At 37.7% G+C, this 221,935-nt stretch overlaps 4 protein-coding genes and 1 long non-coding RNA gene across 29 annotated transcripts; 3 read left to right on the forward strand and 2 right to left on the reverse strand.

Annotated features, from left to right (window-relative positions):
- The first annotated feature begins 31,175 nt into the window (after positions 1-31,175).
- Positions 31,176-56,900, forward strand: COCH (cochlin). Its single transcript, XM_051622338.1, has 11 exons — positions 31,176-31,266; positions 31,348-31,392; positions 37,154-37,310; positions 47,039-47,172; positions 47,787-47,849; positions 48,683-48,727; positions 48,814-48,961; positions 50,721-50,824; positions 51,674-51,900; positions 53,254-53,770; positions 54,514-56,900. Exons 1-11 carry the CDS (start codon positions 31,242-31,244, stop codon positions 54,687-54,689), a joined length of 1,641 nt encoding a protein of 546 aa, XP_051478298.1. The 5' UTR covers positions 31,176-31,241; the 3' UTR covers positions 54,690-56,900.
- A 9,397-nt stretch (positions 56,901-66,297) lies between these two features.
- On the reverse strand, positions 66,298-120,801 carry STRN3 (striatin 3). 4 transcript variants are annotated; one of them, XM_051622369.1, is made up of 19 exons: positions 120,295-120,801; positions 100,743-100,846; positions 96,129-96,202; positions 94,680-94,761; positions 94,190-94,369; positions 93,607-93,739; positions 91,872-92,013; positions 86,719-86,829; positions 81,716-81,856; positions 76,539-76,672; positions 74,624-74,799; positions 74,445-74,492; positions 72,644-72,765; positions 71,653-71,820; positions 71,253-71,393; positions 69,793-69,900; positions 68,092-68,178; positions 67,792-67,993; positions 66,298-67,184 (listed from the first exon to the last, which is right to left on the reverse strand). In XM_051622369.1, exons 1-18 carry the CDS (start codon positions 120,610-120,612, stop codon positions 67,824-67,826), a joined length of 2,439 nt encoding a protein of 812 aa, XP_051478329.1. In that variant the 5' UTR covers positions 120,613-120,801; the 3' UTR covers positions 66,298-67,184; positions 67,792-67,823. The 4 variants fall into 4 exon arrangements, with proteins under 4 accessions (XP_051478329.1, XP_051478327.1, XP_051478330.1 ...); XM_051622367.1 differs by having other exon boundaries at positions 66,298-67,993; XM_051622370.1 differs by lacking the exon at positions 86,719-86,829 and having other exon boundaries at positions 66,298-67,993.
- On the forward strand, positions 119,856-141,829 carry AP4S1 (adaptor related protein complex 4 subunit sigma 1). Of its 10 annotated transcripts, none has more exons than XM_051622380.1 (6): positions 120,804-120,939; positions 126,495-126,695; positions 128,146-128,232; positions 129,326-129,394; positions 132,498-132,559; positions 141,245-141,332. In XM_051622380.1, exons 2-5 carry the CDS (start codon positions 126,558-126,560, stop codon positions 132,555-132,557), a joined length of 354 nt encoding a protein of 117 aa, XP_051478340.1. In that variant the 5' UTR covers positions 120,804-120,939; positions 126,495-126,557; the 3' UTR covers positions 132,558-132,559; positions 141,245-141,332. The 10 variants fall into 10 exon arrangements, with proteins under 10 accessions (XP_051478345.1, XP_051478340.1, XP_051478341.1 ...); XM_051622381.1 differs by lacking the exon at positions 141,245-141,332 and adding an exon at positions 138,262-141,238 and having other exon boundaries at positions 132,498-132,553; XM_051622378.1 differs by having other exon boundaries at positions 120,830-120,939; positions 132,498-132,509; positions 141,245-141,829.
- A 1,239-nt stretch (positions 141,830-143,068) lies between these two features.
- On the reverse strand, positions 143,069-203,113 carry HECTD1 (HECT domain E3 ubiquitin protein ligase 1). Of its 13 annotated transcripts, none has more exons than XM_051622342.1 (43): positions 202,978-203,113; positions 200,453-200,736; positions 184,377-184,611; positions 183,153-183,380; positions 179,994-180,275; positions 179,470-179,740; positions 179,070-179,146; positions 178,887-178,985; positions 178,417-178,531; positions 177,673-177,847; positions 176,119-176,257; positions 175,746-175,916; positions 174,519-174,741; positions 174,386-174,430; positions 171,240-171,515; positions 171,058-171,134; positions 169,586-169,720; positions 169,207-169,353; positions 168,747-168,841; positions 168,248-168,353; positions 167,137-167,271; positions 166,912-167,051; positions 166,054-166,377; positions 165,480-165,646; positions 165,121-165,297; positions 161,604-162,440; positions 158,244-158,465; positions 156,417-156,550; positions 154,338-154,494; positions 153,426-153,648; positions 151,548-151,602; positions 151,128-151,310; positions 150,564-150,786; positions 150,398-150,483; positions 149,164-149,291; positions 148,407-148,608; positions 148,123-148,260; positions 147,262-147,869; positions 146,372-146,450; positions 146,167-146,260; positions 145,702-145,852; positions 144,374-144,518; positions 143,069-144,020 (listed from the first exon to the last, which is right to left on the reverse strand). In XM_051622342.1, exons 2-43 carry the CDS (start codon positions 200,590-200,592, stop codon positions 143,883-143,885), a joined length of 7,782 nt encoding a protein of 2,593 aa, XP_051478302.1. In that variant the 5' UTR covers positions 200,593-200,736; positions 202,978-203,113; the 3' UTR covers positions 143,069-143,882. The 13 variants fall into 13 exon arrangements, with proteins under 13 accessions (XP_051478302.1, XP_051478305.1, XP_051478301.1 ...); XM_051622345.1 differs by having other exon boundaries at positions 161,604-162,299; positions 179,470-179,758; XM_051622341.1 differs by having other exon boundaries at positions 150,564-150,774; positions 179,470-179,758.
- A 319-nt stretch (positions 203,114-203,432) lies between these two features.
- Positions 203,433-208,024, forward strand: LOC127386022 (uncharacterized). The gene is made up of 3 exons (XR_007889795.1): positions 203,433-203,767; positions 206,534-206,602; positions 207,941-208,024. It is a non-coding gene; the product is annotated as an uncharacterized LOC127386022 (long non-coding RNA).
- Positions 208,025-221,935: the final 13,911 nt, after the last annotated feature.

Raw genomic sequence — 221,935 nt, forward strand, 5'->3', positions numbered from 1 at the left:
AAATGTGCATATCCTCCTTCAAAGGCATCCAAAATATTTTATCTATGAACGTATCATAAATTTTTACCTATACTATAAACCCAAAGGTAGCTCAATTGCCGTAAGAATTTGAATTTGTAGTTAAACTTTGTAATATTTTCTGTTTATCTGCTAGTGTCTTTCTCCCCTTCTGAAAACCAAGCAGGACCAAATTTTACATTTCAGATAAGTCACATTGAACTTAGCCCAGCTCCTTCTCATAGTTGCATAGGTTGGCTTTCTTAGTGTGGGAATGGAGGAGTGATCTTTATCCTGTAAAACCAGACACATCCCAAAAAGCCTCAGGACTATCAGTCCTGAGTCCTACTTCAGTATTCCAATCACATGCACCTACATACTTCTTTTTGGCAATCCAAGGGTTGTATCATATACATAATGCTTTTAAAGAAAATTGCTGTTTAGCACCTCAGCTTGGTCATGCAATGCAACTGTTATTTACTAATCCAGTATTTCTTACTTATGTTACGTGTCATGAAAATAAATGGATTAAAATTAACCTGGATGAAAATGAAGTGCCAGAGAGGTGTGTAGCTTCCCTGAACAAGAATTGGTATGCATTCTTTCCATAATTTGCTGGGAGGTTTTGTTAAAGATTTAGTAGTAGTGAATTGGTATAGATAAAATTCTTCAGGTTTCCTACAGCTAAAACCATTCCCTCACCCTTTTTCTCCCTCCTCCAAATAAATATATAATATATTCCCTCTACATATAGAACTTAAAAGGTTATTAAATTATACTGAAGATTTCGTTTTAACAAATAGTGGGATCACTCCTACTGCATTTTGGGGAGTAAAATTACACAGGAAAAACAAACAACTGGAAATCCTCCAGGAGTGAGTGTTAAAGGAGACAAACACACTTTGTAGACCCTCACTGTATGTTACAGGATTGTTCTGCAGCTCTTCCTAGGAAATCATACAAGTCTTTGCTAGCCACATCACCAGCTTTCTGATGGTTCTGCAGACCATGTTTGTCCCCACAGGAGGAATCTGGTCTGTTAACCCTGCCTTGCACAGGTCAAGAAGCAGTAATGGTGTTATCAGCTCAGGACTTCTGGGGAGAAGGAGCGCTCACATCTTCAGTCACACTCACTCCTCTCTGGAAAAGTTGGGTTTCTGCAGGCTCAGGGCCCAACATGAAAACAGGTGAACCAAAAAAGAGGTCATCCATGTGCAGAGCAAGTTAATTTATGGTTTTTTTAATGATAAAATCTCTCTCTTATTAGTTAGAACTAAGTTTCAATCTTTTTTTCTTTACTTCTCCCCCTCAGTTCCCTGGAATGCCAATGATCAAAAGCACAGTCCCTATACTGCAGGATAGGATCCAGCTTAGTCAAACAGTCAATGAAAACCTGATGAAAACTGATGTAGTTTTATAATTGCAGCAGTCGAACCATGAACACCAAATCCATGATGTTTTCTGAATTCTTTTTCCTCCTTTAGGTGTCATTAGTAATTTGTTCTGCTATTCCCCTGGCCTGGCCTCCCAGTCTCTATCTGATCAGGATCTGGGCTTTAAGTGCCAAGCTCACCAGCATCCTAGTTAGGCTTTCTACAAAGCCTGACAGTTTTAGAAGTTTATTCATCAACACTGGCATAGGCCCTAACTTACATAAGGGCCTCAGAAACCTGTTCCAGTGTCCCAGCAGAGACAAGGATTTAGCCCCAAAACATTCATATTGATACCTTAGAGGAAACAGCTAGTTTCCTTCCCAAACCCACAGAAAAATTTGTACATCTGAAGTTCCTAAGAAAAAAAACATCAGATTTAGAAGAATCTCTTGGCACATGATGACCTTGCTTTCTGTTACCTTTTTCTAATAAACACTTATTTTGGGAATGAAAACAGTGCTAAGAAAATAAATGCAACTCTGACTTCGATCCAGAAAGGATAAAACCTGGACTGCATTCTTTGGAAAGTTTCACAGTAAGAAATCAAGGACAAATGTCTCTGTCATTTAGTTAATATTTCTTATTTTTATGCTGTTCAGATAAATATATATTTTATTTATTTATTTTTCACAACAGTAATAGAAAAGCTAAATTACCTCAAAGGGGATTCACTGAAAGGCAATAATACTCTAGCCTCCTCTTTCCTGTAATAATTTTAAGTAAAGGGAAGAAATTTCCATCTTCTTCAAGTGTTTTTACTGATTCCCCAAAATTTACCCCTTCTAAACACAGTGTTCCAGTTTTTCTGATGACAGGTAGTGCTCCTAAAGGTAAGAAGACTTCTGCAGCTGCATGCTAAGGAAGCATGTACATGAGCAGCCATTGTCTCCAAGTCCAACTTCTCAAACAGGTTTGTTGGTTTGGAGTTTTGTCCCCCTAACAATGGAGGTAAAACCAAAGGGGTAGCATAACTGCTTGCAAATTGCAGATGAATCTTGATTACTGTTAGTTTCCCTTGCTCTTCAGAGAACAATTTTGGCTTTGTCCACAACTGTGTGACTGCCAAAGCTGCAAGCCTCAGCACAGGTTGGATCCCAGCTCTCCAACATGCAAGTTGTCTACAAGGTCTCCACGGCTGCTCAAACTCCGGCAGAGCTGAAGCTTGAGGAGCAGCACCCAGTAAGGCCCAGTGCCACAGCCTAAGCCAGACAGGAGGCACTGTGGAAGAGGCAGGTCCAGATGAACCATCCTCCTCCCAGATGAAGGCCCATATCAGAAGATGATGGGATGGCACAAGCAGGGAGAGGGGCTCATGGGGCTGGCAGGGCTTGGGGCTAATTTACTTAATCTACAGAAAGCTCTGGAGCAGTTAAATATTAAATGCTCATTGTTCACCATGACCACAGGCAAGGATTAGTAACCAAAGGGATTTCAGCCTGTCTTACAAAGAGAGAAGGGAGAATTAGGCTCTTCCCATGACATCAAGGTGTAGACAGTGCTCAGGCAGCCATGTGGGAAGGGAAAGGCATCATAAAAGGAAGTAATGCTGTCAGACAGCAAGCCTACAGAGACACAGGGTTCAGACTCCCACACTCTTTCCACAGTAGTCATGAGTAGGAGATCTGGCAATAACAGCAAGTCCCATCCCAGCGATGGACCAAGGACAGTGACCATCTTTCTCCTTTCCTTCTCTCTACAGGAGGATGGCCAGGAGAGGAACAGAGCTCTGAGCCATGAACCTCTAGTGACCACATATGGTTGGCAGTGTCTGTCACCAAATAGGGCCAGGACTTGGGCTTCAGCATCCAAAAATCACATCCAACTGAGACAGGAATGAGACTGGGGACAAAGTGGCATTCTTCACTAGAAAAATCAGCTACCAAGAAACTAGTGAATGAATTCACATATTCAGGCACAGCACTGACTACTAGGAAAAATGAATGCTGCCTACCCAAAGAGTATTTGCAGATCTGTTGTCAACAGAAGCTGTAAACACAACGAAAACAAGAGTTCAAGTGGCTACAAGTGGCTCTAAGATCTTGCACGTTGTTTGATGCCACAGTTCCACTGTGTAAAACTTTGTGGGCATACGAAAGATTTAGTGGACTGACAATTAAGCACTAAAAAAAAACAAAAAACAGGTGGAGATTAAAAACATTAGGTGAATCCTGCTGTTCTTTTGTTGGAAAACCTTGATAGGAATGGAAACAAAAATCTTAACCAGGTCCATATATCAAACAGAAGTTAGCTATAAACGAACATCTTTTGCTACAAATACCACTACAGCTATTTTGACAGGAGGCAAAAGAAAACATCTGTTTATGCCTTGCAGTGCATAGAATCAGATTCCCAAGTTTTTTTGAGAGACTGGTGCTCCTACAAGAATATGCAATTCTATGTGGTTCAAATTCTTTAAAAAAATGAAAAATCAACAGTCAAGGAGTATCTACCTACAGTAACTTACTACTGTTTTGTATGTTTCTGTGATATACATCCCCAAATTCATCAAAACTCAGCAGAAACATCAGTACTTTCTGTGCTACAATGGCAGACATGCAGTATGTATTTCCCCACTCATAAGGGCAGAATTTCAGTATTAAACCCAAAACATGGTTTTATGAATCTCAACATTTTCCATATCACAGTTACAATTAGATATGTTGCCTGCCTTACGTAGTAATTTTATTGCATTTGATACTTTAAAGGTTTGAACATGTCTAAATATAAGGACTCAGTAGGTCCGTTCTTTTTAAATGGGAAGAAGAGTTGACATCATGTGAATTAAAATGAAGCAATTACTAATCAAATTACATCAAGTTATTTTACTTGCTATTTACATTAGACCTGACGTGTAGGGGGTTATCATAAGCCATACTTAAAATGGAACACAATTAAGTTGAAATAGAAATGTTGGGGGTTTTATTTTCATAGAGGTATTTTTCATAACTCAGTGTTCCTTTTTCCTTTCCCTACCGTGGTCAGAATTTAACTGCCTGAAAGTTCATCTGGCAGCCAAAATGTTATTTCCAGTTTGCCTACAGATACTGTCATTGCTGAGGGGCTGATTCACAGCAGACACTTCTGTAGATAGTCTTTAAACTTTGCCATTTCAGAAGAAAACACTTGATCAAAGGACGAATAAAAAAAGGCCGCAGGAGATTCTTTCTCCACTAACTATGTCTCCAAAGGGTCTTCTCAGGTGACAAGGTCTCTGAAACTCAAAGCTTCTATTTTTAACTTCTAAATTTCTAGACCTGTAGACCTAAAAGCAACTAGAACAGGCACACTTGATCCAACTTAGCAGATGCTTTTAAGGAGATGGGGGCAGGGAAGTTGTCTTTTTTAGAGAGTGAGACCAGACCATCAATGCAACTGAAGGAATGGGAAGGCTGTATGCACGTTAGGAAAGAAATGGGAAAGAGGAAACAGCTACCATTTGAGTTACATTAGCTCTTAATTGGAGTATCTTAAAAGAAAAGTTGTAAAAGGGAGTACAGGCACGCATGCATACACGCAATTTTTCCTACTGCAAGAGAAAAGGGCCCTGTTCTACTGAAATTAAATACAGGCTATTTAACAAGACTTAACAAAAAAGAAAAAAAGAGCATCTGAGAACAATGTATCTATTATAGCCTTGTTTTTCAGCAGATGTTTTGAGGTGACACAGAACAGCTTAGTAGCTGGGTGTTCTGTTTTAAAGACCATGCTGTGAGTCCTTCCGGAACAGACCTATTTTGACTATACAGGGCTTTTAAATTACCATTTTCAAAGCGTACTTAAGCTGGTAAGCTATGTGTAGCTAAAGACTTTTGTCTGAGGAAGAGGGACAGGAGGCCAAGAAAGGTACCTCCAAAAGGAAAATGGGCTTTATTAAATCAAAGTGCACAAACAATACTAATCTTAGCTGTTTTTCATATATCAATCTGCAGCCTTAGTAAGATAATGTGTTTCACTTGAATTCAAAACTGACATTTCTATCATGTAGAAGAGCTTTTTCTCTGCAAAAATATTTTTGCAACAAACAGGTGTCCAAATGCACTTTCCCAAAGAACCAGCACGAGGTGAATAACGATGCTATAAAACTATGTTTGAACTTTTAAACAGCTTTCATTTTGAAATGGGCCTTTGCTGAAGCATTGGCACTATTCATAATGAAAAATTCAAGTAAACCTGCATGCACTTAGTTTCCAGAATTCTAAATAAATGAACTGCTGTCTAAGTAGAAAGAAACTTAAGAGTTTCCCCAATCTCATTAATTCTTCCTGTCTGATAAAAGGTGTGGGAGCATCCACGTGGATGAAATTAAAATAACATAAACTTTGAATCTCTCTTCAGCACCAGCAGCAGTGGAATATTCAAATCCATACACTATAATTCAAAATCCAGATACATGTTTATGAAGAAAATTATTTGTGGCCTGCAATATTTGTTGTCGTACTATTGTTTCTGCCCACAGTAAACACTTGGAAAAGAGCACTTTCATTTTGAGGTTGGACACACACAGCTGTGTCATCTTAATCAGTGCCCTTACCAAAAGGGGTCCATTCAGAAGTTGTAGAGCTGCCTCAAGTCCTGAATTAATGCTACAAGTTTCTGGAATGTGTTGTGCTTCTAGTAAAAAGTCCAAACATTTGAGAATAATCAGCTGAGCTAAATCTATCTAAAAACCCCACAAATTACAACCACAACACAAGTTACAGCAGAAAGACAGTTTTCTGTAGCTCCTGTCTGGAGGGTGAAGCAGTCCTGACACAAATAGGACGCTGCCCAGTTGCTCATCCCCTGGCAGTGCCCAAGCTCCTGAGAGGACTCTGCCTCCATCAGTCTCTTTGGTAAGCACCCACATTAAACACCCTTACTAAAACATGCACATGCTTTACATAAGGGCAAACTTTGTGAAAGTCCAATCATTATCTTAATTCTTCTGCAACTGAAGTCAGCAAAACACAGGAAAGAGCAACAATCATATTAATAAGAGCAGGCAACACACTCAGCCCAGCACCTCCAGCAGGGCCAGAACCACCAGCTTCAGAGAAAAAAATATCTGCAGCCCAGCACTGGGTTCCAATGCAGATTTGCATCTCACTGTTTACCAATGGCAACAGGTTAGTCCAAGCTATCAATATTTCATAAGTCATAATAAAAACCTTAGTCATCACAATTACTGTATTTGAGCGTTTTATCTCATTGACACTCAGCAGTTATGACTCACTGTCTCTGTCCTAGCTTCCTTTTTTATTTTTTAATCACAAATTTAATGGTAACAGCCCAACATTAAGCCCTTCTTGAAAATTCCTAATCTTCTGCATGTGTGGCAGTATTTTTATTTAAATCTCTACTAGTATCTTAAACAATTCAATCATATGAAATAGGAACAATTTGACATGTGAATCTTAAAATACACCCTCTGACTTGAAATACATCTCTCAAGCAAGTAGAGGTGCATTTTTCTGCCCCTATTCTTCACACAGCCATTGAAACAGATACTCCATGTGCTGTCAGAAAAAGGAACTAGTCTACTCCACACCAAAATAATTTGTTTCATTTAAATTAAATTAAATTAAAGTTAAAGAACAACTGCTTTGAGACAACTTAAATTTGAAGACGGGCAAGTGCCAGGAGGGCAAGGATATACAGGCTTCAGAAAGCACAAAAATCAATAGTCAGGAAGCCACCAGGGTGATGGAAGAAGACAACACTTGAAAACCTTTTTTTTTCCTCCTCAAATCACTTAAATTTTTGAAAGACCAAGCTATTCACTTTGAAGCTATACTTTAAAAACTTAAATGTGAGAAAGCAAGCAAAGGTAAAATTCTAGTGGTAGAACCACTGTTTCATTTCCTGATGACCCTCATGTAATCCTGCTCCTTGCACTTGGCCAGTATTTCCCACTGGGTTTTACAAGCTTCCCTGGCACTCTTGATGCTGTTACAAAACCCACCTTTTTCCAAGATCTCAATTGCCCTGCCTGTTTGCTTGTTTTGTGCTCAAAAGCTTACATCACGTTAAAAAAAATAAAAATAAAAAGGTAACAGTAGTATTCACAGATTTGAAATTGGAAGATAAAAAGTTTCACAGTCTAGATTGAAAACTTGTGTAAAAAAAACCACACTGAAACAATATTATTTGACATTTCTGTAGAATTTCCAGAATTTCCATAAAACAGAGTCAGATTACTGTTACTACCCATAGTTTTCTTTATGAGCCTTTCAGAAACTTTTACGTATGTGGAAACTGTTCTAACAACAAAGTAACTTCAACCACAACTGCCTAACCATTATCAGCTAGAATAGAGGCTACTCAACACTACTAGTAGCTGCCAAAACTAACAGATTAAGTTGATGCACTCATCTGGAAGTTCTATACTGAGCTATTTTGGAGATACCATGAGCCAAGAGGCTTCGGAAAGTGTTCAAGCAGTGAGTTAATCTTATTTTTCTGAAGCAAGAAAATTTCCCAAATGACTTTTCTAATTTGTCTCAATTTTTCTAAAATTAAATAAAATTAAAAGGAGCCCTAGTGAAAGATTAGAGATGTATCAGGTTAATTATTTTGGTCATGGTGAGGTCAGTGAATACGAAAGTGAAAAGCCAATTTAAATACAGAGTTTAAGTCTGTCCCTGGAAAGGGAATAGGGAAGAAAAAAAAGCAAAATTATTTAGAAGCCTGAATTACTATTCTAAAGCAATTTTTCATACCTACTACCTCAAACCACAGGAAAGAGAAAAGAAGATTAATTTCTTAGCAGGTAAGCAAGTAGAAATATTGCAAGAATCAGATACTCTCTTCCTCTCATCTGCCAGGAGTTGAGTTTACAAGAAATCCAGTCTGGGAAAAGGGGAGTAATGAAAAGACTGCAGGTTTCTGGGGGTGGAAATACATTTCCTTCTCTTTCACAGATGCATATGGCCTCTCACTTTTTTAGCCAGCCTTGTGGCAAGGAAAATTAAGCCCACAGTAAGGATAGAATAAACGATCAAGGCAAAATTCATATGGAGAACAAAAGGGATGGATCTGGGCACTAAAGGGTAAAATGAGTTGTTTAGTTAAGGAGCACCAGGAAAGATCGCCTTCATAGAAGCTGACAAAGTGGTGTTAAACTGGAATCATGCTTAAAATAAAGGCAAAGTAGTTTGAGGACCAGGATGGGGGGGAAAAAAAGTATTACCAAATACTGAGCAAAGTAAATAACTTGAAAATACTAGGTAGATATTTATTGCAGTAAAGGAAAGAACTCTGCTCAGCTGTTGCTGGAGGACAAGTTATCATACAGACTGTCAGCTGAGAAGTATTCTTCATAACATGCTTGAATAAGATAGAGATTATCAGTAATTTAAAAATAATAATAATAATGTTAGACCAGAGTAACTTAGAAATTCAAACAAACTGTCACTGAGAAATGAGACAAAACTAAAACAGTGCAATGAAATAAGGATGGAGTGCTACCTACCTTTTTCCTGAAACATGATGTCTTTTCAATATCCAGATTTTTTCTGGCTGCTCATGAATTTGGAGTTTTCCACATCTTAAAAATGCCCTGTTTTCTACTAAAGCTCAGTGAGCATGATGACAACAGAAAGTTTTACTAACATGCACACTGAGCATTGCAGCCATGAACAGTCAGTGAAATTAATTGTCAGTATGAGAGAGATTAGAACCAGAATATAACAACTAACCTTATCTGTGTAAAATAGTTTTCTTCGATCCCACCTAATTTTTTTTCATGAGCTAGTTATGAGGTTGACAAACCTATTGGAGGAGATAAAAGAAGATAAGGGGATTTGCATTACAATTCTAATACTGTCGGAGTGCATTATTGGTATTAGTACACAGTATAATCAAGTGTTTTCACATCACTTCTGTTCCCAGATAAACCCTGGTGCTGCTCTTCCTCAACACACCATACAAAACACCATCCTTTTCTTCTAGCTCCTTTGTTGCTTTTCTCCTACCTGATTTAACATGAAAAACCATCAAAAGCAGGTGTACCTCCCAGCACTGTGAAGGATTTGCCCTTCACCACATTTTGCATTGGTTCTGTGCTCTCCCACTGCTACAGCTGCCAGCTACTCAGAAGATGGCTGGTGTCAACCAGGGCTTACATTATGCAAAGAAAGATTTCTGGGGAAAAAAAAGCCAGAGCTGAGCTGATTTATGCAGGGCAAGGACATTTGCCTCCAGTGTCTAGCATTAAGGAAAGATCAGTGATTCTGCACTCGGGCCATCAATCTCTCAGACCCCTTTGCCCTGCAGGGTGTCAGTGTCTGTGAGGGAAACTCCCTCATGCAATTCACACCGTAGTAACCAGCTGCAACAACAGCAGGATGCAGCAAATGCAAAGAAGAGTCTGGAAAACCACGAGGCTTAATCCCTTATGCCACACAGCTGTGGTCACAGGAAAGCAAATGCTAAATAAGGCTTTTTTGTTGAAATGGGGAGTTATGGGATTGCTTGTACCCTGCAGAGTGCTTCCATCAGCACTAAAAGACTTCCCAAGAAGGGTATAAGCTAATCCAAAGCACTTACCTCAGAAACTGGAGCATTATTCAGAGCACATACCAAAACTCAAAAGACTTCAGGGCTACTTCTGTGTTAACTTGAGTAGATTTAGAGACACAGTATTCTAGACATCTCTCCAGAAACCAACTCTTAGAGCCAAGGATATGAAAGGACTTTGGCTAGGATTTAGTTCCTGGAACTCTGAAAACGGTAATTTTCATTTTTTCTTCTCCCTCAGTCTCTCTGGTCTTAGATTTATGTTATATTCTTATCTTTTTTTTACCCAGAGTAAAATTACCTCAATTAGATATGCTAAGTAAATACATTGACTGAAGGATGTAATTGCAGTAAAATGCAACATATAACTAACAATGTCACAGCATAACCCAGACCATTCTTGTGAACAATCAAACAAACATGCCTTTGGTTTTAGTAATGGTTTTATCACAGAATCATAGAATGGTTTGGTTTGGAAGGGACCTTACAGATCATCTAGTTCCAACCCCCCTGCATGGGCAGGGACACCTCCCATGAGACCAGGTTGCTAAGGGACCCATCCAACCTCGAAAACTTACAGAGATGGAGCAGCCACAAGCCCCCTGAGCAACCTGTCCCAGTGTCTCACCACCCTCACACTAAATAATTTCTTCCTTATGTCTAACCTAAATCTCCCCTCTTCCAGCTTAAAACCATCACCCCTTGTCCTATCACTACAAGCCCTTGTAAAAAGTCCCTCCCCAGCTTTCCTGTAGGCCCCTTCAGATACTGGAAGGCCACTATGAGGTCTCCTAGGAGTCTTCTCTTCTCCAGGCTGAACAACTCCAACTCTCTCAGCCAGTCCTCGTAGGAGAGGTACTTCAGCCCTCTGATTGTCTTTGTGGCCCTCCTCTGCACTGGCTCAAACTACTTCATGTTTTTTCTGTGTTGAGGGCTCCAGAACTGGACACAGTACTCCAGGTCGAGTGTCATGAGAGCAGAGGGGCAGAATCACCTCCCTTGACCTGCTGGTCACAGTTCTTTTGATCAACCCAGGACACAGTTGGCTTTTGGGCTGCAGGTGCACATTGCCTGCTCATGTTGAGCTTTTCATTGACCAACACCCCCAGGTCCTTCTCCTCAAGGCTATTCTCAATCCATTCTCCACCCAGCCTGCATTTATGCTGACCAACCTGTAGTTCCCTGGGTGTTCTTTCCTTCCTTTTTGAAAATGGGGGTTGTTTCCCTTTTGCCAGTCAGTGGGAAACCAGACTGCCATGACTTTTGAAATATTATTAAAATGGTGTTGCAACTTCACCTGCCAGCCCCCTTAGGAGCCACAGATAGATCTCATCACATCCCATGGACTTGTGCACTTTCAGGTTCACACATCAGGAAAGTGGTTTTCTTGGCTTTATAGCAAAATTTGGACAAGGAGTTGAAGAGCAATGGACCTGTTCTAACATTAGAAGATAGAGCATGCACTGGTTGTTTTGCCTCGTTCATGGTAACACTCATAGATGACAGAGAAAATGCAGGGTGCTCCTTTCCCTTTACTTGACCAAGGCTCACTCCTTTCCACAGTATTAAAAGAGCCCCCCAAAACACTTTCTAGTGCTTATTTTTCACTAGCATCTCCCTCATGCTTCTAAACCTGCTGTTGAAATTCTCCATTAATTTACCAGCCTGAGAAACATAGTAAGAAGAGTTGAAGATTACATGCTAGGTACATTTTCCAAAATTGGTATGGTTCTAATAAAATGCTTTTAAGCCTTTAAGCTTCAAAAGAACCAAAGAATTTGTCTTGGCTCTCTCCCCAGCTTCTCTACACAAATGAAACAACTCCATTTACACCCTTTCTATATTACAACCTCTCCAATTTACAACCATCCATTTCTCCACAATGTTATTTGCTCCTGTATTACCCAGGCATCACAGCCTAAGACTTATTATTAATGTAGAAGGCTGTAGTCAATAATTCTATCTACTACTTAGCTGAACTGTTAAATTATCATTACAAACAAAGCTTTATATAAGAGAATACTTCATAGAAAACTACATTAGAACTTTGATAACTTAAATCAGCAAAATGAGTTACTGAAACAGTGTTGAGCTTTGATCTCCTAACTTTTCTCACTGCTCTTTTCTTCCAGTCCTCCTTCTTATCCTGCCATGTTACTTCTTCTCAACCCTATTTCTAAAATACTTAAATGCACTTTTTCTAAGTATATGATTTCTAGCCCCCATGAGCTGAAGAATTTTGGGGGAATCAGAGTAACTATGGAAGCTTTTAAGCACCTATGGACCTGGAAACTCAAACCTGTCAGTCATGCATGTTAGCTTCAGAAGTGTTTTGTTGTTTTTTTTTTACCTGAGTTTATGGATGTAGCAACATTACCAAAAAATGTTTTCTTTTTTTTTTTTTTATAATTAGCTTCCAATAATTCTAAGAATGTTACATTATTGAAACAGAAATAGAATGATGGAATACTACAGCCTTTCACTGCAAGGTCCAAGAGTGGGGCAAAAAAGCTCCAAAGAAGCATCACTTATGTTTATTTACTTTAGGTATACTGCTTTGCTGAAATGCACCCAAATACAGAAGAAGCTCTCACGTTTGACTACACGTTTTACACCTTCCAAATACATTTTAAAAATGCATTTGGAGTGCCTGAATGTCAACAGATTTAGTGCAATATGATAAAACAGACTGACTTACTGTGAGCTGTTTAATCCAAATCTTCAGAATGTCCTTAGATACAGCAATTATTTCAAGAGAGACTTTAGCAGAAAGAATGGCTTTTGTGCTACAAACAGAGACTAGAGATTCCCTTAGCCAAAACTAAATTGATTAGTCAAACTACAGGTTATAGAACACACTAGCAGACAATCAGGACTCTCAGCTGAAGTAAATTGCTAGAACTTCATTTATGTCAATCTATACCAGCTGTGGCTGTATGCCCTGAGATCCAGTGGTCTGCAGCTTCTTCTGATGGGCAAGGATCAGCTACCATGTCGGCACGTTGTGGCACTTGAACTGAAGGAAACAAAAAAGAAGTAATGAATTCAAGTTCTGTAGAAGTAAAGAGGTGAGGAAGTCACTGCCAGGATGCAGCTCTCCCTGGCTGTGTGCACTGTGTAGGGAACACAGCCCAGTCCTGCTTCACTGACTATCCATGGCAATGGAGTAGGGAGGATTTTCTTGTCCTGCATTCTGACACACTTCCAGTTGCTTCTGCAGGGAAACAGAGCACGTGATGGGGTACTATGGGACTAATCAGAGATCAAAATTATGGAGACTGACTCATCCGCAGTACAGATGTGGCCATTTTTTTCCCCACAAAATAGGACATATTTATGTTGATGCTCAGAAAGGTACCAAAGTGTCATAGCTCTGCATGTCATCCAATATCAGGCACTATTGACCTTTCATTTTCTAATGGCTCAGCCACCTCAGTCTCAGAGAGAAGAGCCATCAAAACCATCAAAGCTGGCGATGCAGGATCAGGTTTTAAGTAGTTAACAATAAAATTACCTGAGCATAAGTAAATGCTTGTCAAAAGTTTTGAGGTTTTGCTGGGTCTCAGACTCTAAGAGTACTCCCATCATGCTGGTCCCAAACTCACAAAAATGAAAAGCAGCAACATGTACAAGCACTGGTATCTCATAGCAACCTCACCAAACAGAGAATTATTATCCTTATTTTATATTTGAGGAAACAAAGGTCTAGAGAGGTTAACAGACATCTTTCCAAAACTAGCAAAGCTAATAACACGGCCCCCATCTCCCAAGAGCAGCTTTGCAAGACATGAAGTCCAGCAGGACTATGCTGCTGACAAATATCTGTGCTGCCAGTCCAGACCGCAGCTCCATCTGGCCCTGTCAGAAATCAGTTTGTGCTGATGATCAGAAAGGCACAGAAACTCATCATTTTCAGTATTCTTGCAAACCAATTATTTCATCTCTTATTTTGTGTCTCGCACCAACTCACGAGAAACATAACCATTGACCTATCATATTCTAATATTTTGAGAATTACTTCTGATTTCTGTGGCAGAATGTATTTACATTATAATTCTAGAGTTCTTAGTAGCATTTCATAAGCTTTCAAATATCACTTTTTTCCAGACCACAGAGTAACATGATGGCAGAATATTCTGTAAACCTATATATATATGTGTGTATGTGTATGCATGTATGTCTTGCTCTGCCAAGCCTTGTAGCTGTTGGGTGAAGCTCTGACAGTTTGGCAGACACAGGGCTCTAGGATTAGTTACAAGGAGACATTTGCATATAAATCTGTCTCCATTTTTTAAGCCTAAAAAGAGAAGTGTCACTTGATTTTACTTTTGAGAACAAAGTATGAAAGTCTTCATTTAAGCTGAGAAAGTTAAACCTTTTCCTCTTGTTAGAAGTCTCTGTTGGGTCTGAGTTAGGTTTTAGATATATAGACAGTGTCCATATTTTTAATAATCTGTGTCCACACAGGTGTTCAGATTGATAGTATGGACAGGAACACAGCTATGTCTGTGTATGCTGCCTGAATTTTTGAAGTTTTAATTTAAACTAGACCCACCGTGTTTCCCTTCCTCCCTGATGGATTTCACTGCTTACTAATCCAGCTGGCTTGCTTCAGGCTACAAATTACCTTACATGTAGTGGCTAGTATGGTACCGAATGCAAGCATCTAAATACACTTATAGTCACCTCTTTTCAGGAAAGAATTTGGGGCAAGAGAGGCACATGCAACTAAGGAAGACGAGCCACAGGTTTTATCAAAGTAAGGTGAAGTGTGATGTTGAAATTCAAGAGTATAATTTCTCATGACAATTACCATAACTGAGCTGCATTAAAGCCAGTTTGCCTTATGTGGCCAGAAACTCCACATCTCTGCTTAACCACCCCTGCATTACTGCAGAGCTTCCTTCTGAGATGCTTTCAAGAATGAGGAAGGTCATTTGTTACAAAAAACACAAAGTATTTTAAACCAATAGTGGGTGTCACCTCCTACCATTTGACTAAATTGTCTCAGAGCTCAAAAGCCATTCCTGATCACTAGCACTGCATTCAAGATATTTTATTTCCTTAATTTTAAAAGCTAAATAATACATTTCTTCCAAGTAATTCTCAGGATCAGAATTGATCTCAGAGGAGCATAGTCTCTTGTTGCTGCTTTAACAGATCAGTGTCAGAAATGTGTTTTTAGGAGCAGTAATTTATAACTGTGATTGTTAGCTTCTTTCTATTCATTTTTGTAAGTGTCTGTCAACAGATTATTTTTGCAGAATTTACTGGCACCATAACGGTCCCATCAAAATGGCAATATCATAGTCCTGTTTCTTTTACAATACTTGTAAGACACTTAACTTTCCACTGTTGGCTTGCTATCCTCCTTTTTAAAAATACATGATCCTTTTATTAATATGTTCTTATCAGTCCAGTGAAATGGACTTCCATGAAATAGCATCTACACTGAGAGAAGTAGTAAACTCTCCCACCACTGAAGCTGTGTGTATCCTAGTACCAATAATGACAAAACAGTAAAATGAACCCTTTTTTACTGGAATGTCAGTTAACATTTTTTCCAGGTATAATAAAACCCATCAACTGCAACTTTAATAATTTTACCCACAGATTTTTTCTTGGATTTACTTTTAGTATAGCTTTAAAATAATGTCCGATTAAATGTTGCTGAAATGCAATGGGAGCACTGTAGAAATTATTTTCATACCCACGCTGATACCCAGTCATTTTTGCAGCATAAGGATCAAGTTTTCTATCAGCATCTCAAATTTTCTGTGCAAAACTTTGCAGACTGGTAACAGTTTGCATGGGGAACTTCACATCTGACAACCCATTTTACAAATCACTCCTGTAATTCCTGGGCCAAATCCTGTAAAGTTTGTTAACTCCCACGACACTTGATGGGAATGACAGGTGGTCAGAGGGTTGGAAATTCATCCCTGTGTAGGTTTGCACCTATTAAACACAAGACCTACTGTAGTTTAATCCCAGGATCAGTTTCTGACTGCTCTATACATATCATCAGGAGGATACAGCTGTTGCAGATCGGACAGAGCAGCCGTGAGCGACCTGATGCCAATACAGAGAGATAAGGGAATTTCTCTCTCCCATGAGAAAAAATTTTTCTGCTGTGCAAAAAAAAATGAGAAACAGGTCAACGTAGAGGAGACAACTGATTGAATCACAAGCAGGAAAATTCATGTCCTTGCATCTGAGTGCTGGATGTGTCTGTGAATGACCCTTCTCCTTCACAACAGCAAATAATGGGAAGAAAGCAGATGAAGGGGTTTAATGAAATCAAAATTATTCAGGAGAGTTTTATTAATTGAAGCTCCAGAATTAATACCGTTAAGGTCCAGAAAAGAAGGTGTAACCAGACTTTGTAACCACAAGACTATGAGACAGGGAAGAGTTGGAAGCTATGGTAGTTCTTAACTTATCACAAGACTAACACAAGCTGCATTTTCATATTAAGTAACTGAGCAGGTAAAAAATAAAGACTACGTATTTCTTTGGGCTCAAAGCTTTTGATTTGCACAGTGGCTTCTAAATCTGTCCAGCTGGTCAAGTTGGAGGGCAGGCATTCCTTGTTAAGGGCCCACTCAAACTGGATGAATTCGTGTTTCCTGTTTCTATTCCCAGCCAAGTGGACTATACACAAATATTTCCAGTTTTAATATTATGAAAATACTCTGTCATATGACACTTAGCTGACATGCTAGATGCAAGAGTTCCAGCTCAAGAGAATAAACATTTCAAAAAACAGATTCAGTTAAATTAAAAGTGACTGAGGGAATACGCCTGAAAGTTCAATTTTTCAGATACAAAACATAAACATTGTAAACGGAAAATTATTTCTAAAATTAATTTTACAAATTAAATTTCTCTAGTAAATTTTGCCATTCAGAAGCAGGAAAAAAAAATTGTTGACATAGAAAACCCACTCAAATATCTTAAACACATCCAAACGTTGAATTCATTTTTAATGACAGCTGCTTTAGTTGTGCACTCAAATCAGAAGTGAATTTTGTGTTGGTTTATGGCAGAATATTCTCAGTTGCTAATTTCTGACTGTGGATTTCTAATTTCATATGCAAGTATGCAGCCAACACACACAATCCAATATGGAAATATGGAAAAGTGTAGTTCATGTAAGATAGTTGTAGAACTATTAAGTAGGAGAAATACAGGAAAGTGTTCTCAGAAAAAAAAATAAAAGAAAAAAAAAATCCAACAACAAACAAACTTTGCAGTTTTAGTGAGTTGAGATGAGGAGAGGACCACTTTCTTCATGCCCCTGGTTACCATCAGTGGAAAGAAGCCTATTGCTTTCAGCAAGAACGGGATCAACCCATTGCCGCAGAGGTGTTAATGGCAGCAGAGTCCATCCTGCATTAGGGACTGCTGGAGCAGGACCACAAGAACATTGGCATCAGCTGCTCCTTCCCACCTCCGGCTGCGTGGTCCTGCTCTTCCGCTGCAGCTTCCCCCCTCCAGCCTTGCCACAGCAACTGCTTGTGGGAGCAGAGTGTGAACCGGATTGCTGAAAATAACCCTTCTGGAGAGTTATCTTTAACCTGGATCCCTTCAGATCATCTGAGGGTGGCCTCAAACACCATTGTGCGCATGGGGATGCATAGTAGTGCAGGATAATGAGTTGCCAACAGCATGAGGTGGGGGGAAATACAAAGAACCCTTTAATCTGGCTTTTCCCCTAAAGGTACAGTATTGTGTACAGTTATACATCTGTGTATAACAATTGTGTGAACAATCTACACAGAGATAATGCAGGCCTTTCTGTCGTACTCATGGGAGAAAAATGAAGTTCCAAAATGCCTAAAATTCATTAAAATACTTTTGCTTTCTTTGCATATCCTTGTAGCTAAATATACAGAGAGAAGATCTCTTGCAATATTAAATAACTATTTTCCTTACTTCTTTATACTCTCAGTGTAATTCAGTGCCTCTTCTAAAGGAGTCCCTCAAAGCCAAGTTGTGGGGTGTCAGTGACACTGAAGAGAAATCTCTGCCAATAAACTGCACAGCAGCTCTTTGCAGCAGAAGCACTTCCAGCCCTAGTAACACAGCACCTTTTAGACCATTTTCCTAATGACAGTGTCACAGAGAGGAAGTAGTAGTACTTTTCAAATAAAAGTAAAACTATGCTCACACACACACAAAAAAAATAAAATTAAAAAAAAAAAAAAGGGCCACTTTCTATCAGGGGTGAAAAGGGGCAACATTCTGAAAAATAGAAGAGAACTTTATTTGAGACTTGTGAAGGGGGAGAAGACACGCCGTTCTCCACAATTCCCATCCACAGAGACTGAAGAGTTGTCTACACACTTGTGCAATAAGCACTGCATGAACATTGGAAGGAGGAATGAAGGACTTTTTCCTAAGAAACTGTCTCCTTTATTTGCTGATAGAGGAGCCCTGTCCTTTCTCAGAAGCATCTTTCTTCTTCAGGCTTCTGTGAACTAGCTGCTATGAGGAATTTTTTATAATAGAGAATGTTTCCTAGCTCATACAGCAGCAGCAAGGGAAAAGCCCACATCCTCAGACTGCCTTTTCTTTCAGCTCTTCCACGCACTTTTCAATAGTCATTTGGCCCCTGGCTGCCTGTTTGAAGGACTGGCTGCAAAAACAAGCTGTAAGAACAAGCAGTTCAACCAGTGCTTCTGTACCTAAACAGGAAGTCACTATTAGCTATTTTAATCTTTATTTTTAGATTCTTTTTAATGCTTTCACAACGTTCACTCTATGAGACTGATCTGAGATGGATATTGCAGCCAGAGAGGATTTGGGGTTTTATTTAAACCTGATTCCTTGCCACGTAGCTAAAAGGCTTTTGCCTTGTTGACAACATTATACTTCAGTTAAGTCAATAAATACTCACCATGTCTGCCTACTCCTTCTTGTACCTCCCAGTTGGACATAATTCTCAAAGCATTTGAGGAGAGTAGAATAAGATACATGCTTCAAACAACAAAAGGAACAACAAATACAGCCTATCCAGCCAGTTGTCTTTTCCTTGCCTTTTTTCTCTTTCTGTATTCCACTTTTCATCAACACCTCATTCTCTGCCTCTCCTTTTTTCTGAGCTTTCCTCACTTGATCTCACCCTCCTTGCCAGCAGTTGGCTGCTTCTCCTTCCAAATTCCAGGTGACATCTTGTTGCCACAGCAATATCAAACATAAAAAATTACATCTGCAGCTAACTGCTGTTCCAGCAAAAGTTAGTAGCAATAGGCCTCATCTACAATGCAAATACAATGCAATGCAAAGTTTTGAATCTGCCTCTTTAATTCTCAGTGCTAACATTTTCACTGCATGCTATTTGCTCTGTTATCCTTAACATGCTGAAACCCTTCTGCTAAGCCTGCACATTTACACTCATAGGTTCCAGATTTTATAAATACATGTCTATATATGATTTGTAGATGTATCTATTTATATAAGTACATGTATCAGTTTTTAAACAGCCCCACATAAAAGCCAATGCATGTATATATGCTGACATATACAGATTACTTCTGTAATCTGCCACTACATGTAAAACACCTGTAGATTCATCTCTGATTTTCCTGACTGCTCCTTTACCCACTATCACCCGATCTATCTCTGACATGTAATAACGGTCACCTGGCTTATGCCATACCACCACCCTGATTTCAGTTTTTCCATGTAAAATCATCTCACATATTCATATTCCATAACTCACATCCATGGTGGTATGTGAACTTTAGATTTACACCCAAGGGAAATCCATGCTGTGCTTCCTGCCGGTTGTGAAGACAGGATATTCAGCACCAGCCAGAATCCCTGGGTCACCCCAGCATGGCAGGAAACAGCAAACAAGGTCACAGCCACAAGACCACAAAAGGCACTTACTTATGGAAGAGAAGACTGTTATCACCTAAATCATCTTTCCTCTGTCAAGTATTAGCCACAATAGTGAGGGGTTCCCAAGTTAAGAGGAAGCCAGGGTCCCTTGGGTTCCTTCTTCTTTCAGTGAAGCACATAGGAATGAGATTACTCCTCTGCCTTTTGTATTACCCACAGAGAAAGACAGATGTGATTCATTTCTAGATTATCAGGTAAGTTTGCAGTCCAAAATAAGGTGGTAATGAATATTCCCCATAGAAAAATAGCCAACATTCCCATTTTAATTGTTGCAGCTTTTATCTGTCAAGGTGTATGCACCATATCTGACGTGGTTGGCATCATTAGGGAGTCATCTTGTATTTGAAGTATGTAGCAAAAGTTCTGCTATGAAATACACTCTAAATATTCTATATTCTTCAAAAACCTGCAAAATGAAGTCTTATCACTTTGTTTCCTAATGAGAAAATTAACTTAGCTAATTCAGTGTTACCTTATGTCCCCATGAAATTATCCAGTTTGGATTTTGAATTTTGCCTGTCAGTTGCATTGCGAAGTTACACATGAAAAACTTCAATGTCATTAAACTTTAAGTAAGAATTTCAAATAAATAAATAGTTGATCATCATGAAAAAAATACTCAAAATATGCCTCTATTAATTATTCAAAATTAAAATAAATCATTATCTCCAACAGTAATGGACAAAACAGGGAAGCTTGGCAAGAGAGGGACAGCTGCAGCACAATGTATTTTTTGTAGTCGAGGTTGTGAGGGGAGGTTGTTGGTTTGGGTATTTGCATTTGGGCTTTTTTCTCCTGGAAGCAAGGAAGAAAACAGTTAGATGTGGCTTTGCACATGCCAGATGCGACAATGAGATCAAATCCTTTTCTGGGGAAAGAATTGCTTCACGGAGTGTTTGATTTTGAAAGAGCAAGGGCTCATTGTCTCTGAATTTTGCTGGATGCCAATAAATGCTGGCATTAGTGTGACATTTCCCTTTGAAAGCTGAAGTACAGAATTAATCCTAATAAACAGTGCAAATCTGCAACCGTTGCTAAGGCAGAACAGTGCTTACTATCATCAACTTCAGAACAACCCACGTGAATGTGACTACGGGTTACAACCCTCAGGTCTTTTACTATCTATATTTTTATTTTCTACCTACCACACAGCAGTGGGTTCTTTCTTATGTTTGGGATGTCCTTCAAGCACCTAATGCATTATTAAAATCTTCTGATGAAGTACCACATTCATAGTGGTATCTTACACATATTTAATCAGTTTACTTTAGCAAATGCTTACAGCTTCCATTAAATCATTAAACGTTTCTTCAGAGATACACTACAAAGTAACTTCATAAATGTAGATATGTGTTTATTGCATTCTAACAACTGTTTCACTTATTAAAACTTCTTCTTTAAAAAAAATTATACATTTCTTTCCATGTGCCACAGAATCATGTGTTTTCAGTTGGAAGGGACCTTAAAGATCACCTGGTTCCAGCCCCTCTGCCATGGGCAGGGATAATAGGTCATTTTTCTACATCAGATTGAACATGGCTGTAAACCAGTAGTTTCTCTCCTGCTGTATAGTAAATTACAGTCTACAAATAAAACTGTCTGAACATCTCTGCAATTATTCTTTCAGGCACATGAAAGAAATATTCATGTGTGATCTATTTGTTGGTGGTCCTCTTCAAACTGTTTTCCCTAGATATTTCATACACATACATTTCATAGGTGCATTTATATTGGCCTCAAGTTCTGTACATGTATCAGCCAACTTGTTTTTGGTCTACATTGGCCTTATCCCAGGTCTTGTGGGCCTTAGTGAGGCAAAAAAATGTTTATAAAACTGAAGAACAGACCTCCTACTAATGTTCTTTTAAGAAATGGTCAGCATTGGGATCAGAAACATTTAAAAATCACATTTAAGCATCTTTTAGCATAATTTGCTGTGAGATAGTACTAATTTTAATTTAACAAATTAATTACATGGCTGCAGTACAAACAAACAAAAAAAAGGACAAAAATGTTATTCTCCCCTGTAAAAGTTAAAAATATGGGTATTCACAAAAAATAAAAATAATCTTTCTCAGCAAGAAGCACTTGCAATAAATCAACCTCTGAGACTTGTAGCTGCTCCTTGTGTGATATTGTGTGACATAAAAAGAAAATCAGAACATGAAGTTCCATTCTTGGGAAGAAATTTGACAAAGCTGTAATGTGGTCACCTCACTACAGAGAGATCAACTGCTGCTAATAAAAGCAAATATCTTGGAGAGCCAAACCCATGGGAAAAAATGAGACTGCCATGCCTGCCACCAGCAGTGGAAAAACAAAAAGTACTTGGCTTTGTGGACATTTGAGTCCCCCAAGTGTTAACTACAGATCAGCCTCTTTGTACAGATCATTGATTTGCCTATTAAGAAAGGATCCAACCTCACATAGAGGTCCTCTTGGCTTCAGATCTGGCCTCCTTAACTAACCAGAGTATCAGGGAACTGTTATCTTAACACCTGCTGATGATGACAATGTTCTCTATTCACCTTTTCAAACATGGCTAACCAAATTATTTTTTTTCCATGCCTACTTCCCAGTGGAGAGGCGAGGCAGCTTCTCCAACATAGGTGTAGTGATAGCCTCCCTGACAGATTAAGCACACTCCCAAAAGTATGTGTCTTGCCTGAGCTGCCAATCGGAGCAGAGCTGTCAGGTGTCTGGGAATGGGCAACCCTCTATGGGAGGCACAGCTGCCCCAGCAAATGTCCACCCTTTGCATGAGGCCTGAGCTTGCTTGGAAAGGAAAAGCGAAGGGGCACCCACCAGGGAAACTCAAGGCTTCCTCTGTGACTGGCCCAATGCATTCACTGATTTATCCCAATGGCTTTCATATTTCATCATGACTTTCTGTCTATCATGTCTTCTTTCTCCCCTTATCTTCAGGCTACAAGACCCTTAAGACATAAACAAAGCTTTTGATAATTTTAATGTTCCTGTTAATTACTTCTCCACAGTTTTGAAAAAAGAGACTTCCCTTAATTGTTTAATTTTTCCATCTTGACAGATAGTCACTGCTTCACACACTGAGAGTTTAAAAATTCACCATGCCTGTTTTACTTTGTGCATTAGAATCAGCTACTGTATCAACATTTCATTCTGAACTTATTTCATAGACACAAGCAAATGCTTAAAACTGCAAAACCAACTGAGGAACTTTTTTATGGATAGTGACTTATTCAGAAACAGAACTGCAAAGAGATATTCTTCAAAGTAAAATTAAATCTGGGGAAAAGATTCAGAGTTTCTATCTTTAACTAACAATAATATTAAAATATGTCAAAATCAAATGTTTCCTTTGAGAAAAGCAGGCGAGTTTATCAATGTTTTAAATATAAACCTGGCCACATTTTCCATTCAAAATTTTTTTTTTTTTTTTAATTAAACCTTCAATGTGGAAACAATAATAAAACTAAATAATTCATTTAGAATCAAGTTGAAATAAGATGCTTTGGTTTTGGTTCAGATAAAAATTAAAAATATATTATTTATTCTTCTAACAATAAGAAATTTGTGTCATAATTGTTACTACACAAATATTACAATATATACAAATAAGTGTGTAATTCAGAGACACTGAATGCTGATAATATTTGAGGTAACAAAATAAGTACTGCAAATCCAATGCCACATTCACATTTTAAGAATTAACTGATCCCCTTGCCAAGCTGGAAGATACAATAAAATACTTCCTCTCTTTTGATATCATGATCTGAGTAAGATTTTAAGAGCCAACATAGACAACAATGTCAAAAGAGGGGAAATAAATATGAGCAAAACCAGAGGAATTAAAACAAAAATCTGAGAACAAAGTGTACAAGTTTAAGGCTTTTTAATCCTTTACAGGATGTGATTCTCGGAGACATCAAGGTAAACACTGTCATCCTAATCAGTTCCAACAATTCTATCATAACCCATGTTAGTCTTAATATTTTTCTAAACAGTTCTGAACTTAGCAGTTTAGAGAGATTCTAGTCCTACAAAAATAATGCCATCTGTATGTGAAGAAAATGTCCTAAATTTCTATTGCAAAGGGTTACAGCAACAACTGCTTTTAAAAATCCTCTCCATGGGAAAAAAAAAAAAAAGCAAAAAAAAAAAAAAGCACAGCCACTGATTTCTGTACTGCTTCTTATTTCAAAATATTTTATATGTCTTTCAAACTATTGATAGCTGATATGAAAAAAAATTGTACCAAAGTGAAAATCTGTATTCATCATTCAGAATGAATTTTTAAAATAAAAGCAGCATTGTTTTTTCTGTCTTTTGGTCTCTGCTGTTTTGGAGAGGAAAATATTTCCTCTCTTTTGATTTCATTATCTGAATAAGTTTTTAAGACCCATTTACCAAGACAGAATACAGTGTTAAAAGAAGGAAATAAAATCAATAAAAACAGAAAGAACTAATCCAGAAACCTCTGGTGGATCAAAACTACCATTCACTCCAACAAGTTTTAAAGAAATTAATTATTCACTCCAACTCTGCTGAATACTCTTCTTATAATAAATCGTCTCTCTGAATTGACTGGAACTGGTAGAGCTAGAGGCCAATACACTGTTTTCTTTCTCCTCTTGAACTTGTGCTCTTTCAAAAGAAGCCAGGCTTGTCTCTCCTTATACCAATGCGTACACTGAAACAGCTCAGACAAGGAGCAGCCTCACAGAAGGCAAGCCCACCATGCTGTAAATATGCCACAAGAAGGACTGGTCATAGAGCATAAGCTATGAAAAATCTGCAGCGCATCTTTAGAGGACCTGGAAAAGGTCCACCCTTGGTAGCAACCATTCCTCTGAAAGGCAATGTTTCACCACCCAAGGTAACAGGTGTTTCACCAACAGAAGCAGTCTGTGGCTGTACATGGCCATCCAGACTACAACCATCACACTTGGAGGAAACCGTTGGTTTACAGGGCGCTGTGTAGGTGGCCCTCCAGTCACCTGCCCAAGCAGATCTGAGTGATCAACCTGGCTAGGATGGGTTTCTAAATCATTCTAGTTTTAAACAGTCCTTTTTGTTGCAAAAGATATACATGTGGTAAAGTCTTGCTTTTTTACTGGTTCAAGAAGAGTATCAAGCACTCTTTTCAATCTTACCAAGCACCCTTTCACACCCCCACAAAATCAGGCACCAGGCAAGCCAAGGCATCCTCAGGCAGAATAAAGCTGGCACTCACCAGTGCCTTCAGAGAAGGAAAAATGTAAGCAACTTACTTTCAGCTCTGACCCTTGCCCACTCTTTCCATATCCTAGATGTAGTTACTGAAGTGGTTGTGTTTCAGGCAGGACATAGCTTGGAGTTATGGTGAGCTGGTGTTGTGGTAGATAATCCCCATTGTAAGAGAATATATTCAAATAACTACTGAAGGAGAAAAAGAATGAAGGACTAACAGGGAAAAAAATACTCACAGCTCCAGCTTTTGCTGGGCATGGGTTGTAATTCAACAACAAAAAAAGGACAGGCCAAGTCTATCAACTGGCGTGAGCTCTAGTTGTGATGCCAAAGGAGTTGAATTGTGGAGCATAATACAAATAAAATTCAAAGTGTAAAAAATAGTGATTCAACAACATAAATGTTTTGCTGTGTTTTGTTTTGTTGTTTTTTTTTTTTAAATCAGCAAAATATAAACTTATATATAAATATTTTTAACTCACATAAATGTTTATGGTAAGTGCCAAAGTGAAATCTGAACTTAAATTTCCTCACTATAAGTGGTAGAAAATAGTGTCCCTGATTTTAAAAAAGAAACATTTGATCTCTAGAGACTACAAGCTTCCCTGGATCAACTATTATTCTTCTGCAAGTCCATATTGCACTGAACTTAACAGGAAACCAATTATTTCTGAAACCTCTGAGTGTTATCAGAATCTTAGTATTAAATAAAGATAGAGTGGTACACAGATGTAATATATCTGTTTACTTAGACGTTATTAAAATTCTGCTAAAATATTCTAACCAAAAGATTCTATAAGAGATGTTTTTTAAATGATTCTCTGTAGAAATTGGTGAGTCTCTTCAACCAGCAATATAGATGTCTAAATAATACTCAACAAAAACTTTTTTTTTTTTCTTTCAATGAATAAACTATAGCTAGGTTGGCCTCACATTGGTTTATGATATTCAAAATCCCTGTGAAATATAACAGAGTTTCAACTGGTTTTGCATTATCCTGATTCTGGGCAACCCATCAGTGACATATTTGTTCTTGACAAAGTGGCCAGGCACCAACTAGTTTTGGCAACATGTATTTTTTTGGAATAGCAATAAAGTTCTGTTACAGAGGATCCTTGCACGTCATGCATTTTTACAAATATTTCTCCAATTCTTTATCTTCTTGTATCACAGCAATCAAGATAAAAGGTTTCAGTTCAAATTCTAACCCAGGCAGATTGTTTGTCCCATTCTGCTCCAAATACAAGGGGTTGAAGTATATAAGCTGAATTCACTGTACCTTCACTTTATAAAGTTAAACAGAAAATGTCTTTTGCATTTATGAAGCCTTGCAAATATTGTGTGCAAATGCAGGTGCTCATGAAGGAAAGACAGAGAATTCATGTTTTTAAGAATGGTTACAATGTGTGTGTGTGGTGCCCTGGATTACCCTCAAAATGTGCAAATGACCATTACTGAAGGAAGTGGAAGGAACAGCATGTTCACCAACTGCAGAGCCAGAAATAACAGAAGCCACACATTCAACAACAGCCATATGACTACAAGCAAGCTCTGACCGGGCACTTCCCATTCAGGATTAACATAATGTTTATAAGAAGTAGAAAAATTCACCTCACTTACCCAAAGCTACATATTTATCTAAGAAGCACGTGCCCGTGAAATAGGCAGCAGTACCTCTGTCCTCTTGACTGAAGAGATGGGTGAGCCCTCAGACTAGAGGTGCTAGCTGCAGAAACAGGATTTGAGATGGTCAGAAGTCATCATCTGTTTCCAGGAATCATGCCTTGGGTTTCATCCTGAAGATCAGCATCCCCAGTTCTCAGGGTAAAAAAAAAAAAAAGTTCTGACTGGCAGTTTGCTCCTGCACACAACATCATCACTGCCCAAAGAGAAACAGAAGGGTGAATGGGCAGCAGATGGAAGTGAGGCCCCATCCTTGTCTTTATTAATGATTTAAGAGTTCTCAATGTTTTCCCCCAGAAAAATGCTTCCAAAATGCTTGGCTAACTATGGTCTTCATGATATCCCAAGCTAAGCATTCCAGAATGAATCCATAGTCATTAACTACTACTAACGTAATTGTTACAGTTGTTACAGTTGTTTTTTTTCTTAAATTTATATGTGAAGTACACTTAATCTGCTTGCTATTATCTTTATTATTTTGTCCCCAGGCTTAATTTTTATTCTCGTGTCAGTGAAACATAAAATCATAGAATGGGTTGAGTTGAAAGAGACTTGAAAGATCATCTACCATGCATGTAGCTACCTGTCTTCTTCAGTGCTTGAGCTACTAGACTTGTTAACTGGAGGGGGCTCAGCACTGCTTCTGTCCATGGTTAAAAGCCCTCTGCAGAAAAGCTTTCCTGGAGAGGTCCCCAGGCTGTGCAATGCCAGGTGAGGTGCCTGCTGCCAGGGTTTGGAGGCTGCCTGCAAGTGTGAACGTTCTCTGTCTCCAAAAGAAGGAGGTAACATAGTTCCCAGGCTGGAGTAACCTTGCAGTGAGCCCTGGCTGGGAGCTGAGTGGGTGATAGGGGCCGAAGGGCTGCCAAGGAGCATTTTGACAGTGGGACAGGAGCAGTGCCAGAGCTCCAGTGCTCCATCCTGCACTCTGGTGCTGCTTAACACTGTGTGTATGTGTGCATGATGGTACGTATACATATACAAGCCTTTCAGCTGCTCCACATTGTGGTGAGGCCATAGCCACCCAGCTCAAAGAATATCAAAAAGTTCAATGTTACACAGTCTTTGCTATTCATTTGCTTCCTTCTTCTGGCTTAAATGCTTTTATTTATTCCAGGTGTTTTTCCCAAGTGTATATATTTCTGTTTGATTTACTAACAAGTCAATAGCTTGGAACAAAACAAAACAAAAATCAAAGTTTCATGAAGGCTGATGGTGTGAATTAACAAACTGAGCCCAAAGGAGTCAGAAAAAGGGCTGTACACACAGGGACTGAAAGGTTCGCTGTGCCTCTCTAAGGTCCCTTCAAATCACCTGTCTCCACAAAGGCACCAGACAGCCTTGGGACAGGTGCCAGTACAAACACACATGGGCTCTGCCAGCCTGGCACCAGTTTGTCCATCTCGTACCGGCATTCATGACTACACCTCAATGACTTTCCCAAGACAGCACAGTTTCAAAATAAGAAATTCAAGTCCCACTCAGTATCTCTTAAACATAAAAATGAAGGTGATGTGTGTTTGGATGAATTAAGTAGCCTTTGGGAAGAAATTGCATAGGAAAGCATTGTAGGTTTCAAAATAAGGCAGGACAGAAACACAAAATCCCAGAAGATTAAGGAAATCACAGCAAAGTGAAATGTGAAGAGGAGGGAAAAAAGGACTGCAGTGAGGATGGGTGAGCGTGTTTTCCTAGTCAGTGAACTGCAAGGCAAGGGGCACTCACCAAGGGGGGTGTAGGGCTGAAAGTTTAATTAGTACCTTCTTCTGTGCTTTTTGATCTCTGCACAAAGCCTTTCTTCACACAAAGGACAGAGGGGCTGTATGGGAAGGACAGCCAGTGTCCCTCGGTTCAGGCATTTCCCGTGTTTTCTGGAATAAGTGTGATGCCTCTCCCTGTCCCTCATGCCTCTCCCTCAGCCTCCGAAGGAAGACTTTCCCTGGACATTTTTCCTGCGACGAAACGCATTAACTCGTGTGAAAGCAGTTTCTCTGGCGCGTATTTTGCTCTCTCCACCAGAGAAGATGCCACCAGAGAAGATGCCACACAAAGCCAGGACAACCCAGCACCCTCTCGCCCCCCTGTCTGGGCTTGTGTCCCGGTGCCTGGCGGGCTCCCCCAGGCCGGCTGCCGGGGCAGCGGCAGGATGCCCGCCACGGGGAGCCCCGGCCTCCTCCCTGCCCTCCCCGAGACGCCGTGAGGGCCAGGAAGGGAGCGGGGCAGCCACGGTTTTACCACCATAGATGTGGAGATAACGGGAAACGCTGCCAGCCGCGCCTCAGGCGTCTCTTCTAACACTCCGTTTGGCTTCCCAGGTTTCTTTCTTTAAAAAAAAAAAAAAAATTAAGCAGGCCCCCTCTGTCTTAACTACCGCAGCTTTAAGAAAACAGTGAACCGAGGGGCTGCAACAGAAAGTGTGAAGCATTTCTGAACCCTCTGTATCTGTGGGAGGCACTTCAGGTAGAGGTGAGCTCAGGGGAAGAGCTTCAGCTTTCAGCCGCCCTGCCGGCTCCCTCAGTGATCACCGAAGGCAAAGGATGACCGACTCCCTCGGGTAAAGCCCTGGTTGAGGAGGGAGCCTGCTGGCGCCCAGTAATTCCTAGACAAGCTCTCGGGGTCCGGAGAAGCAGAGAAACGCCAACAGAAGTCCCTGACATCTGCCCCAACTGCCTTGAATAAGTTTGCATTTGAGCTGCTCCCGTAGGAGAAGACCATGTCATAAGGGAAGCATCGCCACCTTTATCCTGTGTGGGAAGCATAAAAATATGTTTCTGGGACGATCAAAGCTGGAGGAGAGAGATAGTGTTCTCACGGCTTCTCCATTTTGCTTGAATTAAACATTGAAAACAAACAAACAAAACCACAAAAAACCCACAAACAAACAAATTACGAATAACTTAACCGGTCCTGCTTCCTATTTTGCTCTATGGGAGGCATCCCTCTTAACGGATCGCAGAGCTGTCATACACTTATATGAAATATACTGAGACACAGTTCACAATGCGCATTTTTATGCGACCAGTGATATACATATTTAAAGAATAAATAAATAAATAAATAAATTTAAAAGCCCGAAAGCGAGTTGCATTGGTCAACTGCCTCCAGAAACGCGGCTGCTGCCTGGTGCCGTACCCGCTCCCTTCCGGCTCTGGCTGCAACTCCTGCACCTCAGTTTCTGCCCCAGCAAATCCATCAATATGCTAATTCCGATGAATTGTGAAAGGTTACTTCGAATTGAAAATTTATTTCTGAGAACAGCCTTCCCAGCAGAATTTGAACAGTGCAGTTGAATGCCGGCAGTCAGTAACATGATTTTAAGGCATTCATTAAAATAAATGCACTCCTGCCACTCCTGGCCACCCTTTCCCAAGTAATCTCAACATTTCACACTCGTGCCAGCTAATACTTAACGCCGCATATGCGTGTACGTATTGAACTACGAGGACGAAGCAGGCTCTGAAATGGAGTTTTTGTTTGATTGGCTTGGTTTGGGGAGGGGGGGGCTGGTTTGTTTGGGTTTTGTTTTGTTGTTTTTTGTTTTGTTCTTTTCGGGCGGGGTTGGGGTTCGGCTTTGGTTTTGCATTTGTCTTATAATTTAAGAAGACTTTTGCTTAAGTTACAGGTACCTGTAACACGTTAACATTTTTAGAAGAAATACAAACGATAAAAATGCCGGTTAGGTATTTTCATCTCTTCAAAAGATTAAACTAGCTGAAATTCCCCAGTTCCCGGGGGGCGGCCCTGCCCCCGGCAGCGGGGGGCATCCCGGCAGGGATGAGCGCGGGACGGGCCGGGACAGTCACTGGAAGCTTGGCCCCCTCGTTCATTTCTGAGGAAGGGCCAGATGGTGTGGCGAAGTAACGGGTAGCTCATTCACGTTTCTTAAGGTACCTGGAACAGGGATATTAGAAATAAGGTATTCGACAATAACAATAATAAATATATCTGAAACAGGGTATTAAAAAGCTGTAGGTGAAAGGCAACACAGGAGTGTGCGGGCAGATTTGGAAAGGCAAACGGCGAAGGCGTTTTCGCCGGGCACAGGAAGGTCCCCACGCCTCGGCTGCCCATCCAGAGCGGAGGAGCCCCCGCGGGCCAGGGCGGCGGGAGCGCCGGGAAGGGGGCAAAGCTGCTTGACCCGCGCGTTCCCGGCGGCTTTGGGGCGCCGTTCCCGGAGGACCCGGGCTGCGCCCATGTGGCGGGAGCAGGCTGGGGGCGGCGGGGGACGGGAAGCTGCACCTGCCGGGCTTTGCCCAGAGATGAGGACGCCCCACCCGTGTCCGCTCCCTCCTTCCTTCCCTCCCTCCCGCCCCGGCCACCCTCTCCCGCCCAGTGCTCATGCGCCCCGGGAGAGGTTTAAAGCGGGCGCGGCGGCTGCCGCCGGCTGTGCAGCTCTGTGGAGGTGCGGGGGCAGCGCGGTGTGCCCGCAGCCCGCGGCGAGGTGGCCCGGCGGGTACTCTCTGTCGCTCTCCTCGTCTCCGCTCCGGCCCGCAGCGGGGTGCGGGCGCAGCCGCCGCCATGTGGATCGCCCCCTTTCTCCTCGGTGGGTACCGAGGGGAGCGGGTCGGCGCCGGCGGGGCGGAGGCGAAGCAGCGTCCTGACCCCTCTCCCTCTCTGTTCGCAGGTGTCTTCCTGCTCTCCAGCCCCGTGCATGGGAGCGACGGCTCGGGTGAGTTGGCCGTCCCGTTTCCTCTACCTCCCCCTCGGGGGTTTCCCCCGTTGAGCCGTCCTGCCGCGCTCTTCCCGTCGGGAAGTGACGACCCCCGGGGCCGCCCGGCCGCTGGCACCCCCTGGACGCTCCCCTGGCTGCGGCCGCCGCTGGCCGGGACGCGCCCGGGGCCGCTCGCAGGGAGCGGGGCCGGCTGCGGGGCCGCTGCCCCCAGGGAGGGCTGGCCCGGAGCGGCTGGGCCCCGCAGTGTGGGGCTCCTCGGGAGGTGGCCCGCGGGAGGCTGTAGAGGGGCACGGAGGACGTCTGGTGTCTGGGAACGCTTCCAAACGTGTCTGAAGCTCCGTCTTCGCACAGGTTAAAGAGCAGTAGTGGTGACAAGTGTCCCCATCAAGGGGAGTGCTGATGATAGCAGGAGTGAGTGTGGTTGTGTTTGTGTGTGTTACAAAGGCACTTGTGCAGTGCTTGGCAATTTGAGGATCCACGGCCTGTTTCTGACTATGGAATCGATTGAAAACTTTTAAAGCCCGCCCTGCCATTATTTTCACCTTGAAAGCTAAAGAATGTACTTAGCACGGCTGGCAGGGCAGGGGGCTGCCCCTATCTCCATGCCCTCTGGGACTGCATCCATGCTGCTGCAGAGCCAGAATCAATCTGCGGGAACCGGGAGCCATAGGAAGCAGTTAAAGAAACCGCCAGAAGGACACAAATAGTTTGTCTGCCCCTTCCAGTGGAGCCTTTCAGCCAGGGAGGGCAGAAACCACCAGAAGGATGCGCTTCCAGACACAGGCCTGGCCTGCAGTAGGTGAGTGACCTCAAGCTTTTCACAGTCATTAGGAAGCAGAGTTTGCTACTCGTTTTGTGTTCAGCCAAACATTTGGAAAATTATTTTGTGCTAAATTGAAAATGGCTGTATGTCACACAAGTGCTATGGCTTAAAAAAAAAACAACCAACCAAAACAAAACAAAAATGGAAAAATTAAAATAAAAATAAAATAAATTCACTGCAATAGAAAACCTACTCCAAAACCAATGCCTTTCCTTTTTATTTTACAGGTGCCTTACAGATGAAGTGCCACAGTCTGTCAGGAAACAAGTTAAAAGCTCTCTGTAATGCTTCATGCTAGGACCGGAGAAGAAGCTTCTGTAATCTGGAACGAACTAAAATAACGTTAAGGGAATATTGGCAAGGTGGAATTTTGGTACCAGGAGGTGTTTGTAATATAAATATGAACTATTACTGTAAGATATTGTTTATTGCCATTATTCTGAGCCTAAGTTCAGCAGCATTTGGTTATTGGACAAGAAGCTTGCAGGAGCTTTTATAAATAATTGCTTAAATTCTGTGGTTCAGAGTGACAAAAGAGCATTGGTTTCTTCAAAAATCTACTGTGTTTAAGCTCTTAACTAATCAGGGAGACCTTAGAGGAACATAGACCTTTCCTCTTAGTTCCTCTGAAATACATACAAATAGTGCTGAGTTCAACAGTTGCTGTTACCATACATGAGATTGTACAGGTGAGTAAACACTGGCATGTGATGGTAAGTGACCTTCAGTTGATCATAAAAGGGCAAACCTCAGATTGAAATGAATTACATAGCCCTGGTCAGATTTTTCTAAATCCCTTTACTCTTGTCCAGATCAGGGTATGTACTTAAGATTACATGAATTAGTATGAACATCTTTTTAATCTTATATGTCTAATAGTATGTCTTTTTTTCTAGTATGGATAAGGTTAGTGGGTGTATTCCTTACATAAGATAGAAACTTCAAGATAAGAAAGGACTTCAAATCTTCCTGTTTTACAAAGGAACAATACTAAATAATACAGGGAATAAGAAGGATAGTGGGGATATACTTCCCTATTTTGTGACCCATAAAGCTATCTTACTCTTAGGAATCCCAATTTTATTTTAAAATTATTATTATTTTTAATAATGTACATAGGGATTTTTTTATCCTTTAAATTAACACACTCAACTTTGCCAAAACAATGCATGTAAACGTCAAGATTAGAAAAACTCATATTTTTGCTATGGACTTTATTTTTCTTTTAAATTAGTGGCTCCTGTCAAAAAATGACATGAAAGCTTTTCTAAGTGAGCTTAAGAAACAGGTACATGCAAAGAGGCACAACAGATAGAAAGACAGAAACTGATGGAATGATTGAAAACATGGTTATTGAGTAGATGTTTTAGAAGAGAAGTGAGCCTTGCTTTTTTTTTTTCCCTTCTTGTTTTAGGTCTACAGTGATAGAAGACATTAATACTGACCTTTAAATGTGGCTTAAATCAGGAAGAATACAGCTTTTTTCTTTGTACTTCATTTTTATCATGTACCCTGATGTGTGTTTCTGTGAGGCTTAAAAAGTGTGTCAAGACACACATTAAAATTATTGTCATTTTAATACAGTTCTGAAGATGTAATTTTATACCACATGATGCAGGTCTGTAGTCTTCATCAGAATCCATAATGGGTAGCAGGTTAGGAATTAATTCTTTCTAGTAAATTACAAGCTTATTTATTCCTTTTCCAAAATACATGGATTTAGAGTATTGGATCATGCAAGTACCTGGAAGAATGCCTCAACTGGTGCTGCTCTTGCATTCTCTAATTTCAGTGATTAAAACATAAGGGTTTTATCTTAGTTATTTTCAATCTCTCTCTTTCTCTCTCTCTCTCTCTCTCTATATATATATATATGTATATATCTTTGGTGTTTTCTGCTGTGATGAAGTATCTTGGATATACTAACAAAAACCTTCATTGGTTATAATAATATCACATATACCAATCACTCTCACAAATTCCATGTAAGCTGACAAAGTAGTACTTTATATTATCTAGTATTCAGACCTGATTAATACATTTTCTTGTTAACATCAGACTACTTGTGGTTTTAGGTGTTGGACAGCTGGTGAGTCATTAACTAATGGAAGGACAAAATCCACTGCAGAGTAGATATCCTAAGTCTTAATTTTGGTACCCAGTACTACTCCTTTTGATACTGCACTTAACATTCCTAATTTTAGTTCCAGTTATAGAATTATAGCATCTAGAAAGCTGTATCTACCTACATAGAAAATCAAAATGAAATTATTTTTTAATGAAGTGGATAATGTACTTCAAAGTGTGTGTTACTACCTCTGTGCTGATCCAACTGAGGTATGAATTGCTTGGGCCCCTAGCTGTGGTATGTCAGCTCTTCAGTTCACAGAGCAGCAACTTACTCCCTCCCCTCAGAAGCTCCCTCTTCACAGTGTAGACAAGGATCAAAACAGTATTTAGACTGCCAGGACATAAAAATCCAATGGCTGGGCTAAAATACATTTCTGTGTTTTTTATAGCCAGGGGAAACGCAGCAAAATTATTCTCCCCCCTACTCCCCTGCCCTTTCTTCTGTGCTATGTAAAATATTAGTCTGCTATATGACTAATTAATAGGTACCTGGTAGTGAGGGGAATACAGATCTTCCAGTGATAAAAGGTTTGTTAATTAGACATGTCTAATGATTGTCTTTGAGTTCCTTGGCAGGCTGTTCACATAGTCAAGTACAGTACATTAGAAATGACAGATACTAAAAATTCCTGTGGCATCTTTCACTTTTAGAGGCTGGAAAAATGTTGCAGGTTGTATGACACAAGCAGTGCTGGGAGAGCAGGGATTACCAGTGACGCTCATTGCAGTGTTTCCTGCAAGGACATCTAGCCTTCCAGCTGCTGTTTGATTCTGATGGTCTTGCTAGTTGTAATTTGGTGGACATTAGTTGCTTACTGCCTGTTGACTGGCTAACACATTTGTAGAGCTTCCATGAAAGGATTAGGTGACTCAAACAGTAAAGCAAATCAACTTCTTTTAGCATAACACCAACAATATAGCACTGTAAACAATGAAAATATGTGGCTTTTAGGTATAAGCGTGGTGATTCTGCTTGTTCTTTCAGTCTTTTGTTTTTGAGGCAAATGTATGACTAAACGTGGAGAGGATGTGAGTAGGTAAGACTTAAGTACTAGAAGAAACTTCTTGATTATTTTTTTAAATGACACTTGAGAACCAGATTAAATCACTTTACAGTATCTTGCTATGTAGTCAGCTTTTATTATCTTGAGAAGAGAAAAATGAAGATGTATTTACTACTTTCTTTGTTCTTACTCTGGATTATATAGACTTCTTTAGCATATTTCGGTAGCATCTTTGTGCTGACAAATAGCAGCAAAGGTTTTTCAGGAATGTGTGATTAGGTAAGTTTAACATAATTTCAGTATAGCATTAATGAGAGTTGCATACACTTGAGAGTAAAACTACATGCATGGTCTATGAACATGTGTTTGGTTTTTGGAGCCAGAATGAACTGATACACTTCTCTGTGCACCTCTGGCTGTAACTCTTCTGCTTATCTACTCTGAAGTCAGGGAGATTAGCAGGAGTTCTGGTCTGGAGTTCTGAAGGAGTTTCCATCTGCTGATGAGGAACAGTGTATGCTCCAAATACTTTCAAATAACATCAGCTTATGTTAGGGTCAGCAAACAACATAGGGTAGGAAAGAGGGAGCAGGGAAGTAAGGTGAAAGGACAGATCACTGATCCCCTAAACATACTCTCCTTGGGATATAATGCAGTGGTGTATGCACTGATACATTGGCCAGCCTCTGTCAGCTCTCATTTCATTATAGTGAAAAAGTAATACTCTGGGTGCATGTAGAAAAGGTTTTAATCTAGTGCTCAGCAAGGGCAAAATGTGATCTTGGGAAGTTTAGAATGGGTTCAGTCATTGACTGAACTTACGATGATGAATTGAGGTTGATCTAAGCCAAAGCCCTAATTTGCTGCGCTTATCAGACCAGCTGATTGAGCTGTCCTGTGTAGTAGAGATGGTAGGGAGTATCTATGATAATGACCTCTAAGTTTTCATCAATTTACCAAGCAAAACTGTATACTGGTGTAAGTCTGTCTGCATACCTACATTGCAAACATGCAAGCACAGTGAGCACTTAATTATAATCTAAGGAAAAAAAGGAGGAGAGTTGTATGTGAAAAATGCATGGATATCAGCTGAATAAATAACCTCTGGCTCACTGGATGAATCTGACAGTCCTTTGCACAACAATGATGATGTAAACTTGGTTGTAGTGAATTTACATGAATGTTCTAAATGTTACTGTGTTACTGGAGCAAGGAGATGGGTACTCTGTCTTTTACACTGGACTCAGTAGGATTTATTGTAGAGGATAAGGGAAGTCCTGCTGTCAGCCTGCTTAATGAATGTCACTGGAGAGAAGGTTCGGAATTTCCCAAATGATTTATAGATGTTTTGTGGCTGAAGATTGCTGTGGGAACATTAATTTAATTTCTCCATTGGGGAGTGCCACCTACTCCCATGTTCTACTAGCCCTTGAAGGTCTTCTCCTTGTCCTTTCATCTTTGCAGTAAACTTGCAGATATTAATTGCTTTCCCTCTGAAGTATTCCTTGGATATTTTTTTTTAATGTTGCTTTATTGTTGTTTGCTAACTTTTTTAATAATTCCCACATTTTCCCGCCACTTCTTTCCCATAAATAATTTTAAAGTGTGTTCTTCCTTGTCATAATTGTAAACTTGTAAACCCCAAAGGTGTCTTCACAGACATACCAGAGCATAAGATGAGACACTGTACCTAATGTCAAATTCAAACATTGCTTTAAGCTTGGAAAAAGTAGGGAGATTAAAACAAACAACAACAAACCCTTAAGATTTTCAGGTCACAGGTTCTTCTTTTTTTCTATAGCTTCCACTGCTATCACATGCTTTACAAGAGGACTTGACCTTAGAAAGGAGACAGAAGATGTGCTTTGCCCAGCAAACTGCCCTCTATGGCAATTTTATGTCTTTGGGGATGGAATCTATGCCTCTCTTTCCAGTGTCTGTGGAGCTGCCATACACAGGTAAGTCAGATGATTGCTAATTAATGTGTTAAGCAAGTTTATGTAGTCTTGCCACATTCCTAAATTTTTAATCTTTTTAGTGCCATGATGGTAAAGATCCTTCTGGACATGGGGAGATGGGAGTAGTGGTAGGAGAGGAGAGAACACAGAAGGAAATAATGGCTGGGCAGCTTGCGAGTTATTCTAGTTGTGCTTAAGTGTTCCTGAAAACTGCTTTATTAACTTCCCTTAAATGGCAGAGCAGCAGATGGAATTTCACTGTAAGATTACTTATATGTCACTGGTAGAGATGGAAGGATGCGTGGTAAGTAGTAATTAATTGGAGAATAAAAACAGATTCACTTTCTGACTTTCTGTTACGTGACATTTTTTCTGAAATCGTTTAAATCAATTTAAGTTCCATGCAAACAGACCTACCCGTGGTTTGGCTGCATGTGGTCCCTAGGCTGTTACGTTAGAAAGTGTTATGCTTTTTTGTTATAGCATTTCTGATAGTTGCTTGCTGGATGTTAGTCTACTTAACAATCTCTTAATTAGACCAGTATCTAGCTGAATTCACTTCTGTATTGAATTGAAAACTAAAGACTAAGCAAAATATCTGGATAACTTATGTTAAAGAGATGTCATTAGAAAAAACAATAATAATTCCACAGGGGAAGTGAAATAGGCTGGCAGAAATCTTACTGGGGTTATCTGATTTTTCTTTTGTTTCTCATTATTTACTTTTTTTTTCTTTTTGAGGGAGGACACAGATTTAATTCCTTATTTGCAAGGTAAATTCTTTCTTGGATCAATTTTTAATATGGAAATGTTGAACAAAGCCAGCTGGAGGCAGAGAGGTATTTATTTCAGATGCCTGTGGAAGCCAGACTGATTCTTGACTGTCAGTCTACAGGGAGTTTCAGACTTTGATTTTAATAGTCTGATAAAGCTTTTGATTATTAAAGGAGGATTTTTAGTTTCATCCATTGACAGACTTTACAGCGGGATAGTTGTTAATTTGGAGCTTTTCACAATATACTTCCTGCCACAAAGGAGATTAGAAACTTTGTAAGGTGTTACAGCTGTTAAGGTAGGACTGACGTTTCAGCAACAGGAATCTACATTAGACATGAAGAAAAGTCTAACAATGAGAACAGAGTAGATGGCCTGGGATATTACAGGAACTGCAATAGACTGTGCACTTTCCAAAACCACATAGACATCTATCTGTCTAGAATACCTAGATAACTAGAATTAATCCTATCTTGAAGCAAAACTGCAGACTAGATCATCCCTCCCATATTTTTTTTATTTAATGTCTAAGAAGTCCATAATAAAATACAGGAATACATTTAAAAATAAGACTTCATCATGGATATAAGTCTGAATTACTTAGGTTTCAAGAGGTACTCTTAACACAAGTCACTACATGGAGGTATTGCACTATATTACAGAGACCTTTTGTTGTGTGTTTGTTTTTTTAATGTCCTATTCCCATGAACTAGATTTAGCATTTGTGGATTACAACATGTTACCCAGAATCCCTTCAAGCATCACTGAACTTCTTAAAACTAGTTTTATTTAGCTTCTAGGGACATTCATGTTAACATATATATAAAACACAGTTAAAATAAACAACAATCACACCATCTTATTATATTTGTATATTCCAGATAAGAGTACTGTGTGCTTTCAGAAAGGCTGAAACTATTCTTAAAAGCTTAAGTGGAAGTGTTGAAAAGAAATGAAGGGATATCTTAAATCTTTTCTTATTCCCAAGCAACAGAAAAATCTCTTTCAAAATATATTGATGTGATGCTGAACTCTGCTATCAGACAATCTTTTTATTTAAAAAAAAAGGCTAAAATTGTACAGATAACTAGAATATAATTGAGGAGATTTTTTTTTTTGAGTTAGCATTCATTGCTTGACACTTAAAATGCCATAAAATACATATGAAGCATCTGAAATAATATTTAGGGGGCTATCATTACCACCCAGAAACTTATTTTAAAAGTCAATACCCTATGACTTCAAAGAAGACTTCCAAATTTCAGGATATTTTTTTAGTATTTAAACTGGAAAGTAAACTAAAAACATTTTCAAGTTGGATTTAAAGAGGGGTTTTGAGTAGAAATTGTCTGGAATTTCTCAAATGTTATAAAGGAGTCTACGAGCTAAGGTGCTGTAGGGGCAAGTAGAAAAAACTTGAGGTCTGTGTGAATGTTTTTAAAGCTTAAGAGTGAGTTTCAAAGATAATTATATGTCTCTATGTATTTTATTGTTGGAACAGGCTTCCTTTTGATCTTTCTGTGAAAAGAACTAATGCCTCCATTTAGTGTGCTTTAAGTGTCTTCATGGGTGTTAAAAGTTAAATTTCAGTACTTCACTTTTCCCAGTTGAAATATATGTGTATGTATATAGATAAAGTTTGTAAAAGAATGTCTAGATTAAATATCTTAAAAAAAAAAAAAATACCCCCCCCAAAAAAAACCCCAAAAAACCACAACAACCAAAAAGCAAACCCAACCAAAGCCATGATATTTCTTCCTGTTGTCTTTTGTCTAAGACAATGTTCGGATTTAGGGATGTAGACATCTATTTTTAACATTATGTTTCTTTACTGGTTGCCAAAGATGTCCTTATTTAAAGAGAAAAATCTTTTTCTATCAATACCTTTTTCTAAAGGCACTTAGGACTTGAGTGTTCTGAAGTGTTGCAAAAGTCCGTAACCAGTTCAACAAGCCAGTGATCTCAGACCTTTCACACCAGTAGGGTTTTGAGGCTGTGTTTGAGGATTAGAGAAGTCCCACCAGGAAGGCTGGTGGGGCTCAGATCCCCGCAGCTGGCACTGCTGCTGCACTAGCTGCAGGAAAACGCCGAGCTTCATGCAACCAGGCTGCAAGATCTGTTTTACTCTGGGTTGGAACCTCAGTGGAATCTCATTAATTTAAATCAGAAGTTAGTAGAAGTAGAATATTGAAATAATGGAAATGTTGAAAAGTCGAATAGTGAAAATGCTGAAAAATGTTAACAGGATCCAGACTTCTTAATACCATTTTTAGATCAGCACCAAAAAATTCAACACATATACAAAAGTAGGAGGTATAAGAAATGGAAGAAGCAGATTTCTTTTCAAGATTTGCATAGTCTTACCCTAAGATAATAAAGCGCAGGCATTCATATACCAATTAGGTTGTCAGTGAAGTCTGTACCTTATAAAATATGTGTATTATTGTGTATTATTCTCCAGCCCAGAAGCATAGGAGCATGGAAAAATACAGATTTTTCCATAGTAAGCGTCAATCCAAATTTTACCTCCTGTGAAATGTGCACCCCTGTTTGCAAACTCTGCATCTAACAGTCTGTCTCTGCAGATCTTGCAAGAACAAAGAGGGCTCTAGTAGCAATGAAGGTATTAAAATCTACCCACCATTCTAACCTGTGTTTCCCAGTAAAGATGTACATTAAAAACATTCAAGTATTCTGGATATGATAAATTGTACTGCAGTGTTTTGACACAGCAAACTGTAGGTGAAAAGTCTTCTAGTTAGGAGAGCTGCTGGTTTTTGGAGACTACCTTTAAGTTGAAGGCTCTTAGTCCTACCAGTTTTTCATACTCCGAACAGAATTTGTTGCATGAGAATGTTGTGTTGGTTTTGCTGCAAATATTAGCAGCCATAAATACTGGTCTGAGTAACAAAAGATTGCTGGATGGAGAAGTGACAATAGCTATTTAGTTCTCAGCTGATTTCAGTGCAAACTACAAAATCCAACAATAATAAAAGACCTTGCTGCTCCTCACTCTGTGGTGCAAAGGTGGAGCTCCATATTGGTGTCAAAGTAACTCCAAGAGCATATTGCTAATAGGTCATCGGCGTAATTTGCTGTTGTTGTGATGTAACTAGATACCTGCTTTGAGAATTTCAGAAATTTCTGCCAAATAACTGAAACAACCACATCTGGGTTACAGCTGGGTGTGCCATGCGTCGCCTTGCCAGTGAGTGCAGCACAGTTCTGTACCTTAAGCACTGCTGAGTACCAGGCCTGAGCCATGACAGTGACTGGTGCTGTTCTCCTGTATAAAGCACAGGCAGCTATCCACCATTTCAAGAAGCATCAGTCTCAGGAGCAGTGCTGCTTAATTTATTTTTTTAAACTGGAAAAGATTAGGTGAACGTGGATCAGTTCTTCCCTCCACACACACTCCAGCTTGTGTGCTGGGTCCAAACTGAGGCCTGAGTTTTTAATTTTATATAAACCAAATATTGTATATTCCCGTGAGTAGCTCAATTACTGTGAGGCAATTGCTAACATTAAAAAAGTACTATATAGCGCATGTAAAAAAATTTAGCAGAATTAAACTGTGAATAATTCTGTATACTGCAGTTGAAAAAGCTTGTATCTGTTTTAGTATGTTATATTTGGCTTTTTATCCCCATTGTCTCTCATTTTATGTGTAATTACTCTCAGGAAACATAATATTTATTTAATATTCTTCTTTTTCTGGGCAGAAGAATAAAAGATTTATTTATTGGGGGAAGAATGGAGAACCTCCTACCAGGCTGACACTATGCAGGCGTAAAGAGCTGAGTTAAATCTACCACTGAGTGATTAATTGGATTAATAATCAGAGGGTCAAATAAAGGACTAGGTTCTCAGCTTGTGCAGTTCTGTTCTAGTGCCAGCTCCACTAAATGGAGACCTAGGCCAGTGTAGTAGTGTTTAGATGCTAAAAAGGCATGTACATGTTTTCATAACCTTCCTAACTGTTCATAGGGTTGAACCATTTCTAATTAAACATTGGGGTCCCAGAACTCCGGCATAACAAAAGCATCTCATGGTATTACCAAGTTGGCCACAAAGCAACCACAAACACAGATGATGGCCCCTGAGCTGCCCTACTGTTTGCTAGAAGAATATTGACAGAAGGGCTGTCTGGCCAGAGGGATTTCTGAGCAGCAGTAGATCCCCTGGGAAACTTTGGTTTAGTGCCTGCCGCTGAGCCTTCTTTCCTGCCAAAAGCAATAGGGGTGCAGAGGAGACAAAGAGCACAACTGAGGGGGCCAGAGGCTGCTGGCATGAAACCCTGAGCAGCTCCGTATCAGTGACTGAAAGCAGTCAGGCAGCAGTAGGAGACTGTAGTTTGAAGAAGGGGAAGATGCACCTTGGAGTCATGGAGAAAAGTGGATGATGTGGAATGAGTTTGAAGCAGCTGCTGATAATAGGAAAGGAAGATGTGAATTCAGGCAATTCAGCTCTCTTAAGTCCCTTAGGATACCTGTTTCTATCCAAGGGCTCTGTGTAGGAAATGCCAGCTGCCACAGCCAGCACTGTTAGCAATGGGAACATGAACTGTCAGGTCAAAATTATGCTCCTGGTTAGCATAGCAGGCCTTCATCTTTCTGCTCTCTCCCTTCTGCTGAGAAGACATATGTATTATGAACACAATGTTTAGCATAAAAACATACCATGTGAGTTTCTGAGCAAATATTTTGCTTCTGGATTGCAAGTTGCTCTCTCACTGCCCTTGGATTTGAGAACTTTCTTTGGTGTAGAACACTGAGTCTGTATTCACATCTATTTCTGTTCACTCTTTATTACAGGGCTAGAGAAAAAGCAATCTTTTTCTGTTTTACTGACATTGTTTTGTTATCTTTAGAGAACTTGATCTATCTGATCCTTACCTTACACTTAGAACTAAGCCCTTTTAAGGAAATCATTTTGGCTTCATCTCTAATATTTTTTTAAAAGTCAATAGCTCATAAGCATGCTGCAGAACATCCTCTCTCCAGCAACCAAATCTGTCACAACTGTTAAAAATTCAATGGAATGCACTGGAAAATTTACCCAGAGGAAAAAGGTTTTTTGAAAAGGCAAAAATCTTGTGTTTCCGTTTTCTTTAACAGGAGATGGTATTTCAGCACTCTGCTGCTGTGTCCAAGATTACTGCCTGCAGTTACAGCTATAAGGGTCATCTCCCATGGCTGGAACAGTCTCTTTGTGGTCTAGGCACCAGTTTTGATGTGTGGGCTCCTTGAAAAATTCAAATTCTTTCAAATTGAGCAAAGGCAAGCCAGCCCTATATCTCTTCTATGAGAGGACAGATAAACAGTTCTTGCATTTCTTCCACTTGAGGAGGTGTGTGAGGCTCTAAAAAGCTTATTTACCACAGTTCAGATTTTTAACTGGTTTTGATGAAATTGCTGTACTTTATAAGGCTTTCTTCTGCTGCCCTTGGCCAGCATACTTTCTCCCATCAGCTATTTAGTGTAGTGAGGTACTGGATTGTTTCCTTGTGTATCTGCTTTTCTGTTTGTGTGCATTTTTTAGTGAAAAAGACTGTTTAGATATAAGTTATGATTTGTTATTAACAGTGAAACTAGGCAAGAGAATAGACTGATAGCATTTATATAAAAGTTCCTGCCAAGCAGCCCTGGCAGTAGAATGACACAGACTGAGTAAGAAAGTGAAAGCTGTTCCTGGAAAATCTACAGAGTTCCAGTTTAATCAGAACAGCCAGAACATGCAAGTCAATCACACTGGAGCAAAGAACAGCAGTGAAAATCAAAGCAGATTGTAATGGCATGAATCATTCTAAAGAAATACACAGGCACTTCTTCACTGTTTAAATATCGCTGCAGATCTACAGAAGACGAATCTCACTTTTAAAGTCAATTATAAATGACTGCAGAAAGGAATTTGCCAAAATCTTTCAGAATACAAAGGCAGACTGACAAAGTGGTTTATTCCACTTCAGCTTATGTGAGCATGCACTCTGAGTAACCTTGCTGGAAGAAACATCCCAAATAAAACCAATGACATTGTAAAAGATGGCTTAAACCCTTGTTAATTTACCTACAGCATAAAATGGCAAGAAAAGAGGCATAACTTTGATAAAGCTATAGTTCACGTTATATTCACATTTAATATCAGCCCCACCTTTAATTAAAAATAATGGAACTGTCAGATGGAAGTAGTGTATCTTCAGAAGTCAGTTGAGCTTTTATGACTTGTGATAAATACAGTTTCAAGTTTTCAATAAGTAGACAAGGAGCAAATAAATCTACTCTAGTTTCAGTGGAAAGCTTCCAGATTTGATGGACAGTATCTAGATATTTTTTTTTTCCCCCAGAATGATTACATGGCAATTGAAATGAAAAGACCAGTAGATAAAATGGAACAATGTAGACAGAACTGGTCACACTGTGACTAAAATAAGATTAAATAATTGCTTACAGGAATAATTCTTAGGCTGTGAATGTGTACCTGAGTTTAATTCAGCCAGTGCTTTAAGTTCAAAGTTCACAACAAAGGAAGGGGGAAGAGATACTAAGCTCTTCTTGGGAGTTAACTTCAGCATAGATCATGCTGATACAATCCCTAAGTAGCTTCACTAAAATTGCAATTATAAATTTAAACTAGAAACTCTTCCAATTAAACACATGTATTCTATTTCTGACACAGTTCTTTATCCATTAAGACAGAGACTAGTGAAGGCTTGAATGCCAAAGTGAACAAGGTACTGGAGCAGAACATTATGTTCTAATTAGACTGAAATATTCTAAATACATTAAATATTAATTTTTGCTCAAGATAATTTTACCTTACTACATTTTTTTCCTGTCATTTAAAAATAACCAGGCTCTCATCTATTTTTTCCCTCATTATTTTAAAAGAAATTTTAAAGTGCTCTTTGTGTTTGCTAACTTCAAACTCATTCCAGGTAACTTTACCAAAGCTCCTCTGTATGTATATTTTATACAGTTTCCTAGGTGAGAAAATATCTGTATATTTTGATACTATAATAATCTTCTAAGCTACAAGAATTAAATATTAAATACATTTATGAAATATATTTAATACATTAAATATGACTGGTTATATACCAGAGTTCAATTTAGAAATGCAAATCACATCCATGAATGAGGAATGTATTTTAACAGCAGTCCACAAGGAGATTTATGTGGAAGCTGCCTTTGCCACAGATACCCAGAGCTCATATTACCACAAATAAATGCAAGGTTTTCTAAACTCTGGTCTTGATTATTCTACTTTTGCAATATTTTCAATCAGATTGGGCCAGGACCTCTTTTCAAGCAGGAAGCCTAACAGATAAGAAAAATAAACACAAAGCTGCAAGTAGCTGTTTAAATAGTCTTGAAATGGTTGGTTGCCTCCCACAGTGCTGTACCTGCCCAAGCATCAAGCTTTAACTCACTCTTGGAGAAGCTCAGAATTGAATTTTGGCCTCTAAAAATATTAACTGTTCTTTCAGTAGCACAGAAAAAGAGAGCTGAACAGTTCCGAGGCGTATTATTGTCACTTGAGGTATCCAAAAGCAAACAACCCCAAGAGCCTCTCTGCCTGCAAAAACAGTGAAGTTCTCTTTGGGCTGCTTTTAACCCTGAAGTTTCTGAAATGCATAAATATGTTGTCCTGCTGGGTAGTCCTGTAATCCTCAGTTCCTAAGCAGCAGCAAGATTTTCACATTAGCTGTTTCTTCATCTGTCTCAGACATCAGGACATACCTAGTAGCAATCTCAAAACTTGTCCCTGCCCATGCCAGGGGGGGCAGTGAAACGAGATGATGTTTAATGTCCCTTCCAGCCCAAACCATTCTGTAGATGATGAAATAGAACACAACAAAGGAAAAACTATAGAGGCCTTCTCTAAGAACTAGACTATGGCCTCTAAAAACTTCTCTAGGTTCTGGGTGGTTTAGGTTCAACTCTCTTCTCAGTTTTGGAAAACTTCCTCCATAGATTGTGCTACAAGTTTTCCGATCACTTCTACATTTCTGAACTGACCCTTCTAGTAAGACACTAAGGAGTATAAAAGCCTTACAATACTGAATATGACTTTATAAGTTATTTTAATCAGTAAGCTTATTGGAATGAAATATGGATTTTTTTTTAATTAATCTGTTATTCTTAAATATTAAGGGTGCATTACATTATGCTTGAACTGATAAATATAGCTGGGACTTGTTAAGTATTACCTAAGTATTCTGGATTCTGAAGATGCCATTTGGTATGTTACACTACATGTCTGGCAGTGAAGATTACACAGTTGAATTGCATCTATTGTTGATACATTATTCCCAAGTCTAGACTGAAAGCAATCTGGAATCTTACATGGATTCAGTTAGTCACTTGCATTTAGTTATTTCATGCATTTGAGATTTCACATTTAATGTTTACTATAGGTCAATAAGAAGAATAAGATGCTTTAGGCTCTGTTCTTATAATTATCAGTAACTTGATTGCAGCTGTCAGTGCTGCATACCGTTTCTGAGTTGGGAACAAGATATCCTATGTATCCATTACTACTATAAGCAGCAATTTTTCTTTCCAGTTTTCTTAGGTTTGGTCCTTTTTTAGCTAAGCATACTGAATTTTGTTCAGTCACAAATATTTATGAGGCAGAATGAGCTCAAATATGTTTTGCTGGTGCTTTATCTTTTAGGAATTGATACATTCTTGAAACAGTCCGAACACTGCCAGAATTGTAGAATTTCCGGAACTTTTTTTTTTTTTTTTTTTCCCCGTGTGGTGCTCTGCAGAGCAGTTTCTTTTAAAAGTCTTTTCAGCAATTTATGGCTTGCTTTGGACTGAGCACAACCACCTGCCTCTATGGTATCTTTTGTGGGGAGCTAGTGTCCAATGTACTAATAATGGTATAACTGTATTGTCTTTTCTTTCTATTAAAATGTCTGATTTATAACAACTCTTTTTGTATCTCAGGGGGGTGATCACCAATGCAGGAGGAGCTGTAAGGGTCCAGACTCTCCCAGGACAGGAAAACTACCCTGCTGTAAATGCCAATGGGATCCAGTCTCAGGTGCTCTCTAGATGGGCTTCATCTTTCTCAGTGACTCGTAGGTGGATCACTCAATTTTACAAACTACATTTGAAATACTAACAGAACTCTAAGAAACTTCTTCAGTGCTCCTGCATACATAAAAAAAAAGTGATTGCTGTCTGAAATGTAATAACAAAAGTTTTTATTTTAACTCATTCTTTTATCTACCTTTTTCTACAATTTCCTTAGAATACTATTCCCTTTAAAGAGCTTATGCAACATTCCCTGCAAACAGAACACTGACCCTTCGAAAGTAGCAGTACTGTCACCTCAGATGTGATGTGGTCGTTAAGCTCCAGTATGACAGTTTTTTTTTCACAGGTTTTTGTCTGTGTAGCTGACATACCAGGCCTGATTGCAAACCAGTTATCATGGCCTGCCACCTGGGGGAAGTGAAACCACCCTCCTAAAAATGTATAAAGCAGCCTACTGGTTGTGTATGTTGTGATGTTTTCAAAAATACTAAACTGGATTATACCAAAGGTCCATCTAGACTTGGATCCTACTCCCAGAGTAGCTAAGGAAAAATGGTGAAGAAAGGCTATTGGAAACACAGTATTCTTCAAACACTTGTGATTTCATCTAAAGACACTAAAATACAGTAAATCTATTCTTTCAATATTTTAACAGGTACCAAGAATACAGCACTTGAAGCAGTTGGACGATCAGTATCCACAGCACGTCCTGCTACAGGTACGAGGTCTCTGCCACAAGGGAAGCCTGCTCTGTTCAGATGTGCTGCAGTGTGTGAATCCCTGCCTAAAGAGCTATGTTTCATAGGATTGGTTTGTTTTTAAAGAAGAAAATATATACATCTGCTTTTGCAGTATATCTTCCATCAGTAAAATGAGGAATCATTTGTAATTAGGCAAATTGATTTCAGTAGTGTTAATGTAAATTAAAAAAAACCAACACAAAAGCCACAACCTTTAATGAATTTGGGAAAGTAATACAGGTGACATTAGGAAGGAAAGAGTTCATGAGCTCTCAGGATATACTCCTATTAAATGGCAGAGAAGACAGAGAGAAGGTATTTCTTCTTCCAGAACTACTCAGGTGAGTGCTGCCAGGACTTACCTAGCAGAAGTAGAGAGGTTATGGGAATTTCTCCACAGAAAATGCTGCCAGTAAAAGGCTTGATCAGTTTTTATGAAAGTTAGTGGTATATAAATACTGGACTTGGATTTTGTGTTCCAACAGACCCAAAACATTAAAAATGTGCACTGTGCAGCAGCTTGGTAACTGAGAAGTGGCAGTACTTTGAATAGTGAGCCACAGCAACCCAACCCGCTTGCCTTGCAGGAATCAGCCAGGCACGTGTGGAAAGGAAGGTTACACTGTTTCATGTGGAAAAGAATACTCTCTAAGGAGCAAAGCTGCAGTAGTGCAAGTTTAGTAATTAAAGCAACTGATAGTTCTTACTGCAGATAAACTGCAGTGTAGTTCTTGAGGTCTGAGTTTTTTCTGGTTAAATTCTGGTTGTTCATCTTGTTCTTAAATGATCCGTGCTGTTTCCTTCATTGAAGGTAAAAGACCTAAGAAGCCACTTGATAAAAAGGCTGGGAACAAAGGTAGGAACTCAGATGTAACTTTTGCAAAGCAAAATCCTAACATTTACTTGGTGTTAAGTAAGTCTAAATATTTTGGATATTCACAGACTGTAAAGCTGATATTGCATTTCTCATTGATGGAAGTTACAACATTGGCCAACGTAGATTTAATTTGCAGAAAAACTTTGTTGGAAAAGTAGCTGTGATGTTGGGAATTGGAACAGAGGGACCTCATGTTGGAGTTGTACAAGCCAGGTAAGAACAGATCTATCAAAATATAACTGATTAATAAAATAAACAATTAACATATCACTCCCTGTTTTGCAGAACAATATTCACTCAACAGTGGCAGAAGAATAGCAAGGGAAAACAAACTTTTTCCAGCTGTAGCACTGTTTGCTCATAGAGCATGCATAGAGGTGTATGTCCATGTGAGAAAATGTGGAAAATGTGATCATCTTCTGCCTCTGTGAAACCTGATCTTTGGATAGAGAGAGCAGCTGGACTTCCCACAGCCTATCTGCTGCTGACAGTTTTGTAGCTCACCTTAGTAAAACAGCCAAACCACTCAGCAAAGGAGAGATGGCTTTTTTAACAAGTTGTAGAGAGACAATTGTCACAAATGGCTACCTACATGTACAAAACAAACAAAAAATGCTTTTACCAGTCTATAATAAGGTTACTACAGCTAATATTTTCAAATTGCAAATGGTCACTTTTTATTTCAAGACTATTCATACTGCTATATATGTTTTCAGGCTGCAAAACAGTCTGAAAGCCACTGCAACATCCAACATGTTGGTAGCGGGTTTTTTGGAGCCACAGTGCAGTTTGCTAGTGCCCAGCAATAGCAGTTTTCCAAGGCTTAACCACTTTGGCTATTGTTTATGGAATAAAGGAAGCACAAAGAAGCCTTTAATTCTCTTATTTCAAGAAGGTGAAACATCTGTTAGATGAATACAGGGTTTCTCTGTCATAACTTTCATCATTAAAGTCTGTTCCTCTCCCCTTTAGACAACTGCAGAGTAGATGTCTGCATCTGATTTAAAGGCCTAGTTTTAAACTGGTGCTTTATGGTCACCAGACCACATTCACAGCACAACCACCTGAACTGCCTTGGTTGCCTCTTTTAGGATGTAATGAATTCCACTCTGAAAAATCCAGTTCACTGCAGACATCAAAAGCTAGGGGAAATGAACCCCACTCTTGCTATGCTAGGTTTAAATACTATAAGGTGAGGGACAAATTGTGTATTAACTCAGTCATTGGTTGAGAACCTTGAACATTCAGTTCTTCATTAGAGGAGCTGAAGCATCTTATAAGCATCTTATACCCCAACATGTACTATTGTAACACTTACTCTGCCATGAGATTCAGCATGGCAGACCAACTCTTGATTGCTGTCAGGATTCATTCTAGTGACACTAATGCAGGATCAGACCATTTATTCACAGCAGCAGCTCTTTGACCTGTATGTGTGTATCTTTCTACTCTTTGCATCACAAAAGTAACGTAATTTCTTTTCATTATTTACTGCAAATAAAAAGTGACATTTGGAAACTTAGGATATCTCAAGTCTTTCATTTCTTAAATGGAGTCAGTAGCTAACATTCCTTAAACCATCCCAAATTAAATAACTCAAACTGTATTTCACATAATTTTTAATAAAGAAGGCATTTATCATACAAATAGCAGAAAAGCTGCCTATTTTCAGTTACACAAATAATTTTTCTTTAACTAGGGGCATGTTCAATTTTTTTCTGTATGTATTTTCAACCTAAAGTTTTTAGCTGCTTGATAAGCCTAAGAAATCAGCCTTAGTTCTTAATTTACCCACTCAGGTAAATAATTCCTCTTGCTAAGGATTGTGAGAATTACAGAGCAAGGAGCATACTTCTATTTTGGTAATTAAATAGATCAAGAACTAAATTATTCATGTATTTTAGCTTGCTAATGCTATAGCAATATGAAAAGTGAACTACATAGTTTATTACTCTGTTTTATTTTTCCACAGTGAACATCCAAAAATTGAATTCTATCTGAAAAACTTCACTGCTGCTAAAGATGTTTTGTTTGCCATAAAGGAATTAGGGTTCAGAGGAGGCAATTCTAATACAGGTGAGTTCATACTTCCATGCAAATAGAAATTACTGCTTCACATATTTTTTTATATATATATATATACACATATTTATTTCTATATGTGTGTGTGTACCTCATAGGGTTCTTATAATTCAGTTAGGCAAGAAAATGTTTTAAATGCCACAGTCATTTTAGTCAGGTTCAGCATTTTTCCACTGAACAATGCCATGGATTGTATTTCATTTCCAAAAGTTAGAGTTGGTTATTACACATTTAGTTGGAGCAGAAGGGCAAATATAACTTCCTGTGCTTATACAGTAGTTGACTTTTCACTAGCTATAGAGTGATATCTTGAAACAAATTCATATCTAAAAGGCTTAGAGTTTCTTTATTATTGTAGTGGCTAATTAAGGAGTTAAAATAAACTCGGAATAAGTAATAAGTGGTTGTGAAGATAGATGTCTGCCAAATCAAGAAACTGAGTGTTACAAATACATTGCATTTCACAACCTAAATTTAGGTAGCTCCTCAACTTTCTTCCTTCCAATCCATTTGGCAGACACTAATATATCTACTTCCTAGTACAAAACTAGACCTGTGGGTGAACAAATGTGAGTGATTTCTTCAGCTTCATCTGTGGGCTTTGGGTTTTCTTCTGGGGGTGGTTTGGTTTTGCTTTTTTGGAGGGTTTTGGTTTGTTTTCAAGCTTATAAATTGCTCAAGCTTCATTATTATCAAGTGTTCCAGACCACTATTTTGCTTTTATACTTGGTGAAACCTGCAATCCTAACAGAAATCCAGAAATCCAGCACAATTTCATGCAGGGACCTGGTGCCAAATGTAATCACATTTGTTCATCATATTCCTTTTTCTGTTCAAAACTAGGAAAGGCTTTGAAGTACACAGCTCAGAAATTCTTCTCTTTGGAAAATGGAGCACGCAAAGGAATTCCCAAGATCATTGTTGTGTTCCTAGATGGCTGGCCCTCAGATGATCTAGAAGAAGCTGGCATAGTGGCCAGAGAATTTGGAGTCAATGTGTTCATTGTATCTGTAGCAAAACCCACAACAGAGGAGCTAGGAATGGTGCAAGACATTGGTTTTGTTGACAAAGTAAGAGAATAATTATACGGTTTTTTACTCATTGGTATGATTCTAGAGAATTTGCTTCATGGTAAAATCCTAATGAACTAATTCTTAATATTTATATATATGTACATATCTCCAATGAAGTACTACCTGCTAGTAAGTGATTTAAAAGGATCACAGTAGAAAACCTAAAGCAGTACTGTTTGGTTTTTTTTCCTGGTAAAGGGGCTACACAAAGAGTATCAAAGTGCTGTCACTATCCTCCTAGTTCGGAGACTTGGCCATGTTGTAGCTCCTGGATTTTGTAATAACATGAGTCTCAGAGTAGGAGAATCTCCTATCCTAGGTACAGTTAAATGTGTCATAGGCCATGAAATGCAGCTATAACTCCTATCCTGAAATGGCAGACAAGGAAGCATATCTTTCAGTACCTGCTCTATGGATGATTATTTACTTACTTTCATTACAAACAGGACAGAAAAAAATGAAAAAACCCCACATCCTAACAGGTTCTTTACAGTCTTTACTTACTTTCCAGTGAGAAAACCTCTTGTTTCCCACAGGGAGGTTTTAGATGTCTGATTTCAGCAGAAATTTCATAGCTCAGGACATAAACAGAATGAAGCACCACAGCTTTGCTGCTTCTAGGCATAAGATGGCTTGCTCCTGATCCCAGTCATAGTGCAGGCAGGTCCAACTCCTACGTACTTACAGACACAGAAAGACGTGACCTCCAGTGACCAAGGCCTGCCCTCCCCTTCCTCATTTTTGTCTTAACCAGAGTAGTTATCACCCTTATAGAGCTGATGTTAAGTGGAACTTCTTCCTCAATTACCTTGTATTTTACATGCATCTCATGGAAGTAAGAGGAAAAAGAAATTTTACTTTGAATGACCTAGAGCTATATTTTTAGGCAACTGTATGTGTTTATGACATTTTAGATTAAACAAATAAAAGGTTTATCAGGTTCAAAGGGAACTAAAAAAGAGACTAATTTTCGGTGTGTAAGAAAAAATACAGAACAGTCAATTCCTTTGATATTCAGAATCATGACTTAGTTCACTTTCAAAAAACATAATTACAATTTCTAGTTGTTACAGTTCTTATGAATAAAATTATTTTAAATTTCCAGAGGTTGTGGGATAGACCTGACTTTATTATTGGATAAAATAAGCTATATTGGAGTATTCACTGCCTTGAACTGCAGATGTTTGTCCTCAACTTCTTTAAAAACAAACAAGTAAAAACGTACCCCAAACTCTCACCATCAGACTCCATTTCTAACCTGCCTTTGAGCACAAATCACACAGATGTCTGATTGTTATCCATACAGCCACTGTGTCAGTATTCACCTCTTGACTTTTTGTTTTCAACCAGGCTGTTTGTCGAAACAATGGCTTCTTCTCTTACCAAATGCCCACCTGGTTTGGCACTACCAAATATGTGAAACCTCTTGTCCAGAAATTGTGTTCACACGAGCAGATGTTGTGCAGTAAGACGTGCTACAACTCCGTCAACATCGGCTTCTTGATAGATGGTTCCAGCAGCGTTGGAGAAAGCAACTTCCGCCTTGTGCTTGAGTTCATCAGTAATGTTGCAAAAGCTTTTGAGATCTCTGACATAGGTTCCAAGATTGCAGCTGTGCAGTTCACATATGACCAGCGTACCGAGTTCAGCTTCACAGACTACACCACAAAAGAAAAGGTCCTCTCAGCTATCCGGAACATTCGCTACATGAGCGGTGGCACCGCTACTGGCGATGCCATTTCTTTCACTACTAGAAATGTGTTTGGGCCAATGAAAGATGGACCTAACAAAAATTTCCTTGTTGTGTTGACTGATGGTCAGTCTTATGATGATGTTAGAGGACCTTCTGCTGCTGCACAAAAAGCAGGTGAGTGACACAGCTTTAAAGGCAATGGAAGTTAATTAATCCCATTTATGCTGCATTGTGAATGTTAAGATTTTAAACAAAGTTTGCAAATACAGCCCCAGAGAATCAGGTATCTCTACTTGTTTTAAACTCAGGAATGTGTGAGCTCTAAGTATCTGTTTTCCATTAGGATGAAAATCAGCACTGTGGAGCCAGGTGTAAGTGGACTGACTCATGGCAGCTTAGTAAGAACATACACCCAGTCTTACTTTCCTGAACAGGGGAGAAGCGAGTAGATTTAAAACAAAGAGCCATGTTGTGAAGCCATAACCAATGATACCATCCAATATAGCATTACTCCTGCACTGCATCATCATCTAGGAAGGAAACAGGCAGTTTTGCTCCAAAAAGCTTATTGGGCTGCTCATGCTTGAAAGCACTAAGCATACACAAAGTATCAGAAATTGTTTTCTAAATAATTTTACAAAATGTTACCTGTAACTGCTACATTCAGATTGTCACTCAAAAAAACCATCTAAGACTCTAGCTCTTAAGACATGCCGTATTTCCTTCAAGATTCTTACTGAGACAAATCTGCAAATTACTGATACTTAGTGGCAAAATCTAATCATCTTTGACAGACTCCAGGCACTGAAACACGCTTTTTCAAGCCAGATTAATTAATAGCTTTGGAAATGGCTGGGGTTTTTTTGTATCCATAGGCAAAACAGTCTTAACTATTTTTTTGTATTATTACATTGTAGGAATAACCGTCTTCTCTGTCGGTGTTGCCTGGGCACCTCTGGATGATCTGAAAGACATGGCTTCTGAACCAAGAGAATCTCATACTTTCTTCACTAGGGAGTTCACAGGATTGGAGCAGATGGTTCCTGATCTTATTAGGGGCATCTGTAAAGATTTTTTGGACTCAAAACAATGAAGTGAAAATCTGCTGTTGGATATTACTAATTGGAAACAAAAAATAATGAAATTGGAAAGGTCCCTCTCAAGTACAGATGTTTCATTCTTGTATATACTATCATACTGCAAGGGAAAAAGATGGGCTATTTTTTTGTTTCTGTAGGCAGTTGAGGATTCATGTGGGCTTGATAGAAGTTGCATTTAATACTGAAATGCAGAATTTGGCCAACAGCTATTGTTTCCTATATAGAGTATCCCCAAGATTAAAGCTATGCATATCATGCACTTCAGGCTACCAGATCTCAGCAAAGGAAACAATACAGTTCTGCCACTTTTGCTGCCACTTGCTAGATGTCTTCATATGAGTTTAAAGTAATTTTAAATACACAGTACTATCTTCTATAAGCCTTCTGTAGATTATGATTCTGTAACTTTTCAAGGAGTTCTAATATCATGAAGTACTTCCAGTGCTTCAGTTGTGCAACATCAATTGTTTCCAGGCAGTTTAGGAAAACGTATGACAGTTTGTAGCTAAGCAGAATTTTTACTAGTTGAGGTTTTGCTTTGTGCATGATACTGACATCGGGTTGGCAAAGCTTACATCAAAAGAGGTTTAACTGCCACACACAGGTTTCTATGGATCTATGTTGCTTGGTTCTTCTGGCACACATTTTGAAAGATATTTAAGGCATAGTAGTTCTTTTTGAGGATCTGGATCCTAATATATTAACTGATACTGCTGCTTCCTACACGATTGAAGTCAACAGTGATATTCCTAATTTATCTGATAACCAGATTTTTTTCCTGTCTACTGCTTTGCACTATCTTAATTTCACAGAGTTGTTATTGGCTAGACAGTTAGAGACCAGAATCTTGGACAAAGAGATTGAATTAGCCCACACACTGAGAACTCAAAGCATTAAAATTCAAATCCAAAGGTATCTCAAACCTTGAAACTTAACGCATTTTAGATCAGATTTCATGGTTAGAAAAAAAAAAAGCAGGCAGACACTTAAATGGGATTCAATAGCTCACAGAATAACAGCTTTCTAATGCTAGTAAAAACATCTTCAGGGTTGTGTGAGGTTCTTTGAAGATGAAATAATATTTTTTTTTAAAAAAAAGCTTTAATTTGATTACTGACCTAATAATGTGTTGATATTCTTACACCTACATGCATGTGGTTAAAATTATACAATATTTCAATGAGTTATTCCAGATTAATGGAGTATTCTTTAGAAAATAAAAGGTTTTTGCAAATGAAGTATATAGTAAAAAAAAAAAACAGCACTTTCCCTATCAATATAGGGTTTCCCTTTTTTCATACCTCCCCTGCTACTGATTGTAAAATTCATAGTAGTTATGGAGTGGCACAGAAGGGATTGTATTCATCAGGCTTTTGTTGTGCATTTTTAAATTAACTTATGACTGGCTATGTATTACACTAAACATGAATGGCAGAGATACCTTGTATTTTTCTATCAATTGTTATCCTTAATTTTGTTACGTGTTTATAGAGAAGAGTATTCAGCTATTGCTGTATAAATTCATATGCAATATCAACTTTGTGCAAAAATTTAATTCATTTACTTTATGAACTTTTTACAGAAATATATATTGCAAGAAAACTGGGATTGCTGCTCTTTTAATATCCTGTGACATAGAAGTCTTATGATGATGAACCTCATGTAATAGCTTGAATAAGTTCCATGTGATGTTCCCTGTCTGCATTATCTTAAATCCCAGTTTGCAAAAGAAAAAATCATAAAGCATCCTCAAATAGCAAGGATACTATTTATACAAATATTTTTATTTCAATGAGTCTATATCAGTTTTAGTCATTGTTCATAATAGGTGTGATGCTAGTTGAATCTTCTGAACATAAATCACACAACAGCTAGTAGAATCACATTTACCCTTCCATTTTGTTTTTACTATTGCAAAGGAGAAAGCAGCTTTACTCATGTCATTCATTCACCATGGAAAAAGCAGGTCTGGATCTCTGGGACACTGAAACCTGCAGAGCTAAATATCCATATATTTTCCATTCCATACAAATGCTGGCAACACATTACTTGCACACTTCATACAGCTCTGTTACACTGAGGAACTGGTGGGTACACAGAATACTTTTATTTTTAAATACACAGTTTATGTGGGAGCAAGCATCTGAGAGCACAGTTTTGATATGGAATAAACATCGGTTGGCTAAAGATAAAAGGCTTGAGACCTGGTGAAATACAGAACCAGGGTGGAAAGGATGTGGACTTTGCTGTTAGTAGAAGACAAATTTGGAGGAAGAACAGAATGGTAGAGGGTAGACATGATTTGAAGTTTTGCTTTGCATAAGAAGATAAGTAACATCAAAGTATGAGGGTTCCGTTTTGTGCTGCTGGGCCATGCAGTACAAAGAATGTAAACAAAGCTGCATCTACCCTTACTGTGCAAACCCCATTTGGGAACATTGCTGCAGGTACTAGGACTATCAATCAAGAGTACAGTCTGCAGGGGAGCATTTCATCTCTAGTGAGACTGATGAACCCCTATATATGAAAACCATGGCAGGTAGGCTGGACCAGATGATCTTCAAAGGTGCCCTCCAACCCAATTGCACTATTTCCCTGAAAAGTACTCACACGGCTCAGGGGGCCTGGGATTTGCAGTCCCACTGCTGATGACATACCACAGGAAAAAAAAAAATTAAGATTCCTTCACTCAGAAAAGAGTAGAAGAAGAGCTCAGCAGTTTAGGTATTTACTGCAACTCCCAGAGCTGTTCCCTGGATATTACATTAAATAGTACTTGGCACAGTCCAAAACTCAATCCTTCCCCATGGAGCTCCCAGAACAATCTAAATGTACAAAATTCTATTAATTTGCTGTTCTAAAGAAAGAGCAGTTACTTTTTTGTACCATGGTAACTTCTAGTATGAGCTGCAACCTGCAGCAACATGTAGGTTAGGACACAGTCTTGAGCACTGGAATTTTTCACTGCCACAAGACCAAGGAAGATGCCAAATGTGTCTTTTACATTTCCTCGGTAAATTCTTTACTCACAAGACATTTTGTAACTGAAAGAAGTGCACAACTTGTTCTTACACTGGCAGTATAGTCCTTCTCAGTCCTTGAAGGAAATGTTACACACACTTATCCCCAGGATGAGATTCCAAGTCAGGGATTACACACACAGAAGACATTTTAGACAACTTTTCATGTTTGCTATTTTCTACATGCTACTTCAGCAGGGAAATATAAAGATTATGTCTGTATAAGGCAGCTCCTTTTTCAACTTGCAGGTCATTCACTGGGAATTTTTCTCCCAAGATTCTGGCATGACCCCAGGCTCTGCAGAGGATGCCTCAGTACCTAAGCCAGGGTCTCTCATTTCAATTCAGAGGCAGCTCAAATTTTACACCTCACACAAATCTTAGGCATTTAGAACCCCTGACTATGAATCGCCTTGTATGTACATCTTTTGATAGTCTGATGTTTTCTAGCTGTACACCTGTGTGACAAGTGCAGTAGATAGGAAAAGCAGGCATACAGTCCAGGACTGAAGGTCAGGAATTGCAGAGAAGTCTTCATACTGCCAGACATACCACTTGGTAGCAAAAATATTTTATATTACAACCTCAATCAGAGTGCAAGAAGAACAGGTCTCAGAAGTCAACCTTTATCAGTGCTTCTGAAACTACTAATATTGAACCAGCAAGGAACAAGAAAAATCTAAAAGTACAACCATCCTAAGATTCCTAAGATAAAGTAATCTCTTTAAAAGTGCTTACTTTGCCTTTCAACATCAATGCCAATAAAGAAGCTATGTAGTAAGTAGCCAAAAACCCATTTGCATTAAATCCAATGACTACACTTCTCTACAACTTACAAATTAATTTTGAGGTGGGAGGAGTAAAAATGGGAAGACTTTGGCACAAATGAAGTAGAAAACTTTCATCAGAACAGTTGTTTCTCCCATAAAAGCTTATAGTAACTTCCATTTGCAATTCATATTAGTGTTGTCACATAGATCTCTTCTGCCAAGCATGGCACCATAGAAAATACTGTAATTTCTTTTCCCCTGTTCAGAAGAAGAAAAGTGGTGCCAATTTCTTATGCCTTGATTTTAAACCATATTTCCAATGGGGCAACTCTCACTATCACTACTAAGCTCCACTGCTTTTAAATGCTGAGATTCTAGTTTTCTCAGCACTTTCTTTCCTTCCTTTTATTAGCCTCAAGGGTAAGACAGCTCCCAAAAGCATCAAAGCCACAAAAATAAGAACATTTCTCTGTTGCACACAAGTGCCGTAGAAGGCTTGAGCACAGTGGCAAAGATCAATATGTATCTTTAACAAACTGCCTGGAAACTAGAGGCTTAGATCTCCAGCCTAATACAATCAATTAAAAAAAATAATAAATCTTACTGACTGGCTTTCTTTTGGACCTGGGATAGTAAACATAAAGGGTTTTCTTCAGAAGCTGAAGCAGAATGTGTTTGTGATCAACTGCCATCCAAATATAGATACCAAATATATATATATATATAAACTTCCACTGAAGTTTGTAATTTAAGTATAATTGACTTTCCAGTTATGTGTCTATCAACTGGAGCACATGTTACTTTGCCCACTTCAGCTTCAACAGCAATTTTGCCTTTGGCTTCAGCTTGAAGGAAGAATGGGTCCTGAAAATTTGCACTCTATGATAAAATTCAAGGGCTTAATCTCTGCTTTGATGCACACTGCCCACTTGAAATTTAATCTCATTAAGATCAAAATTTCCTTTCCTTTCAAGCCATCAAGTTCGGTTAGTGAAGTATCCTTGATCATAAGCCACTTCCATCACCTGAATGCTATTTGTTTTATTGCTCCAAATTTTTTACATTTATCATTGTCTACATATAAATGAATGCCGTGTCCTTACTACTTTTCTTTACATCCCACCATTGGAGCAGCCTGCAAATGCTAGCAGGGTCAGCTGAAGTCCAGCCATCCCATATCATGAAAGGAAACAGCAGAGCTTTGGCCAGCTTGTTTCCTACAGCCAGAAGGAGCAGGCAGCATTGCCACCCGGCTGCCAAGGAGCCCAACCTCACGCTGAGGGCAACCCTGGTAGCCAAGCACTGTCAGTCTGAACATACCCTCAGCCTCAGGGTATAACTGAGCCTACAGCTGAACTCCTTATCGGACCAGTTCCCAAGACACCAGGGTGAGAATTCTACATAGCTGTTTTTGCTAGCAAATGCCAACTAAACTTTTCCAACCTCCGCTGAGGCCTTTACTACTGAACAGCAACCAGAGTATGGTAGAATGTAAACAAAGGGATAAGACATATTTTTCTGCCCTGGTGCATGTGATCAGATTGCAAATATGATAAACAATTCTCTGCCAAGGAACACAAGTTAGAGACAACAAGTCATAGACTGAGAAAAGATTGGCAAGTTTTAGGAAAACAATTTTAATTAGATGGAAAACCAAAAAAATATGTACTAAGCACTGCTTTTACATTTTTTTTCTAACTTTAAACTGCACAAGCTGTACAATTAAATTAATATTTTAAAAGTAAAACCAAATTCACAGTTACGCAGTTTCCAGAATTCTCTGACACCTAATCTTGGGTATTTTAATAAAATACTACTTGTTCAGAAAATAAAGATTTGGAGACAAGAGCTTTCTCCTGCCTAATTATTCTGACTGAGATAAGGTACACAGATTTGTCCTGTTGAACCACTCATTCTGGTGAGAACTAGGAGCCAGTTTAGAAATAAAACAGAACTGTCTGGCTCCACATACTGGTAGCAAATACATCAACAAGAACTTTACTCCCCAGAGTCTGATCTGCTCAGATCTAAAGAGGCTAAGCTAAGACACACAATTAAAAGAAAGTGACCATGAACAGTTGCCTCTGTAAGCCCAAGTGTTTGTCAATAAAACAAATAAAGCTTCTGACAAAATGTAGTGCATACTCACCATGGAAACTGTCAGTTTTAGATCACTCAGACTGGGGAAAATATTTCCAGCCTCTAAGAAATTCTTCTGTACAGCAACTGTTAGCTAGATCATCTTAACAGAAAACTGCACTTATTAAGACTGGCAGAATCTGTCGCCTGGGTTATCAAAGCAAAAAGAGCCAAAACACTAATTTAGGAAGCTAAAATACTGCTCCTGTTTTGCTAACAACCACCCTAGTAATGAGGTGGTACTGAAAAGCATTTTAACATACTTACTGTCATTAAGATGCAATGATATTTCTAAGTAACACAGGAAAACTTCAGGTAAGGCAATCTAGGGAAACCTCTGACTACCAGAGGCCACCAAAAGCACCAGGCACATAAAACAGAGCTGTGACACAGACTTCAACATATTGCCACCACATGCAGAGTATCTGCAGGACCTTGCAAGAGCTTATGCTTTTGAGCTCCTGCCACCAGCATTTGCAGCCCCCAGCTACTGCTGCTCCCAGAGGCCCCACACCCTCAGCAGCTGAGCCACGGCAGCCTGGCTGTGCAAGAGGGCCAGCAAGAGCCCTGCAGCCTCCTCGGTGCCTCCCTGACTGCTGCACGCAAGGGAGCTGAAGGGTTTGCGTTTTTTGCTCCCAGCAGTTGCCGAGACTTCAGGGAAGACTTGACTTCTGCGTGAAGCAGTTCTTTATTCCCACGGAATTATAAACCTGACAAGAGCTTAGATGCAAGATACCCCTAATTGAACAAGCAGCTTTTTCCCCAGAAAACTTTCTCTTTGAAAAAAATCCTCCATTTTCATTAATTAAAAAGAAAAAAATCAACAAGAAATCAACCCAATTCATGGTTCAAAAGAGAAACCAGAGAGGAAAGGCACTTGAAACAATGGGGAAAAAGTCTGTTAAAACAAGACAACCAGGCCAGTCACCAAAAAGTCACCAGCAGCATGACCCTGTTGGCCAACCCTCCTTCTCTTGCAAAACACACCCCCTTGGCCAGCTGCCATTCATGAGCAGAAACACAGCAGCTCTCAGGCTGTCTGATGAGTGCGCAGATGCAACTGGTCACTCCCCCCTTGCCCAGCTTCCAGACTCACCGGGATGAGTGGTGGCCAGAGGAGAAGCAACCGCTCCCAGCAGTCACATGATGAGTCAAGCCGCAGGTGGATGCAAGGGAGAAGCCTCAGGAAACACAGTGGGTGTATGTGACCAACAACAGACAACATGAGCAGCTCTCTGTGTCAACACCTGAACGGCTGCAAGCAGAGAGGGCAATGTCTCTCCCATCCTGCCTACTCACAGCTTGCTGCTGAATTCCTGCAGCCTCAGTCCTCACTCCAGAAGCACCCATTATCACCTTCTCCAGGTGGCACCACCAGGTGAGCTCAATCAGCTCCACCACACCCACAGCAGGGGAGCCACAAGCCTCTCTGCACTGACCTTACAAAGTAACCGTCTCAAGAGGTCAAATGTGAGTAACATTTCCATTGGTAGCACCTGGATTAATGATCTAGCATATCTATGAGCTACTCTTTCCTCAAAAGCCTCTAGCTTTCAAGAAAAGCTTGAGTTGAGAGACGGAAGGAAGTTAGCAAGTCAGCTAACACTAGTGAAGAGAATGAAAAATCTTTAAAAAATAAAACATGTTCAGCTGCAAAAAAGCTCCCCTTCAATTTATGTTGAAAACAGCTTTAAAAAAAAAAAAAAAAAAAATCCGTTGCATAGCCCATCCTATTTGTCAGAAAGGAACTCAAAGATAGAGCTGCAAATTGTTCTCTTATGGTGGTATTCTCCCTTCAAGTTAAAGGGTCTCCAATATACAAAAGTCAAAGACAATCCACAAGCAAATACTCCTTGATCACAAAGTTAAATTTGTTCTAAGGTTCTTTGAAGGAGAATGGAGCATTTCACCTTAAGAGGTTATAAATCTCACCTTGTATCTTTTGTGATAAAAATGAACAACTTTACAAGCCACATAAGAGTTAAGCTAACATTATCTGTATCTGAAAGACTATCACTTTTCAAAGGACATTTTTAAAGAATGGGTCAATACCAGTATTTCTGAGCTTTGCTAAAACAGATCAACTCCCAGTAATACTCAGTTTAAAAGGGACAGCCTTTAACCCATACTGCTAGTACAAGATCACTATTAAACTCCTACCTGTAGCCTTAGTTTTACACATACATTTACATATACAAATTTACAGCACTGACACTTTAGTTTAGAAGGTTTTTAAATCTGCAATAAATCCACTAACTTCAAAAAATTTGTACTGTTCAGATTTAAGCAACAGAACACTATAGATATCCTGAACATAACTGAAGACAACTGTGTATGTTACTTGCACATGAAAACAGTAAATAGCTGAAGCTGCTACTTGTTATTTGTTAGACGTCAATAACTAACAACCATCAATAGCTTAGGGTCCCAACAGAGACCAAAGTGGACCCATATGCTTGTAAGCATCAGTACTCTGTTCTCCAGCTAAAGTGAGCATACTAGACATTTAGTGTTACTCTAACATTATATTACAGATCTACATACAATCAAAGCAAGAATTCTTCTGCCAGATTAAATGTCCCAGCACTGCTCCTAGATGCTGTCAGTGAGGTAGAATGGCCAAAGGTTGGACAACAGCTGGCCTTTTGTTAATTTGCTTCAGGAAAGCTAGTTCAGATCAGCTGGAACTCTGGGTATGACCTTCCAGGAGAAAATATTACCCATAAAAAAATCAAGTCATATGGAAAGTAATAAAGAAAAAAAAAATTATCTCCTAGTAAGGTTCTAGATCACAAAAAACCCAAGGCTCACTGACAGCTGTTCACTTTTATGTCAATCTAAAGAAATTCAATCACAGCTAAGTACACACCGACAACTTTCAGCTTACTGTTTTCAGCAGAGAATTCTAAAGTACTGAAGCCAGAGGCTCAGTGATTCTTGAAAGCAAGAGCCTTCTGACCTCAGCTACCTCACACTGCCTCCTTTTCATTACTAGGGATCTCACCAGAGTTAACTTCCTTAAATTCTAAACATTAACAAATATAAGTAGTGTTGTTCTATGCACACTTCCAGAAAGACTAGATGACTGCTCTTGTTTGCGGGGGGCCATTAAGATCCCCAGGCAAGAGGGACTACTAAAAAGGGAGCATCTTGTTTCCCATGATCAAGTAAGTCAAAATTTGGTTCCATGTTAAAATTAGAAAACAAAGCAATGTATTTTAATGACATTTATAATGTTTTGCAGCTTGAACTATTTTTTTTTCAAATCTATTAACATAAGCCATTTAGTTTGCATACTGTTCATGGAAGTCCACTCTCTGGCTCTCAAAGGATTGTTAAATAGGGAGCTAAACCTTCATTCATGCTTACCTCAGATGTAGCATTTAAAAAGAATTCCAGAGCCTTCTGCTTTTGTTGTTTCTTTTTAAAAAGCTCTTAAAAAAAAAAAAAAGAACACATATATACACACATAGACACACTGTAGTGAAAGCAAACAATTGAAAAAAAGTCACATTTTTATTCCATGCATCTATCTGGGAGGAAAAAAAGTTACACTAATTTTCACAGCAGGATTTATGTAGACTACCTTTTCTGTGTGTTCAGCCTCCCTGCAAAAAGAGTAGTTGCTCAACTAGGATGCATTTGTTTGAGACACCTTTTATGTGATGTGGTAGCTAGAAGGGAGAGCACTCAGCACTGTGTGATCATGAAGCCTTCCACTGATCTGAAATGGGAAGTGCTAAGGAAGCACGTAAGAGGGACAGAGAGTACTATCAGCATTAAAATAAATCAACACAGAATGGAGAAATGGACAGCCATTGATAACAAAATCCTCAAGCCCACAGGGTTTTTCCACTAGGAAAATATCCCAATTTCCTCTTGGCAAATAAATTCTACCTAAGAATCCTAAATTAGGGAAGGTTCTTCCTCAGGGCTTCAGGAATGGCATCCCTTTTGCAGATGTATGCAATACTTATGTAGATAAGATGCTGGACTACAGTCAACACTCATCTGCTTAAAACAGTTCCTACAATAAAAAACAACATGGGGAGAAAGTCTTACATCAATAATACCCCTAAATGTATTATTAAACACATTTAGATATCTATCCATTCAGGCTCTAAGTGCAAGTCCTTTGGGTCTTACAAAAGAGAAGCAAATGAGTTCTTTCACAAGCTGATGTTTTTTGCTAAATGAAAACATTTATTTCAGCACCATTGTTTTTTTCCCATCACCAGTACTACAGCTCTTCTCCTCTAACAAACAAACAAAGGTTTTAGCATGTTATACCCCACAATAAATAAACTAAGACTGCCTTAGAGACCACTATCAATATTCTATAAACGAAGCCTCACTACAGCATTTGATCCACTATGCATAAGTGAACTAAGATGACTGTTGAGATTTCAATTAAGGAAAATAAGCAAATATTTTGAGTTTTACCATTTCAATTTTAATACAATTAAAAAAAAAGTAAATGTTATGCATGGCGATGTTTATTAAACAATCACATTTCATTTAAGCATTAAAAAGCAGCAGTCTGGAAAAGCTGCCAGAAACAATGTTTGGCTTCAGAAAAGGCGATTATGAAATTACTTCCAACAAAATTCAAATACTCTCTTGTCTGTTGATTAGTTGAATGCTTTAGACTGGAAGGAACAAAAAGTGCAAATCAGCTGAATATTACTTTCAAAAGTAAAGTCTTAGTGTCCTACAAGCAGTTACTGAAAGGCCTCACTTCAATCTTCATGATAAAGGACAAAAATCTCCAATTTTTATACAATTATAATTTACGGTAACATTTCAAACAACATAACATTATTATCAAAACAAAATTAATTGCAGAATATAACTGCAGTATTCTGCCTACCATGAGCACCTTTTTTTCCTTTGTTTTTGGTTTGTTTTGGTTTTTTTTCTTTTAAATCTAATTTGCTTGACATGAGATGGCATGAGATACGTTCTCATGGCAAAACCGGAAACTTACACAGAACGATGCAGTTACAGCCACCTACAAGAACATGTTCCAGCTGAAGGTAATTTATAACTAAACATGCTCCTTTCACCAGACGAGCTCAGATTCATACTGTGGCACTTTGCTGAGACTTTCAGGAAAATTACTCTGTGTCACAGAGTATCTAAATGTTGACCTGCAGCTTAGCTGCTTGCAAAAAAGCTGCCCTTTTGCACATCATCTTTATTGGAGGAAATCAACAAAGATTAACAGGTAACATCTGACATACAGGCAAATTTTAAGCAACTAAAATTATTTTTTTTTCAATTCAATACAATGATTCAGTGGCAGCTTGAAAAAAATAAGAGTATCTTTCTGGCTCCTAAATCACTTCAGAATCACTTCATATACAGAGATTAGTGAAAAACATTGTGATTATCAACTTGTAAAGGCTCTAAGAATACACAAGCAAGTTTCAATTTGTTTTTGTAAAAATCTTTTTAAAAAGTGTGGAAACATGTTCTTATATGTGGGTACTGCTGCTTGAAAATGAGCAGTTGGTTGACATCCAGACAACTATTACAATTTTCCAAAAGCAAAGCAGCTTATAAGCGTAATAAACAAATGGTCATTTTGCTAAAATTTAGACCTAATTTAGTAATTTGCAGAATGACACTTTCAAACTGTGCAACACAAAATAATGTAGCCAACAGTAACATACAGGTACACCATTTAATATTTATTATATGCATTTTATATACAGTTATTTTTCAACAGCTGTACTTTTGCTATGTGGTACAATCTTAAAAATTTGCTGATTCATAGTTTGTAAAACAGAAACCTTACAAAACTCATCAAAACTCGCAAACTGATCAGAAAAGTTTTGTGGAAGACTAGAAAAAATACTTTATTGTATTAATCATGCATTACACAAACAAAATCTTTAGTTACACCATAAACTGAAGCACATCTGAAAATAAAATAAAAGCAGGGAATAACTAGTCAAAACACAGCAGATTTATGAATCTTGAATCAACTACTTTTGTACTCTATTTGAAACGCAAATAAAAATATTTTTCACTCCAAAAGTTCTGAAACAAGATTGGTTTTTGGAATCAACTCCACTCCAGGTACTCAACCAGAGGAAAAAGAAATTCTTGGTTTGCAACTTTAGAATTATCAAATGTCCCATTTTCTCATCTATTTTAGACTGTTCAAAGAGTGCCATAATAGATATACAGGGCCCTTTAACACACTACATAAAAGGATATAAAGACCAACAAAAAGTGAAATAAATAACAATAGGCCATTAGCAAGATGGGTAATCCTTGATAAATAAACTCGTAAATACAGTAAGATGTACAAAATATCACATAGTGATAGGATGCCAAGATTAATTTTTTTTTTAAGAGTTCATTTTGGGGGTATTAACCCCTCTGTGTTTCATCTGAACACATTTTACAGTCCTTTATTTATGAAGACAGTTATGCGATGATGATGAATTAGCATCCTTATGCAAGGACTTAGCTGAGCTGTATTAGGCAAAAGAAGGGAAGAGTGTGGTTACACGGCAGCGGGTCAGTGAGATCTCTGTGTTTTAGGGTTCTATAATGCAGAAAAACATTATCAATACAATCTTGAGCACTGTTGTGACAGGCTAAATATATAAAAAGACTTATAAAAACTAGAATTTTATCCAAACATTTTGTGCAACTAATGCTAAAATATTTTAAGTTAAATTTCCTTTTCTTTTAAAGCAAAATAAAAGTTTAAAAGGGGAATCTGTGGCATTCAACTGATAAACAGAAGATTACTAAGAGATGAAAAGAAAGCTACTCTTGGAGCTCACTTCCCCCCACAAGAGCACCACATTCCTAACCCTAAGGCAGCACACAGAGTCCAAAATAAAAGTCTTTTGTAAGATCAGACTCCACGTTTGCTTAAAGACACCTAAAGAACAGACGTACGCTCAGTTCATATCCAGTCAAGGCTACAAATACTGGTTTTCTTTTTTGTATTTCTCCCCACCCCCCAAATACAGTAATTACAGTTAAATGAATGAGCCTGACATTGTTCAAGATGTGGTGACTTTTCACCAACTTATACCTGCCCCACATAAGAGCCTTCACCCAGGCAGATCAGATGTAGTGTCTTATCGGTAACCTTATCATTGATGGCAGTGACGCATTCCCTCTTTTTTGTCCCAACAGACCTGCTGTTATGACGCAGGCTTGTTCTGCTGTGTCACACAAACACTTTGGCAAGCGCATCGGCTCCTGCACTGGCAATGTATGCTTTTGATGGATGAAATGCTACATCATAAATTGATTCATCCAGCTTTTTCCTATGAGCTGTTATTTCTTGCACACATGTCTTGCTGTCCAAGTTCCATAACCTAATGGAACAATCATGGCCTGTTTAGGAAAAAAAGTAAAAAGACAAAGTTAGAATTGTTAGGCACTTAAGTGCATCATGACTTTAGAGAGCATATAGAAGATTAAAAAACTCTTACTTCCAGACATTAAATAGATTCCATTAGGATCTACAGCTAGACTTGTAACAGCATCCAAGTGAGCAACCATAGAATGGATCATTTTACCTAAAAGCAAAACAAATAGTGAGTTTCCTCTGAAGTATTGTTTATTTTAAAAATAACGTTCCCATTAAAGGCAATATAGAATATCACAATTATTTTGATTCCAATAACATCCCAATGATACAATTCTACTAGAAATTATTACTTTTCAACTTCAGGCTCTGGTATAAGCATATGAGTAAATGGCACACAGCTCTCAAAAAGGCATTCCCATTATAAACACACTTTTTTATCCATCTGGCATTTTTACTGGTAGCAATGACAATGAAGACCAATCCTAAAATGATTGGCTGAGAACCTAAGTTTTCAGTGCCTTAAATGTCCTAATACCTGCCTAAGTTTGGACAAAGTGTTGATGAAGTGTTGCAAAAAGAGATTTTCATACCATAAGTCCATCTAACTTGGTCCCTGCTAGGAGGGAGGCTACTGGTGACAAGCCAGGGAAGAAAATAAATACAAGGCACCTATAAGTTATACTTGTCCAGAATACCCTCCAGCTTCTAATAATCAACTGTTCGGTTATGTCACAAACCTGACGTATTATCTCTGTATTCAGCTACTCTTAATGCATTTCTTTTTGGTGACCTCTATTCCCAGACTCTTTAACAACATTTTTAACATCTCATTGTTCTTTTCGGAAGGAGTTTCAAGATGTTTAACTGCACATCTTAAGAACAACCACCTCTTTCTGGTTTTAGTCTGTCACCTGTTGGGGATTATCAACTGAACAATGTACATGTATTGGAAAGGACAGAAAATAAATCCCTATAAGACCATGACTAACATGAATCTTTGCCCACTTGTCTGTCTTCCTGAAGAATCTCAGCTTATTTAGTTTTAAAGATTCTTCCTGAAGAAGCTAAAAGCTACTCAAGGTCTCTGATCATCTTTTTAACCATTTCCTGAAACATTTTCATTTGGCTATATTCCTTTTCAGATAAGGGACGCTGGTGTAACACACAGTACACCTGTGGATATACAAAAAATTAATACGAAGGTATTAACAATGATTGTTTGTCATTTATTCCTTTCCCTCCCCTAACACTAATTTTGCTGTTCTGACTGCTAAGTGCTGAACTGGTATATTCATACAACCTCTTCCTACAACTCCAAGGTTTTACTTTGAGTAAGAACAGTCAGCCCAGTGATAGTTATTTTATATTAAAAAGTTTGTTTTTCCTTACATGTGTAACTTCACATTTATTCACATGGAATTTAATTTGCCTGCTCTTAAACTCTATTAAGATCTTCAATTCTTCCTCCTTAGCTTTCAAATTTAATATCCCAAATTAATGTATGTCAGTAAACTGTCAACATATTGTCCCTTCTATAGATGATTCATATTATGCTAAACTTAAACTTAATTTTTTATTTCACAAAACGACCATTTACTTCTACCTTCTGTTTCCTGTCTTTGACTCAATTATTTGTTTGTGCAAGGTTTCTCTCTTTTTTTTCCTTCTTTTTTTGTTTCTTTACAGTAATAAGTTTTAATTTCAGGACAATCACTGCAACACATTTGATGACCACAGTTCAAACACATACACTTGTGGCAGGTGAGAAGGGAGAAAACATCTTAACTTTTTGCTTTTAAAAACAAAAAACCTTTATCCTTACCCGTTTTGTTGTCAAAAAATTTGATGTGTCTATCTTCATGTGCTGTAATAGTTACAGGAAGTGTGGGATGACTTACTACCTTGTTAATATGATTATTTGATTGTACACCTGAAAAACACAATAAAAAATTACTGGCCTTAAAGAAAGGATTAAAGTGATAATGAGAATATTTTGGCATTACACTTTAGCTTACTATAATAACTAATATTCTATAAATAACACTTCAGGCAGAATATCAGTCTCCTCAGAAATAAACAACAGTTCCTTGCTTTACAGGATGGGGTCAAGCCAGGTATACTCTAGCCAATGTACTGTAAGGTTAAAGCTGTACAAGCAGGCTGTACACATGAAAGATTCTTGAGAGAACTTGCAAACAAACCAAGCAAGTACTGCAGGACAGCACTAGCTGAGCAGAAACAAACTGTGGCATCTATAACATATTCAGCATACACCTCTTATACCTCCACATCAAAAAACATTTAGCTTGTGAAAAAAAAAAGAAAAAAGAATCCAAATAACTGAAGTCACCCTAATCTATTAGATTCTGTCATATACATTTATGTCTTATTTTAACTTAAATACACAATCATTTAGAATATTTTAGAAGCTTTTAGAATAATCTTTAAAAAATATTTTCTTATCTTGATATGCCAGCATTTTAAGGCTTGTTCCCTTCATTTCTGTGCTTCATTTTTGTTCATTCCATTTAAGATTCTCTCTTCAAACTAGGAAAGGTATTTCTCCAATTTGTGATGTTCTTGCTCACTGTCCATGTCAGTCTTTACATAAGCTACCTGGAACATAGCTTTTACACAGCTTTGCAACCTGTGTTGAAGTCTTTACATAAGGTACTTAATATTTTTAAGTACAATTACTAAGTAAACTGGACTGCCCGGAAGGAAGAAGCAAATTCTCCCCTCGCATTAGTTTTCTACATCTCATTTCAAAGAAAGGAATGACCAGAAACTGGAAGTTTTCCTCATGGAACACTATCATAGGCTCAAGAAAAGAAAGTTTCTCTATCAAGGGTTTATCAGATACATACAATTCTTAAAGAGCTATACAACTTCTAGCACCTTCATAGTGACAGATTTTCTAACATTAAAACTTCCACAGGAGACAGTATTTAATCACAACCTGTGCAGAATTCTACACTGAAGTAATATTTTGCTTATTTAACTTATTTATCTTAATATCCTCCATGTCAAGGTTATATAATGAAACTGTGTTTCAATATGCAATTGAGACAACAATCCTGAGAAACCTTAGCTTACAGAACAAAAAACTGTTGCTTTCACTGTTTCAAACTACTTTCAAATCCTCCTAATCCACAATATTTGCTATCATGCCTGTTCCAAGAATCTTTAACCATCTAACAAACTTTCCAATTGCATGACGCAGGAGAGGAGCAAAGCTTAATTAACCGTATCATAAAATTTGGACAGAAGAGGTTTACATACCAGATTCTATTTGTGATGAAAGCATTACCACTGACTGGGATGTTTCCAAATCATAGATGACTGTGCTGCCAGTGTTAAAAGATGCCACCATGTGAGCGGGGTCACAACCTATAAAGTCAACTGATGTAGGTATTCCATGCTCTAGAAAGAGGAAAAAACATCTTTTGAAAGAAACACTTTAAAATCTCAACCATTTAAACATTTAATTTCTTTTATACTCATACTTTAAAGAAGACATTACCTCCCTTCTTTACAATAATGCTACAGCACTAGGATTACTTTATTAAAAGATCCTTTCCCTTTAGTCCTGTTACCTAGTTTTGATAAATGGATATAAAGAAACTGGACATACCGCCAGTTGCCTCACAACAGACTTTTAGAACTACTGCAGAAAACTTACCTTTCTCTCCATTGTAAGTGCAAATACAGGATATTTTTTCTGGTGGGTTCCACAATCTAATAGTGCCATCTGCTGAACAAGATAGTAAGTGATTTTTTACACCGCTGTAAGCAAGACCCCAGACTGCATCTGTGTGAGCAACTAATGTGCCAGCTAGAACGTTTGGCTCTGGAAAAAAAAAAGTTCAGAAATAAAACCCGTTTAGTGAAGAAACACGAAATATTTCTTGTACCTCAATATAAATCAAATTCCACATTAAACTGTCCCCCCAGCCCTTTCTGTTTAAACTACAGTTAGAATTTTCCATGAAGTAATTTTGCAAAACCATTGCCAGCTTTCTGAAAAAAAAACACAACCAACTCCACCAAGTCAAACCAACCAAAAATCCCCACAACTATGTCCCTTTTTCCAGAATACACACTTGTTACCACCTCTACTCTGAGGCACTTGCATTTACACACAGAGGTCTTGACTCTGTCCTAGTCAAACTTAAATCAACCATGGAACTGCACCCTTAGAATTACACTAAACAAAATGCTGATCAGCAGCAATGGCAGGAGAATGATGTGTAGTTTCCCAAGCAGTTATCAGCTCTTTGATGTGAGAGACATCAGTTATGGGAACTGAGATGCAAATAAGAATCATAGGACATAGAATCTAAGTACACGTATCTTAGATTTATGAGAATTTCCTATCAGAAGAAACAAATAATAATTCTAAAATTTGGAATTTTGGTTCAAAGTAGTATGGCATGCTTCTTTAAAAATAACAATTATGATTAATTTTTTATTTACTGCTTACACCTCAGAAATTGTCAGTCTTCCTATTACAGTTCTACACAAAGTACCTCTATAAGGCAAGTCAGAATAAATAACTAGTGTTCACAACACACAGCAAGTTGAAAACACACAATTCAGTTGCCAAATAGAAGCTACCTTCACAAAAACTCCAGAAAACAGATTAGCATCAGGCATCTTAAAAAGGTACTTACCATAGGTATCATACGGATCCACATTAGGGCTAGGCATGTTCCACCACTGGATGGTTGCATCAATACCACCACTGAAACACTGTTCTCCATTGGAACTAATTGCCAGTGACAATACAGGTCCACTAATGGGGAAGTGAAAAAAGTTTATTGGTAATGTCTACAGGACAGGAGTGAAAACTCAGCTATTTTTTTTTTATAAAATAAAGTATTTAAAAAAAAATAATCAAACTCCAAAAAACCAATTCTGTTAAAACTTTTCCAAGTCTAAACAAGTGATACCAACCTGTACTAAAATATTCATAACAAATTAACTATCCACATTCAAAGAACACCATCTTATTTCTCTGTGCCAATTTAACAGCTAGCTGTGCTGAAAGAGGTGGTTGTTGCCACCCCCCCAACTATTTTTTCATTCTATTTTAGGGACTGCCAGCACCCTGTGCCGCACTAAACTGGTTCAGAAAAACGATCCTAGAAAGAGCCAAGGTTAGACTTTTACTGGTTTAAATTAATCCTGTTCACTGTGATACCAGACAATCACAAGCTGTAGCCCAAAGGAAGGAGCAGGCCTACTCCTCTGGACACACTACTAAGTAAATTTTAATCATATTGTATAACCATGTCTCCCAAAATCAGATGCCTGGCTCATTTGACAGGCCATGCTCAGGATACAAGGAATTCACTGTTTTTTAAGTGCAGATGAGCAAACCTACAAGTATATATTTGAGGATGGTGAAAAGGAAGACTATTGGTTGAATCCACCTATGTATTTGGCAAAGTGAAGAACAAAGCTGGGCTTAAAGGAAATGTTGCTCAAAGCCTGCCTCAGGGGAAAGCCAGTAAAATTACTTTGTTACCAGTCTCACTAAAATAACAGAGCGGAGATCAGTCCTGTATCAAAACTTCCCCAAACCTTACTTTTTGGTATTCAGTAGCAAACCCCCAATAATAGCCCAAATTTAGACAGATAAAGAGATCAGAAGAGGAATTAAATTGGTCAGTGACCCTCCATCACTCAAAAGAAAAGTATTTAAACAGGAGGACAAATTAGTCACTCAGTGCTAGGAAACACTGTTCCACACTTCAGCTAATAAATACAAAAGGAAGACATTATGTTCTACTAAGAGAGTGGCTTAAGGGAAGAACAAGGGTGATGATAGCATGTATAGATTTAATACAAACTACTAACTTTTTTTTAATTTGTTGAGGCCAGAACAGGAAGTGTTCTCCACTTCCACACTTATCAAAGAGCTCTCATGAAGCTTACCTGCTAACTGGGTTGGAGAATCAATCTTTAGTTATATAAGAAAAGTACACTCAAACTACTGTGACTGGCTACGGACTGCTCATTTTGGTCTTGCCTTCTTATTGGAAGGAAGCAGAATTCAAAATTAGCAACTGAAACTCAGGCAGTAATAACGTAGTTAATGTGAGTTCAAAAACCACTAGGAGTTTTACAAGTCCCAGTTCCACTTGCAACTTTTCCTGACATTGTTTAACTGAGGTTAGCTCACGGTCACCATCTGCCACAATCAAGTTCTTTTCTTGTTTCAGACTAGTTTGTGCCATCTGCATTCCCAAGATGTTGGGCTGGACTGCCATCAGACAGTATTTGTTACATTGCGTATCACAGACTGTGCAATTCATGACAGGGACTCAATATTTACCTGTTTTTAACAAGTATAACGGACCTTGTCTGTATGATGAAAAATAGAATACATTTGTGGCTTTTAAACCAAAGTGTCTTATGAGTCCGTGATATAATGACATTTATCAAGCATGAATTATATCATACACTTACATGTGGGCCCTAAATGTGTAGATGGGTTCTACATCTAAAGAGGCACTCCTGAAAGAGAAAGGAAGAGTTAGCACAGTATATGAAGTCTCTACTGAAACACTCTGAAAACATTTAAGAACTTAATTGATTTCCAAGTCATTTAAAACACAACTGATGTTTTATGAAACCCATATACTTGCTTTTTGGCAGGAACCGTTTTCTGCAAATTCCAAAGTTTTAGAGTATGATCCTCAGAGGCTGTAACCAGCACAGGCTCTACAGGATGAAAAGCTAATGCCCGCACTCCATCAAAATGACTACGTAGCGTATACTTAGGGTTCCATGTCTTTCGGAAGGCATCTTTATTAGCTGGCAGCTTAAAAAAGAAAAGGAGAAGAGTAATTTTATCTTGGATTTTAAAATGTGTGTAATATATATCTCCCTGCATTTTAGGAAAACATGCTGTTTTTTGGTTCAACCAATACATGTTCGATCTTCAGTTTCATTTATCTATTATCTGTCTATATGGATCTATAACTCTCTGCATGCAAAGTAGCCAGAAAATTTTTCTATTGCAATAGTTTTCTTTTGTCCCAGAATGGAATAGAGTAAATGCCGAATACACAGACAAAAAGCCTTTTCAAAAATCTTTTTTTTTTTTTTAAATCCTTTTGTGCAATGATACTTTAATTCATCTTCCCTGAAGAAAGATAATGATTTCATTGCTTATTACATTGCCTGCACCCAAGGAAGCAATTACAGCTGTCAAAAGCTTAGTTAAACACAATAAAAACGAGCTTCAGGTTTCTAGTGAGTGACTTTCCTCACATGAGTAACTTGATTGAGAATAACAGGAAACATATGTAACATTCTTCATTATTTCAGCACATGAAGGTTTGTACAGAGAAATAGGTAATATAAATTTCAACACACTGGCCATTATGATTACACAAGATTTAGTTAGACATAAAGCAAAATCCTGAGAAAGTTAACATGCAAAGAGCTGAAGCTAAACTATATTATCTAATTTCCCAGAAGTGTTACGTAGTTTGAAATGAAGCACACAACCTGAAGACCAACTTTAAAGTGAACAGAATGATATATTATACAAATTTAGAAACTACTCCAAATATTTTTAAAGCCCTTTCATTTATTTTTATACCAGTAATAGAAGGATGGATAATTAACATTTTAATTTGCTATTCAGGAAATAGAACTATGTAACAGAACACCCTGCAATAAAGGAGAAATGTTAAGTATTAGCTCTTACCTCATTACAGCAATTAATACTCCTAACAGAAATACTGAAGGCCAACTATGATTAAACTAAAATATATAAGTATTTTCTGACTCTATAAACTTCGAAGATTCTAAAATTTTAATAAAATGCCTCATAATTATTTCAGAACAAACACCATATATCCAAATTGAAAAGTCAGAGAAACAAAACAGAGATGTACCTCAGGAACAACAATAAAAAGTCCTAAACAACCACAACCCAAACCCACAAGGCACTTTAAGTACAATACAGTATGCAAGACTTACCTGAACACTTCTATAACCAGCCATGAAACGTTACTAGCCAATGAAAAATTCATATAATGCTATTGGTAGCAGCTTAATAAATATGGTCAAAGGGATGTCAGAACACCGTATTACAACAAAAATACGCCCTAAAAGCCTACATTTCAAATATACTACTATACATAGTCTATGCTGTTAACACCACCTAAACACAAAGGAGACAGCAATGAAGTAAGTTAGTATCAGTGTATGTGGTTTGTTCCATTTCTTCTCAATACTCCGTATCAGTGTGTAATTGACATTTTGGTTCAAACAACTTCATTTTAAGATATTAATCTGTATTTTATGTCATAAACCCAGACTCCCCCAGTGACAAAATTTGATTTAAACTATCTAAGCTGAAAACAAACGTCATCTCATCTGATTTTGATTACCCACATTTCTTAGCTTATTCATAGAGTGCTCCCTCCTCCTCCCAACTAATAGCTAATGAAACCTCTGTTCTCTGCATCTGTAATTTTCAGGATAGGGGAGAGGGAGCCCAACTATTATTAAACTATATGAAGAATATTAAAATGAAATTGCACTTACATCATAACTATAGTCTGCATCATTTGTTACTGTCAAGTCTGCAAGGTCTCCAAGGCCCAGTACACTTAATAACACATCATCAGAACCCATGATAAATGACTTGCCTCCTCCAGGTGGAAATGTTATTGGCTCAGCTACAAAGAACAAAACAGTTTCTTTAAGTTCCAATGTACTAAATCAAATGGATTAAAAACTTCATTATTAATCTCTTAAATGCAAAGCAGAGTTTAAAACTGAACTTGTATGTACTACATACTGCTCCAACTGAAAAAAACAGTATGACAACACGCACAGACATGTGAAAACACACACACATAAATACACAATTCTTATATCATGCTTTGTCATTAAATTTCAGCTTACTTTACAGAGGTGTTCAATACGACTGACAAGTGATTTGACCAACATTACTTTACATTGCAACATCAAATGTACATCCCAGGTGTCCAAATTCTCAGCAAAATATTTCATTCACTACACAGCGTTACCTGCCTTCTACTCATTTGCAAATAAGTCTCTGTGCGTTATACTACTCAAATATCTGTACTTGCTCGTGGAAGTATTTATTTATGAGACTACAGGCCTCCTGCAAAACATCTTTTCTATTTAGATTTTTTTAATTATTAAAAAAATGAAAAATCTGTTCATTAATTCTCTCAGCATGATTTTGAATTCTAATTTAAAAATACATTCAACTGATATTTATCTTAGCTAGCTGTGCCTTTCCCAAATTAAAACGTAACATTTATCTTAATTATCATTTAGAATTAATACAAATTATATATAACCATTTATTCTGAATTCACATCTGAATAATAAAATTTCAAATATTCACCCATATTATTTACAATATTCAACAAATCTGTGTATCTCCTATCCACAAATATCAACCTGGCAGCAAAGAACAGGAATAAAGGCTTAAACATTGTAATACTTCAGCATATTTTAGAAGCTGCTTTTACTTATCAGTGTTGCTTTTCTGTGCAAAAATTGGGATGCTTGTTAGGTAGAGTACTTCAGCTACGTGTGAAGATAAGTGCAAACATCTGCAAGATATGTTAAATAATATTTGACATCTTTAAAATTTAACTCGCTTGACATGGATTTCACCAATTTGTAACAGTTACGGCCTCCCTCTAACACCATCCCTTGTTTCTGATTCTCTCAAGAAAAACCTTGAAACTCAGAAAAAATAAAGTTTCCAGATCTAAAAGTCATCCACATCCTGGTTTTTGCCTTACAAAAACAGTTTCAAATAAGAGGACTAATAATCAACACGTGCATCTTTATTGTTCTGTACTGGCACTATCTGAACAGGAACTCATATCCCAGTCAGGCTGAAGAAAAGTAATTAAGACCAGGTGCAAAGTTAAAGATGTCTGGCATCATGTTTATGGCTATGCAAAAGGGAGTCAGCCCAGCTAGGTAAAAAAAAATCACTTTGATAATAAAACAAGTTCTAATGCTTTAGTACTACTGTACTATTAAAAAAGCTAACATTATCAGCACAGGCAACACATCTGTACATGAGACACTATCATCTACATAAAAATAAAGGCTGCTGTTCCTACAATGGCATAAGATCAAATTGTATTCCAACTATGCACGACCACCTCTTCTTAAAACATCCACAATCCACACAAAGGTCTTGACTCATTGGAATACTACATTAAATTAACTCCCCAAAATAACTGTCTATGGCCTCACATGAATAACCTTTTCACTTACATTAATATTTTACTAAAACCCTCAATTTTACCATCTATTCCAAACCACTCACATTTCAGAAAAAGCCATATTTCTAGAACATAACTAATTATTTTCCATGTTCCCACCTATTTACTTTATTGTTTTTTGGGCTTTTTTTTCAGGGACAGGGGATTATCCAGTCATCCATGCTTACTAGATGAGATCAGAATTACTAAGGATTGATTTCTCAGTGAAACTGTCTGAGCTGAGTATAAAAGGTGAAACAAACAATGCTTTTTACAAACCAAGAAATGACATCACATCACTAACATTTTCTGGGCCAATCTAAACTGTGAAATCCTAAACTGAGTAAGAATTCGCCCCTCAGTTACTTCAAAGACTAAGTTTTTCCTGGTTCCTTTCTGACAAAAAAACAAACAAACAAACAAACAAAAAAACACAAGTGGGAAAAAAAAAAGATAAAGGTGACAAAAGAAACAGTTTTTTTAAGTTTGGTTGTCACTGGTTGGTTGGTTTTGTGTTGGGTATTTCCTTTTCTTTTTGTCTCCCACAGAAAGACTCTAATACTTTTGTTTGGAATTTTTAAAACTGGCTCATTCTATTGTATTGAAAAGGTCCCAGCATCCCAAACACAAGCATCCATTTACAAGTCAAACCTCCAAGTCATTATACAACAAAGCAAAAGGAGGCAATATCCTAATCTTAAACTTGAGGACACTTTCCATTCCTGCTGTGATGCTGTGACCCCTATTTGATCTTTAGGACAGGCTCAAAAGGTTTAAATAAGCCCTTGAAGCCACCATACTGTAGTACAATGAATGTCATCTGTCCTTAAGAGATCAACTCTCATATGCTTTATACTGCAAAATGAAACACTACTACAGAAGAACACTACCACATTAAGAATCTATATTATACATTTAGCAAGCTTTATTTACATCAGAGGTGAATATTCCATCTTTTAAAGTTTTGAAACTAATGTTATCTGAAATTTAGAAGCATATTTCACAATCCTAATTACCAATATATATGTATATGCTGTGTAACTAATTTTAATTTATTTGCACATTTTATTTTAAAATAAGACATATTCAAAGAAGTTTAAAAAATGGTTGCAAGTTGCTTTCATTAAAAAAGACAGAAAAGATGTAACTAAAGATGTGTGATGCTATAGCTACTAAAAATAAAGATCCACAACTCCAAATATCAAAACCAATGTATCAATAGAACTATAAAAATGATAAATTTAAATGAACTTAATTCATGTTTTTTCATCATCCAGGTATTTGTCTATCATCAGTATGGTATTATCTTCATAGCATTATATGTTTAACTGGGTTCACAACCAATAAATACCAAGCGTATTTATGTAACTGATGGAAGTTTCTTTGTAGGTGAAGCTAGGTGGAAAAAAATACAATTATTAAATCTTTGCTTGATCAATTCTAATCGGCACTTCTTACCCTTAAGTTATTGACATAATATAAATTAAATCAAGATCAAGCAGAAGTATCTGTACAGACTGAAACTGCTTTAATCTCTAATAAAATACATATGTGCATATATGCTGTTACTGTTTACTCTATGACAGGGGGCACCTTAATCTTGTTCTCCCAAAAATTAGTATATGGTACATCAGAAGCAGCAGTTACTGCTATTTTCTTTGCCAGTCTATGGACTGACACCACCACAATCTATAGATTTCAAAAAAAGAAAACCTGTGAAAGTAGTAATTCTCTGTACAATACATTGGATGGAGAATCATGCTGCACTTGATTCAGTTCCTAGAAGTTATGCAATATGGTGAAGTGGAAAGCCCAGTTTCTCACAGCACAATTTCTTATCCTATTTAAACAGGCACTTGAGTGAAAAAAAAAAACAACAAAGCAAACCAAAACCCACAGCGTAAGAGGTTTAAAACATATTCCCAGCCAATTCTAACCATAGCCTCTTTTTTCCCTGAACCAACTCCTCTCCTTTACAAAAACAGAAAAAAGTGAACTTAATAATAACATCGCTCTGAAAACAAAATTGTCAACCACTAACAAATGTAACCTAGAAGGAATTCAAAAACAACACTAGGCTTGTCTGCTTGCAGCTTTGCATCATATGGAACAGACAAAAATTTTAAAAGTCATGTAATATTCAAGATAGAATTTCTGATGAAACAGCAAAATTTATAATCTTTACTATTATGCAGAAATCATAATTAGCAGATATGATGGTAGAGATATTCATACTACTAATCTTTATGAATAAATCCCAAACTATAATGAAAGACTGAGGGAACTGTAACTGTAGGGTCACATGCCCTTAATACCTTAACAAGGCTAAAAGGCAACACCTAAAGCATGTAAATACTAAACCTAAATATAAGCTAAACATATGTCCAAAAGTTTTAAAAAGTGGAACTTCTCCGGTATGTTTTTCAATTGCACTCCACAGGTAAATTTGATACCTGTGGAGTATTATTTATGACTCATCTTTAAGTCATAAATAACAACAAAGATGGAAAGAAAGGCAGTAAAAGACAAAGTGGGAAGACAAACACTTTTGTAAAATAATAGCGTGGGAGAACAACAAAAAAGCCTCCCTGCAAAATTTATATTTTTCTGCTTGCCAGGTGACAGGCATTTGTGGGGGCAGGAGTGAAGGAAGAACAGGAGAACCAACAGATTATCAGAATCAGTAATAACACAAATTCTTTCCACTTCTAGTATAGCTGATACCATGCCAGGCCTTAAGGGTCAAAGATCATCACAAAGGAGCCAAACCTGAATTCAGCTGAGAACGAGTACATTCTGAGTAGAGGACAGAATTTACATAGTGGTATTCTAATCCTAAAGTTAATACAGTGGAAATCATTCCTTTAGAACAAAAAGTTAAAAAGGGAAATAGAAGATTCTGGACTATTTAGATAAGAGTCTGCTGCTAACTTCCATTGCCTCAGATAATCCTGAAGTTAAAACCAGTACAGTAAAAAAAGTGTCTTTGTACACTTCTGTTTATAAACCAAGAGAATTAAAAAAACCACAAAACATTAAACTTGAGGCAAAGAGATTATTTAGTCTCAACTTAAATAAACACTTTTAAATTTCATTTTAAAATGCAAACTGTGCATCAAATGTAAATACTCACCTTTTTTCTCCTCAATCAATAACACCCTATTTGTAAAAGGTTTTGCTAACAGGGGGAGTCTGCAAATGGGGATTTAAGAATGAATAGTTTCACAACACACTGCTGTACATCAAGTTGTTTTAAAATACTTCTGAAATAATGGTGAGTTACAAAAAGCCACATAAACTCAAGCCATATTCTCATAAAGTCATTTGGGAAGAATTGCAAATAAAGTAATAATAATGTGGCAATCTGCAATTGCATTAAGCTTTATAGAGGGGACAGTATATTACAGTGTGTGCTTTCTAAAAGATCTCCTGAAATATAATAAGTAGCTGAATTTTTTGTACCTTCCTCTGCTCTTGCACCTTCATGATCAGTCATTCTAGAAGAGGGTGACCTAGATTGATTAATGATTCCTGAAGGGATGTGGGGTATCTCATCATCGCCCAGATCAGCTATCATGTCGTGAAGTTTTGTCCTGTTGACTCCTGTAAATTAATGTCAGCAGCAAAGATTCATTTGATTGCTACCGCTTGACTTGGCTGAAGTCTAAAAATCCATTAAACTAATTAAACAAGAATAATTACTGATGGGACCTCCTTCAAATAAATACAATGCTTTGCTTTTGTCTTTGTATATTAATAAAATTGATCTTTTGGAACTCAAAGGAAGGAGTTAATACATCAAATCTGAAAACTACATGCAAACAGTTTTAATTCACTAAAACAAAGAATAAATCCTTTGTGATCTGTAGATCTATTCTACAATTTCCTGCAGGAGAGAAAAGGATCATCTTACAGCCCCACTGAGATGTCAAGCCAAATAATAAAAGAACATTAACTATTAAACAAAATGCAAATTAATTAAACATTTGGTAATAATATTACACAATTTGAACTATACTAAACAATTTAACAATGAAAAACAGAGTGCAAATAAAAACAAGCTTAAAAACAAGGGGGAAAAGCACAGACAATTCATAAGGGGGGGTGCAACAAACAATTAACTTTACCTGCTTTTGAATGGTATTTAAATTGTATAAAATGTTATTAAACACAAGGGCAAGAATGCTTCCACCACTGTATGAAACTGCAGATGCATGTTACACTTATTATCCAAGCATGCCTCTAGAAACAACACACACTGAATTATATGTGCATTAAATTAATTATGTAAACACTAACAAACATGAATAATATCATCTTATTTCTTTAATTATTTCTTTACTGCTTCATCCTTACAGCTTGCATATCAAAAAGTCAAGTTTAAATCCAAGTAGAATTCCAGGGACAGAATCTCTTTAAAGAAAACAATACAAAACATAAACAGCTTTTAATAGATAAAAAAGTCCCTCCTGGGACTGCAGGCAGTTATACTGTAGAACATTTAAAATAATTAAACCCACCATCCAGCCTCTGAAAACCATGCTTTTAAATTTACTAAAATATAAGTTTTTACTATCTTTAAAAGGGCAGATTAGAACTTAATGCTTTCTTACTAAAAATGGGCATATTTGAAAATTATTTAAGAAACAATTTATTATACTGAGAGGGCATGTACCACTTTTATTCAAAATGAAATTTAAATTAAAGCAAAGCCTTTGTTTGTTTAAACAGTTAAGCACTAAAATACACTTTCAAGTGACACCTGCTCATTTCAATTTTTAGACCTTACTGACAAAAAATGCTTAAAATCTACGTGTTCAAAAATAAATATCCATCAGCAATTGAATTATCTGGATATAATGAAGAATTATGTGGAGAGATGGATGACAATTAAAAACATTTTTGGAAGCAGAATCATAGCAAAAGTATATCATGTATACCCCAAGAGGGATACTATATAGCTATTCTCATTAATTCAAATTAAATCTACAAAGCCTGCTACTCAGAATTTGTTTGAGAATTAAAACAGCTTCCAAACATTGCCCTTATACAACAAAAAATATTTCCTGAGTAAGTTTCACTTCACTCACATGTAGAAGTGAGCCCAGAAACCTGTGATCTCAGCTAATGAAGCGAGTATAAAATAAATGAGGACTGTCTCTTTTCCACCAACAGTCACTATGCTGACACAATTACATTTCAATGGTACAACACTTCACTGCAGTTAGCAGGTGAGATCTCCTTGTAGAAGTCCTTCTTAGTATGGCCAGGTCTCTACCATACAGACCATAAACCTAGTTTTTGTCTTTAGTGCACTTGGCTGTCAGCCAGCCACCAACGGTGATCTATTTACCACAATGAACTCCAGAATAGGTTGTGGTTGGTTTGTGTCTTTTTTAAAATAATTTTTACTTCTATATATAAATATAAGAAGTCTTCAACAAATAGGCTTTGGGTTATTTTACAGCTGATATTATAAAGGCGATTAGAGTGTGGGGTGTTTTTTTTTGTGGTTGTTTTTTTTTGTTTTGTGGTTTGTTTTTCTGTTTGTTTGTTTGTTTTTGGTTTTTTTTGTTTGTTTGGTTTTTTGTTTGTTTGTTTGTTTTGCGGGGGGTTCATATGGCAGGAAAAAAAAAGACACAGAAAAAAAACCAACCCAAAAACAACAACAAAAGTATTAAATGATGAAAATATAAGTACTGTCAAAAGATTACCTAAATTAAGGTGCTCTACCCAAAAGAAAACATGAATGCAGACTAAAGCAGAATAAAATCTACTTCTGTTCACTTACTTCTCTCTCCATTTGGAATTAAAGTTACTATACTTGGGCCATGGTTATGAAGACCCCATTACAAAGACAACAATGTAAATGCAAACTAAAGTAGTTTCCAGATGCATATCCAAAAAAGAATGTCTGTCCTACTATGCTGTCCCCAAAGTATTGTAAGAGGCAAGAGTCAATGCACATTTGCACTTTGTGATGATATATATACTACTATACAGAGAAATTCTGATATTGCTCAAAATAAATTCTGATAAAAGTCTGAAATAGACTGAAGTGCAAAGTAAGAGACGAATATTCAGAATGAAGCACATGAATGATCAGACATGACAAGTGGGAATAAAGGTGGCTCACAATACTATTTTCACTCTCAGAATGTTAAAAAAGCTGAGGAAAAAAGTCTATGAATCAAATAAACAAAAGTTATTAAACCTGTCCAACCTCTCATGCGTATTTTTACTGTATGTGGAGTTCTCATTCAATTTGCTCAGTGATTTAGAGGCCAATTTTTATTGAAAAAGTACTATCATGAATGTGACGCTAATGCAGAATCCCAGAAACCATATCTATGAGAATATCTATATGAGCTCAGGGTTTCCCAAAGGAGAATTTAAACTTAAAATGCAAATGCTAAACAGTGACTTATGTGAGCTCACAGTTTTGTGACACACAGTTGTCTCCTAAATATTCTGTTATGTGAACATAAGCATGTTTCAAAATTTCTTTAGATTAAGAAAATACTTCTTTAAATTTTGACAGTGGAACACAATGTCAAAAGACAATACATGTCAAATAATAATTGACAGCCAACAGCAGTTCACAGCAACTGCACAAAAGCAGACAGCTAGGAAAGTTCTGATAATAACGTTGCAAAGTTTTAAATTTTGCAATTATATATTTCACATAGAATAATTACTACTTATTTTACGTAACAGAGACAACCTATTTAATCAGCAATGCAGAATGCTGGCATTTGCCAACTTTTGATATAGTAGTTATCTTTGTATGCTCCTCTTCTGGAAATTTTGACTTAGAGATGGAAAAAGATTACAGAAATTGTCAATTGCATAGCAAGGAAGCAACAACAGCAGGAAACAGTTTTTTTTCTAGACAAGCCAAAATTATGCCACTATAACAAATCTGGAGGCCTGAGAAGAGTTTTTCATACAATTTATAATCCTAGAACACTACTACTTGTCCCTGTTTTACAGCTGCTTACCTTGCACCAGACAAAAGTAGAAACTAACCCATGTGCTATATGCAAAAAGAGTAGAATCAAAACAAAAGCAAGGTTTCAAGAACCTTCTGCATGAGGTAAACTAAATGCACAATTTTTGAGAGAAATATAAAAATCACCTAAATATTTTTCCCCCCAGAATTCAAAACAACTGCTGTTATTTTGCAGCCACTGTGCTTACAAAAGTCTAAAATGTGAAGTTTAGTAAGAAAATTTCAATTTAAAATAGTCCGCTTTATTATTAAAAGGAGGTTTGTAACCCTACAAAATACTGAATGTGAATTTGGTGTCAACTGCTGATTTACATGTTAGATGAGGACATCCAGAAGCACCCAAATTAATACTGTAAGTACTAATCAAACAAAAAACTAGGTGAAAATCCTTACTTCAAGGATTCTGTATTTGTATGTGTTTACATGCAAGTCATGCAAAATTGCTGAAAAAAAAATCAACATGCACTGAATTTTAATTTGTTAGATGTTAAAAAGTAAATTAAAATCTTAATAATTGCAGAATTGTTCAAGAAGTGTTGTATTTTCACTATAACTTAACTTAGTTAATACATATTGACACAATTTTTCCGATCAAAAGAATAAAAGAAAAATATTTTTTACTAAATAGTGCCAGAAACTGTTATACTTTCAAAACAAAAACACTGTAATCAAGGGACCTTCTCTATAGTGAAAGTCATTTAATAACACTTTGTCCACTAAATCTTTGTAGAGTTAATTATGTAAGTTGCTAAAACAGTTTTACCAGGAACTTCAATATTGAAGTTTGGTACAACTTACATAGTTCAAATATGTCAACCGCTCTGAAAACTCTTGAAGAGTAAGGAGGTGTCAAGCAAAATGTGGTAACTGCACAGAAAAGTGAAGGGCTCCATAAAACAAAAATTATATACTAAATAAAGCCACCAAAAAGTTAGTATTTACATTACAGGCTTTTTTTAATTCTCATGGCCTTAGATTGCAAAAATAATTGCAAGCCCATAAACAGCAATCATAGTGTGATTCAAGGTCATGTTAAAAAAAACAAACAACAAATAACCCAACAGAAACCTCACCCCCAACAGCACCATAGTATTATACTTTAAGAAATAAAGTTTAAATCTTTCACAAAACTTCAGAGCAGGAATACACTCAAAATCTAAGTTGTTCATTATTTTAGCATCACATTTGACAGCATTTAGCTCTCTTTACCTATTTAACCTTAATTTTTTATGTATTTTCAAGATTTCTCATGTAGGAAAAGGCTGTCAAAGGTTTTGACATATTCACATTCAGCAGGTAGAAAGTTAAAGTTGGTTGCCCCCATTAGAGAAAAACGATGCTTAATGAAAAAAAACAACACAACAAACAAAAAACAGAACTAGTGAGAAAAAAATGTCTTCTATATAGATAGGCAAAAAAGTGTTGCATTACAAGATTCAGAATCTGAACTTACTCTTTACCCCTTTCTTCCCTTTTCGTTCCTTCTTGTACTGTTCCTTCAGTTTACTTATAAGTCCCTGGTCTACATCCCAAACCTCAGCAGTTGGGGACAGGTCATCTTTGTCTACATGCAGCATATTATTAAAAGAAAAAAAAAAACAGCAATTGGCAATGCAAGCTGTTGGCTTACTATGACAGCTGTATAAGAGCATTAATAAAAGTTCTTAGTAAATCTTTACTTTAAAGGTGCAGTCTCAGTTTTAAGTTTACAAAACACTAAGTCTTATTTCATAGTTTTCCAAGGCACTGTATAATAGCAGTTAGATATTTAAAAATTTTACGTCAATTTGTTACTGAGGAGCAAACAAATGAAGCTTCATAAGAAACTGTTTATGTTAGATAATGAAAGATACACAAAATTCACTGATGTTCAGAAACAACTACTGCATCTTTAGAAAGACAGTGTTAAGAAATTATTCAGCCAGTGTTGAATATGCAAAAAAAAGTATTCATGCTGTATCTCTCATGAAAATGCAAGCTGAGTAAGTCAGTGCCAGTTTATTTATGAAGACCACCATGCATCCTCTCACACTCACTCTACACACACAAGAAAGATACCTTGGTCCTACATATAACCAGAGAAACAAGTCTATAATACAGCTTTTTACATAAAGATGAAGGAAAGTAATTCACATAAGTGAATAAATTGACATCCCACTGCATTCCAGTAATTATAATTAGCAGAAATACACCATAAGGTTTCAGAACCTTTTTCTGTTTGACAAATGTTGCAGTCAATTATTCTCTAAGAAAAGTCAAGTATCCACTTTTCTGAACTACACATATCAAACATTTCTGGAAACACAGAATTAATAACAGGATAAACTTGTTTCTAAGACAACGTAAAGGTAATATTTGCAGAAGCACTTTTGCTAGAAGACAACTAGGCAGCAGACAGACCTGGTTTGTCTGCCAGTTAAGACTACACTCATAAATTCTTTGGACATAAAATCATAAACTAAGTCCCTAAGTTCTTAACTTTCACATGCCTACGTGTTCAGTGATTTCATAAAACTGCAATTTTTTAAGTTATAACCACAACAGTCACAAAAGTGCACAAGAGGAGCCATACATAGCAGAGACAAAGAAACATGCATTTAGGATGCAAACCAGTAGGAGTTTTCCAAGTACATGTTTCATGACAAAACATGACAATGCATTAGAAGATATTCTAGGATATTGATGTGTCTGCCAAAAGACCATCATCTAAATAGAGACAATTGATGACAGAAAGAAACAATCTTCATCAAAGAGGTGGAATATAGAAATGGCATGGGTGGTGAAGGCATGAAACGGGCAACATAACAGCCAAGTCCTGAGCTGTACACAGAGAATTGCGGAGAGAGGAATGGAACAGTAACATCCTACAACAAATTGCGGCTACAGCTACCAAACTGCAAAGACAAAGAACTCAATCTTTATGATCACAGGGCCCAAACGCTGACAAAGAATAGCAATTATTCAGGAAACACAAGAGGCACGGAAAGATAAGTCAGAGGACATGCCCAAACAAAAGGGGAAGGAAATTAGGAAAAACAACAACAACAAAAAACCCAAAAACCTAATGAAAGGAAAATCAGTTAAGAATAAATTAAAAAAAAAAAAAATCCAATACACCATCAATAAAAGAAAAATAATCAGTTAGGTTGCAAGCAGAGAAGCATTTGAGAATTAAACTGAGCAAGGTCCTGAACATATGTAACAGCAATGTAATGCTGCTGTACAGAAAAAAGCAACAAAATGGTCATTCTGTTATGTTTGAAAAGTAGTCCACATCATTCACTGATGGTGATGACAAAGTGGAAGTATCATTTCCAGTCTGTGTTCTACACTAGAAGTTTAGAAGATGTCTCTAGACTGCAAAAGAAACAGGGTATTTAGATATCATGACAAAGAATTTTAAGGAACTGGGTTCATTCAATCAACAGAAAACAGGAAAAACGTAAGTCTGCAAATATAAATACTCAAAAACAATGGCATTGGCTGCTGAGATACGGGTTGTAAACACAAAACTAGATAAAACACCAATTTGGATTAATCAGAGAGGCTATGCCTAGATACACTTAGCTATTTCACAACAGAGTCATTTAACCAGAAGACCCTCGCAATTCCCCCCTAGTATTAACTTCATGAAACTGCCTGCAGTGTTTATAACTGTGGGAAATGGTTCTACTCCTTCCCCACATAAGTCTAAACAAAATGCCTTTGACATCAGGACAGTGCAGCGGATCCATGATGTCCAATACCATTGTGGAGAAATTTAAATTTTTTTTTTAATATTTATTTATTTAAAAGATGACCCAAGAGACACTGAATTCCAGTCACACTCTGCCACACAGAATTCTTGGCATAGTCAGTCATTCTCTGACTCATTGGCCATCTGCAAACAGCACTTCCAAGTTTCATGGAGATGAGAAATTTGTTGATGAACTCATAGTTAGTCATCAAAATCATAAACAGAATAAGAATACTACATAATATACAATATCTGTAATATGTAAGATAAAACATGGAACATGCTGCATACTTCAATTCTTTATTTAACACTGTTCCAATTTGCTCAGCTTTCACTATTTTGAAGATAGGCTGTTCCTAAGTAAAACATTTCACATGGCAGGACACCTTAAATTACAATGCCTGAAAATACTAAGACTCAAAGTATATTAAATGAAGCACAAAAAAAAAAAGAAGAAGAAAAAAAAAAAAAGATTGTGTTCATGAAAAGCTGTATTATAGGGACAAAAAAAAAGAACCCACACTCAGTGGCTCGTCTGCAGAAGTCTCCAACAGCAAAAATGTAACTATCAAATTTGGCAAATAACTACTTTAGTATATCTAAAGTTACATCCATGGATAATACTTTTATGATTATTTAAAGTTAAAATAAAGCAAGATTAAGCAATACGTTTACATTGTAAACAATGGAATTTTGGTTTCTAGATACTAAATAAAAGCTTTATAAAGAAATCCACATGTAAACATTAACATTTTTTTCCGAGAGCCTAAATCTTTGCAAGAGTAAGACGCAACAGAGAATACCAATGACAGGAAAACTAACACAGGAAGAAAAAAAAATGAGAAGAAAACAGAACAGAGCAACTATTTACATTATGAAGATAAGAAAAAAATAACTTAGAACCGAAATACTGAAGTTGATGGTCCATGTAGTTATTTAGAAAGTAACTACAAGTATTCATTTAAAAGAAGGTCCCTATCAAAAAGTAAATAAATGGATGGACCTGGGCATTTCAAGTAATAAACAGTTTTATATAGTTCAAAATAATGTGACAGGCTAAAATAAATTTATTTAGGCAATGTATTATTTTAGAAGGCATTTAAGTGGGACAATATTTTAAAAGTTTTTTTGATAGGTAATAAAGACACTTTGACTTGAAATATTTCAGATTTATACACTGATCTTTAAAGAACTGACACTTAACACCAATACCTGATGGACTGTATCCTTACAACATTCATTTAAGAAAAGAACTGCTGTACTAAAATTGGTGACATACTCTGAAAAAAGCATTGCTGCTATATAGGTGGAAGTACATCTTCTGACTCATTTAAATAATAAGTCAGTACAAAATATACAACTTATGGATATTGCCTTTATATGGCAAAACTCAGAACACATCCTTTTTAAGATGGAAATAGGCTTATGCTTTTCACCTCCTCCCCACTTCCTTGACTCTGACATGAGCATTTTAGTAACAATGGACTTATTGCAGTCAAACCAGTTATCACAAAAAGGTGGTCATAACTGTGTACAAAACGCCAACATTCTCTTACTCTTGCTACAGGTCTGTTTGAACTGTGCTTATAACGACAATCAAACCTGTCCTCTGAAAAGCATGGTGGGTCAATTTGAGTTTTAAAATAGGTTTTTAAATTTTATTGTCTGTTATTTTTAAGTTTAGGACAGCAACTGAACTGCTTGAAAACAACACTTAAAAACCTAACTTGCAAATTCAACAGTGCAGTAAATCAGAATCCCCCATTCTGGGTAACTACCTGAGAAGATGACAGAGATATAAATAGGCTGCAAAGTAATCTTGGAAAACAATAACTTGAAACTTCAACGGACAAGCTAGTTCAGTAAGTTTCAGCATTCTGCTGTGAAATAATGGATAAATCTTTGCATTAATTGTAGTATCAAGCTGTCTTCAAGCTGCCTTTCATCTTATGCACAATAGCAATAAGACTGATGCTAGAACTTTCTGCATGACTATACATTTGAAAGCATGTTGCACACTGAAAGACAAAACCTTGGCTTCAGGGTCTATGAGATGTCTTATACCAAGAGATTTGCCTGTTGGGCTAAAAAAAGATGACCAAGAAACAAATCAAATAATATCATCTTCAAACGGAAACACCACAAAGCAATTAAAATGCTTCTAAAAACAGAAAGGCATTACTAAAACTAAAAGCAATGGTTTGTCTGGCTTCATCTTCCAATTAGCAGTAAGATTGAGTTTTAACAATAAAGGTGACTAACCCTTTCATACCAATTTTCAGGATAGAATGCTTTCTAATCCTTGGTACCTTCCCAATCAGGCCTGGATGATTTTCCTGGAAGATGTGCCAGTACTCTGATTTCTGTTCACATTCTCTTTGCTCACTGAGGTGTTTATCTAAGTATGACAAATAATTGTCTCAATAAAATAAAAGGGTCAAACAAGATAATCTAGTGGCACCTTTTGTCCTTACAGTGCAAGACTTCCAGCACACAACCCCAACACTGCCTGAGTGTTCAGAAGCTAAGATGATCCATTTCCAATTTTCAAGGGAGATGTGAGTTACTCAGTTTATTATTCCTTTTCCTGCCCAAATTCTGTCCCTCTTTCAGTTTCTTCTTTTGAAATTCACAGGCTTCAGGAGTTTGACTTAGCATATTTTGTTTCTCATCAAATTAATAACCTACTTAATTTTATTATCTACCCTAAAACATACTGTTTCAGCATCCAATACACTACTATTTAAGCATCAGCATTTTATCATCACAATCATCCCACACATCCACACCCTCTTGGTAGCTGTTCCACCTTTACGTATTATCATGAAGAAGTATTCCCTTATTTCTAAATGCTTTTGTTAGCATCTTACCCCACTCTGTTCCATCTCCTGAACTGCGAGCTTCTCCAGCTCCCTCACCATCTTCAGCTGTCACTAAAAAATCAAATTCTTTCAAAGCTTCTTCAGTATCAGGGTCATCTGTAAGGTCAGCAGCTAAACCTTCATTACCAATCTGTAAGAAGATAAAAGATTTTTCTGCATTTGAATAACAAACAGCTTTTTCTACTCAAATACTTAGTTTAGAAGGTATTTAGATTACTTTCACTGAGACCTTGGTTGCAGATGAATATATTTTTCAACACAAAATGCAGCAGAAGACACATATTTAGTCAGATCTAGAGCTGCTTATAACAAAAAAAAAAGAGCAGTGCAGTCTAGTGATCACTAGGAAATGAAAAGAATACTGACACCAGGTTTTCCCATAAATGGGAAAATTTTGTTGATGTTCTTGCAATATCAACAGCTCTACTGAGATTTACAAACTGTGTTTTCTACTGGTCCCGAAGCCCTTTTTTCCTTTTAGCTTTCCTGTCTATTTCAGTGTTAAGCATAAGCTTGCAAAATATGGCATTTTCAGAAAAGTGCCTTTTTACTAGATCTACCATACCTCCACCTTAAAAAAACCAGACACCCTCCTAACTAAGGCATCAGTGAATAAGTTTTCTCTCAATTCTGAAGGTGAAGAACATTTTCACATGGTAACCTTTTGTTATGTTCTTATGACTTGCAGAATATTCTTCCACTTTCAGAGAGAGACAATTTACAAAAATAACTATAAACTATCCTACTTTCTACAAAAAACAAGCTTTGTGAAGAGTCAAAAAATGAGTGTAGTGTCTTCATATGTGCTTGGAGGTTTACGTCCTGGATAATTGTTTTTATCAGACTTATCTACTGCCTTAGAACAAAAAAGATTCAACCGGTTGCTCAATTAATCTCTTTACCAGAAGTACAAGTTAATACAAAAGGCGTGGTGGAAAACTCTTCCTGACAACTGGAGATTAAGACTTGCATCAAGCTGTGGTAATGCTGCTAGCTATTTAAGAGAATTCCATGCAGCCAGAGGGGCCATCACGCTACAGAATACTCTACTGAGCAAAAAGTAATAAAGCTGTCAGTATAACATTCATAAATCAGCCTCTTTACATAAAGAAACCCTAGTGACAGGGAGAGTCTTCCAGCACACAAGGAGAAAGAAGCAAAAAGGAATAGGTAATATAGTCTTCCCTACCTAGAAATCATGGAATGGAAAACTAGAACACAAAAAACTTAATTGAAACTTAAACAGAAGATTACTGGAGACAAGTCTCTGCTACGCTCTTAATGTACTTAGTAAAAAGGAAAAATTAAACGCTTATTTGGCATGGAACTGATTTTTTTTTTCCCCCCCATTACATAATTTAGTTTTTTTTAAGAAATCGCTCCTATCTTCCCCAAAATTCAGACAGGAAGCACATCATATTGTGCTAAATTTGCCTCATAAAGGAACTCAAAGTACACAAAGAAGCTGAGATGGCCAAATTAGTTATCTCTTTCAGCAGTTAATTCACATTTGCAAACAGGTTGGTTGGTTCTTTTTTAAGTTTTCAAACTAGAAAACTACACCACCAGATTTACCGATTATGCATCTGCTTACAACCCATTCCGATAGAAAAGGTAAAAGATACATTTTAACATGATACATCTGTAATCACCTGGGGAAAAAAAAAATCCCTTTTTAAAGGGCATTTCAGATCTCTATAAAAAAATTTTAAAAGTATTTTACTTTGTGTTTCTTATTTATCCGGTGCTTTTCTTTTCCTTCTGCAATATCTTCTATCATGTCACTCTCTTCTTCTTCATCACTATCATCTGCATTTTCTAAGAAGTTAAATGTTTCAAGAACATCACCAGAATTCCTACATAAACAAACACATTAACGGAGAATCTGTTTTACTTGCTGAAGAGATTTTAGAAGATCAGATGAAATGCAATTGCTATATAACAGCTTAGGAGCTTTAAAACTAGCAAAACAAGAAATGGTTGTTATGAAGCAGTTCCTACAGCTGCCTAATCACTTATACAAGTATAACTCAACAGAATCTTTCCTTATATAACAACTCCAAAGTGGTTCTATGACATAAATTCAGCTTCAATACACTACATATTTTCCTGTATATAGTATGTGTGGAATACATATACCTATGTTCCTATGCATTATCAATTTCAGTTAAGTTCATAATCATAAGTAGTCAGCTACACTCACAGGTATTGAGAGACTCTAGATCTGGAAGTTCAACAGAAACTGACCAGTACATATCAATGACTACATAAAACAAACTTAATGCATTTCTTATCTCTTCACTTACCGTTTGATTTCCTGTCCCTTTTGCTTTGATGAAGGAGATTCACCCCCATTGAGGATCTGTTCTAAGTTCTTTGTCTCTACTGAACCATTTGGTTCTGAATTGGAGAGCCCAAGTAAAGACCTTACCCGCTGGGAACGTACATCCAATATTGTATCTGTGTAACCTACTTCCTGAAGATACCTAGATGCATCAAGAGAAGACAGAAAGGGTAAAGCGTATTCGAGGGAGAAGGAAAGAAAATAGTATTGACTGTTAAAAATTAATCCCACTATTGTATTGTTTATGGAAAATAAGTTTCATTGCTATCCATTTCATACAGAAGACTGTACTCTCCACTGCTTAAAAGTTCAAGACTACGAAGTCTTGGAAACTGAACCATTATTTGCCCACCTCAATTACTGCATTTCATAGAGTATTTAATTTCATATATACAGTTTGTCATACTTCAGGAAAACACTTGAATACACCAATATTCAACAAGACTACTTACTGTCTTAGTAACTGTCTGCCTTGCTTCCAGGTCAATTGGCTATTCTGAGGTACTGCAGGAACCTCCATATCTTTGGTTTCTTCTGAAAGATACAGTGTCATAGTTAAGTGGGGTTTTTTCTTTTGGTGGTTTGTGTGGTTTTTTTAAAAGATCAATTTACTTTTTTACAAGACATCAATGAAAATAAAAGCAAACCTCAAAAAAAAAAGCTTTAAATCAGATGCAATCTAATGTTTAAATTAGATTAAAACAGTGGGTTTTAATTTAAAATAATTTTTTTCTAATTCTTTACTGAAGCTTCAAGCAAATTCAACAGAACAGAATCAGTTAAAAAATCCTGACCTCATAACATGCAGAAACTGAATTAGAAAAACATTTAACTTGTACACAAAAGAAAACTTTGCCCTGATCAGCTGAAGTTCTACTGCTAAGAAAACAGGTGCTTTCTTTCACAAAGCAGAGACACTTAGAAAGCAACACGGAAAATACAGTTAAAATAAGAGAAGCAGTAACATATTTCAGCATTTTGATAAAACAAACATGTCAATTTAACAAAAATTCCATCAGCTAACTATCAACAACAAAAATCTAGACCCACTGCAGTTTTACTATTGTAGGGACTATAAAACATAATACAAACTAATAGTTTAAGGATTTTAACATCTAACTTACACTGCTTTTAAACACATACAAAAAAGCCCTTCAAGCAAAAAAATGAACAATGATCTCCAGTTTCAACTGGCTATAAAAGTACCCAAAATGTGGCACTTCTACAGCAGAAAAAACCAAACCACAACCAAAACCGAAAAGGAGGGGGAGGTATATAAAAATGTGTAGACCACAATTTTAAGGCACATTACATAAATGCAGGCCAACAGTGTGACTTCCCTAAGACCTACATTTCTAGAGAAGGCACATGCAATTAAGTAGTCCAATGCTGCTATGAAAAATGCTTTCCTCTATCTCCAATATTGTAAAAAGCAAAACTGTTGCAAACAACTTTATATCTACATTGCAAAATCAGATGCCAGTAAGGATAGCACCATTTTTTCCCTTAGGACTTTTTTCCTTGATTTCAGATAAAAACAGAAACTCAACTATTTCTTATGTTTATTCTGCACTTTTGCTTTCTTTCTAGATACATGGCAAATGGCAGAAAAATATTAAATCCATAAAGAAGAGGCATTATAAGAAATAACGAGTAGCAGCGGCTAAATAAGGAACTGTCTAACTTTAAAGCTTTCTTTGACATTCAGATCTCTTTCAAAAAAGGAAAGGTCAATTACTTTTTATGTTCATATTAAACAATATTAACCCAATACTACACCTTTCCTAGACATCATCTCTGTAACATACCTAAAAAGGAAAGCTGCAATAAATTGGAAAGATCAGATCTAGAATAGTGTACAAACACATTATAATAAAACAGACTATTGTAAAAAAAATTACCTGATTCAAAAGTTGGCATTTTCAAGTCACCTTGGTTCAATTCTGTGCCATATTTTAATTTATGATATTTTGCCCTAAAGAAATATGCAAATGTTTAACAAATTAGTACATACTGCTTTTATAAAGTCAAAATATCCTACCATTCCCATTTAAAACAACCACACTAACACAATACAATTTATCCAAATAAAACTTCTAGAGATCATATCATACAACTATATCTTGTCTTTCAAGAACAATTTTGAGTTAACCTTAAAATTATTCACAATTATGAAATAACTTTTATCTAAGAGTTTGGAATGTTCTCCAAGGATGTGTTATTTTTCATGTGTGTCAGCAACTAAGATAACCTTCCAAAAAGCAGTTCAACTATTTAGCAAAAATTATTGTTTAGTTGTGTTGCTGTCACAGCTAGCCCATCACACTCTGATGAATTCCTGTCTATTTGCTACCTTGAATTGCCACTTCGATTTATCTTCTGCTCTGTCTTTCCTTATCGTAAGAGATCTTTCCCTCTGAAGAACCATGTTAAGAGTGCTAGATTTCTTCATCATAGGTATTCTCTTACTGATTCTCTGTTCCTCATTGATCAGAGGTTTACCCTCCCAATTCCTGCTCAGTTCACCTATGCAAACATGCCTCATTCCTTCCTTTCTCCCGATCTCTGATCCTCTAACCTCTCTTTCTTCACCACTTTAAAAAATCTGTCTTTAAAAATCTACCTTTATCATAAACCTTTCACAATTTGACTTTTGTTTCATAAAACAAAAACACCTGAAATCTCAGGAAAAAGAACTCTATGTATTCTGCAATAGAGTCTAAGTGAAAAATCTCTGCAAGAAATGTTAGTAGCCACATTTTAAAGAAGTCTCTATAAAACAAAGCTGTCTTCATAATTCTAAATTAAACATCTGAGCAAAGTTTTAAGAATAATTGAACCATATTTAGCTCCCACCAACTTTAAATACTACTCTCAAATACAAAAATTATTGAGAAAAGACACATAATGGAAAGCATGCTGGACAAACCCAAGGATTTCTAACAAATTTTCTTGGCTGAGTCACTGCTGCAAGTTTTTCTAAATTGAAGGTAAAAGCTCATCTCAAATGCTGCCTGACATATTGGAAGATTTTATCCTAAATTACAGAAGTTTCTGCTAAATTTACAATTAGAAACAGTCCCACCAACAAACTGTCAGTAGATGGCACTACTGACCCTTTAGAGCAAGATAAAATCCTGTATTTCTCAGCAATTACATTTTAACTGAAAAACGAAGGCTCCTGAAGGCTAGTGACCCTAATCTTACTGTCAAATTAAATAATTTCTTTTTCATTATTTGTCAATATGTTCATATTTCATACATGCACTAGTAAGAATGTCTGCCCTAGGTGCTTTCTTTAAACCAAGAAACAAAGTTTTGTTCCACATTGTAATAGGGCAATGTTCCACCAAGCTTTCCAGGTAAAACATAGATACTATGATTTATGTATCCAATAAAGTAATGTACATTTAGGGGTTAAAAAAAAATTAAGTTAAATAAAGCTGATGAAATGTTTCTGTTCAATTAAATTGAAAAGCCAATCTAAATTGGTTCAGTTGAGAGCTGTGGCAAATAATATTTAGGGCTAGTTGTTTCATTTTTGTGCTACAATTCCAAACATTAAAATTCTGCTTTAATTTTTTTATTAGAGAAGATAATAAGGTACCTGATCTAAAATTATACCAAGGACTAGCTACTACAAATAAGGCAAAATAAATCTTAATTAATTCCAATAAACTATTTGCACACATACTCATCTCCATATTGTCACACAAAAAAGGGTAATTATATCTCAAAAATCACTAACAAGCTACCATGTTGTTGACAAGTCAGTGATGCTACTCTCCCACACCACAAAGTAACTGAATTCTACAGGAGGCATCTTTTGAATTGAGTATTGTCTTGCTATTCTTCTAAGGCTAGGTTTCCATGAGTGAAAAAGTAGGAGAAACAAAGCCCGAAGTTGATGTAACTGCTTGCTGCTATTCAGCTGTTGAATCCTACCATTAGTTGCTCAGAGTATACAAGAGAAATCTGACTGGGTCTGCAAAGCACTGTAAAGGAATATCCACTCGCTACAAACAAAAAATCCCAGACATAACTACTTAAGGCCTAATCTTATTACAGAAATTCATACAGAAATACTAAAATATTTAAGGACACTGAAAAAGAGTTTATTTTCCCAAAACTTTATCACACCTGTTGCACACCTACTTAAGACATCAATACTTCAAATACCAAACTATTTTGTATGTTACTGCATTTTATTTAATCTTACACACTGGTGTCTTGTTTCACACCCTTCTGCAAAATCATGATAGTCATCATTGCCTGAATGTGTTTGACTCCCTAGAATCCGATATTTCTCTGCATGAAACTTATTGGCAGTGTCAGGGAGTTAGCAACCAGAAGAGAAGTGGTGGAAAGAATCAGGTGCAATATTGAGAATTGCTGTCAACAATTTTCAGATCTGAAATTCTCAGAATTTATTTTGCTTTGGGGCTGGTTCTTTTTAATTAGTTGTGGTTCTTCACTCAGAGAAACAATGGCAAGAAAGTAACATCTATTATCCTGAACTCTTCATTCAGGGCAAAAAAATCAAGAAACTAATTTACCAATTCTTGGATTATTCACTGACAAGTCACTACCTGCCTGCTTCATAATCCATCATACTTCCACAATTAGATCCCTTCAAACTACTGGGTATTTGTAGCAAAAAAATAACAGAAAGCTTCCTCATCGCTTCCCACACGTTGACCAATCAAACCCAGAGTTTCAGTTCCTGTTTTTAGTAATCTTCATGACAATTCTGGCTGGGTCTTAAGCATGGATTTTTCTCTTGAAAAGTATGCAGCACTGGCTTGCACCCACTAGCCACCAGAATTAAAGCAAACTGTTTATTTCTGCTGTTCTGCTTGTGTACATGTGATTAGAAGTTTCTCACCCATCAGACAAATTTTGGAATTTCATGGGAAGTCAAACTACAAAGGCAGCGGTAATTTCAGGGAAAAGTAGGAATGAGGTTTCATCAATGCCATTTCTCTTCAAATTCTGCATTCTATTACATGTCCTCACACTCCAGCTGTAATTAACTGCCTCTGATTTATCTCATTAATTAGGTAACCCTCACAGCCTTACAGTGTGCAAAGTCTCTATGTGCAGCACACCGAGTTTATTACTGCCAAAATTACCAAAATTTTTCCTTCAACTTCAGAAAGCTACCCAAAACATAACAGCACATTATTCCTTTGATATGTTCAAGGTTTTTTAAATAAAGAGTACACATATCCCAACATTTTGCATACTTTTCATCTGCCTTGAATCCAGAGTGACTTGTATATTACCTGCATGACATACCAATGTAAACTTTAGCCTCAACACTGATTGGAAACTTTAAGTTCCTTTCCATTTCAAGGACAGGACTGAAGAAATAGATCTTTTCTGCCTTTACTTCACCAGAGAGCACATAATGTGCCAATATGGTTTTCTGTATGAAAATAAGCTGTTTCCTGAAGCACTTTTATGCTGTACACTTCACACTGAGGTACAAAGCCATCCTTGCCAAAACTTTAGTTATTAATATGAAACCAACTAATCCAAGTTACTTCTGTACTAGTCAGCGTACTCATAGTATTAAGTCACAATGTAAAATCTATTTAGACACACTTACTCTTGGACAACTAACTAATTAAAAATGTCCAAGTGAAGCCTCACTATGCTTTACAACAAAATTTTAAGATTACTCTGGCAGACATGTTCCCCTCAAAACAAAACAAACAAATAAAGGTTACCTATTTTGTTTGCCTAATCCTCAAGATATTTACACTACTGGATTCACCTACTTCTTAAGAGCAAGTTAAAATTAAATGTGAAAACTGAGTCCACTACTGAAAGTATAGGCACATTACAAGATTATTTTCCTCATGTTTTTGCAAAATTAACTACTAATTTTAGCCAAATGAAATAGCCAGGCAACAGAAGAGAATATATGTTTGAAGGAAACTAGCCTGCATGGACTGAATGGAATTTTAATTTTTCAAGCATTAAATTAGTGCTACAGAAAACACACCTACTGAGACTGAAAATGTCAGCACCTAGCACATAAAAACCTTACTTCAAAAGGTAATAATAACTTTAAAAAAATCTGTTCTGCCACAAAATCTATTTTTCATTATGCAACATAAAAATAGTTGTAGGGAATAAAGAGAATAGTAATTTTTCATCCTTTCAAGTTTAATATCACCAAGGAGCAGGCAAGTATATAGTAAATAAGGTATACACATTTTTGGAACTATTATTCCTGCTTAGTATACCACTCATCTAACTCAGAAAAGGAAAAATGCGATTTGAAATTTCTGTGTTTAAGAAACTAGTCCAAACCATTTGAAAATTATACAACTATTTATTATAGCAGACACTGAAGTTGATCAGAAACACAGTGTAAAGATGACCAATCATAAGGACAGTTGACATACAGTAACTGGAATCATCTAGTAAAGATAGTTGACATAACATGATGGAACCCCTGTGAAGTTTTCTAGGTCAGATAAAAGCTGAACAATTTGTATACCTACCTTTCTTGTTTTAATGCATATTCTAACATTTTTATTCTTCTTACTAAATCTTTCTTCAAATTTTCTTGACCCTTTCTTTCCCCTTGTAAAAACGCTATCCGAGCCTGAAAACAAAACAAAACAAAAATAAGATAATGCATTTTATTCCATTCTGTTCCCAAAACAAAGCAATGAAGTCTAGCTTGGAAGAAGGGAGGAAGGAAAAAAAAAAAAAAGAAACTACTATGCAGCAATCACTTCAGTCATTAACAGCAAAATTATTTCTGCATTTCCTTCCAAATCCAAAGCCATATTAAAATAGGTAACCAGCATACTTCTCAACAATTTAACTTTTAAGGCAACAATCTAATTTCAATTAGTATATTGAACAGATCAATAAATGCATATATGGATTCAAATGAAGAATTTACAAATCCATTATACAGGAAACCTGTATAATTTCTTATGGATTCACATTTAACTTACTACTGAAGACACCTGAAGGTTAGAATATCACAGGAGAATTGTTTTAGTGTGCTTATCTATATGGGAAAAAAAAAAAAAGCTTTCTTAAAGCACTGATTGTGATGCCCACCTATCCTACAAATAAGCAATGAAGTTTCCTTCTCGCCTGCTAACCTAGTAGGCAACACTACATTAAGAAGAACATACAAGCTATCTAGTGCAAAATTCTAGTGGAAAACTACGATCATAGAATATGCTGACTTGGAAGGAACCCATCATCAAGTTCATTGAGTCCAACTCCTGTCCCTGTGTTGGGCGGAATCACACCAAGTGCCTGAGAGCATCATCCAAACACTTCTTGAACTCAGGCAGGCTTGGTGGTGTGACCACTTCCCTGGGGAGCTCGCTCCAGTGTTTGACCACCCTCTGGGTGAAAAATCTTTTCCTGATATCTAACCTAAACCTCCCCTGATTCAACTTCCTAGTTTGAAGTAGTTGAAAAATCAAGGTAGTAAGTTTGTTGAGTAAAAAAGTAGTCTCTTCACAACAAAGTGAAGGGGCTTTGATTTTGTCTTTTGCAAGCCAAAATCCTACAAAAGACAGGAGAATTTGCAGATGTGAATAAAAAATTTAAACACTTAACAGTATTACTGGATCAGCCAGCATTACAAGAAACCACAAACTCATTTGTCCATTGACTGAAGTCATTTGGTAGCTAATTCAAGACAAGATTCAGTATAAAATTTTACTGGAAGACAAATTTTAAAAGGTAGAAAAAGGAAAGTAGAGACCACATTGCTCTACAGAACTCAAGATGAACAAACAGTTTCATCATTAGAGGTGGCACACATACACACACAAAAAAAGGAAGAGCTATAATCTGCACCTTATATATCCTTTAAGATTTTTAAAGGAATGGTTGAAAGTTTTCATTACTCTCTGTGGTTAGAGAATGAAACTGCATCAACAGGAGGACAGCATTCTTGGACTGCACCTTTTTCAATACTAAGTGATATCACCACACAAAACTTCATACCCCAGCCCCGATTTTAGTCTCTCTGGCCTTGTGCTCAATGGTAAACCAACTCAGAATGTATTCTTTTACCTTGTAATAGCTAACTAATGATTTAATAAATTAAAATTTAATGAGCACTAAGCAATTAAATCCTATTGAGAACCACGCAGTTATCAGTATCTCAGTTAGAAGTCTATCATGAAAGCACTCTCAACTAACCACTGCTACTTGGTGCAAAAGAGTAATGCAGCAAATAGTGAATAATAATAAAGGAAAAAAAACCCACAACAACAGACTTCGTAATTACTGCACAGATATTTCAAGATACAAGGTGGAAACCAAGATCCAGAACCAGCTTTTCTAGAAGTAGGCTCCCAATGGAAGGGGATGGGGGAGCTGAGCAAACCCAACAACTACACTCAACTGCAATTACGTTACTTGGATTCTAAAAATACTATACAACTAAGACTAATCCAAAAGGAAGTTAACTGACTTCTGAAGGAAATTACAATTTTACATAATTTGCACTCTAGTATTTAAGGCAGGAAACAACCAGAAAATTTCACCAGCCTAACTTTTTACCCGAACTTTTCACTAGTCAGGGATAAGACAACAAAATGTAAACAGAAGTACAAATAAAACAGTTATAAAGTTTTTTAAAGTTTAAAGCACAGCACCGGACTTTAAAGGTTCATAAACTTCTGAACACAAACACAGACTCTTTTTACAATAAATCCACAACTAAATACTTTGATAATTATCATCAGAAGTTTATGAAAGCTCATGTGGTCTTTGACTTGAATGCAGTTCTCAACTCTTTCCAAAACTCATATTTTCCATAAGCGAAGGTTTTCTCTCCTTCTATTAGTCCTCTTTAAATTGGCAACACCCTTTTATAACTACTTCACAAATCTTAGTTGCCAGCTGCAACTGCTGGGCCTTATTTCATCCTCAGTTTGCTGATAACAGAGAGGAAAATAATATAGCTACAATCATACATGGAGGGAGGCATCTGCTTCTGAAATGCTCACAGCCAAACTTTTCTCCCCATCTGGAAATATTTCTCAAGTATTTGCCAAAGCAGAATCAAGTAGCCATATTTACAAGGCACTTCCTGTATCTCATACTTTTCAACCAAAGAATCATAGGGATTGGAAGGCACCTCTGAATATCACCAACCCCCTGCTTCAGCAGGAAGACCTAGGGCAGATCACACAGGAACGCATCCAGATGAGTCTTGAAAGTCTCCAGAGAAGGAGACTCCACAACCTCTCTCAGCAGCCTGTTCCAGGGCTCTGTCACCTCACAGTAAAGAAGTTTTTCCTCATGTTGAGGTGGAACTTCCTGTGTTGTAACTTGGTGCCTTTTCCCCTTGTCCTACCACAGGGCCCCACTGAAAAGAGACTGGCCTGTTCTTGACATTCACCCTTCAGATATTTACAGACATTAATAAGGTGCCCTCTCAGTCTTCTTTACTCAGAAGTAAACAGCCCCAGGTCTCCCAGCCTTTCCTCAAATGACAAATGTTCCAGTCCCTTAATCATCCTTGTAGCCCTCCACTGGACTCTTTCCAGCATATCCCTGTCCCTCCTGAACTGGGGAGCTTATAACTGGACACAACACTCCAGCTGTGGTCTTAGAGGGCAAAGTAGAGGGGGAGGAGAACCTCTCTCAACCTGATGGACATATTCTTCTTAATGCACCCCAGGACAACACCGGCTCTCTTGGCCACAAGGGCACATTGCTGTCCCATCGATAACTTGTTATGCACCAGGACCCCAAGTTAATGACTTAAGTGATCAAGTGATCTTGAGACTCCATATACTACAGAAATAATGTTATAAAAATTTACACCCCAAAAATTCACCCTACAAAAACAGCCCTCAAAAAATAATTTATGTACCGCAGTATTTATAACAATCTTCACAGGGTCCAAAGGGTCAACAGAAAGGTTACCACACAAGAATACACTTTATAACTGGGTATTTGAGATTTTTGTCAATATTAGTAGACTTATTTTAGCATCATTGTCTGTAATTCCCTGTATACACGTGGGACTGATTTTAGGGTTTATTATTTTTTTCTTTTTTTTCTCTATTCTAACCACCACATGGCTAAAAGGTAATAGAAGTTATTTACGCAGAAGTTAAGAGCTTGGTCTTTATAAATACGGAACATCAATTTAGACTTCAGGAACACTTAGTCGTCAAGATACACAAAACATGATCAAGGATAAGGTCACTGCAGATTTGAGGTATAAATTACATTAATCAACTTGCTTCCTTAAGTCTTGAATGGAGGGGCATCAAAACTATTAATTACAGAATGACAAAATACTCTGGGTTGGAAGGGACCTTAAAGATCATCTAGTTCCAACCGCCCTGCCATGGGCAGGGACACCTCCCACTAGACCAGGCTGCTCCAAGCCCCATCCAACCTGGCCTTGAAATACTGCCAAGAAGGAACATTCACAACTTCTCTGGACAAGCTGTTGCAATGTCTCCCTACCCTCACAGTAAATAATTTCCTCCTAATATCTAATCTAAATCTATCCTCCTTTAGTTTGAAACCATTTTCCCTTGTCCTCTCACTACAAGCCCTTGTAAAAAGTTCCTCCCCGGCTTTCCTGCAGACTCGTTCAGGTACTGGAAGGCCGCTCTAAGGTCTCCCCGGAGCCTTCTCTTCTCCAGGTGGAACAACCCTAACTCTCTCAGCCTGTCTTCACGGGAGAGGTGCTCCAGCCCTAAGATCATCTTCGTGGCCCACCTCTGGACCCTTGCCAACAGGTCTATATCTTTCCTGTCCTGAGGGCTCCAGAGCTGTATGCCAATACTCCAGGTGGAATCTCACAAGAGCAAAGGGGAAGAATAACCTTCCCCAACCTGCTGGCCACACTTCTTTTGATCAGTCCAGGATAGGGTTGGCTTTCTGGGCTGCAGCTGCACATTGCTGGCTCATGTAGAGCTTCTCACCAACGAACATCCCCAAGTCCTTCTCCTTAGGGCTCTTCTCAATCCATTCTCTGCCCAGCCTGCATTTGTGCTTGGGATTCCCCCAACCCATGTGCAAGACCATGCACCTCGTCTCGTTGAATTTCATGTGGTTTGAATGGGCCTGTCAAGGTCCCTCTGGATGGCCCCCAGTGTATTGACCACACCACACAGCTTGGTGTAGTCAGCAAACTTGCTGTTTCCTTCCAGAGAGGGCCCGCATTTCCTCACGTCTTCCATTTTTCACTGACAAACCTTCATAGAAGCTTTTCTTGTTGCCCTTGATGTCCCTGGCCAGATTTAACTCTACCAGGTCTTAGCTTTCCTAACCTGATCCCTGGCTGCTCAGAGAATCTCTCTGTTCCTCCCAGGTTATCTGTCCTTGCTTCCACCCTCTGTAGGCTTCCCTGTTACATGTGAGTTTGTCCAGGAGTTCCTTGTTCATCCATGCAGACCTCCTGGCCTCACTTGACACATTAATGCATGACTATAAGCCCTAAGAATTAACACACAATTCTCCAACACTGACTTTTTTCATAATTTGTAAATCTCAAGTTTGATAAAAACAGATAAATAGATCAGTCTCCCTCAGCATTGTGGTACTTACTTAGGTTCTGTGCACACTTAAAAATGCTTTCTATGTAACACAGTTTTCAAAATCCTTAGATATTCCTTTCTTTTGAAACAATTCTCAAGAGAGCTAGATTAAATATGATTTGTAGCTATAGTAATGATTAAAGATTGACCAACACCAAAATTAGGAAACAAGTGGCACAGAAATATTTGGTACTCAACTTCCTTCCCTCTCTCCCAGTTACGGCAGAATTCTTTCCACTGTCTTAAACCAATTTGTAAGTCCCTAGGCTGATATTAAGGGGTGCAATCCTCCTCCTCATATTTCTGTTCCATCTTCTGTGCTGACTTAGATGCTTATGCTGCTACACACTAAGTCTAATGAGGAAATAATTCTATTTATTTTTTACTCAGTTCTGAATTACATCAGTTTCCTGGTCCTACTCTGTATAGCCATGGGAGTACTTAGGCTAGCACAAGGGATACAAACAGGATACTGAAGTAACAGTTCTCTTCAGTGACAACATGGTCTGAGATCAGCCTAAACTGAGCATGGTATCACAACAGCATCTCCAAGACACAAGACTTTAAAAAACAAGAGTAGAGAGACTAAGGAAGTAAAATACAAGTCTGAACTCTTTCAAATTGCAAATTAAATCAAAACGTATTTTTAAAAGTGTATTAGCAAGCAAAATTCTGGCCTCCTATGGCTTTAAAAAAACCTAGCTGAATTCAGTTGTGTACAGATTCTGTTAAGAATATTTTTCTCCACAGGTAAAGGTAAGCTTCAGATTCTTCATACAAGCTCAACCAGAAACTTCCTTTTCATGGCTGATTCCTCCTCTTCTATCAGTGGGTCCACTTTCATTTTTGCAGCATTTTCATGGATATCTGAGATTCACTATCTTTCTACAAAATTCAGTGACACTAGATAACTCTGGGCTCCCTCTGCACCTTGGCCCTCAGCTGCAAATAAGAGTACCACCACATGAACTTGTCCAGTTTTATTATGAGAGTGAATTCAGGGAGCTCTGAGAGGCAATTAGTGACAGATACTTTGTATTTGTACAAGGACGCATGAAATAATGCCTGAAACTAGGTAAGATAGAATACCAGGATAAAAAAAATTACCAAACAGCTACTTCAATAGTATGGATCCCACAAAAAATTGTGTGGGGTTAAATAACTACAGAATGCATGTACAGCAGGGGACAAATAAAAATTATAATATCTAATATTCTAGAGTTTGTAACCTTAGTTTTGTCTTAACAGCATGTTGCATTTCAGACATACATGCACTACATTTTGTAGTTAGAAGGGTTTTTATCATTTAAATAAGAAGTCTGATGATGTGCAAACCAGGCAAATACTCTTTCACTCTACAAACGCCAAGATTAGAAGAAACTAAAGTTTTTGTTGGACAATAAGAGTAAGTGAATCACTGATTACACTGACGCTTCACACATCCCTAACATGCAGTTAAACTGCCTGATCAAAGCATAACTCGAGATTTAGAGTAGTTTACTAGAGAATTTCTATGTAACTTTAAATTATTAAAAATACTACATTTCACATAGAATACGATAAATTAAAATTTAAAAGTGTTTTCTGGGAAGAAAATAGGGATTTTCCCCCCCTTATTTTAAAAGAAGTGTTGAAGATCCTGTAACTTCAGAATTATTGCTCCACATTTCATACAGCACTACCCATAATAGCAGCATTCATATTAAAACTGCATTTATGGCCTCAGCTGCACAGAAAAACCTGACATAAAGACAATTTTTAAGTTGACTAAAAATATTTCTCTTAGCCACTGAAGACAAAGGAGGGAAGTTATTACAGCATTTTGGACAGGTAAAACTGCACATGCAATCCAAAGGTTATATAAATAACTACATTTAGGATGCCAACGTTTTGTTTTATTAATAAAACCTGTTATGTGGTAGTTGAAATATCAGACCAACGTCTCAAACCTAGCAAAACATAAAGGGAAAAAGAAGCTTGAAACCTGAATCATAAAGCATGTAAGAATGATTAATCTTACGCTGTTGAAACACTAACAGTTACCTGTACATTTCAAACAATAAAATCCTAATGGATTTACCAATACAGGAACACAGCCAATAAGTGAGTATACTTTCTTTTCATTTCAGTTCCAAATATTATTAATACTCAGATTCTAGAAGTGTATTTAAAAAAAATATGTAAGGCAATACCATCTGCAGTGCAATGCTTTTGTTGTTTTTCTCAACTTTAGAAGTCCAGACTTCTAGAAGGAAGGAAGGAAAGGCCTGTAGTATTTTTGAGAGAAATGCAATACACTGAAGCAGCTTGAATATACATACTCAGTGCACACATATGTGCTTATCCTAGTAGGGCTTACCATAAAACTCAGAACAAAAGATTTTAAAAATAAAACCTTTTTGTTTTAATCACAAGATCAAATGAGATCACACCAAATTACTAACCTAATAATCACATTTAGATGTTCATCATGTTGAAGATGAGCAGAACACTATTTTGGAAAACTAAAAATTACTGGGAAGATGGAAGATTTAATTCATAATAGTAATCTAAGAGTGGACACGTGTAGCTACTAGTGTTCCAGTTCCCATTCACAAAAAAGGGAACTCACCGTAAAAGGAGAGGTCTCCACCTCCAGTTTTCAACAGTCTGAAACTTCGTCTCATTCAGAGTGTCTAAACCATCATGCATGTAAAAGCAATAAGCATTTAAAAGAGTTTCAAGTTTATATCCTTACAGACATGACTATATCTACACATTTATTACAATTACATTTAATCCTTACACTGTCAACTGAGGACTGAAAAAGATACCCTGAATTCTCTAAATAAATACATATATAAAAATCAATCTTTATTTTGCAAATTAAAATCTCAAGATTCTCTCTCTAGCAAGCTGTGCAGTGAGATAGGTGTCACGGATCATATCAGAAACATATCTTTAAAAAATACAACACTTCTAAAGATACTGTAGAATAAAAAAATAATTGGATTACTTCAAAAATTGCAACATCAGCTCTTGTATGTTAGCAGAACACCTTCATAAGTTCAGGTTAAAAATGCAGAAAAAATATTTCAACAACTAGTTAATTCTAGTGTACACTTGAACAACATTTGAAACAAAATTATCAGTGGAACCTCATGAGCAGTGAGTTAAATATCACTTCTGTAACTACTGCACTTAAAGGAGCAGTGGTATTAAGATGTTTCCTGAAGGTTCCCTCTTTTCTAATTTTTTTCTATTTGAGCAGACGGTCATTTCTTGCTCCTCAACACTTTTTCTCAAAGACTCATCTGATCGCTTTCTGAACACTTTTCAAAAGCAATTCCTGACCACTAGAAAAGTGACATCCTTGGGCAACTGTCCCACAAGAGCAGTAGACACAAGAAACCCAGCTAGCTCTAAGGATCGGTCTGCAGGTTAAATGACACAACTGACAGATACAAGAGAATTTACTCATCCTTAAGTTCCCTTTGGTCCTTCAATGGTTATGGCAAAGAACAGGCTTGCAAAACACTCCTCTTCCCCAAACCTGTCCCTCCTCTTTTCCAGTACCATCATATCAACCTTAATCATTCCGATTTGGAAGTTTCCTTTTCACTACAGGGCAAAATACTGCAATCAGCTTCTTTGAAAAACTTACAGAAAATGCAGCCTTCAATTTCCTCCATCTTCTATGCTAAGATCAAACTTCTATACCACAACTGTGAGTTAACAGGAATGCTTGGCAGTACCTGACCACCTAACCAGAAAACTTGTTCATTTTTACCTCAAAAAACACTCCTCACTTTTACCTCCAAGTTATTCTATTTTCAACAATATCAATATAAGATGAGAAAGTACAATCTTGCTATTGAAACATCAAATTGAATGCCATTACTCAAGGAAATTAACTAATCAAGTAAAACATAAGCAGCAAAGGAATTTCCTGCTACTCATACACTCTTATTATTCCATGAAGAGTCTGGATAGCATATTTTAACTGCATTCCTTTACCAGGTTGAATAATCTATGCAACGTGTTTGAACACAAGCTCCCAAGACTCAGAGGCAGTCATGTTTCTAATAATAACAACTTAAGAAAGCTTTGCAAACAAATGTACCTTATAAACTACATTATCTTTACAATTAAGACTGTTTGAAAATATAATTATGTTTCCTTAAGAAAGGATGTACTTCCTGAAGATCAAGTACTGTAAAATAAGAGTCCTACATTAATTTTTTAAACTGATTTGCTATAGTACTTCAATTTGTTTGGCATCCGTTTTTTCCAATAAATCAAATATTAGCCATCGTATGCCTTTACAGATAAAAGTTAGAGGATGTCAAATAGTTTTACATATCAACATACCGCCACTTTCAATGGGACTACAGAAAACTGCCAGAACCTGAGTTACGCAGTTTAATCTGCCATTAACACAATATACATCCTACATTCCTCTCCAACCAGTGTTTCTTTATCAAACCAAGCAGGTCCTTGCCACAACATTCCCAACAGCACAAATATCAAAGCTAGATTTTGTTAATGTCCAAAACGGATCACTGCTAAAAGCCTCTCACACACATTACCAAATCAAGTAAGACAAGTATACAAAGGAAAAAACCAACACATTAAAAACCTCCCAAATTTCCTTAACATGGCAGATCTTGAGAGCACCTGCTCAAACAAATCTGTTTCCTGAACACATCTTTCACAGGTCCTAGAACTTTCACTGTCTCAATTGTTTTTATGAGGTTACATGATCTTTCACAAAATACTGGGAATAAACAGATGACATAACTGACCTGTGCTTTTGCACTCAGTGCTACACTCTTTCTTTGTGACATATAGCAGCCAAAATGCATACTTTTTCACAGATGAAATAATAATGAATTCTTACTATTCTTAGACTAATGTTTGATAAGAAAGGATTGAAGTTTTGCATTTTTAAAATCAACTAAGTCATGGTATTTTCCAAATGTCTGTGCTGGAAGCAAACAACAATACAATTACAACATAAATGTCAAAAGCTGAACCCTTGCCAAAAGTATCAGCTATTAACTTTAAGTGCTCCCTCCCTCAATTAACAAGACTGTATATAGTATTTCCTATGTAAACTTTCTCTTCTGTTACGAAACACTGTACATTATTCCAGTATGAAATGCTTAAGGAAAGCAATGCTTGTGAGCAATATCTTCTCTTGGCAAACAAACACAGTCAAGTTTATGGATAAGCCAGAGTCCAATCACCAGGTTCAAAAAGCAACAGCAAAATAAACCCTAACCATAGATTAGATTGTTTTAACAACTTGAGAAATACTCTTGACCACCACAGCTATGACACCACAGTACAGCAAGTATTTTGAAGACATTTAGCATTATCAAAGATGTCAGTTTATTAATGAAATGGTATACATAAAGTAATATATAATCCCGAATAGATTTTCACTTAAGACACTTAAGTACTTTTCTGACCAGACCCAAACTCTCTTAAATATTTACTCATACTACCATAATCAGAGGTGGAAAATAAACTGTTGAAATTGCAGAGACAAATATGGACACAGGTTGGGGCAATCCCCAGGATCAATAAAGGCTGAGAGATGAAGGGGTTGAAAGCAGCCCTGCTCAGGCAAACCTGGGGATACTGGTGGATGAAAAGCTGGACTCTCGACAGCAATGTGCACTCACAGCCCAGAAGGCCAACCATATCCTGGGCTGATCAAAAGAAGCCTGGCCAGCAGGCCGAGCAAGGTGATTCTCCCCCTCTGCACTAGTAATACCCCACCTGGAGTACTTTGTCCAGCACTGGAGTCCTCAGCACAAGAAAGAAAAGACACAGACCTGATGGATGCTGAAGCAGGTCCAGAGAAGGGTCAAAGACATGATCAGAAGGCTGGAGCACCTCTCCTATGAAGACAGGCTGAGAGAGTTGGGATTGCTCAGCCCAGAGAAGAGAAGGATCAGAGGAGAACTTATAGTGGCCTTCCAGTACTGAAGGGAGGCTTCTTTAGAAAGACGGGGACTAAAAAAAAGGGGGGTAGGAAAAGCAGGGGGGGAAAGAACTGTCACACTATCTACACGCCTTCACTGAGATAATCCTCTTTTTTTTATGGTGAAGTTCCAGTCAGCTGTGTCATACCCCCTAAGCATTTACTACATTAAATTAAAAAGTATCTGAATACATTTAGAACCCAGGGAGGCATCTAGTAAGACTACCTGTCAGACTTCTTTTTTCATTAACCAACAAGACTGAACTCCATATAGATCACTCTTCAAAATGTTACTTCCAGCCCTCAAAATTTTGTCAAATTTTCAACATTCTTTTTAAAACTTCTACTAAAGAATAGGATATTATATTGCAGTGTTGATCTTGCAAGTTCTCCACAAATCACAAGACAGAAATCACTTCCCAATTTCTATATTTATAGCTCCCACTTATAAAGCCACAGATTATTCAGAGGTTTTACAATTTTCTTCTAGCCAGAAACTCTGAGCAGACCTGGAGGAAAGAACCTGGCATGTTTATTTCAGCACAAGTTCATTCTCAGATGAAGTTTCTCATTCTGTCATTATCATCTGAATTTTCTGTGTTTCTTCTAGACACATAAACCTTGCAAGAAGCATCTTTTAAAAAACAAAAAACAGTAACACACCTCACCCCATTTCTATCTAAAAAGTTTAACATACGATCTTTTGAACTGCTGGGCATTTTTGGAACACATCCAAGCTAGCAAAAAATTCTCCTTCCAGGAAAGTAAACACTACAACCAGGAAGACTAATCATACACTGACGTTAACACCAAAACACAGTATTTCAATTTGATAAGATTAAAGTATATTTACTGACAGCATCACTATACTGGCTCATTATTCCACTAAGATGCAGCTACATTGTTAAGTTATACAGCTATTAATGAAGTGCCACAGTTAGAGCTTCATGAGACACGATACTAAATAGAACTAAGAATACTTAAGTTTGTTTTTCACTTTTTATTATTACTAGTAGCTGTAGTACAAGAACACGGAAATCAGAATTAAGTTTTACACTTTGTACTGTGGCATGTCCTTACAGTTGCTCTGGAGTGGAAAGGGAAGGAAAACTTGCAGCACGGCATACATCCTCAAGAACAAACATTTCCTCTCCAAAACTAGGAACTTCTATTTATTATTCAGGAATATAGAAGGGGAAAGCATAATCCACAGCAGACTGTGAACACCGTGACCTAAACTGACATACCCTGTTCTAGTGATAAACACTCATGTCAGTGTTCATCAGCTGCAGGTCAGTAACACACATTCCCATCAAACATACAGGAGAAAGCAAAAACTACAAAGTGTTAGAACCAGAATATAAGAACCCCTCTAGATATAAGAATACAGTGCTACAGAGCTTAAAAAGTTTTGCATCATTAAAGCAACAGCAATATTGACAATAACAAAACTGAATACAATTAAGTTCATGGAAATAAAAGCTGTGAGAAACGAGAGTAAGAAAGTTAAAGTCAATATCAAGTGTATGGCATAGTGTTTTAAGGAAGGCATCATAGAAAGCTGATAGAGGAATGGGTATTTTGCACCTCCTAAATATTAATCTAGCCTCCTGGCATGGAACAGGGCCAGGGCTCTCTAATTCACACCACTTTATCAGCGAGTTAACACAGCCAGTAGTACTGCCTTCTACCAATTCAACTATTGAAATCTTGCTAGATCTATGAAACAGAATAGGTCTTGTAAAATTTGTAAACATGTTCATATTGTTCTTCTTGAATGTTTCGGAGAGTTTTGTCCATGCAGCACCTTCTCCTTTCCCAGGGTCTCAAGGTGTATCCCAGGATTCTGTTCCCACATCCCAGGGTCTGGGAGTTAAAGCACCTTGTCCTCAAAGAAAGAAAACAATTTTAGTTTCACTACTCCTGAATCGCCAGGTGCTTGAAAGAGTTACTTGTTACATCGTATTCTCTACTTTGATATACTGTGGTATCTGAAATAGGAGCAAATAAACTGAAGCTGTTGGCTGGTAGCCTTAACATGAAGCAAGGAATTGTTACTTTGTAACAGTTCTGTGCACTGCTTCTAAGAAAGAGTGAGTTTATTCCAAATGACTGCTCATGGAAGAGTTACTATCATACAGTAAAAACACTTACCCTGAATGTTGACAGAAGGTAATTAACTAGGAACAATATAAAATAAATAAATTACACAACTACTATACTGATCAATATCTTCCTGTACACAAACCTCACAGCTACCCAGTTATTTCCTGTTCACTTTCTACATGGATCTTTCTGTAACTCAATGATCTGAATTCTCTTATTGCATTTAGCCTCTACGAGGTGAATGCTGCACAGAAATTCTATAGAAATGTTAAAGATCTAAATCAACTGTTTGAAATACAAAACTGGAAGAATGAGGCATAAAAAGAAAAGTTAAAACACCTGGGTGTTGTTTTTTTTAACGATGAACACCAGTATCCTAATTTTATAGTGAAAGATGAAGCTACCTTCTTTTTGCAGAAGAAACTCCTTATTCCTATTTATCTTGAACTACTTCAGGAAATCTCCTTACTTCAAATTTGTAAGCTCTGCTATATAGAAGCTGCCTTTTTACTGACAAACAGGTCTTCTCTGCAAAGGTTATTCATCCACCAAGAGGAAGCAATTCTACATTTTCAGTTTTGAAGTCTTGCCAAGAAGCCTGTGAGAAAGGCAGGATTTATCCATACACACATGGGAGAACACACTTGCAGCCTTCCATAAGGCACCTAAAGTTCTACCACAGGCTATCTGACTCTAACACAGTTGACTAAACAGCTTATGAAAAGCCACAGTAGGGAAACACTTGATTATGTCTAATTGCCCTCTACATAGAACTCTCAATTCAGTGCTTTAAATGGCAAAAGGGACTTAACTCCACAAAATATGTAGTTGTTTTCACCATTAGAATAGAAAAATTATTAACTAACAGAAGTTTCTGTTTTTTAACTTCTCTACATATGCCACTTTATACTGAAAACAGTTTCATTATAAAACAAAGGTATTAAATACTCCAATACTCTAATACGTTAATAAACATTTATTTGTGCAGAGGCATTTCTGTACCCTGAAGCTGTACCTTAACAGGTGGCACAAACAGAAGTTAGACATTTCAGATGCATACATTACCCACACACCTCACAGGATTTAAAAGTATCACAAATAGAAATGTTGATCAACTTTTTATAACCCATTTTATTTTTGGTCACTGTTGATAAAGTATACTTTGTTTTTTGGAAGGATTGCTTGAGGAGTTACGTAAGCCTAGTTACAGAGTAAGTACTGAGATATACCTGTAAGACCCACTGAAATAGCAGTTTATCAATTATACATATTTCTCAACTTCAGCCATCTAGAATGCAATCAATAAAACAATACATGTGGTTAAAATATACTGTGCATTTCACAACTGCAGCACCTGCCCCTGATACCAATCAGGAATTTTTTTATTTAAGCAAAACAGTATCAAAAAAGCACTAAGTGAATTTTCAATCAAACCAAAGCACTTGAAAGCTACCTCCGTGGTCATGAGAATGTAAGACTGGTTGTGTCTGGTCAGACCAACAGATCACCAACCTCAGGATTCCACTCCTAATCAAGGGCAAACAGGCAGCTCCACAGGAGTAGTATAAAAACAGAAGAATAAACCTCAGAAAACATTCCAAATTTCCAAAAACTTGTAAATCAAAAGTATCCTGAGTCAGAGGTAGTATCTTTGAATTTAAACACTCTCAGGGACTTTTCTCCCACAAACAACACTTTTTGAACCAAGAACATTTTAGCATCTACACTATCTCCCTGCACAAAATTCCACTAATTTCTGAAAAGCCAGGGTTGTCTTTTCAAAAATACTTTTTACTTCACACTTCCTAGCTGTTGAGGCACTGATTTTTTCCTTAACAAACTACTGACCATTCTAAAACTCAGAACTGCTTTCACTTCTAATCAAAACAAATTATTTGCTTCCCAAAAAAGAGAGGTGAAGCCTATGCTATCAAGAATTGTTCCTCCAACTTTGAAACCTTCCTGACAATGATCCCCCTTTCAACCTGCAATAAAACAAGCTACATGTAACCACTATTTCAGCAATTGATTCTTGCTACACTTTGTAAATGCTGAAACACTGCACAAGTGTATCTGCACTCTGAACATTGTCTCATCTAGTTCATTATCTTAACTCTTTACATATGTTTACATCTTTACAATTACATGTAAAGTACCTAATTTAGATAATCACCTCAAATCTGAAAGATTCCCAGAAAGGTACACTTTTGAAAAAAAAAAAAACAATAATAAAACAAAACAAACACCAAAACAAACACACAAACAAAAAAATACAAAAAAAATACAAAACAAAACAAAACAAAAACCTTATGATTGGGATGTAATTCTGCAATGAGTTTCCCCAAAGGTTCCACAAATTCTTAAAATTCCTTTAATGAGGTGCTCTCCAACCCTCAGAAAAAAAAAAAAAAGGAAGTATGGAAGTAATATATGTGGGGTGTGTTTTTTTAAAACACTTCTGTAAAGAACACAAAATGTTAGATAACTAAGCAGTCCAATAATGTTACTTAGCAGTTGGGAAAAAGCATTTGCATAAGACTAACCAGGAACTTCAGTTGTATGCCACTAAAGCTGTCATTTTATGACAGAAAATGCATCAATAACAATAGTTATCTTTATGCACATTTGAGTTACTTAAAAGGGTACATATTGACTATATTGAGATTGTATTTTTTTTGCTTGCTTTGCTCTGAACATTTACGTTTTCAATTACTCTTCTGATTCATTAAAACATTTGAAAGTATCATCTCCTGTTAATTCCCTGTCAACACATTCTTGTGTGATTTTGAAGTATCAGAGAACTCAATCTCATTTTTATCTAGTTAAGAAAACATGAAGAAATTACACAATTGAGACCTTTATTTCAGCCAAGTATTACCAGCCTGTAAGCCCCAAGAGAAGGCTGAACATTATTCATTTTCTCCCCAAAGTTGGAAGTCTTCCTATGATAACCCTTTTTGACACAACTATATCTTCCATCTCAGACGAGTTTCTGTAGTGCGTCCCCAAAGTGTTTTCCCATCCACATTCCTATTCCTTTTCCTTTTGAGATTACAAAGCTACTTAACTCCTAAAGGAAACAATTATTTCTAACAAATACTAATATCCAACAGGCCTGCTACAACTCCTCCAAAGTGCATAAACATCTTAGAAAACATGGACTGAATTCATCTCAGCATAAAAGCTACCAAGATCGAGGTCATTACATCGCCAGATCAAAGTTACAATTACACAACACTGTTACAGTGAAAATAATTATTTTAGTTCACAGAACAGAGAACAGACCCAGCCTGTTACTTCAAGTGATCAACACACTATGCAAGGCCAGACTATTTCCTTTCAACTCAGCAGTAAGTGCTATAAAAGCAACTGTGGCAGGCAGTATAACCAGTGAAAGAAAAAAAAAAAAAATTACTGTGGTTGAAGTACCACACTCCTGATATTTGACATTTCTGCACTTGATACTGATTTGCACACACAGATTTGGCAAAGAATGATGCTGCTTCACTTACGCAGACACAACAGCCACACACCCAACTGGCTGTAGAATTATTAACATTCAAAGTCTGAAGTGAACACAGACTTATGTCTTCTACTAGTACAGGACTTCTTTGAATCCAAGGGTTGAGATCTTTTGTCAATCATTATGGCTGTGGTATAAACTCCAAGATAAAGTAACATGTAATTTAATTATAAAAATGTGTCCCATAGACAGGTAGAACAATAATAGAGTTCATTACAAGATCCGAGCAAGAATAAACTGTAACTGCAAATTATCTCTCCCTGCACCCTCATAGGCAAAGTGCACTCTTATTAGAGGTGGGCAGTTATTCAAGTCGCTTAAACTACACAGTGAAAAAAGGGGTAGGTGGGGAAACCACTCAGGAGTCCCACTAAGTTCATACTGAAGGAAGTATCTTATTTTCTGGAAGAACAGAAGTCATAAATTTAGAACAAGCAATTAAAATCACACATATTGCTAATTCCTTCTGGCTTATACATACCTTTTTCTAAAGTATCATTGCAAAGTTATCTGGTTAACTTTGAAAGAACTTGCAATTGCCAGCACTGAGAAACAATATTCAGTTTACTGTAAATTTTGAAGGAGGAAGAAACTAACCTGCATGAGGAGAGCTGCACCTAAACCATCCAATTCTCATACTTCCATATTAATTACCTATTGTCATACTACAGATACTTCTTTTCCCTTTCAGCCCAGGAGGCTTCAATCATCTAACACTTGCAGATAGTATTACACAGAAAAACAACACTCTCAGCAATTTCAGTGGACAAAACAGTATTTTGGATCCCAAGTAACAAAGGCCTCATTAGTCACAAAACGTCCTGGGACTTCACAATTTCAGTTCAACAACAAAAAAAATGCAGGCCTGGTAAACACGTATCTTCCAAAAATACTCTCAACACATTCCTATATCAGTCTTCATCACCGTACAGACTGACATTTAAAATCCAAAGGCAATGCCCTCCCTCTTCTAACCTGGGCTTCGAAGAAAAATTCCACCCTCATGAATACACACCATGCAGTGACTATGTTGTCTCTGTCCCATGACCTGATGCACACATGAGGTAGAGTGAATCAACACATACATAGCCAAGGTCAGAACTACTATGGTACTTTCAGAAATAAGCAACTGAAACAATATGGCCACAGATGACAAACAGCAAACTTGGCAAGAACACAGGACAGTGTCTAGAGGCCACATGAGTTCACAGCAGCTCTTTTTCAGTCAGAGCTTTCAAAGTCTCCAAATTGAGCTTTACTTTAGAGTACCAAATTCAGTACTTAATTTTTAAGTAACAGGTCTATCCATAAACCAAATATTTCTAGATGGTTTTGTCTGCTAACAAACAGTACTAAGCGACTTATTTATAAACACAGTGTTATATTACTAAGACACTAGAGAAAATAAGAGAAACAATCAATTATTCTCCACTAAAAATGCCCACCAATGTCCACTGAACTGATTTTAAAGTCATTCCACAAGGCTTACAATGGTAAGACAGGCAGTAAGCGAAGGAAATAGTGAAACCTCTTTGTTTGTTTCCCTTGCTCTTTTATTTATTTTTTTTTCTTAACCATAGTTGTAACAGATACAGTGCAGATTACATGCTTATAATACAGCTGAGAAGTCCTGAAAGAACTGCCCAGGCTCAGGTATAGTTTTTCGTTCTGAAAGTAAATACATCACAAATGCTGGCTGCTGTTGCAGCATGCTATTAAAAACCCTAATTACGGTGCAATTTGATGGAATGCTGCTTCAAGACAGTAAACATTCACTCAATACAAAAATCACCAAAAATTCTTCAAAAGCCACGTTTGTTAACTGTTAGTGTCTACATTTCTGTCCTATAAAAGAATAATTACTTCTATATGACTCCCTCACATTCACTGGATTTTATACTCTGTACAGAAATTTGCAACAGCCTATGCATGATTTTATTTTAAGTGCAAAAGTAACTAGTAATGTACCTTTTCTATTATTACCAGCAAACATGAATAGGAAGAGATCGATACCGGAACTTGCTCTTTATTCTGAAAAGTTATTAAATTTTTGTTCCTGAAATGAAGTTTGCACTTCTATGTATATTAAAATGACCATGCTGCAGACCCATTAACTCCTCACTATTCTTCAGCGGTTGCTTCTCCCATACGAAATCTCCAAAGGTACATGACAGAAGCGAGCATAGGCTCGACCTGTCTCAAACCAGTGTCTGTCCAAGTCCTTTACTTGAGATTTACCTGAACACCCTTTTCTCCTCCCCTCCCAGGTCGGCAGGCAGTTCCTGCCTCTTCGCAACCCCCTCTTCTCCCCCAAAAGCAGCCGCTCGGCCCTTCGGGGAGGCGCCAGCCCTCCCAGGCCCCGGAGCCTCTTGCTGCCCATAGCCCGCACCCAGGGCTGAGGAGGCCGCCAGTCCGGAGAGCCCCGGAGTCATTGTGCTGAGGGAGATGATAGCAGCTGTCAAGGCGCAGCTCGCCCCGCCGCGGGCGAGCGAGGAGGAGGGTCGACAGCTCCGCACCGCGACAAGCGCCCGCCCGCCCTTCTCCAGCCGTCCTGCGGGCCCCGCCGCCCGCGTACGGCGCGAGGCCTGCGGAGCCGGGTCTGCCTCCGGAGCCAGGAGCCCGAGCGGGCGCCATGCTAAAAACCAAAATGGCTGCCCCAGGGAAGGGAGCCCAGCTCAGGCCGTGAGGGGCTGCGCCTCCACCGGCCTGCGACGCCGCTTCGCCCGCCGGACCTCGCCCAGGTACTGTCGCCCACATCAGCCGGCTCGGCCTCAGAGGCCCAACGGGCTCAGCTCGCCCGGGCAGCTCTGCTCTCGCACCCCGAGCGCGGCCCGGTCCCCGGAGCCCCCCGAGCCGGTCCGAGCCCGCGCCCCGCTCCGCGCGGAGGCCGCCCTCGCCCCCTCTACCTGAAGCTCGGCCCGCTCCACCTCCCAGTGCGCTCTCTCCATCTCGAAGCGAGCCCACTCGTGCTGGATGTAGTGCAGGATGCCCGGGATGGTGTAGTGCTGGGGTCGGGACAGCTCGGCGGGGCCCGCCGCCTCTTGACCGGCCGGGGCCGCAGGGCCCTGGGGCTGCTGCTGCTGCCCTCCTCCTCCTCCTCCGACTCCCACACAGCCCCCACCAGACTGCAGGTTCATGTTCCCACCCGCCTGCGGCGGCGGCTGCTGCGGTCTCGGGGCGGCCGCCATCCCACCGCCTCCTCCGGCTCCGGGGTGTTCGTCCATTGTCTGCGGGGAGCCCTCCTCCTCGTCCCGCGGCGGGGGCCTGGAGCAGGGGCCAGGGAGGGGGTGAGCGGAGCTGGCTGGGGCGGGGAGGAGGGGGGCGGGCCGGGCGCGGGGCGGGGGTGCTGCGCCGAGCAGTATCCGGGTGTCAGGGCCGCGCCGCGCCGCCGCCAGCCGCCATTACAGCCGCCGAGCCGCCGGCCCACCCACCCGCGGCCGGGCGGGGCGGGGAGGGGGGGTGGCGCGGCGCATGCCGGGAAATGGCTCCCTCGCCCTCCGGCCTCCTCCTCCCGGACGGCCGGGCGGCGCCGTGCGCATGCGCAGCAGGAGGTGAGCGCCGGGGGCGGGCGCGGGCGCGGAGCCCCCTCCCGCGGGGGGGCGGGGGCGGGGGCGCTGGCGCAGCGCTCGGGCCGCAGCCGGGGCCGCCGCCGCCTGTCCGCTCCGCTGCGGCCTTGCCCACGCCGGCCCCCGGGCGCCCCGCTGCCGGCAGCTGCCGCCGCGAGCAGGGGGAAGGCCCCGCGCGGCCCGGCCCTGGCTGGGACCGTGTCGGGCCTGCCCGCCGCGGCGGAGCGCGGCCGCGCGGTTTCCGTCCGCTCTGAAGCGGCGAGCGGCAGCGGTGTCGCTGCGGGGAGGCGGCGGAGGGTGGGTGCTCGAGGTCCGCGCCTCGGGAGTGGCGGGCGCCCTTGGAGCCTGCGGGCGGGCCGGGGTCGGCAGCCCCGCGGCCACAGCGCTGGAGTCGCTGCAGCTCGGCCGGGTGTAACGGCGCGCTGCGTTTCCCCCTCGAGGTGATCTTAGAGTAGGTTTCTTAACTTGATGGTATGTCTCTGGAAGCTGCCTGATCTTTTTTTGAATAAATGGCCATCTCCGTGGTGTCCCAGTGGCGAGGGGCGTGCGTGGCCGCGGAGGGGCGGTGCGGAGCGGCTGCTGGCCGAAGGTCTGCACGTGAGGAAGGTTTTGCAGGAAACTACTGGTTTATTTCGCCTGGCTGAGTTTTATCCGTCATACCAGTGCTGTGTTTGATGCTATATTTTGAATATGGTGAAACCACTTCAGCTGCAAAATGTTTGTCTGAAATGCCTGAAATCACACCCGATTTGAAATTATCTGTAAATCGCCCGTTGTAAGTAAGGTAGGAGGAATTTGGGTTTGCCTCTTTCCAAAATACTTACGTGCTATACTCATTCTTTAAAAATCGGATAGTTTCCTAAACAGGGATCATAATTGGTAGTGCAGGAATTCTGTTACTGAAAAATAAATACTGCGTGTCACAGTACTGATGTTTCCTTTATCTACTAATCTCTCCTCAGGTGTGTATTGTCATGTCAGTTGGTTTATCCAGTCCTTCCTTTCTTTTCCATTAAATCATTTCCTACTAAAATTTCATGCTACATTCTTCCTGATTCCATACAGATTAGCCAATCGAAATCCAAGTCCTTTCCACCTCAGCTGATTTTGTTCATTGTCTACTGTCAGTATCGAATCATTACTAAAAATTAAGACTTACCTCATAACCAGCTTAACCCTTTGTTTAGCTCCAATCTTATGGAGCGTTCCTTATTCCTGAGTATATGGGAGTTACTGCAATTTAATTCCGTTACTATATTCAACCAGCATTTTGACAACTCAACAGCAAAGGAAAATTGTTTTACTCTTTCCTTCCTCTCTGACTTCCCTACATTAACAAGGTTGCTTTTTTAAAAGCCCTGATCCTGAAATTGAACACTGTTTTATTTTAAAGCCGCATAGATGTAAGTGCTTCATCTTTGGACAAATTATAATGTGTGCATAAACAAGATGTAGTATACAAAAATAATTACTATTATGGGTAAATATTAGTAGCATTGCCTGTGATATTTATTAAAGCCTTGTCTGTGATCCAAAGAAAATAAGAGGAAGGGTATCAATTATGTGAGCTGTCATTGTTTGCTACATACATCTTTGCAATAAATTCATAGCCGAGAAGCTCAATAGCCTTATGTATACCTAAATATATTTGTTCATGTGCTGTCGCCTGCTTGTGACTCTACCACTTAGTAACTTTGTTAATGTTTAGAGTTGGATAGTCCAGCACATTACTGACTTACAGTCCTATTTAACATTTATTTTTAATTCTTGGTGAAGCAGTTATGTAAAAATGTAGTCATGCATTTCTTTTTTATTGTTTGATGTCTTATATACATTTTATCTGAGGGCCCTAGGATATTGCAAAAGGTAGTTACAGCACAGTAACTCAAATGGTTCTAGATCTAGATGTTGACTGAAGTGAGTTTAGTGTGAGAGACACACATTTAATTTGAATAACTTCACTGCCCAGAAGTATCAAACTCAGGTGGTGTTTCTCTTTTTTTTTAATTTATGTGTTAGAGTATGTAGAGTATTGGTGAAATCTGAGAAATTAATGTTAAGTGCTTGTATCTACTGGAGGAGTAGTTAAGATTTTGTTTAAAATATGTTTTATATTACTTCATGCATAATCTGCTGGGTTGGCCATGCTGGAGATTTAACACCTTTTTATCTGCAGAACAGGTATTGCAGGCTTTGCCTCTCTAAGAGGTCTCAACCATTATCTGAAAAGACAGCATTTAGGAGTGTGACTCATAAACAGGGACAACTTCTTTGAGCCTACAGAGCTGACATGTCCTGGGAGCAGTTCCTGTACATTCATGGTTTCTGCTTCATCATTTTGAAGCAAACCAAGCAGGTTCCAGTTTGTGTTGAAGTACTAGGCTGGAGTTACCCGTACAGGCAGGGGGTAATGGGCCTGCTTGAGGGCAGTAAAATCAAGAAGCATCTCTCTTCATGAGCCCAGGTCCATAGTCTTCTGTGTACATACTGGTTTAGAATGAGTTAAAGTCATTGTATTTTGAATCATCCACTACTACTCCTGTCAAGTCTACCAGTGGAAGTCACAGAAGCCAATCATGATACCAGTTTTGTCTCATGGATAATTACCTGTGAGAGATACTTTGTAAGGGTGAGATATAACAGAATGTAACAGTGCATATTTAAAGCACAGTGGTTCAACTGTATGTTGTTTTTGTGCATGCCAAATTATCCTTACAGAAGAAATATTTTTGTGAGGGAAATAAAGGAGAGTGCTGCTCGGTCACGCTGGAGGGCAACTTGAAGGAGTTTCCTTCCTTTTGAAGGAAGGTTTGCAATTTCAAGACTTTTTACATCTTCCCCCAGCAATACCTTTGGAAGTTTTTGTTTCTAGGGAGTTTCCATTCTGTCGTAAGGTTTCATAGATATTCTGCAGATCAGGTATGCACAAAGCATGCACTGTAGGCTATTCTGGACAAAATTTCTAATGCATGGTTGACTGTGTTGGGGAGAGCTGGACCTGACAGTCCATCAGCAGCTGGATAGTCCCTTCCACTCTTCTGTTCCTAAGCGCGTTTGTGATGCAGATAGTTGTCCAGTGACCTGGAATGAGTCAGCCTATTCATTTCTGACAAACAGCCTTCAGATAGTAATGTCTTTTCATTACTAAAATGAGCAAAATCATGGCAGAGATATGAAAGGCTTGCATCCCTTCACCAATTCCCTTCAACCATTTGATTCTGTATGCATAAAAGCATTGTAATTTGTGTGTATGTGCATGGATACATGCAGGCATGTGCGTGAGAACTCACAGAAAGCATGTAAGAGTTGTATCAGAAGAAAAGGAGCCATCTTCCTAAGTAGAGTACTACTGATCATTGATCATAAACGGTAGCTTCTTAAATATAGAGAGCATGATGGAGGAATGGGAGTTTCTGCACCCCTCAACATGCACAAATAGGCTTTTTGTTTGATTATTGTACTTCACAGGTTCCTTTCAAACATATATTTGCAAAATTAATTTTAACATGTTGCCTGTATTTGAAAGCCAAGATGAAAGGAAAAGAAATAAACTTTGTTTGTTAGAAACAAAACTCAGTAATTTCCTTTTTTTTGCCTAAATTGTGCAAATAAATGTTTTTATTTCTACAAGTTATTTTTTTCAGAGTTACTTTTAAAGGAAATTAAAAGATCCTTCAGGTATGTTTAACACTGGTGTTATTCTCAAAGTCAGATTACACAGCTGTGCTTGCCTGCTATCTTTGAGGCTGGTGGGAAAATACAGAAATTATTAGTGATACCAGTGGACCTCTTTCCTACAGATGTTAATCACCTGCTTTAACATTGGGAATAATTATTGTCTCATAAATTACAGATAATACCTTTGACTACTACTATGTTTCTACCTCCATTACAATATGATCCGTTTTTTTAATATCTATTCTGGATAAGAGCATTTGTGAAGACTAAAAAAAAAAAAATTGGTCTAAAGTATTTTCATATGAAAAACGATCCAGGCCCTTCATAAGAATCCATGCACATGCAATAGTCATAACATCAGAAAAGGATTAACCATGTAGAAGATTAGGTTAATAAAGGAATAATTAGGATTAGGGGCCAATCCTGCAATAGGATCCATACATATAAACTTTCCACTTTTTTTTTTTTTTTTTCTGTTGTATATTACTTAACAGTAACTCAAAGTACAACAGTTCTGTCAGTTCTTCTGGGTTAGTTTTACTCTCCTCCCACTCTCATATCCCAGTTGAATATCTGCAGACATTAAGCCTCAGATTGTCACTCTTCTAGGATGGAATTAGGCAATTTGCTGGTTTCTGAAAACAGGACTTAGGCTCCTAGGTACCGTTTATGACTAAATTACTACAGTAGCTTGGAAACAACTTGTTCAAAACAGGACTATTAATTCATGCTTCAGCAGTACCAAACACAAAGATGACACATAAAACTAAGAAAAGCTGTCTATGTTGCTGTCATTATCTGTTTCGCTTAGACAGACATGTTTTGGAGTTGGTAGGAACAATGCATAGCTTTTGGTCTCCTGTTTCTGAGCTGGCAATTTTTTTAATTGAAACAATGGGCAGCATTTCTTAGATTGTTCCTCTTTAATCCACGACCCTTCTTTAAGTGGCTTTAAAGCTTCAGGTTTGTTTAGCTGGTGAGGCTGGCCTGCACTGGACTGCCTCATCTGAGCTGGAAGTAGTCATTCGTTCTTATCCTTACTTTTTGTATCAGAAAATTAGTAAGTCCTTTCACTGTTTAACCTTTCGTTATGCCTCAGAATATTTAGATACCTCCTCTTATTGCAACTCTGACTTCAAGCAGCAATACAGAATAGAATGGCTGGGGGGGTGGGGGGTGGGAAGGAGCCACCTATTAAACACAGAAAACATTTTATTTAGCCAAAAATGGTAGCCTAAGCTGTCATTTGACATCCCATCATACATCCCTAGTCCAGCTCAAGATGTGTGCTGATACTGCTGATAACCAAATATTTAGGAGGTATGATTCTGTGTTAAAGAAATGGTCGTGTGTTGTGGCCTATGTGTTCACCTTTGTCCTCTCTCCCTTCAATCTGATGTCAGGATGGTATAAATGAAACTTAAATACAAGCCAAGGAAAAAAAAAAAAAAGCACTCATAGGCCAATTTTGCTCTTATGAGCTGTGTTAATCTTACGTTTTGGTATTGGGTGAGCTTCTGACAATGTTCTCAAACCAGTGAACATGCAGGAAGAAAATGGTGAGTAGATTTATAGTTTTGAATAAGTAATTGTTTATTCCTCCAATTTCACAAATCTTATAAAGAAATTAAATTGCCTGATCATGTGAAAGCTATTATTTGTTAGATACTTTGGGATTATTTGTGAGGGGAAAAAAATGGGAGTTTTACTCATGGGATGCATACAAAAGAGTAGAGGTTTTTTTCCTATATTCTATGTTTTGGCAATAAACTCAGTCTTAAATATATGTAGATGTGGGCTGGCTAGCTTTTGAGAAGACTTTTATAACTCCTGTGTATATGACCCTTTTTTTCTCCTACCAGAAATACTCTCCTTGTGTACTGTACCCCATATTCAAATCTGCTGCTGAGATCAACAAACAAGACATGATAAAATTTTTTCTTATGGTAAACAAACAAGGTCAAACAAGGCTCTCTAGGTATTATGAGCATGTCGAAATTAATAAACGGGCAACGCTGGAAGCTGAAGTAGTAAAAAACTGTCTCTCCCGTTCAAAGGATCAGGTGAGTTTTATAGTTTTACCTCTGACCATTTTATTTTTTCAACATCTTAGATCTTTCATGTCAATAATTTGGAAAACACATCAGTTTCCATTGCAGGTCATTATTTCATTTGTACCCATGAAGAATAATACTGTGTTCCTACATTATGGGTTCAGTCAGTTGAACTGTTACTCTGCATTGAATAAACATGATTTTTTTTTTTTAAGGCTTACAGAGATTTTGGAGTTTTGTGTGTCACTGCATGAAGATTGCTCCTGTTTGTTTGAAGAAGCTCAGAAGTCCAGGAAAAATTAAATGTATTCAGTTACTGCTTCTCCAGTAGAGATCAATAGAGAGATATTACTGTAGCTTTGCTGGAAGGAAGTAGGGATAGTACTGACAGCTCCCAGTTTAAGTAAAAAAAAATATGAGAGATGCTTCCAAAATACTATCTAAAACATGGAGAGTTTTGGAAACACGGATTTTTTTTAGACCTCTGTATGAGGCATTTTTATTCAAAAAAAGTTTTCACACATTCTGGAAGAAAGTAAAAAAATCTGAGAAGTTGGAAAATTTCATGGAAGTTGAGGTTTTCACAGCTCACTTAATTGAGCCATTGGTTCTATAAGAAAAGTACCAAACTTAGTAAAACTTTTGATCACATTGACTTGCATTGGAGGAGAAATCTGTGACTTGGAATGTGAGTGCAGATTTTTGGTTGGGTTTTTTTTCTGCAGTCAGCTTCTTTATTTTTCATTAATTACGTGTGTCCTTGAACAGCAGTCCTCATAGATTTCATTCTAGAAAACCTCAGAAAAAAAATAGCAGTGCCTGTAAAGTACTTGAGACAATGGTACTTGACAACGGGTAAGAAATTAACCTACTCCTTACTGCTCTTGCAAGAGTATCTCCAAACAGAAAACTCACAAGAACTAATGGTATGCTGCCATTTCAAGGACTGAGCAAAATTATACTTAAAAAAAAAAAAAAAAAAAAAAAAAGGTAGCATATTCTAAAGTACATTATAACAGCACCATCTGCTGGCTCCTATCTTATTGTGAGAGACACAGGAATTTCACCCCTGGGTCTGGAAGTCTAATACTTTCAAATTTTATAAAAATACCAATAATTTTTAAAATGGAAAATTACCTTCAAGTTGTCTCTTTTGGAAGTGTTTCCAGAAGAAAATGTAGGGGAAATACTGCCTTATAACCCCAAATAAGTCACTTCAGTTCTGTCTGTTCCAGTTAAAAAGTGCTAGCATGTTTTCTGCCGGTAAATGAAAAGCTTTGTGCAATAGTTACCCCACTGCATTTTTCAAGTCAAAATTATTTGGTGGGTCTTGGGAAGTCCATTTTCCTTTGTGGGCCTTACAAAGAGGAAAGCTTAGGCTCTTTGAGCACTCTGTGCTTTATACTTTTGTATGCTTAAGTGGCAGCTACTGTATGTGACTCATTTTGTTTCTGCCTAGTGCTCTTTCATTGAGTATAAGGACTTTAAGCTGGTGTACCGACAGTATGCAGCCCTCTTCGTAGTCGTTGGAATCAATGAGACAGAGGTAAGAAATTACATACCCTCTTGAAATGAAAGCTTGTAGTGCTTATCACAGGCAAAAGCTCAAGGTTTTTTCCAGTATGGTATTTTGCAATAGCAATTGCAGAATTTCCAGGAGTCATTGCAAAAAAAAGCCAAAAAACAAACAAACAAACAAAAAACCAAACCAAACCAAAACAAACACAAACCAACCATTTTATTTCTGTGAAATACAGAGGTATAAGAGAAAATGTGTCATCTTTTACTTCAGTCTGTAGCAGTAGGCTGAGCTGTTCTCATAAGGCAGTCTTACTGAGCCTTATACTGATTCAGGGGTCTAAATTTTTGTTTGATTAAACATAAATGTATGTGTGGGGGTTTCTCAACAAATGTTAGCATTACAGCCAGATCAGCTGTCTCATCTGTGGTGACTTTCCAACTGCCCACTGTTTTTAACCTCCTTTGTCAAAGAAAAAATTCCCAAACTGAAAACTGACAAGTATTGTTACTTCATGCATTCAGGCTGAGCCTGCAAGGCTTTAGTCTTTACAGTGGTTCTCAGCTCTCAGAAATAAAGCTTACTATTGGAGACCTCAATGGAGTAGTGTGAAAGATAGCTGCTGATTACCACGGTGTCTTCAACTCAGGGTTATAATGGCATGCAGTTTGGGGCAAATTCTCTTGGCTTTGCTACAAACATTGCCCATCTATACTGCTGCAGAAAAGCCTGGCCCTGTGCTGCAGCTGGCCAGGGTGACTTCAGCATGGGCAGGTATAGCCTAGGTGGATGTATCTATCTAGCTAACCTGGGTGATGGTGGAACAGAGGATGGAGTGGGATAGCAGCAGCACAGATGAGACAAATCCTTTGGGTACTGCAGTGTTTATTTGTATGGCTGGCCTGAAGCTTCTCCTCATCAGCACTCCTTTGCTCTTGGTCCCTTCGCTGGGTAACCACACCTCCTCTCACTGTGGTGGCCCAAGCTCCTGTGCTTTATTGTAAGCCTCATTATATTTTCTGGTAGCTTTTTATACACTACATACTGAAATAACATGAATAATACTGTTACATTTCCTAGCTATTAATTTAATATTTACTGTTTTTTAATTGAATTTCAGAATGAGATGGCAGTATATGAACTAATTCATAACTTTGTGGAAGTTTTGGACAAATACTTCAGTAGAGTGGTAAGACATTGAATCTATTATGAGATATTTCTTGTATTTCAAAACTTCAGTGAATATGTAATTTCAGGGAATAATATTTCTTTCTATATTAATTAAGAATTTTTAATACTTTCGTGTGAATATTACCACTGTTAAAAAGAAAAAAAAAAAGGGAAAGAAAAAAAAGTCATTTTAGTGTATTTTTGAGAGAAGTAAAAGTTCGTGTGGGTTATAAATCATCAGACTATGAATACCAGAAATATTTCTGTTAGAAAAGCATGTTTTTATGTGCTTATATTCAGGGATTCTTTGAGTTATCTACTCTTAAAATAGCCGTTGGCATTTTATATATTTTAAAGAAATAAAGAGCTTTTTCTTTATAGTTCTTTTTTGCAGTCCATAGCATTACATCCCCCAAATGCACTTCATTCATGATAAAGATGGTGTCAGCATTAAGCAGGGAGCTGCATCATTCTCACTGAACAAGATCAGAGGGATGGAGTGCAAATGAAGCCTCAAAAACCAGTCTGTGCTTGTGCTCCCCATATTGTTGTCATGCAACAGTTGATATCTGATAAAACAGCTATTATAGATAGACTTTTCATTAAGGATTCAACATCAAACAAGCCTCCAGTTAAAAAGACGCTGCTCCTTTTGGTGGGAGTTTTTATTTGTTTGTTTTTACAAAGTTTGAAAATGGAGCATTATAATCCTGATTACAACATGTGGCGTTTAATATATAATTTGTAATAATGTTATAAACCATTTTGCCTGAAAACATACTTGGACACAATGTCAGTTTGTTTGTGCTGATATGTGTTGGATATCCCCCTCAGAGAAGAGGACTGGATAGAGTTCCCTCCATAGTCCATTTGCTTGAGGGTATTACATTGGTAATTATCCTTAGAAGAGATCAGGATGTAGGGTTTGTAACTGGTTTCCTGGTTCTAGTACCACAGCAGACAAGGCAGAGCTCCCTCTGTGAATTCAAGGGTGTGCTTGAAAAAGTTATCTGCACCCTTCACGATTTAGATGCCTGGCAAATGTTTTAGGCTGTTATCTCAATGTTGCACCAGCCTGTTGAAAATGCTGGTACTAAGTATATCGCTTTCTGACTGTACTGAGTTCAGAATTTGTCTCTTAAAATTCTTGTGATTGCAGTCCCAAACTAAGCAGTGATAACTAGGAACGGAATTTGATCCCACAGCACACAGAAACACACAGTAAAATTTAGTCACATCTTATTTATGTGGTTGAGCTAATAGTTGCCAACCACTTACCAAGTTTTATTTTCTTGAGGCCAAGCAAAAATAGATGTAGTGCTGCTACATATAAATGTAGTGCACGTAATTCTTTGACCATGTATATAGCCCAGCCACTGATAGTTGTTAGAAATTTGCTGAATTCATCATACCAGAGTTTTTTGTATTTTCCTAGCATTTAAGGTTTGAAACTAGGGGAACCAAAAAAGGGGGTGGTTAAAGAAATCTCATGCCATTCTGTGGTTCTATTTTTAATAGCATATAACATGATAAATGGCAGAGCACTGAAGAAGAGAGCTATAGTTCTAGCTGGGGTTTCTGGCAGAAACAACAGAGCAAGAAAGTGTAAGTTTGTACTATTATGGATTAATGTTTAGGATTTGCAGAATTTTAGCAGAATGATGATTACAATGGTGACAAAATGGTGGGAAAGGAAAGAACATTTGTCCTGCTCTAGAAGGACATTTTGTCATCTATTATTTTTAGGCTTCTGAGCTTTAAACATTCTCACACACTCTATTTTTATCTAATGGAGTTTACAGAGCTTGAATTCAAATAGCAGAACAAACATTAACAGAATCAGGGGGAAAGCTTTTAAAATTGCTCATGATATATAACTCAGTCCCCTTCACTTTTCTAATGGCTACCCAGGGAAGCTGCATACTGTGCAGAATATACACTCCCGTGTTTTCAACTGCTTTTTAATGCTGAGGAAACCTGATCAGGCTCTTCAAATAAAGATTTTCTGGTGCATTATAAAATTCTAATTGAAGAATCTGAGTCACTGAGCAGAGGCCTGCAGACTAGGACTATTCCAGTTTAGAGTATCTCTAGACCATAGAAGTAGTAGCAATATTACCAGTGGGAGCTCTGCCTAAAACCAGGGTTAGACTATGAATGGAAACCACATCAGCAAACTAAATTCTCTCTGTAGCAGATAAAGATTCTCTCTTTCAACAGAGACTGGGAAAGCTCCACCCCAACTGTGCAAGATCTTAACTGCTGAGGCTGTGATTAATTGTTTCTAAGTTTAGACATTTAACTGAGGCACCTAAGTTAGAAGTTTGCTTGTCCTAAGCTCCCATTACTGGCAGTGGAGACCAAGGAGTATCTCGAGAAAGTGAGTCATGCCTCCAGTGTGCCAAGTCAACTGTTGAAGATACCCATCTCTTCTGATGACTGCAGAGAGACCACAAGGGCTTCTCGCTCTGACATTTTGCTTAAATGAGTAAAATTCTCTGGGGTAAATCCAGGCCAAGACTAGGAGGGAAATTATAACTATGTGAAGAACTGTGTTGCTGGGGCTGGAGCTATAGAATTGCTGAGGGTCCAAACTTTGGAGTTGCCTTCCCTCTCCTGATATATCCAGCCTTGTCTACCACAGCCATAGGTGTATACAATGTCTAAGTTTTGCTGTTGAAATTATGTGCAGCAACATTTTTAACTGTTTAACTAATATAAATTGTAAGCTTGGCATTAAGTTCCTGTTTTTGCAGAAGGTGGAAGAGAGAATATTCAGCTAGAGTTGCCATGATTAGAGACACTGGTTTTCCACCCACTCATTCAGATGGCACCTTGTATATTCAAATTGTTAGTTGTGGGTGACCTCACTGGGTGTTTTCTAAGTAAAAAAAAATCGGAACATTAGCTTTTATTATGCAGGCAGGTAAGACATCAAAGGCAAAGGAGTGTTGCAGGGAAGAGCAGGTGATGGCACAGTCCAAAACAGAAATCTAAATTGCCTTAAAATTCTGTATCTATATTTTGAAGAATTTCTTTATCTTCTAAAAGGGTATGTAATGTTTACTGACTGAGATGAAAGATCAGACTGTAACTAATGGTTGTCTCTCTGTTCCTTGCAGAGTGAATTAGATGTATCCTTTTCGGTATCAGAAATCCTTTCGTCTGTCTCTTTTTGGTAAACGTTCCAGTTCATACTGTCTTCATAGCACTCACTGTCAAACAGTCCAGAAAATGCAGATGTCTCACAAATTTTGCACTTATACTAAGTAGAACCATTTGGCACCTTTCTGAATGCATGGCTGATGTTTATGAGGGTCACCTATTTAAATCCTCAGTCATTAAGAAAAGACTGGTACCATTTAAAGTAGGACAGGGGGAGCTTGCGTAGAGAGAACTAAGTAGCACTTAGACATTAAAAGTTATATTCATGCTGGAACTTTCAGGTTTAACTTACTTCAGAGTTTTACTTTTTTCTTTAACTTTACAATAAAGTAGATATTAAAATTTCTGTAAAAATAAGAACTGAATGTTATAGCTGGGTTTTGAGCCAAAGAGCAGTGGCATCATTGTAAAATTAGGTTTGCACTTGGATCTTGTTTTATGAAAGTCTAGGTTAGTTCTACTTTCTATATCAATGGAAAGAGAGAAAGTCTTAGGAGTAGGAAATTTAGGAAACAAGACATTGCCACAGATACCTTTTTCTTCCCACTCCCCTTCCACAGCTGTGTTTTCATATGTATAATTTGCAGGGTATTAACTAGAATATGTTTTTTAAATGAACTAAAACCAAATACTACATACAAAAGTACAATCCTGAAAAATGAAACAAATAGCAAGTAAATAAAATACAAGACCAAATTCAAAGAAAATTAAACCAGGAAAATGTAGTGCAAACAGCCATCTTCCTCCTCAGTTATTCCAATCCCAAAGTTTGCTCACTCTGCTCCAGCAATCCATATGCTTATGTTTGTTGTTGGTTGAATGCAGATCTACTGGTAAAAAGAGGTTTCAGGTATACGCCTGAAATACACTTACCCCCCCTGGAATAAGGTACTTCAAAGTAATTTAGTTTATTTACCTTATTTAAGAATTAGTACATATGAAGAACATAGGAAAATAACGTAGTTTTTCTTTTAATCACTTCTGTGATTAAAAGTGCTCACTTCTTTACTGGGGGGAAAAAAAAAGAAAAGAGAGAATTAATTTCACTTTTGTAAAAATGTTAATGCTTGCTCCATGCTGGATCTCTGTCTGTTTTACTGAACTTAGATATATTTATATATATTGTCTAAATTTCCTTCCCGAAATTCACAAAATGCTGTGGTATTAATATAACACTCCTAAATTAACTTACATTATAAAAGACCACTAATGAAATTTCAGCTCGTAGGGACTTTGACGGTCTCTGAGCACTTGTATAACTACTTTTTTTTTATTCCGTTATTATATTTAAGGATTAGATCAATGTGTACTTGTGCATGAGCTTTGCAGATTGAGAGACTAAACTGACCTATTCAGTGATTATATGTAAGAATAGCCGCATGTGTTTCCATATGGTGTACTTTGAGTTTGCAATTACCTGACTCTTTTTAGCTTGGATTGTTTGGAGTACTGATGGTTCTAAATTCTGTCTGCCTGTGGTCATAGTTTTCATACTGAGAGGAATTTCCTGTAGTTACACACTTCCAGTTATCACCAGTTAATCGCTGAGAAAGGCTCCTCATCTCCGGCAAGTTTCTGCATACGGTGCCCATCTGCATTGTTTGCAGAAGCTGCAGTACATACATGCTCACACTACATTTGCAGTGGGTGCCATATGGTGTCTGAATGACTCCTGCAGAAATTCATCTTCTACATGGGTCTTGTCTGCATGAGGGTGTGAATATAAATATTTGGAAAATAGGAGTGTACATTAGTATCTCATTTGATAATACTGGAAATAATATTAGAAAAGCTCATGTATGATATCTCTCTCCTCAACATGTATGACATACACGACGTGCAGGATTTTTCCATTTGGAAGTGCACTTCTGTACATTCTACATCTTAGGAGCAGTTTTTAAATAAAACATTTTACTTCCATGTATACAATAATTCTCACATTTAGGTAAAAGAGCTTTTCATAAGTTGAGAGGATACGTAAAATAGTTGAAATGAAGTGAGATACTCTCAGCATTAAATGTAAAGCAGAGGTGTAATGATGAAGTGGGCTGTTCAGGAATGTATTTATTTTTGATAACAGCTTAAGTAGCAGACCTGGAAGAACAATCGATGATCCGGACTACAAGTGTCTTAGATGATAATGCAGTGCAAGCAGTAATCCCTCAATATGCCTTTCATTGTGTGTAAAACCATATTCCCACTTGGGATTAAACCATTTCCTTTGCCAAATAGTCTTAAACTAATTCTTACATTCAGTACAGTTCGCTTGAGTGCAAAATACCTGATGTAGGAAGTTCTGTCAGAAGGTCTGTAACAGTGAAGACCAAGTAGTATTTACTGAGTCTTCATACAGAGAGGATCTGGTGGGAAACTCATGATTTCCTGTCTCTGCACTGTTATTTTTGTGTACAGATCCATGGGAAGTTTATTCCAAAGTTGGCAGTAGATATTCTATATAGAAAGTAGTGTTTACTAACATGAAAAAAATACTAGGAAATTACATGAAATCAAAACCCATGAAAAACAGATCATAATCATGGAAGGCTGTTTGCCCACGCAGAGAGCAAACCACAGTTATGCCTAAAGGCTGAGACCATCGTGCAGCTGAAATGTTCCTGCAGTCCTTGCTAAGCCTGCAGCACATGTGCTGTTCCCTACAGCTGCCACAGCCGCCGTGCGTTACCGCAGCATTCCTGGCCGTGCAGCTCCTGCTGATGTGGAACTCAGGCTCTCATTTATGTCTGAACACCCATATTCCCCCAGGACACCTGCATCCTAGTATGCATCATGGCCTGAGTCTGGAATTAGCTGTCAGAAAGGGCACCTTGAGCACAAGGCAGGGACTGGCTCCGATCTGAATCCCACCCAGTAGGATTCTTACATGCTGCTTGCATGTATCTGTGACATAGGTGTGTGTCTGGCTCAAACGAGGACAGTGTGTGTTACGCAAAGCAGTGCACGCACAACTACCAAGTGATCTCATGCATACTACCAAAGTGAGCACTGGTTAGCTACTAGCCAGTTCACTAACTACTTCACAGTAGCCTTGGTTTTTACAGAAGCTTTTATGTGTGACTTGGAAAGCATTTAGCTGTTACGTGCTGCCCACTTTCATTCTGACAGGCAGTCAGTGACACAGGTACCTATGGTGGAATGATGTAACATAAAATACCTTTAAATAGTATTGTTGGGGCAGCTGAATGAGCAAGTCCTGAAATTGTCCTAGTGGTGTTGCTTCCTAATGTGTTAGTAGTGTTAGATGAGCCTCACTTCTGTGTACTAATCAAATGGGTGGGGTTTTCTGCAGCTCTAAAACTCCAGCTGGTGGAGTGTAGGAGCTACTTTCTTGGTGTGGTAACACCAAAGAGATTATCAAAATGCAAGTGTTACCGCAGCAGCTTTGTAGGGAATGTTATGCTTGTAAGCATGAGAGTTTCTAACATGACCAGAAGTTGACTTTTCTGTTGCTTGAACTGGTGAAGCAAAGCTTACTTCAAGACACATTACTAACTTAAGGAAGAAACAGATGCTAACGTTCCCCCTGTGGGAGGGGAGGGGAAAGACAGGGCACTCTGGGACCAAGCATTTGAAGAATGTTGTCTTGATCCAAAAAAAACATTGCATTCCATTGCAACTAGCTGCTGCTGCTCCTAGGCTAGATAAAAATCTTTGATACAGAGAGGAATACTTCATGTGAATAAACTGGTTTTTTTTCTGTCCACCATGGAATAACAGTTTCAGAATACAGTGCATTTAAGTAGTAAGAAAATTTAATGATTAATTTATTCTGAGAATGGATAAGGGTACCCTTCAGTTTGCACTATAAAAGAAGTCAGTGAAATGGAAACCTATATGCATTAGCTTAAAATTATCATTCATTAAGGGGAAAGGTTCCCTCTAGGTCTGTGATATAGGGGGACATACATCAGGTAGATCAGCCACCTTTCAAAATTTGGCGGAAATTCACCTCAATGTAGGAGCAAATATCCTAGAATATCACAGAACTTAGAGGCACCATTTGTCTCCTGTTTAATGTCAGCATAGTTGTTTGAGGAAGAGATGGTCAGAAAGCATTAAATGGGTTTCAGTGCCTAAAATTTGTGTACGGTGAGGAGATAGACTAAAAATTACTTAATGCAAATATTAACAAAGATAAAGTTGGAATGTGTGACTTTAGTTGTATTATTGAGTTGAAGATGAATGTCCAGGATGGAAATCAAAGTTTTGTAATGCTGTATGTTCAGTAGCAAATCATCTGCCCCATAAATACCCAGGCTGCAATCTGCAAAGCTTCTGTTTGTGCTCCTGGGTGTGTTACCTGATCACAAGGTGTTGGCTGCACTTTATCATCTCTCAAGCCTGTACACACCCTTAATTACTTGCATGGAAAATCCTGAGATCTCTTAAAATGTCAATGTATGAAGAAGTTGTTTATCATGTGCAAGTCCTAGATGATGTGCCTTTTTTTCTTTTATTCTCTTTCTCTCTCCCCCACTTAACTCTGTAATGTTTCAGGGAAGGAGACACAAGACTGTCACATGTACCACCTCGTAGTATGTATCTGCCATGAAACCTCTTTGTGAAAGCAGAAAGTGCTATTAATGTTTTTAATAAGGGCCGCTCCTAACACTACTAAAAGCCAGTGTAACATTTATACACCAGTGGTAGTAGGTGCCATTTACCTCTAGTGCCAGGTACACAGCATTGCCTAAAATCCATAAACCAGATGGTAAGGGCTCACCTTTTGCCTAGGCTAACAATGTACAAGTCTTTCCTAGCTGGGTGCTCTGAAAACTTTTATTTCATCTACAAATGCACAGATTGATACGTCTTCTTTTTCATAGTTGTTTAAAAATGCCTGTAAGCCTGTTTCACTACATCAATGCATTTTTAAAGTTCCTTAATGCTCTTCTGTGGGCAGCCAGGATTCTTACTGGCAGCGGGACCTTAATGAGCAGCTCTGGGTGGCGCACATGGCAGCGCACACATCAAATACAGCTTTTTCCTCTTGCCAGTTGCTCAGACTGGTTTTGTTTTGCTGCTTTCCAGCTGGGCGTGGATCTATGACTTCAGAGCTTTAAACCCTGAAAATCTGGGTCACTTGCCAAATAAGTGACAGGTGTTGAGGATGAACCTCACTGAGGATCAGAGATACATATCCTTCACTGGGCAGGGTATTTAGACGTGCATGGCTAAGCAGTGTGTGTACATCCAGATGTAACCATAGAGCATAGTTATAAGACTGACAGGAAGGGGGAAAAGCCAAGGTTCTTTCCTGTGCAATCTGCTTGCCAAGAACAGCATGATAAAGGGAGGTGGGAAGGGAATTGAAACAGGAAGCTGGGATGTTAGGTTAAGGGTAAAGGGTAAAGAATGCTTTTAGACCTTCCAAAATCAAGATGAGGTATCTTTCTAGAATGGTATTAGTATCCCCAAACTGCAGGTGAATTTACTGGTTCTGGAATGATGACTGAGGGATTAACAGTTACAGATGGACAGAAACCATACCACTAAGTTTTCTGTAATGGAGTAGGCCAATTTTGAAATTACCTAGAATGACTTTGTGGGGAAATTGATGTCTCATTTAATCATATTTGGGTTCAATGGAACAACTGCAAGATACTTACTGGTGTATGTTCAGTTTTCCTTCAACATAGTATCATCTCTTAAAAAATGCAGCAGAGCAAAGAGCAGTGATAGGTGTTTTAAATGTTTTCTCAGACAAGGTGGTGCAGAAGAATAAGGCAGGAGTGGCATGTTGCTGAACCACACTGATCCTGGTAGACCCACTCTTCTGGATTTCAGATCTTTGGGGCTCTCTAAGGAAGAGGAAGGCCTGGAGAGATGGGACCTCTCACTGTGCTGTGGGAACTGGAACCCTATGAATCACGGGTAGTGTTAAAAGCCAGGAGGAGTTGGCTTTATAACTTGTTGAAACCTGAATGGAATGTTATCTAACTTCGTTTACAGATCCTCTTGCCTTATGTAGAGAGCAGTGCTAAAGTTGAACTAAACAGCAGTAGAAGAGCTGTCTTCCTAAAAATTCTCCCATTACTGCAATAAAGAGGCCCTAACTTCTCAGGTTGAAATATTTGTGTAAAGACTGATTTACCTGAAAAGTATACCATAGGAAATTTGTCTTGAGTCTTTAACCTGCTGAAGTAAAATATCTACCTTTGTCTCTGGAACCACAGAAACTGAGACTGTTGGAAGCTTTAAGGACAGTACTGCTCCTCAGTATTGAAAGGCACCAGTCTGATTCTTAAATGTGATTTAGGCCTATGGTCAGACTCAGGAAGAAGTCTGGTATTTAAAATACAATTTAGAATTAAATTAGGTGGTTAAGTTTAGGCCAGAAAACTAGAAGCTATCTGAGGAACCACAGACATACCAAAGATTGTGTGGATGGCTGTATCTTCTCTTTCTCACATAACAGTAACTAGTAGTACAGTTATTTGAGGGCCTGCATTTTGCTACTAGACACACCTAGACATGCTGTGCCCTTGGTCAAGCAGAGTGCATTTGTTGGAGCAGGGACACAATTACTTACCCCTCTGCCCAATTACACAGTAGCACTGAGTTCAGCCCAGAGCACTCACAGCAATTTGAAATGGTAGAGGAAGGTGACAGCCTGCCAGCTGAATTCTCATCAACTTCAGGTTGATCCATAATCACGTTCATCATGCAGTTCAATCTGACCATGTTCAAGCTTCTACTTGACATCTCTTAGAAGGGTTGATGCACACAAGGCTGAACTGAGATACACTGTGATCCTCTTCTTGCCTTAACGTGTGCAGCAGAAGCAATAACCAAGACGGGGACAAAATCTTGAGCTTCTCTTGTCACTGGGCTTGACTGCCAAACTCATGAACTTTTACAGAGAGCAGGAGAACCTTAAGTTGAAGACAGCAGGCACAGCTGCTACCAGTTCAGTTACCTCACCCGCAAAGAAAGGTGGGTTTGGAATTCCCCAGACTGTAAGCAGGCTCAGCCTCCTTCCTCTACTGGCTTCAGGCAGACAGCATCTGTGCCATAACATTGTAAAAGAGACCAAGCCAGTCACCATTATCTGAAGTAATGACTTGGGAAAGGATCACAGAAAAACCTCTCTCTGCATTCCCAAGTACTGGCTTCAGCCCCCCTTCTCTAGAACCTGTGAATTGTTCAATGGGTCTGGCTTTCACCACTCATTACAGGGGAAATAAGACTGAAACTCAGATTAAAGAATTGCCTTCTCAAAGGCAGATGCTAAAACATTACTTAAATCTCTTCAATTTAGACCTACAACTGTGCACTTTCACGAACTCCCATTGTTGCTACTTTGCTGGTTTAAAGTGGTGTCTCCCCAGCACTTGAATTTACCACTTTGGAGGAACAAACACATAGAAATACTAGAACTCGTGAGACAGAGCAGTCCTCTTAAATGCCTGAGTCATGTTAAAAAAATAAGACTTAAAGTTTATAATGCTGAACAGAAGAAAACATTGATGCCTTCAAAACTCTGGCTCTTGCAACTCCATTGATTAGAATGGAAGTCACTCACATAAATACAAGGACTAGAGCAAAATCAGACTGTCTTCCTGAGCTCAAACCATAGTTGCAAAAACCAGCATAATGGGCGGAGAAGACACTCAAAAGGCTCATCAAAGTGGGGAAGAAAAGTGCTGAAAGATAAATTTAGAAGTGACTGTAAAGTATCTTGCTGGCTCCAGTGCAGTAGTCCTCAATACACAAGCAAGAATTAGAGGGAGCAAAACTAAGCCAAAGTTGAGTTGTTGAGCACAGTGAAAAAACACTTGTAAGAACAGCAACAGGTGGAGAGCAAGGAAGATAGAGGGTTATTCATGCCTGTGTGTGTGTCAGTTACACTTAACAGATGCACCCAGCAGGCTTTTTTGCTGTGCCTCTTCCCATTTCAGGTTATGGTGATAAATGGCAACATCAGGATCTTTTTTATGTAACCCTTTGCAGTTGTTCTGTGGACACACAAAACACTAAGGTATGCAGAACAATGCTCACCATCTAATACCAGAGTAAGGCCTGTCATAATTTTTTTTGAGAAAGGTAATGTTAAGGAAAGACAGTTCTGATAATGGACAAATTTCATGTATCTCAACAGCATGACCTCATTTTGCTTCAGATTATTTTCCTTTAGGTGAACATTAGCAATTATAAAATACTTTTGAAAAGATATTTAAGTATGAACTAGTTATTTACTTTTACTCTCCTTTATAAGATTTATTACTAGATCAATGCAACTTTACATCAGCATATTCCTCTTAGGAAGCTATTTTCAAGCAGGGCAAATAAATAGTGCCAGTAGCTTAGGGTAAGGAAAATCATATTTGAGAATCAGAGTTTGACTGGCAATTACTTAGCTAAGAAATGCAGAGTATTTGCATCTTCACATACAAGGTTGTTATCCCTTGATAACATTTTGTATTTGAGCAATGTGTGGTAAAATTAACCTCCTACATCCAAGTTCAAGTTAACCTTTATTTTACTACTTCATGGTCATCTTCCAAGATGGGATTCTGTTGGTGGTTTAAATGATCTGCTACCATCTTTTGACATCTCTGTGGCCAGAAAGTGTCAATTGAACTGTTTGCAGAAATACCTTTTTGTAAACTTTGATTAAAGACTTAGTAGTTCTCTGAACTACCTTCATCTGGTTCAAAATATCCTTAACTTGAAATGTTTCCAGATCATGTTCAATTTGGATAGAGTGCACATCATTTTGGATGAAATGGTGCTAAATGGCTGCATTGTGGAAATGAACAGGAACAGAATTCTTGCCCCTCTGTTTGTGCTTGACAAAGTGGCAGAAAGCTAGAAAGATGCAAGATTGACTACAGCATTTTACACAAGATGGTGAAACCATCAGGAGTGCACCCACCTGGGGATAAAGTAATGAAAACTTACACATGACCATCAAGGTGGTGCGTAAACTACCCAGCTTTGTGCCAGACCCAGAAGACAGAAAATACAGAAATGTGAATTCAAGTTGAGTTTCAATGCTTCCTTTAAGCACCAACTTTTTGTATTTTCATACAAATGTTCTGTACATTTAAGTTCTCTGACTTTTATGACCATTTTCAAACTAGATTTACCTGTCATCAGAAACCTGGTTTCACTCCCTTTTCCATGTAAGTCATGGTTACAAAAGAAATGTAACTAACAGAAGTAGAGACATATTTTGTGTTCCTGCATACTGCTTCAGTCATAACTAGAATTGACTCTTCAATCTTATAACAGTAATAAAAGATAATAAAAAGTTTGATAACCTTTATCATGTTGGTTTCATAGATTACAAAAAATATTTTCTATTTTGGCACAGCAGTGTATTTTTTTTTTTTTCCTCTTGTATATTCTATCCCTGCATCATGATTAAAATACTTACAGATGATGAATAACAAAGGATAGGCAAGTTTCTCCCTACCAGCTATGGCCCAAATCACATCATCTTCTGGAACAGCAGGATGTAGCTATGTGAGCTTGTATTCACAAGGCATACAACATGCTGTTCCATACCTCTATATTACACTTGACTTGTAAGGCACTGAATTCAGAGTCAGCCAGCTGAGATTACTTTCACTTACCTTTCCAGCATTAAGTTATCTGGCTCCTTCATAACCTCCACACCAGCACTAGGCATAACTCAGCACTGAAAGAGCACACACCTTGTGAGAAATCATGGAACAGTCACATCTGAATTGCACCTAGAAACCAGGGTCTAAGGAGCAGAGAGCTAAGTGGTGTGGGACAACGGCCCACACAGCTTTAAAATAACACATTCAGCAAAACAAGTTGACATTGGATCTGGAGCAGACACATGTACACAAGGTTTATGCAACTGTTTTGTTGAAGCACAATAGTCACAGGAAGGAGGTTCCCCTTCAGTTTTGCCCTGGGGAAAATTTCAAAGATGATGTCTGTAAAGTCCTATGAATAATGCTATGAAAAGAAATCTAGCATCAACCTGGTTTGTATGTGTGAGGCAGAATTTTTTGGCAAGCCCTCCCTCAGCAGTGGCCCAAGCAGAGATTGTTACCAAAAGAGAACTGGCACATAACAAAACTTACCACACAGATTCAATCAAAAATACTATTTCTTCTTTCCTGGTATCGTATCTTTAAAGACATATTGGGATCTCACATTATCTTACTGTAAACAACTTTTTACCTGTAAATACCTCCCCACGTGCTGAAACCAAGACAGGTACTCCATCTCAAGTAAAGCTGAGTCAACTGCATCATGTGACACTGTTTTTATTCCCATTTAATGAAGAACTATAACCTCAGGTCACATGGGCCCACTGAAGAGCACCAAAAACTGCCATGTGCAGTGTTATCACTGCCAGACTAGTCCTTAAAAGGTTGCAATGCAAAAGATTTGAGAACAGAGGCAAGTTTGTGAGATGAATTATTGCCATGTAGTTATTTTAAACCTTGAAAAAAGTATGACAGGTTGTTCAGATGTACAGAGATTTAATAACAAGAAATATTAATGAAGTCTTCAGAGGACACAGTTGTATATGTTGCAAACATTTTAATGATTACTTTTGAGCTTACACATTGGGTGTGTTTTTTTAAACTTCAAACTGCAACAAGTTAAATAAATGTTTATAATATACAAAGAAAATACAACCAAAAGTAAAACTTGCTTTAAGTGTGCCTTGCACTAGGAACCAGTGTTAAATAGCTTTATTGTTGAGCTGCACAAACACACTTAAGGATTTGATCTTTATAGCAGGGCATTTGAGAAATCAAAATATATTCCCACTTGAAAGAAAAAAGAAAAAAAAGGTTGTGCATGATTATATGCAAAAACCCACTAAAATACTCCAATAGTGCAGGCACCATTAAAAAAGAAAAAGCTGGAGGTGCCCATTAACTCTTAAGTTTTAAAGAAGCAAGTTTCTGACCAGTTAGCTTAAAGCCAGCAAAAAAGGGATCAGTGATGGCAACTGTAGTGTACAAGGTATTAAATGACAAACTTTACACAAATACACTGTTAGAAATTTGTATCAGCGAACACTGAAAATCTGATGATCTGTTCTTCGGAACAGTCAAACAGAACCACCTTAATTTCCAGTTGTGCAAGCCCTTGAAGCATCACACAGTGTTCTGTGCCAATTTCTTGCTGGCTGTGTAGTTACAAGAATTGATTTTGTCATTAGCAGCTAACAAACTTATTCCACATGTTCCTAAAGCCTCACAGGTGAAAAAAAAGGCAAGTCTCGTCAGAGCACAGCGTGGAGATCATATTTTTGCACACAAACACAAGAGGCTTTGCTAGTATCAAAACCCAGTTCCTCATGTCCCATATTGCAGTCAAGCAGCTCAGTTGAGATGGAAGCCTTTCTCCATTGTAGCAGCTAGCAGACGCTCTCTCATAATCTCCTCAGAGGAATACTCAGGCAACTTTAGATAATGCACACATGTATTCACAGATGGATAACTTGCATCTGTAGCATCAACCTGGGGAAAAGAAAGAATGTTTTTTACTGCAGTTGTTCACAGCACTTGACGTGAAAGTTCCAAGTTGAAGGATCCTCTAATTCATGGTGTTTATTGCATACATAAGACCAGCTGTCAAGAAACAGTAGCATAAGGAAAGCTACTGACCAACTTATAAATATATTTACATGTATGTTAGTTCTTTTATATTCAAATATAAAGTCAGAGAGCAGACCTGAAACAGAGGTTAGTACTGAAAGCTTAACATAGTGTCATATATTAAAATACCAAAATATCAGCATTTCTAAATGTAGCAATGTTTACATTCAAAAGCCAAATGAGCTGGTTTGAAGGGTGCCCTGAAGAAGCCCTACCTTGCGCACAACAGTGAGCCGCGGGTGGAGGTTTGCCAGTCCTCCGGGTGGGAGTGTGGAACAGCCAGTGGTGAACTGGAGGAAAGCCTTCCTTTCATCAGAAGACATACCACACAAGACTCTCACAAATCGAAGGAATCCAGGGCTGAAAAGAAATTAAAGTGAGTCGTGATGACAGTACAAGAGAAAGGTTTTTTTAACTTTCCTTTGAGACAGTACAATTATGAATTTTAGTCCCATCTAAGCAGCCGTAAGATTCTAGTGCCTGTTCAGTACTGAGTTCAGAATAAAAGATTGTAAAACTCATAAGAATACCTCCTTAATCCCCTTACACAGAAAAATGTAGCTAAATAAGAATTTTACTTGTCTTGGAGGGCTATTCAGGTATATTGCATGTGAATGGGTAGAGGTGGAGACAGAGCATAAACCTATTCTATGAGAAGAATCCAACTGATTATAATCGTAAGACCTTTTCTGTACCACTCCTGCAGTATAAAGCCACTTCAATTTATGTATGATTACATTTCTATCCTGGTAAAGACCCTCATGAGGAGAAAAAAAAAAAAAAAGTAACAGACTACAATAGGTCTTCAAGGAGTTCTTCAGATAGTACTGCTTTCACCCCCACCAGCTCAGGGAATGAGGGAGAGGAGAGGGCATGAAGAAAGCACAGCTTGCTGAAACACAGCCTCAGGTATTGGGCACTGTAATCCCAGCTGCATCTTTGTGGGCAGGGCCAATAGAAGAATCACTTCACATGGCAGCTTAGACGGGTCAGGATCCTTCAGCATGCTTATACTAACACAGTTCCAGAAGTTATTTGTATGTTAGTGCTACCAAACATGACAAGCAGCAACAAAACCAATCCCAACAAACCCAAAAACATAGGGACCACCTCCTGACACCAGGGTATTTGTTCCCTGCATAGGACATTTCCTTTTTTAACTACACTTGAAGAGAAAGAAGAAACAAGGGACAAATAACAATTACACCCAATTTAACAGAAATTATAACCACCAAAGATGAAAGTAAAAACTCTCAAGTGCTATTTTTAATAGCCTCTATTAGTTACCTGCCATTACATTTCCACTAGTTATTCACATTTTAATATTTTAAATGTTTTTATCTTCTCTCATCACAAAACTACCAAGTACCTTCTCACTTACTGTAACATATATGGTTATTTCATGTAGTTTTAGACAATCACCTGCTCTTCAGTGACCACCAATCCCATTCAATTTGGTGCCTTCATTAATGAACATTCAAGACATTTTGTCACTTAATGTATATTTTAGTTACTACTGTAAAATTACTCAAAAAATAAGTACCTATCTCGTGTATATCCCAGTTTAGGTTCAGTATAATTGATTATATCCTCAGCTGCCCAAGAAGGTGATTGATTTCCACAAAGAATCATCTGAACTTCTTCATGGCTGAAGGAACTCAGCTTCTCCATTGGGAAGACTCTATTGAAGCCATCTTTAATTTAGGCAAGATACAGTTATAAACATAAGTCAAAGGAATGTTTATAAAATAATGTCAGCATTTCAATTATATTTTAATCAAACTAGAATCAATCAACAGGTTCTTAATTAAGGTAAATGGAACCTCTTCAAGATTAAAAATGGCACAGCTAATGCAGAAGTGTTATGAAATTAGTATCTTATCCATTGGATTCTTTATTTTAAAAGTTTGGTTTTGAAAGCCATTCTACCCACCGCTTTAAACCAGCACAACGTGAATGCCAATTAGTCCACCTAACTGCATATATATTCTGCCATATTTAAAATTACCTCTGAATGCCTCCATCTGTTTCTGTATACCAGTATGCATGCAGAAATCAAACATGAGGTCAACATATTCCTCTGCGTTATCCATTGTTACAGTCTGCAAAGACAACAGAGAAATACGGTAAGAATTCACTTTGCATTAGAGTCACTGCTGAGACAGTAAAAATTTAACTTCTGTTTAAACTGTAAAGGTAGGTTGTTTCCTTACCTCATCTTCACCACCTGGCTTGAGATCCACAGCTGTAAAGCCATATACTTTTGATGAAGGGCAGAACTGAAAATTTAGACTTCAAAATACAAAGACAGTTATTAATTGCAAACAAGTCTGCTACTGCTTTTGCAAATACACTAGATTTACAAACTGCAACCCACAAACTCAAAAGCAGTTTGCTGCATTTCAAACCACTGTTTCTGTATCATTTTTGTATATACAGGAAGAGGGGTACAAAGTACAGAACTACAATTAGTAATGCACTACACATATAATACACATTTCAAATCTCTGGTATGCACATGTGTGTACTCGCACACTATTTATTTGGACTTGCTAACCCTTGAGAATTTCAGAGAGTATGATATCTTGAAGTTATCAGCTTCAAACCTACTCCAACTATTTAATTCACAAAGTCAAAAAATCCTCTGCATTCATTTCCAGGATTAAGTTACAGAGCCACTTAACATATTAGACACTGAGGCCCTGCAGTGGTGGTACTTGTTTTCTCTCTTATAAAGAGCCATGCTAGAATCTGCGAGGCTATAAGCAGTTACTGAACCCTGACTAGGCAATCCTTGTGGAAAACATAATTTTAACAAACAACTTCACAAGTACTTGAGTGTTTCTAGAGTCATATGTAATTGCAGTGCAGTCACACTGAAGTTTAAGCATTAGGAAACTGAGCAAGTGAGAAGAGAAAATCCTCAAACTAAGGGATGAAAATGTAAGTACAGACAGTAAACTGGATCTTGCTGCATCTCTAATGATTCCTCCTTGCAATGATCCTGTTTAAAATGGAGAAATCTTCATTTTAATTATACATGTTGAGATTTGTCTTTAACACAGCACTGTTTGCATATTTATATATAAATGAAAACTCTTACCCCAAATCCTCTATGCTAAGTGGAGGTCCCGAACCTGATGGATTCTTCAGCATTAATTCCTGTAGTTTTGTGTTCTTTTCATCTTCTGACAGACTTTTGTTGCTTAAAATTTGACGCCTTTTAATTGCAAGGTCCTTAATTTCTTTTAGAAACCTAGCTCTATGTGGATTTATTAGTTCAAAATCTTCCCAAGTTAAAATTCCATTAAACCAGGCAGGAGGTTTAGGTTTTGGTGGATCAAGAATAAATTCTGATTTGGAGTCTTCTTCCAGACTTCCTACAGACAAGGAATCATGCCCTTCTTCTGTAGAAGCCTCTGACTGACTTTCAGTACAGTGCAAGTCTCTGTCACCCCGTGATTCATATATCAACTTACTCATGTTACTTTTAATGTCCCCCATACACATGAGTTTAAAAAAAGGCTTAGAAATGGGTAAATCCACAAGTCTATTGTCCTGAATGCATTTAGCCAAGAAAATTCCAAGGAAATGAAAGAGTTTGGTTATTCTTTCAAGTTCATCACTATCTTGTGGGAATGGTGCTGTGAAGAGTCCACATGATCTCTGTACATAGTAGCCAGGGGGTTTCAATCCACCACCAATATCAACCTGATTTAAGGGAGACAAAAAAAAGTTGATATTGTTAAAGGTGAATTTAATGAGATATATATATATGTGCTGTTTACAATACTCTACTTCTCTGTTAAAAACAAAACAGGCAAGTATGCAAGCTGAGGAAAAGAGTGATCATTCTTGACCATGATGAGTGGCTGCTCACTGATCATGTGCTCTTCCACTGCTGTACATGTAGCTCATTTTTGTTTCATATGAGTACTCAGTTTAAAATGCAAATTGAACATACCTGACGAGACTCATCATCTGGAAAGTCATCATCACAAAGCCAAGCTCCCAAATCTGTCCTCTGAAATTCTGCTGCCACAAGTGCATAAAATTCCAAGGTAGGACCCAGGCCTGTTCCTTCCTCCCCTAAAAATTCAACCTAGAAAAACATAAGAGGAATGTTAATAAAAAAATAAAATCCTAGTGAAATGTTCAGTGTTGCTTATGGAACGGGATATTCAATATCCCAGCCAGGACATTAGGAATAGCTATCTAACCTCGCTCTGCTAGGCAGATAGGCTTTACCTCTAGAACAGATTTTCTGTCTGCATGAATCTGCATGACATTTTCTGCCCATTCCATCAAGGATTCACCTCGCGGAACTTTCACCCTTTCATGTTTGAGACGTCCAACTCTAAATTCTCCTGGATCATCACGTCGTACTGTGCTTGTGGTCCTCGTTCGTTCAACAGTGGCTTCGCGTCTGTTCTGGAGCCATACAATTGCTCTGGAAAATTCCCAAACAAACAAGTGTTTACAACTCCAATGCCTGCCAGCAAGAGAACTTCAAGGTAGCAGCAAATAAAAAGTTGCTGTGTTACATACTATTTTTTTTTTAAAGGTTATATACCAAAGTATTTCTCAGAAATATCCGAAATGTCCAAATATGCTAAACTCATAAAATACAAAGCAGCTCAAACTAAGTATTTTTCAATTATTATGAAGGGACAGCCATGACTTCTGATACAATAGATAGTACAGTGAAAACATACCATTCTTGATCTGAATTACTCTAGTTTTCTATATGTGTTCTCTGGTGTATGTTCTCAAAACACACTGAATTCACATTTATTTTCAAAACGTTTTTGTCTTGTTTCTTACTCCTTTATGCAATGAACTGCAACTCAGTCAAATTGCTGCCTGATAGGATGTCCTAGCTAGAGGTACACAAGCAAATCTTCAGTGGAAGTTGAAAAATGACATTTCTTCAAAGGAATTTACCTGAACTATTATATCTAAGAAAAAAAAAAAAAGCAGACTTTATTACTATTTTTTTTTTTACCTTGATGCTCCAAATGCTGTGCATGTGAAGTACAACTGTCTTGTTTCAAATGGAATTAAGAAAGGACACTTGCTGGTTAGCTGCTCACACCAGTCTGGCAAAGCTCCACTTGCTAGTGCCAATGGTTCCTGTAGTTTAATGCAAAGAAAAAAAAATCATGTTTCCAACGTTAGAGTCAGTTTGTCCCAACAAGTTTGTACATAAGTACACAGAAACCAAATACACACAAGTACAGAATTTTCACCTGTGCTTTAGTGAGTCTTTTCCTTCTCAGCAACTGCTACTTTGTTTTGTTTTTAAATGGGACGAATGAGAAGTTAACAGTTTCTAGTACTCAAGAGTGGACACAGGGTGCTTTGGCACAAGCACACTAGAAGCTGTAGTAAATCTCTGTGGTATGTACTACTCAAAGGATTGTGGGGACACCTGAGTAAACAGTTACCTAGAGAGATAATTACTTCTGTGTTTTACCCAAAAGTGATTAGATACTACCTCCTTAATATCAGAAGACAAAAGAAACTTGGGGGTAGTAAAGATGATCCCCACTGCAGTAACTGTAGTCCCTTTGAAAATACAAGAAAAAAAGACTGCAGAAATTATTACTGCAAAGATATTCACAGGGTGTCTGAACATCAGTTCTTTAAATGAACTTTTTAAAAATTAATAATTAAGGCAACTGAAGTGTAGTAGAAAAAACACCTCAAAAGCATGCAAAAGCCAAGCAATTCAAGAATCTTCATCTTCTTAAAATTTTTGTTAAGGAAAATGTAATTCTACTGAAGAACTACATCCTAAGTTTTTCCCTTTAATGCATCTAAATGACCTAGTACCAAGAATATGTTTTCTAAATGACATTTTGAAACCTTTATGTAGAATGTTTAAACAAAAGAATGTTTGTGAACCCTAACATAATTAACAACCTTTGTTACAGTATCACCAGGCAGACATATGTTACACTACATGGTAACATCAATATCTGGCACAGGAAAAATTTATTCTTCATAACCAAAAGATTAAATTCTGTTACAACCTTTTTCTTGGTATATTTGTATTCTTACTAGCCTGTTCTTACATCATTTACTAATCCAAAATATAAGGAAGTAAATATCATATGAAACAAATCAAAAGTCAAACAGAAAAAAAGCTAAAGATTTCAAAGTCAAAGTAAGAAAGAGTATAATAGTCTTAAAACCAATATTACATATATACACGATGCATAATATATTAATAATACCTCGATCTGTTGCAGAATCTTTGTAGTAATTTTTTTGCTGGTGAATTCATCTGGTGGAAAGTTAAACTGAGGTCGTTCATCTCCTTCTGAAAATATCAAGACAAATTTTTCCTTTACTTTGTATTCATTAAAACATTTGAGAAGTTCTGCTAGAAAACAAACTTACCTTCTTGAGAAGTTCGTGGTGTGTAAGGGTCACTGGCAACTATATACAAAATGCGAAGTAACTGCAGAACATCTTCCACTCCACAGGAGTTCTGCCCACTGCCAGCTTTGGCCTGAGGTTGTTCCTTTGCCAAACTAAGGATATCAGAGTTTTGAAGAGTAGAAATGGCCCCTTGACTTAATCCAGATTTTGATCCATGTTCACAAAAATCCTGTAAAAAAAACTGTTAAGAATTAAAACTGCATGTGTTACTATTTTTAGGACTGAGTACTCCAAGTTAATTATTGGAAAAATCAAAATGCTTGTGTTTAACCTCAACACAAATTGTGGCTGATTGAAAAAATGTTTCAAATGCATTTTAACATGACTATATTTAACAGAAGACATTAAAAAAAAAAAAGAAAAAAAAAAGAAAAAAAGGGCAGCAAAACCTAAACTTGGTATTGGCATGTGAACACTCAACTTTCCTATTCATGTCATACTGCTCCTCCATAAGGACCTTTAAAGCTGCAAAACAAAGCACACAGCCATTCATAATAAAAAAGTTTGGATGCAGACATATACCTTGTATGCAGCTATGAGCTGGGAACAATTTCTGTTTTTCCTAATACTTTTATTAGTGCCGGTTAATTTCCAGTGGCGCAGGAAAGCTGAGTCTGCATTCTTCTGCAGGTAGGTTATCAAGTCATTCTTTGGTAATTCGTCAGTGCCAAGGTACTGCTCCACATGCTCTACTGACCAGCAACCCTACAACAGGAACCACCAAATGTTGGGTTTTCCTGATTGTAAAGTCTTGAAGATTTCACATGCATTACATACTGTCTTTTTTAAAGGAGCATGCATTTACAAATATACTCACTCATATCCTTTAAGTAATTGAAAACTGTTAGTTTTTTTAATGTAGCGTTCCAAAAACTGCAATGATTTGTTGTGCTTTTGTCTAATCAGCCACAAAAAACATACACAAAGGCATAGAAGTCTTACCATTTTTCCACTTTCTTTCTCTTTATCAGAATCCTTCATTTCTCTGTACATGATTCTAGATATCAAAACAATGAGTTAATATTTCATAGTCATAGAACATCCCCTAAATTCTCAAGTTACACATTGACTTGTTAGAAATCAATGACACGTAGATAACATGATGTAAGCAGCAATAGCTGCTCTTTGGTGTACAGAACATCTGGGATACCCTGATGCAGCAAAGTTCTTAAATTAATATTTAATTTTAATTATGTCAGTAAAGTAATGATTCCTTCAGTTAATTAACTGTGCAAATTTCCAAAATCAACTTTATGTTCTTCAAGACACATGCACCAGCTGTTTGAAATTTTGAAGTTTTAGGGTAGCTTGCTGTGTATTAACTTAACAGATAGGCACTTTAACAACCACTTCTCATGCTTTCTAACTAGAAAACAGGTTTTTTTATACAGCACACAATTTTTGACACTAGACAACTCAGAAAATAGCTGCAACACACTGGCACTGCTGAAATCTGAGATACAAAGTTACAAAAAGCTGCAACTACATTGCTGCAGTTCTTGCTTCCATATAGGTTAGCCTTCCAGTATGACAGAAGTTACATGGGTGTAGTAAATGGAAAATACACACAATCATGTCTATTACTAGAAAGCAAAAGTAAGCTCAAATTAGGGTAGAGACAATAGTTGAGGTGGGTAGGGACCTCTGGAGTAGTCCAATACCCTTGCTCAATGTTACGTTTAAGTGGAATTTCCTATATTTCAATGTGAGCCATTTATATAATGTCCTTTCACTTGCTACAACAAAGAAGTCTGCACTCTGTCTTCCTTAATTTCTTCCATCAGGTATTCACACCCATTGGTAAGATCCCAAAAGCCTTTTTTTCTCCTGGCTAGACAGGCCAGTTCTCTCAGATTCAATTTGTATGACAGAGGCCTTAAGCTCTCTAATCATCTTAGTGGTCCTTTGCTAGGCTCACTCCTCTGTCCATGTCTCTCTTGTACTGAGAAGCCCTGAACTGGACATAGTACTACAGATGTCTCTCACCACATTAGGATGTTGCTGACCTTCTTTGCTGCCAGGATGCACAGCTGGCTTGCTTTCAAGTTTATGTCCATCAGGACCCTCAGGGCCTTTTCCTCCAAGCTGTTTTCCAGCCAGCTGGCCTCCAGCCTGTACCAACAGGTCTTTCTCCCCAGCTGCTGGACTTTGCATTTCCCTTTGTGGCAGTTCATAAAGTTCCTATCCCCTCATTTCTCCAGCCTCGTGAGGCCACCTACTTCAAATCACCTTTTTGTCCTTCATTGTTTGAAAATAGTTTCTAGAACTATTTCCATCACTTTCCAGGAATGAAGGAGAGGGTGACCAGTCTGTAGTTCCCTAGATCCTTCTTGCCCTCTGGGGGACAGAAGAGACACTCGCTTTCTTCCCTCCAGTCCTCAGAAATATCTCCCAATCACCATGACCTTTTAAAGACAATCAAGAGTGGCCAGAGCTTGTGGGTGCATCCCATTGGATCCCATTGACTTGTATGTCCTATTTAACTGCTCCATAACCTTTTTGCCCTTCACACCCCTCACCAGATTCAACTCCAGATTGACTCTGGCTTTCCTAACTGCATACCTTCACACTGGGACAATGTCTCTATATTCCCCTCAGTCATTCGACCATTCTTCCACTTCTTAAATGTCTTATGACTTTATTGGTTTGTAGACACAAGCACTAGCTGTAAAAATCAGTAAGTACATGCAGCGATACATGCAAGAAAAACTAATAGTAGCACTGCTTCCTCCAGAGGAGGAACAACACCTTAAAACTGTTTCACAGCTCTTTCCTAATTGGTGCACAGTGTTCTCTACAGAGTAACAAATGTGAGCTTACGTGTATGTTGGCTCCCAAATACGTCTAAGTTTGTCAGATTTCACACTGCCATTACAGGAAAGCTGCAACAATTTCTGTACATAGTAAAAGATGGTAGATCGAAAGTTTGTTAAGGGCAGTTCTACTTCTCGAGTTGTTCCAAGACCTGAAACTTTCAAGGTAAGTGCCAAACGTGGTGAAGGCATGCACTCAACCTCTTCCAAGAGTTCTGAATGAGGTGTACCTGCATGTGAAAAATCATTTGAGAAGCCATAAATACAAAATATATAATGCATGACAAGCTGGCTTAAACATTAATAAAGTGGCTCAATAAAGAAGTGTGAAAACTTCCTGCACACAGGCCTGAGAGATGATACCAAGCTGCAACTATGTTCTATATTCTAAGGGCTCTAACTGCAAGTAAAGCTAAGAGGAAGTTTTGAAATCCCTACTGATAAGCTAAACCTACATATTACTTTCTGTAAAGAACATTGACTACATCCACACTGCTAAACAAGAATGAACTATGAAAGATCAGAAGCTACACTGCTGGTTGTACAGACTGCTCAATTACTGTATAAGCTTTCCCCTTGCCTCTGGACTGTTTCAACGAGCTAATCAAAGCTATTCTGGGTAGCTCAACACACAGATTATTCCCTGCAGGTAGAACCAGACATAGGAAGAGATTTTATAAATAATTTGAGTTAAATTCACAAGTATGCTTATTTTACACAGCATTTAACTTGCTTTTGCCTCAACGATGCTTGGATCTGCAGAGACAGATGAAACTCTTACTCAGAGAAACACCACACAGCCACAAAAGCATGTTGTACTCATTAACAGCGACAGCATCCCAGAGCCCAACTGGGCTGTTAACATTGAGTGAGTCTCCAACCTAAAGCCAGATCAAGTATCACACGAACGTCAGCATACCTGGTGGAGGGATTTCTAGGTCAGTTGTTTGTTGAACATTAGTACGACCCGGTCTTGGGTCAAAAGCAGGAACCAGAGCAGAGAACTGCCTTTTCAATACGTAATCATCATCCCATGTTCTTCTACGGCCTCCTTTAGTTTCATACTCCTCTTCTTCCTAAAAAAAAAAGTAGGTATTTTTTAGATTGTGCTACAAAGAACCATTTGATAAAAAAAAAAATTACTAATTAGTCAGGATATAGAGCAGTTATGTAAAAGAAAATTCACACAAAAGATACAAAAGCTGGCACTTCAGTGTTAGTTTCATTTAACTAGTCAAGAAGAATCAAGACAATTATTACAAACACAGACATACAGAAATCAATGGGCTACATAAATGAGATAACCTTACAACAGGTGTACCTACAATTTCTGGAAAGCGTGAAACTTTCCATGAAGCACCAGAACATAGGTAAATACACTGTACTGCACTACAGACCAGCAAACTTGGCATAGGTATTTTGTGTATTCATTAACTTTGGAATAGCAGAGATTCAAATAAATCAGTGGTGTCAAAACAGATGCACTAACTTTTCTACAACAAGAAGCATTTTTTTCCAAAGTGCATACACATATTGATACATAATGTACATGTTTTACTCAGAATTTAAATTGAATACCAAAATAGTGGAACTAGGATGGTGGGAAGAAAACTATTTTTCAATAAGCCTTAGCACATGGTCTCTGCTTATGACTTTTCTACAAGTTTTTAATCTGTTGAACTCCTAATTGAGAAGAATTACATAGTCTATCAAAGAAAACAGGACTGGAACCCAAGAAAGGAACATTTTCTTTTCCAGATCTTATTTTTGCTGCATAACTTTAAGCAAAGACTGATTAAGTTATTTCTGCTTCTTCCCAAGAACAGCAATAGTAACTCCATTTAAGAGTTTCTGAGAAGGGATCCGCAATCTACAAGCTAAGGTTGTTGTCTGCATTCTATATCTATTTAAGTAGTACTGGCTTTTCCATTCCTAACTTCCTATATTTGTGCAGAAGGCAAAATAATACAATATTTAATACTGTACCCGAGTTTCTATTAAAAGTATAACCAGAGTGTAACTAAAGTACTAACTACTTCGGTTCAAATTACTAAAAGTTGTGTATATATTAACTCAAAGAGGAAGTTTCTGTAATTACACAAAACAATATTTGTATTTATTTAATAAAAATTAAACTATCATTAATTCTTATCTTTTTCGTCTTAGATCTTGCAATAGACATTCTGATAACTTCAACAGTGGCAGAGGACCAAGCACTCATCATACCACTGAAGAAAAAAAAAACAAAAGAAAACCCAGAATTCGCAATAACATAGGCAAGACCCATGTGGGCTGACCTCCTGGGGTTTTTTGGGTGTTTTTTGTTTGGTTTATATTTTTGTAAAGAGATATTTCCTCTGGTGTACTTACATTATTACAGTTTGCTTTACACAGGTGTACAGTTAAACACATTTCAGAACTGTATCAGTACAAAACTCAGCAGCCTACCTGCAAAGTTATACCATTTCATCAGCCAGTGAACTAGTGATCCATCACTTCTACTGTTTGTCAACTTTTTCCCCACACTGTTTTTAAGATACTAATTCTGACCTGTAAGGCCCCAGGGTGTGCTGGTGTTCAAAATTATTTTGCTCTGGAACAAATGTTGAAAGGTGGTACAATCAAATTTGTACAGAAAGGGGACTGTCCTATCTAGTGAGATCTTGCAATTTTGTAACACCCATTTGAATGCATTGGACCACAGATTTCTTAACTCACAATTTAAGCAAGAACAGGAAAAAGGAACAATGAACTGTCTTTGTCAAGTAATACTCAGTTTCCAGCCACCGAAAAGTATAACATGACTGTAACTTTGACTCTTCATTCTTAATAGCTAGGTACTCCTAACTAGTAGTCCTAAATCTAAATACATTTGGTTTAATTAATGGAAAGATTATAGGTAGGACCCTATATTGCAAAAAAAAACCACAACAAAACTATAGATTTTTAATGCATCTGTTAGTCAATTAAGATATAATCTATGCTAACTATACTGTACCATAACTTCCTCATATTCTTGATCCTCTTGGTTATCATCTTCATTTTCATCATCTTCTTCATCTGGTTCAGGTAGATCCTCGTCATCATCTAACTCTGCCAACAGAGTACTAGCTCGGCAGCTATCAAGAAAATCTATAATACATATAATATATATGTATTTACATACAGAACAAAAGACAAAAATAACTTCTAAAGCAAAATTTTGAAAAGAACAGGAGCATTGGGAAGGGTAGAAAAACTTATCTTACTTAAACAAGTAAAATAGGGAATGAAAACATTGCTTGCAGCATAATAAGATTAAAAGCTATAATAAAAGTATACACCCGACAAAAAGTCCAGGGGTCTAGTCAATAGCATAGCTAACAAAAGAAGCACTTAACATTTGCATAGTTAACAGTAATCAGCAAGTGATCAGTTTCTAATCTGCTTGTACAAAACTTTTGTAATTTTAAATAAGTGTAATTATGAAAAGATCACAAAAAATGGTACACAAATGTATACTGTCTGATCCTGTGTTTAAAAACAGGTTTGTGATGTATTTTCCACGAAGAATGTGTGGCTGAGACCTCAAATTAACACTGTAAAGGACAATTAAAATAAACACTGGACAGTGATATTTTTAAAGATTAAATTCCTAATTAACTTATGTAACAAGAAGCTGAGGGCAGATAAAGTTCAATTTCACCCATCTAGTACTGAGACTTAAAAACCAACCCCTCAAAACAAGAAGTTCATAGCAATCCATGGTGGACTGGGATGAATCTTTGAACTTCTACATTCTTCTACACACATAAACCACGTATGCCACCCAAACACCCTGTGAAATGTTGCCAACGCCCCAACAGAACCTTTAATGTAACTCTGCTTGCCCAGCTGTCTGTATTTTAAGACTTGGTCACCCAAACAAAATATCAAATGAGACTTAAAAATTAAAAGAATAAAAGGAGATGGCATATGCAGGTATTTTAATCGACTGCCTTCAAGCAGCTCAATTCCAATATCCATCAAAATTACCAGATAGTTTTCAAGCAATTTCAGTAGGCTATAGGAGATTTAAAACAGAACACAACCCTAATCCAATCAAATTTTCAAGAACATCACACAATCCAGTAAACTTTACATTAGGAAGTATTTTCTCATATCTAGTCCAGGTTTTTACTGACTTTATTTCAATTTAATTGCTAGATATTATCAAACTAGTTAATTACAATCTTGTTTCCAAGTATTCATATCCTGCAAATCAATTCTGTTTTAATGTCTTTCTAATGCCCATGTAACTCTGGATTTTGTTCCTCAAATCACATAATTCCATTCTCCACGTCATTTTCATTTCTGTGTTCTTGCCTTTTTTTTTATTTTTGGAAATACTACTATGGCATTGAGATACTTGAAACCTCATGTAGTATTTTAAATGTATAGTGTGCCTAATGGCGGATGCTTTTCAGCTACTGCGTAATACAAGGTACCTCACACTGAGCATGTAGCATGCCTATACAACACACTGAGAAACAACATTTTGATTTTAATTAGAGGTTCATATGCAAACTACATTAGCGCATTTGATTAAGGAAAATATTAAGTGCCTAAATAAACTCTACCATAAACAGGGACAGAAACTGCTGAAAATAAATGCCCGAAAACGTAAGAAAATACTACTGTTAACATAACTTTACTTACTGCCTTACAGAACTAGTAACAAAAGAACAGCTCAACTTTAAAATACTTTTCATTAAATAAACTACTACATGAGAAAACTATAACAATGGGAGAAAAGAAAAATCATTAATGGGAAGTCTGCTTATGTTCATTTAAAAATGAAACTTACCATATAAAGAATATTCTGCCTCCTGCCCTGTATCGCTCTCACTAGATGTTGATGTTAGGCTAGTAGTTAGAGTATTACTAAGCGACTGACCAACAGATAAAACTGTAGTTGCTGTAGCTACATTGCTGCTGCTAGTAACACTGGATGTAGACATGGTCACTGTTGATGTGGTACCAGTTGTAGTCAGATTAGGAAAACTTTGGGCACCCATAAGAGGAGAAGCTATAAAGATATGGTAAGATAAAATAAATGATTTGATGACTTGAAGAGTACAATTTACATGCATGAGTCCCGTGTTGAAAAATATATTTGGGGCTGAAAACTTATCAGATGTAATGCATTATTTTACCATCAAGAATAACAGGCTAAAGGGGGAAGGTTTCCCACTGCAGAAGTGCACCCTACAATGCAGATGCTCACTTCTAAGCATATTACCTTACATACATTTAAACCAAATAACTTTATTAAATAAATCCCCAAATCCCACTCTAAACCTGAAATTACTTCATTTCAAATATATGAAAGTATTTCTGAAATCCGTTATTCAAATATTGTGTCTGTCTTTAAACCTAAAATGTAGCTTTAATTTCTAAACAGCAATATAATTAAAATTATACAGGGAAAACACTTTTTATAAAAATTGAGAACAGAACACAAGAAGAAAAATGCAAAATTTGTTTTCTGGTCCATTAATCTAGAGTTCTTAAAACAGTTCTGACTTATCATATTTCACATAACTATCAGCACATACATTCATGATAGGCAACAAGCCTGAGTAGTCAGTACTGGAAACATGACTGAACACCTTACTTATGTTGCCTTATTTATGTAAATAATTTTCAGAATAAGCAAGCAACAACTAAGAAGTTACCCTGCTGTACATCAAAATAAAACAGTAAAAATGCATTTTAGTTAACAACTGAAACAAGACTAAATTAACTGTAAACTCAATAGAAAGAATTTCATGTAGCGTACATAACTGAATATAAGTTATACCTATGTGCAACTACACATTAGCAGTCTTCAAAACATTTTCTCACATGTCTACCTTTCAACACAGGAGCTTAATCACATTTGCACATGCAAATTCAAGGGTCACCTATGTTTAAATTTAAACCTTATGTTCTTCTATCTAGCTTTTTTAAAATTTATGATATGCAAGCTCTGCTGTTTTAAACATTTTCATTATTGCAGCTTATGTAAACTGAGACACTGCTTTCTAAAAACAAATAAATTAAGCTAAACTCTGAATTTCAGATTACTATTATCATCAGTGTTTGCAAAGGTTACTAACCTTGAAGAATGGTACAATACTATGATTGTTCCTAAAAGTGCATTTGGTAGCTTTCTGAGAAAAATACATGTTACACTTCCTATTTTTGTTTCTCAGACACTACTGTTGTGGGGTTTTTTTTGCCGCCTTAGGAACATAAGTAACAGTTTGCAAATAAAAATTAAAAAAAGAAAAAAAAAAATCAGCAAATGCAACCCAAGCAGGTGTAGTGATTGAAATTATTTCTATGCATGGGAAAGGAGAGAGAGAAATTTAAATTTTGAGTTGTTAATAAACCTACGATCATCTTTGTGAAAGCATTGAAATTTTCCAATCCAAAGGGGTTTTCTTGCGTTAAGAACTTTAAAAAGCCATGAAGTGTGAGCATTTCATTTGCCCTGAATTCAAGAACTAACTGAAATTGTCTGCCCTACATACCACTTGACTCCCAGCTCATATTGATTTTTTCAACTGCAACCACTACAGCAAATCCAAAGAGACTTGTATCACTAACCACAATTTCAGACTTGACCTCTCTGGGGAGCTTTTTGATTTTTTTAAAACCTGGCCAGGCCAAATAAAAAGAAAAATAAATTAATAATTTTTTTAAATCCAAGCTTTCACAATGCTCTAATATAACTTTGGTGGGATTGCTCAAATATAGTCTCCAATCTCTCTTTAGGGCACAAATTCCCATTTACAGTTTGTATAAAATGTATAAAAGAAAATAATTCCTACATGAAGGACAATTTTAAAGTATCAATACATTTTATTTTTCATTTGCCATATTCTATTTCCAGCTTTAGCACTGTATTGTATCAAATATTCATGAAATCTATTAAACAAGCTGTTGAAGTAGCTTATGTTTTCAAAGTATGCATGTTTTCCAAAAATGCTTGCTCTCTCTCCCCCCAGCACAAACCTACTTCAGAATCAGAGGCACTGACTACCTGTCTAAAAGGTGATCAATTATTAGAAACCTTCCCTTCAGTATCTTATTTACATTTTTAAGGTGGACTGCAAACACTTCCTCCCTGGTATCACAATAACAATATAAGACTCCCAAAAAAAAAGAAAATATACACTATTAAAAAAATTTGAAAATACCAAAAGCAAACACCACTTTTTCAAAATAAGGAAGCACAGAAGTCCTGAAAAAGCATGAAACTTTAACAGGAAACTGAGTGCTTCTTTCTGCTGTGGGTAATCTTACTTTTTCTAACTTGCCTTCCTCATTAAATGCAACTCTCTGATTAAAATATCATCACCAGCATCAACCAAAGTACCTTAAAAGGCTGGTTGGGTAACAACTCTGAAGGGAGCATGCTGAAATCTCAGAAGAGTGATATTGCCCACAACAAGCAGGTTTACAACTTACCTGCTAATTCCTTGATCCTACACATAATGTGAGAACATGGAAATGTTAAGGCATGTACATAATCTCATTTAAATAACTGTAACTTACCAAATTCCTTACACTTATTATGCTAAATACACTACATTTTGCCAAATCTAAGCCTTAACGACCATATCATCTTTAGAAAGTGTACACAATATTAGAGTACATTGAGTAATTCAACCTTACAAATTGCAGGAAGCTACTGAAATGTCATCATACTTTTTCTTTCTACTGTGTTCTTAGTTCCTAAGCTCAGAGCCTTCACAATATGTAGAAACTGCCTTTTCTGAGAAAAATGGAAAAAATAACAAATAGGGAGATATGAGTATGCCAAATCTATACAGATCAGGAAGCAAGAGTATCTCACATTAGATACTGTAGCCAGTCTTCCAACCTCTTGATCTACACCATACTCTCTCTCTTCTTAAGCACGTATTAGACATAAAATTCCAGTTAATTTCTATTTGATGGATACCACACTGTATTCTGACACCAGAAGGCAATCTAACATTTTGCAGCTGCCATGAACTCTGTGAGCTCTTAATGAGTTCTATAGGCACACACAAGGTTGAGACTGCTCTACGTTCATTTCTCTATATAGACCAACAGAATCCAAACTTCTTTTAAAGCTAAAGAAAGCCAAAGAAAAAACAAAAGCTTCAACTAAGAATAAACATAGTAAACTTACTTGCAGTGCTCATGACATTTCTTCCCAAAGTATTAGTATTGTTATCACTACTACTTCGGCTTAAATTCATGTTGTTTGTGGCATTGGTACGTGCTATGTTTGCCACTCTTCGTACAAAGGACTCCAGGCTGGAAGTTTCTCGAGATGATAAGTTAGGAACACTTGCACTGGAGCTCATTGGTGCCCCAGCAGCCAACAAAGAGCTGACTGAGAGTCTGTTACTTGCTGAAGAGCTTAGAGGTCGTTGGGAAGCTGCTTCTTTATTAGTCAGTTCAGACACAGAGCTCACATCAGGAGAGCTTACACTAACAATTCCCATGGATATAGCATTGGACTCCCCAGGAGTACGTATTGAGTTATCAGGACCTAACTTCCTCTCTGCATTTTCGTTTCCCATGTCCGCTGTTAAGGTGCTGGTGCTTGCACTGGAGGATGACCCGACTTCCGCCTGGGGCACACTGTCAGCGGAAGACAGAACAACAATTGGTTCATGGACGTCAGTGCCTGAAACTATATTTTGCTCCATTACACTTTCTGATCTCCGCTCCATTTTGGTCGAACCCAAGCTGATGTCGCTGCTACTGGCCACGCTACACACAGAACTGCTGCTTCCTTTTCTACTTGAGGAGCCTGCAGCAGCAGTCGTCTTGTCTGGACAGTTGTTTTTCACCAAGCTGCTCCATGACTGCGTTGTGCCTGAAACAGTGGATGAAACAGGTTTGGGTGATGCCGCTGAATCAGGGTCGTACCCTGGTGCAAGCTTGAGGTCAAACTTTCCTTCTGCGCCCATACGGTAAGAGTTAGAGCCACCAGCATCCCAGGTGACATCAATCCAGCCTAGAAAGGGACAGGAGTTTGTGAGATCCAGCAGAAAGCAGACAGGAGCGTGTCAGACAGTAGCTCCACAACATGGGATCAGCTTCTCATAAGGGCTCCATGTCTGAATTAATAAAATCACTACACAACCCTTAATGCCAATTTAAAAATGCAGTGTTTATATCTAAATTATTTGGTATCTTAATTGTTAACATTTAGGAACTAAGGATGAGCAGCCTCTATCCTTAGGGTCCCAGATTCTCATCAAAAGTAGAATTTCCTCCAGAAAGGAACCTGACCTACTAGGATCTCTTGAAATTTTATTATTAGGTTCTCTAATAACAGAAGTTTATATAGAAAAGTATCACAATAACTTTATTATTATCTGTTCAAGAAACTGTAATTCTTGCAAGGTCATTCTATAATGTTTTCCTGTGTTGAATGCTTGTGGATAAGCACATTTACCCCACAGAAGATGTTTTATGAAACTGATTAGTTTGGAATTTCTTATTCTTGCCCTATAAAGTGAATGAATTCGTTTACTGAAACTCAGCTTTTCAGTTCAATAATCTATGCGAACTCAAACATTTCTTAAGTCTTACTGCACGCAGGTAAGGACTACTTCAAGTAAGATTTCAGAGTTGAAAAAAATAATGCATTTCATAGGTTGAAATTTTATACTGGAACCAAAATAACACTAAAAAGAGATGTTACTCTTCAATTGCTTTATTAAATTATTATTTAGAGTACCAATATTTTTTAACAGTTAAATGTAATAAATATGTAATAATGAGGGGTGACATGCAATATTTAGATAACAAGGACAGAAACATTTTCCTTGTCTGAGTATGTACCATAACCTCAGAGTAATCTAAAATAACTCCTAGTATTTCTTATTGTATGTTAACTGTAACAAAACTTGGTGGCACTATTTTAATTGATGAGACATCTTCTGTAAAAAAAAGATCTCTAAAGCTCAGTCATCACCTATAACCTCAGACAGAAATTAAAAACAAGATGTCAGGTGTAGATGTATACACATTTTTCTTTAATAAAATAGAAAAGAGCTAATTCGAAGTAAAATAATCTTGTTAGTACTCTAGGTGCACTTTTACCTCATAACTACCCAAGTCCTCACTTCTAGACCAAAACAGAAGAATCACAGGCAATTTTCTATTTAGAAATATCACTCTGGAGGAAAAGTACTTAAAAAATGGATAAATTTTTCTGATATGATAAGTAGACATCTCATTCCCACACGAGCAGGTTTAGATCACATTAATCTTGAATTATTTTATTTCAAGTTCATGAGCTATATCTGAGTAGCTACATGTCATTAAACCTTCAAAATGTAAAGAAGCAAGTCTGATTTTTCTTTATTTTACGGTTTATTTGCCTTTCTTATCAAATAAAATAAAGTAGGTCCATGCTGTAGTTAAACAGTATCATTTTTCCCCTTCATGAAATTCTGAAGTGTATTTTGTAAAAGCATAACTAATTTTTTGTTTTGTATAGTTCCTTTTCCTAAAATATTAATTACAGTCTAAATCTGCACAATTGTTCCATACATATTCTGCACATAGAAACTTACTGCTCTATCATCACACCCTAAAATAACTTAAGACTTGTCTAAACTTGTGACAAAAAAGGTCAACAACATCCTATTTTCAAAATTCTATTTGAAAGACAATGGTGGCAGAAGAGTCTGCTAATACGTTTCACATTGTTTGACATCACCATTTGATAAATTAACCTCAATTTCACCTGTGCTTAAGCAGGAAAGTTTTAGTAGAACACAGGATCTGATTTAGTAGAATACTACTCACCAACTAAACCTAAAGTCTTCAAAGCGAGAATTAGCTATGGACACTGTTGCATCTGATAAGAACAATATACAGATGACAGAATTTCTCACAAACTATACTAAATGGCTTACATAAGAGTCAAAGTTTCAAAACATTTTAAGACACTGTACTTTGGACATGACTTCATGTTTGAGAGCCAAGACTCAACAAACTAGAAGAAATTTTAAAATCTGGCTAAGAAGGAGCCTAGGAGTGGCTGAAGGTGCTTTAGAAACAAGTCAAGTCTTATATACCCCAAAATAGGGGGAGAGGCAGGAAAAGGTAGAAAGCACGTTCAGCTGACAAGATCATCACCTCTTCCAGAGCCTCTTCAGTATCTTAGCTTCCTGAGCACTGACTTCCCTGGCTGCTGCGTGTTTCTATTTTGCTCCATAGGGTAATTACTTTTCATGCTTTTAATTAAGAAAATAACAACTTGATCCCAACGAAGCTAGCGAGGTAGGAAAGGTACAGGATATAACATAAGTCAAGAAAAATACTGCAAATGCTAAGCTAGAAGAAATGGAGAATTATAGATTTTGCAGGCCCAAAGCTCAATTAGTTTGCATCAACCACCTTCATATACTTGTTCTTCTTCGTAACAGACGTCTAAATAACAATTTGGTATTTTAATTAAGCAAAACTCTGAAAGTTTCATTTACAGCAATAATTTTTTTCATGCATAAAATTGGAATTTCACAAATGGATCACATCAGTTGTAGTATCTGAGATCTTCCTCCCAAAAATATTTAAAATTTTACCAGCTTCAAGACACTACAGAGGAAATACTTTAATGCCACCCATTCCACATGAACTAATCATTCAGACATTTACAAATTCAGGCAATTTGTGCTCACCATTATGTAATTCTCCTGTAACAGTGCCTTCACCCTGTGGGCTTCCATCCTGATCCCTCCATTTCCAATCAATTCCTCTGATTACACGAGCTCCTGGAACCATGTATTTCAAGACTTGAGAACGAACTAGACGTCGCTGCCTTCGCAGATTTGCTTCAGCTTCTTTAGCAGCTTTTCCTATAAGAAATGTAAATTTAAATGAAAAGATCTAAAAGTATTGAATGGAGAATGATTTTGAGCTTAAGTTTCTAAGCAAGTTCCACTGCAAAATTTATCCTGCTTTTTTCCATTGATTTTTATATTGTATGTTCATTAGCATTTTAAGAGAACAAATGGGATGTACACATTCTTTTTCTTACCCAGCTGATCTTCACATACTCCATTCACAGTGCCATAAAGTTCAAATCCAGACAAGGAGAGGTAGTGTGTTTGCCCACTGGCGTTCTTGCCCATCTGTTTTATTCTAACATGTCTCCAACCTTGTTTCTCATCTTTTGGAGGATCTAAAGGCCATGTTGCTGTAGACCTTTAAATTAATTAGAAAGGGGGAGTGGGGGACCAGAAAAAACAAAGGGCAAAAAAGTCTTAGTACCAAAGCGAACAAAACCATAAGGCTGATCACTTATGAGTAAATCAGAAAACTGCCGAGGATACAAGACAAAAAACCTATTAACGTTACGGGCAAACTCTGCAAGAGTGGTAACACTACTGTTTTCTCAAGAAAACATTGAATGCAAGATTTAGAATTATGGAAAAGCACAAATGCCATTACGTGAACCATCTAGAGAACTTATGAATTGCTTATTTTCCAATTTAGATCACCTACCATTTCTTTACAGTTATGACACCTACACTACACATTATATTAATCTATAGCCAAGTACATTTTTTACTGCGTTTAGTTTTATAAAGTGATAAAACACACTGACATACCCTGGTTCGTTGAGACTACAGTCATCAACATGAGTATACAAAGTAGTCCAGTTCTGTCCATCCTTAGATACTTGGAAAACCCAATTTCTGAGAGCAGATCGTCCATAACCCCGAGCATGGCGTAACGTGTAAGCTGATGGTATAACCCAAAGGCCAAGATCTATGGCAAACCAAGCATTCTTATCATCATTAGTATGACAATTCAGAGCTGAACTGTCACGGCTTAGGATGTCTTCCAAACGGCCATAAGGCAGATTTCTTCCTTCTGAAGATGTAACCACTACTAACCCATAGGCTGCTGGATTTACCCACTCATATGCAGTTCTATATTAAAAAGAGAAATGTACTGTTCAATTACTACTTAGATTAAAAAAACAAGTATCAGTAACATTTGACATCTACTGCAAATTGTATATTTCAGCTGAATTTATTACAAACCAAATTATTAATACAATTTTAGATCATTAGGTAACTTTAAAGATGTTCCAAACATCAATTTACTATGGTGGTTTAAAAAAGCAGTAACACACACAAAAACCCAAGAAACGAAAAAACCCCCACAAAACCAAATCAAACAAAACCACGGCAAACAAAAACAAAGACACAAACTTCCCTATCCCTTCATTTCTTGGGTAAGCATACAAATTCTTAACACAACAGATTAATATTTTATATTAGTTAAGTAGAGCAAAAAGAAATGTAATTCTGTTGATCAATGGAAGAGGCAAAGATAACTCCCACTCTTAAAAAACTTTTAAGAGATTTCATTTCATTATGAATTCTCTCTCCTCACCCTGCCCCTAGGGATCACAGTTTATTGTGTCTGACTTCAAAATACCTAGCTTTGAAGAAACTCACTTTGCATTTGTCCCAATCCAGTAAATAATTCCATTTTCATCAAAATCATGTTGATGCCGGAACACAAATGTTTGGCCTTCACGTAGTTTTCGTACAAAAACAAATGAAGCCCGATCAAAGTCGTACCATTGCTTTGCCACCTACACATGAAAGAAAAGAAATCAAGTGTCAGAGATGCAGAATGCACCCTTTCCTTGTGAACTCTGTGTGTGGTATGTTGCTCACCATTTTCAGGAGATACTGTTCTAGAGATTCAACAGTTGCCAGCGGCTCCATCTTTAGCATTCTACCAGTTCGATCTATTAAAGACGTCTCCCCTGAAGCACGTTCCAAACGAAACCTCAAGCGCCTTGTTAAAATCTGGAAGAGTAGCTAAACATTAATGCAAGGCTTTTCTGTTTATTTTTTATAATCTAAAGAAAAGCAGTATATTTCACTACAACAGTTCTAGTGGCAGATTAAGTATTTTGTTGCACAACTTAAACTATATTCTTATTTAATGCTTTAAAAAGTAATTCCCTAGTGCTCAATTTTTTCAATTAACAAAAAAATTCTTTAATGTGACAGTCAACAGATAAGTCAATTACACATTCAAATTACTATTTTCTCACTTCTCTTGTTCTTTCATAGGTTTTATTTCCAAATCTTGTAGACTAGCAACTACAATATAAAATTTGAAAATGCTTTTCCAAAATATTCAATAGCAGCAGTGTTTTTGCAGCCTTCTGCAACTATCTTCCAGTAATTTAACATAAAAACAGAAATATTCACACTTCACTGCTAGCTTGCAAAATCCTGAAGTGTGCCTTTAAATAGAAAAAATTAAGGCTTCACACGCTGGATAAAAACATGGAATATTTTTTGCCAAATCACAGCTTTCCTTAAGAAGCTGTTGCTCCTCCAGGTGCCTTGTACTACCAAATGAGCACACAACCCTAGGAGGGACCCTTTTAACCATTATAGTTCATTCCTAGTCATCATAAACAAAAATGTCTTTGAATTGTCTTCAACAAAATGCTCATTTGAGAGGTAAGGATAATGACATGGGGATAAATTGCCATATAAGGAGAATAATTCTTGAAGAGAAAAAAAGAACAAATACATAACCTCTTCAATCAAAATTTACTTTCACTTCACAGTGCAAAAGTGACAGCAGACAAACACCGAAACATTTAGGTTGTTAGAGAAAAGCCAGAAAAGTGTGTTGTTTTTACCTAGATCTATCCACCTTTATAAGAGTATTCTTCACACAGATGTGTGTAACTTGGCCTGAAATTCACATATAACTAAGTTTTGTATCACTCACTATGATATAATGTTATCACTGTACATTTACCTGAAGATTATAAGTAGATCCTGGTGTATCATACAAGTGGAGAGGTAGACGTTCAATAGATTCCAATACTGCTATCAATTTCCTAATTAATGCAACTGCTGGACGACTGAAAGTGAAAAGTTACAATGTTGCCACACAAGTAAGATAAAAATATTCTACAGCATCTCAGATAATAGTACCCAGCTATAGTAATACATCAACATGCTACTGGTATCATCTCTCTTAGTCACATGGTTACAACACAGTGAGAAAAATATTTACCTGCAGTGATGGACAAGCCATCTTTATATAAGTCAACAGATGTACATTCAGTACAGCTGACTGTTACAGATAGAAATAATTCAGTAAAATTTTCAATTGCTACTTTAAGACCAAATTTTCTACTCCAGAGAAAAAAAAAATTGAAATGGAAAGAACAGTTACTTTGTCTTTAAATTATTTTAAACATACCATACTGTTTAACAGATAAAAGGTTTTTGGTTTTTTGTTTTGTTTTTACCTTTCATCGTCTTCATTTTCACTGAATGCTGTTTTGAAAACGTTTATTCTCTCTACCAGTTGACTACAGTCTTGTTTCACATCTAAATCGACATTCTAAGAGAAAAAAAAAATATTTCTAACACAAAGCAATATATTCATTCTTTATACAGCCAAAAATACCTATTTAGTCTCACTGAATTCTCTATTTAAAACCTGTATGTGACAAGCTAAATTGTATCAGCCATTAAAACTAACTGGTGTTGATTTAAAGTTTTGTTTAATGCCGTATTCGAATTAAAATAATCTATTGCCATAGCATATATTCAATGTGTAGACCACTAATTGGAGCAAGTCTGGCTGACTTTCATCGAGACAGGAAAAGCCACATTTATAATAGATTTTTTTAAATTAAGGCACATGCCTACTTTTTTTTTTTTTAAGGAAGTTTTTCTTAAGAGACTTATGTTCTATAAACTCACATTATTTAAAACTGTAAGCAATGATTGGACTAAGCCACTACTGCACATTTCGTATGGAGAAATAGTATTCTCATCCTTCAACAGTACAATTAAGTTTTCCAGAGCAGTCTTCATTAAGTCTCTCCAAGTATTTTCTCCTTCAATACACTAGAAGGCAAAAAGACAATTACAGTGAACGAAGATAACAGTTTTTACACTTCCTTCATTTGAAAAATTATGTCCCAGAGAATTATGTAACTACGAATTACATGCATTTAAAACCCTCACATTTTAAACAGGCACATTGCGAGTTTCCTTTAAATCGTGATAGACTAGTCTGAACATTAGTATGTGATTTCCACTGACATCACACATTATAAATTAAAGGAGGTACACATACCTGTCTGTTTGCATGAAGTTCCCATGCAGACTCTAACTGGGTTGCTATATTCCTGAGTGTTACAACTACTCCTCGAGGCATGCTTTCCACAGCTTTAAAATGATCATCATACAAATCTCTCGCCATAGTGCGTACCTACAGATGGATTTTGATAATCAGATGTCACACCTCTCTGTAATGAGACTACTTATTTTCCAAAACAAGAAACTTTAAAAAAGATGACCATGATGCATAAACAGAAGAACCAAAACCTATAATCCATCATGAAATGCAAAGGTTGTAAAAGGACAAACGTACAGGAGAAAAAAAAGGACATATACATAATTTTACAGAAACTAAGCTTATCATCATATATGAAGTTACAGCACAAAGGCAGGAGAAAAGACAGGACTCTCAATCTGTAAATCTGTTTCTTTAAAACTGCTTCATGTATCTGATAATCTTTTTAGAGGTGAGTTTAAGGGGTTTTTATATGCTGTCTGAATGCTTTATTCACATTCCTTAAACCAACTCACGTAAGTCTCTGTGTGACCTTATGGTAAGAATTACTTTTTCTACAAAGTATAGATCACACAAGATACAGATTTGATAAAATGAGTTGTTATTATTAAGAAACATTTTGCTTACAAGAAATTTTGTCAAAAATCTTTCCTCTTCATTACCATCAGATGTCCTACAATAATGTTTCTGAAGCTGTGGAGCTATGCAGTGCAACTTCAGGTATGAAAGAGCACTGCCTCACTTGTGTCGTTCCCTCTATCCTCATTCACACAGCATTTTAATTTCAAATTTAGTGTCACATTTCCTCAGATCTAAGTGCCCTTACATGCCACGGATTTTTGGTACAGAACATATCAGCTGCACTGACAGAAACTGTAAGAGAGGTCAAGACTGAAGATTAGCTTGAGCCATTGTCATCAGCTGGCCATAGAAGGTGCTGTTATTTTGTGGTTTTGTAACTTGACTTCTTAGTTCCTATTTTCCCCCCTCAGTTTGTGAAGGAAAAGAAGAATTTTAGAAAAGTCTAAAATGAGGGTGTTAACACATTTTGCTTCACTACCACAACTGTTACCGACTGTTCACTTCCATCCCCCATCTGTCACTACATCCAGTCTAAAATTGGTATCTGAATGTAATGAATACAAGTTACACCTTCTGCACAACTGTCATATTGATCATAACACTTTTTTGCATAAGAAAAAGAAAAACCTACAGAATGATACAAATATAGATCAGAAGGATTTTATTTGTTTTCCTCTAGAAAAGAACTGAATTTACAAAAGACAGTTGGACAAAAGCACCCACAGAAATGCTTTGTTCTGTATGAAGATTTACCCTTCAAGCTTTGCATAAAATGGTGTCCCACTGAAAGCAGAATTTTTAATGCTCTAATAGGAAAGTACAACTCCATTAGCCTGCTATAAAATAAAATAAATTAAATTTAAATACGAAATTCACAGGTGTTCACCAACCTTTTGCTTTGTCTTCTCCAGTTTAGATTTCAGCTTTCTTCCTCTTTTGCCTGTCCAACCAGTCACAAATTCTGACCCTGCAACACATTTTTAGAAAAGCCACAATTTCTCACAGGTATGAGAGGCAACAAACCCCAAAATTACCTCATATACACTTGTTCCTACCTGCACATAACACATACCTACATACTTACCCAAAGAGGTTTCAGCTGTAAATGAATGCTTTGTTCCTCTGTTAGATTCAAACACAAAGCCTGGAAGATCTTCTTTCAGTATTGTAGCTTGCTGGCCATCAGAATTGTGAATAGCAATTTCTCCCTCTTTTAAACAGGTGAGTGACCAGTTTCCCACGGTAAGTTTTGATGGTCCTGGTGCCGATAAAATTGGCTGGCTAGTGGTAGATGGTTTTACCTGGCTTCGAGCTCTTTGCAGCTTCTCAAGGAACTCACTTCTACTTTCTATTTAAAAAGACATAAACATATTTTTTCTTCCAACAATTGATTCCACCATCACATATCTCAAACTTTTTTTTTCTTAAGAGCAAAACAACTGAGTACATTCAATGCAAAATTAAGTTTGAAATTAGGCGTCTTAAAGCGTTCTAAATTTCTTCGAGTAGATTTCCATACCCCAACTGTGATTTATTCCATGACCACATCAAAGTGGACAATGGAACTCTTGAATGGTGCTGTGGATAGGTGTATTAATTAATCTTCACAACTATAATAGGAAGATCAAATAAATTCATTATATACTTTGTCTTGCAAAAAAAAATTTATCATTTTGGCCAGCATGAACTATTCTCAAAGGTGAGTTTTTAGAAACAGGAAATTAAATTAATCCTCCAACAGGAAAACAGCAATCAACTTCATAGTTTAAAGCAAGTGGAGAAAAGGCATTGAAGCCACATAAAATCCAGATAAAAATTCACAAAACTTTACAGTTTGACAATCAACATGTGCTAAAAGTAATATGAGCTGAAGTAATAACTATTTGTTCAGATTAACTGTCACAAAGGCACACACACAAAATTTTTATGACCTATACTAAAATATCTATTCATCTCCTTTGTTGCACCTTTATGCTCTCAGAGCATGTTACCCAATACAGTGACTTTATTCATTCAAGTGTAGGAATACGTAAGTAATCTATCTTGAAATTATCCCGAACAACTACCTCAGCTTTAATTAAATTACATTTTGATATTGTAGCAATTACAAGGCTGCATACTACATTTAAATTTTAATTAACATAATTCCAACAAAATTGATGAGTTAATAATTTAAAAAATAAAAATTAAATATAAAAATACAATAATTAATATAAATACTACATCTCAAGTTCAAAGTTAACAAGTATTCTGATCTTTCAGCATACTAATTTGCTAAAGAAAGCTTTTGTAGTCCATGCACTTGTATAATTGCTGTTTTCCTTTTGCTGCAATGACTTACAGTGTTCTTAAAATTTGCCATTTTTATTGTTGTATAATACAAAATCAAATAATCTCTGTGCAAAAGTAAATATGCATCCTTGAGACTTAACATTCATTATTGCTTAAAATTCAAAGCATCCAAAGAGGTTTAAAAAATTGATTCTGAAATTTCATATGCAAAATTAAAAACCTGTTAATGAAGTCCTCCCAAATTTCCATAATTATATTTTAACAAATTTATTATATAGCATGTAGCACTGAAAGTGCAATAATTATACATATGTTTGGTAATAATTTTGGGTTCCCTTCGACATAATTTTGAGACTCACTTAAAGCTTCAAAATTACCATTAAATTTCAATTTTTGCATTGAACTTCTATTTTTTCTAAAAATTCAAACAAAACAAGAATTAAGCTGATGTGGAGAGGGGTGAGCACAGACCTTCCAAAGATGTTCATAGCATATATATTTCCCCCTCCTGCCCCAGCTTTCATCATGCAATACACATTGAAAAATTCCATTACCCAACCCTCTATAATCTTGACAGTCGCGACATTACTTAAAAATTTACCATGAGATTAATCAGTAATGATTTAGGAAAGCAGAACATATAGTAAAGTTCAGGACTTAAAGATACTATTCTGAGTCTATAATGTGCCGTACTAACTTATGTTAACGTTAACAAATACTAGTTTCTTATCTCTAATGTAAAAGAGAGGCTGCACACACTTAGAGCTAATGTTTAAAGTTCAGGCAGATTACACCACGTCAGCACTCCTAGATGTCTATTTAAAAAACATATGCTAGAAGACTAATAAAATTCTACTTTAGCTCCTTCCCTCCCATAATACCCTTGCTTGGTATCTTTTCTAAAATTTTGATTCAATTTTTTTTAAAGACTGACAAAGAGAAATATCTTTAAATTTCCAATTACAACTTTTTTTCTTTTAAGTTCTTTTCACTCCAAATTCATCCAAGCCATCCCTGTTCCACTTGCAAAGAAACAGTAAAATCCCAACCCCACTCCCATATCATTTGGATGGAAGTAGGCAGAATTGGCATCCAGGGCCTATAAGAATTTAAGAAATTAATCTCATGAATCTTCTTAAAATTATAGTGAATCATAAATAAGTATCTAAACATAAAAATCATGTACTTTTTAAGGTATTTGCCTTGTTAAAAAGAATGCAAGGATACATTTTCTGAGAAAAACAAACAAACAAAAACAAACAAACAACTCTAGAAGTGGTTTCCAGCTTCCCATAATATAGAAACAAACTATATAATTTTATCTTCAACCCCCAAAACTGATGGACAAAATCATTAGCACTTCATTTCTACCCTGAATCATAATATGTTCTGTTATTTCACTCAATGGCTTGTTGAAAACATAGTAATATTGCAAAGCAATATTTGCAAAGCATTTTATGTCTGCTGGTTCATAAAAGCATGAACTGTTGCAAAAAAGATGAAACAATAAAGGAGGGTCTTTTCTGCACCCAGAACAAGCTGTGTATTCTGTACATAAAATTAAAACCACCTGTGCATTGCCAGTGCATAAGGTCTGTTCCCTTATCCTCTCTCCGACAAACAGTTAAGACACTGTAATCTGTTTCCCAATCTCAATGAGAAACTTTCCATTACTTTGTCTTCAAACACATGCAATTTCATTCTGCTAGCTAGAAGCATACAACAAATCACCATTTCAACCTGCTTCTCCTGGGACGGCCACTACAAAGTGGTTTTAATGACTGGGGTGAAAAAATTAAGTATGCATGGAGAAGAATCAAAACAACACAAAGTTAATACACTTTTACTGGCAAGATGTTTACTTAACACAAGGAAGTCAAGTTATGGTCACATGCTATCTGATAAAAAACATCACAATTAACTGACCACCTTCCACCTGTTTACATCCTTTACTATTTAGTAAGCCAATTCCTGCAAAACAAAATAGCTCAAATCAAATGATATAAACAACTGTAACAGTCTCAAAACTTAACTTGGACTTGGATTGTAAAGAAACTACCTGAACTATCAGATCCTCCTTCAGGGCTGCCACTGGAATACATTGTGGCCAGTTTTCCATCCAAGATAAATCTGAACCATCCATTACTACCATTAGATAACTCCAGGGCTGCAGCATCACTCCAGATATACAGGCAGTCCCTTCCCCTAATGATTGACCAGTCTCTCCAGTGATATGGTTTTCCCTGTTGCAGTTCTTTAGCATCCTCCTGTGGTTCATCCTCCTGTAATAAAATTGTATTAAATACAACAAACAAAAATCCCCAAACAAACAAAAAACACAAACCAAACAAAACAACCCCAAAACAAACATAAGAAACACAAACACTTTAAAAAGGACTGAGGAAAAAAAGAATGACTCAAACCAAAAGTATACGAACTATACTATTTCTGTTTGTAAAACATATTTTTAAAAGTATTCTTTAATACAATGAGGTACTTAGAAGAAGAAGCTTCCTTTCAGATACCAAATTATCTAGTCAACAACAGCTTACTGACTGGGACATCCACCTCTGTTCAAAACTTGTACTGTAAGAAAAGAATTGCATAATGGTTGAGGTTGGAAGCCATGTAGTTCAAACCCCTGCTCAGGCAGAGTCACCTAGAGCCAGCTGCTCAGGACCATGTTCAGACAGCTTTCTAATATCTAATCACTAAAAAACCAAGAAAAGAAAAAGCAGCCAACCAAAAATCCCACAACCTCCAAAAAACCCCCCAAACAACCCAAAACACACAGTAAAAAAACTTGACTATACACTTAAGCCTTAACTATACATTTTAACTGAATGGATAACAGAAGCAATCTGTTACCAACTCAGTTCATCCAAGTGGTCAGTAAGTGGACTGCTGGAAATTGATAAATAACTTCAATATGCACTTAAGGTTTTCATCATGTAGAAAATAATTTCATATGTATTTTAAATATATTCCATAACAATGCTTTTAAAATTACAATTATTTGATGCACATACATTGAAAGAGATGCACTCTGTTCAGAAACTATTCATTTAATTTAGCAGTCATTTTAAAAACACTAGACCAAAAGAAATGTTGGTGAATTTGACCACAAGTAAGTATGAATATGAAAACTCAGCAGAAAATAATGTGCTAACAGAAAGCACTGACTCAATAACTTAATTACTTTGCCCTGGAATTTCTGCAGCAGTGAAAATTATACTAGACAGGTTGGGTTTACAGGAATAAGTACAGCTATCAATTCTGTACTTACCTTCTCAGGTTTAGACTCCTCTTCATTTTCATCATCAGATGACGGTCCTGCCAAAGTTGACACCTTACTAATTACACCAAGTCTAGCCAGCTGGTCTAGGAAAAGATCACCACCTTTATCCACCAAATCCCTTATGATTTGCAAGGCTAGCAAATGGCCATCATCATCATCCTGTAATACATTGGAATGGAAAGGAAATAATAAAGAGATCTCTTTATTTAAAAGTATCTTTATATGCTGAAATTCACACATGGTCACAGATGGATGCTATAAACGTTCTAGAGTTAGTTATTAACAAGTATGTGGAATCAATGAGCATAATTCCCTTTTTTACATTGGTTTCATAAAAGGACAACATTCTCTTTCTTCCTACCTCTTGATCAAGAACTGTAGCTGTTATCTCAACCAGTATTGTGGGCAAATTGTGGCCAGCATCAGAGTCACAAACCTCTTTCAGCAGTGCCTCAGAACAAAAGTGTATCATTTTTCTAATGAGGGCAAGACTTGCTTTCCTTTAAAAGAGATTATAGAAGAACAAAAAAAAAGATTCTTACAAAGATGAAGCAAGCAGTAACTAAAGCAACAAGCACAAGATAAAAATGCTTTTGCACTGCATTTATGCATGCTTTCAAAACACACCAAAAAATACAAAGAGTTTCAGTTCTTATTCTTGGAACCAAAACTGGTTGCTGTTGGTAAGTCCTAGGTTATCTCTAAGAATAATTCACTTAATGATCTTTTTTTATTCTACAGCACTATGAGCCTAATGCATTTTTCTCTCCTCAAGTCTTCTCCAAGAAAACCTATTTTACATTGTCTTTACCCACTCTTAGTTACGGCAATTCACTTCTATACACTCCACCTTCCTTCTCAGGTATCCAGCCTTCTGTCTCATATTTCCTGTGTTTTGGTGAGATGCCTATAGTTTTACAGTCTAAAATTACTATTAGATCATGCAACTTTCCATATTAATAACTACCATTAATTTGTAAGCCAATTGCTTCTGTATGGTTAAAGCCAAATTGTTTATTTGACTGACCTTTAAAACATTATTTACCTGATTCACAAAGAAAACTTTAAAACAGAGAGCCAACTACTTCTTTCCACCATCTCCAGCAACAACTAACCACACACATTGTTAACATAGTTTCTTATTTCTTTCATTTAAAAATGACCTAGCTTATGCTTCCCATCATCAGCTCATGTAGAGTCTCTCTCCATTAGAGTCCCCTTTTATCTTGTATTTTCAACCCTCAAAGTACCTATGAACACTGGGAACACAAATAAGAGACTAAGAAAATGTTATATTTGTAGTGTAAAAGGCTGAGGGGTTATGGTCAGACAATTTCTCACAAGCATTAGGCCACCCACAGTATTCCTTTTTAAGTATTAAATTAGATTACATTTTTTTAATTCTCTCAGTAAGAGGCATCTTCTCCAGTTGATTAACATTTAAGCTGTTAAGAAGTCTTCTAAAACCTCCTAAAATAGTTTTTTCCAGTCTTTATGATTTTCAGATTACTGTATTCTGCTAACACTTCACTAGTTTTCCTACCCTAAATTAGTACTTTCATTACAGTGGCTACAATCAAATACACAGTATACACAGCCTATACAAGTATGAACAAAGTTGTCTTTCATCATAGCCTAGAGCAGACTTATCGCTCCCATTTCTGACTAACTAACCATATTTTTTCCAAGACACCACTTCCCCAGAAAGGAAAAAATGCTACTGAAAATACTAAGTAAAAATCAGACTTGCACTGAATAGAACCACTTCTACTCAAACAGAAATACCTTTAAATGTCACTTGCATTACTTCCACTTTTAGAGATTATATTTTTTACTGAAAAACACCTTGGCTTTTTTAACAGAGTGTGTTAAGAAATTAAAAATATTCAAGGAAATTGTCTGTCATGACTACTACCTTATAGAAGGCAACATAGTTTGTTGAAATGTTTGTGCAAACACAGGCAATAATCTTTTCAAGTATATGGGTGCCATTTCTGGATCTCCTTTGGGTTCATTACATTCTTCTTCATCCTTGTTTGCATCCTTCTTTTTCTTCTCATCTCCTTTGTTAACAGGACACATCCAGTCCCCTGGAACATATTTTTTCCAAAATGTTCAATGGCAAAAAACAACAAACCAAGCAAAGAACCCCTTTAAAGAAATGTAAGAGCCTAAAAATATAAAATATACAAGTGCAAGACTTCTTCAAGAAAATTGTTGGATAACAAGTACCACCAAAGTCTGCTCACAAGAGAGGCTCACAGTCCTTAAAGCCACCAAAATATGAACATAAGCACCTGTGGCTCCAGCGCTACAAAAGCCTCACAAAAAAGTAAAGTGCAGTTCCTACACAGAAAGACAGGATGCCAGAGAAGCTACCAAGGCTGACAACCTCTGAACCCACAGCAAAATTCCAGTCTAGCCCTATTCCACAGCTGAAAAGCACTATGCCACTACTTGTGTCCAGTCAGTCATTTATTTGATTAAGAGCAACTAAAATAGTAAAGTTTTCACATGTACTTGTCAGGTTAAAGAAGGCTGGTCAAAAAATACTATTTTTTAAATTGAATCTTAATAGAGTAAAATGTTAATAATTTAATTACTTAACATACATAAACATTTCTACTAGCAAGGGCATGGAATTAAAAACTGCACTCACCTGGAGACTGAAGAATAGCTACTACTTCACTGTGTCCTCTTTCACGAGCTTTATCTAAAGGAGTTTTCCCATCTTCATCTCTCAAATCAGGATTTGCACCATGTCGTAAGAGAGTCTGAGAACAAGTATTTTTAAATATGAAAAAAACACTAGAATTCTAGAATTCTTCTTCTAATGTAGTAAATGTGTTTCTCATGTATCTTTCCTACACTTTTCCTCATGCTTGTAAGCAAAGGCAGAACATTATGTACTTTCTGTATCTGTAGAGCTACTATAAATCTACTCTTATGCATATTACTGCCCTGTAACAAAACAAAACAACTGTATTTTGATAAACAGTGTAAAGAACATGTAAATATTTGACAGCACAGATGTTAAACATACTGCACCAAAGACAGTTTGTACAGAACTGCCAAAACCAGAGGAAGTCCGTATATAAGGCTTTCTAACAGTACCAGCTTAAATCCTACCTTTGCTACCTGAGGTCTTCCAAAACATGCTGCATAATGCAATGAGGATGATCTCTGACCTCTGTTAACATCAGCACCCCTTTCACAGAGAAATTCTACCTGTTAAAGAAAAAGGAAGCTATTTTTTTTTTCTTTCTTTACATAAATTGTCTAAGTTTTTACGATTCTGTAAAAGTAATTTACCATTTCCTGAGTTCCAAAAGCTGAGGCCCAGTTTAAAAGAGTTTGTCCTACATCATCCATAAAATTTACTTCAAATGCTGAAAGACAATTATGTAAAAAAATTAAATGTCTCAGAATTATAAATTAAACTTAATCAGCATTTTTCAAGTAAGTGCCAGGTCTTTTAAAAAGTTAAGCATCCTCAATAATTCCAACGAATCATTTATGCCCTTAGTTGAAATTTTTAAAAAAGTAGCATAAGAATAAACATTAACATAACCTGTTGAGTATATAACAAAGTAAGCGAACTTGTATATAAAGAATTACAAGGTACTACCTAAGTACTTGTTATGACACCATAGATGATAAAAATAAGACACTTGATTTATCTCATTCTCTTTTTCAGACTATTTTTGCTTACCTCCTGTGTCAATAGCATCAATTAGTGCATCAGTATCCTTACTGCGGATGCAGTCTATCAGCTGCCGATGAGAACGCTCACCAGAACTATCCAACCTTCGCAATCCTGGGATTCTGCCTGTAGATCCAGCGCTGGATTTTGGCAGGGCTTTTCTCCCTTCGAACAGTAGCACCAAAAGAAGATCTACTAACCGCATGGTATCCAGCACACATCTCTCATCACCCTGCAACGCACTTTCTATAGAATCTGGAAGTTCAGATCTTAGGAGATCCTGGAAATAATTAAAAGTCTGAACAATAAAAAATATACAGGGCTTTAGAAAATACTATCATAATTGGATTTCATGTTTCCTTTTTTCCCCTCTTTATAAATAACTTACATATACGTGCTCCATATATATAAATAAAATCTATAAATATATGTATGTATATATGAGATAGCAACACAAAACTTGCATATATTGAAGTACACAAAGGGAAAAATTCAATGAGAACAAAAAACTGTAGCATAAAAGGATTTCTTACATGTGTTACTACTGGAGAGCCTCTACACAGGGTTGACAACAGGCTTACAATAGTTGACACCTGATTACTTAATTTAGAGTCTGCAGCTGTAGATGGTGCTCCCGTGCTACTCCGTCCAGGTTTGCAAGCTGAAGATGGTCCTGATACTGTCCCACCAGCAGCTGCCATTCGAGACAACAACTCCTCAGTTAATCCATGCTTAGCTAAAGGGGCTGGGTCAACTCCACGCCGTGTGAACCTGTCAGCTAATGAAGCAAAGCATCTCAGAGCTCCATCTGAAACCTAAGAAAGATGTGCAAGAGAAAAGATGAAAAATCTGTTACTTAAGATGAGAAGATGCTATGGGAATATTTCCAAGAATGCTAGACAAAGAAGAAGCTGATTTCCCCAGGTTCCTTTCAAAGGCAATTAATGGAAGAGACAGGCCTTTTAAGTAAAAAACTCAGGAGTGCTCTGAACTGCTTACTGAAGGACTGTATTGTTTGTTGTTGGGTTTTTCTCTCCTTTCTCTCTGTTGACGATACAACAAAATCAAACTTCAGTTTAAATTTCAGCACTACATGCATCTTCTTAACTATATGAACAAAACCCCAAATCAATCTAGAAAAATTACTGAATTGCCAAATGAATACATGTTGGAAGCACAATTTAAAAACTTTTTAGTTATAGATATTGTTCTTACAGTAAGCAACGATTTATAATCCCCACTAGCAATTGTCCATTTTGACAACACAATTTGGAATAAAAAAACAACAAACCAACTAATCAAAAAACCCACAGCTTGAATTGAAAAATGGAGTGCTTAACTTTCTGGCTGTTCTCATGTTAGAAACTGTTAAAGCAGCTTTGTAACAATAAAACTTAAAAAATAACAAAAAAACACCAAGAAAATGCACTACAAGGTTTTACTTCCTAACTGTCAAACAATCAGTGATAACTATAAATGACTGTCCACTGAGCATCTGACCCAAGCCTGATATGCAGGTATTTTTGTGACAATAAAATACAAACTCCCAAATTTAGGTTTGCCACTAAAGAACAAGACAACAGACTGTGACACTTTGGAAACAAAGCTTACTGATGATCCTCTTAACAATCTAGCAAAAAATACTGCTGGCCAGCTGACCAGGAAAGGATCCAACCTCTTTTCACGTCGATGCCACATTTGGGAAAAACAAACAAACAAACAAACAAACAAACCACAAAAAAACACTAAACCCCGACAGTATCTATTCTTTACCAAACTCTAAATTATTACAGTTCTTACTCTCTAAAATGTCAAATTCTAGCACAGCTCATTTTCAAAACTATTATCAGCTATCACATAGCAAGAGCTAAAATACAACTACTCATTAATAGACAGAACAAGATTAGAGTATTAGCCAGACTTCATGAAGTTAAAATCTTAAATCTCCATTAATTTTGCAAGGACTTGAAAAACAGTTTCTCCTGAATAAATGCAAAACACGCTGAACTTCTGGCATGGTCCCTGCATGCCAAGCATTCTGATTTATCAATAATCTTTTGCAAGGGATTTTTTCTTTAACTTGTAATGGTCACTACTCATGTCCTCTGGCATTTTGCTCCAGTTCTTTAACAGCACAATGGATAAAAAATTCTGCCAATCTTTATGTAATCTGTAAATACTTAATGGGTTTTTACCAGAACAGCTCTGTCAGAAACACACAAGTTCAGCATATTTAACACACCACAATGTGGCATCAGTTTACAAAGCAAGAGAGTACTGTGGAAGGTATTTACATTTCTTCTTGAAAACTGCAAGTTTAGTAGAAAGTTTAAAAAAACAAACTTTTGGATAAGCTGTTCCTAGGGCCACATTTATTTGCTCTGAACTCTTCTCTCAAGTTATGTTACTAACTGGAAGCCTACACAAAAAGTGACCAAATACAATAGTGTAAAAGGAAGGGCAGTAGGGGAGGAGAAGACTACCAAAATTTTACAAAGGAAGTTACTGGACAAATCTGTAATACACATCAATATTCATTGTATATCCTGAGTCTTGTTTCACACAAAACACTTTTCTCTGGGATACAGGTACAGATTTACTATCTGAGTTATTCCAATCTCAACCACCCTTATCTTTAGCTTAACTGCTAAAAGGTAAGTTAATTTGAACTCTCCTTCCTCTCCTTCAGATCACCAACATCCCCAGTAACTGTTTTCTCTCAAAAACATTATAGATTGGTAAAAGGTTCAAATGTTACAGACTAAATTTCAGGATTAGCTTGCCTGAGATGATCAGTGCATTAATAAAGTTACATAATGTCTAAAAAACATGGTTGCTTGTTCTGAAATGTGTGACAGTCTTCTGATGACGGGGTCTTTCAAAAATACCGAAAAATACATTAAAAAATTAAGCTTACAGGCAAAAAAATTTAGTCTCTCAAACATGATGTGCTTAATAAACCAGACTGGGATCGGGAGGAGGTGTGGGGGGAGTTGTAGGGAAAGGAATGAGGACAGAGGTGGAGGCTAAATGGGGACTGAGAACAGTATGGACAAGAAGGGCCTGGTCAGGGTACAGCAAGAATTTGGCTAAATAGCTATCGCAAAGCACGTTAATATGACGCACACAAAAGAATATTTCTAAGAATATTAATTTCCTCTAGGATTCATTTTCTAGATTTTAAAAGGACTATTTCATCTCAAGTTAACAAAACTGCAATAAAGAAGTAGTGCAGCTTCTATAGTAGTACCATTCAAGCTGGCTTCCAATGTAATATTTTAGCATTTACTGTGGATGTTTTTATTGCTTCTCTTACTTTAGCAAAAGAAAAACAAATCAAATTGATTTTTGTCTCTTATTTATGCTCAATTTAATAGTCACTGAGGTGCAGACATAGAACAATAATTCCTTCAGGAAGTATTTCAAAGGCCAAAATGAAAAAAATTACACAACATTTTTCAGTTAAGTTTTCAAAGGTTAAATTAGATCATATTCACACAATAGTGCTTGCAGTAAAGTGCTAAGCAGTATTTTTGCCCTCTTGTCTGGACAGCTATAAAGGAAACTATCCAAATATAACAACTACTATGTAAACATATAGTTGTAGAAACGATATACAAATATCTAGCCATTCATTTTTTAAATGTAATGAAAATTAAATTCAAAGCATATAGAGTCAACTATTACATTACCTGATGGTCTTCATGTTTTAATAAACTAGACAGTGATTCCACACAGATCTCTAATGAGGAATCCTGAGGCTCCATTTTGCCACACAGTCTGGATACTACAGCCATAGCCGAATGCAAAGTATCTTTATGAACAAGGTGTCCACTGTCACGAATGAATGTCAGAACACAATTCAACCCTCCAGCTTCAAACACAGCTCCTGACTCACGGGTACAAATTAATTCTAACACCTATGACAAAACAATATTTTATTAGAATGAAGTATGCATTACAAGTCAGTTATTTGTTTCTCTCCATCTACAGAACTGGTTAAGAAATTTAACAGCAGAACAAATAAACCCCACTTTCCCCCAACACCCAGCAAGGGTCAAGCCTCCAGTACTCTAGTAGCCACAGTTTTCTTAAAAAATACAGAAGGGAATTTAAGAACATTCATCAATAGCATGATCATAACAGGTGTTCATGAGAGATAGCTAGATAATAGCATCTTTTCCTGGGAGAATTGAGTATTTGGATAAAACACAACTGAGAACTCTGAAATTTCCAAGAGTCCTGTTACTCCAGTATTTCAGTGAATGTACTTCTGAGTAGAATAGAACTGGTAAATAGGAAATGCATTCATAAAGTCTGATGCCATGGTAGCCAAGAACTCAAACTGTATGCTGTCACATGGACAGGAGTAATGTTTTAAACAAGATTTTTAAGGAGCTTGTAAATTTTTCTGAAAACTTCAAAATGGTGCAAAGGAGCTGTGTCTAGTGCTACTGAAGAGACAGCAGCCAACTCTCTTACAGGATAAACATATATAAAAATATATATGGAGCAATTACATATATATCTGGAGCAATCATATGTATTATATAAGCATATCTGGATATATTTGTATAAATATATATATATCATCTTGAGCAATTGTGTATTCCTTTTTAGTGTAAAATTAGCCCTTAGCATTCCAGTAATTTTAGATAAAAAGGAAAACTTTTGTAATATTTTTGTTTGCTTTTCTGTGCTTTTTTTAAAGGAATCTGAGCTTTGAAGAGCACCAGACTGACAATAAAGACAAGCAGCACTGCTGGCATGTACACTTTTATAACACACTATATTATAACACACTATGCTTTTGCTTCTCATTTTAATAATATACATAGGTTTATAATATGAGGAAGCTCTTCAGAAACAGCACATTTTCCAGGTCTTAAAAACAGAAGGTTCTTCAGAATACATACCTTTACACACTGCTCAGCCAAGTCTCTGCTGGTTCTGTTGTTAAGTTCAACAACGACCAAACGATTACAAAGTGCCTTGATAGCTCCATCCACTCCCACAATCCTACGGGTGCATTCAGCTGATACATCCAGATAATACGTTATGGCACGAGCTGTTACTTCTAATACATTGTCTGGAGCACTTTCATCAAGAAAAATTTTGCACAGAGCTGGTAAAAAAGTTCGAGGAGGGCATCTGCAGGAAAAAAAAACCCACAACAAAACATAACTAAGTTGTGAAAGCTAAGTAATTTCACACAATTTCACATTACGTTTTTCATACTGACATGATCAGTTCAATCGGTTTATAGTTGGTTCAGAGCATTCATTTAGAACTCAGACATCTCATACACACTCCATAATTTGAGTCAGAAACCCAAAAAGATGCTGCATTAGGGGAGAAACCAAGCAGAAAGAAATTTTATTGAAATTTTAAAATTATACTGGGGAAAAAAAAATCTCTTCTCTTGTCAAATTACTTTAGGAAGTAACCTCACATCACAAAACAGAATACATTTTTTCTTAATACAGCTTCAAGATGATGACCAGCTACTCAACCATGAAATACTACTACTAAAGACTCTGGGTTTGCTATGCAATTTGATTCTCTGAGTGGTCCTTCTTCCCTATGTTCTTACTTGTATTTTTATCCTAATTAAATTTCTACCTTCCACCTCCTTCTTCTTCCCTAATCACAATGAGAATGTATTTAACTCATTTAGCTTGCTTCTATTGCATTTCCTCTTCATATCCATGCTTTGGTAGCCCCTGGCTCTCCTCTTGATTGTTAGCCTTAATTCCATATGCAAGGAAAGTCAAGAACATTCCCTCAATTTCTTAACAGCACAAGCAAGCTGCAACAGTCCTTATTCTATCTATCTAAGTTAATAGGATACAAACTAAAATGGATGGTCATAATAATGCTTTTCATTATTACAGCAGTTGTGGTTGAAACTGATTTGGATCAAAAGTTCTAAAACATGGAGCTGTAATTTAATGTAATTTATCTTCCAATAGCATGCATAATTATCAATAAATAACTTTGTATCATGGTTGTTCACTGCAGTGGTAGAAGACTTCCAAGGTGGTGGTGGTGAATTAAGTGAAGGGGATATAGGCTGTGACAGTAATTGAAATAACTGGATATCCTTAGATGCAGGGGATCAGAACTAAAGCTACAGGAGGCAAATACTGCATTTTTTTCTTAAACGAGTTTTAATCTGCAAAAGAAGGCCTAAAATTTTTCCAAATTGAAAGAGAAAGAACAAAAATAATAGCACAGATTTTGGTCTGGAAGACAGGTGAAGTACTTGCTGATTAATCATTCTGAAGACTAACCCAGAGGTCATGCAGTATCCCATCTGGCACACACTGTGACTCATACCAAGGCACAAAACCCTGGGACAGGAAAATGCTAATAGTTTCCTTGAAGATCTGGCTACGCTCTAGGAAATAATTAGATAATACTACCTGTCAAATAAATACGTTACCCAATGATCCTTTGCATAACTCAATTAAGGTAATCTTCAATAAAGCAAAATCACTTATTTAATACTTATATTAGCCTGCCCAGCCTATACTGTCTGCTGTTCTTATGAAATTTGCTATTTAACTCCACACCTTCCTCAAAAAGAGTACACAGTAACTTGGCATTTTAAAGACATTGTCCACTGGAGGAAAAAAAACAGTCTGCAATTCATACTTATTATTAGATGCCTATTATACAATGACACAACAAGCATTTCAGGACATAAAATTTAAAGCAGATAGTGCTATCTGTGCAAGTGTTCTGGTGTTGGATCTTCTATGCTGTAGTTTATACAACACCAGACAGATCACTAAAACACTGCTATAAAGTGTTCTTCAAACATTCCATTGCAAGAAAGAAAAATCTACCCATAAACAGAAATCTTAAAAACAAACAAAAAAACCAACAAAATCAAAACCATACATGTAAGCAAATGGAAGGTAAAGAGCTCCATTGTCTCCACTGTAATACCAGCAAGTCATAGTCAACCATTTTTCTAATATTTCCAAAGCCAGCAGCAGAAAAAAAACCTCTGGATTTTTTAAGGGAGTTAAAAGCAATACGTAGCAAATCTAACATTAACATTTTTTCTAGTTTAACAGTTTATAAAACACACAGCCCAAATGGAACTTGGCCCTATTTTTTTTGAAAATGGAAATCTAAAAATTTGGCAGAAATCCATTCCTGTCCTTAAAACATCTGCCCATAAGAGACAATTACCCAGCAGATACAGCAAATATACAAAGTTACTAAGAGTCTACAATCTATATTGAGTTCTTTGCCAGCTCACAAATGCCAAATGCACTGTACCAGCATAAGTAAACACAAAAATGAGCACAGCTCACTGGCAAAAACTTTAGGGCTTGTTTTTTTAAAAAATTACTTTTTGCCAGAACCTCTAGCTGCATTAGTCAGAGACCATACTTTTTCAATTAGGAGGCAAGTACAACCTCCACTTGCTGTCAAGGCATTTGTTTTCTGATTTAGAGAAATTATTTCCAGTCCCCCAATAAGGAAACCAAGTTGTATCACAAGGTTTAAGGAAGAAACTTGCAGATTTGTCATACACTTAACTTGTGGGAATTACTTGTTTCTCAAAATAAAAAGCTACCCAGACAATGAGCTTTCACAAAAAATTCTTTCAAGTTACTTCAACCTTTGAGCTCTATGAGTGGGGTTTTTTAACAGTTCAGTTGTTTGGTTTTTTTTATTTTGGTTGGTTTTGTGGTGGGTTTTTTTTTTGGTGGTGGTTGTTGGATATTTCTAGGAACCAGGAAGCTGCGAGCTAGACTACACTCTGTAGAAGAGGCAGCAGATACATTTTATAAAGATTTATTAAGGACAATAATGAAGACTAGAGAGAAAGAGAAAGGAGGAAAAAAAAGCAATACTGAAGCTTTAATTAAAGTGCCAAGTCCTTTTCCTCTCTTTTTTCTTGCAGCAAATCAAGACACAAAACACACAAAATCATCAGCATGAAAGTAAAACAGAACGAAGCACACCAGCTTTGTGGCATGAACTTTTATGCACTACCCAATCCCATCCACACTAATTTACTGCAAACTAAACATTTGTGCTGCATATTATCTTTAATATTATATTAATTTCCTTTTAGTAGTTAATTCACTGTATTTCAATGCAGAACACATTAAAAAATTTTAAACTGTTACCTGTCACCTAACAATGAAAAAAACTACCCTTCTAACAGAATGCTCTGGACCAACTATAAACTAATCAACAGATCATATAATCAGTGTGTAAGAGAAAAGTCCTTAGTAAAAAAAAAAAAAAGGTAAAAACCAGGATAGTTTATGAAAATGCACCAGACATATAATGACGCATGTAAAGCTAATACAAAGTTTAATCATTATTATAGCTCATACAAATTCGGATGATGCTTATACAAGCATCAACTTCATTTTTTTCAAATATAGTTATAGGGAACATGGCAAAACAATCAAAATGGATTTTTTGTCTTAGTCTCCAAAACAGCATACAAAAGTTGTTTTCTATTATACACAATACATACAGTTGTGTCACCTTCTTCCCCCCCACGTCTCTCTCAACTCAAAGTTAGCAATACAAATTAAGTTACTATCCCTAAAGTCATACCAGACAATAAAACACATGCATAAGTCTGAAGTATTTCTGAAGAATGCAAAACAGACAGACCTGAATTCTATCAGCCTTTAGTCTCTGCCTGTGAGACTGTAAAAAAAAATTTTTATTATTGTTTTATGAACACTGCCTTAACGATCTCTTATATACGGCTACTACTTTTCCAAAGAGGTCATAGCTGGCAAGAGACCCAGCTTGGCTGTTTCAAGCCATAAAGGATGACAGCAACACTGACACTGAATTTGAAAATAAAGTCAAATCATTAGTTGTGTTCTCAGATACCAAAGACAAATTTGGCCATGCAGTCAACAAAACACCAGGTTGCCTCAATAGGACCTCTACACTATCTTGTCCACTGCTCTGTAGCATTATTTCAGGTCAATACATTGCTCTACTTTGTTCTTATCAGCACAGTTCTTTAAAATTTTCAACTTGCAATGTTACCAGCAGAAAAAAATATGTCTGCTATGCCACTCAAGTATACAAGGTTCTTCACTACTCCTATACAACTGCTTTTCTGGTCAGCTGCAGACTTGTTATAGTTCTATGAGAACACAATTATCAAGTTACATTTGCACGCATTTCTAAAATACATCTTCAAGAAGCCATGCCCAAGCCTCTTCAGATAGTCTTTCACTCTCTGAGTCCTAAGCAGTTGAGACAAGACCGAAAAAAAAATAAATTAGAATATGTAAATTATTTCCTGGAATTAAAAGAGTATTCTAATCGAGCAGACTGTGATGAATAAGATGGTAAATTTCTGTGTTGAACCATGTCAAACAAGCTGGTAGCAGAAGCTTCTTGTATATAAATGCAATTGACTGGCCCTCACTAATATCACATAAGCAAGCAGGCAGGAATGCATACACACAGGCATACCCTGCCAGTTTAAAACACTGCCTTCTTCCCACCCTAACTTGCTGCAGTCACACATTAGATCAAGACTGAGCCTCTCTCAGGACTAGCTCTGAACTTCTCACTGTGTTTTCTTCTCCTACCCAGAAAAGTTCCTAATAGCGTTTAGTACCTCCTTCTCCTAATCTATTGCCTGCAACATACAAGTCATTAGTGTTTGTCACACTGTAGCACCTAAGGGCTCTTTGCACAGATCAAGACCTCCCTGCCCCTTCAAAGCAAAATAGATCCTATTCTAGAAAACCTGAATTATAATTGTACAATAGGACACATATGGAGAAGATAATGCAAACTAATCGTCCCACATTTTGACAACTTATCTTAGCATCTCAGTCATTTTGAGAACTGCTATTTACAGTTTAGCATATAACAATTATATTGAATTTTCTTATTCCACTTTCTCATGGCTTTTATAACCAGTTTATTGTCAGTCTCATCACCAGCATTTTCTGCTATTTTAGTAGAAAGGTTCTAGGAAATAAATTGTTTTGTTCCAGCTTTTCCAAAAGCTATCAGAGGAATGAACTGCAGTGCTGTCATTATGACCACTACTGCTACCTATATTGCCACTCTGAATGCGCGTGCAAAATGACTGGGTAGGAATGATGATATACTTTGCTTTAGTCAGCAATAGTACTCAGAACAAAAGGAAAATGCTACTCTTACTGAAGGTCACAAACGAATTTTGACCTTGTTTGTATAATAACTAAAAATACATCCTTTGCAAAAATATTTGGTTGAGGCATTGGAATTGCTAGAATAAAGAACAGCAGGTGAATAAAGGGATAGCAAATTTGCTACACAACTAGATAAACCACATGGACTACTAGAATTTGTGATGTAATAAAACATCATTATTAGAAATAGAATGGTTAGTTGCACAGAAACTCTTATAAGATGCACATAAATTATGTTCATAAGCACACACACCATACAGATAAATACAGATTTTTGCCAGCTAAAGTCCACTTGGGCCTTAGCAGTCCATAAAGTTCCTTCAAGCGAGGGAACAGAAAGTACCAGTTCTGCCATTCACATGAGCCCCCAACAGCAGGGAAGGGCATACAACAGATCCCCAGTGCCCCAGCCATAGTATTCTCAAACAGGTGGCTACAATAATTACAGCATAAAATTGTACAACTGTCATTTTGAAGACCTGTCATTATGCTGTAGGTAACTTCGCTATGAACTATGAACTATGTTACAAACAAAAGTACACAGGTCAGCTTTATAGAAATCACATTCTAATCCCAAAATCTGCACCAAGCTGTTACATGGGTCTCTCACGGTTAAAACTATGAACATCTGCTCTACGTGTCTTGGGGACAGGAGCACGCATATGGGTAGTGCCAGAGAAAGGACCAGAAGGCATAGATGGGAATGCCAGCACATGATGGGATATGGGATGCAACACTGTCACAGCCACATAACAGGTGTCCCTTCTGTCACATGGTCCCACTGTGGGTTTCTGTGTGCAGATTCTTGACCCCTAAAAAAGAAGGGAAAGTCTTGCTGTTACTCAGTAGATGGTCTCTTCAACTCAAAATTGTGTAAATGGCCTTTAAAAGTAGTCCTTGAATTTTCACTCAATCCAATCCTGAGTAAAGGCACCTTGTTACTAAAGTGTAAGCACAGGCAGCACAAGGAAGAAAAATCCACTACTCACTTGGAAGCAGTACTAGCAACCAGGTCCTGAGAAGAGCAATTTCTGAAAACCATCCTCTTTTTAATGAGGCACCAGGCAAGCAAATACAAACAAAACCAGTAGGAATCAAAGAGTGAGTCAGACAAGCCATGTTACGTGTCACTATGATGCCTTAATTGCAAGGTGAATCCCTAATTGGCTTCCTCAGGTAGACCAAAATATATCAAAGGGACCTAAAACTGTCTCAAATATTTGTTGTACAAAATGGACATGAGCCACCAATTTGCAATTGCAGCCCAAAAGGCCAACCACATCCTGGGGTGCATCAAAGTGTGGCAAGCAGGGCGAGGGAGGTGATTCTACTCTGCCCTGGTGAGACCCCACCTGGAGTACTGCTTCCAGCTCTGGAGCCCCCAGCACAAGAAGGAGCCACTTACATGGGAAATACAAGGCTGCTAAAACTTGCCAGGACAGCAGGGAGGCTGAGGGCAGAACTGCAGCACTTAATGAACTGATATGACCAGACAGCAACTGATGTTCAACTTTTAGGTCAATTTCTAAACATGCAACATCCCAGTACCAAATACAGTTTCACCATGTTGCTTTTATCTAGACCATAGCAGTAAAATCTCTCAGAAAAAAAGGAAATACTGCCAGAATTGCTGTATTCTCAAAGTTGGGAGGGTATGGAAATTACTGATCACAATTACTTATTTGCAGAGGAACAAACGAAAATACAGTGGTAAGTTCATTTTAATACAGAAAAAGCTATTTCTAATAGCTTTAATTTCAAATTACAAAATAATGGTTAATAGGAGCTACTAGGTAGCTCCAAAGTTCCGATTTCTGTTTAGGCACTTCTCCTAATGAATATTAAAATGAAAGGAAAATATTTTTAGATTTTAATTTCTAATAAGCTATATTAGCATCACATTGGGTGCTTCCTAAAGTACTTTAAAAGGGTCCTCTCAAGAAGGGTGATTAAGGACTGACTTAGTGAATTAACGAGGTTACTCTGTGTTACTCTTTAGTGAAAGACCAACTTCAGTGAGTTAATTAGGTTACTCTGCAACCAGTGCTACAGCTCTTGTTAATTATTTTAAGTCTTTCAGATCTCCAGGTCCACCCAACTTCATTCCTGTACTCTCAGGATAACAGCTCTGCTACTTATTATCTTTCAAGTCTTCCATCCACCACGCTTCAAAGATCTTACTGGAAGACAGGTTTGTAAGAGGTCTGAAATAAGTACTATTCAGTATCAATATTTACCCTTTATATTCTAATCCATTAGGATTAGGCTAGTAGACTGTTCTCTGTTCCCTGTACCGATTGATGTCAATAACTAAACTACACCTAAAAGTGCTGATTCCGCACAATTTCTATTTAAAAAATGTTCATGCTTTCAGAGTTAAAATGAGATTATTAGTTTGTAAGAACCATGACACACAAATTCTATAATATATATTCTTCCTCTGCAGAAGGTTTATCTAAAAACGTTTTCTAAACATCACAATCATATTGATGTCAAGAAGGGCTAGGGAAATTTATGAAGAGAATTATATTACCACAGCATTCACATCATTATACTCTGCATAATTCCATACGCTGACATGCTTCTGAAAATTTCCTTCTTCCCACCCTCTCTTTGGAAATAGTAATATCCACATGGATGCAAAACTCCTAAATAGCTACAGTAGTAAGCTCCTGCCAGTGCTAAGCCCTTAAAACTCAAATGAAGTGACTCAGCAGATTTTTACAGCTTGACAGTCTAAAAATATACCAAGGCAGTAACAATAGGCACTGTAAACTCCCTTCTGTAATTACATTTCACATTCACAATGCACCTAAAAGTCTTAGCCAAAACAGCAACATTAATGGCAGTTTAAAGACTACTGTTGCGTTTAAACAAAACCCAAAAGAAGGAAAAGACCACTCCACTTCACCCCCAAAATGTTTAACACAACTAGTGCCAGCATTAGGGTTCCTGGGCTGAGGCAGAGCCTCTGCCATGTGACAGAGCCTTTGGCTTCAGGCGTCTGGTCCAAGACATGTGACTTGGGGCAGAAAACCAAGCTCAGCTGCCTGCCAGCACTTGTGCTGGACCTCTAATGCATTCCATCTGCTGACACCAACTAGCAGTGGGAAAAAAGGGATTTGGAAAAGCCTATATTATTGAATAATTATTTAATATGTAATAATTGTAAATAACTAAAAATTAAAATATTTAAAAGTTTAAACCTCAATAGTAACTGTTTTTGAGCAGAAATAGATGAGTTAAATATTTACGTGTCACACAATTTTATTAAAGTTTCAAAGAACATACATCCTGCACAAATGATTTATTCTTCAAGCACCAGATACTCCAACTTATTTTTTATTAATACTTTTTTTCCTTTTTGGAATTCTTTCTATGAAAGGAAGTCTCAGACTTTCCCTCATCATTTCTTTTGCTGAAACACTTTTTTTTCCCCTAGCTATGAATCAAAAACATCAGCAGAGTAAGGAACATCATCCACAGGAGAACTACTTGCACACCAGTGTTACTTACTGGTGTTCTTCTGGACCAATTTCCAACACATATTGTGCACTGTTTTCTTACAATGCTGTTACAGAACAAAAACCAGAAAAGGTCCACTTATATATAAGACTTCAGAGATATCACACAGTATTTTAAAGGTAGGAGGAAGAAGGAACTAAAAATTAAGGGCTTATTTAGGAACTTTTACCACAATTATGAAATATTAAACTTTTACAACTATTAAACTCTATTCTTAACTGCAATCACAGCTCAGGCCAATAAAATAAAGCTAGAGAATTAACAACTCCATCTTACATCCACTCCAGTAGAAACTCTGAATTATCACAAGTTGAAAGAAATTAATTTAAATTTAAATTTGACATTTAGAAACACTTTAAAGTTCCTTTTAGCTAAATAAAGAACACAGAACTGAACCCTCTTCTGAGAGTTCACCATCAGGAGGAAACACACAATCTAAGCAGTCAACTACACAGTCAATAAGTATCAGTCCTGCAAAATGAAACAAAACGTGCACAAGAAGAAACAGTTTCTGCAGGATAGGTAATTTCTGAATACATTGTTATTAGCTTTGCTCTTTAAGTTACAAAGAATGTGTTGGGCTGCCTGTCTGCATTCCTCAGTATCTTCGAAAAGATAGGCCATGCCTCAGGGTAGTAATTCCACGTTGGTTCTCCTACCTTCAGCATTTTGTAAATATTTTGCAGAAATTTTGTCCACAATAGCTGGATAAATTAAATAGCCTGAAATTACAGATAGTTCTGCCTATAATTTCCAATAATAGAAACCACATTTGTGCAAACAGATAATGGTTTGAGTACACTTTACATCTGCTAACACTTCAAAACTAAATAAGAAATAAAATCAAAAAGTAAGATTTTTTTTTTTAAGTGTGCCTAAACATGCACATCTCCCCACTATCTTCTCCTGGATTTCCAGGTGCTCAAAAAGGGAACCAAGTTAACAAGCAAAATTCCATTTCCCCATTACCAATCTATTGACCATCTACACTGTCTACACCTCATACTCAGTACCTTCATAAGAGGCCAATACTTGAAATTTTACTAGTACAGTCATTCAAGAAAGGAAGCCTGCTATTTGAAATTTCTTCAACACCTTATTTGTTGGTCTCATGCAATCAACTAGGAGATGCAATCTTTTGAAAAGTCACTCTCACTACCTTAAAATTCTGCACCCATCTTTTGTGTAGAACTTGAAAGAATCACTTCAACTTTATCTCACACACAAAGCCCTGAAGAAAACAAAGGGTACTTGATGACACTACTGTTACTTTAACAGAGAAAATGACAGACTAGCAAATATTGGCAAAGACAGTGTGATGAGTTATGCAGAATTGCCTGGATTACTCAGAGGCACAGGCTCATTTAAACAAAATGCCACTCAACAAAAAACCACACAAAAGCCAAGTTACAGTTCTTAGTATAGATAATGCATCAAGCCATAGAAATCAAGCAACCGTATCCTGGAAAGCAGCTCTGCAGATAAATAACTAAAACAACACTTCCTGTACAACGTTTTGGAAACATCTAACTAAATTTTGGATGTATAACTGGCAACAGTTAAATGTACTATTATAAATATGGATGAAGCCAACACTGGAAAACATTTCAGAAAAATTTTGAAACTGAAAAATCAGAGAGTGGGAAGAAGATCAGAAGCTGAAAAGATACTTCTCTGCAAGTACATTGACAGTGACAACGTGTTGGCTTTTAATTCAATTGGAAAAGCTGCACTGCCCATCACAGAATGCAGCAGTCTGACCAATTCAAATAGAAAGGGACAAGCATAATTCAACAACAAAGGCAACTAGGCAGCAGATTAAATAGCAAAACAAGGGGGAAAATTAGGTAGGATGTGCTATTGGAAGTACCAACTACACACTATGCTTGACCAAACAAGACACTCAATTCAGTAATAACCAGGTAAAAGAAGAGAGGATGTCAATTCAGATGACCTAATCTTCCCTTCCGGCCTTTGCAACCATTAAGATTCTCAAAATGACCAGACAAGGCTAATTAATCTCCATTATACCCATTACAATGAAGCCATAATCCCCATTTTACAAAGAGCAACCAGAAAGACGAGCATTAAAACTCTTACCACTGCAAAAAACCCAGCCACCCAACAACAACAAAAAATATCAGAGATAGTTCTAAAAATTATGCTGTAACAAGATAGCTCCCTGAAAAATACAGCACACACCCCTACTTCTATCTCAGAAAAGCATTTTACAGTAGCTGAAGATCCCACTATATTAGTGGACACAGAGTAAATAAATTACTCCAGTGTTGGCATTATCTCTGCTGCCACTTCCTCTGTCTTCATTAAACAGCAAAAAAAGTTAGCTGGAATCACATGAGTTTGCTATTGTAAAGCTTACAAAATTTAATTTGAGAGAGATGTCTGTGTCAGTCCAAACCAATAATTCACTAAGAACATATGTTTTGCATGGGTTGAAATAAAGAAAACTATAGTCTATTGTTGGCAGAAATAATTATCCTAATTTAATCATGTCTTTACTCCAGCACAAAACTGTAATAATGACCTGGCTTCCCCCCCCCCCGCCCTTAAAATAATAAAAGGAGCAAATCTGTAGGACTCAAAACATGCAGCCACCTTGATACAGATAGAGCTGCACTCTCAGCTTATTACTTTTAGCGGGATTGTTAGATCTGTTAAAGGGCACTTTACTGCTGACTGAATTAAAAAGATGCTTTTAAAGCCAGTCCAAACTTTCAAAATAGGCCTGAAAACCACGACTTTGCATTCCTACCCCTACTTCTACAATAAAAATTGGTTTCTTATCTATATGCAATTTGGATTTACAGGAGTTATACAATTCTGATGACAGGAGCCTGTAGTTTTTAAGCAATGAGGGGGAGGTAAAGCTAAACTGTTCCACATTATTCTACCACAGTCTCACTAGCTCACATCAAGTCTCTGATTCTCAGAAGAATGTCTTCTTACACTTTCTATTACATGTTAGCAAATATAAGGTAGAGATATAGTAGCAATTACACACTCCGAAAATAGCAAGGTTTAATGTCTATTAAAATAAATATATTTGATCTAAAAAAGAAACTTCAAGGATTTCCATTTTATACATTAGAACCCTAAATTACAATCCTTTGTATAATTTTTATTTTTCAAATAAGCTGATCACTCTTGACAATCCATTGCTGAACAAATCTGTTAAAGCTAAATATACTCAGGTGACTTAGAGCACACCCAAACAGAAAGATGTGCTTCCTCTTTCTGAGCATTAATAAGGCCTTTTTATCTCTTCATTTTACTCAGGTCTTACTTTACTTGTTATACTATTGTCTTGTTCTACAAGTTTGGGTTTTTTTGTAATTAAGGAAAATAATTAAATAAAATCTTCCTTGCTAAATACTTTTACTCTGGCAGACAGGGAAAGAAAATCACAACACAAAGCCCAGATCTGAGGACTTTCCATTTTATTCACCCAAAAATAAAGAGAAATAATCAGGGTGAAAAAGATAAACTGAAACACCTATGGAGAAAAGGACTATATTAATAAAGTGAGATCGTAACTAACAGCCTCTTTGAAATTACCTGTAACAATTTAAATACTACAAATATCATTCAAATTATCTTTATATATGCATACTTAAACCTCCTGCTAAAGTTCACTTAATAGCATATAGTTTAACTACAATTTAGGACTAACATAATCAACACGAGTTTAGCTTCAATTCAATTCCTTAACAGAACCATTTCTACTCACTCATTAAGTTTCTACAGTTCAGGCTACCAGCTTCTGCGGCTGGTTGAATTTTAGCCATTCTTCATGCTAAGTGACTAACACTGTCTGTGACTCATTATCACCAGATGAATATGCTGCTGACTTTTTTGAATGCTAGCCTATGAGTAACACTAAAAATAACCTAACCAGGTGTAATATGTAAATCTGGGGAGAAATGAAGAAACATCAGTTATTTGGCAACGCTCACTACCTGTTAGTGGCTGCGTACCCTATACTCTGTGGTGGTACTGCTAGAACTTGGCTGAAACACTACAAAACACACACCACCATACGTTTGTGCCTTCTTCAGTTTGTCTGATTTGGAAACAATAGTTTCTATATCCATGATGCTTGTAAAAAAGTAGATTATTAGCTTTAAAACATACCATTTCTTTGAAATATGTTTGTGAAATAACCTTGTTACTTCACTGCAATAATGAACGACAAGATTATCCATCATTTCAATGCTTTCGCTTCCCCATTTTTTTTCCAGTTTAAGATCTTTGCAAAGTGAGTCTGTGTATTACCCTTAATTCCCCAAGAAACAGTACTGTGCTTTTAGGGAAAATGCATAGCATTCGTGTCAATATTTTTCATGTGTCTTTGTTTCATAGCTTTGCCAGTCTTCACCACATACAGCTTTTAATCACCAGATGTACTTCACTAAAAGTACGAGCTTTTACTTAGCTTACATCATAAAACCAAACCATTTCTTATTTACAAATGGACTAATAACAACTAAAGTCTCTCTAACTGATCCCTGAAAAACATATTTCATTCTTCAAGAAATTGATTGTTGTAAGATTCCACCTCCTATCTGCCAGTTGTTGAATTCCACAGATAAATTTTCTTAAAGTTTTCTTAGTCAACATAATTAATAGCAATAAACAACACTGAGATCCTAAAATAGCATCTGCACAGCATACAAAAATTTAGGAATGCTCTTCTTGCTTAATAGAAGAAAAAAAAAAAGTTGTGAAGTCTAGAGGTTGGTGTTCTTACCAACACAAAAATGTCCACATTATAAATCACGCATACACTTAAACCATTTTCAAAATTAGTTTGCTGAAAAACGTGTTTGGCAACACTTCTGTCACACAGTATATCTTCTATTTACACAAGCTATAATTCCTTTAAAAACATTGCTGAAAAGCATCTTTAAAATCTTATCAAAGATTATTTTAGTTACATTCTCTCAGCATATGACAGTTTTGGCTACTTGGACTGTTCTTTGAAAGATTTTAAAAATACTTCAAGATATCACCTATTTCTTACAGAGAATTTCAAAATAAAGTCACCCTGAAATGCAGGCTGTGATACTACAGACATCCAAGACAATCAAGCCACTGAGAAGTTCTCCATTGAAGAGCATATAGCTTTCTCTGCTTCTCCCTTATTTCCACCTCCATGCAGTTCCACCTCCAGTGTTCATGAGCCACCCCTATAATCTACTGTAATTCACTGTAACAGCAGAAAAACAGCCAGTTTCTTCAGCGGGTTTAAAAAGCAGCTTGTTCTTTTACTGAATTAGAGGAGTCCAGTAAGCCCTGACACTGGCATGAACCAAGAATAAGGTTGTGAGGAATAAAAATGGAGAGTGACAAATGGACGTAGCAGCTTTCCCTTTTGAAGGTAATGAGCTACCATGTCAGCTCACCGAACACAACGGAACAGTATCTTCAGTGTATTCACAGTACCAGTTAAACAGAAGTTTTAACTTGAATGCAAAATCACCCGAAGAGGCAGGTAACCTTGATAACTTTTTCCCAGTTTACACTTTTATTTTCTTTAGCTTGTCTTTGAGGGAAGCTTACAACAGCAAAAAAGAGCAACAATTTAAAAGACCCATAAAATTAAATTATACCAAGGCCTAAAAAAAAAAAAAAAAGCCAAATGGTATTTTAAATGTTTCTTCTTTCAGACATAAAAACTAATTTTAAAACCACAACACTGCAATAGAGCATTCATTAGCTGTATTTTAAGAAAAAAAGCACTTGAACTAGTTAATTAATTTATATTGAGATGAAAGTCTGCTCTAAATAAAATGCATAAAACCCACAATTGATTTATATTTTTAAAGCTGACATTTCATTCCTAATTCTCAAATGCCCCGATAGCCTTATAAATGGTTATGCCCAAACTCTACTTCTGTTCTGTACTGAATATACTGAAGCAGGAAGTTCACCTAGATTTGTCTGAAAAATTCATTATTAACTATCAGATTATTTTCGACAGTAGTAAACTACGAAGTCAGCAAAGCAGGTTTTCTGAGGCTAACATAGTGCTCCACCAGTACCAGTACTATGAAGGACTGATAGGGAAGTTGAATGCATCTCTCTCCAGTACATCTCTTTTCAAGACAAAATTTTACCTGAAAGCTCGTCAAGGCCAAAATCAGGCAATTTCAAATTCTAAACTAGCGTACAAAACTCTGCTTATGCCTATGTGGCTACTCCAAACACAAATTTTGCAGATGTATGAATTTCACACTTTCTGTAATGGCAGCAGTTGTTAACCATGAACAGCTTTTAAGAAATAAGCCTGAAAACTATTCTCTTCTTCAGGGCTGCAAAACTAAACATTGTAACAAACAGCTACCTTCTTAAATGCTCCTAAACCCATTCTGCCAAGAACCGGGATGTAGAAAGACACTAGTCACAGTTTGAGTTGTCAAAGAAAGGAAATTGAGAATAATGAAAAAAAGATGGAAGAGCATCAAAATAAGAACTGGGGAAACAAACAAGCAAATAATCACAAAATTTTTTTAAACACCAAAAATTATGTAAGAGATGTCAGATTTAAAAGTTGTGAGTATTTACACTTTTGCTACCTTGTTCCATACTACTTGTGAGCCCTCACAGGAGGCAGTGTAACACATGCACAGCAACACTATTAAGTAACAGAAGCAGTTACATCAGCACCAGGTGCTGTGAGAAACATAAAAAGGAGTGAGCAGGCCTTATGCTATAGGAAGTGTAGAAATGCAGTTGAGAAGGAGGGTGGCATGAACAGAAACATTCTTCAAAGAAGGGGCAAAATATTTCTGTGAACAGTGGTTTATATTTCTGATTTTTGTTTGGATTTACAGAGTTCAGGAAAAGCTACTATATCTCTTGAGAAAAGTGTTCCGAGAGTATGGATGTCTAAATATACCCAGGTCATCATTACAGTTACAATGTAAAAAGTTTTTCCTGCCATTAAAAAACACCTAGATGTAACAAAAAAACCCCATCACTTCCACATTGCAACTCTGAATACATTTCTTTAAATGAAACCGTCAGATCTTGTGTCAGAAGGGACACTGCAGGTCACTCACAGGACACCACAATTTTTAATCAGACAACAGTCTTTCACACACCATGAACAGAAACACATCATTTCAGTACCTACACAAGTTCAGTCTGTAAAAACATTTTTGAGGCTGAAAGTTTCTAGGAATGTTAAACACTATGTACAGCTACTGAGAGAGGAAAATAACACTCCATACACGAAAGCTAAAACTACTTACGTTTCAAAACAGCGATCCACGTTGTCTGACATCAGAAGTAGCATGCACAGCTGCTCCAGTGCTATCAGCTGCATATCCCTTTCATCTCCCTGCCCCATCTGCAGCCATTCCAGCAACGTGTCTGGGTCCACATCTGCCATGTTTGGTTTGTTGTTGCTGTTTTTTAAAAAAAGCTGCCTCTGCTTAAATTAAAAAGTACCAAAAATGTCCTTTAATTGTTCAAACCAGGCTAACTTGAGCACAGTATTTCTCCTCAGCCAGCCCCAGGCTTTTGTAGTTTTCACCTGCAAAAGTAAAAAAAAAAATAAAAAAATTATCACAAACTTGCCTCAACTTTTTTTATTTACTCCTCTCTAAAATATACAGCATATTTTTGGGTTGACATTAATAAAGCACATATTTAACCAGCAATTTTTTTAATCAAGCTTTATAGATGAATAAACAGTAATGAGTTTGTTCTGTTTCACTGGAAATAAATCTCTAGTTCCAGCTGACAATCAAGCAAGATTTAGAGCCTACTCTTATTTACAGGATAACTCAAAAAAGAAAATTAGAAAACCTGTGTTTACACTTTTGTATATTATCAAGGCTAATATAAAGACAAACAGTGCTCCTGCCTAACCCCTTTCCTTTAGTATCACTGTATAATGAAGTGTCCAACTTCCTGAACGATTAATTACCTCCTGACTAAAGCATTGTGACATCAAACGTCATGTTTTAAACACAAACCCACAAAACAAAAATCCTGAGATACATAACTAAAGACTTGGAAAATATCTGTAAATGTTTTATTAATCCTTTGTTTTTTAATATAGCTTTTGAACATAAGGAAAACAAGCTTTTTAAGTAAAAAAAAAAAAAATAATAAAAACAATTTAAGAATCACTTCCATTTTCAAGGGTTTTGTTAGGGTGTTTTCAGAAAAAAAGTATCTACATCATAGCTTTAAAAAAATGCAGTGAATAATTCAAATAATTCATGTACATATAAGGAAAACAACATTATTTGTTGGCTCAATGCCATAGTTGTACACGCAAGCTGAAGACCAAAAAAGTCCCTTTAAAATGTTAAGAGGTATTTTTGACCTATGTACTTGCTTTTTACTTTATGTTTTACTAACAAATAGTGAAATTCACCCCCCATGCTTAAGAACACAACAAGCATGACTATTTTCATATACAAACTAAATCAAAGGTTACAAACCAAACTCTCCAAGTTAAACATTCAAGGAAAAAAAAAAAAACAAACTATTTCTTAAATATAGCTCTTAAAAAATAATTAGTTTACCAAATTCACACATAAATATTAAATGCTGGACAGTGTCCCTACAAACTGGCGGGGATGCAGGGAAGAAGCTCAATCTGGACAAAGTCTGCCTACTTGTTTACTTGCTGTTAATGAGTTAATAGTTAAAAAATAACTCCATCAAGGGCACAGATAAAAAAGTGAATCAGAAATTGGTATTACATGGAGAAATGTACACTGAACCAGCAGTACTGTTTCACAACAGCTTTGAACTCAAAGATAGGATAAAACAGAAATAGGACTGATAGGATTATTTTATAGTTTAAAACTACAACGACATTACAGATCACTCAATTACTGCTTGCCATTTTTATGGTTTTTTTGTTATTACTGCAGTCCTGCTGTAAAAACTAATTCAAATGTTACTAAAATCATGATCCGTGCTTTAAACAACGCCTATGATCCTCTGTGCTGTTTACAGACTGCATTTCCTTCTCCAAGACTAAATAAAACTACTTTCAGCCAGTACAAGTGGGATCGTACTGTAAGTATAGTACGTCTCCTTAACGAGACTAAATTATTAACTTCGGGGAAGCGGGGGGGAGGCGTGAGGAGTGCGGGAGAAGGGGGGAAGGAAGGGTGAAGGCAACAGAAACAAGAAAATTAAGGGAGGCAGTGAAAGTGGGGTAAGTCAATACAGACACCTGCTGTTCTTCCACCCCAGACAGGCTCTAACTAGACGGAAACGAACCACCGAGCAGAAAACAGAGCAGGGCGAGCGCCCGAGGCTCCCAGGAGAGCCGCTCCAGAAAAGGGGCCAGGCCGCAGCTGAACTCATCCCCCACCGCCGGGCCTACGCACAGACACGCCAGAGGGGCCCGGGCCAGCGCGGGGATTCGGGGCCCCCTCCCCACACCCGCCCCACCAGGGAAGGGGAGCCCTCGCGCCGCCTCCCCGCCCCTCGGCGCCCCCGCGCAGGCGAGTCAGCGGCGCTTGGGGCTCTCCGGCAGCACCGCCTCGCTCTGCCCCCCGGCCCCCACGCCGAGATGTTCCGGCACCCGCCGCCGCCGCCCCCTCCAGGGCCCCGGCCCGCAGCGGGGCCCGCCGGTCCGCTCCTTCCGGGCCTGCCAACACCGACCCGCCAGGCCCGGGCAGCGACGCTCGAGTTCCTGGCGAGCCGCAGGCCTCGCAGGGTGACCCGGCCTGGCGGCTCAGGAAAGGCGCCGTCTCCCGAGCGCCCGCAGAAGCGGCCCCGCACCCTCCCCGCCTCCGCCGCTCACCTCGGCCTCTCGGAACCTCTTCGCCGGAGCCGACCCCCCCCCCTCAGCGCCGCGGGGAGACAGGGGGAGAGGCGCGGAGACGGCGGCGGCAGCCCCAGCCCCGCAGCAGGCGGCAGCCAGCGGCACCCATGGCGCTCCGCCCAGCGCGGGACGGAGGGGGAGGGGCAGCGAGCGGCGCCGCGGCCCGGGGGGCGGAGCTGTCGCTGCCCGAGCGGCCGCTGGGGGCGCTGCGGGAGCCGCGCGGGCGCCGCCGCCTCCGCGGGCTGAGCCCGCCCTGCGCAGGCGGCTCCGCGGGGCGGGGCAGCGCGGCGGCGGCTCCCGCTGCGCCCGGCGCCGCTGCCGGCTTCCCGGGGAGAGCGCGGCCCTGCGCTTCCGTGCCCGCCTCCGGGGGCGGGGGCTGGGGGCGCCGACCCGAGCGCTACCCTGGGGCGCGGTGTCGGACCCAGCTCGAAGCCTTCCGCCCGAGGGGAGGCTGTGGCGCGGCTCCGCGCCCCGCAAGGGCCTCCTCGGCCCGGGGCCCGCCTCGGGAGCGGGGCCCGGGGCCCCAGGGCTCCCAACCACCCTCCACGGGGAGGAGCGGGAGTCGAGGCCTGCCCAGCGTGTCTTCCCGCTCCCCCCAGGCTTGGGAGGCCTTGTCATTCTATTTCCTGCCGTATTCTGGTTATTTATTTTAATCTATTATTCTTTACAGAGAGGGGGTTATACCTTGCAGGGCCCACGCTTGAGAGCACTTGGATCCACCTCCAGCACCTCCCTCGAAGTGGAACGGATTTAAATGTTGCAGTAATGGGTCTGTCAGAGCTGCGGGTTGGACTCGCCCTTCCCCTCTCCTGGGCTAGAGCTGTGGCAGCGACGCTGCAGCTTGAGGCGCGTGTTGCGAGGGAGCAGCAGCAGCAGCTGCCTGCCTGCCTCCCTGCCTGCCTCCCTGCCTCCCTGCCTGCCTCCCTGCCTGCCTCCCTGCCTGCCTCCCTGCCTGCCTCCCTGCCTGCCTCCCTGCCTGCCTCCCTGCCTGCCTGCCTGCCTGCCTCCCTGCCTGCCTGCCTGCCTCCCTGCCTGCCTGCCTCCCTGCCTGCCTGCCTCCCTGCCTGCCTCCCTGCCTGCCTGCCTCCCTCCCTGCCTGCCTCCCTCCCTGCCTGCCTGCCTCCCTGCCTGCCTCCCTGCCTGCCTCCCTGCCTGCCTGCCTGCCTCCCTCCCTGCCTGCCTCCCTCCCTGCCTGCCTCCCTCCCTGCCTGCCTCCCTCCCTGCCTGCCTCCCTCCCTGCCTGCCTGCCTCCCTGCCTGCCTGCCTCCCTGCCTGCCTCCCTCCCTCCCTGCCTCCCTCCCTGCCTGCCTCCCTGCCTGCCTGCCTCCCTCCCTCCCTGCCTCCCTCCCTGCCTCCCTCCCTGCCTGCCTGCCTCCCTGCCTGCCTGCCTCCCTGCCTGCCTGCCTCCCTGCCTCCCTGCCTGCCTGCCTCCCTGCCTCCCTGCCTCCCTGCCTGCCTGCCTCCCTCCCTCCCTGCCTCCCTGCCTCCCTGCCTCCCTGCCTGCCTGCCTGCCTGCCGCACGTGCTGCCAAAGGCACCTGATGGGAAAACAAAGGAAGCAAACTCTGCTATATGTTAGAAACTAAGGACTGAAAGGACTTTACAGCAAGCGACTGTAAAGTTAAATTGAAGGACTAAAAGCAAAAGATCTTCAAAATAGTTTCCTTCTCTGCAAGATGACATGCATTTTTCTAAGGAATTTAAGCCTATTAATATAAGTACAGTAAATAAGATTATTGTACATTCATATGTCACTCCTACGTACCTCACAGACATTTCCTGTAATTAGGAGGCTAAAACTACACACTGGAGAAAAAGGCAGTAGTAGTCATTATCAGTTAAAACTTGCCAAATGCAGAAAATTTTATTGTTTGGTGCTGTAATAACACCTCTAGAAAGTGTCATCTTTATTACTGTCAGTTTTTTTTTTTCCAGAATACAAGAACAGTACCTTCGTCTCTATTTCTGATTTCTAATGCAGCTTAGCCCTTCAGTCTTACAGCATTACGTCTCTCCAGGGCCACTTCTTCCAACCCTGCTGAGATTTACATGTATATCCTTTGTCTATGCTTGCCCTTCAGAGGTCAGCAAGACTTCTTGTATGCTTAAAGTTAAGGGCATGAGGCATTAGGAAGACTGAGTCTGCAGTCTTTAAATTTAGAAGTTTGATCTTCTTTCACTTTCACTGGTGCAGAAGCAGCAGCAGAATTAGGCCAAACATGCGAGAACAGCATCTGCTAAGTGACCTAGCACCTGTTGCACTGTGCTAGAACAGGTTCCTTTGCATTTTCTTGTGAAGAGAGGTTTTAATTAAAGCAATATTATGAAGACCAAAGCCACTTACTAATTTTCAATTGTAAAGACAAAAAACTTTGAAATCAAGCATTTCAATCTTTTCACGTAGTCTGCAGTTTCTGGTTCAGGTATCATTGGACGAATACATGGCTGTCCATGGAGAAGATGAGGTTTTCAAAATACAGATCAATTTAGGAAAAAATCCAAATGTGTAAATATTGTACACATAAGGAATACAAGTTGGGGATTTTAAATACTGTTAAGTAGGAGTACAACACTTATTTAGAAATGGATAAACACAAATACTTCCACGCCCTGTTGCATTAATTGACAAATTTGATATATCCTATATATTTATTTATTTTTTACATTAAAGGAAGTGTGTCAATTTAGTGATGAATCAGGATTTTTTTCATTGTGATAATTTGTAATATTTAAGAGTTTGCTAGTGATTTTTGTTCCTCATTAGGAGTTTTTCCCCAGAATGAATTTGAAAAAGAAGAAATTATCTACTGACTAGATAATCTCTGCTTTATTGGTTGTGTTCTTCTTACAATATAATGTTCAAGGTCTGATTAATACTTTTTCCACTTCGTGTGCTGGTTGGGCATTCAGATTATTTTCAGCAGTTGTCAGAGAGTACTCCATTGAAACATATCACAGCAAGTGACACCCCTCAAGTTGCTGTTTCAGACTCCCTCTGTGTGCAGCACCAATACAGATTAGGACTGCCTCTTCAAAGGTGCCTGCTCTCTAACAATTAATAAGAAGGAAATCATTAGCAAATAAGACTGCAGTTAGCAGATAAGAAAGATGTAAGAATTGCATCAGTCATTTTTTATGGAGTTACTTGCTTTCATTTGAATTTTCACATGAAGTTTTGTTCAGACCCCCAAATTTCCAGGCTATGGCTCTCACGTGGTTAGTGCTTGGCCTCAGCGTAGTGAGGAAGAAGGACTTTGTGTGGATTAGTGCAGCCAGATGGGGAAGGCAAGTAAGGCCGTACACTTGAAGTGACAGGTGATGGCTCTTGACTCTCATAGTTACCTTGAACAAAAACATGCTGAGCATTCTGTGAAACTTGCAAAGCCAACTGCAGTTCCCCATATTTGTACATATTGTTCATTCAGTTAGAAAATGGCCTAAATTCTAACACCAGCTGACACATTCTTCATGTATGACCTTGCCCTAATCCCTTAATTACTGAATGTCTCTGTTTCCTCCTTTATAAAAAAACCAAGATACTAATGCTGGAGTCAGAAATGTCATGGCGTTTATGGAATTGTGAGTTGCTGAGGCATGCTACTCTAGTAAGTCTTAAATAATACTATGAAACAGAATTTCTCTTTATGACTACGCTTCAGCAAATCACACGTGACTGAGGATGCTTTTGGAATTTAGGTCACAGAGGGTCAACATAGATTGACCTTTGTAGCATGTGATATTGACCAATGACCAGCGCTTTTGCTGGGTATTTACCTGAAAATTAAAACTTGGCTTTAAAAGAGAAAACGTCAGTACAATTACTGGCCTGCTGTCAGGGACACATGAAACACAGAGAAACATGCCATGGAGGGTAGCGAGGGTCAGGGACTGGGGCGTTGCAGATGCAGAGAGCTGGTGAGACACGCTATAAAGCACACCTCTCTTGGGACAGCTCCTCCTTAGCAAGACACTGCGGGTGTTCTCAAGAGTTTGATTCTGTTTGAAAAGAAGTCATGTTTGGCTAGAATTTTGCAAAATCTTGGGATGGAAAAAAAAGGTCATTTTTTTTTTCCACTTATAGCTCAAAAAAACTCCATATTTATTACTGCTCTTGTATTATATTCGTGCTTGTGTTTTCTATATGTTTTTAGCTGACAGCAGAAGGAAATATCTGTCATGGGTTCTGTTGATGTCGCATAGTAAAGATTGTAATCTTCAGATAGGAATGACTGGGCTTTTGTTACAGAAAATAGAAAACTCTGGCCAAAAATCAAACAGAAACACACCTACAATTCAAACAAAATAAGAAGTCTCACTTTCCTCTGTATATTTTTAATTGATACAGAAGCTAGAACCTAGTATAATTGATGTTTTGTTAGCTGTACTTCCAACCTCTGTACACATGCCAAGTTGATGTTCCAAAAATACCACTCCTCTCCAGTACATACATCAGAGGGTGACATAAACAGACCTGAACACCTCCACAAATTTAATTGAGTAGTTTCTGCTAAAGGGCAGTGCTGTGCCCAGCCAAACAAGACAGGGCTTTTACAGATGATTTATCCTTTTGCTTTAACCATTTTTTCTCTGCCAGCCACATAATAATGTAGTGGAAAACACTGAGAGTTCCTGCTCCTCCAGAAACAAAATGTGAATAGTTCCATACACATTTAATTTTCTAGATTAATATTCTACTGGTAAAGAAAAGTTAATAAATGTTGACTATGCATTTTAAAGCAAGGCAGTCAAGTATTACAGACACCTCCTTGCTGTATCAGACAAGGTTCAGTTTTACAGAATTTAGCAATTTAAACTTATGTACTTCTTAAGCATATTGTTAAAAATCTGTTATTCTAGAAAAGTTACTTTTCAATACATAAAATGCCCTTGGTAAAAGCTTTTTTTAATTTAAATCCTCCTATGTTATCGTGATCTCTTCTTAGCCACGCCACTGTTGCACAAACCTCGGGAGCCCAAACACGATGTCAGCGTCTGGACTTTCCAGAAGTCTGTGCCAGCTTTGCAGCCCTGGCGGTGGCCAAGCCGCGCTGCCTGCGCGCTGCCTGCGCGCTGCTTGCGCCCCGCAGCCTTGCGCCGTCTGCCGCAGCGGGCGCGGTGGGACAGGCGGCCTCTGTGGCAGTCCCGGTGTCGCAACGGCACACGTGGATGTGGTGAGCACATAGCTAAAGCTGAGGTGATAGATGTGCGAGTTGGCAAGCTGGTGGTTATGGAGGCACAGAGCTGAGTCACTGCTCTTCTTGTTAAACTCCTCCTCAGGAGGGTGACAGCTTCCCGGAAGGTTCTCATCCTCAGAGCTGAGTGAATGAACGTGAAAATCTACAAAAGAGCATGGTATTCAGAAACCTGCCAATGCTCCAAATCTACCTTTTCTTCTGTCTGAAATTATCATTCAAAATCTCATAAATTAAAGTGGTTTTTATTAAGTCCACTCACCTATGTGGGAGTTTCTTGTTAGATTTTATTTTTGAAGTAGAAGTTTAGCTTTCTGGTGTTCCAGGCTGGGCAGTGAGAAGTGGGTAAACTGTGTATCACTGAACTCCTTTTACCTTAGTTACCCTCAGCTCTATCGGTTGTTTGGACATTAAATAGAAAGTAACCTGTCATCGCAGGCTGCCCTCACTGATGTTCCTTACTCGTCTGATTGCCAAAGAGAAATGAGGCAGTAATTAGGCAACAGTTATCTATTTCAGGCTGTACCCTGTCCACCAGTAACATAGGGAACAGCAGCAAATCTCAATCCAAGACAAGCACAAAGAAAAATGAGTGACTCAGATCACAGTGTTTCCTACGGTTTTTAATGTCACTGACTAGGTTATAACTTCCTGAATCAGAAGATTAATCAAGATCTAGCATTTGTTGCTCCTTCTTATTGTGGGAGTAAACCACATGTAATCCTGCCAGGCATCTGATGTGGCTCCCAAAATTTCAGTTAAGTATTACAAATGTTGATGAGAAGACTTAGTGTGTCTTGATCACCAAATTATTCTTCTGTATTCTGGGATTAAAAAAACCCAGCTACTTAGAGTTTTATTGAAAAGAGTGCAAATTTTTCAGACTTAAAAGCTCACTAATGACTTTTAGTGTTCTTCTAATGAAATTATGCCTTATTCACCGCTGTTGAATGTCTTGACATGCAAAAAGAAGAAACAGTCTCAGGCTCCTAAAACCTGATTTTCTGGATTAGTTGCTAACTGGAAAGAGCTACATCCTTCATTCAAACCAAGATAAACGAACCAAGCATTATGCTGCAGCACAACAAAGCTCAGTGCTAGCACTGTGCATGGAGACAGACAACAAAAAATGGTGTTGATTACTAATGTAAGAGGAAAACTTTCTTGCCCCACTGGTAGCGTTTAGGGAAAATGGGAAAGCACTGTAATTCACTAATGGTTTGCTCTTTCAGAAAGGTTATCTGTGCCCTCTGCAAGCTCAATTAAGCCTTGCATTGTTTGGTTTGTAGGAAAGATGCCATTAAACAACTGAAATCCTTCTCAGAAGCGATGAAATTACTTAGAATTGTAGTAGTGAGATAAAACCAGGTTTCTGCAGATCCTCAAGTCTATATTCCTGCAAGGGAAGAATACACATTTCTTAAGGAATATATTACAAGTAGTAAACTGTGTACCTGATTTCCTCTTAATTAGTTTTATTAATAAATAAAGATCACATTGTGCATGTGTTGGGATTGGTCCTTCACTGTAACCTTTGGACTTATCCCAAGCTACAAACTACATTAAATAGCACTGGCTGAAACTGGGAAAATTATTTTGTGAAGAGATAAGAAGGAATTTTAATTTCAACGAAGGACTTTAAGTTTCAACAGGGCTGATTTTCATTCTTTGCCCATTGCTAGTGAATGCCATAAATTATGCTGAAGGGTTTCCTTCTGCTTTCTTAGCTTTGGTTTTCGTTTTGCTACTCATTTTTTTTAACTTCCTTAACACAAATATTTTTTAAAATAGCAAAAATAACGCCCAAAGCTCAGAGCCTTGAAATTTATTCTGTTATGTTGAATATAAGGAAAAGGATGAGAAATGCAACCCTTCCCAGGACATGAAAAACAAATCAGTATATTTCTGGTTAGAAAATACATTGGAAGATGCAGACTTTGGATGAGAAACTCACGTCTTGACTGCACTTATACTAGCCTGTACTTGATTAAATAGCACCTTTAGCAGAAGAAAAAAAAATGGCTATACAGTGTTGAAGGCTCAAAACATTACCCTTGCTCACTACATTTCAAAGTGTGACCTAGGCCAGTTAAAGAGGATCCTTTTGATCTGATAGTAGAGAGCTTTGTGGCAGAGCTGCACGTTTATAGGAGAAGTGGCCATAAGAGACAACTGGTATAGATACTAGGTTTTTATAGATATCATTTGCCTAGGAGCTTTAAGTTAATTATCTAGCACAAACATAAGGAAAATGATAAGTATACTTACTTCTTATGGTATATAATGCATGGTTATTGACCTGTTTTTGAAAAGTGTCATCATCTCTGTTTTAATTCCACAGGAGTTCAGAGATTCACATGATGAGTGAATGAGTAGCACAGGATAAATGATTCATACACATTTTTCTTCTCGTGGTACCCTACATTTTATATTTTGGACAGTCATTGACTTACGTCAGTAAGATGGGATTTCCAGAAACAGGTCACAAATTACTCCAACTACTGCACAGGATTTTGTATTTCAGTTCTTGGGTACTTAGTATCAATACCTTAAAAAATGAGGTTATCTGTAAAGTAGTTACAATCTAATTCCAGCCCAAGTTGCTGTGACTAAGCTTTTAATAGCAGTGTCCTGTTTGCATCAACTCATAGTTACTATATATGGTAATTCACTAGCAATATTTGGTTATGCAAGCATATTGGATGTGATTTCTGTTATGGGGCTATATTTTTATACTGTAAAACAGTAGATCATTGGGGGGTTGCTGTCTGTATAAATTTCTGTGTGAGCACTGATCTCAGTGGACACAGGTATTAAAATGACTAAGTATTGTGTCTGAACCTGCATCAAAGCAAGAATGCACTCTAAATTCAACAGATCCAGTGGCAGATCTTGTTTGTTAATTTAATGAGCAGCAAGTTGTGTTTTTTTCTAGATTTTCTGCTTGTATTTCAATAAGAAGAAGCATTGATATGGCCTCTTGTAAACTAATTTTTAGGGAACATCAGAGTTATTTAAATACAGAAATGTTACCTGCTTACAATGTGTTCTTGTAGTAAGTGGTGTGCTGCACTGATGATGTCAGCAGTTACTACTGGCAGAAATATTTGTCTATGTCATTTTTGCAGTAACTTTTCATGTACAATTATGTTTGTATATGATTACATCTCCTTGACCACATCAATTAGTCTGTGTCCCAGGCCTGGCTGTGATCCTGATGAGAGAAGAAATAAGCCTGAGGCTGCTGAATCTTCTGCTAGTGATTTTCTAGTGTTTCATAGTGGAGGATCAGTGTCATTGGCAGGAACTTTTAATACTGAAATGATCAACATGCCCCAGCTGATATTTAGGCCTCACTATACATGTCTGATAAAAGACATCTCCACCTCAGAGTTTAGAGCAAACAGAATATTCAGTCAAAGCAGGTCAGAGAGTAAATAGAGAACATACTGACAAGCTGCTTAGTTGTTTAATTCTGAAGTCCCATATCCCAACTACTACGTGTTACTGGTCTCCCAACTATATTGAGCTAACTCTTTTCCTTGTGCAAAGGAAGCCAAGAGGAAACCAGGAGCTGTTCTGGGTCTGCACTCCATATGGAGCATGGCTGCAAATTAGCCTGCATCTCCTCACCCACTCTGCCTACTAAGATTGCCCAGTATTTAACATTACTCATAATCCAATGGGAAAGTAATAAGCAATGTTTTGAGAAAACCAGCTGATTACTGGCCAAATAACTAATACGCAAATATGCTTACAAATTATCTCAAGCTAGATAATCTCAGGAAGCAGGCTGAAGACAGACATTTAGAGGGAAATTGTGCCCTCTATCACAATATTCTACCCTACCAATGTACGACATTTGGGATGAAATCTGTAGGTGTTTGTATGTGTAACTGTGGGCAGAAATTAGACGCACAGCACATTTGAAAGTCAGAGACTGCCTCCGCTGGCCTTTGGCAAGAAGGATGAGACTTTTGTATTCAGAGTCAGGCATCCCTTGTATACTTCAGCAAGAACTATGCTGTAGAAACAAGATATTGGTTTAAATAGTAAAGATAATGAAAGACTTCAAGATTGTAGCCCAATCTGCCTTTGCCTTGATTAACAATTGTGGATCCTGGGACTGATACTCTGATGTCTCCTGAAACAGTTAGAAGATGCAAGCATCAAAACATTCTTGGTTTTAAAGTGATGCACAGCTTCGTCTAATCTATAAGGAGAATGTCTGACCTGTCATTGTCTTCCAGTGTTAGCCTGTACCTGTTGCAGGATGATTTGGTCTGGCACAGCAGTTTTAGACACATGGCTGCTTTAGTTCTGCAGAAGAATTTGGAATATGAAGAGAGTCTGTGTGGTTATCGACTGTAATCTGTAAATCACCGTTGGGTCGGGACATTCCAAAACAAGAGAATTTGAAAACACTGGAAGACCACAACACATCCTGATTTCATCACTTTTATTGAAAAGGTAGCTTATTAAGTATTGTACGTTACATATGCATCTTAAAAATAAAAATAAAAAGTGGCATCCTAGGTTAGTACATTGTCAATGTGGCTGAATGCTAAACAAGGTGGCACTGACCCTGTGATAATTCCAGGTTTGTTTCATTCTCCATCCTACTTCTGTAGCAAATTTAGACAGCTTTCTGCAACTGACAGAAGCCAGCACAGAGCTGGTGCATACTGATATTTCCTAGCTTAGCTCAGTGATGCTCGATGCTTTGCGTTCTTCGAGTAAACTCAAATCACAGGTGAGGACTAACTGCAAACTTAATAATTAATATTAAAAGCTTTCCTGTCAGTACAAGTTGTTATTTATGAAAATATAGAATAGCTTACTATAAAATCATGCAAAATGAATTTATCTTGGACTAATGATCTTGAAATATGTAGCTGCATTAGAGAAGGGTGTTGAGGAGTCTCTTGTCTGGTGGCCTTTGAGATAGTTACAGATAACACTGGCAAGTGAAAAGAGATATTTGAATTCACTTTATTAGTAACAATTATGAAAATAAAAATGATAATTTTGGTATCATTTCACAGTGGTGCTGCTGGATTTCCTTTCAGCCTCTATTGGTAGACCTATTTGATCACTCAAGACCAATCCTGACTGATGAAACAGGCCCTTTTGTGTCAGATGTGGAGCATTTCCGGGACTGTAGCAACACCTACTCCAGCTCTCTTTCTGGTGCAGAGCTTTCACAGGTGTTGAAAAGATTTTTAAGGAAATGCATCTTGGTCTCTTCAACACCTTCTCCAGAACTGCAACTGGGTTTGGGGGTGTGAGGAGGAGGGGCGTTTTCCAGTGATGTTTTTGTTTTCAGAATATTGTCTTGTTACAGTGTTAATTATTGAGTGTTTATTCACCAGTTCTAGTGATCTAGTTAGTAGAACAGGAGTCAATCGTGGCTGAATTGTAGTTCAGTTAAGAAATTTGGATAATCTTGGACTTATAAATTGGAAAAAGTTTAAAAGCTCAACCACTTCATAATCATCATTTTGCTGTCAAACAACTCTGTTATCGAGGGCAGTTAATTGGTGTAGCTGTGAATTAGTTCAGAGGCTTTGCTTTCCAGAGTGTTTGCTACTGAGGAACTATTGGGACTTCTTAGCCAGATAATCTGTGGAACAAGTATCTTATTTGCATAACAACAGTCCAAGGGGCCTCAACATATTTTTATCAAGGTCAATAAAGCTGGCACTTTGAAAATAATTAGACCCTCTCAGGTGAGGTTGGGGTGAGGGGGTGTGAACACAGCAATATTGGTCTTTACAGAATGTTTTCTCTGGCACCTCCATGGTTTGTTTCCATTTCCGCTCTCTCCCAAGAAGGCTGACAAACTCAGTTATTTGTGCTTTTAAAAATAATTTCCCCTTTTAGGCTCTACTTGGTGCTTAAAACCTACTGTTTTATCAGCAGCTTCCATTTCTTCAGAACAGGGGAGTGAGGACAAGCTGAAATTAAAGGGAGAATGTATTTAACCTCTCTTCTCTGCCCTGAAGGAACTGAGCTGGTGCCAGAAATTACAGGCAGTTGGCAATTCCTGAGATTACAATAACCAGGAACCAGTAGTGCACTCTGGTCCATCTAACCTGCCCTAGAAAAACTAATTTGTCATTGAACAGTGACAAACACTTTCCACTCTCTGCATTCTTTCTGGCCCTCCAAGAAAAGGTTTAATGTCCAAAGACTACCCACTGGTTTAGGTTAAAATCCTAACTGAAGAACAATGGTGAAAATTTTGCAATTCAAGTAACTCCTTTTAAGTACTTTCAAAATATTTTAAAAACATACGAAGTGTGCATACATGGGTGTTGTAACTAATACTGAAAAGACAATGGAAAGTAGAGCAAGTGCCTGCTGTTGCAGTTGATGAGTCACATCATTACAAATTTCTCTCTCTACTTTGCATACTATTTAACCATTTTCTTCTTTTATGTGGAAAAAACCCTGCTTTCTGATGAACTTTCTGTCATTGCTGTGACTGTTTTAATGATTTACTTAGAGACTGTATAGAATGTGATCCAGTTGTGGCTGCCTGGCATGTTTTATTAACAGGTACAGCTTTTGCCAGGTAGCCCAGGATTGCATGCAGGTAACTTTGCTTTCCTTTTATAGTAGTGTCGTTAACCTGTCTCATCCTGTGCTTCTAGTACAAGGTGTTCTGCTCTGATCTACAGGAGGGGTTGGCAGTCTCTTTTTTTCCTAGTGACAAACAATGGGCAGTAGAAAACAGAAAAAGCAAAGCTAGTGTATCATAAAAGTGTGTGAACTGTACAGATCAGAGCAGTATCATTTGTAAAATACTTCATAGGATTCCAGTCAACTATCAAGCTATATCTCACACAGGCTGTTTTGAAGCGATGAGTCAACCAGGTAACTGATTTAATAATTATTTTCTCTTCCTCCTGTTATTACCCATGTGCCAGTAGCATGCCTCTTGTTCTGCTTCCCCCTTCCTTCCTCTGTGTCCTGTCCTAATCCTTCAGCTTTGGCTTGATTTGAAAAATAATCCCTCAAGAATGTTGTTGCTTCCTCGGCGAGAGTTCTAGTTTCTCCTTTCCTGCTGCTTTTTCCTCTTGCCTGCAATGTCTTCATAGCAAACTCTCTTGCTTCACTCTCTGGACCATATTGCTCTCTAGCACTTTTACCCACCAAAAGTCACTTGGCAAGTCAAGTCATGGCTGGGTGTTGGCTACCTGAAGGTAGGGAAGACAACCAAAAAAGATCTCTAACAGTGAGTTTTGCATAGTTCTGGGATATTAGCATGAAGAGGAATTGGATTTTAAATACTTGCTTGTCTGCCTCAGTTCTTGCACTTACTAGAAATAGATATGAAAAAAGTAAAAAAAGATTCAGTTTTGGGAGCATCCTATGTAGCTTAGGTACAGCTTCACAAGCCTAGAGAGTCAGCTAATATATTCATTACCTCCTGAAGGAGAAAACAATGGCACTGAAAGCCATTCCTTAGGTTAATGCCCAAAATAAGCTAGTGAAGAACAACATTTGAAACCTTACCACCAGCTGTAAGGCTGATCCAGCCAAGATGTACTGTAGCCTGGGACAGCCAGTTCCCACAAGTAGCAGCAGGTGCTTTGTGAGCTGCTGTGCCTCCTCTCATGGACGTATCAAGGCCACTGGCAGTTTGGGGAAAATTTTGTATAATGGAAAAAAATCTCACACAACTACACAAAGGCGGCCTGTCATAAGCAGAGGTGTTGCAGCCGTGCTTGTCAGTTCAAGCTTGACAAACCAGGCTGTCCCTGCTCACTCTCCTTTCCTGCTCACAGAAGCTCTGCAGCAGTCTTCCAAATCTGCTTCTGTGGTCTCTCTGCTCTATAGCCAGTACATCCAACAGCCTTTCTCTTCTGTCTTGGCCAGAAAAGCTTCAGGAGCATTTATGAAAGAATGCTTATCATTTCAGTTCATGGTTCTCAATGTTGCTGCAAGTGCACAGAACAGAGAAGGACACCGTGTGGATAAATGTACATGCAATGGCAGGATTCAGCAACTGCTGCCCTGAGAGACATCAAGGAGACATGCACTTGCACTGTGGCACAGACCCACATGGAGAAAAGCTCACTTCTATGTATCATTAGCATTTATTCACCAAGTCTAGTTGCATTTGACTACCAACAGTCTCAGCACAGACCCAGGCCACTGGCAGTTACTGAGGAATACACAGCCACACAACTTAGGTTCCTGAGCTGCATGGTCCAGGGTAATCCCAGAACAGGAGCCTATGTAAGCAGGTACTTAAAGAAACATATTAGAAAAGTGGGAAACTGCCTACTTAAGGATAAAAAAAAATATGTATTCACTCATTGCTTCCCCAAGTTCAGCTGCCCTCAGATGGATGACTTTGGTAGCTCATACCACTCCCACTGTCTTTTCCCCCTGTATCTACTATGACCTTTTTTTCATGCCTCCAAGGCGATGGGGGAAAATCTAGATAGAAGGCTGCAAGCTTTTAAGTGCCATGGGTCTGCATGTATCTCTGTTTACTCTATGGCTCAGAGCGTGCCTAGAACTACAGATGGGTTGTGGCTCCTACTCAATACTGCTCGTTCTTGAGTACTTCTCTCCAACCAGCCTGCGAATTCTCAAATTACGAAAATAAATTATTCCCAGATTTGTTGGCCTAAGAGGCAACTAGGAGGAATATGGACTAAAAAAAGCCCGTCTACCCTCCCACCCTCCCCCAACTGTGTAAATGTGTCACTTGACTCCCTGACAGCTAAAAACAAGATTGCATCGTTTCTCAAATTGGAGGTGAAAAACCATCTACTTGCATTGTCTCTTCCTTCACCTGTCTTCATCCTAGCCTTGCTCATTTAGTAAATGTAGTTGATGAAGTATCATAAAAGAAAATCTGATTTTTTCATACAGGCAAATTCTTTTATCCCTCTAACTGAATTACAGGTAAATTTGGTGGCAACAGCTTGAACCAGTTATCCTTGTATCTGTTTCCTTTAAAACATGCATAAGTCTGTGACAATTTTTCCTTGGTGTTTGCCACAAAACTTACATGAAAGAGGATGAGGTTAAGAGCATTTGCCTTCATAATGATAGGTTGTATTTTCAAACTGCATAATATTTCTATTTTTAGATAGAAATAAAAATTGTTTCCAGAATCCCTGGGGCCTGTACTTCCACTGAAAAATACAAAACCTCTTTTTCTTGCAGAAAAAAATACTGAGAACTGAGGCACTAGGCAACAAAAAAATCCTTACAAAAGTACCATAATAAAAATCTTATAATAAATACAAAAATTACCACTAGCAGCAGCATGAAAATCAGCAATTCTATATCACCTTTGATTGGCTGTGGGATAATTCACATAAATTTGAATATATGAATATTAACATTGGATTGAAAAATCAAATTTTAGTCTAGACAACTGCAATTCATAAGGCAGTAACTTAGAATAGGATATTATTGATCTTTTCCATTACTAAATTTATCCTCTTACCAGCAACTTTCAGAAGCTGGATTAACTCACCTGCAAACTTCTTTACTTACATAAACAACACATTTTTCAGTGCAATAACTGGACAAATTGGCACATACGCTAACAGGCACACCGAGAGCAGGCTTTGCTGTGGCTGGTACCCATCATTCCCGTTTGTTTTTCCTTGTTATTGCCACCAGGAAACAGCTGAATACAAGCACAGAGGAAGGGGATTTGATGCCTCATCCTACCTCCTAGAATCTGACTCTGCACTTCAAATAACAGGGACAGCAGAAGTGGGAATAGGACCATAAAGTGAAATTGATACTTGGCTGTTGAGGAAGTGAATTTGGATTACTTCAGGAGGTTTTGGAAGCCTGCTTTTACTTTGACCTGTTTCTCAAACAAAATCCTCAGCCCTACTTTTGCTATAATTAGGTGTGACTTCCCCTTTCATTGTTATATGTAATAAACCATTTATTCTCCAGAGAATCCAGAGAACATTTTAAGAAATAAAAAAAAAATAATTTAAAAAAATCTACAACTATACATCAAAACCAGAATAAAAACCACACAGCATTTTGGAGAGGTTGGTCACATTGCTCTGGCATCTTTAATATTCCCTTGCACACAACAGAATGTATGAAGTCCATCTGTTTTATTTTATTTGACATAATCAATTTTCATTGGTCATTATAAAAAATACGTTAGGGGCAGGTAAAGGGTGTCAGATATGGCCAAGTATGCTTTTAAATGTTTATATCTTTGAACCTGTACCCCACAGTCATTAAATAGCTTGAGCAGCATATATAAAAATGAACTGCTTGCTATGTGCTTCAGCTAATTGAATTGGTGAAATGTCATCTACAGCAACAGCTCCAATGTTGCTCAGACAGGAGCGCTATGGACAAATGTCCGTGCTTCTTTTAACACTTGGCTGCATTTTTAAGGATCAGAAGTTGCAACTCAACAACTGTTTCATTATGTCTGCATTTTAAGAGCAACTTTACTTGTCAGTGGGTAATCAGGCCACATGGGTTTCTCATGCACAAAAACCAATGTCCAGGAATGCCCACAGGATCAGGGTCAGCCAAGTAGTGTTACTTTCAAGACACAAGGGAGTGACTCTTCTTGTGGTTTTGTGACACCAGAGTACAGAGAAGCAGAAGCATAATCTGCCTAGCTATATGTTCTTTTATTTAAAAGCTGAACAAAGAGTGACTTTTCTGAGAATTTTTTCCATTCCTTGCTGGAAGTAACATTGGCCAAGTTTTTCACTGATAGGGAACATGATCAGTTTATTAGTAGACCGGTATTGGTTAGGAAACAATATGCTCTTCTAGGAAACAGCTGCTGACTTGCTGTCTACTGATAAAATGGAGTTACATCTCAGGAAACTGTAAAAAAAAAAAAAAGTGTACCTGGCAGTTGAGATTAGGGATGAAGCTTTAGAAGAGACTGTCACAGTGACCTGTCATATGTTGTTACTGCCACAGATACATCCAACTTCATTAAAATTAAAACTATACTGAAATTCCATTGAATTTGTTGCCCAGTCCCAACTAAGCAGTCTTACTATGACATCTGATAAACTTGCAAAATATCCTAAATCACTCCACTCCTCCTGCAATTGCAGTGACTCACATTGTTACTGCTGTGGCAGTCTTGGAGGAAAAACATCCCTTTGGAAATTCTAATTATTAACTGACTTTTACTAATAAAAAACCTGCTATGCTTCCTATGCATTTGGTAATCCCATTTTATGGTAATACATGCATCACTTGACTGATGCTTCACTCAGCCTGAAGGTGCCTGCTGCACCTTGGAACATACCAGATCACTCTCAGACTTATTCTAGCCTAAGCAAGACTATTAGAAATGCTGCTTATTCAGCTGGAGGGTGAAAGACTTGTAGCCAACTAAAAAAAAACCACATCCCAACTGTGTGAAGCTTTTGCAAGGTTTTGACTAATCTGGTTTGTTGCAGTCAACAGAAAGTTGTCTGCAAAACATTTTTGCATTGCACTGAAATATTACATTCCCTGATGTCCCCGCATTTATATATATATATACTTAAGATTAGGCATAGGCAGGACCTTTTGCCACATAAAACCATTGACCTTTAAATATAAACAGTGCAAACATACAAAGTAAACAAGCATGCAGGCCACATGCTTCATTGCAAAAACACTTCAGGGGACAAAAATCTACTGGTGCTTGTACAGAAATTGCAAGGAGGCATGGGACACAGAAGCAGGAGTGGTAAAAGTGAGACTTTGGTTTATGGCTAAACATCTGTTTGGCTTTTTTTTTTTGGCTAAACATACAAGCTTGAATGCCATGTAATGCCTGAAAAATAAGAGTGGAATTAAAACTGGAATTGCTCTGTGGCCTTAGTAATTTCTTCAGGAAAAAAAAAATTGATCCAAGTTCCTTGCAAATAAACAGGACTGCATCAAAGATAACTGATCTCTAAAAGCCAAATTCTTTTTATAACTGAAAAAAGTTTGTATCTGTAAGATTAATTTATAAAATCATATATGAATAGATTTACTCACATGATGCAACTTGTTTTAAGTGAAGATACATAGGACGGGGAGGCTCTAGAGAGAGACTTGGATAGATTAGATTGTTGGGCTAATGTTAATGGTGTGGGCTTCAACAAGGTCAAGTGCCGGGTCCTGCACTTGGGCCACAACAACCCCATGCAATGCTACAGGCTTGGGGAAGTGTGGCTGGAAAGTGTCTGGCAGAAAAGGACCTGGGGGTTCTCATTGACAAGGGGCTGAATATGAGCCAGCAGTGTGCCCAGGTGGCCAAGAAAGCCAATGGCATCCTGTTCTGTATTAGAAATAGTGTGACCAGCAGAAGTAGAGAGGTGATTGTCCCCCTGTACTCAGCACTGGTGAGGCCACACCTGGAGTATTGTGTCCGGTTTTGGGAGCCTCAATTCAAGAGAGATATCGAGGTGCTGGAGAGAGTGCAGAGGAGGGCAACAAAGCTGGTGAAGGGCCTAGAGAATAAACCTTATGAAGAACACTTGAAGGAGCTGGGAATGTTTAATTTGAGAAAGAGGAGGCTGAGGGAAGACCTCATCAGTCTCTACAACTACCTGAAAGGACGTTGTAGAGAGGTTGGTGCTGGTCTCTTTGCACAGGTAATTAGCGACAGAACAAGAGGGAATGGCTTCAAGCTGCAACAGGAGAGGTTTAGACTGGACATTAGGAAAAACATTTTCACAGAAAGAGTGGTCAGACACTGGAATAGGCTGCCCAGGGAGGTGGTTGAGTCACCACCCCTGGATGTGTTTAAGAGTCATTTGGATGTGGTGTGGTGGATATGGTTTAGGGGAGAACTTTGTAGAGCAGGGATGATGGTTGGACTCAGTGATCCCAAGGGTCTTTTCCAACCTGAATAGTTCTATGATTCTATGATACTCAGGGCACAGGTATTCTTACTATGTGGATAAAATATTTATCTGGATAAATTAAGCTTACTTGTATGTCTTAATTTACACTAGCCATTAAGAATAAGCAATGGTTCTCCTTATTTAGTAATTTTTGCTTCTTTATTTAGAATACATAGATATGTTGAAAATTGTGATTTTCCACATAGCGCTACAAGACTTGACCAAGAAACATCTTGATCAAATCACATAATAATGACACTTCTCAGTAACTCAGTTGTGAGCTACTCTAACCAGACCCTCCAAGAAGCCTAGGAATAAGCTCTTCTAAACTTTAACTGTTGTCTTTTAACAGCTTTCCTTGGTGCTCTTGCTACTTGAGCCTGCTTCTTAAAAGGTTTTGAGCAAAGTAGGATTTAATCAGATTGTATAAGCAGTATTTTAAAGTGTTAGTGAAGAAAAGGTTAATGCTGTTCTTATACTTAACAGAAAATGGAAAAAGTAGCCACATATACCTATTGTAGGAACTAACTTTCTCAGCAATATTTTGGTCCACTTTGATAATAAACATGACATGAGTTTCATTAAAAAGTTTCAAGTCCTGTAGGAATCTCTATGATTTTTGAGAAGTGGCCTTTTGGGGGGGTTGGGGGGGGGGGGAAGAGAGAGAGAGACAAAATAACATACTCAGTAAATTTTGAAGGGAAAAATACTGAGATAAAAATTACTAATGAGATAAAGATGAATAACTGCCAAATTTAATGTAACTGCCTTTCAACACAGCCAACAACTATAGATTTGACTGCAATGAAGAGGTGGAACAAAGAACTTCTGGTTCCCCAAGGAGAGATGGAAAGCATCTCAAACATCTTCTCATAGCTCACAC

The sequence above is a fragment of the Apus apus genome, chromosome 5, assembly GCF_020740795.1.
Source record: "Apus apus isolate bApuApu2 chromosome 5, bApuApu2.pri.cur, whole genome shotgun sequence".
Lineage (NCBI taxonomy): Eukaryota > Metazoa > Chordata > Aves > Apodiformes > Apodidae > Apus > Apus apus.

What these genes read in the sequence shown, in the direction of transcription:
- COCH (XM_051622338.1), top strand. Translation starts at nt 31,242, where the DNA reads ATGTGGATCGCCCCCTTTCTCCTCG. An exon ending in ACATTGGTTTTGTTGACAAA is followed by an intron (nt 51,901 to 53,253) that starts GTAAGAGAATAA and finishes GTTTTCAACCAG; the next exon opens with GCTGTTTGTCGAAACAATGG. An exon ending in TGCTGCTGCACAAAAAGCAG is followed by an intron (nt 53,771 to 54,513) that starts GTGAGTGACACA and finishes ATTACATTGTAG; the next exon opens with GAATAACCGTCTTCTCTGTC.
- STRN3 (XM_051622369.1), bottom strand. Translation starts at nt 120,612, where the DNA reads ATGGACGAACACCCCGGAGCCGGAGGAGGCGGTGGGATGGCGGCCGCC. An exon ending in TGGAGCGGGCCGAGCTTCAG is followed by an intron (nt 100,847 to 120,294) that starts GTAGAGGGGGCG and finishes TTTTGTTTTCAG; the next exon opens with GCTCGGATAGCGTTTTTACA. An exon ending in CACTTACAATGGAGAGAAAG is followed by an intron (nt 71,394 to 71,652) that starts GTAAGTTTTCTG and finishes TCCTCTTTCTAG; the next exon opens with AGCATGGAATACCTACATCA.
- AP4S1 (XM_051622382.1), top strand. Translation starts at nt 126,471, where the DNA reads ATGACCCTTTTTTTCTCCTACCAGAAATACTCTCCTTGTGTACTGTAC. An exon ending in TTGGAATCAATGAGACAGAG is followed by an intron (nt 128,233 to 129,325) that starts GTAAGAAATTAC and finishes ATTGAATTTCAG; the next exon opens with AATGAGATGGCAGTATATGA. An exon ending in ACAAATACTTCAGTAGAGTG is followed by an intron (nt 129,395 to 131,713) that starts GTAAGACATTGA and finishes GCTTGTCCTAAG; the next exon opens with CTCCCATTACTGGCAGTGGA.
- HECTD1 (XM_051622340.1), bottom strand. Translation starts at nt 200,592, where the DNA reads ATGGCAGATGTGGACCCAGACACGTTGCTGGAATGGCTGCAGATGGGG. An exon ending in CTTTTGGAACTCAGGAAATG is followed by an intron (nt 178,986 to 179,069) that starts GTAAATTACTTT and finishes TTTCTTTAACAG; the next exon opens with GTAGAATTTCTCTGTGAAAG. An exon ending in TGGATTGGGACAAATGCAAA is followed by an intron (nt 166,378 to 166,911) that starts GTGAGTTTCTTC and finishes TTTTTAATATAG; the next exon opens with AACTGCATATGAGTGGGTAA.